This window comes from Pan troglodytes, chromosome 17 (assembly GCF_028858775.2).
Source record: "Pan troglodytes isolate AG18354 chromosome 17, NHGRI_mPanTro3-v2.0_pri, whole genome shotgun sequence".
Classification (NCBI taxonomy): Eukaryota; Metazoa; Chordata; class Mammalia; order Primates; family Hominidae; genus Pan; species Pan troglodytes.
In genome coordinates, this window is record NC_072415.2 from 82721149 (window position 1) to 83009506 (window position 288358).

Sequence of the window (288358 nt, forward strand, 5' to 3'; positions counted from 1 at the left end):
AGAGTATTTGTTTGGTTTAAACTAGGGATAATACCTTCTGTAGAAGCTGCCCAGATATCGGACATTCCATATCTCACCCCCAAAATTTTATCTGCATTGTGCTGACTTTGTCATGCCCTTGATGGCAAAAGAGTTAAGAATTCTTGCAATTGTATTACTTTCTTGGTATGCTTATTTTAAACTATTTTATTGTCACTTTGATAAATAGGTAACCAAGTGTTGTTTCTCAGACACACATGACCCTATCTTTTCGAATGTCCAAATCTCCTCTGACAACTGTTCTGATGTTTGCCTTTTCAAAATAGAATACTAAATTTAATCAAAACTAAAATACCTCTAATGCTAAAAAACATCTTTGAAAATTCGAAAGATCCCTAGAAAAACACTAAGTTTTGTTGTTTCACGTTAGGAAAAAAAAAAAATACTAGAGATATTTAAGTTTGTTTCATATATTTCATAATTTCTATTTAGTTCTACTAGTCCAAGAGATACATGTAAAGAAATGTCAAATCAGAAGAAACACTGCACTTTCCCTAGGCTAGGTTTGTTTACATAAGATGTAATCAATGTGAAGATTTCAGAAACTGTATATTTTATGAGAAGGCCCTGAGCATGTTCTTGCCTCAAGAGAGATAAAAACTCTTATGAAATAGTTATATATGGTCACTCAGCAGATAATTGTAATTTACCCTATTTGAGTTTTACTGGCCACAGAAATACATTTAAAATAGCCATTAAAGGCTGGGCGCAGTGGCGCATGCCTGTAATCCCAACATTTTTGGAGGCCAAGGAGGGTGGATCACCTGAGGTCTGGAGTTTGGGACCAGCCTGGCCAACATGTGAAACCCCGTCTCTACCACAAATACAAAAATTAGCTGGGCGTGGTGGCCTGCACCTGTAATCCCAGCTGCTCGGGAGACTGAGGTAGGAGAACCATTTGAACCCTGGAGGCAGAGATTGCAGTGAGCCGAGATCACGCCATTGCACTCCAGCCTGGGTGACAGAGCGTAATGCCGTCTCAAAATAAATAAATAAACAAATAAATAAAGCCAGTAAGTAGTTTTTACCTATTTTCTGATGCTCACCTGAAGCATCTATAGGCTACATGTCATATTCTGTGTATTTAATAAAGAAGGAGCACAGCCTCATGGAAAATGTGTATCGGGTGCTTTAAACTATAGATACTCAAAGAAGTTACAGGCTTCTGAGCTGACTTCATCAAGGCAGCTTTTGGACCAGACCAGCAAACCAAATCAAGATTTCCAGGACTCTTTTTAGTCAAGAAGAAAACATGCTTCATGAAACCAGTTATTTGACCCTAGGTTTCACAGAACAAGAATGAATTACACAGCAGATAATTAGCTGATAGGGAGAATTATTTATAGCTATTTACTTTCAATATTATTGATGCTGCCTTTTCCCTTTTTATAGAAATTCATTTTTCTTGTCTCTAATCATCAACCCTTTTATTAGATTCTGCTTTTATAGACTGAAATAAACCTTTTATTGAACCTCAGAATGTAAAAACTCTTACTGAGTCTCCGTATTTTTGATAGTGATATATCATTACTTATGTAGGTTCCATAAAATCTGCTCTCCTTCACATCTAGACATAATTGGAACAAATCAGTTGTACAACAAAAGCCTTACTCAGAGTGTCATATTTGGAAATGTTCTCATTAAATCATATATGACATTCCACTTTATATGTAAATCCATGGCTGGAAAATTCTCCCAGGATACTGACCTGATCCTTGCTTCCAGGCTAAGAAGTTAACCTGGAAAAGTTGGAGGTGCCATAAGAAAAGAGGAATTTACTCAAATTTATAGGAACTGCAGGTTAAATATAATTGACAGAGGCTTGGCTTTAATTATTCCCCCTGAGGACAGCAAGTAACAGACGTTTTTAAAAGTCCACTGTGAGATTCCTTATGAAAATAGCCACACCGGAGTTAATTCTGTGACTTCAGATGCTCAGTATTGCATGGCTCTTTATTTGCAAAGCGAACTCAAAGAGTCCCGCATAATCAACACTCTTGCGGCACCCGTATAAATCTAACCTTCTGGTGGATAGACGGTAAGATGAACGCGAAGGATCCCTACCTCCTGGTGGGCTGACTTCCCAGTTGCTCCTAACCCACAGAATGTGGCAAAGCTCATGAGTTGTCATTCTGATGACTAGGCTGCAGAAGTTAGCAACATCTGTGTTACTGGGCAGATCCTCTCTCTTTGGCCATCTTAGAATGCACACGTTGCTGAAGCAAGGTGCATGTTGGAGAGGAAGGAAGGAATTATAGTTGTTACTTAGCAGACACTTAGCATGGCAAGGAAATGTGGACAACCTTGAGCCAACAGGTAGCTAGAAGTCTTGCGTCCAACAAGCTTTGAAGTACTGAATTGTAACTACTACAAATACCTGAGCATAAAATCAGATTCTTCCCCAGTCAGAGCCTTCAGATGACTGAAGCTGCAGAGGTCACAGCTCAGGGTCCTGAGCCAGAGAAGTCCCTGGGCCAGAGAAACTGTAACAAAATTAATGTGTGTTTTTTGAAACCACTAGGTTTCGGATAATTTCTTACACAGCAATGAATAATTAGAACAAACCTAATAAACCCAACATTTTTTTGGTTTGTGATAAAAAATCTAATTTCTGGGGCTTTTGACAAGCACAAGGATGGGAAATACTGTCAATAAAAAACTTTAAATGGGCACAATTTCTACTGGGTATCTTTAAAATGGAATTCTGGTTGTTAATTAGCAGCCCATTTAGAATTATCTACTTCTGTAGGGTGTTTGTATTCCATTGACTTTGAATTTTATAACTCTTGAAGTGGAAGAAAAACTGATTGTAAATACAAGTTATTTATGTCTATGGAGATGTAAATTTCATCTGGTGAAGATTCAATTGATTTCTACTTCATGGAAGAAATAATCTGAATATTACAGTTTATGCTGTATGAATATTGACAAATTTGGCAGCACTTAGCAATTAATCTCAGCATTTCTGACTGTGTACATATGTGTTTGTCTTGTCTTTGAATTATCTTTTGAGTCAGTTTTAACTATTTACTTTAAAAAATGTTTGACATGCATTCATTTTCTAATAACATGAAAACCATGATCTTACATATCCTTAATAAAATATTATTTAACAGGCCTCATTCAATATTGTGAAACCATATAATTAGAACCCATTTGAGCTATAAAATAATTTGTCACTTAGTCATTAAGCCACTCACTTTCTCAATATCGAATCCAATGTTTTACAATGTTGCTTTGTTTAAGGCACAAAGGCGTTTACATCCTAGGGTAATGTACACAATTAGATTCAGGATTTCTGAGGGTAACATCATTGCTTTTAAAGCAGGTAAAGAGAGACCGGCAGGGTGTTGGAAAAATAGAAGCAGAAGGAAGCAGGAAAACACTGGTGTTAGAGGTGCGTGGATTAATTGAGTAAATACATGTAGAGTATTTAGAAAGCACCTGCAAAGAGCAAACACTTGAGCTCAGCGAATGTTCGTTTTTATTTACTTGTGTTCTACTGATCACACAGAAACCTGTCTCAAAACTGCCCCAAAAAAGACCCTGAATTGAGCTTATTGTGAAGTGACATGATACTTTAATTTATGGGAATTGTTATGTAATAGAAGACATGTAAGAAACATTTATTGAATAAATGGTATCTCGCAACTGGGGAAAAAGCCTTTTTTCTGGGTAATGTTTTCAGACAGTGCTTTATTTTAAACTTGAATTATTTACCCTATATATTCCATAATTTCTATTCTTATTCACATACAAAATAAGCATACTATACCTATGTGTTAGCCGTTCTATATCCCCATGTCTTCTGTCTTTCAGGCTAAATGCCCGGTATTCTTCTGCATTCTCCGCATGGCACAGGGTTTAGCTGTGCCCTATCACTCCCATTTTGAACATTCCTCAGCTTGTCTACCTGCCTTACAATATGGGGTGAACTGCTCCAGATGTGGCATGACTGGAATGGACAACGCCAATGTTGGTGTTACTCTCCTTCCTGAGTTTAGTCTTCTATTTGTTTAGTTTAAGGCTGCATTGGATGTTATTGAAGCCTCAGCCTACTGCTGCCTCATACAGAGGTTACTTGCAACTTGCCTGTTTTGTATCCATATTTTTGTATTTTCCTTGTATACGTAAATATCCAGTAGCATGAAAACTGGTACATGTGGTAAGTGTATATATAACTTTATAAGAAACTTCCAAACTCTTTGCTGAAGTGGCTATTCCATTTTGCATTATCACCAGGAAAATATCAGTTTCAGTACTTCTACTGACTTATTTTTTAAAAAGCCATTCTAGTAGGAATGTAATGGTATCTCACTGTGCTTTTCTATTGAATTATTCTAATGACTAATGATTTTCATCTTCTTTTTCATGTATTTATTTATAATCCATATCTGTAATGTTTTAATGTATTCAACAAATTGGACTGGTAGTCATTACTATTGAGTTGTAAATAGTTCTTTACATTACTACATGTAAGTTCTTCCTAGGTATATGTTTCGCATTTTTTTCGGATCTGTGGAATGTCTTTCCATTTTCACAAAGCTGTCTTAAAGAAAAACTAGAATGCTTTACTTTGGATTAACTAATTTATCTTTTTTTAATGATTGTTTTTGTGGCTTAAGGTCATAAAACCTATGTTTTTTTCAGAAGTGTTATGATGTTAGGTTTTACATTTAGGAGTCTGATTCCTTTTGAGTTAATTTTTTATGTGGCATTGAGACGGCCAGGTGGGAAGGGCTCCCTGGCAAAATTCCAACTGGCCAGCGCGCTGGGAGGGGCGCGCGCTGGGAGGGGCGCGCGCTGGGAGGGGCGCGCGCTGGGAGGGGCGCGCGCTGGGAGGGGCGCGCGCTGGGAGGGGCGCGCGCTGGGAGGGGCGCGCGCTGGGAGGGGCGCGCGCTGGGAGGGGCGCGCGCTGGGAGGGGCGCGCGCTGGGAGGGGCGCGCGCTGGGAGGGGCGCGCGCTGGGAGGGGCGCGCGCTGGGAGGGGCGCGCGCTGGGAGGGGCGCGCGCTGGGAGGGGCGCGCGCTGGGAGGGGCGCGCGCTGGGGTGGAGCCACAGAAGTTCACGGCCTCTGCAGCAGGGAGGAGCCTGGCTCCTCCGCTTCCTGTGTGGAATCTGGGATTCAAACTGTGAGGCAGGAAGCACACCAGCAGTGACTCTGGCTTTGTGGAGTGTCTGTTTCCCCTCTGGCTTTGTGGAGTATCTCTGTTTCCCCTTTTCTTCCTTTTCATCCAATAAAATCCTGCCTTACTCGCCCTTCAAATTGTCTACAATCCTAAATTTTCGTGGCTGTGTAACAAGGACCCCATCTTTAGCTGAACTAAGGAAAGGTCCTGCAAATTTTTTGGCACACAGCGTGGGGGCTCAAGAAGCAGTGAGCAAAATGGGGACTCAACACCTCAGTGTCCCTTCTAAGCCTGTTCATCCTCAGACTTCTGAGGGTAGGGGAAACCGTGCTCCCACCCCCATTGCTCCCAGGGGAGGGGGGCATTTTCATGGCCTTTTCCTGCCTTTCTCGGGACAGACTGTCGAGCAGTGGCTCCCAGCCACCCGTCCCTCCCTGCCGGGGCTGGCACATATGGCTCAAGGCACGACGGGCAGCTGGCTGGCATTATTCTGTCACATGCCCACGGAGTCTCCCCATCCCTGGGCCAGGGAGGCCAACTCCAACCCACAGCAATTAAACTTGTCTCCCTCGTGGAGGAAGCACTTGCATAGGAATAAGAGGTTCTTCCCCAGGCATTTTAAAACTTTTTTCTTTCCTCTTCTCTACCCTATCAGCAGTTAACTTTTAAGCAAGTTTTTTTGTTTTGTTTTGTTTTTTTCTGTTAGAAGACATTTTACTAGGCCAGCCCTCTCAACCCAACTATCACTGTTTATATTCTCCTAAAAGTTTTAGTTGTGAAAAAGGATCCTGTGGGAACTGGGTTTTCTCCTGCCTGTCTGTGTAGGGGTGTGTGTGTGTGTGTGTGTGTGTGTTATCTGTAAAAACAGCTCTAAGTAATTGGGCCTAAAGAAAGACAAGCACTTGGATCAAATAATTTTAAAGGGAAGATAAAAGCTCTGGTACTTTTTGGTTCAGGTGACTTAATCTTTGAGAAATAAAAACAGCCTTAAAGATTATTGGTAAAAAGCGATGTCATCAAAACGTAAATAGATGAACTAAATTATGCAGGTCAGATGCAAGGTTGGCTAAGTGACTTAAGGTTACAAACTTCTTTTTGGGTTTTGAGAATTATTTGACTTGCCAGCTTCACAACTGTTAAGGCCTTGGGACATATGGAACTAACCACACCCTTAATTATGCTGAAAAAAGTCAAACCTTGGCTGCACCTAGCACACAAATCAACTTACCAGCCGGGTGCGATGGCTCACGCCTGTAATCTCAGCACTTTGAGAGGCCGAGATGGGTGGATCACTTGAGGTCAGGAGTTAGATTTCAGGCTGACCAACATGGTGAAACCCCGTCTCTCCTTAAAATACAAAATTAGCTAGGCGTGGTGTTGCACGCCTGTAATGCCAGCTACTCGGGAGGCTGAGGCAGGAGAATCGCTTGAACCCCGGAGGCAGATGTTGCAGTGAGCCGAGATAGCGCCATTGCGCTCCAGCCTGGGCAACAAGAGCAAAATTCCATCTCAAATAAATAAATAAATAAGTAATAATAATAAAAAAACCCAACTTATCAGGTTTTACATTACTGTTAAAAATTGCTAGGAGTTACTATTATAACATGTAATTGAGACTACTGGAATTAGATTTACATACCAGGTGTGTTAGAACAATAAAATGTGTTTTTTAGTAAAAGGTTATAAGAAGGTATGGAAGTGTCAATTTTTGCCTAGGGTTAAAGGATTGTTTTAAATTAGATAAGATACAGCTGAAGGTTCAAACAAGGGGTGGAAGGATTGTGGAAATTAATCTTGCAAAAGAAATTCTGTGTGTGAACATAGACTAAATTCAAAAAAAGTATTATATGGATTTGCTGTAAATTGGACATTAAAATAAAAGCACAGCAAGATATTCTTAAGGTGCTAATCTGCTCTTTGGCAAAATTTGTAAGGGGTTATAAAAGGTTTTTGCTTCTTTAAAATTTCTGAGTCATCATTTTGGCAAAATAAATTATGGTAATCTGGAATTATATTTCATAATATCAAGTGTTTTGAACTTCGTACATATTTATCCGGCTTCACAAAATCAAATTTCAGTTTCAAAATTGTCTTTGCTGACACCTGGCTTTTTGGATACTTCAGAGGGCCCCTGGAGTGTCCAGAAAAGAGAGGTAAACAAGAGTATTTGACATGTTTAGGTACATAGGATTGTCAAATGGTGTTTAGGTTTTATTTTTGTGAATAATGCTAATATGTGTTCCAAAATTGTATGGAATTTCTGAAATTCTAATGTATAAGTGTATGCTATCAATCATAATTAAGGTTGTTAAGTTATTGTAAACCACAGAGATAATCAAACTTCTTTTTCAATCATGTTTCTAACCATAACTACCCTGGACACTTTGCTATTTGTAGACAATTGTCTTGTTTTAATCCTTTTCAAAAGATGGTTTATAATAAGCTATGGAACTTTGACAGGTGCTCTCAAATAATTTTGGTGATTGTAATATTGGAATAAAGGAAAACGTGCAGGACTCCTGAAGAGCTAAAATGTTCACAAATATCAAACAAAACAAGAGTTAACTAAATGGACTGAACTCAGAAACTGAAGCAACCTTTTTAACTTTTGCTCAGAATATTTCTAATCTTTGTTTTGTTTTTCGGAATCAACAAAACTTATTTTGAAATGTTTACAGCCTTTAATAATTGAGTATGGTATACTCCTATGAACAAAATTTGGAACATGTTTCTCTCTGCCTGGTTCCTCTAGAATTTGGAAACTATCTGTGAGTATTTTTAACTTACGGCAATATAGTTGTTTCCATAAGTGCAGTAAGAGTCCACTTTTCTTTTGCAACAGGACACAATTGGAAAAAGTTGGTTATTTTACCTTGGCTTTGACTGGAAAGGTAGGCTTCCCTTTAAGGAGTCAATCTAGACTTTCAGAGCCAATAAAACCCAGTGGGGAAACTGGCCTCATACCCTTGTCTATGCAGTCCCTGCACACGGTTCCTGACCTGTGGTCAGTAAATAATGTCACTTTGTAACGGGTCCAGAAGCTCCAAATTTGTCTTGGGACCTTAAGAGTTGAGGATCACCCAACTCACAGATATTTGAAGATACAAACCTATGGCTGGGATCAGCTTTAAAAAGTCTTATCTGAGATTCCTTGGGGAACAGAATTCCATTGGAGCCAATCCAAAAGGCCTATGTAGAAATGATTATTCTTGCTGCACTTTATGCAAATTATCAGGCCAAGTATGAGACTATAGCATATTTTGCAAACCACTCAGTCCTATGATGATTTTTTTTAACAAAAATAAGGATGGGAGAGAGAGGAATTATGTTCCAAACCTTATCATACATTTATCATTAAATTTTAAATGCATTAGTTGTTTTTAAGTTTTGCCTATATTTTAGACTAATTCTGCTTGTTCCTGTGAATGTAGCAGCAATCTCCAGCCGCGGCTCAGAAAGAACAAGAGGGATGGGTAATGTAAACATCTGGATCAAGGCCGGGTTTGGTGGCTCATGCCTGTAATCCCAGCACTTTGCAAGGCTAAGGTGGGTGGATCACGAGGTAAAGAGATCAAGACCATCCTGGCTAACACGGTGAAACCCCGTCTCTACTAAAAATACAAAAATTTAGCCGGGCATGGTGGCCAACGCCTGTAGTCCCAGCTACCTGGGAGGCTGAGGCAGGAGAATGGCATGAACCCAGGAGGCGGAACTTGCAGTGAGCCAAGATTGCACCACTGCACTCCAGCCTGGGTGACAGAGCAAGACTCCATCTCAAAAAAAAAAAAAAAAAAAAAAAAAAAAAAAAAAATCTGGATCAGTATTCTAGTTTTGAACAATTATCCTGCAAATCTTGCCAGGTGATGCCCATCACTCAGAGGTTTCCTTTTGGGAAAGTAAGATCAAGGGAGCTAACCAAAGCCAACTACCATGCACCCAAATCCGAGCAAGCGTAACTCTAGCCACCAGGTATCTGGGTGTGTCACACGGCATCCTTTTCTCTCCCTTGTTGGAGGAGGACTGAATGCCACAGTTTTACCTTAGCGTTTGACTCATGATAATGAGTCCAAGCAACCTTCCCAAGACACATTTTTGTGCCAAACTCAATTCCAAGCTTTGGCTCAAAGTCCTACGAAGGAAAAGTGGATCTGAGGGATCCAGAGGCAAATGATAATGGAAGTTAAAAGGCGCAGTGCAGGTGAGCGTGGCTGATTCCTGCCAATAAAACCGAGCTTCTCGTTTCACGGATGAAGGCCACATTACTATCCATGGCATAAATTAGGTCTAGGGAATCCAAGACTACTGAGAGTAAGCAGGAAAGAGACATAGGTAAGAGTGAATAATTCCCGCTCTCTAGGCCCTCCTTGCTTCATGGGTACAAACTGTTTTAACACCCATCGTGGCAGCTGGCAAGGTTGCCGGGACTCAGGGATACAGGATGGAAGAGGGAAAGACCTCTCTCTATCACTCACATACCCCCGATATCTGCTAGGAAGAGAAAGGAACCGGGGACACCTGCTCTCCTCGTTCTAGATGGGTAGCCATTCATCTTCAGTCTGTACCACTTTCCAATGCATCCTGAACTCCTGGGACTCCTTTGAAAAAATGCCGTCTTTTTTCCTTTCTCCTCCTCTGTACTCTCTTCGCTGATAGTTAATTGTGTCTCTGTACTATGGGAGACTCCCCTCAGATGCATCATCCAAACTGGGAAAAGTTAATGTCCCAAGACTTAAACTGGTTGGCTTACAATTAAGCTCAGGGGAAGGGAACCCAGAAGCCTAACATATTGGCAAAAAGGTAAAGTTTATTTAACCATTTGGGCTTTTGGCCTCCCTCTCCCTGTGCAAACTGGTAAAAGGCCTTGGAATTTTTGAGCTGTCCTAACCCCTGCCCTTTTTCATTTTGATACATGTTTTCTAATCACCCTGTTTGTCTCTTCTTGTCTGCAGGTAACCAAACTCCAAACAGCAATGGAACCAGAGCCTCTGAAGGTGGCCCCTTCTGCTGGCAACCCTTAGACAGGCCTCACAGGGAGCTTTGACTGCAACCCTTAGACAGGCCTCACAGGGAGCCCTGACTGCTGTTTCCCCAAACAGCATACCCCGTCAGGAGAAAGCAGTTAGGATCGGTTTTCGGGCCCACTTGGTGGCTCATGCCTGTAATCCCAGCTACTTTGGGAGGCCAGGATGGGTGGATCACTTGAGGTCAGGAGTCTGAGACCAGCCTGACCAACATGGCAAAACCTCGTCTCTACTAAAAATACAAAAATTAGCCAGGCTAGCCAGGCATGGTGGCATATGCATGTAATCCCAGCTACTTTGGGAGGCCAGGATGGGTGGATCGCTTGAGGTCGGGAGTCTGAGACCAGCCTGACCAACATGGCAAAACCTCGTCTCTACTAAAAATACAAAAATTAGCCAGGCTAGCCAGGCATGGTGGCATATGCCTGTAATCCCAGCTACTTTGGAGGCTGAGGTAGGAAAATCTCTTGAACCCGGGAGGCAGAGATTGCACTGAGCTGAGATCGCACTGAGCTGAGATCGCGCCGCTACTCCAGCCCGGGTGACAGAGCAAGACCCTGTCTCAAAAAAATAAATAAATAAAAATAAATAAACACATATCGGGCTTGTCTTTTATCCTTATTCTAACAGCACTTAGTTAGACTTCTTTAGAAGCACGAATGAGACTGCCAGGTGGGAGGGGGTCCAGGGAAAACTCCACCAGCCTGCACACCAGGGTGGACTCTCAGCAAGTTTGCACCATTTGCAGTGGGAGGAGCCTGCCCCTCTTCTTCCCGCGTGGAATTTGGGACTTAGACTGCGAGGCAAGAAGTGCACTAGCAGGGACTCTGGCTTTGCCGAGGGTCGTTTCTCCTTTCTTCCTTTTCTCCCAATAAAACCCTGCATTCCTCACCCTTCAAATGGTCTGCAAGCCTACATTTTCGTGACCCTGTGACCAGGACCCCGTCTGTAGCTGAACTAAGGAAAAGTCCTGCAATAGCATGTGTTAAGGGTTAAGGCTAATTTGTTTATATGTAGATAACCAATTTTCCCAGCATGGTTTGTTGAAGAGAATTTTCACTTATTTCTCTCAGGTTTTGGCTTATGTCTTTAGTCTCACAGTTCACATCAATGATTCAAAATGTGTCAGAGTTTTTGAGAAAAAGATCAGCTGTATGACTGAAGTCTGTCAAATGTCCAGTTGTGCCACTGAATCCCTCTGCAAACACTGAAAGCTCAGCTTATTTCTCTAATACTGCCATAGCAGCCCTATAAGTTTCTCTGTCTTCTGGAATTTTATGCTTTTAAATACTCCCTGGTTGCACAGGTTTTCCAATTCTCACAGGTAGCATTGGCCTGATGTGAGCTACTTATCCTACCCAGAGGTACGAGTGTCCTCTTTGTGGAAAACATGTTCAATAAATATTTTCACATTTCCGCAAAGTTGGGACTTACTGAGCAAAGATTACTAAAAACCTCAGCAAAAGAATGACTTAGTAGAAAACATATCTTGTAAGTTAAAGATACTTCATTTCTCTGATGGACTTAAAGTCTTTCCCCTGAAGCCATTTGTTTATGTTCTAGGATGATAAAGGAAAAAAATAGAGATCTTTTTCTCTCCCCAGAAAGGATTTGTTTACATTTCAGAGCAAGGTCTCCTTCTTGCTTTAACTCTTGCTCCTGTGTCTCTGGAGGTAAGAAGGGGCAGATGGGCCAACTATCCTATAAAAGCTCCTAGAGTCATAATTTCAGGGTTCCTCTCTTGTGGCACAAATCCCATTGGAGACACAGCTGACATCTCACTCTCATTGTCTCACAGACAACTGGGCCATGGAAAACTGACACAAGAGTCTCTGTGAGAAAATAAAAAATGTGTTCCCCGATACAAAGGTCTCATATTTTTTAATGTATATCTACATATCTATATATCCATCCATCCCAGCCTAATTATTTGCCTTGAGAGTAACATCTCAGATCCTTCACATTTTGAACTTAACACTCATATCATTTAATAATCAAGCATTCTAGTATACTTGTCAGAGATGGAAATCAATTTTATTTAAATTAATTAAATTATACATGGACTTCCTGGTATTTCAAATACATAAGGCCTCCTTTACCATTCTGTTTTTCACAAAATCTTAATCAGTATCATATTTTAAACAAGCTGTTTGTAGGCTGGGCACTGTGGCTCATGCCTGTAATCCCAGCACTTTGGGAGACCGAGGTGGGCGGATCACTTGAGGTCAGGAGTTTGAGACTAGCCTGGCCAACATGGTGAAACTCCATCTCTACTAAAAATACAAAAAAAATAGCCGGGCGTGGTGGCGGGCACCTGTAATTCCAGCTACTCAGGGGGTTGAGGCAGGAAAATCGCTTGAACCTTGAAGGTAGAGGTTGCAGTGAGCCAAGATCGCTTCACTGCACTCCAGCCTGAGCAATAGAGCCAGACTCCATCTCAAAAAATAAAAATAAAAATACATACTGTTTGTCAAGATGAATAAAAAGTTAATGCTTAACAGATATTTGAAAATGGCGAATCAATATATGTGTTCTCTATGATGGCTCCGTTTGGCCTCAAAAATTAATAAAAATGATGGATACGTGAAACTGCATAGGTGATAAAATTGTGCAGGACTTAATTCACAATGTAAATGAGAACACATATAACTGGAAAACTTTGAATATGATTAGTGAATTATATAAATGTCAACATCCTGATTGTGATATTATATATAGTTTTATAAAATGTTACCATTTGGGAAGTCAAGCAAAATATAATAGAGATCTGTCTGTCTGTATTACTTCTTATAATTATATTTAACTCTATAATTATCTAAATTAAAATGTCTATTAAAAACTAGTGAAAGTGTTTTAGGAAGGCCAACGAGTGTAAGGAGATCACATGCTTTATCCCCCCCAAGATTATCACCTACACTCAGTATTTATGTAATTTTCATTTTAAAAATCCGGAAAATAAGCAGGGCATGGCGACTCACACCTGTAATCCCAGCACTTTGGGAGGCTGAGGTGGGTGGATAACCTGAGGTCAGGAGTTTGAGACCAGCCTGACCAACATGGTGAAACCCCAGTCTCTTAAAAATAGAAAATTAGCCAGGCATGGTGGTGCATGCCTATAATCCCAGCTACTCGGGAGGCTGAGGCAGGAGGAGAATCGCTTGAACCCCAGGAAGTGGAGGTTGCAGTGAGCTGAGATCATGTCATTGCACTCCAGCATGGGCAACAAGAGTAAAACTCTCTCTCTCTATATATATATATGTATATACACATATATATATACACACACATATATACACACACATATATACACATATATATACACACATATATACACACACATATATACACACATATATACACACACATATACACAAATATATACACATATACACACACATATATACATATATACACACATATATACTATATATACATATATACACTATATGTACACATATATACACATATATACACATATATACACACATATATACACACATATATACACACATATATATACACATATATATACACACATATACACATATATATACACACACATATATATACACGCATATATATATATCTCCAGAAAATAGGATCAATTAGCATTGCTCCACATGTTTGTCCAAATGGTATTTTTTCTAGTTCTATGTATTACTGTTCAGAGTACATGTGAATCAGGTTTGTTAGTGAGGTGACTGACAGCAAACAATACAGGCCGTATCTGCATCCCTGAATGTGTTATAATACCCTTGCATTTTGTATATCTGTACAACTGATACAATGTCCTGAGCACATATGCAGGCTCAGCTACATGAAGAATTATTCCAAGTTTATTTATATAAAGTAGGACTTGTTGCATTTATTTATATAAAGTAAGGCTTAGTTGTATTGGTGCAGCTGAGCTTACAGTAAATTTTATATGGTTCTCAAATATCACTTGGAATTATCCAACCACAGCTGTTCCAGTTGGTGGGGGAGCAAGACCTAGAAGTTATTTTCTGCAGACTACTCAGCTATCAACTGTTTATGCTAGCTGCACTTTTATTTTCTATTATTTAGATAAGCAACACTTGTATGATTCCTGTAAGTTGTTTCTGTATTTAGTTTTTAAATTGCACTTAGCCTTCTCCTGACAATTGACCATATGCTGTTCACACATTTTTACTACCAAATCTTTGTAACTATGAAAATATACTCATCTCTGAAGTATATGATTTAGAATCTTAGAGCAATGAAAATGGAATTGTGGTGTTGCCCTGAAACTGAAAATTCATAACAAGACATGTTCTGTTCTCCCCACCAGATGTCACCCTCATACTTCCTTAAGAATCTAGAAACTACATTAGGCATTAATTTTTTGGAATTTTCTGTAGCTGTTTAGTGATACATTTCACTCTCTCAGCTTTGTGTGTTTGTAGAAAATCCATTTCAAGTCATGTCATCATTAGAGAAATATTTTCTACTGTTAACACACAACTTTAAATAAAATTGGAGACTGATTCTAACCATTACAACCGCTGGAGGAGCTTTCTGTTATTACTGATGCTGACCCACAACTTAGGAAAGCGAAGTTCCACATGCTCAGATATTTGCAGTCTCTATTTCCACTTCATTTGAAAGGAAGAGGATAAATCCATCAGGGTTCTGGAAATGCATGCAAACCGCACTGTCCACTCCTGCATCAAGCCTCAGACTATCAGATCTTTGGATGTTGCTACACTCGGTAGAAGGCACCTGGCAGCCGCTGCAGGACTACAGATGTGAGCCTCCTCCTTTAACCGGGTCAGGTGTGCCTTGAGACCAGGTAGGAGATTGTTAGATGCTGTTTGTTTGTTTGTTTTTCATTTGTTTTCACTGAATGTTGCGTGAGACTATTTTAAAAACGCTTTGAGATACTCTTTCTCAAAGAAAGATTATTCATAATCCACCCAAGTCTGCAAAATTCACAACCCACCCCTCCGCCATTTTATAAACTATGCAACATATTTGATAGTGGTCAAGTGAGAAAACCAAAATCAAACATCCAAAACTGGATATTCGAAATTGAGTCTGTATCACTCCAAAGTCAAACTATTTCCACTACAAAAATTGCCTACTCACAAACCCAAATGTATAACTGGTTGCCATATTTGAGTCATTTCTAGCATTAGTATTCATCACATATACATGGGTTCTGCATGAGAATCACTTAAAATAGTTTACTTTGAATTTAACAACACTTTTTTAAACTGCTACATTTATGAACCAATATAATTATATTAACATTAATATAAGTAATATTGCTAATATTAATATAAGTAATATTATTAATATTAATATAAGTAATGTAAGTAAATACAAAAATAAAAAGGTCATATTTCATTTCACAGACCTAGTTTAAGCCCCATAAATTTATTTCAATTCTTAAACATCAAAAAATTATAGTTTGAGTTACCATATGTCTCTTCAAGTTAGATAAATAAAGTTTCTTTGAAAGTCTTCCTTAACTGCCAGTTCTGCTCGTTGAAATGGCTTTATATACAGTGATGACAAGGAACAAGAACCAGTGAAGCTTCTAGATAATGGATACTGAATGTTAATACATAAAAGCCAAATATGCAATTACTATTTATGAAACAAACAACCCCCTAATATATAATAATATTGAGGGTACTATATTAGTCTGTTCTTGCAACATGATAAAGAAATACCTGAAGCTGGGTAATTTGTAAAGAAAAAAGGTTTATTGGCTTATGGTTGTGAGGGTTGTACAAGTGCGGCACCTGCATCTGTTTGGCTTCTGGTGCAGGCCTCAGGAAGCTTATAATCATGGTGGAAAGAGAAGCAAGAGCAGCTGCATCACACGGCAAGAGAGAGCAAGGGCAGTGGGGAGGTGCCGTGCACTTTTAAACAACTGAATCTCAAAAGAACTCAGAGTGGGAACTCACTCACAAGACGAGGGCACTAAAACATTCACGAGGGATTAACCTCTTGACTCAAATACCTCTGACCAGACCCCACCTCTAACACTGGGGATTACATTTCAACATGAGATGTGGAGGGAACAAACGTCCAGACCATATCAGGTACTTATATTAATGTTGATGGTTCCAAATTATATTCAGTTTTCTTCAGCAAAGGAAATGATGTAAAATTGTTATGCTAAACAAATTGTGCAAATCTGATTTAAAGTATGAAACAACATGTTTTAAATTGTTAAATTCAATTGTAAACATTGAATGCATCATATATAGATGATATTTTCTTTGGTGCTGATATTTAAGTTATAAGAAATAATTTCAGAGATAGGTGAGAAAAATTCATAGTAGTAATAGTAATATCTTGGCTAAAAATGTATTATCTTCTGTTCATACTTCTCAATTTTTACTTTGGTCATGTATAACTTAATGAAATATTAGAGTGGGGGGATTTGTACAGGCAACATGAGTTATTATTCTACATGCAAAATGTTGTCAACTCAATTCCTTTGTGATGTGATCCCTGTAAACTCTTGTTACTATCTGAAAACCTATTACTTAGCAACAATACAATGCCAGGCTCTGAAGAGGTTTAACACTCCTTCTCTACTATGGGCTGTGAGAAGAATGACTTCATGATTTGTTTGAATTGGTCAATAAATAGGACATTGTGGCCTTATTAATTCTAATAAATTAATAGGAATACTACACCTTAAAGATTAAAAAAATATAGAAAACTTCTGCTTATGGTTAACATGAAGTAGAAGTACTTTTCCCCTTTTCCTTCTGCTAAGCACTAACAAAACTCTGAACATTATGTACAAAGAAAACATAAAAAGACTCTGAAATGTAGTCAGAAGGAAAGAGACCAGGTAGTAAATATGAGACCCAAGGAAGGAATAAATGATAAGTTCTTGGTCTGCTGTGGCCTTATATATCCCAGACTTGAAACTGAAGAATTCTGTCAGCAACCTGGAAACATCAACGGACACAGTCAAAATAAGTGCCAACAAAAGCCTGCTTTCTCTGGCCAAAGCATCAGAAAAGGTGCAACATAGGAAAACAGAACATTTCAAACAATACATTCTCTACTTCAGCAAACAGCACAGGAGCAAATGAGGCCCTATCCCCACCACCGCCATCAAAGGGAGTAGGGAGCTTAGATTTCCACCTTTGCTAGACTGTAGCAAGGAAGGTGTCGCCCTGGCTGAGCAGTAACAGGACACCCCCACACTGCAGTGCCAGCGCAGACCATGTAGGGAGCCTGGACTTCATCTCCGTTCAGCAGCAATGAGACACCCCTGCTGGAGAAGGGGCTAGGACAGATTCAAGACATTCACTAGTAGCCAACTGCCTGAACTAGTCAAGCCCCCTCCCTCATTGTCAGAGCAGGTCAACTGGGGAGCAGTACAAGACCCCTACTCCTCCAAGCCCGGGCAGTGTTAGTTGAGGCCAACTGAGGAACCAAATTCTCACCCCACCAACAGCAAGGAACAGCCCTTATCCCCTCCTTCCTGTCAACATAGACTGAGTCGGGAACCTGGACCTCCAACCCCACCTGACACTAATAAGGTGCTGCCTCCTCCCCCAGTCTGACAAGTGTGAGAGGTAGCCCGCTGAATCAGAAAACTAAATATAATCCAGGGGGTCATATTATGTCCTGGTTTCAGCTGAAAGTCACTTGTCATGCCAAGAAGCAGGAAAAGCAAAATTTTTCTCATTTAAGAAAAAGTGAACCAACAGACTGCAAACACCAAGAAGATACAGATACTAGAATTGTCTGATGAGGAGCTTAAAGTAGCCACAATAAAATGCTTCAACGTTACGAGCACACTTGAAACAAATAAAGAAGGTATTTATTTCTCAGGAAAGAAATAAAAGATACAAAAGGAACCAATTGAAAATTGGAGGACCAAATTTAGAACTGTGAAATCAAACTAGAACACAAAACTCAATGGACGGGCTCAATTATAGATTGGAGAATCAAAAGAATCAGTAAACTTGAAGACAGAAGAATAAATACTACACAGCCAGTAAAAACGAGAGAAGTTGACCAAAAACAATTGCATAGAGCCACAAGGGCCCGTGTGATTATACCCCAAGATGTAAAATATGTATCATCTCCATCCTAAATGGAGAGAAGAAAGAAGGCAGGATTGAAAACATAGTTGGAAAATTAATGGCTAAATAGTTCCCAAATTTGGCAAAAAGACATAAACCTACAGATTCAAGAAGCTGTGTAAACTAAAAACTGTATAAAACCAAGGAAATCTATAAGACACCTCATAGTCAAATTTATGAAAGCCTTGGATAGAGAAAAAAAATGAAAGCAGAGAACAATACCTCACCTTTCGGGAAAATAACAGTTCTAATGACAGGGGATTTCTCATCAAAAATCATGAGGTGAGAAGAGGAAGTGTCACAGAGTTTTTTTGTTTGTTTTTTGTTTGTTTGTTTGTATTTCTTTTTTTTTTTCTTTTTTAAGTGCTAAAGGAAAAGGACCATCAATCCTCAATTCTATGTTCAGCAAAAAGATCCCTCAGTAATGAAGGGAGAGTCAAGGCATTCTCAGATGGAGGAAATTTAAGATTATGTTTCTGGCACACCTACTCAAAGAAATGCTAAAGGAATTTCTCTAAACAGAAAGGAAGAGATAAAGGAAGGAGCTTGGAACATCATAAAGGGGGAAGAACACAATAAGGAAAAATGTGGGCAAATGCAATAGTTTTTTCTTCTCCTTTTGAGTTTTATAAACTATGCTTGATGGTAGAAGAAAAATATAACACTGCTCTGGGTTTCAATGCAGGTAAATGAAAAATTTAAGACATATAAACAGAGAGAGGTAAGGTTACATAAAAGTGGTAAAGTATCTACACTTCACTGAAGCTGGTAAAATGTTGGCACCAGTAAAATGTAATGTGAGGTCTATATAATCTTAAAGTAATCACTAAAAGAGACTACACAAGAGAACTACTAGATGGAAAATCAGGAGATCCACTGATTCCAGGAATCACAGAGATCCACTCAAAACTTTACAGATAAATAAAAATAATCTAAAACAAAACTTTAACCCACAGGGAGGCAAAGGAATGAAGAACAGAATACAAAAAATAAAAATAAAAAAATAGCAGACTTAAGCCCTAACATCAATAACTACATTATAGTTAAAGGGTCTAAAGACACCAATGAAAACTCAGAGATACGAAGAATGGACAAAAATAAAATAAAACTCAATCCAACTTTAAGCCACTTATAAAAGAAAGTCACTTCAAATATAATGAATAGGTTGAAAATAAAAGGATGGAAAAGATCTAGCATGCAAACATTAATCAAAAGAAAGCAGAAGCAGTTTATTAAAATTAGTTAGACTGGACTTTAAAGCAAAGAAAAATACCAGGTACAAAGACAGTCAACACATCATGATCCACTAGGAAGCAGTCACAGCAATCCTAAATGTGTAAGTGCCAAACTATAGATCTGCAAAACATATGAAACAAAAACTGATAGAAATGGAAGGAGAAATAGACAAATTCATCATTATAGCTGGAGACTTCAATATCCCTTTCTCAAAAAGTAGTTGAACAATGAGACAGAAAATCGGCAAGGATATAGAGGAATTCAACAACACTACCAACCAACAGATTCTAATCAATAATCATAGAACATTTCAAACAAGAGCCAAATATGCATTTTTTTAAGTGCTCGTGGAAGACTTACCAAGAAAGTCCATATTCTAGGTCATGAAACAAGCCTCAATAAATTCAAAACAACCGAAATTACACAGAATATGTTCCTTGATCACAGTGGACTCAAACTAGAAATCAGTAGCAGAAAGATAAGTGAAAATTCTCAAAACACTTGGAAACTAAACAATATACTTCTAAATAATCCCTTGAAAATATCTCAAAGGAAACAAAAGAAAAAAATGGAATCAAGTAAAACTTCATTGAACTAAATAGATTTATAGGAATTTACAGAATGGTTCCTAGAAGATGTTGAAAAGGGCAACAAACCAAGATTTATAACAGGAAATTAAGGCTGGATCAATATTTGTATCATAGAATATCAGTTTCTTACAATTATTAGGTTGGCGCAATTGTCCTTGTGGTATTTGCCATTGAAAGTAATGGCAACACTGCAATTACTTTTGCACCAACCTAAAACAATGTAATTATCCAATATTTTAAATTATTTTTTCAGTAATTTGTAATAAAAATTGCCATTGGGTGTTAGGTATGTTGTGGTTTACATTTTTAAAAAATATATATATTATGGCCGGGTGCAACGGCTCACGCCTGTAATCCCAGCACTTTGGGAGGGCGAGGGGGGCGGATCACGAGGTCAGGAGATCGAGACCATCTTGGCTAACACGGTGAAACCCCGTCTCTACTAAAAATACAAAAAACTAGCCGGGCGTGGTAGCGGGCGCCTGTAGTCCCAGCTACTCGGGAGGCTGAGGCAGGAGAATGGCGTGAACCCAGGAGGCGGAGCTTGCAGTGAGCCGAGATCGCGCCACTGCACTCCAGCCTGGGCGAAAGAGCAAGACTCCGTCTCAAAACAAAACAAAAATTATATATATATATATATATATACACACATACATACATACACATATATACACACACACACACATATGTATATACACACACACATATATATACACACACATATATATATACACACACACGTATATATATAGATATATAATTTGCATAAAGACTTTAAATGGAAAGTCACCAAAACATGACTGTACTTGAGAAAAGTCCCTCAACAGATAAGTCTCTGGTTGGCAACGTAGGTAACTAAGCCATAGCCCAACATATGCTTACCTTTATGTAGCATCAGAAATGGTTACTTTTGTGAAAGGATTTATTCTTTAGAGAAACAACAGAGGTTTAATTCCATATCTCTGATTACAATAAGGACAATTTAACGTCAAAGAAGAAACAAAGGCTGTTGATGTACTTTCTAAACATCTGGCAAAACATTTTAAAACACTGAGTTAACGTGTGTAGAAGGATTTATAGAAGGTGTCTTTTTGGCATGTAGTAGCCAAGGGAACAATTATGAAGTTGTTTCCTTACACAAACAAACTTCTGGCAAATTGATGTGCTGACGTGCTGTGAATTAGCATCCTGACCCACTGTCATTTGTTAGTTAGTGTGATGGGTACCTTAAAATCCAGCTAGAAGTTGTTATATAAGAAAAAGATACAATAACAGGCCATCTGTTATTCCTATTGGTAAATGAACACCATGAGCTCTGGTTAATGCTGTTGATGTAAAACGTAAGGGAGGTGTTATAAAACTGCTCGCTGACAGGTATAAACACACTTCAAATTACGTGTGGGATTAATCAACAAAATGTGTGGCTCTCATCAGCCAGCTGCTCCATGTAGACAAGACAAGTGCCATGTCCCAGCAGAAGAGAGGCCAATCAAAGTCCCTGCTTCCCTCACCTATGTCCACAGTGTGCAGGCAAAAGCTCACCTGAATTCAGATAAGAATATGGGGCAAGGGGAGAATGATTTTGAGCTATGTGACAGAAGTCAGTGCAACAGATAGAATAATTCGTATATCATTAGTATATCATTAACACTACAATAATTAGTATATCATGAATATAAAATGAGAGAAAGACTATTATTTAAGCTGTTACCTTAGGCAGTTCATTTATTGGAAAGTAGTTATTGGAAAAACAAACAATATATTAACACCTTTAGGCAGATATTTTCAATTTGAAATATAAACTGAATATTTTGCCCTTGGGGAAATCACAAAATTAAGTGATTTACTCAAGGTCATGGCAAGTCAGTAGCAGAAGTGATGATAGAAACTGCTTCTATTTCTGATCAGACTATTTATCCCTCTTCCCAAAATGCTACTGTCAAACAGAACTCAGATATTTTTTAAAATTTAATGCACAGGAACATACTTTGTAGAGTTGACACCCAAGTCATGACATTCTGAGACATGGAAGCTGTCAATCTGCCCATGAGGAGCACTAGTGTCCCTGACTATAGAGACCTGCAGAGTCTCTTTGTCCATGGGAAAAATGTATTGTTGTGTTGGAGACAGAATGTGCATGGGGCCTTTGCTTTGCAACAGGCATGACAAGAAAACAAGGAAGTAGGTAGGCACTAAAATCTAAACAAACAACATTTTGGCTTCCTTTTTTTCTGCACATACTGTGAATCTCATGAGATGTAAGTCGTAGACTTGGTATGGTCAGTAATTTTTTAGGCAAGTTATTTCACCACTTAAAGTCTTAGTCTCTTAGTTCTTAAAATGAGAAGACTGATTACATGTGCTTCTGTTTCCATGACTGATTCCTAAATCTGTGAAATCAGGGTATAATTTGCTTTTACAGAGCTATGGATGTGAAATAATAATACACTGCATAGAAAGGATCTGATAGAATAGAGCAATGGCGGAGAGTAAGAAAAAAAGCAAACAAAAACACATGCAGCCTCCACAGATAACATGAACCGCATTTCATTCATGCAGGTTTTCCAGTGGCACACAGCAAGGACCTCGTGATGTCCTCTTAGTGCACTCTGTCCATATCCAGAGTAAAGCTTAGCATGTTGGATGTGATGTATCTGTTAGTAAGAAAGATTTTGAAAAGGACGAATCTCCATTATGATGCACATAGCTATTTCATTATTACAAAGTGAGCCATCAGTATTACAGTCTTGAGGAAGGGTGAGCTGGAGTGCACTAGTTTGTGACTGCATTACAGAATTGGTAGGATCTACACAGGTGTATGTCATATGCACATAGGCACGTGAAGTTCTAACCAGAGAAGCTCAATAGAATGTTGGTTTTTTTAATGGACAGTTCAGTTCTTGCGAATTAGGGTAGTTCAGAATTGCCTCTCTTTAGCTTCAATAAGCTCTTTACAATTTTGTTTCTATATTCTGCCATTAAATCAAATGAAAGTGCTCAGCAGGGTTTAGGGTGCCCTCAACTTAACAACAATAATCTAGCAAAAAATCAAACTACTGAATATAAGTCGGTGCTCTGATTCTCAGGCCTATATTCTAATCCCAGCACAGTTGATTACTATCCCTGAAGCCTCTTACAAGCGTTTTAAAACTTCTGGTCCTCTGTTTTCTCAGTGGTAAAATGCTATAAGAATTTAACTTTATAACATGTGAAAATATATAAGCAATTAAGCATGAAAATACACAGCTGGTGTTATTCTCATGGCACTTTCTAATTGTTTCCCACACATCCAGGCTCATCTACACATCCACACATCAGTTCAAAGCAATATTACACATATTTTGCAGGAGAATCCTCTTAAATCATAGCCTTGATTCTCTGATCTCCTGTTCCTACTACTTCTCTGGCACCATACTTCCTCTATTCTAGTTGCCTACACATAAAGTCTAAATCCCCTGCCATGGCTGTGGAGACCCTTCCCAGTCTGGCCCATGCACAGCATGTTCCAGGTACAGTGGCCTGAATACAGCCCTCACCTTATCACCTTTCTACACATCCCCCTGATCAGCTCACCCTTTCCTTCTCTGTTCAACTGCAGAAGGCCTCCAGCTCCCTAAGTGCTGACTCAAACACATACTCGTGAATCTTTACTGGGCCTCACTGCACTCCCAACACTGAACATTGATGTAGAAGTACCAAGGTAACATTTGGTGCCTCATTTGAAAATAATTTTATCATTAAAGTGACTTTTCACCATTTATTTTAATAAATATATGTATATACTAGGTTGTATATTTATATACTAGCATAGTTTTTCAATACAGTAGCATTGTATCGACTATATTTGGGGGCTGGAAACAACCAGCTTCCAAAATAATATCATAGATTCTTTTGAGATACTCTGACAGGAAACTCAAGATATAGCAAAATTTTAATTCGAGAGAGGGCATAACTTAGACAGCAGTTAGTCACATTAAAAGAAAGTTCATCATTTGGTTCTTGCAAACAGTGATTTCCCTGAGTACCTTTAAAATACTATTTGATATATACTGAGTATTTCAGGGGCATGGTGTTGCATAAATCAAGGTACAGACTCTAGGTTTAATTATTTTGAAAGAAGGGCTCAGTTGTGAGAGCTGTCATGGCAGAATTAAAGTTCTCAGAAACTAGAGTGGTCATAATAAGTTGATGTTTCAGGAAAAAATTACATATTCCCAAAAGTTTAGTACAGCTTTTCTTTTAAAACCTGATCAGGGAGACAGAGGAATGTCTTATTTTTCTTTGTGGGTAATTCAACTAAGTTAAGATAAACCAATCATTCTCTTAAGTATTGCAGTAGTACTTGTACTTAAAGAACAAAATAAAATAATTAGTAAATATACCTGAGAAACTGGCTCCAGATTTTATTGGTAATAAAGAATACAGATAGACAGATAGATGATAGATTGGTAGATACATAGATATATCACAATGTCTTCAGTGTACAGTACCATTCTAGGGAAAATTTAAAGGCCTAGACAGTCTAGCACACACTATTGTTTATTGTTAGTTGGTGTTTTATGTGGTAAAGGCAGAACTTCCCCATGCCCATTGGAAGTCAATAATTAATTAATCAATTAGCATTTGCAATAACAATAGCATACCGTATTTATAAACTGAGTTATAATACACAATACCAATACAGCTTTCTTAAATATCCACTAGAATCTCTCAAATAGCTTGTGCAATATGCAAGGCAGTTGCACACAAACAAAAGCAGTCTAGGCCACCAGGAAAATAGGAAATATATTAAATATATCAAAAACAAACCAGTGAATGGCTAGCTATACTTAGAATAGCTATGAGAGAGAGTATTACTGAGCAGGAACAAATACCACTTTAGGGAGCGTGCATTTGCTGAGGAACATGTGGTTCTTGAAAATTAATGACTGAAGAGTATGATACGTATGGTAAGCTGACTGCCTCTCAGCTGTCCAAGACCATGAAGTTAGGTGGGTTATTACTGCTGCAAGACAAGGATGTTAATGCTACCTACATGCTGGAAAGGGTGGGCAACCTATGCTGCAAATTTTCCACACTAAATTGTAAGGTGCTGTATTAGTCCATTTTCACGCAGCTGATAAAGACATATCTGAGACTGGGATGAAAAAGAAGTTTAGTGGACTTACAGTTCCACATGGCTGGGGAGGCCTCACAATCATGGCAGAAGACAAGGAGGAGCAAGTCTCTAGAAAGTTCTGAAATATCTCACATTTCCCTGTCTTCTTCTGAGCCCTCCAAACTGTTCCAACCCCCACCTGTTACCCAGTTCCAAAGTTGCTTCCACATTTTCGGATATCTACAGCAGCACCCCACTCCTGGTATCAGTTTACTAGTCAGTTTTCACACTGCTGAAAAAGATATACCCAAGACTGGGAAGAAAGAGGTTTAATGGACTTGCAGTTCCACATGGATGGGGAGGCCTCACAATCATGGCGGAAGGCAAGGAGAAGCAAGTCATGTCTTACATGGATGGCGGCAGGCAAAAAGAGAGGCAAAGAGGGCAGGAAAACTCCCCTTTATAGAAACATCAGATCTAGTGAGACTTATTCATTATCACGAGAACAGCACAGGAAAGACCTGCCCCCATGATTTAATTACTCCCACCTCGTCCCTCCCACAACACATGGGAATTCACGATGAGATTTGAGTGGGGATACAGCCAAACCATATCAGGTGCATTATTTTCTCCAACCTCAGAAACATTTGCTATCAAATATGTTTTGCAATTTTTATTTTATATTGGCTATAGTAATAGAGAACAAGAAAAATGAAAGTGATATGAAATTGGCTCAGAGACAAAAAATTTATAGAAAAATAATTCATCTAATGGTAAATACATTTATTGCTTTTAACTTATTATTATTATTAATTATTTTCTTTTGAAACAGGCTCTGTTGCCTATGGTGGTGTGCAGTGGCAGGATCGTGGCTGTAGTCTTGAACTCCTGGGCTTAAGGAATCCTCCAATCTCAGCCTCCCAAGTAGCCAGGACTATAGGCACACACCACCACACTTGGCTATATTTTTTTAAAATTTTTGTAGAGATAGGGTCTCACTGTGTTGCCCAGGCTGGCCTCCACCTCCTGGCCTCAAACAATCCTCTCGTCTTGGCTTCCCAAAGTGCTGATATTACAGGTATGAGCCATGGTACCCAGGCTTAACTTATTATTTGTTAAGACTAAATAATTCTTAAACTATAGATAACACTTAAAAGATAGAAATATGATATATTAGGTAGATATAAATTATGGTTTTATAATTTTACTTCTTAATGTTTATTTTACATTCATTTATAATATTTATAATATTATCCTTATATTTATTCTCCTTTTGTAAGTCATGACATGAAAGTAAAATATAAATCTCACATATTTCAAAAAGGAAAATATTTTATCCCTATAAGGGTCACCACCCAGAGACGACGGGTCTTAACATTTGGTTTATACATTCCTTCTTGACTATTCAGTTTCACACACACACACACACACGAAAATGCTTACATATATAAGGTAAATTATATACACTTATTTAACAAAAGCATGATCTTTTACTATATGTCATTTTCTGACAATGCAACAAGAATATCTTTTCATGTAACTAAAATACAAACGTGTCATAATTTTTATTGGCAGCACTGTATTTCAATATATGGAAGTAACAATTAGCAAATTAATTAATTGATTTGGAATTAATGCCTTAAAAGAGGAAACCTTTGTTTTTTACCCACTGTCTTCACAATGTCTACTCTCCTTTCCCTATTCACTAAGACACCATAACTTTTTATTTAATTGCCATTTTAGAACTATTGTGCTTTCAGTTAAACTTTTTAAAATTCAGCCTGATTATAATAGACAATTCCAATTGTCACTCAGTTCAAAACCTGCCCCTCATCTCTGCTCCAAGCTCATGTCTAACGGAGGAAGAAGAGGAACTCTTACTATCCTTATTTTTGTTTATTTCCCCATCCCCAGCTTCCCATACTGATTCTGGGTATTCTAGGTCCTAGCGGTCACCTAGAGGGGGAGGACAAGTTGGTGGCAGAGACTGGGTAGTGGTTCACCAACCCCCATGCTCTCTCTCTTTTTTTTTTTTGAGACAGAGTCTTGCTCTGTCTCCGGAGGCTGGAGTGCAGTGGCTCCATCTCAGCTCACTGCAAGCTCCGCCTCCCGGGTTCAAGCCATTCTCCTGCCTCAGCCTCCCAAGTAGCTGGGACTACAGGCACCCGCCACCATGCCTGGCTAATTTTTTGTATTTTTAGTAGAGATGGGGTTTCATGGCATCTTTCTAGATGGCTTTACTAGCCCTCATAGAGGTCGATCATGTGACTCAGACAGCCAATGGAGTGGGAGTAGAAGTGACACCTGCCAAGGAGATGGGACCACGTGATTGAGGGCATCCAATGGGGTGCAAGTAGAAGTGATGTCTGCCTTCCACTAGGCCCTCCAAACTGGAAGCAAAAAATCCAGAAAAGATCTCTAGATCCTAAAAGATGGAGAACGCACAAGATGCAAAGAACTTGGATCATGAATGACTGTTTTGAGTGGAGTACCTTCCCTTAGACCTGCACAAGACTGAGTGTGTTATGCCAGTGAGACTGGAAGTGTCTGTTAGAGGAGTCATCTTATTACCAGCACACACACACACACACACACACACACAAAGGCAAAGTGCTAAAGGCCAACTGCTTACCTGATCTTCTTCTAACTTTTGAAAAGCAAATATAATTTGTCTTCACTGATGCCCAAATACTTGTTTTCATTTTCCTTCTTTTTTTTAATTTTTGGGGGAGTTATCATCTCTATGTGGCATTTTTACATTTTTCCCCCAAAACACCACAGCCTACCCAATCACTAGGAACTTTCAAGATAATACCTTCTGTAGGATCTGCTTGATCCATGTTGACCATCTTTGCACAGCAAGCTCTAGTGTGTGGGTCACTTGAAAAGAATGATTTCCTGCAGCTCAGTAAACATCTTACTTGGGGGCAGAATGTTTAACCTGTATTTTTGTGTTTTTGTATTTTTAATTGATAGATCATAGTTGTACATATTTTGGGAGTACATGTGATATTTTGATACTTCTATACAAAGTGTAATGATCACATCAGGTTAATTGGGATATCATCATCCAAAATATTTATCTTATCTTCGTATTAGTGCATCATAATTCTTCTTTTCTAGATATTTTGAAATATACACTAAATTATTTTGAACTATAATTTCTCTGCTCTACTTTCAAATACTAGAACTTATTCGTTCTATCTAAATTTGTTTCGGGTTTGTTGTTGTTGTTTGTTTTTCCAGAAATTTTCATGTCTATGTATGGTTTACTTGACTTGGAGAAGTAGAGAGAAGGAATCTCCTTCTTTTTTTCCCCGGATTATTATGTGACTTTAACATTCACTGCAATCCTTCATGGGGTAATAACTCTCTTAAAAAAAAAAAACAAAAAAAGCAACTAATGCATTTGGTGGTTCCCTTTCAGTATCTCATCCTCGGTTAGGGGAAGGCAGATGGTAAGGGTAGTGGTCTCAGAGCCAGATTTTATATTAACACTCTGGAAACTCCAGAACAAAGAACATCTCCACCTGCTAATTGCAAATTAATTTTCCATTATTTCGATATTTAGAATAATTTATTGGATATTCAGTATTCATATCTATATTAGATAAACATCTCTGCAGCTCAATATTTGTTCACACCTTTAGTAGTTTCATTTAGGCAGCTTTACAAAAGTAGAATTGTTTTTTCAATAAGTATAAATTATTGATGCATATTATATCTATATTTGGTCTCCCAAAAGACTTTCCCAATTTACCTGTTTATCATTAGTCTAAAAAGAAGCTGCTTCTGTACACAAAACATCAATAGAAGACATCAAAATTGAAAGAAACAGGTTTTATCTAATAGCTATTAATAAACATTGTCTTAATGTTTTACCTATATTTTGAATAGTAGTGAAGTTGAATATTAAATCCATGTTTACTGACAGCTGAATTTTTAATTTAACAAATTGCCTATTCATAATGAAATGAGAATTCTGGATTTTTGCTCCCCAAATTGCTCAGCACCTTCTCCATATAGGTGATGTCACTAAGCTATTGCTCAAGTTAAAATTTAAAATCTTGTGAGTCATTCTTGAACTCTCTCTTTTCCTCACTCTCCACATGAAATTTTTCAACTCATTCTGTCCATTCTATCTCCAAAACATATCTGGAAGTCAACGTCTTTTAAGTCTTTCATGACCTATTTTGTAGACAGCTGCTATAGCTTTCTATTTGGTGTCTGCTTCCCAGAGACTCCCTATGTATGGTCATCTACTTTGAGAACGTGACCCAGATCAGTGCCAACCTGGAGGATGGGCTGCCATTTTATAATTCATCATCCCAGAGGGAACCCTAATTGCAATTCTTTTCAGTGGGTTCCAGGAGCACTACGATCCTTCCACTCTCCCACACCACAAATATATTCTCCATAGAGCAGTCAAATTGACCTTTCAAAGATAAGAACCTAAGCACATTGATATACAACTTATATCCTATAATGGCTTTCTCTAGCATGTAGAAACATTTTTAAATTTTTTAGAAGGTTTTTTAATTTTGAAACAATATAACTTATAGAAAAATGGCAAGCAAGTGCAGTATAAAGAATGTTTTTCCCCTAAACCATTTCAGAAAAAGTTTTCAACATGTTGCTCATCATCCCAAACGTTATAGCATATTTTCTATAAACAAAAGACCTCTTCTATGTAATAAGAAAATGATAGGCAACTTGAGAAATAAAGACTGAAGGACGTGTCATGAGGAAATATATTTCACTTATTTATCTATTTATTCAACATGTATTTAGCAAATACCTATAATATGGTAAGTACCATACTGATGTTGAGAATACAGCAATGAGCAAAACATTCCCTGGTCTCACAGAGCTTACCTTTATAGATTGTGAAGATCGATAGAAAACAACCAAATACAATGTGCTAAGGGATCTCGATCCCCATGAAATTAAAAGGTAAGAAAAAGGGCTGAAGAGCGATGGTCGGGAGACAGGAGAGGATGGAATGCCACTCATTTAGATAGAGAGATCATGGAATTCTTCTCTGTTAAGGTGCCAACTGAGCGGGGGCCTGAAGATAGGAGTCAATTATAAGGGTAATGTGGGAAGGGGCAGGCCAGGTGAAAAATAAAAGAAAAAAAAATAGATTGCTTTGCTGTTTGAGTAACATAAGGAGCCCATCCTGGCTGAAGATGGTTGAAGAGGAGTACATGAGAGATGGAGTGACAGTAATCTGGTAAAGATCATGTAGGGGCTATGGTCATGATGACATAATAGAAATAAATGGTACTCAATAGTCAATGTCCTGTTTTGAACCAACCATCCTTTTACAGTTTTATAACATGTTTCATTCTTCTTGATTTCTACAAACAAGTACCTTCTACTGCTGATGTTCAAACTCTTTAAATACCATGTGCTTAGAATGAAAGAGGCCCATTAGCTCATTGCCTCCATCCCTCTGGCAATGAAAAGCAGAGGTTAAAATGATCCCTAGCTATTATCTCTAGGTGCAATGGCCTAACTTTTTTTTTCTTTTTTTTTTTTGAGATGGAGTTTCACTCTTGTTGCCCAGGCTGGAGTGCAATTGCTTGATCTCAGCTCACTGCAACCTCCACCTCCTGGGTTCAAGCAATTCTCCTGCTTCAGCCTCCCAAGTAGCTGGGATTACAGGCATGCACCACAAAGCTTGGCTAATTTTTTTTTTTTTTTGTATTTTTAGTAGAGATGGTGGTTCACCATGTTGGTCAGGTTGGTCTTGAACTCATAACCTCAAGTGATCCACCTGCCTCAGCCGCCCAAAGTACTGGGATTACAGATGTGAGCCACTGTGCCCAGCCAGTCTCTCTGTAATTGATCATTTACAACATCCCACTGTGGTATATCTAAGTATTACAATTTCCATCTCCAGGCAGAGATCTTGAGTCGGTATTCAAGTGAAAGGCTCCTGAGGAAGTTGTTTTCAAGCCTAGCTTAAATTTTAGGCTGACTAGGTTTGTGATAAATTATTAGACTGAAAAATCCCAAATCACCAATTGGAATAGATATAAAAACCACATGTCTCATATGCACAAAGGCAGTAACGGCTTATAAGTCAGAGGAGAAGAGTTACAATCCACAGACGCTGTATCATGGGATTTTCTGTTCAACCAGATGAATATGCATGGATTTGGGGCAGAAAAGCCAGAGCTTCCTGTAAACCAAAAATTAAATTCTAAGGCCCACCAAACCGTCTGAATGGACTCCCTCTTCAGCCAGGGCTCTTTTAAATAACCTGAAAGACTGCTTCAGGCCACGATGGGAAGTGGGGGTCGGTCATGTCTCGTAATACCCCTCCAGCATTAACATCAACACAGACTTTAAGTCTGATAAGAAACAGTTTACAAACTATTTGGTCTTTCTCCACAACCTCTTATCTTAACCCAGACATTTCCTTTCTGCGGATCCCAGGTCTCTAGACAAACTCAACCAATTGTCAAACAGAAAATGTTTAAATTTACCGGTAGCCTGGAATCCCCCACTTTGAGTTGTCCCACCTTTCTGGACCAAACCAATGTATTTTTAAAATGTATTTGATTGATGTCTCATGCCTCCCTAAAATGTATAAAACCAAGCTGCACCCCAACCACCTTGGGCACATGTTCTCAGGACCTCCTGAGGGCTGTGTCACAGGCCATGGTCACTTATACTTGGGTGAGTATTCTGTAAAATATTTGAAAAATATTGACTCTTTTCATTGACCTGTGTCTGTTAGGATTTCATTATATGAATCAAGGAGAAGTACTTTAAAATGTCATGTCCTTATCCTATAAATTTCAGAAACCATTTTGAAAAGCATAAAGAATTGCATTAGTCAGATGCACAGAAAAAAGGTTTTTATTTAAAAAAAATGATCCGGGTATTTCAGGGAGCATCAATGTTGTTAAAATATGAGCTTTGGCATTTAACAGATGTGGGTGTAATCACAGCTGAATAACCCTTGGCAAACGTTGGCAATCATTCTAATCCTCAGAACACTTATCTTTAAAATGGGCAAAAAGTATTTCATAGGGTTGTTGTGGGTGTTAAATTGTGCCTGTAACTTGTTGAACAGAATCTCCTGCATATAGTAAGCACCAAATAAATAGTATCTATTTAGAAAAAAACTAAATAATTTCACTACATTGTACATTTAAGTAACAAAATGCATTAGGTTCAACTTCAACCCGCTTTAAAATATGGCTGTTTTTAAGATCTGTGACTGAATGTCATACCTAATTCTTTAAAGAGATCAATAAAATCTTTCAGTGTATTTTTGAAATTTACAGTTTTATACAATATAGATTTTATATACTAAAAATACTTCTATAAAATAAAAGTATTTTTAGTAAAACTTTCATAAGTAATTGCTTCTTCCATAAAATATTGGTAATAATCTGTACGATGTTGAAATATATTTCCACATACTGTTTCACCATAAACTATACCTTTTAAGAAATAAGTTATAAAGTAGTAAATGGCTTTCCTATTTCAAGCTATTTTTTGCTATATTTCATTTCAGCAATTGTTATTGGAATGAGAAAGACACATACTGCATGGTGAGGAGAATACTGATACGATAATGGAGATATGTGTTGTTTATATTAAGAACGCTTTAAATCCAAAATTGTTTCCTAAAACAATATGCACCCCTCAAATATAAATAAACTTTATAACTCATGCCAAAATAACTTTGAAAAAGGGAAAAAATTAACTTACCTTATCAAAGAAACATATGAAAATTTCAAGATGAAATTCAAGTTTTCTTTCTTGCACAAATTAACAAGCTTGAGGAAAGTTTATCAGTTTTTATCTATTAATTTAGTTGCCTGTTCTTTCTGAAACTAAACAAAATAAATCAAATACATTTCTCTACTTAGGATAATAAGTAGAATGTTGACACTAATACTAAACTACAAAGTTCAACCCTTCGAGAGGGATCAATTAATAGGTATTCATACCACAAGACTGTATATACTCTAAAACGTAAATAAGAAACCCTTCTGGTTTTATTCCGCTTGGTGTCTCTGCGGACTGGCGAGTGCTAATTTAGATTAATGGTATCAGCTGTATCCTATACTCACTAACCACCTCTTTGCATTTGTTATCTCTCACAGCTGTTTTCTCTTGCAGAAAGAAAGGAGTACTTTAAAGTGAGTCATCATGAAGCCACAGTACAGGTGGTGCTGGTAATAGTGATGAGTTTGCCTATAGAAACCCTTTTTGGGGTATTTATTAAAGAGTAATTGTTGCCATTTGTGTTATGTTGTAGCTGTCACGATAATGTAGTAACATGCTACTTAATGGTGTAATGTTAATGGAGTAATGTACCACTATCTGGGATAACAAACTTATTTCCTGAATTAACACTCAATAGGGCCAGGTGTGGTGGCTCATGCTTGTAATCCCAGCATTTTGGAAGGCCGAGGGGGGCGGTGGATCACTGAGGTCAGGAGTTTGAGACCAGCCTGGCCAACATGGCAAAACACTGTCTCTACTAAAAATATAAAAATTAGCTGGGCGAGTGGCACATGCCTGTAATCCCAGCTACTAGGGAGGCTGAGGCAGGGGAATCACTTGAACCCGGGAGGGGGAAGTTGCAGCTTTGCAAGATCGTGCCACTGCACTCCAGCCTGGGAAACAGAGTGAGACTCCATCTCAGAAAAAAGAAAAGAAAAGAAAATATAAAGCCTGCAAATTTATAAACTAAGACATGTCATCTTTTGCAATACAAAATCATCATCAACAATAAATTTATAATTTTCCAGCATTTCTCTGCAATCTCAGGTGGTCTCAGGTAACTTATATTTATAGCCTCATTAATCTTCAAAGCCACCGTGTTATTTCTGTTCAGGAGATGAAAAATCATGAGATTCAGCGCTATGAAGTGATTGCACAACAAGTGAATGGCCTTCCCTGGCTGGCTGATTTTCCCCCTGTGCAACACTTTACTGACTCTTCAAAGTCTGCTGAGATTCTGTGGATATTTTATAAGCCATTATATATAAAGAAAAAGCAGCCCTTTGAAGTACAAATGTAATTACTAAGGCCCATGTAGCCAGATGCTTCATACAAATACATACATATTAATATGTATACATAAATTGTTCCTTTACTTAAAATTAATGTTTATGTCTTAGTAACTGATATTTCTCCTAGCAAAACAATAATAAAATTTTAAAAATAAAAAAAACAATCAAAAAAAACCCCCTTAATACATAGTTGAGGTAGAAAGCCAGACTTTGTATTGTTACAATGGCTTTTTTTTTTTTTTTTTTTTTTTTTAACAAAAAAGAAACAGTCAAGCTGTTCCTCAGGAGACAGAGAAGTGTTTGTTTTGCAGCTTGCAAAGTGCAGTTACATCAGAACAGGAGTGAGAATGAGGGAAAGAGAGAAGATCCAGGGGAGGGTTGGACCCTATTTGTTGCCTGGAAAGTTGATGGGAAAATTGATGAGAAAATCACCATGGCCCAAGAACAAACAAAATTAAACATCTCTGTTCCGCGATCCTGAATATGTGTTGGCTGCAATAATATGAAGCCCTTCCTGTGATCTTCTGTTCTTCCTTAGTCTCCTTCACTTATGAATGCTTTGTAGAGGGTAGATTGTGGGCATACTGAGGGGAAAGCAACAGCCTCGATTTTTTCAACTGTAATTTCGTGACAATGGCAAATATTATCACAGGTAAGCAAAGGTGACCGATAAAATAAGACTTTGTTGACAAAACAGACGAAAATATTCCAGGGAAGGCCTTAGATACACTTAGATATTGGACTGTCAATGAGGAGCTGCCAAGCCATATAGGACCCTGAGTTAGTTATACTGGATGGCCCAGAGGGGTCCACAGATGCAGGAGGCTGTCCCGTCTCAGACTCTGTCCAGTTCTCTGCTGTGCCATCCTTATCAGTGGACTTTGCTTTTATGAAATCAAAATAATGACTCCCACTTTAGGCCCCATGTCTATAGTCCAAGTAGGAAGAAGAACAGGCAAGAATTATGAGCCAGCAAGTCCTATTCTTTTAGGTCAAAAACAATAGCATTCCCAGGATCCCCCCTCCACTGACTTTTCCTCACACATTGGTGACGGGAACTGGTTCAGGTGTCTGTGCCAGGCTGGGCAGGTGATCACCTAAGGAGACAGACTGATATTCTGAACAAAATTGAGATTCTGTCCTTAACATGGTGAAATATTAGTACCAGGCTAAAGGCTGGGAGACTCTAAGTGAAACCTAGGATATCATTTCTCTTTTAAAAAACAATTCTTTTAAAAATTTTTTTATTTTTCATTTTTTTTATTATACTTTAAGTTTTAGGGTACATGTGCACAACGTGCAGGTTAGTTACATATGTATACATGTGCCATGTTGGTGTGCTGCACCCATTAACTCGTCATTTAACATTAGGTATATCTCCTAATGCTATCCCTCCCCCCTTCCCCCACCCCACAACAGGCCCCAGTGTATGGTGTTCCTCTTCCTGTGTCCACGTGCTCTCATTGTTCAATTCCCATCTATGAGTGAGAATATGCGGTGTTTGGTTTTTTGTTTATGCGATAGTTTGCTGAGAATGATGGTTTCCAGCTTCATCCATGTCCCTCCAAAGACATGAACTCATCATTTTTTATGGCTGCATAGTATTCCATGGTGTATATGTACCACATTTTCTTAATCCAGTCTATCATTGTTGGACATTTCGGTTGGTTCCAAGTCTTTGCTATTGTGAATAGTGCCGCAATAAACATATGTGTGATGTGTCTTTATAACAGCATGATTTATAATTCTTTGGGTATATACCCAGTAATGGGATGGCTGGGTCAAATGGTATTTCTAGTTCTAGATCCCTGAGGAATTGCCACACTGACTTCTGCAATGGTTGAAAACAATTCTTAATTTTGAAGAGCCCAAAGGTGCAGATAACTCTCCTAAACTTTAACAACCCTCTAAATGCTCATGCTAGTCCTACCATAGAGTTAATGTAAATGGTAGTTTTCTGGATTAGACTCATTAAGGAAATCCCAGATGGGTCTCAAGCTGCCAGTTAGGAATAACCAGAAGAAGGCTTGCATACAGCCACTGCATTAATTAGAATCTCCACAAGGCAGAGGATGTGTTTCATCTGCTGTGGCAATGGCAACACCTAGGGATTCGTGTCAACCATCACATTACAACACTAACGTGGCTGGACCTTCCCTCTGGGTTTTCCAAGGCTGCCCACCTCCAGCATGTTTCAAAAAATCATTACATTCCATAACATGGTGACCAAAGAGACCTAGTATTTCATTTTCAATAAAGAGGCAATGTTTTCCCCTTTTAGATTTTGATAGCCTTGAAGAATACCATCTTGAAACTGAACTCGACTTTGCAGATCCACTGTGATCTATATTGTTTTTCCTGATAGAGTTGATTTTTTAGACTGTTTGGGAAATTATGCAAGCAGCCCCAGTCTAACAATTAGAAGAATGAAATTGTATTCTGCGATCTATTTAAAGACTTTGGGGAAATAGTTTAACTTGCCTGGCTTTCAATTTTTTATTTATAAAACCAGCAGTTTGGAATAGATGACTCAGATTACTTCAGTTAACACACACTCTCCTCCATGCGGTAAGAGCTTGATTATACATTCTTTAATAGTCTTTTAAAAATGCCCACATTGGCTGGGTGCGGTGGTGCATGCCTGTAATCCCAGCATTTTAGGAGGCTGAGGCGGGCAGATCATGAGGTCAGGAGATCAAGACCATCTTGGCCAACATGGTGAAACCCCGTCTCTACTAAAATACAAAAAATTAGCCGGGCATGGTGGCACGTGCCTATAATCCGGGCTACTTGGGAGGCTGAGGCAGGGCAATCACTTGAACCGAGGAGGCAGAGGTTGCGGTGAGTTGAGATTGCACCACTGCACTCCAGCCTGGAGACAGAACAAGACTCTGTCTCAAAAAAAAAAAAAAAAATTGCCCACATTATGCTATGTAGATCATTTGTTATATTTTCTCTTCATTATAAAGCAAAGATGTGTTCACCTTCACCTCCACTCATTCCCAAAGAAGACTGAGAAGGCAGTGACATCTCAGCAATAGCCTAAAATCAAAAGTAATGTGTAAATGTTGGCTTATGTCTGGACTTGACCCTCAGTAAGACCTTGATGGTAATTAATTAGAGTCACTCACTGACAGTTTCCAATTTCAGCAATTAAATCACCCCAAATACCTATAAATGTATGTAAGCAATTAAATACTTCTTTCTAATAAGGGACAAAAACTACACTGTATAAAAATGCCTTATAAATGTAATTTTATATAGAAAATATTTGCAACAATAAATGTGGTAATCCTGATGAGGTAGCAAAGGAGTGCCTGGAGCATAGGAGTGGAGAGGGGAACAGTGGGTAGCAGTGATGGAGTAGAAATAAAAAATTATTGAAAATATATGATAATAAATGATCAATAAAGTACACTATGTTTAGTAAGGTAAATTAATTAAAAGAATAATCACTGCCTTTCTTTCTGAAATAAATTCAAAGTATGCTTTGAATCTATCACTGTTCCATTCATTCCAAGAATAAATCCCACAAAAAACTAAAAATTAATCATGTTAATAACCCAGATCATTGAAAAAAATTATTTAATAGAAGCATATGACTTAAATAGGTTGATTTTCACATTAAAGTTTCGTTTATTTGCTACGTCATGTCTCTTGTGATTTTAAAAAATCACATATTTTTATTATTACCTAGCATATCCTAATCACCTTTAAATAAAGGAATACTATTATTACTAGTATTGACATTAGTTAACAATTTAGTAATTTAGAGAAGTATGTTTAATTTAAATTCACTCTGCTATTCTTGCTGACAGCTATTGCTTCAATTTCCAGGTCCCAAAAGAGATAAAAACCTCATCACATCCATCTCATTCTTGGAATACTTATGACAGAAAAATAAATGGACCTGACCACTCTCTCCCTCACAGTAATGCAGTTCATTGGGTTAATTGATTTTAAAGAAAGTCTACTCATACATGATGCCTGTTAATTGTTAATAAAGAGTCATTTTTAAGGAAAAATATAGGAAATCATGACTGGAATACTTAGTAAAATTGTGATATAAGACTGAGGTGGAAGAAGTTTATTCTCCTAATGTATAATAATTTACTTAATCTAGAATATCAGATTAGAAAACACATATGTATATTCTCCTAATGTATAATAATTTACTTAATCTAGAATATCAGATTAGAAAACACATATGTCACAATGTCAGTAATGGGACAGATGGAAATTACATACACAATGATACAGAAAGGTAGGGCCTGAAAAACGTCAAAGATACTTAGAATAAAGGGGAATTTATTTTGTTGACAGTTGGTGACTGTAGTCCAAACTGACTGAAGCTACTAGAAGCACTGGGAAACTTTTGAAGGTTGCAGAACAAGAGATGGTGGAGAAGAGGTAGGGGTTAGCAAAGATAGTATATATGTAATTTTAAAATGAATTCAACAAAAGAAAGAGAAAATGAGGCTATTTCTGGATTTCAAAGCCAAGGGTAGGACTGATATTTAACTGGTTCAGACTTCTGCTTTCTGAGTTTAGTAAACTGTTTAACTTATATTAGTCCTTTGTCAGACGTATAGATTGTGAAGATTTCCTCCCACTCTGTGGGTTGTCTGTTTACTCTGCTGATTTTTCCTTTTGCCATACAAAAGTTCTTTAGTTTAATTGAGTCCCAGTTATTCATCTTTATTTTTATTGCATTTGCTTTTATGTTCTTGGTCATGAAATTCTTGCCTAAGCCAATGTCTAGAAGGGTTTTTCCAATGTTGTCTTCTACAATTTTATAGTTTCAGGTCTTGGATTTAAGTTCTTAATTCATCTTGAGTTGATTTTTGTGTAAGATAAGAGATGAGGATTCAGTTTCATTCTCCTACTTGTGGCTAGCCAATTATACCAGCACCATTTGTTGAAAAGGGTGTCCTTCCTCCACGTTATGTTTTTGTTTGCTTTGTCAAAGATCAGTTGGCTGTAAGTATTTAGATTTATTTCTGGGTTCTCTATTCTGTTCCATTGGTCTGTGTGCCTATTTTTATACCAGTACCATGTTGTTTTGGTGACTATGGCTTTATAGTATAGTTCAAAATCAGGTAGTGTGATGCCTCCAGATTTGTTCTCTTTGCTTAGTCTTGTTTTGGCTATGCAGGCTCTTTTTTGGTTACATAAACATTTTAGAATTGTTTTCATGGCAGATGAGAGGCAGGACTAGATTGCAGCTCTGACTCAGATGGACAGAGCAGCGTGCTGAGGCTCGCATACTGAATTTTAGCTCCAGAACAACTGCAGGAATAAATTAGGATCCTGAGAGAACCCACAGACCTGCTGAAGGAAGTGGACTGCTCCTGTAGGACCCAGGAGACATCCTAAATACTGTGAATGCCCAAACTGCAGAAGTGGGAAAGGGAGATCCTCCACCCTCGAACACACACCCCCACTGGGGAAACTGAAGTTCTAGTTTGTGGGAGACTATTCCAACCTTACCTGGAGCTGAGTTAATTTAAAAAGCTGAGAGAAATACAGGGCTAGAGGAAGCACTGGGAAAGGCCCCGGGAGCTTGCTGGGTCCCCAAGCAGGCCATTCCTGCCTAGCATCACAGGGATTTTTCAAGAGGGCAGCCAGAGGTGTGGGAAAAACGCCACAGGGAGAAGGAAGTCTCTAGCTGAACTTTGTAACAATTTGAACTGGTCAAAAAGCCTCCTGTCCAGAACTTGGGGGGAGGGCACGAATCTGGCTTGCAGACTGCACAAGTGGCAGAAGAACTAAAGCCCCTTTCTCTTGCAGCTGGGAGGAGGGTAGCCTGGGGCAAGTTCTCAGCTCTGCTTGCCCACTGCCTGGAAACAGACTTGGTGCTATTGGTGGGGGCACGATGGGAGTGAGAACAGCTCTTCAGATTGTGTGGGACAAAAAGGCCTGTGACTGCCGGCTTTTCCCTACTTCCCTGACAACCTGCATGACTCAGCAGAGGTTGCCATAATCCTCCTAGGTTCACAGCTCCATTGACCTGGGAAACTCACCTCCATCCCCGACAGCAACCGCAAAAAGACCCGCCCAAGGAGAGTCTGAGATCAGACACGCCTAGCCCTGCCCAATCTGACGGTTCTTTCCTACCCACCCTGGTAGCTGAAGGCAAAGGGCATATACTCTTGGGAAGTCTAGGGCCCCACCCACCACCAGTTCTTCTCCATACTACTACAGCTGATGCTCTCTGGAAAGCACCACCTCCTGGCAGGAGGCCAACCCACACAAAAATAGAACATTATATCACCAAAGCCAAGAACACTCACAGAGTCCATTTCACATCCCTGCCACCTCCACAGAAACAGGTGCTGGTATCCAAGTCTGAGACCCTTAGATGGTTCACATCACAGGACTCTGTGTAGACAACCCCCAGTACCAGTCCAGAGCCTGGTAGACTTCCTGGGTGGCTAGACCCATAAAAGAAATAACAATCACTACAGCTCAGCTCTCAGGAAGCCACATCCATAGGAAAAGGAGGAGAGTACTACATCGAAGAAACACCCTGTGGGACAACAGAATCTGAACAACAGCCTTCAGCCCTAGACCTTCTCTCTGATAGCACCTACTCAAATGAGAAGGAATGAGAAAACCAACTCTGGTAATATGACGAACGAGGCTCTTTTCTGATAGTTCTTATCATCAGTCATTAGTATATGTGAACTCTCCCTTTATGGCCTTCCCTGGCTCTCTTTGTCAGGCATTTTGATTCTGACAGCTTTCCCAGCCCCACATGCCTTTTCCCTTTGCTGATGATACTAATTTGTATTAAGCTACCACTGTGAGTATAACAACCCTATCTGAGTCAGGCATGAGCCACCGCGCCCCGCCTTATTAACTTATTTAATACTCATCACACAGTGAAGAATATACAGAGACTGCCAACCCCTCATTCAATGGAAATTAGAAGGGGACACAGCTCATAATTGAGTGGTACGGAAACCTGGCTCCAGGGGCTTTGGGTATAAAAACTTTGCTACTGTCAATTTACTTGCTTATCTTTTGGAAATAATTTGTTTTTTGTTTGTTTGTTTGTTTTTCTCTCTAGCTCCTTTTAAAATGTTTATTTTTGAAAATCTGAAATTTTATCAAAACATATCTAGATATGGGTATATTTTTACTTACCCTGCACAGAACATTCTGTTGCTTCAATCTATTCATTTTGAATTTTCTAGAAATTTCTCCACAATTACATCATCTAATATTTTTGTTTCTGCATCATTTATTTTTTCTATCTTTACCTCTTAATATAAGTATGTTGGGCAGTTTCCTGTGTCCTTCATGTCTTTTTACTCCATTTTCATATTTTCTCATTTCTTTCTCCTTTTCATCCCACCTCTTTTCTCCCTAAGCCAAATTCTAGTAAATTCCTTCAGATCTATTATTCAGTTAATAAATGTATTCTGCAGAAAATATTTAACACAACCAACACACATATTTTTTAAATGTATTATTATTATTTAAAGTTACTTGGCCTTATTGTGATTTCTGTTGAATATTTATACTTTTTAAATTTCCTTTCAAATTGTTCTTTTCTTATGTCCTTTACCTTCTTATTAACTGTGTCTCTTCACCAGTCCTTATGTAATGGATATTTCATTGATTTTAATTTATAGTTGTTTGCGCTTTCTTTTCTAGGTATTTTTCCCCGACTTGCAGCAGCACATCCCATTTACCTTGAGTTATGAAAGTGTTCCCCTGAGAGGTAACGTATTTTCTTCTTCCTTGTAAACAAGGGGTTTCACGCATTTGGGACAAATGTTTTTCATTAACATCTATTTAGATTTCACACTATAATCATACATTTTGATCTCATACCGTGAATAGCATAATTCTTGGGTTTAGATTTTTCAAAGCAGACTTTTTTTTTAAAGAGCCCTAAAAGGCAAGTGATCAACCCATCTAACTTGCTGCTTTCTGTGTGTGCTGGTAGGTGAAATATTTCTAACCTAATATCCTAATACCCTAATAATGGTGCCTATCAGTACATTCATAGTCCTAGCTTTATATCGGGGCCTCAGTTCCAGTTTTTCACATTTTACAGATTCAAGACAACATATTTTGCTCCAATTAGAATATTTAAAACACCAATTAGGACCTAATTTTGGACGGAATACACACCTGAGTTTGAGCTCACACACAGTATTTTACCATGTATGAGTTTCTTCATTTCCAACATAAGAAGTTTTGTTTCTTGTTTATGAAGCCATGCTTTAAACAATTTAAAACAATTTTTGTTTAAATCATTGATTTTTTAAATGTATTTTTAAGCAAGGACATTTAAATTTCTTTATCTTAAATGAGATGGCTGTATGACTTTTCTAATTCATAAACTGCTAATAAATTGCTATTCTTTTTTGAAGGAAGTGGTTTTTTATTGAAGAAATTTTTAGTAGAATGTTAAAATACAAATTCATAATATACTTGAGTTGTAAAACCGCAATAAAATAAATGGTTAGGTATCTACTCACTCAAATTAAGAAATACACCATTTCTATTACAGAGACTCCAGTAACACCCCTCTTCCTCCCAAAGGTAACTACTGTCATGATTTTTGGCATATCATTCTCTTGCTTTTCTAAAAAATGTTTTATTTATACATAGGATTATTTTCATGAATCAATATGAGGTGTTTAAACATAGCCAATCAATATAGTGTTTCACTTCAATTTTAACTTGAATGCCCCATGTATTGTTGAGATGCTTATACATCTTTATAACATTTGGAGAGGGAAGAAATTGATTTATATACTTGTGAGTTTTTTTGTGTTTTGAGGTTTTTGATTTTTCATTGATTTCTCATTTATCATTTTGTCTCTGGGGGAAAAAAGTCATATCATTATTAAATTTGAGCTCTTGTTCTAAGAGCCTGCTCCCCACATTCCCCTCCAATCACCTCACATTCTTCTCACTGAATCCTCTTTCCCAGCTTACTCCTGCACCTGCCTCCACGGGATGCCAAACTAGACCCGAGGCTAACCCCTAAGGAGGCCCCCTCCCCATCACCTCACAAGCTAAGCATCCCAGCTGAGAGGCCAGCTGAGAGAAGTGATCTGGTTGGTAAATACGGTTCCTCAAAACTGGCTCCTACGCTTTGGCCTTCTCCTTTGTTCTGTGGCCTCTTAAAAGGGGGGACATCCAAATCTTTGCATTCAGTGGTGACCTAAGAATTACAAATTTCTATTTCCAGCTCAACTTTCCTCTGGCTCCAGAGACCCTTTGTATCCGTCCACCTATCTACATCTTGTTTTCAATATCTTAAAAACATTCAAGCCAAAACCCAAGGATACCCAAACACATAGAATCTGAACGTGTTCTCCCTACACTCTTGCATTGGTTTGTGTGAGTAGTGAAGGACTTCTCTTCCACTGGTCTCTAGACCATAACTTTTTCAAAGCCAGAGAAGCATTCTTCTTTTGTTCACAATTGTCTCTCTACCATGTGCATGGCAAAGTTTGAACTGAAGCAGTGAATGTTTAGTGAATATATCAATTTACAAGAGGGTCGGTTAAGCAAGACCATCACGATTGAAGTGAGATAGCCTGGCCTCTACGCACCGTCCTGTGTCACGTCCTTGGCAGAACATCTAGAATTCCCTGTTCCTTTTTACAACAAGCAGCAGCCATCTTTCCGCTTGGAAGACCCTCAGTAAGCGTCCTTGCCTGGAAAAATCTTATTTTTTTTTCTTTGACTCTCAGTTTAAGAGTCATGGAAATAGGACAGGCTTTGTACCCACGTAAACCGCACTTGAATCCTGCCTCTGGCACCTCCAGGCTGTGGGATTATGTGGATTGCAGCTTCTCACCTGAGCTTGTATTTTCCATTTCCAAATAAAAAGATAGTTGTGCTAGTGAGGTTAGAAAAAGACATTGCATATAAAACAATTAACCCAGTGGCAGGCAAGTATGAAAATATCTTCTTGATTTTCTTCGGGAGAATTCTCTGTTTCACAATACTGATTTTGTACTTACAGAATGCGGTATATGGCCGGGCGCGGTGGCTCAGCCTATAATCCCAGCACTTTGGGAGGCCGAGGTGGGCGGATCACCTGAGGTCGCGAGTTCCAGACCAGACTGACCAAAATGGAGAAACCCCGTCTCTACTACAAATACAAAATTAGCCGGGTGTGGTGGCGCATGCCTGTAATCCTAGCTACTTGGGAGGCTGAGGCAGGAGAATCGCTTGAACCCAGGAGGCAGAGGTTGCCGTGAGCCGAGATGGCGCCATTGCACTGCAGTCTGGGCAAGAAGAGCGAAACTCCGTCTCAAAAAAAAAAAAAAAAAAAAGTGGTATAAATGCAAGTACATTTATCCTTCAATATAGCTTGTAATTATACCGTAATTATCTACTTAATATGCTCCTTATGAGACCATGAATGTTAATATTTACGTTCCTTTATCCTAGCATAGGTGTCTCACCCACTCATAACTATTTAATGTAGGAAGCTATGATTGCGGGGTTAACTGGACACGCTGTAAATATTTTTGAAATATAAAAATGATCATGCTTTTACATGAGCACAAAGTAATATATTATAAAACTTCATTATAGATATAAAATACGTACACATATAACCATAGGTACCATAACACTTTAAATATTTACCATAAATATATCTATTTTCTGCTACTGTAAGTCAAATGCCAAACTAATAAACAATTTTGATTTTTTACTAGAAGCCTAAGAATTAGTGCAACAAAGTGTCAAATTGTCATGAAACTAGCTAAAATTTATATGTGCAACATTACCTACATTTGTGAATTTTAAAGTTTATAAGTTTAGATTCATTTCAGGAGAAATCTATCAAATTATTGAAGCTCAGGAGATAGTACAAGCAGTCGCTTTATTCGGAGATGTTTTGAAAGAGCATGGGTGGGAGAAAAGAGAGGTTCTTTAAGAATGGAATTGAAAAGCTGAGATTTCTTGCTCCTGGTAACTATGCTCTCATGTAAGTCTTTCAACCCTTTTCTTATGAAGAAGGACACAGGAAAAGACTCGAGGAATGACAGTGACCTCGTAGATCTCTAGAGTTAAAATGGGAAAAACAAAACCGCTCTTTAAATTATATCTAATACTGTAGGTTGGGAAATTATATTACCTGAGGGAAGATACAGAAAGCAACCTGAAGCCTCAAAACCTACAGATAGATACCAAATCTCCAGCTTTAGGTATCAAATCCAGTTGGTGGTAAGTTAGCTAAGTTTTTTACTTCTTAAAATTGGTAAGAGAAAAATGATTTGAGAAGGTCACTGAACAAAGCAATAAAACTAAATGTTTATTCCAAAAGAGAGAGATTTCAGAGAAAGTGAGAGAGAGAAAGAGTCTGGGCTCCACTGCAAGCCTGAAACTGTCCTTGGGACTTTTTTTAACATGCTGTCATTATATAATTTGCACAAAAGTCCTACGAGGTAGGTATTTTAGTTCAATTTTTTTCCCGTACTAACGTTAAGATTCAGAAAGGCCAGAAAACCATGAAAGTTATAGAAGTCACAAATATTTTAGTTGCAAATCTCAAATTTAGTGTGTTCAATGGCAAAGACCTTTCTCATTTTCATAATTTTAGGTAATCACTTTGAATAACTAATTCTGGTCCTTGTAATCCATACTTAAAATGGATATATTTTTATAAAACATACCTGCTTCACAGGATCAATTTTATAGAGAGGTGAGGTAGATTTATATTTTCATCTCAACTATTTGCTCCCTTCTCCTCTATTAGATGATTTTCTACCCCTCCTCACTGATTCTGGGCTTGGCCATGTTACATGTGTGGCTAATGGAAGGTCAGCAAATGTGATATAAGCCAAGAGCCAGCCGAAGTTTCAGAAACATCACTAGAATTTCCTCCAACTCTCTTTCCTTCTCAGATGAGAATGGTGTGTCTTTAATAAAGCCTCCTCTTTCAGAATAGATTCAGATGAGGAATCTGGAGGGAGAGCCACAGGCGTGGAACTGCAGCCTCTGATATGTAAGGACAGTGAGAAATCAATGCTTGTTTGCACAAGCCATTGAGTTCATGGGTCCTATCTTACTGTTGCCAAGCTATTAGTCTTGGTGCTTGAAACCACAAGGCTAAAGTAAATAATCACTAATGTCATTTTAGAATATTCAAAATGCCTATTGACTCCTTGATATAAAAAAACTAAATATAAATTATGATTTTTCAAAATCTCTTATCTATATAATACATTCTATATCACACATATCTATATCATTCATTCATCAAATATATATTACTAGTCTGCTATGTACCTGGGCCTGTTTTAGACACTATACAAAGAGTGGTTATTAAGACATACAATACATGGTGCCTTCCTTACATGGAGTTTGCACTCTAGAGGGATAATTGTTTTTATACTATTTGTTGGTGCATTGAAGTAGTGGTCATCCTAGGCGGGAGGTGGATTGAAGAGCCAGGGAAGTGAGCATCACATTTCCTGGAGGCTGCCCCTGCCTGGAAATGTCCTTTCTTGGAGCACCATGATAGGAATGGGAAGCAAATAAACAGGCAAGTCCTTTATGTCCTCATCTGCCTTTCCATCTGGCTGCACTACCTCTGCTAGAAGCTCCTGACAGTGGTCAGTCAGCTGGTACAGGAAAGAGTTTGTAGATTCTCAGTTCTAGTCATTCAGAGCAAACAATAGATTGGAAGGTGAAGTGTAATATCTGCCTACCTAACAGGGTCCTTAAAGATATAATACATACAGATAAGCAACTAAAACCATCTGGTCAGAAACGTTCTATATATTTGGCAAAAATCTCAATGTAGCTGAGAAGCTGGGCTATAGAAAAGGAGTAGAAAGAGACAGTATTTTCTCCTAAGTATATCAACATTGTAAAAAGTGGTTTTATTGTTTTATTTTATTTATTTTTTTTAGAGTTTGTGGCTTTTTTTTTTTTTTTTTTTTGAGATGGTGTCTCTCTTTGTCACCAGGCTGGAGTGCCATGGCACAATCTCAGCTTACTGCAACCTCCAGATCCAGGATTCAAGCGATTCTCCTGCCTCAGCCTCCGGAGTAGCTGGGATTACAGGTGACCACAACCATGCCTGGCTAATTTTTGTATTTTTAGTAGAGACGGGGTTTCACCATGTTGGCCAAGCTGGTCTCAAACCCCTGACCTCAGGTGATCTGCCTGCCTCGGCCTCCTAAAGTGCTGGGATTAGAGGTGTAAACCACTCCACCCAGCCAAAAAGTGCTTCTAATATTATCAATTAATAAATGTTAATTACTTTCTTAATACATGAAGATTATCCTTACAGAAAGGTGGGCAAACACACTGAATGAAAATGTTCTCATAAGATACACCTGAGCAACGATCTACTTAGAATAACTGCCTTATAAAAAGCCAAAACGTTTAAATTATACTTTCATTCATAAAGTTAGCCCATATGAGGAGCTAAAAATCTATGGTTTCTAAATAATACTGAATTGACATGTACTTCAAGTAATTTATTCTAAATGTTACTCTAAGTTTGTTGTGCTTTAAAGCTTCTCAATTTTTGTATTTTGAGTGTGACGATTTTGTTTAGGAAGCACACCCTGCTAATTAAATTTTTTAAAAAGGAGAAAGACTTCTATATCTTAGGTTTTTTTAATTAAAATATAATTTACAAATAGTAAAATCCATTTTGGTGTACAGTCTGGTGAGGTTTGACAGATGTGTATAATCATGTAACCACCACTGCCATCAAGATAGTGAATACTGTCAACACTCCTCCCAAATTCATTTATGTTTTTTGAGGTCACCAGCTCCTGATAAATGATCTAGAACTCTTGCCTTATAAAAGGAGCTCAGAAATGTAATCTGCAACTCTACTTTTCAAACATGGTTTTATTTGGTGTTATTTATTTATTAAACCATTTAAATAATTCAGTGAAACTACTGGCGCCTGAAGTTGTTAACATGGCAAAAGTTTTTATTAATTCAATTTCTTTAATAGATTAAAACAACTATTTAGATTTTATATTTCTTCTTGTGTAGTTTTGAAAACTTGCATATTTCAAGAAAAGTGTTCATTCTACCTAAATTTATTAGCATAAATGTGTTTATTATCTTATTTTAATTACTTATTAGCTCTAAGAAGACACTTATAATAATGTGTATTTTAAGCCATTTAACAATATCTGGAAACAAAAAAGAGGTAAAGCTGAAAATAAGTCTTTAGGATTATTAATGACTTTCCTTCATGTGTTTCTAACAGTTGTTTATATTGTCTTTGTTTTTATCTTCATCAGTCTTACTAGGGATTTATCTATTTTATTAATATTTTAAAATAAACTACTTTGGGTTTGTTGATTTTTCTCTACCATCCCTTGAAATGCGGTATGATTTTATAATTTAACTTAGCTCATCTTTCGTTTAGCTTGTGATGAAAACTCAGATGACTGATTTTAAGTTTTGTTTGTTACTAATATAACCATTTAAAGCCATCTGTTTCCTTCTGAGGTATAAATTTCCCTCTATTTTTTCTTGAAGTTTCATTCAGTTTTGAACTAATTCGAGTAATTCCTAATATCTCTTTTAATTTCCTATTTAATTCATCCTTTTTTGTTGTTTAGAAATGTAGATATTAATTTTTCAAGTATTTGGGGATTATTTAGATCTATTTGTTATTGATTTCAAATGTAATGCAAAAATGATCAGAAAATACATTGCAAGATTTCAATCTTTTAAAATTTAGGAATCATTTATGGAACAACCTGTACAATACCTTGGTGAACACTTCTTGTGCACTTGAGAAGAGAGAATCTGCTGCGCACACTGCTCTGATTGTGTCAGTTGGGTAAGTCAGTCTGTAGCACTGATCAATATCGAATATTCTTCTTACTGATGTTTTTTGTTTCATTGTTTTGTCAATTATTAAGATTGTTTAAAATCTACCATGATTAAGAATTTATCTATTTCTCCCGTTAGTTCTGTCATTATGCTTCATGGATTTTGAAGTTTATACACTTTATTCATTTTGAAAATCATCCTTATTCTTCCTGCTAATACTCCATAATTTGCAGTCTGCTTTGTATGATGTTCATATAGCCATGAAACTCCTTAAGTTTACCTGCACAATGTATGTTGTTTTCCATCTTATCAACCTGAGTCATACATGGTTGTCTCCTGTAGGACACAAATAGTTTGATCATTTTTTTAAGTCTAATCTGTTAATACATACCTTTTAATAAGAGTTTAGTTCACTTAAACTTCATGTGATTGTTTGCTTTTAAGTCCACTGTATTGATTTGTTCTATTTGTACCATTTCTTTCACTGAGTCTGTACTTCTTTCCTTTCTTCATGTGGATTATCTGAATTGTTTTAAATATTAAATTTGAAATCCTCCACTGGATTTTTAGTTGCACTTCTTTTTATTAAAAAAAAAATACCACTCTCATATTTACAATGTGCCTCATTGTCTGACCATAGTCTTCTTAGGGCTAACACTGCACCACTCTGGAAAAATATAAGAACTTGACTAATGCTGGAATAAACTTGTCCTGTGCTATGTATTATTGTCATATATTTTACATACCCATATGTATAAGTGATGGAAATGAAGGTAAGGTTCAGATTAGTGCTTCTTAAACTACTAATATTTGTGATGCAAGGCTCATTGCACAAGTGTATTTTCTTTATATCTTTTTTCTTTTTTAAAAATTATTATTTTATTTAAAATTTTTAATTTTTATGTCAATAGGTTTTTGGGGAACAGATGGTGTTTGGCTACATAAATAAGTTTCTTGGGTGGTGATTTCTGAGATTTTGGTGCATCCATCTCCCGAGCAGTGTACACTGTACCCAAGGTGCTAAATAATGTAATTAAAATAATTACATTATAAATATGAAGATAATCAATTTCATTAATTTTAATGAAATTATTCTCCATTTATATATGCAGTCTCAGTAGAAAGAAGCACATATTTAGAATTTTACAAGTTATAAATAGCATGTGCAAGAGAAAAATGCTGATAAAATGTTGCTTTTTTTTTTTTTTTTTGAGATGGAATCTCACTCTGTCGCCCAGGCTGGAGTGCAGTAGCGCAATCTCGGCTTACTGAAACCTCCGTCTCCTGGGTTCAAGTAATTCTCCTGCCTCAGCCTCCCAAGTAGCTGGGATGGTCTCGATCTCCTGAGTTGCTCTGTATTTTTTAGAGCTGATTTATTTCATTACTTTTTCAATGTTATCTTAATAGGCGCATATATTGGGAGATTTCCTCTTCTTCATGGGGGCAGGCATTGGAAATTTCTGAATCCAACTTTTGCACTTTGCAATTACCTTATTTTCTTCCAATAGTAAAATGAGAGAGACATAATTTGATTTACCCACATATCCAAGGAATTCATTCAGGACAACTGAAACATTTTAGGCCCAATTTATCACAGTTGAAAGTGTCTTACCTGAGAATATTTGAAAGTGGGCATTAAGATATCTTTGCTCTTACCTTGAATACTTACTTGCAAGTGGGTCCAAGCATCTATTAATAAATAGCAGTGGCCGGGAGCAGTGGCTCATGCCTGTAATCCCAGCACTTTGGGAGGCAGAGGCGGGTGGATCACTTGAGGTCAGGAGTTCGAGACCAGCCTGGCCAACATGAAGAAACCCTGCCTCTACTAAAAATAGAAAAAAATTAGCCAGGCATGGTGGCGGGTGCCTGTAATCCCAGTTATTCGGGGGGCTGAGGCAGGAGAATTGCTTAAACCCCTGGAGATTGAGGTTACAGTGAGCCGAGACTGCGCCACTGCACTCCGGCCTGGGTGATAGAGCAAGACTCCATCTCAAAAATAAATAAATAAACAAAACAACAAATAATAAATAAATAGCAGTGACCATGATATGTATTGATTAGTCATCAACAACTTAGCTGAAAATTCTGCCTGAGGAACTATGGTCTGTGCTCACATAATAAATCCAGAAACAGTATTTTCCCTTTATTTGCCTCTTCCACACATTACTAGAATTTTTATGAGTCTGAAGATGTCATATTCTGTGTCATTTATCAGGCACAGGATACACACTCAAAAGGATATACATTCATTGAGTATTATGCTAATTATTCTACAGTTAAAACAGCACCAAAGACAATGCCGTAACTTTACTTGGAGTCGATGGCAAGAGTAATCTTTATGCCTCAGGACTCAAAATAGTTAAAAATTAGCCAAACAAAAATGCCTCTTCTGTGGATCAGTGCATACAGTCAGGAATACGATAAAATCATGAACATTTCTTGATACGAAAAAATAATTGACATACCCATGCAAATTAAAGCAAAAAAAAAAAACCCACAGGCAATTGTTATTTTAAAGGACTAAAAATAAATGAAAGGGGAGACAGGAAGGGAATAAAGGAGGAAAGGAGGAAGTGGGGGAAGGAGAGAGAGAGATTTTCTTATCTTTAGCTGAACATTATTATTGTAACCTAAATGTGGCAAAGCACGTCACAAAGTAGTCCACTGGAATCCAAAATCTAGTTGAAAATACAGATAAGCAATGATGAACTTTGTTTCCTTAATAAAATATTTTGAACCAATAAGCTATTTATATATTTAATGGTTTAATTTTTATTCTACTTCAATTAGACAAGAAATATTTTTCTTATTTATCCTCCAGTAGCTGGTGATTATGGCTTGTGATTCCCCAAACTCTATGTGTGTATCTACTATGTTTAGCACAAATTCAATATTCTTATTTCGTTATGATGATGTAAGAACAATTTTAATTGTCCCAAGATGTGTTTTGCCTTTAACAGCTGGAATTTTAGAGCTATAAGCAGTTATATGATTAAAGATTTGATATTAATTAATAATTGGGAACATCCTGAACTTCCTTTCCCCTCCCCACGTTATTTAAATGCTGTTTTCAGTGGTATTTATAAAAAAAGACTCATGGAGGTAACAATACAGAGTAATAGAGATTAAATAAATTCATAATATTTTGGGGTACAGTTTCTTAAAATAATATTCATTGATTTTTAATAAAAATAAGTAACAAATAAATGAATAAAGTATATTTGAAATTGATTAAAGCCAGATTATCAGGCTGATGAGAATATAATGTATGTAAATAGATTATCATTTTCATTTTGAGTGAGAATGCAAAAGATGCTAGAAAAGTGCAATTTCCAATTTTCTGTTAAAATTCCCTGGGATTCTGGAGTTTGCCTACCACCCATCATTGGGCATATGGCTAAAAAAGCTGCTTGGGCGGGTTCTCAGAAACTTTTACATTATAATGAGCATGTCTCTATGATTTGAACAACCTACTGACTAAAAAAGTGTATGACCACAATATAAATAAAAATAATAATTATATTATCATGTTAATATGTAATTTGTGAATAGCATTCTAGCTGATGGAACTTCTCAAATTGTAGATATTTTAGGGAAATGTAATTGTAATAATTAATTGCTTAGAGTAATAATGCTGATGAGAAAGGAAACTGTTAGTGGTAATGCATCTTTTCTGTGCTTAAACATAAATCTTGTGCATCCTTTGTTATTAGATATTATAAATTTCATTTTGAATTATATTTATTACATATATTTAGAAAAATGATTTTTTCCAACCTGATGAACAATAAAACCACATTCACTTTGAGAGCTGAAGATGTTATTGTATGTCTAGAAAATAGTAAAAAAGAAAATAACTAGGAAATAATTGAGATAGTCATACTTTAGGAATTACCTATTTTGTGGCTTATATTTTAACATAAAATGACAAGAGTAACACGCTGAATTTTTTAAATGGGTCTCTCCTCTGTTTTTCTAAGTTAATAGTGATTTAATATTGCGCTTTTCAGATTCCGTTTTCAAAATATAGATTCATAAGAAAGACTGAAAATATGTCTTTGAGGACTTGTAATCCATTAACTTACAGAAAAAGGTGGAAAAGAAATTATTGTAAATGTGAATACCAACTAAAATTACAAAACTTTCTTGGCAATTTCAAAGCTTTTTTATAACTTTATACCTAGGCTTTGGCTAAATAATCTCCAGGAAATACCATATTTTCCCTACTTATGGCAATTCACGAAAACAAAAATATACATTTATAAAAATATTGAATGAGTGTAGACAGAAAAGGCAACTGAAATTACAACTATGGCCACTAATTCCTTTTTAAAAAACTTTTAAGTTCAGGGTAAATGTGCAGGTTTGTTGTGTTGGGTGTTTGTTTTACAGATTATTTCATCACCCAGGTATTAAGCCTAGCACGCATTCGTCATGTTTCCTGATCCTTTCCCTCCTCCCACCCTCCTCCATCGGAGAGGCCCCAGTGCTCTATGGTTCCCCTCTGTATGTCCATGTGTTCTCATGATATAGAAGAATTTGTCTTCTCTATAATGATAATAGTTTATACATGGATAATAGGCCTTGGTGTCAGGGATGAGCTTCTGTGAGGAATAAAGAAATTTAACGAATGTAATTTTTCCTCATTTGCGCTCATTTAACAACATGTATTGATTACCAATTACGTATAATGCACCTTGTTATTTTGAAGAATACATAGCTTGGTCTGTTCTGATGACTGTCTCTGAGCACATGTTCCAGAAATTAGCAATTCTCAATTACCCATTACTGATAGCCTGTGTTGGCGCCTCTTCCAGTATGATTATCCTCTCTCTTACAGTGTATGGTAGCACACTAAGAGGTACTAGGCAGTGTCTGACTCTGGTTCCTTCCTGCCTTACTAGCCCCTACTTTTTTTTTCCCATTTAGTCGTGTCTTAATAATCTCTCAGAAACTGATATTCTCTGATTTGTGTCTTTGAAAGGTGAAGTCTGTTCCTGAACTATCTAGTGCTATTGGAATCACTGGGACAGGGCAACCATTTTTGTTGGGAATGCCTGAGCTGCAGGTACAGAAAACTGTAACACATGAGGCATTTTTCCTGCTCTGGAGAGCAAACTGCTAGAACACCAGCGTAGGGGCCATGGCCTCCACTGTGATCTCACTGATGCCATATTGCCTGTGTGTGCACATCAGTTCTTTTTTTTTTTTTTTTTGAGGCAGAGTCTCACTCTGTGGCCCAGGCTGGAGTGCAATGGTGCGATCTCAGCTCACTGCAACCTCAGCCTCCTGGGTTCAAGTGATTCTTCTGCCTCAGCCTCCGAGTAGCTGGGATTACAGGCACCCACCACCATGCCCGGCTAATTTTGTGTGTGTGCATTTTTAGTAGCGATGGGGTTTCACCATGTTGGCCAGGCTGGTCTCGAACTCCTGACCTCAGATGATCCACCACCCTCGGCCTCCCAAAGTGCTGAGATTACAAGTGTGAGCCACCATGTCTGGCCCAGTTCTAATGTTAACAGAAACCTTCTTCACTAGGTGTAGCCTCAATTTTACAAATAAAGAAGGTGAGGGCCACATTGGCTCATGCCTGTAATTCTGACATTTTGGGAGGCTGAGGTGGGTGGATTACTTGAGGCTAGGAGTTGGGCAACATGGCAAAATGCCATCTCTACTAAAAATACAAAAATTAGCCAGGGGTGATGGTGCAGACTTGTAATCCCAGCTACTCGGGAGGCTGAGGCATGAAAATCGCTTGAGCTTAGGAGGCAGACGTTGCAGTGAGCTGAGATAGCCCCACTGTACTCCAGCCTGGGCGTCAGAGTGAGACTGTCTCAAAAAAGAAAAAGAAAAAGAGAAAAAGAAAGAAAGAAAAGAAAAGAAAGGAAAAGAAAAAGAGAGAAAGAAAGAAAAGAAAGAAAGAGAAAGAAAGTAAAGGTGAAACTGAGGATTCAGATTTTTAAAGAGCACATAAATAGTAAGAAATAAAACTAAATTTGATTTTCACTGCAGTACACCACTGTTATATATTGTAATGTTGCTTATGAAACTGCGTTTACCGATACAGCTGTCTACTTCCTTGCTTATCTACCAGGATGCTATTACGTGAATTTATGCCAAACAATTATCTGTGACTGAAATACAAGATTTGCTTTCCAGTGTTGCTATTTCTGTGTATACTTCATGATGAGTGCTTTGGGGGTTACTCAGGAGCTCTGGCATTCAATGTTGAGTGACAGATGATGAACAACAGCACTTCGACATGATGATGCAACAAAACAGCACTGGAAGAAATATCATCCAGACACAGAGTCATTGGATTTGGAAAGTCATATATTTTACGGTGGACAAGTTCCGAGGGAGGTTACTCTACATTGCTACTCTTTATAGATGATACTTTTGTTCCATGTCGATCATAAAATGAAGTTTACACATGATTTAGGAAAAATGATTTATTTTTATAATGCATTATAGGATATAAAAAATATCTTCCAATGAATGGTCATTTGATCCTCACACGCTGTAAGGTGGAGAGAAGGTGTTATAATACATACTTTTACAGATGAGGAAACACAAAACTACGGGGTTAATATGAATAAGTATCAACTTCTTTCAGCAGTACATACTATGTTGAATATTAACGTGGTTATATTACACATTGGTGAAGAGTGTTGGTTGATCTTGTGGTTGGTGAGGTTGGCTTCAAAGCTTGATTCATCATTGTTTATTGTGTAATCTTAAAAAAGTTACTAAAACTCTTCAGTTTCCTCATCTGTACAATAAATAACAACAAATATTATTAATTAGTCATAGAATTGCTAAGATGACCAAGGAAAAAAATTACATGTAAAACACTCAAAATGGTGTTTGGCATGTGACACTCGGTATGTTCGCTAGTCAACCATCACCTTGAAACAATAAAGTATAGTAGAAGTAAAAAAGCCAGACAAATATTCCTGGACATCTAACAATCTGCCAGTTACTCTTCCTCATGTCTTGTTTCTACACTGTTTTGATTCTACTGTATTTCACTCCCATTCAATTTAGCAAACATACCTGTCAGAGGCTTCTACTGAAAGTAGAAATCTTAAGTTCCATTCTGCTGAGATCTTAAAATATTCTCCCTTGAATAAAGTGTACATTCCTTTGGATAGTATTCCATGCACTCAGAAATCACGATGTAAACTCAAACCTACTCTGTCAAATATACTTAGTATGTCTCCTGTCTATGTTCCAACCAGCTCAATTAGATGATCTTCTGAGCCTACATCTGCTTTAATTACTCTAGGTGGAAATTTCTCCCTGCACTACTATTTGACCATTGTCTCCATCCTTCAAGACCTGCTTAGAAGGTCAGTTATTCACAAAGCCTCTCTTGATCTTAAGAAGATACCTATATTCTCAGGTTTCTGCTACAAACGTCTTCGTTATAAAGCATCATGTCTATTGAATTCACATTTGAATTTATTTTTGTCTTCCATGGAAGATGATGAAGGAGGTAACCAGGGCTATGCAATCAGCTTTGCATGATGGCCAACACAGCACATAATGTTGGGCTTAATTTTCCTTATACAGCTCCTGTAAGCAGTCTGCCTTCTACAAGGCTCTGTAATTGTGTTCCTTCCTAGACTGCCTTCTTCATTTTACCCTCAAAGTACTTAGGAAGGAGCTTGGTAGACAGACTGTGCAAGCTCAAAACAGCCTAGCTATATTGATATCACACTTAATGGAAAAGTGAATAAAGAGTACAAATTTGATAATGTGATATAAAAAGAATGTTTTATTTTAAATAATTTATACATTGTTTTCTGGTCATTTTTAAGTTTTGTGTCAGTATCTGTGACTATTAAGAGAGGGCACAAAAACAATTTTTCAAAGAGCAAACCACTATAAAATAGCATGCCTCAGAGGTTGGAAAGATGGCAGAAGTTGGGGACAAAAAAGAACATGTTGGCTGCACAGTACTTACAGATATAAAGGAGTAGTTCAACTACATGATCATACTGTTTCAGGAATAAGGAGATTCTGGAAACCAACCCAAGTAAATACACAAGTCCAAAGCAGGTTGAGTTTATTTTTCCTACCTCTGAGGAACTAGAGGCATTTTAAGAGAGCATTTACCTCTTTAATAATACATAAGTACAGAATCAGAGGCTACAAGAAAATGATGAGTTGATATGACTGTCTGACATCAGTCACCCTAATTGTTATTTTTATTACCCTGTTTATTTTGATGATATAATTCAGTTAAATTTGTAGTACAATTCAAACAAGTTTATTAATAAAATGAATCATGATAATTGTAAATTAACAAAGGGCCTCAGATTTATTTAGCAGGATTATTTATAAAAACATTTCTGGCTATTTTAACAGTGTACTTTTATTTTTCTACCTTATTACACCTTTAAGATGGGTTTGGGAAATATTAATTAAGTGCATAGAGATTGATAATTAACTCAAGACCTGTTTATTTTGTTGTTGAATCTATTTTACAATTTCTTGGCTGGGTCCTTTACGCTAGAGTGCAATAGATAGAAATGAATCCATGGAGGGAAAAGGGCACAGAGAAAAATGGCACCGAACCTAGCTCGCCTCAGTGCAATTAGGCAAAACCCTAACTCACTTTTCAAAGCATATTTATTTAGAATTCAAAGAATTTTAAAAATGTTGTTTATTTAACTTCCCTTCAGAGAGGGAATCTGACATGACTCATTTTCATCAGAGATACACAAACTTCACAAGATGCTATTATTTATTTCACTGACAAAACATCAGTAAATTAATTGCCGTCACTTTAATCAAGGTAATAGGAACCAGGGGGTCATATCTTGTAATTTATTATGATATTCTGAGGTTGAGGAAAACCCATTCATGGAATTTTTTTAAAGCTGTAAAATTTGAGGAAGACCCGAATTAAATTCCTAAGGGAAAAATACAGAAAAAAATGATACAGAAGCTTAAGTGAATATTAAAGTAATGCCAACCGTCTAAGTTACTTAACACTGAGGTTCATAACTTATGGAGTCATCAGACTCACGGAAATACTTCTAGAGCAAAAGTAAATGTGAAACAGAAAAACCAGCATCACCACAATGTGATCTGTTCTCCATTAAAAGCCCAAAGACACCGATCTCCAATTATGTGGACAGCCACATTTTAGTTACAAAATCAAATTCAAGTTAATTATGGCAAATCAAACACCACCTATGTCTACTTTGCAAAATAATGCTTAAAATTGGTATGTACATAAAAACATACAAAATAAATCAGATTTCCAAATTAGAACCTTGAAATTAGGCAACTACAATACATTTGGACAGAAGTACGAAGCTTAATATGGGGCTTCATTGGCATTGCATGTGATTATATGCTACCATTATTTTGAAAAGTGAATGAAAACTTGAAAAAATAAAATGAAAAAGAATAGCTTTATGAAATTAACACAGCAGGCTAACTTAATGCATTATTTGAAATCATCTTGTTAAATCAATAAAGCACTTGGGTTGGTAATATTTGAATTCACTTTATCAAAAAATATAATCATTTATTAAAATAACATGTCTTATAAGTCTTGAGACATCTCATTCCTTATCTATGTGTGTCACCACCTTTAGAATGTGGGCCAAAGGCTGCATTCAGGTGATAAGGTCTGATATAGCTACTAAATTGTTTTTGATATATTGACAAATCTCAATACTGGCTGATAAATAAGCACCGCCAGAGCCCTCCAGAGAACATCTCCCAGCTCTGCCAGAGCCCTGCACTCCAAAGTTTCAGCATCTAGAGTGAATGCCAGGAGAAAAGGCTACCTCCAGACACTGCCCAGCATCGTCATTATCTTCTTTTATGATTAGTCTGTGTCTGTACATTGTTGAGAAATTTTAGAGTTATCACTGAGGAGGCCTGTTCTTCATTTAAAATACAGTTGTTTTCCCATGAAGCTGCTGTGTGTTAAATATATGTGAGCTATTCATTCTTATTATTATACTTCATTTAGTGTTTTTTTTAAAAGTCCCATTGGTAGATTTCTGGTGAAAATACCTTTTAAGCAGAGAATCAGCATTCTGTATATTCAGGAGAAACTGGAGGGGACGGACATCCCGGACAGTTATAGAACAAATTAATAGTAAAGTGTTCACCTAACTTATTTCACTATTTTTATTGCTGTTACAAATTAAAAAATCTTGACAGTTATATCATACTTTTGAGATTATCATTCAAAGGGAAAGGAGTCCTCTGAAGATTTCTAAATGGAGAAAGCAATATAAGATATGATTAATCCTTTAAAAAAATCTTTGGTGTATTAATTTTAAATTAAAGGGCAAAAAAAGGAACCATGGTAATAAATAAACCAGTCAAGCCAAATAAAAAAGGGTACATTTTATCATAAGCAATGTGTATAAAACTATGTAGCATAACAATGAAAAATAATCTTTGTCATGTTCAAAACCTTTTCTGATTCCCTAGTTTATCAAATTCATTGAAGTGATTCTGTAGCTTGACATTTTTTCAAGATAGAGTGTTTATAATGGCTATGATAACTCTTTGAGTTTTCTATTATAAAAATTTATTTTCTATTTACTTATTTTTTAACATATATGACATTGTATTCCTAGTAGGGAAGTATAACAGTAATTCATCTATTTAGTTTGCAAAGCCTGCTTGAATTGCAAAGTCCAAATTTTAGTAGACCAGACTGCTCTGCTAGTGGAAGGACAGAGTTCTTTCAACCTGGAGAATTCAGTAGTTTTGAAAATGTTGGGAAGCATATATACTGATAGTAATTCTTATTTTAAAAATTTATTTTGTAAGATTACACATTGAATATTTTAAAAAATAACCACTCACCAAATCAAACTTTACAGAGTGTGTATATAATTTAATAGCAGTAAAATATATTTTAGGATTTTACTTTATGTTAAACACATCATAATCACTAAGCTTTCAGGTGTATTATGTGTACCTGAGAATAAGAATAATTCATAATGGTGGTTTAATTCATAAAAGGGCTTGTGATTTTAAAGCAGTTTTAAAAAGAGTTCCCTATTCTAAAGGAAGAAAATATTCCCCTAAACTTTTAGAAGCCAAATATTTTGGGAAGTAAACCTCAATACTGAAGGACATCCTGTACCCTAAAAGGTGGAAAGAGTTGGTATAAAATGTGTATTTATGTGAGTCAGTTTTTTAATCACTCTAATGGAAGAAAACATTTCTCTTAACTCAAATTAGGAAATTATTATACATTTTATATATATTTATATAAAAAGTCATAAGTAGCAAGCATATGACATAAAGAAATGGAAGAGTAACAACAGTATCTGACAATGCATGCTTTTCACAATGTGTCTAACAAAAAGGATATTTTCCCAACTCAAATATCCAGTACTGACATGCAGGGTATTTTCTCAAACTGTCAATTTGGTCATATTGCTGAGTGCTTAATCAAAAACATTTCTACTGTAGAGTATGAATGGTAAAATACCTGACTTCAAAAAGGATTTCTGAAACTCAGTACTTTCTTTGATATAAAACAAAAAGGAAATCAGGGGTATACAGGAAAGACCAAAAAATGAATTTTTTATTGCAATCTAGTAATTTTACTTGTTACTTTTTCCTGTATTTAATCAGAATATAATAATAGGTGTGTATAGTCCATAACCTCTAGCTGGTGATTCCATGGTCCACACTGTCACTTTTCACTGTAGCATGTTCAAAATCATTCAGGAACGCACTATTCTCAAGCTGTCTATATAATGAAAACAATGTACATGTAACACAAGGTTCATCCAAATTCGTGTTTTTTTTCACATATCACACAATGTACAATTATATAACAAAGACATAAAACAACATAGAAACAAAAGTGAAACTGACAATAAAAATAAAGTTGGGATAGTCTTAATCGGGAACTAATTTCTTCTTCAAGTTTCCAGTTAATCTCAAAATGTATTTAAAAACTAAGGAGCACTTGGTGGCCAGCAACCAAATTACGAAATGAACATATCAGTGTGCAGCGGGGATGTCTTGCCGAAGGAATAACAAATGTCTGTAATTCTTAAGTTTGGATAAAGGCAGTGGAATGAATTTAGAAATATGTCCACTTTTCACAATTCACTATAGAATTTTCTTTTCACAGTCCCCATGTTTGTATAAATAGTTCTTCTCTGAAAATAAAAAACAGTTAAAACATTTTCTCCCAATGAAAAATGCATACAAATACACCAACTTATTAAGGTAATATAGAGCATGGAAATGCATTCACCTAGTTCAAGAATAGTTGATAGGCTTGAGGAGTTTAGAAGAGATTAGCTGTCAAGCAGATTGAATTGGAGACAAATTAGGCTAATATAGATATAAACAATCAAGAGCAAAAAGTAAAGCCATTGTGATATCTGATGACAAAATCGATGTACACGTAGACAACTGGGATTCATGAAACCTTTTGCATTCAAATTTTATAGTATAAAATTTGACTTAACATGCTGCATTTAATTTTGATGAGATGAGCTACATATTCATGCAAAAATAAGAGTCTATAAATTGTGTCAGTACCAAAAATATTTAGTGTACGAATTTTGAGTAGAATTGTTGCCAAATTACATAAAGAAAGTAGTTACCAGTTTTAAATATTAACTTCAGCTATACTGAGACTGAATATTCTATTTTCTTAGTTTAAAAACCTTGGTTTTTTTCGAGTATTTCTTTGGAGATAGTTCATTAAAACTTTATCTTAAAACATGTAAAGTTTAGATTATTAATTTGACGTCCTTCTAAATTACATTTTAGTACAATTCTTGATGGTAAGAATACTAAGATTTGTTTTAAAGGTATGTATCCCCAGAATCATCTCTCCTATAAACACTGAACCCATCGTATTTCTAATCGTGAAATGTCATGAAACACGTATCTCAAGAAATAATGGATAAATAGCACATTCCCTAAAAAACTACAAGACAGTTGCAACAAAACAGAATACGACAAGGTAGGAAAAGGAACCAAGGGCATCCGCTTACCTTGAATTTTCTTTTTACACCCTAGTTGTGTTGTATTCAGATTCATGTTTGCTTAGAGACCCAATGAGGCAGAACCTGGAATGTTACGGCTATTTCATTCAACAAAGTACTATTTGCACAAAAAAAATATGTACACAAATATTTACTCAAAAGCATTTTTAAAATTCAGAAAACTGTGGAAATAGACTTATGTCAGCATGCAAAACATATCAAATCAGCTGAAGTATTTTAGGTTTTGAGAATGTAATGAATGGAGAAAGTATGTCACGATTTATAAAATAAACTAAATGCTAGTAAACATGCAAAACGAAGTATAAGTTGACAAGATTTCGGAATTTAAAATAATTTTTCCTAAATTTAAATGTTTTTTCTCAAAACTTTTACTCATTTTAAGGCTAATACTACAATACAGATAATATTGCATTTATAGTTGAAGGAAAATAAATCAAATGTTTCTACTATTTCTTACAACATTTAAGTGTAAATGATGAATATACTATACTATCCTATGCAATTCCTAATATAAATATTATGTAATATGTGAAAGAAAAGTATTTTTGTGTTCCTACCAAAAATAAATACATTATATTGAAAAATATGTTATTTTGGGATTAAAATTGTTCATCAAGATGGGTGAGCCATCTTGGTAAGGCAATCGTTTTCAAATATCATTTCATATCTCAAAATATATAAATACTGATGGGAGCAATGGTCACATGGAAGCAAGTTTGCATTATAAATCTGTATTATAAATTAAAAGCCATCATTTTATAAAATAAATATGTGTATATGTTTAGAAATAAATAAAGTATCTTTGGTCTCTGTGTGCATGTGTGTTCACACACATACATATCGTGCACATGTATGAGGTTTAGGAAGAATATGGATAGCAGTGAAAAGGTAAAAGAAGAGGGAAACTATTGGAAAACTAGGGTTTAAATCATTAATTAAAGGGAAACTGAAATATGAAGACAAAATAGAAGATAATACTCTGGAAGTATTTCAGTCTTCAGGTTATAGTTGTCATCAAAAAATCTATTGATACTGACCGCTGGACGGCTTTATCGTGTCTGGACAGCCTGTGACTGGTGGTCGGCACCTCTTCGATTTCATCTATGTCACAGGCATCTGCAGCATCTTGCGAGTAGTTGTGTTTCATGACAAGGATATTTCTTCTGTTCATGGGTGGGATGAGGGGTTTTCCTGGCTGTGTGGGCATCTCTGTCAAGATAGAAGCATCTCTTGTGCTGAGGTTACTGCGGCTGCCTTTAGTGCTGGACAGCTGTGATCCACAGTGATGGTCATGAATGCATTTGGAAGATGACCTCCGCAGTTTATGGTAATTTTCAAAGTCATCTGCCACATCTGCAAAGTCAGCTGTAGCTCCTGTCCCTCTGAGAGTGCATAACTCATAATGAGGAGGTTCAAATACCTCCTGGAAAACTGTCTGGTCAAAGTCTGATTTCCTTTGGACATACTTTTTACGAGGCTGTTTGATCTGTACGATGACAGAGATGATAATGAGGATGATCACGATGCAGGAAGTCACACCAATGACAGTCCCACTGGTGTTGGTCAGCTGGTCCAGCAGGCTGGTTTTCCTCTTCTCTACAGGTTGGAGAGAGTGAAAACAACAAACGGACAAAAGAAGAAGCAACGCAGCAAACATTAATATTATAGTCAAAATGTGTATTAAAAACTTAAAGTAAAGCAGGCTGAGCACAGAATTTTTACAGGCTTATAATAACTTAAGAAAATATTTAAAAATAAATACAAGGTCTCGTTTTTCACAAAAAAAATCCACGGAGCAGCCTTAAAAATAGCCCTCCCTCCCCACTGCCCAGCATCTCAGCTTAAAATACACACACACACACACACACACAGACACAAACACACACACACACACACTATCCTCTATCTATCTATCTATCTAATCTATCGTAGGTTAAGAAAATATTTAAAAATAAATACAAAGTCTCTTTTTTCACAAAAAATACACTGACCAGTCTTAAAAATGGCCCCCCTCCCCATCGTCGAGCATCGCATCTTAAAATACACACACACATACACACACACACACACAATCTATCTATAAAGTAACAACAATATTCTGATACCAAAGGATAATTCAATTCAATCTGAAGACACACACTTTTGGAATGATGGCATGGACTCTTTCCCAAATGAAATAATCACAACTGGTAGAAAATTATTTTAAAAACTCAACCAATTAAAGCCTGGTTTAATGAAACTCAGGAAATTGTCCTAATGATGTACATCAAGTGGAGATATATTTATATAAACCAATCTACTAAATGTCCTTAGGACCAGTGAGAGTCCGTGGCATTTGAGCCATGACTTGCTTCCTCCACTCTTGATTCACCACGATGGGAACCCTACTCAGGGAGGTGTGGACAAGAACGCAGGGCACCCTCTCCCTGCAGCTCCCAGTTAAGTGAGTTATGGAATCGCCTTAGAAGGGGAAAGCTACCAGCATTTCTCAATGCCCAACCAGGTCCATGTTGGACATGCTTCTTTTCTGGCCTGAGTGGCTGAGATGTCTGGGGCTCCCGAGGTTCCTCCTCTCAGCCTTCACTTGGAGGGCAGGAGCTCAACACCAGGTGTCTCCAGTGGAGAATGCCAGGCCTGGATCATGCTTACCCAAGTTTGCTGACACAGGAGAGCTGCCTGGAGTGGCAAGTTGACAACACCACATGTTAGCAACCTCACCCAAGTGCTCTGTGCATAAACAGACCTGCACCATTGTTCCTGCCCCAACCCAGAAGAAGCTGTGCCCAGAAAGAAAGTCAGACTGCAAGTACAGAAAGCATTATAGCTTCCCCTAAATAAAGTTAGTTTATTTGAAATGGTGTGTGGAGAAACTTAAGCCTAATGATAATTTCAAAAACTATGGAGATTTTGTGGTATGCACAGGCTTCTAGACATTCGAAAGTTCATCTTATTGCTCTAAAGACACTAACTGCTTCTTAGTGTTTTATGAGGGCCTGGCTGGTATTTGGATAGGAGACCACCTGGGAATACCGAGTGCTGTATGCACTTAAGAGGCAGTATGCAATTAAGTATGCAATTAAGAGACAGTTAGTGTCTTAAGAGCCATAAGATGAACCTTAGAACATCTAGAAGTTTAACAGAACGAGCTAGGAGAGTAACAGCTAACGAGAGTCCTCCTGGGTTATAACAACTCACAAAGGCTAGACTCAAGGACTACCCTTGCAATTAATTAAATTTAATTGACTAGACTGTAGAAAAATTTATGATCTTGGGCACTGTCAAAAGCAGTAGAACAATCAGCCGGCAATTGGTGGAGACTAACAACTGGCTGCAATACCAACAGAGGTGATAACTAAATAGAGAGAACAGGAAATGAGAGAGGCACAGAGAGCCCTGTTAAAACCCTGTTGCCCAAGGCTGATGGTGCGAAGCCCAAGGCGGTGGCCTCTGCGGTGCAGCATCAGAGGCTTCACTAAAATGGTCCAGCCAAGTCTACATTTAGAAACAAACAAGAAAAACTACAAGTCCTGGGAGGAAGGAGTTAGTATTCAGAGATGCTATTAATCTAACATGTGATTTTCAACAAAACATTATAAGACATGTAAAGAAACAGTAAAGCAAAGTGTATATATAGGGGGAAAAAAGCAGGCAATGAAAAGACCCTTTGGGGAGCCGGATATTGGAGTTGGCAAAGATTTCAAAGCAGCTATAATCAATATGTATAAGGAACTAAAGCAAGCTATGACTGAAGAAGCTAAAGAAAATGAGGACAATGCTCATCAAATAGAGAATATTAATGAAGAAATATAAATCATATAAGAATGTAAAGTCTGGAATTGAACAGTACAATTACTAACATGATAACTTCCTGGAGCCTCAACAGTACATTTCAGCTGGAAGAAGAAAGTATCAGCTAACTTCATAAAGACAGAGGCATGCGAATAGTGCAATATGAAAATGAGTTTCAAAACAAGAAGGCAGAACAATAACAGAGCCTCAGAAAAAAAAAATGTGGCAAATCTAAAAGCACACTAACATACTGTAATGGGAGTATAAGAAACAAAGGAGAGATGGAAAGTAACAGGAAAAACAACAACAACAACAAAAAACTAAAGGAGCTAAAACTTCCCAAACTTAATTAGAAAACTCACATCCAAGTTTAACAAATTCCAAGTAGGATAAATGCAAAGAGATCCACACAAAGACATATGATATTGAAAACATTAAAAAAATAAATAAAACACCTTGAAAGCAACAGAGGAAAAAAAAACTCATCATAGAAAGGAGGCTCAATCAAATTAACACCTGAGTTATCATCAGTGGAGGCCAGAAGGCAACAAGATGACACATGCAGTGCTGCAAGCAAAAGCAACACAAAATAAAACCAAACAACAGCAACAACAAAACCCCAGCAGATACCTATCAACCAAAAACCCATTATCCAGCAAACCTGCTTTCACAAATGAAAGACATTGTGAGACTGGCAAAAATGAAGATAATTCAATGATAAAAGAGCTTCCTTAAAATAAATATGGAAGAGAGTTCATGTTGAAAACAAGTGAGTTCAGACAGTAACTCAAATCCACATGAAAAAATTGAACAGATACTAAATTAAACAGGGAAGCAGTAAGGTCTGTAACAGTGAATATGTAAATAGTTGCAAAGGACAGTAGAGTGGCATCTTTCTTCTGCAGTCTTCACTTCACTTTTTTAAAAAAGCAATGTTCTATGCATATAATCGTAATGTTGGACTATAACTTACATAAATGCAATATATTTGGTGACAATATAGTATAAACAAGGTGGGAGCTAAAATGTTATTGGGTGAGGAAATGACACCAGGGTAATGCAAATCTAGAAAAACAAATGAAGAGAACCAGAAATAGTAAATCAGAAGGATTATATAAAAAGTTACACTAATATACTTGCTGTCCTTTCTTCTCCCAACCACTTTAAAAGACATACAGTTATATAAAGTAATAATTATTGCAATGTATTGTTGGGTTTGTAATGTTTAAAAATGTAATAGGTACAAATCTAATTGGAAAAGGGAAAAGAGAATAGAGCTATATAGGAAGAATGTTTCTATGTCTCACTATAATTAAGTTGGTAGAAATCTAATACATTCTGAGAAGCTAAGCTGTATGTTTTAAGTCCTAAAGCAACTAAGAAAGTAAAACAATGCATTAAAAACTCTAAAATAATTAAAATGTTGGACTAGAATATACAAACTTAAGGCAGAAGAAAGCAATAAAGAAGGAAAAGAGAAAAAATACATGAGACATTTAGAAACAAAAAGTATAATGGAATATATAAGTCCAACTATATCAATGACAGTACTAAATGTGAATGGATTAAAGAACCCAATGTAAAGGCAAAGATTTTCAGACTGGATAAAAAATAAGATACAAATATAGACTGTATACAAAAGAAACACTTTATATTCAAACATGCAGAGAGACTGAAAGTAAAAACGTGGAAAAGAAGAATGGAAACCAAACCATAAGAAAGATGTAGTGGCTATACTAATGTCAGAAAAAATATAACTCAAGACAAAAAACTGCACTAAACTCTAGAAGATTGTTTTGTAGTAATGAAAGTGTCATGAGGAAGATATAACAATTCCACACATATATGAATTTAGCACCCAAGCTTAAAATTACATGAAAGAAAAATTTTACAGAAGTGAAGAGAGAAGTAGACAATTCAACCATGATAGCTGAAAAATTTAACACCCACTTTCAATAATGGATAAAACATAGCAGAAAATCAAAGGCAAACAGAAGACTTGAACAATGCTTTATAGCTTGTTTAAGTTTATAGGCTTATGCCTAGCAGACATAACAGGCATCTATACAACACTCCACTCAACAACAGCAAATACGTATTCTTTTCAAGCGCACATGGGACAAACTTTAGGCTACACTACATGCTCGCCATAGGCATAACCTCCATAAACTAGAAATGAATGCAATTTTTCCCCTATCACAAGAGAATGAATTAAAGGTTAAAGGAATCATTTTTCTTTCTGAAAAAAATAAATCTGGACTTTCATAATGCACATCCATTCACATTTGTTGCATGTCAAATATTTCTTACACACATGGGACCACATTTATATAGGGCAAAACAAAGCCAATGGTGACCACGAATTATTAACAGGTCTGCAATAAGATCACTTAGTAAATTTCTAATCCATTCAAAAGTAATGGATTACGAAAGTAATCAACAACAAAATAGTTGATAGTGTAACTGCCTTTCCTACTGACTGTATGAAACAATGAATACTGTGGTATTACTTCTTTACTTCTATGCACAGAAGGCTTTTCGTAGATAATACTGGACTTCAAGCATGAAAGAGTTATTTGCCTATCTTCTTTTGTCAACTGTTTAATATTGGATCTCAGTAAAATACTTCATATGGCAGTTTCATCTTAACTAAAACATGCAACATCCATAATCCAGCCAACGATCCCTGTTTACATAAACAAGCCTTTGTGTATAGACAAGGGAAGGAGGCAAGGGCTTTGGGAGCCATGTTCATGGGAAAGGAAGAAAAGCATTTTCGTAGCAAAACTGAAGTGGAGTGAAGTAGCTGGAAGTAATTGAAAGTACAAATGCTAGTTCAAGATATTTTATCTCTAGAGTATGTACACAAAGTCCAATCAAGACAAACTGGAATGAATGAGACGTGTAGCCACAAGCAGACAGTATCACACATGATAGGAAAGTAGTGTGCTCCCCTGAAAGCTCCCGTTTTCACAGCTCTGCAGGCTCTAATAAGGTGATGTCTTTAATGAGAATTCAAGTACTGAGGATAGTCCACTGTGCACTAATGAATAACGGAACATCTGGACAGAGCATGAGTAAAGGCTAAGAAAAACACTTACAGATCAATTATAAGACATATGCGGTGGTCATAAAAGGCACTATACACTCTTATTTTAAAGACTGTCTGATTGATACATATAAACTTCTACCCCACTCCACAGGGAGGAATTTTTTTTCAAATTTCAGGCACTAATCATTACCTTTACAGTGATTTTCATCCCAAGGATACACACAGTTCTGGAGTCCATTGCAGACCAAAGTATTATTAATACACATGTTACTATGGCAGAAGAATGTGTTGCCTTCACAAGGAGCTAAAAACAAGAAGAACAAGACAAAGGAGGAAAGTTATAACTGACATTCAGTAGTAAATCACTCACATTACAAATCTAAAAATAAAAAGATTAGAATAATTTGCCACAAACTGAGATAAATGATCTGCCGTGCGATTTTCAGAAACGGTGCCGTAGTGGTAATTATTTCTTGTGTTACTAAGAGTGCTGGCATTCCTCTAGGCTCAGCTTGTAAAAATGCCATAGGGTATTTTCCATCATTAAAATGAAGTACATTATCCACATTTTTTTAAGGAGGCATATTTATTTAGCAAACCTGAAGCATCTACCATGGGCATAAATTATACTTTATACAGAAAGTAAGAATGTATAAATTTAGTTTTACTGTGCAAAAACGCCTAATAGAAATTTTTAAATAATTTTGAAAAATATATACTTACCAAGTACTAATGAATAAAATACACTAAAGCAAACCCTGTAACATTACTTAAGAATATGAAAAAACAAAATGCCATGGAAATTCAGAATCATGAAAAAATTAATCCTGAACAACATAAAAAATATATTATGCTTATTACATTTAATATATATGGTGATAAAATTAGCTTACTATGCATGTATTTCATAATTCTAGTGATTTGATATACAATGATCATTATCTCCAGATTACAATGCACACTGAGGGGACTGAGAGGTAAAATATGAACTTCAAGAAGGTATAAAATATGGCTAAATAATGATGAGAAAACATGAGTTTAATATAGCAATGTAAAATGTTAGATATGATTTCAATATAAGGAAAAATACATTTCTTTCATTATTGGAGTGACAGAATATTTTAAGTGATCAGTCTTTATAGTAATATTGCATTGTGGATGGTTGCTTACAGAAAGTGCTTTTAAAGCTAACTTTTGTTTTTACCTTTGTATTCACTCCACGTATCAGATAAAATGCAATTCTAGTGTTTCTTTTTTTCAATAAAGGCTCTACAATCCTTTTAAGGACAGGCATTCTAGCAAAATCTATTGCACATGAAACATATGAATTTCCAATGATTAACAAATGAAGACATATTAATGATCAGTACTATTTAGACACTGCAGTCATGTTATAATGAGTTTATTTTTCACTTTCAAAACTGTATATTACATAAGTTTTAGAGTTAGCTTCTTTACTGTATTTGCTACACTAATCACAACTGTCAAAACAATACTTTGCAATTTAATATACTTAAGGCAACTTACTGTATTTTAATACTCCGAGAGAAATCCTTTAAAAAAAAAAAAACACTCCAATTCTGAAAACCAAAAGTAAGGCAAAGAAATAGCTCATTCAAGCAACGTGATTCTTCCTGGTTCTTCATCTCCCACCTCCTCCCCCAACCCAAACAGTTCCCTCTGTTCATTTTGACTTTATGTTCCTGGTTAAAGAGTAAAAAGCATATAATAGTAATTTTGGAAAATGAAAATTAAGAGTAGAAAATATGTAGTAGTCATTTTGAAAAAAAAAGTATCACGCTTAACACTTTATTTTGCTAATGATTTGTTAAGTACTGTTCTGTATAAACCTTTCATAATGTAAAATTTAACAATCCAGTATATTATTGTAGAGACCTGCTCTTTAGTAAGCAACTAAATTTGAATTTCTGTAGCTGACTATAATGGCTTTTGCAGAATTGAAAAGGTCTGTTAATTAGATAGTGAATGTTGTCAAAATTTGTATGCAGTGTATAAAGGAGATTTTGGCAAATTTTATATTAGAATGGTTGTAAAATGCTTTTGTAAAAATGCTTAAAATACTTATTACCTAACAAATTGTAGTATACGTTTTGAAAGTATAATTACCCATCAAGTAGGAAATACCTTTAAAAATTATATATTTACCGACCTTCTATGAGTTGGAAAAATTATTATAATTATTAAATAGGAAGGGGTAGTTTAAAAATTTAAACATATAAATAAAAATAACATTGCATTCTGGTAATCGAGTGAAGTGCATTAGTATGTTGGTAACGGCACTGAAATTTGAATTCCAAATAATCCAAATGGGATTGTGTCTGTTTCTGCTGCTTGGTAGTTGTGAAACTATCAATGTTCCAGGATCAGTCACTACATATTAGTGGTTTTACCAAGAATGCAATAAGTAATTCAGGAATGTCAATAAATCACATTTTAACATGCTTTTTCACATTAAATAATTATGCAAATATGCCAGTTAATTAGGAGTTAGCCTCCCTTTTGTTTGTGGTGCTTTTTTTTTCTTTGTGTGTGTGTGTGTGTGTGTGTGTGTGTGTGTGTGTGTAGGAGGGGGGTGGGGGTGTTTGTAATATCCTAGGTATTTCTCCATGTATTTTCTTCCTTACTTTTGCTAATAAAGAATTGCTGTGCAAATGAAAAATAAAAACAAGTAAGCAAATCCTGATATGGTTAAGAAGCAATGTAGAGGCTGGGCGTGGTGGCTCACGCCTGTAATCCCAGCACTTACTGACCCTGAGGTGGGCGAATCACCTGAGGCCAGGAGCTCGAGACCAACCTGGCCAACATGGTGAAGCCCCGTCTCTACTAAAAATATAAAAATTAGCTGAGCATGGTGGCACATGCCTGCAATTCCAGCTACTCGAGAGGCTCAGGCAGGAGAATCACCTGAACCTGGGAGGTGGAGGTTGCAGTGAGCCGAGATTGCGCCACTGTACTCCAGCCTGGGTCTGGGTGACAGAGAAAGACCCTATCTCAAAACAAACAAACAAAAACAAACAAACCAAAAAGTAGCAATGTATAAAATTGTACATACCTTTGGCAAAAATAAATTTTGTTTTATAGACACCCGAAGTATAATATTATATTGGGTTCCGAATTTCCTCATTATTGTCTGAATCTCTCTCTCAGAAATGCATATATGCAATGATGCATTAAAGACTCTCATTTCTCTCCTGGTTAAGAACTACAATAGCACCAATAGACCAAATCAAGCCTACATTCTCATTGCTCTTTCGACGACTTGCGTGCACTTGGTGCACCAATGCGTGTAGCCCATTGCTCCTAGCACACTCCTGACCTATCCGGCACCATGTCCACACACCACTCCCTCCTTCTACCTGCCCCAGATACCCCTTCTCCACTCTGCCATCCAAATCACATCAGAACCCTATAATCTATAAACCTGTCTTAAACAGTCTTACAATATTATTCCAATCTATCAGAAAACTTAGCTGTTCCTTAAGTCCTATTTCACATGTAATTTTTTAAAGTTTTAATAGTATATTTTATCATCTTTTTTGTATATATTTGAGGCTTGTGACTATGCTTTTTAAAAAATTAATGTTTATGTTTAATCGCTCATAATGGCTTAAGCTTACTAGGCTTGTAGTAAATATTCAGTAGATATTTTAACTGATTAATATTACTTAGCAAAAGGTTAACTCTGACTGGGTTGCATACCTTAGTATTCCAAAGAGCAGAAGACTCTGACAAATGTGTTTATTGGTTGAGAACTAACCTTCAAGGCCACGGTCTTCCAATCAAGGCCACGGTCTCCAACGCAGCATGTAGTGGCTATGGGCAGCATGTATTCTCAGAAACTAAACTCAGAATCCTGTCTTTGCTTCTTTTACTATTTCTGACAAAGCACATATTCCTCGACCAATTTATATAAGACTTATTCTACTTACGAGATTCAATATTCGTCATTTAAGCTATTGTCTCTGATAAACCAGCTGCTTTATTTCCTAGTGATTTCAAGGAAACTCAAAATTTATTTATAATAAAGTGGCAGCCAAAGAAGTAACAATCCAAATGCCAAGTACCTCACACAGTTTCCAGGGTCACAAGAGGGGACACACAACTTTGTACTTGTTTCTATCAGAATAGCAAATAGAGCTTCCTATTGACGTTAAAACACTAAGAACATAGATGGAATGATTTGCTATTGCTTTTTGTCACTGAACTACTTGAAAGTGTATTTAGACATGAGACCCTCCAACTAACTTGATTTCACTTTATTCGGTTTATTGACATCACCATTTTATCATCCAGATCTAACGACCCAAAGAAGATGGAAATTGATTTCTATTAATGAAGCAAAATATTCTAGTCAGCCAAAATAATGTCCTGTGTATAAGCATATCATTGCTCTTGATTTAAAGCACTCACCTAGAAAGTAGACACTACAACACTTCAAAATGAACCTTTCTTCACTGTTTCCTCCTCCCACATACACCAATACCTATGCATTTGTGCGAAGCATTCATTTGTGGCTATGCAATAGACTGTAGATTAAACACAGCTTAGAGAGTACTTCTCCACACACATCAGCCTGGGATTGAAGAGTCCTGCCAGCAGGACAGAGAGCCCAGCTGTGATCTGGGCTGTCAGGAGCGATAATCCTTAAGGACAGATTGCTTCCTCATGAGCAAAAGCAGGTTTATAAGAGAGTGTGGTGCGCAGTGATTAAGTCCCTTGCAGCCTGGCCACCTGGTCTCTGACTCCCAGGGTTGCCTCTTTCACACTCTTTGCCCTTGAGCTGATTAACCTGTAAGTTGCTCAGTTACCACATCTGTAAAATGGGGATAAAGATAATACTTACCCAAGCGATTTAATAATGCACAGAATGCCATACAGTATCAGCAGCATGAATGCAAACATTACAAGACAGAATTGTAAACCGTTTTAGGAGAGTACTGCGCAGAGACTGTGGAATCAATATGTCTGATTTTCCAACGTGAGTTACGTGATCTTGAGCAAATTCACTAACTTTTTCAGTTTCTGTTTATATCTATATAATGGGGATAATTATAACTATTACATAAAATTTAAGAATTAAATGTGATAGATCTTTAAAAACCATAACAGATACTGTCATATGGTGTATGACAAAAGAATGTTACCTGTTCTTGAACTACTACCACAGTTACCAAAACAAAAGCAAATGAAACAAAACAAAAAACTTAAAATGTTAAGATGTATGACATAAAATGTTTGTTAAGATGTATGACATAAAATGTTTGTTAAGATGTATGATATAAAACGTTAAGATGTATGACATAAAACGTTAAGATGTATGACATAAAATGTTAAGATGTATGACATAAAATGTTAAGATGTATGACATAAAATGTTAAGATGTATGACATAAAATGTTAAGATGTATGACATAAAATGTTAAGATGTATGACATATAAAATGTTAAGATGTATGACATAAAATGTTAAGATGTATGACATAAAATGTTAAGATGTATGACATAAAATGTTAAGATGTATGACATAAAATGTTAAGATGTATGACATAAAATGTTAAGATGTATGACATAAAATGTTAAGATGTATGACATAAAATGTTAAGATGTATGACATAAAATGTTAAGATGTATGACATAAAATGTTAAGATGTATGACATAAAATGTTAAGATGTATGACATAAAATGTTAAGATGTATGACATAAAATGTTAAGATGTATGACATAAAATGTTAAGATGTATGACATAAAATGTTAAGATGTATGACATAAAATGTTAAGATGTATGACATAAAATGTTAAGATGTATGACATAAAATGTTAAGATGTATGACATAAAATGTTAAGATGTATGACATAAAATGTTAAGATGTATGACATAAAATGTTAAGATGTATGACATAAAATGTTAAGATGTATGACATAAAATGTTAAGATGTATGACATAAAATGTGAAGATGTATGACATAAAATGTGAAGATGTATGACATAAAATGTGAAGATGTATGACATAAAATGTGAAGATGTATGACATAAAATGTGAAGATGTATGACATAAAATGTGAAGATGTATGACATAAAATGTGAAGATGTATGACATAAAATGTGAAGATGTATGACATAAAATGTTAAGATGTATGACATAAAATGTTAAGATGTATGACATAAAATGTTAAGATGTATGACATAAAATGTTAAGATGTATGACATAAAATGTTAAGATGTATGACATAAAATGTTAAGATGTATGACATAAAATGTTAAGATGTATGACATAAAATGTTAAGATGTATGACATAAAATGTTAAGATGTATGACATAAAATGTTAAGATGTATGACATAAAATGTTAAGATGTATGATATAAAATGTTAAGATGTATGACATAAAATGTTAAGATGTATGACATAAAATGTTAAGATGTATGACATAAAATGTTAAGATGTATGACATAAAATGTTAAGATGTATGACATAAAATGTTAAGATGTATGACATAAAATGTTAAGATGTATGACATAAAATGTTAAGATGTATGACATAAAATGTTAAGATGTATGACATAAAATGTTAAGATGTATGACATAAAATGTTAAGATGTATGACATAAAATGTTAAGATGTATGACATAAAATGTTAAGATGTATGACATATAAAATGTTAAGATGTATGACATAAAATGTTAAGATGTATGACATAAAATGTTAAGATGTATGACATAAAATGTTAAGATGTATGACATAAAATGTTAAGATGTATGACATAAAATGTTAAGATGTATGACATAAAATGTTAAGATGTATGACATAAAATGTTAAGATGTATGACATAAAATGTTAAGATGTATGACATAAAATGTTAAGATGTATGACATAAAATGTTAAGATGTATGACATAAAATGTTAAGATGTATGACATAAAATGTTAAGATGTATGACATAAAATGTTAAGATGTATGACATAAAATGTTAAGATGTATGACATAAAATGTTAAGATGTATGACATAAAATGTGAAGATGTATGACATAAAATGTGAAGATGTATGACATAAAATGTGAAGATGTATGACATAAAATGTGAAGATGTATGACATAAAATGTTAAGATGTATGACATAAAATGTTAAGATGTATGACATAAAATGTTAAGATATATGACATAAAATGTTAAGATGTATGATATAAAATGTTAAGATGTATGATATAAAATGTTAAGATGTATGACATAAAATGTTAAGATGTATGACATAAAATGTTAAGATGACATAAAATGTTAAGATGTATGATATAAAATGTTAAGATGTATGATATAAAATGTTAAGATGTATGATATAAAATGTTAAGATGTATGACATAAAATGTTAAGATGTATGACATAAAATGTTAAGATGTATGACATAAAATGTTAAGATGTATGACATAAAATGTTAAGATGTATGACATAAAATGTTAAGATGTATGACATAAAATGTTAAGATGTATGACATAAAATGTTAAGATGTATGACATAAAATGTTAAGATGTATGACATAAAATGTTAAGATGTATGACATAAAATGTTAAGATGTATGACATAAAATGTTAAGATGTATGACATAAAATGTTAAGATGTATGACATAAAATGTTAAGATGTATGACATAAAATGTTAAGATGTATGACATAAAATGTTAAGATGTATGACATAAAATGTTAAGATGTATGACATAAAATGTTAAGATGTATGATATAAAATGTTAAGATGTATGACATAAAATGTTAAGATGTATGACATAAAATGTTAAGATGTATGACATAAAATGTTAAGATGTATGACATAAAATGTTAAGATGTATGACATAAAATGTTAAGATGTATGACATAAAATGTTAAGATGTATGACATAAAATGTTAAGATGTATGACATAAAATGTTAAGATGTATGACATAAAATGTTAAGATGTATGACATAAAATGTTAAGATGTATGACATAAAATGTTAAGATGTATGACATAAAATGTTAAGATGTATGATATAAAATGTTAAGATGTATGATATAAAATGTTAAGATGTATGACATAAAATGTTAAGATGTATGACATAAAATGTTAAGATGTATGACATAAAATGTTAAGATGTATGATATAAAATGTTAAGATGTTTGATATAAAATGTTAAGATGTATGATATAAAATGTTAAGATGTATGACATAAAATGTTAAGATGTATGATATAAAATGTTAAGATGTATGACATAAAATGTTAAGATGTATGATATAAAATGTTAAGATGTATGATATAAAATGTTAAGATGTATGATATAAAATGTTAAGATGTATGATATAAAATGTTAAGATGTATGACATAAAATGTTAAGATGTATGATATAAAATGTTAAGATGTATGACATAAAATGTTAAGATGTATGACATAAAATGTTAAGATGTATGACATAAAATGTTAAGATGTATGACATAAAATGTTAAGATGTATGATATAAAATGTTAAGATGTATGACATAAAATGTTAAGATGTATGATATAAAATGTTAAGATGTATGATATAAAATGTTAAGATGTATGACATAAAATGTTAAGATGTATGACATAAAATGTTAAGATGTATGACATAAAATGTTAAGATGTATGATATAAAATGTTAAGATGTATGACATAAAATGTTAAGATGTATGATATAAAATGTTAAGATGTATGATATAAAATGTTAAGATGTATGACATAAAATGTTAAGATGTATGATATAAAATGTTAAGATGTATGATATAAAATGTTAAGATGTATTACATAAAATGTTAAGATGTATGATATAAAATGTTAAGATGTATGATATAAAATATTAAGATGTATGACATAAAATGTTAAGATGTATGATATAAAATGTTAAGATGTATGATATAAAATGTTAAGATGTATGATATAAAATGTTAAGATGTATGACATAAAATGTTAAGATGTATGATATAAAATGTTAAGATGTATGATATAAAATGTTAAGATGTATGACATAAAATGTTAAGATGTATGATATAAAATGTTAAGATGTATGACATAAAATGTTAAGATGTATGATATAAAATGTTAAGATGTATGATATAAACGTGACTTAACTGACATTAAATTTTCTAATTTGTAAAGTGAATAAAATCATTCACAGATCCCTTAAGACTACATGAGAATGCATATTTGAAAGTCGCGTCAAGGAGTTCTCTGAAGCTAAGACCTCCTAGTTATCTTTGTACCTTGGAGAATATGCCTTTGCTACAACCACGTCTAATATGAAATACTACGTTTCAATTCTACAAGAAAAGCAGAAAACATAAATTATGCATATTAAATAAAATACAAATAAGTATTGGAATGTGTTTGTACTACTTAATAGGAGGGAGGTTTAGCTGTATGAGATATTTAGCTGTGATACTCCTCTTTTAACAGTTTAATGAGACCATCAAGATAACAGGTATTTTCTAACATCCAATTGTTAAGAGAGACATTCAGATCCCATCTTGGAAAAGCAAGCCAGGCCATATGTAGAACAGAATAGCTCTCAACCTTGGGCTGCAATCTAAAAGAAATGTTTTTGCAGACATGTAAATGATCCGACAGAATTGAGGCTTGGGTAACAGGGACAGTATCAGCTTATAATTTTAGTAACAAAATTTTCACAGTAATTTAGTAGATACATCCTGAGTTTGATGTTATCTATGGGTACCTTAACTCTAATTTAAAAATTCCAATATAAATGATCTTCAGTTAACATTTATTCAAATACTTTATAATATATTCTTGGGAAACAAAATTTAGTACAATATTTTGCTGAGGAGAGGACCTTTAAGACTAAGAAATATGGTATGTTAGTTTTGGTGATTCTCAGGGCCTTGCACCCACTGAAAGATTCAAATAAGTCATGAGGCAAAATATGCCTGTTTAACTTTGTTTAATCCAAATATTTCCAATCCTGTTTACCACTTAAAATTTAAAAAAATAAAACTTGGCAAAGTGTTCCATTGTGTCCAGAAATCATTATAGTGATGGAATTCTTAATTCTTAAAAGAACATAGAATAGGGTGGGAGATTATTAACATGTAAAGTTGGGTAAAAAATTAGAATACACTTTTTTTTTTTTTTTTTTGAGGCTGATTTTCGCTCTTGTTGCCCAGGCTGGAGTGCAATGGCGCGATCTCCACTCACCGCGACCTCTGCCTCCTGGGTTCAAGTGATACTCCTGCCTCAGCCTCCAGAGTAGCTGGGATTACAGGCATGCGCCACCACGCCTGGCTAAACTGAGAATACACTTTTTAATTTATGAAAACTCACATACCAATGCACTTATGTAAATTATTCCAGAAATGCAAAAGCCAAAATGTTGGCAGTGATGATTTCTAGGATTTACTGAAATTATATTTACCTTTTTTGGATAAATTTTCCATACATACTTTTATGTGTAAGTATATGTATATATACATTAAAAACACACAAAAAAGTTTTGTAATTAAAGGATAACTCATAAGTTTGCATGAAAAAATACAAAATGTTAATCAAAAAAGTTAATTTTCTTTTTCAGATTTTTAAAGCAGGAAAATAGTTTTTACATAGCACCTTTGCTTTGCTCTATTGCTTCGTTACTCTTGAATTCTGTTTTTAAACCCTCATCTATTCCCATTATTACCACAAGGTGGCGAACTTACATCAGACTTCAGTGAAGGAGCCTTTGACTCCCTCATGGGGATGATTAAAATAAGCCATGAAAGCATGTGCAGTAACTCCTAAACCTATACATTACTAATTCTTTAAATAAACAAATTATGTAGCAGGGGACAACAAATCTCTTACATATTTTAGTCATGTAGGAGAAGATAAAATAAAGCCACAACACTCAAAATAAAGGTAGTTTTACACAATGTATTTAATAAAGAATCATAGAACACATTGTTTTTTAATGTGAAAGGTCTAGTTATAGATGTACCTCCGATTTTAGTGTTTATCTCAGGTGGATAAACACTGTTTCAATTCTGTAACTTAAAGGTTTTTAATTTATAATAGCTACTTTAATGCAGAATCCACTAAGCTTATTCTATTAGAATTATTTCGTTTTTTTTTGAAATCCAGAAATCCGCTAAATAATATTCAAGAAATATTAAAACACATTGAAATAAAAACAGGCAGATTTGAGACACTGATGTTTCAACTATCCATGATTTATGGTTAATAAAACTATCATTGGTAATTTGTTCAACGTCAAATAAGTCATCATATTACATCACGAAAAATTGGAAAACGAAGTGATCGTTGATCATAGTCTCCTAAAGACTCATTACACCACTGGAACACATGTTCCCTGGACTTAGGGTCTGTCTCTCTTCACCTCCCCTCCCCAGTCCACTCATCTTGTTCTCTTCAGACATTCTTGCTTCTTGCTTTCCTCAAATTATTTTAACTTCTTTAATTTTGAGCTTTGTCTAAAACACCCAGCTCTGTGCTGGCCTGTGTGGGCACAGCCAGAGGCTGTCTCACACACAGAGTCACACAAACTCATACACCACACACACTCACACACAGACACACACATACCATTCACATACACACTCACACATTCAAACACACTCATACACACACCACACAGCCACAGTCACACCTCTAGGTCTCCTACTTCTGCCCTTTATTAATTCTTCATCATTCCCTGATCTTTAATTTGAATGGAAATGCTCACAGACATGTGTGGAAAAGCAGCTGGGGGAGGAAACAGCTTGGAGTATGTATTAGTCTGTTGTCAGGCTGCTGTGAAGAAATACCCAAGACTAGCTAATTTATAAAGAAAAGAGGTTTAATTGACTCACAGTTCCACATGACTAGGGAGACCTCAGGAAACTTACGATGTCTTCATGTTGGAAAGCAAAACAGGCACTTCTTACATGGTGGCAGGAGAGAGAAGTGACAATCAGCGAAGGGTGAAACCCCTTATAAAACCATCAGTTCTCATGAGAACTCACTGTCATGAGAACAGCATGGGAGGAAACTGTCTCCATGATTCAATTATTTCCACCTGGTCCAGCCCTTGACACGTGGGGATTATTAAAATTCAAGGTGAAATTTGGGTGGGGACACAGAGCCAAACCATATCAGAGTACATTTACATCTTCTTGCTTTATTTCTTGGGTTCAACTTTTATCAGCCTTGAATATTTACTAAAACTTACTTTTTTAAATTAAAACTTCTAACCCTTGGGATGGTCTAGAATCTATTATTCTGTTTGGTGAGGGATGGAAGCAAAGCTTAACACTTACATGAATATGTAAATATGACACATATCAACATTCTATAGTTAGGTCATGAATTCACATTGAAGAGCAAAATCTAGCATACTTACTTTTATTCATTACTAATGTTTATCAGTTCAGGTAACTAAGGTGATTTTCCCCCTGCCTTCTCAGGCCGCTATGCTAGTGTCTTACAGACCCCTGCAGCTGAGCCCCCTGAGGCTGTCACAGGTCCCTTATTTCCTCTTTCCTCTTGGCAATTTTCATCAGACACAGAGCCCCCACTAACGAGGGGGCTTATATCCCCAGCTCTGACTACTATGTGAGATCCAGACTTACCCTGAACATTGAAATTCCTACTTAACATCTCCATTTGGAACTGTAATTACCATCGCAAACAGAATATGGCTGATGGGCTTAAGCAAAATGATTATCACCCTCTTCCTCTTATCCACATTTTCCTTTTTAATTCTCACCTCCCACACCTTCCTGGCATTAACAAAGGGCACAACCATCCCCTCAGGTGTTCAGGTGAAAGGCTCAAGACCATCCTTGGGTCCTTTCTTCCTCGGATACCGTTGAGCCAGTGGCCATCTCTTGCGTGGCTCTATCTCAATGCAAAGCTCTTGATCAGGTCTCCACTGCTGTGAATGAGCCAGGCCACCATTCACTGACAGCAATCTTACATGGAGTTCAGGGACACAGAAACCATGGGGACCTTGGCCATCGGAAAGTGTAAATCAGGCCACATTTCACTTTGTTGAAGACACCCCAAAACACTTTCCAATAATGTTAGGTAATTTCCAAGCTCCTTGTACCCCTTAGTACACAGCAAGTGATTTATATTCTCACAGCCTCTGCTCACCCTAAACATTTATAGAATTCTTCCTAACCTCAGATGTCACCCACCATAACCACCAGGTCACCCTGCCCTCATCCTTCCCACCACATCACCCATGTTGATTTTCCCACAATACCTACTAGGGCTTGGGCTGATCCCTTTGAGTTAACTTATCTGTGCCTTGTTGCTTCCTCTTAAAAAGTCTGGCAACCAGATGTACCACTTTGTAGATGCTTCATAAATACTTGGTGACAGAATATATATCACAATAAAAATTCTTTTTTTTTTTTTAATTGGAGATGAAGTCTCACTCTGTTGTCCAGGCTGGAGTGAAGTGGCATGATCTCAGCTCACTGCAACTTCTGCTGCCCAGGTTCAAGCAATTCTCCTGTCTCAGCCTCCCGAGTAGCTGGGATTACAGGCACCTGTCACTGTGCCTGGCTAATTTTTGTATTTTCCATAGAGATGGGGTTTCATCATCTTGGCCAGGCTGGTCTTGAACTTCTGGCCTCGTGATCCACCCACCTCGGCCTCCCAAAGTGCTGAGGTTACAGGCGTGAGCCACAGCGCCCGGCCAGAATAAAAATTATTTAAGCAACACAATGAATATTAAATGCCATCTTCTCATTAATGTCTGACAATAATCTTAAATTTTTAAATAACAGCAAAACTTTAAAAAATAAACTTGAAAGAAAATAAAACATTAGAGATATCAATTATGAGTAATCAACTGAAGATGCAAATTTTTAAAAACTTCAAAAATGTCATTAAAAATACATAGCTTGGCTGGGCGCAGTGGATAACATCTGTAATATCAGCACTTCGGGAGGCCGAGGTGGGTGGGTCATTTGAGGTCAGGAGTTCAAGAACAGCTTGGTCAACATGGTGAGAACCCATCTCTACTAAAAATACAAAAAGTAGACTGGTGTGGTGGTGCATGTCTGTAATCCCTGTACTCAGGAGGCTGAGGGGGGAGAATCGTTTGAACCCAGGAGGTGGAGGTTGCAGTGAGTGAGTCGAGATTGTGCCACTGCCCTTCAGCCTGGGTGACAGAGTGAGACTCAGTCTCAGAAAAAAAAAAAAAATATATATATATATATATATGTGTGTGTGTGTGTGTAGCTTGCTACTATCATTTTTAATTGTGGTACTCTACACAAACAAAAATATAAAAAATATATAAAATATATTTGGCCATCAGAACTTCCCACAAAACAATTTTTTTTCCAAAACAAATGGAAAAATTTCCCTTGTCAGCACACTGAAACTTAAAATGGCCCATAGGCTATGTAATTAGAGGAAATGACATTTTATTTGAAAAATGGTGACCAGACTTGAGGCCAGAAATAGATTTGTGCATCCTTTTTTCATGTCCTTTATCATCTTCACAGTTGTTTTGAAAAATCAATATGTTTTCAAAACTCTGTTCCAATATGACTTTTACTTTGAAAATATCCAGTATTATCAAGATGTACATATATTAATCTGTTTTTATACAAGAAATTCTGTTCACAAATTTCAATTTGATCTCACACATATTTATGAGATTCCTCCCCAATCTTTGTGCAAAAATTACATATTCTTACTGTTCTGAAAGATATTACATTAAGAAACACATCTTCATTGGAAACTTACATTCCATATATAAAAAATCTTTCCTTTTATGTGGGGTGAATTTATCCGTTATTATCATAATGTATCCATTATTTTATCATCCCTAGAAATTACTACATACTTTTATACTTCCATTATGTCTGCCTTGATTCAGTCCCACAATGATCTCTTCAATGTGTGTAGTTAGACATTACAATTACAATAAGGAGGGTATTAAATATCTTTGGCATCTGCATGCTGATTACTATTAGGCCCTGGACATGTGGGCCAGAGTTGGTTTTCATAATATGTACATGTCAGTAGCAGGTGGCTAGTTTAGACACATTATTCTTTTATAAAGGTGCAATACTTGCTCTCATTGAACATGCCAAGTCCCACAAAGGGGGCGTGCAGTAAATGAAGATTAGAGCCAAGCCTAAACACATCACCATGACCTCAAGTTTAAAAATCTGCTAGTTCAGAGGCTATCAATTAAAAATAATAATTTTCTGTTTCCATATAACAAACATATGCTGTGTATTTTCAGGGGCAGACATAAACTACAATGGTTGTAAAGCTAGAATCAGACACATTAATATGTATTATTCCCAATGATTCTACTAAAAATTACAGGAAATTTCCTGCCTTTATTCTTGTCCAAGTGATTCCTTGCAGACCCACACACTTTATTTAAAAAAATTATTCTAAATGGTTCAGTGGAAATTTCTGCAATATTTTCTCAGTAACTCAATGAATAGGCAAAGAAGCAAAATTATTTAAGATACTTGTTTTGGTCAAATTACTTAAGAAAATTAACTTTAAATTTTTTAAGTATTTCATCAAACTACATGTCTGTACACATAATACTTCTTCAATGGTTTAAGTAACCATATCAGTAATAAAAGTCCATCGATAATTAATTTCAAATATTAGAATACTTTTGACAATTGTTTTCTTTATGGTGCCATCAAACTCAATCAAAAGCTTTAAAAAAAAACAGGAAGGAAGGGAGGGAAGAGGAAGGAAGGAAGGAAAGAAATGAGGGAGGAAAGGAGGGTTGGTTGGCTTCTGGTAGATGATACAATTTTATTTCATTTTCCTTTGCTCAATAGCCTCACTGTATTTGAAAGTGTTAACTACCCAAGTTTCAGTATGTTGTTATCTCACTAACAGATACAATACTAGCCACCTTCTGCTGACCATTTGCTATGTTCCAGACATACATTTAAAACTTTCAGTTGCCCTGTGATGTTATCTCTGTTTTACAGAAAGGAAATTGAGGATTAAAGTCCAGGCATCACACGTAAGAAAGTGGAAGAATTGGCTGACACTGAACATGTGCTCTTACACATTGTAATTCCATTTCAGATCTTTTTCAAAAGCAAAACAATTTTCTGAAATGGCTACTTTGTGATTCTGTTTCTAAAAACGTTTATTTTAAAATTTCAAACACATCTATACTTGCCCAAAGTCATATTTAAATCTTTAGGACAGATTAACTTTTTTATTTTTTTCTATAGTAATAAAATATTTAAATTAAAAATAAATTCTTTATATAAAAGAACACTTATTCAATAGCAAGGTGTGAAGGCAGACTTGTGTTAAGATATATCTTTATCAGTTGACATTGTATACCTTTGGCCTTAAAGTCAACTTAATTATTGCTTTCAGAATTTCAGTCAAAGACCCCATCAGCTTAATACAAACAAGCAAAAACAACACAGAAATACAAATTCTATTGTGGTCAAATAAACAATGGCTCTCCAAGTTGTCCACATCTTAGTCCCACATCCTGTGAATGTTACTTTATATGGAAAAAGGGATTTCGCAGGTGTGAATAAAGATTTCAAAATGAAGAATTATTCGGGATTATCCAGTTAAGCCCAATGCAATAACAAGTAAAGAGAGATGGAGACTGAAGGCACAGAGGTGATGTAACAGCAAATCATAAAGGCACACAAAGATGCTACTCTGGTGGCTCTGACAAAGTAGAAGGGCTATGAGCCAAGAAATACTGCTCTAGAAACGGGAAAAGGAAGGAAATGTACTCTACACTGGAGCCTCTTATGGGGCAGCAGCCTTGCTGACACCCTGGTCTCAGCCCAGTAAAACCTGTTTTAGGAATCCGCACTCCAGAAGTGTAAGATAATAAAGTTGTGTTATCTGATGCTTCTAAACATATGCTAATTTGCTACAGCAGCAATGGGAAACTAAATGCCAAGTAGCAGATTTCTCAGGCAATCTGACTTTGACTAACCAGCCTTCTGCCAAAGTGGCCGTCGCTGTACAGCGTGGCAAGCAGGGACAGGAGAGGGCAGTGATGAGAAAAGTAAAGATGAGACCGCTGATGGAGAGTGGCAGTTTCCAGCCATACCCTGACAACTCGTGTCATAATTAGTCCTGGAATGAATCCAAGGCTACATTTTTTTTCTAATTATTATCTGTCTTTAAGTTACCAAAGTGAATTCAAGGGTGTACGCACTCATATCAAGGGGAGAGAAAGGCCAATACTGTATCTGGTGGGCTTACCATCAGGATCTGTCATGCAGTCAGTCAGTCATCAGTTGAATGTCTCTCGGAAGATAAATGGTGGAGAAATTCTATTACAGAGCAGAGTTATTATTTAGTCTGAAAACAACACGTCAGTATATGGCAATGTGATATCCTCGAAAACTGTATTAAAACTCTACTGATGGGTTCTTTTCTGATATTACAGATGAGTCAATTAACCCAACATAGAAAATAATGTACATACTCTTGCTTTCCTAGACTTAATACATCTTTTCAGAAATTCCTATTTGTTGCTTTGTAAAAAAGTGTTTACCAAACCAGTACATATTTATTTTAGAAAAATTAGAAAATACAGGCAAAAATATCGTCACCCAAATATAACCATTAATATCTTCATCCCATTGTCTTTTACATATGTATTACATATATAATAGATGACATGTATTAAATGTTTATCCCATGTAGTTACAAGAGTATAAATGTAATGTACACGTGTTCGCTACTTGCTTCTAACCTCTTGCTTCTTAACACAGTAAAATATCAGTATCAATCTACCACATCATCTTAATAAAGAGTATATGTACATTCCCAGAACCATTTAACCAATCTACTTAAGCATTTTTCCATGCTTATAAATATGGACTCATCAGCAGTATATATTCCTAGAGGTAGTATTTCTGATTCAAAGGTGATATTCTATCTTTGTTCCCTATTTTGGAATTTTGATATATACTGCTAAATTGTCCTTCAGGAAATATTTTGTTTCCTATAAGCAGTGCATATGCTTTTATTTCAAGATTCCATCTCCAACATTATTTCATATTTTTAACATTTTGATAGATGAAAATGTCTCATTAAATTATAAATTTATGTATTTGTTTACTAATATGTTTACATGTTTGCTTCTTATGCTTACAGGGTATTTATGCTTCTCTTATGAATTAATTATGCACATTTTGGCCCCATTTTCTATTAGAATGCTTATCTTTTTCTTATTTTTGAATATATATAATCATTATTTTTTATAAGATACAAATATGTACCTGTTGCCTGCTGTTGTCTTACCAATTATTCTCCAGGTCAACTTTTCCATATTTATTTTGATTATGATGTTTCCGTATTAATAACTATTTGAAATGTATGTATATTTGAATATGGTGATTTTTTTCTTATCAATAGTGTGCTTTATGTATATTTTAGGAAGACCTGCCAATATATAACACACATTCAGCAATTTTCTCAGCATATGTTGTGTATTGTTTATATTTAAATCTGCACCATCTGGTATTTATGCTACTATATGACATACATAAATAAATATTTCCTATATTAGTAAAGTGGTCTTAATCCTTTTAAGATACATCAATCATGGCAATTCACAAGGTGCGGGCATTAAGATTTATAGTAAGACTTCAATTTACACTTTGGCCTAAGTTACGGTTGGTAACACTGCTTTCTCCAGTACATAACATTTTCTTTTCTTGGTGAAATATATAGTGAATAGAATGTCTTTTGATCTTAGTATTTACACCAAACCTGTAAATTGTGTTTGGCCTTGCTTATTCTAGAGGAAAAACTAAACAGTGTTGTGAAATATTAAGAGAGAGGATTTACATCTTTGACTCTTCTCTTTGATTCTTTAAAATAACTCTAAATTGGAAAATGTGTTAATTTATTTTTCCATAACTAACAAAGTTATTTAAAGTCATCCCATTTAAATCTGAAAGAAGTTAAAAAGGATTAAAGTAAGTTGATTATTTTGAAGATATTTTGGTGTTTAATCTCAGAGTGTTACTGAGTTATAATTTATAATTTTTTTCCCTTAGGATCCATTAAATTTAGTTACTGAGATTATATGACAATTTTACTTAGTTATTACAAAATTAAGAATTTGCATTATCCAAGACAGAATGAAAATTGTGTGAACAAAAGGCGGATGGCAGGCTATAGCTTGTTCTAGACAGGAAAAGATAATAAAACTGAACAGTGAAATAAATTCAATCACTGTGTCAGTAGAGCAAATATCCAGCTAACATAAAGAAACGCTGCAGAGAAAAACTATACACAAAGAGAATTAGGCTTCTTAGAGTACAACCTTCCGTGGGTAATTTACTAAAATAAATGAGGGAGTATGTGGTGGGAGTGTGGCACAGAATACCAGATATAAATGAACATCTGAAGTGAGTCACACACTTGAGTTGAATCTGAGTTAGTGTGGAAGTGCGGTGCCTTCAGAGAAGCAACCATCATATTCATCTTTGAGCCATCCATGCCTGGAAAGTTTAATGAAGGAATAAAAGAATGAAAGGAGGAATATAAATATGTATCAAAATGAAAAGTTATTAATGATTAGGCTAGTGGAATCTCAACTTTTAGTGTCAATCTGATGCTGGAGTGATTGTTTCCTACAATTACAGTATATCTTGCCCCATCTCCTGAACTACCAAAAATAGGACTAGTACTATATTAATAAATAGCAATATATTAAAAATGTTTTTAAGTAATATGTTAAAATTGATATTTGGATCATCCATTACATTGAAAAAACCCACATCATTGCAATAGGAATACTATGTATTATTTTCTACTGCTGAGTCACAAATTATCACAAATTTACCCACCAGCTTAAAACAATATCTTTTTATGATCTCACAGTTCTGTATGTCAGAAGTCCAGGCAGGGCTCAATTGGGTTCTTTCCTTTGGGTCTCTGAAGGCTAAAATCAAGAGTCTGTCTGGATTGGGTTCTCATGAAAAATGTGTAGGCCTCTTCTAAGTTTGTTCAAGTTGTTGGAATGTTTCAGTATGCTGGAATAGTAGAACTGAGGTCCCCACTTTCTTGCTGACTGGCAACCTGAGGACATTCTCAGCTTCTAAAGATTGCTCAAAATTCCCCACCACGTAGTTCTCTGTATAATATGGCAGGCTGCTTCTTTACGGCCAGGTGGAGTGTTCACTACAGTTAAAAATCTCTGATTTCTTTCATCTCTAACCATTAGATCTTTATTTAGCTAGGTCAGACCCACTAGATAGTTTCCTGTTTAGTTAACCCAAAGTGAACTGATTGGGGACTGTGATTATAAAGATCCCAAGAGTATAACCCCATGACCCCGTGACATAAAGTTCAAATCTCATCTAAATCTCATCGGTTCAAAGTCCAGAGTCTCCTTGTTTGAATCATCTAAATCTGGTGCAGACCCTGGGGGTACAGTTTCTCTCCGTATATGGGTTCATGAAACTAGAGACAAGCTGTCTGGCTCCAACATTCCCAACACAGTGGTGGGAGAGGCATAGGATTCTAGTTCAAAAAAGGAAGAATGGAGAATAAACAGGAGTAATGAATTCATAACAGTTCTGAAGTCCATCAGGGCAAACTCAAATTTTTCTTGACTACTCTGTTGCCCTTGGTTCTGTTCTCTGAGACAGCCTTTCTTTCTCATGGAAGGTGGCATATATATATGATATACACGTGTGTGTATCATGTACACACACACATCTCTCTCTCTATATATCTATATATATATACAGATCTCCATATAGATCTCTGTCTCTGTCTCTCTCTCTCTCTCTCTCTATATATATATATATCAGTTTCATCAGATTGATCATGCTGTGAGAATTCTGGCATTCCAGTATTTCTGGTACTCTGTCTCTTCCTGTCCAAGTTCACAGTATTTCTGCTGAGGAAATTAGCCTACACCTATAACATTTAGCTCAGTAATTTACTTAGCTACATAGCCTATAGTTAGCCTATATTAGTAACTTACTAATTCTGTTTCCCACCTACCTGCAGAACACAATTGTGCTAGGCTTTCTGCTATTACAAAACAGGGATTCCCCCCTCTCCCAGCTCCTAATAACATATTCCTCCTCACTTGCATCTGAGTCATCACCTGTAGTTCTCCAGATCCAGATTTCTACTAACCACCTGTTCAAGGAAGCTTGGGCATTTTTCTCTCAAGTTCTTCAATTTTAGAGAGCTCACCTGATTAGGTCAGGTCCACCCAAGATAATCTCCCTTCTTTTAATTAAATCAAAGTCAATCAAGCTTTAAGAGCCTTTATATACATCTGCAAAATAAGTTTTCACAGAGAAAGAATGTAAGTTAATAACCAAATGATATCCCAGGCTATTCACAGGTTCTGACTGTCTCAAGAGGAGGGGATTACATAAGCGTTCTACACCAAGAGTTGTGATATCGTATGGCTCTGTGTCCCTACCCAAATCCCACTTTGAATTGTAATAATCCCCAGGTGTCAAGTGCAGGAACAGATGGAGGTAAATGAATCATGGGGTCAGTTTCCCCCATCCTGTTCTCACGATAGTGAGTGAGTTCTCAGGAGATCTGATGGTTTTATAGGCGTCTCACAATTATTCTACTGGCACGCATTCTCTCTCCTGCTGCCCTGTGAAGAGGTGCCTTCCGCCATGATTGTGAGTTTTCTGAGGCCTCTCCAGCTATGTGTAGCTGTGAGGCAATTTAACCTCTTTTCTTGATAAATTACCCAGTCTTGAGTATTTCTTCATAGCAGCATGAGAACAAACTAATACAAGGTGAGAATGTCTTGGTTCATCTCAGAATCTGCCTTCCACAGAGTATTTCAACTCAGTTTTTGGAACTTAAATGTTACTGTATGTATATTTCTCTATTACAAATAAATCTAATTATTTATTTGTAATAATATAGACAAAAGACTTGATAGTCTTTTGTTACGAGTTAACATAATGCATTATCTCATTTTAGCAAATTATTGTAAATAAATTCCATACGACCATAATGTGGACAATTTGTTTTTCCCTCTTCTATTTTATATGTCTGTTTTTAACAGAAATATGCTATTCATCAATCAAATATTAAGTGATTCATATTTTATGGTGCAAAAGTTGTAAAGAAGAGCAGAAGAGCAGCTAAATGCAGAACTTCAGAAGTCAAAACTAGTTATAACTCATTCATCCATTCCAGTTACTGCAAATTCATATTCTAAACAAAGAATCAGATTGGCTCAGAAAACTTAGCAGGTGATTTATTTGAATGGGCATATTCCACTAAGGTCTCTGTTTATTCATATTGGGCAGTTATTCAAATACACAGTCCTATCATAATTGGTTATGAATTATCTATGTGTATTCAAACTTAAAATTATTCTAAATATAATCATTCCTTTAAAATTAGTAATTCTTTAGAGTCAATAAATTTTCAAAAAAGATGCCAAAGTATAAAGCTGTAATAATATAAGAAATCTTAAATTGAGTCCATAAAGCAAAATATGGCACACTTCTAATAACCAATGTAAGAATTATCCAATGTATGGCATATCTCAAATTGGATGAATTCTTTATCGCAAATATGTTTCTTGGTATTTGTGGCTTCTTCATCTATGAAACTAAATTAATTACTGATTAATTAATTGTTTTTACTGTTAGCCTCAAAATACATTTAAATGTTAAACAAATACTCTTTCTTAAAGAATATATGCTAAAGATAATACTTAAATGTTTTGTCTTCTTTTTTGGATTACTCATGCATGTGCTCTTCTCCACCGGGTAAATTGTAGCCTAAACGTTTTGTGTGATTCAAATGCAAAGTGCCATTTAGCTTATTACTAAGCCTACCATCTAGTCAAGAAGAGAGTTCTCTTTAGGTGATAATATTGATTTTCTTTGTCTTGTCCCTGGGTTTCAAAATTGCTTTATAGGATGAAGTCTGTATATTATTTTTCTGAAGCAAAAAAATGAAGTTTAGCTGGGCAGCTAACAGCCTTGTGATGCCATAAATCAGGGCAGCAATCTTTGACAACACTGAAAGAGGCAGAGGTGAAGAGTTAGCAAAGTCGGTCGAGGCAGCAGTATTATACCTATGGGAGCAAGCTGCAGAGGTGGTACTTCTCAAGCCTAGTAGCAAGTAAATACTTACCCTTTTCAGTGCCCTTATGCTCTCCCCTTTACTGGCATTAGATAAATTTTGTTAGAAATATTGGCATTTAACACAAGCTTTATAAAATGCTTCTAATGTGCACTTGCAAGTTAAACGTCTGCTGAATTTTTTAGTAAGAACTTCATACCTCCTTTATACACTCATTATTTCCTTTTCCTATAATTTATTCAGATACAAATGTAAAAATATGATGGCTAAAAATGCATTCATATAGTCCCCCAAAATAGCATGTTTCAGAATAGAAACCTCTCGTTATAGTGTACTTTTGTCTTAATACTTGAGAGCCATGTGAACGTGGCATGCTATATGATTATGGTGTGAAAGCACAGTATGTAGGCATAAAATGCAGTGGATAGGACAGAAGAATCAAAATTCAGTCTGTAACCACTCAAAACAATGCCGACATATGAGAATAACTGTTATCTATTTTCATAATCATTATCATCATCATCCTCTTTAGAGCATTCGAGCTCTGTCTCAGAAGTGCCTCAAAAGTAGTAAAGATATTCACAAGAGAAATCATGGATTAGGAGTCAGGTCTTTAATTCTTGCCTCAGTTCTGTTAACAAATCATTAAGCATGGGGTTAAGTATGTGTGGGGAAAGTCAATTAACTTCAATGAACCCTTTTTTTTTCTGTTTGAATTCAGAAAATGTGAAAAATTGAAATAGACGCTCTCTAAATTCTCTTCTAACCCCTAAAAATATCCTATGGTCCTATCACAAGCAATTTTTAGAGATATTAGGATATTATCAAATATGCTCTGTCTTGTTTCAATTTCTGTTGCTATAAAGGCATACTGGGGTAGTTTATTTTCCAAAAAAACAAAAAATAAAAAAAGACGTATGTAGCTCAGAGTTCTACAGGCTGAGAAGTTCAAGGGCATGGCCCCGGCTTCGGGCGAGGGATCTCATGCTTTGTTGCAACACAGTGGAGAGTTTCCAAGAGGAAGTGGCTATGTGCAAACAGGAGCTGAAAAACCTGAGGGACGTCCTGGCTCTATCATAACCTATATCGTAGAAACTAATCCATTCCTGAGCAGATAAATTCAGTCTTTTGAGAGTGAGAACTCACTCATTACCAGAACAACATCAAGCCGTTAGGTATTTGTCCCCATCACCTAAATACATCCCACAAGGTTACCCCTCTCAATACCACCACACTGGGGATCAAATTTCAACAGGAGTATTGGTGGAGACAAAGAAACCAAACCATGGCATGCTCTTAGTCCATTTGTGCTGCTCTAAAAATGCCATAAAGGGAGCAGCTTATGACCAACAGAAATTTACTTCTCACTGTTTTGGAGACTGGGAAGTTCATGATTAAGGGACCATCGGATGTGGAGTCTGGTGAGGGTTTGCTTCCTCATGGACAACTATCTTGAACTCTCACATGGCAGAAGAGGTGAAGAGGTGAAGCGTTTCTCTTGGGCCTCTTTCATAAGGACACTCATTTCACTTATGAGGGCTCTGCTCCATAATGTAATCATTTCCCAAAGGTCTAAACTCCTAACATCATCACCTTCGGTAGGTGCAGATCGCACCATATATATTTTGAGGTGACATAACCTTTCAGACTAACCCTAACCCTAACTTCTTCCCCAAAATCCTTGACCTCCTCACATACAAAATATATTCATTTTATCCCAATAGCCCTAAAAGTCTTAAGTTGTTTCAGTGTCAATTTAAAACTCTAAGTCCAAAATCTCATCTAAAGCAGATATGAGTGAGGCTCCATATACATTCTGAGGCAAATCGTTCTTACGCTGTAAATCTGTGAATGACAATGTTATGAACCTTACAAAATAAACGATGGGACAGGCATAGGACAGTCATGCCCAGTCCAACAGGGAGACATAAGAAAGAAGCAGCAGGTCCCCAGCAAGCCCAAAACCTTGAGGCTCAAGAATCATTTTCTTGGCCAGGCACAGTGGCTCATGCCTGTAATCCCAGCACATTGGGAGGCCGAGGCATGTGGATCACCTGAGGTCCGGAGTAAGCAACCAGCCTGACCAACATGGTGAAACCCAGTCTCTACTAAATACAAAAAAATTAGCCTGGTGGAGTGGTGCATGCCTGAAATCTCAGCTACTTGGGAAGCTGAGGCAGGAGAATCGCGTGAACCCGGGAGGGGGGAGGTTGCAGGGAGCTGAGATCGCACCATTGCACTCCAGCCTGGGCAAGAAGAGCGAAACTCCATCTGAAACAACAACAACAACAACAACAACAACAACAACAACAACAACAACAACAGGCCGGGCGCGGTGGCTCATGCCTGTAATCCCAGCACTTTGGGATGCCGAGGGGTTGGATCACGAGGTCAGGAGACCGAGACCGTCCTGGCTAACACGTTGAAACGCCGTCTCCACTAAAAAATACAAAAAAATTAGCGGGGCGTGGTGGCGGGGGCCTGTAGTCCCAGCTACTTCAGAGGCTGAGGCAGGAGAATGGCGTGAACCCGGGAGGCGGAGCTCGCAGTGAGCCGAGATTGCGCCACTGCACTCCAGCCTGGGCGACAGAGCGAGACTCCGTCTCAAATAAATAAACAAATAAATAAGAATTTTATCTTCGTGTTCTATCCTTTAAACACACTGGGGTAGAGTTCTACCCAGCTGCTTTTCTGGGAACAGCCACAGCCTTCATAGGTTGAAGTCACATATCCCTGTCTCTGAAGGTCTTGACCTGGGGTGGCCCCACCCCATGATTCGGTTTGCCATTGTTAGTGGGGGCTCTCTGCAGGGCGCCCCCTTGCAAATACTCTCTGTCCGGGTTCCAAGCATCCTTTGAAACACAGGTGAAGGCAGCCATGCCCCCACAGCTTTGCTGATCAAAATGTGCACCCTCCACTTGGTGCAGTGAGGAAGACTGCTGCCAGAAAGTGCCGGGATAACAGTTTGAGATACGAGGTAGTGGTGGACAGTGGTTTTTCTCCTTCAACTCATTCTGTCCCCCTAGACACTGGCCCTCTGGAGCTGAGATGAGAGGCAGGCGCAGTGATCTCTGACATACCTTCAGTGTCATCCTTCCACTGACTTCAGCAATAGGTCCTGATTTCCACCGAGTTGGCCAGTCCTCACTTATCTTATCAGATGCCTGCCTGGCTACACCTTTGGTGTTTTCTTGTAAGCATGTTTTCTCATTCTTTACAATATGAATAGGCTGAGAATTTTCCAAATCTTTAATTTCTGCTTCCATTTTTATTAATAATTGCATCTCTAAATCTCTTCTTTCTTCTTGGATTTTATGACAGGCAGTCAGGAGTCAAACGCTCTTTCAACACTTTGCCTGGACATTTTCTCAGCAAAATATCCAATTTTATCCCTCGCAAGCAATACCTTCCACAAAACACAAGAGCATAAACACAATTCTGCCATATTCTTTGCCAATTTATAACAAGGATGACCTTTCCTCCATTGTCTAAAAACGTATTCCTCATTTCCATTTGAAAGCTCATCAAAACGACCTTACTATTTATATTTCTATAAGCATTCTGTTCAGAATAACTTAGGAATTATCTAACAAGATTCTCCTCCTCCCCTACTGAGCCCAGACCGGGATCAGCCTTAATGGTCTGTTCATGGCAACGTAAATTGTTTTCTAGCACCTCAGAGCTCCTCCAGCCTCTACTCATTACCCAGTTCCAAAGCCACTGCCACCTATTTTGAGGTATTTGTTAGAGCAACATCCCCACAGATCAGCATAAATTTTCTATGTATGTCCACTTGGGCTGCTAGAACAAAATACCATAGACTAGATGGCTTGTAAACAACATTAAAAATTCCAACCTCTTAGTTTTGAAGGGACATAACATTCAGGCACCAGCGCGCTCTAAGCACTTCACCACTGAACTGGGGATACTATTTCATAAATGTGTAGGCCCCAGGAAAAATAGCCAGGTACTTTCTTATTACTTGAATAAGACGAAAGCTGATCACTGATTTTATATCTCCAACTTTTACTTCATGGGTGTATGAATGGAGTAAATGTTAGATAATACATATAACTATATATACATCTATAAGGCACATATTGGATGTGTATAATTATATATTAGACATATATAGTTACATATTAAATGTATAATTATATATTAGATTATATATACACTAATATACATTAATGTAATTGTATATATTAGCCATATATAAAAAATATATGAATAGTTTGTTTAACTATCACCCTCTACAAGAACCAAAATCATCAGCCACAACAAAAATGTAAGCCAAAATTCTCCCTCAGCCACTAATATTGAATAAAGCCATACCATCGAGGAACTTGAAACTCCCTAAACAAAGTATCTTTGCTTCCTCTTAAGTACCCTTAGAATGATTCCTACCCACCCACTTCCAAGTAGTAGCACTGATCGAAGCCCACTTTCTATTGTTTTGAAGTTTTCATCTCTTACGTGGAATACTTTCACTTCAATGAATAAAGACAGTCTAGACCCATGTACATCATCATAAGATGACTTTTATCTTAGGTATAAATAATGGTAGAATTCTGCACAATTTTAGCCAATGCAATAAAAAGTAAAACATTATGACAAATATACACAGGCATCGTCTGAGTCTGTTTGGGTTACTACAGCAAACTACAATAAATTAGGTGGCTTATAAAAAACAGGGTTTTGTTTCCCACGGTTCTGGATGTTAGGAAGTCCAAGATCAAGGTGCTGGCAGATTTGGTGTCTGTTTAGGGCCCATCTCCTGGTTCATGGATGAAACTTTCTAGCTGTGTTCTCACCTGGTGGAAAGGGCAAGGCTGCTCTCTGGGCCCTCTTTATCATTAGAGGACTAACACCTATGATGAGAGCTGTACTTACGAGCTAATCACCTCTCAAATGCCTCACCTCCTTATCCCCTCACCTTGGCAACTGGATTTTGAACATAGGAATTTTTGAAGGGGCGCCACAGAACCATTCAGACCAACATGGGTGGTAACATGACTAAAGGATAAACCTGTTTCCGTGGAAACTTACTGTAAATTTATGAGATGATCACAGAGAATGCTGTTGTAAAACTCATCATTTGAAGAGAGTGATTATTTGTCCACTGTGAAAGAACATATTGGGATGGGTGCCTCTGTAGGAAGAACACCCTGTGTCTTTTGGATTACTCATTGAAAAGTCAACCCACTTCAATGACTTCCAGAGATAATTTAATCACATGCCTTGAAACTATTTTTTTATAGTCTCAAATAGACATATTTATAATGATACATGCAACATATATACAGTTCACCATTTTTTATCTATGCAGATTTTTAAAGACTTAATCTATTTTCCGAGTTGAAAGGGATCTTTGATGTTAGCCAGTCTTTTCACCTAACCTACACAGATGATTCCTCTATACCGTTCATGCCAGATAATAATCCATTTTCAGATCCAATCACCCATCTATCCATATTTTATATCCTTCATAGGCATTCTTTCAAATTTTGAATATCACGACTCACAAGATGAACATTTTTCCCCCTAAATTGCGCTCAAAAGTTTCCCTATAACTTTCAAACATAAATATTACCTTTGAGGCCCATGAGACATAGGTGTGAGGTAGTTATCACATTTTGAACAACAACAGTAAATCCTAAAGTAAACATTTCTTCTTATTTGGCATTACATCTTTGTCAGCCTCTTCTAGGTGATTACTCTCCTCACTAGTAAGAGTCAGGAAAGAACAGACTGTGCCTTTTGCATTTTGATTGGTGCAGCTTCCTATAAGACTAAAATCTTTTTTTGCATTGTTACTCCACTAACTTTAATACAGGCTAATATTGTTTAAGATTATTTTTATCAGTCATAATCAAAGTATTGACTCACATTGAGTTTGAATGAAATAAGACCACAGGATCGTCCTAGGCATCAGGGTTCCTCTATGTTATTGATTTTTGAAATATAATGCTTTTATGATACATCTCTATTATATTTTATGGTATACTTTTGATTAAAAATTACAGATTTTTGTTATTTATTAAAATCTGGACCGTGTCATTTAATATATTAGCTTGCCCTTCCAAATTTTTATCATTTAAATTAAATACGAGTTCTTGGTATGTTATTCCCGAAGACAGATAAGAATACTGAATAAATATAGAACCCTGAAATTCCCTCACTGAAAGAATGATTCATTGAATTGGGTAGATCAATCAGCAGTGAGTCACCAAGGGTGTTGTCTTGTAGCCTGAGTCTCATATGCTTGTCAAAAAAATGAAAAAATTTTCCTCAAGTATTTTGCTGAGATAAAAATGCACTACCTCTAACATTTTAATCAACTACTGAACCAAATACATAACAGCATACTGTTTTAATCCGACATAAAGCTGGGAGAGATGTTTGACACGCTAGATGATGGTGTCAAGACTTAGAAAGACTGAGTGACATTCAGTATTTCTGGTGTCGTAAAATTCCCCAACTGGGTAATTAAAAGGGAATTTAAAGCCCAAACGATTTATTCATTATACAAAATAACTGTCTAACACACTTAACATTTACGAATTTAAAACAGTATTGGCTCCTCTGCTGCTGACAATAAGAGAAATCACTGAAATTTCAAAAATATTGTATTGTCTTTTCTAAGAATACAAAAATACATAGTTGTGAAATACAAGGTGCTTATTTCTTTTCATTTAAAGTTGTTTTTAACTTTTGTTTCAGATTCAGGGGTACATGTGCAGGTTTACTATGTAGGTAAAATGTGTGTCACGGGAGTTTGGTGTACAAATTATTTCATCACCCATATAATAAGCATAGTACCCAATAGGGGTACTATGGTCCTCACCCTTCTCCCAACCTCCACCCTCAAGTAGGTTCTGGAGTCTGTTGTTCCCTTCTTTCTGTCCATATGGACTCAGTGTTTAGCTCTCACTTATAGGTGAGAACGTGCGGTATTTGATTTTCTGTTACTATATTAGACTTCTAAAGATAATGGCCTCCAGCTCCATCCATGTTGCTGCAAAGTACATGGTATCATTCCTTTTTATGGCTACATAGTATTCCACAATATATATGTACCACATTTTCTTTATGCAGTCTAACATGGAAAGGCATCTCATTTGATTCCATGCCTTTACTATGGGAACAGTTTGGGGACAGTGCTGTGATGAACACACACATGCATGTGTCTTTATGACAGAATGATTTATACTCAGTATTGGGATTGTTGGGTCAAATGGTAGATCTGTTTTGCCAAACTGCTTTCCACAGTGGCTGAACTAGTTTACATTTCCACCAGCAGTGCGTAAGTGTTCCCTTTTTTCCCACAACGTCACCAGCATCTGTTATTGTTTGACTTTTTTTTTTTTTTTTTTTTTTTGAGACGGAGTCTCGCTCTGTCGCCCAGGCTGGAGTGCAGTGGCGCGATCTCAGCTCACTGCAAGCTCCGCCTCCCGGGTTCATGCCATTCTCCTGCCTCAGCCTCCCGAGTAGCTGGGACTACAGGCGCCCGCTACCACGCCCGGCTAATTTTTTGTATTTTTAGTAGAGACGGGGTTTCACCGTGTTAGCCAGGATGGTCTCGATCTCCTGACCTCGTGATCCGCCCGCCTCGGCCTCCCAAAGTGCTGGGATTACAGGCGTGAGCCACCGCGCCCGGCCTATTGTTTGACTTTTAATAACAGCTATTCTGAGGCCAGGCACAGTGGCTCATGCCTCTAATCCCAGCACTTTGGGAGGCCGAGGCAGGCCAATCACCTGAGGTTAGGAGTTTGAGACCAGCCTGACCAACATGGAGAAACCCCATCTCTACTAATAATACAAAATTAGCTGTGCATGGTGGTGCATGCCTGTAATCCCAGCTACTCAGGAGGCCGAGGCAGGAGAATCACTTGAACCCGGGAGGCAAAGGTTGCTGTGAGGTGAGATCGCACCATCGCACTCCAGCCTGGGCAACAAGAGCAAAACTCCATCTCAAAAAAAAATAATAATAAATACATAAATAAAATAACAGCTATTCTGACTGGTATGAGATGGTATCTCACTGTGGTTTTGACTTGGATTTCTCTAATAATTAGTGATGCTGAACATTTGTATATGCTTGTTGGCCACATGAAGTGTCTGTTCTTCTTTTCAGTGTCTGTTCATGTCACAAGGTACTTATTTCTTAAATTTCTCAGAATCCTTTTTCACTTGCATAAATTCGTAACACATGAAATAGTCAGGGTTTCTAACAAATATTCAGAATATATCTATTAGTATGACTCGTTATTTATTAGAACATAACTTTCTAAAGTTTCTGTGATTTGCCCTTGACTCTGGATATCACCCATTGTGCTGTTTTAAATATTTTCTGAAACTTTTCTCATTTACAATCTACCCAAGCAATTCTCTCTCCTTACCTACTTTAATTGGAACTCTGAAGTCAGAAACCTATTTGAAATAAATGGGACTGCAAAAGAAGCTTACTAAAAAGAACCTACCAAATATTTTTATGCAGGTTTTTAAAGATTTAAACCCAAACTTCATCAGAAGCTGCTGCATCAGTTCCACAGGCTTCCTAAGAGCTAAGACAGATGAAATTCATCATTTCCCAGTTGAATAGTGTGAACTGTCTTAAGAAAGGCTATGGTGCATATGTTGAAATACAAAAGCAAAACGTAATATGTACTCTTTCCTGTCATGGATCAAAATGAGAAAAAGAGGACCTTAGTGGTTTAAACAACACATTAGAGAATAGCCTGCTGTGCTCACTGAGTGAAGAAAACACCATTAACAGCTTATGAAACTGGCATCATATGGCATATATGAAGGAAAAACAGTCAAGTGCAGAGAATCTTACGTTCTTGAAAGGATGTGAAGAGCATCTGAAATCGGCTGTTTCGACTGCCCTCATCTGCCCACATGCGGATCACCCCAAGACCCGTGCGTAGCATGACATCATTAGCCACAGTGCTACAGAACTTAGCTTTCAAATCCTCCACGGAACTGCTTCCATCATACACAGCCACAAAATTCCTCTTGCACTCATTTGAATTCTGCATCTCATAGTCCAAGAATCGTAAGTAAATCTATAAAACAAAAATAAAATAATTTCCACATATCAAAATATGAATGTACATCAGTAAGTATCAGAACTCCTTTTCTCTTTTTCAGTCTCACAAGACAATCTTGATTGCAATCAATCTTATTATTTTCCCTTGTAAATAGAAAGAAGATGTACGATAAGAACAGACTTGTGTTTAATATTTTTTTTCAAATGCTATTATCCTTTCTTTACTTAAATGCACCATTTTCTAGAGCTGAGTATTTTTACCCAAATTCGCTTTATGTCTTCTCATAACTTACTGGAAATCAGTTACTAGTTTTGCATACTTACACACTGTTTTACTTTGATTAGCAAAATGTATTTTAAGTATTCCTGATACATTCTTGTTTCAGTTCCATAGCTTCCTTTTACTTCCAAAAATGTAAAAAAAATGTGATTTTTATTAATACCAAAGAAAAACAAAAATGATACTGAAAGACAGTCTCTCTGATTTGTTTAATCAAATTGTTTAACATAAATACACTGCTTCATTTTTGAGTCGAAGTATAATTTTTTATAAAAAGGCCAAGCTAGTCTCTGTCCATACATGCCATATATAGACAAGCCATTTAGCTAAGCTACATAAATAAAAATTATGAGTAAAATGTACTGTGCAACTTGCTTTATATGTTATTTTGTAACACTTCCAACAACTCTATAAAGTGGCCCATTTTATTGTCATATTCAGAAGAAGCTCAGACTCAGATGGTATAAATTGAAAATTAGACGTGAGCATCCTCACTTCCTAGTCCATAATTCTTTCACAACATTATGCTGCCTTAGGTGTACTGCTTTTCCATCAACAGACATTATTTGACTCTTTACTAATGTGCATTCAAAATCACAAGAATTCATTCAACCAAATACAAGTCTATAAAGAAATAATTTGTTCATGCGTCCATCGATTCAGTGGCATCCACAGCTTGTCCTGTGATTGTTGCAGACACTGTTCAAGGCGTTGTGGATATCATGGTGAACAAAAGAATGAGGGCCAGTGCTGCAAATGTATGTCAATTAAACCATGACAATAAGATACAATGTCAAAGAGTGGAAATTATATAAAGCCAAAAGACCCATGCACTTTGAGAGGGATACCTAGAATGGTTTCCTAATAAAGACACATCTTTCATACAGATATCTCCTGAATATTTTACATTTTATTTTAATATGAATGCCTATACGCTATTTCCTCTTAAATGCATTTCTCTTAATTTAACATGGATATAAACTAAAGACATGGCATTCAAGCAAACATCCATCTCTTTCATCATTCTGTATGTATTTTTTTCTTATTTCGTAAAATCTGAAACTGATATGACAATTTCTTCCAGATCCAGTATGTCTATCCTAAATATTATAATCTCACTATTTAAATTAGTGAAAATGTATCTCTTGTCCTCCATGTTCGTACTCAACAGGGCACCAGTTCCTGTCAATTTCACCTTCAAACTAGTTGTTTTCCATGTCCATTCACATTTCTATAATATTTCAACACTCTCCTGACCAGCCTGGATAGTTGCAAAGTACAGATTCTCCTTACAGCCCCAAAGTTTACTCTAATAAAAACTAGCTTACTCTAGCCAAAGTTATATTTCTAAGAAACAAATCTAATAATCACAGTCTTTTTTTCATTGTACTTTAAGTTTTAGGGTACATGTGCACAATGTGCAGGTTTGTTACATATATATACATGTGCCATGTTGGTGTGCTGCACCCATTAACTCGTCATTTAACGTTAGGTATAGCTAAAATTTGTAACTGGTGTATAATTTTTAAAAAGTCTAAAAACATCAACTAGCAAATTTATATCCTTCTTATCTCCCAACATTATAACTATTTTCAAAAAAGCCACCCTTTATGAACATGACATTAGCTTCACATGAAGTAGTCATTCTCCATCTTCTTTCTAGGAACCTCTTCCTGATTTGTCAAGACAGTTCAACGGTTGCACGTCCAGTGAAAGGTTTTCACTGCTCCCACTCCCCAGTCGCAGCAGACTTAATCTCTACAGCCTCCATGTGATTTTGAACATATTTAAAGCCATAGTTATAGGTTATATGTCCCTTCTAATAAATTTGTGTTCTCGAAAAGCTGAATCAGTGGTATATATTTTTGTATTCTAAGCATTAATATATATTTTACACATAGTAAACACTCCAGAAATGTTTGTGAATGATTAACTGGAAGTTTCATTTTCTTTATTGAATTCCTTTGTTCAGCATTCATATTTATCATGCACCTATATGACAGACATTTAAGTGTTATAAATAATGATAATTACATAGAATAGTCTTATTTTATTATATACAGCAGAAATTATATGCAATAATTCTCAAAACAAGGTATAGCATAGATCTAAATTATGACATAAAAGGACAAGACGAAATGTTGCAGACTTGTAAGATGCTGAAAATAGAATGTGAAGTTCTAAATGAGGAAATCCAGACACAATTTGATGAGAAAGAACAAAATCAGAGAAATGTGGACAAATGAATCAAACTGAACAACAGTGGAAAGCACTTGAGTTGTAGTATGCTTTGCAAGGCAGGACAATTTTCATACATGAGCAATTTGTAGCACTGAAGTTGGAAGTCATTCTAAAATTTCCAAATACTTTGATGCTGATTTAAATTACCTGCCATTGCTACAGCCTTATGAGAGACATACGCCCCAACGAGGCCTTCATTTTCGGTATGCCCAGGTTATTCCTTTGTTTTATTTTATCTAAAACTCAGCCATTACTCATGCAGTCCATCTGTGATGTCTCCTCCCAACACAATATTTCATTTCTAAAATTATTCAGAGAATTTCAGAAATATCCAGTTTAAGAAGGTATATATGCATCTAAAAATGTTAAACTTCCAAGTTTATACTAACTCGTTTGTTTTTTCAATGTTAACATGACTTAAAAAAAAAAAAAGATTTTTTTTTCAGATGACCTTTATTAGAAAGCTGGAGGTTGCGCCACTGCACTCCAGCCTGGGTGACAGAGCGAGACCCCATCTCCAAAACAACAAAAAAAAGGCTGGAGCAAAGAAGAAAAAAAATAATAACTTGCTCCAGGATCATAAGTGAATTAATGTGGAAACCTTAAAAAGGATTCAAATTTCCCACTCTGGATTTAAATTTCTTTTCATCAGGTCACAACAGTGTTTTCAGTTTGTTTACTTTTGTTTACTTTTTTGACTAAAAGTAAACAAACTGAAAACACTGTAAAAATCAAAGCTAAAATCTAGGTATTATACAAACGTGTTAAGTGGAACAAAAATTCAAATATGTACTTATACTCTAAAAATTCTATGCAATAAATTCAACAAGTTAATCAGCTCTCAGAAAAGATGCAATTATAATTGGAAGTAAACATTGTCACAAGCAGGAGAACACAGATTAGGGTAAGTAAAGAGTGCGTTCCACTCCTTTGAAGTGTAATACAAAATGACGCGTCTCTCCCAATAGTCTTACAAAGTTATAAAAACCAAGTACTAAGCCCACGGGAGGAAAAATATTTAAATAATTGTTTGGCTAATACAAAAAAAAGCTATTAGACCACCTGATGTTTTCAAGTTGAAATGTTTCAGTGGCTCAAGGTGTTTCAACAAATATTTAAAATTTCTAACATTGCATGTAGAAACACACCTTAAAATACTAATTTATTGTTAGGAAAAGAAAGTTTGCGTGTTATATTGACGATAGCTTAAGACACTGCTAATGCATTATTTCATATCTCTCAACAACAATAGATACTTGTTATAATCATTCAAGATGAAGAGAACTGATGTTTATAAAAATTAAGTAACTTTCTCAGAGTGACACAGTAATGTCACTGAAGTAACGGACTGGTACCGAAGTCAGATGTGCCTAACACCCGGATACTCATCACACTATGCAGCCTTATGTAATGTTTTTAAATGCTCACAGAGTTATAGCCCAGAAAGAAAGTTATATTCTTAAAGAAAACAATCAAAAACAAAATGAGTAATCAAATAAATAAGCAAAGCAAAACTATCCACTTCTTCTAATGAGCTAGAAAAGATGTTGACTATCAAGTTATAAATAAAATTTATAGAAAATAAACGTGTCCCTCAAAAATAAATGGCTGTTTTAAATTCTTTAAAAATAGAAATATTTTACATAAGAATATTGCTATAGTTAGAAAGTCAACTTGCATATTGGCCCTATATTTTTTTCATTTGACAGTTCTATATTTTCCACAAGAGGTGACTGTCTTGCATTTGTACATGAAGTGCAATCACTGCTACCTAAGTATCTTCTATAAAGGACCTCCTTATTAAATAGAACACTAATTAGAGAGTAAGTGAATCACTGCCATCACTAGATCCCAGGTAATCACGTCTGAAGCATTCAGTAGTGTTTACCTATGATCTATTGATGGCAATGATTTTTTATCATATAGAAAAAGAGAATATACTTTACTGGGTCCAGAGCTGTCAGTACAAAAGCCAAATTCCATTATCCAGAAAAAGTGATCACGCTTTCCCATACTAACTCTAGTATATGTCATGTAAAATCTCTCTATATATTATGATTTGAATGACTATCTCATTAGCTTAAATCTTGTACCACAATAATACTAATAGAAAGAATTATTTAATGTAGCAAACTACAGAAAGCTCTTTAGTCACTTACTGAAAAAAAAAGAGAAAATGATAAACAGAGTAATACATAACACTAGTAAAATAGATTATCATCTCTTCTCAGTGAATCATTTTGATGCATTCTTTTTAATCAATCATAAAGAGTTGGAGCTGACAAGATAATTTATTGAGCAGGACATGGAAAACTTCACAACACATAAATAATTTCTAGTAATATCTATTTTTCAAATCACATGGAAAGCAGAACCCCTTTTTATATGCAAAGCAAATAAATCTAGCGAACAATTTACTAAGTAATATATTCACAAACAAAATTTAATACCACCTGCTCAACCAGGTCCCTCTCCCCTCATATCAAAATGATATACAGTAAATAGACATTATTTGAGGCAATTATTTACCACTTGCCGAACAGTTTTCTCCTTAATAAGTAAAAATTAAATCTGTCACAGTCTGAGAAATGCTGTACATGGTTTCAATACTACTAGACACCTTTATAAATAAAATCAAATTCTACAAAGTATGTAGCCCAGGATTTCTGAATTTTCTATTTTATTATTGACCAGACATGTCAGGTTTATAAACTTATGTAGAATATTCCGTTTGGACGGTATCGATGTTCCCTTTATTTTTGGAGAAGGAACCAGAACATCTTAATGCTTTATAAAATATTAACACACAAGCACACACACACACACACACACGCATGTGCACAGCACAACAATTCCTGATATAACAATAAAAAATAATTTTCTGGCATATATAAACAAGTACCAAAATATTTAAAGTCCACCTGAGTAGCTGTTGAAAATATGAGAGTATAAAAATGCCATTTTAAAACTTGAACTGTACATTTTTTTTGGTATTTACCTACCTATTTAAAATTTTTACTTTGTTTATCAAATTTTATTCTTACTTTTTGGAGATAAAAGCAGGCTCAATCTTCAGAACCCTTGATGTTTATCTTTGTAATCAATTACAGTTACTACACTTGGTTTATTGCATTAATATTCTATTGCTCGGTAACAAATCACCACAATTTTAGCAGCTTTAAATAACACCCATGTACTATCTACTATTAATAGTTCTGTAGGTAAGAAGTACTGGGTTCTTTGGTGAGGGCAGATGAGGGTGAAAATCCAGTTTCTCACAGTTCTGGGAGCAAGGTCTGTATTTTCTTGAGGACTGCTTACTGGGGTCACCCTCGCTCCTAGAACACATTTCTTAATCCCCTGATTCTCTTACTTCCCCTTTCATTCACATCTAAAGAATCTGCTCCACTTCTAAAGGGCTCGTGTGCTTAGATTACGCTCACCTGGATAATCTACCTTTTGATTAACCCAAAGTCACCTGACTGGTAACCTTAATCACATAGGCAAATTTATCATATTCACAATCCCAGCAATTGGGGCTGGAAATTTGTGTTCATTAGATAAGTAACTTTAATACTTTTATCACTACTTTACTGTAAGAGACTATATTTGTCAAGTGTTTATATTTTTTATTTTAATTTGACTGAAAATATTTTTGAATTAGTTAACAACAAATTGAGTCAACTTTAAATATGAAATGAGTAAACTGTGTAAGCTAGAGTTTTATTATCCAAAAACATTAAACATTAAATTACCTTCATTTATGTATTTTATACATATTTTGACTCTGTCCCGTATCCCGTCCTAGCAAGTGATAAGGATGTGAAGTGATAGATTTGTTAATTAGCTTGATTTAATCATTCCATGATGGAAACATCACACCGTACCCCATAAATATAAACAAGTATTATTTGTCAATTAAAAATAAATTTTAAAAATATTTTAAAATTAATTTTTAAAAACCTTGATCATTTCCTCAAAGAATGTGGTTTTGTGAGAGCGAACTAGGCCAGGAATTGGGAGTTGTTAACCTTGCTCCAGCTCTGTTGCTAACTAGCCAAATATTTGGGCAAGTCACTTATCATAGATTCATTAAATTTGGTTTTCAGATGACTTTCATGTTATCTGAGCCAAAATATTACTTGACTTTTAACTATTATACAAAATCTCTGCCAGACTCTGCTTGGATTCCTCCGGTGAAATCTCATTCAATCTCTGTTATTAAAATAAAAGGCTTCTCTGTGTTACATTAACAGCTATTTCTCTAGTTTCAAACTTTCAAATAAACCGCAGTACTTAAAAGTCTTACTCCTGAAGATTAAGTCTTAATCCTGTTTCATGTGACAGTCCTTCAAATGTTTGAAGATTGCTACCATGTCCTTTTTTATTTTAAGAAATAATCCGTTTATTTATTCCATGAGTTTTACTTGAGTCACAGACATTGTGCTTGGCACTGGGTATCTGGAGATAAATATGGTCCAGCATTCATGAAATTAATAGTTACCATGATTTGGTCTCCCATCATTTCATTCTGGTGGCTGTTTTCCAGACCAGATTCTGAATTAGACCCCAGAGTATTTGCTCAGAGAGGCATATGTCTACACTCCTTTGTTAACTCCTATTGAATTGCATTATCCTGACTCTGTTTATTCATCTTTTAAATGATCTAGTCAGTAACAAGGTTCTTTCTGCCTCTGGTTTTCCGAATTCTATGAAATCTAGATTAATCACATTCTAATTAAAGGGGACCATCTAGATTAATATTCTGTAGTAAAGGAGACATCAGATATTATATTTTCTATTTGTCAAAAGCTGGAAAAGCAGTAAATAATGTGTATACATTTTAATAGAGCCAAGTAAGCTATTCAGCACTTTCTTTGTGCAATATGGTTCAGTCACCAGGTGTCATTCAAATATTCACCAAGAGCCATTTCAAGTTTAACTTGTGCTTTGATAGTCTATTCTCATAAGCTGCTAGGAACTCTATAAAAATAGAAAGTCCACATAGGCAGTAATCTCCAGTCCGTGCTTTTCTCCACAGTATTCAAAGCCACTTCCCATCCTCTAACCTTTAATTTAACAGAGAAAGCCTGTTACGATAGAGCCATCTTTGTCCAGCTCTGCAGGCAGCTTCCCCTTTGGGTCACAGAATGCCAAATTCTGTAACAGACAGGTACATCGGTTATTGTTGTTCTGGGATTGTACAAAAGACAGTCTATTTACCAGCTGGAAGAAAAGGGTGTGCATTTACACTGTCATGAAAACTTTCTCCTTAAGACTGCAGTGACAAAGGTACTGGTTATGACAGTAAGGTGGGGCACATATAATCCTGTTTTTTTAAAAGTCTTTAAAAATCTTTCATTCGTAGAGTCTAAGAAAAATAAATAGCCCTTGCATGTGAATCCACATCTTACGAAAGCAGCATAATAAACTGCAACCTAGCTCTCTTGTAATACAAGTAGTGGGTTTTTATGGTTTCACGTAAGCAACAGCTTTTGACTTAAAAAAATAGAAGAAAAATAACTGTCTTTCTTCATAATGCAATTAACTTTAAGATTTGTTCAGAGGCAAAGAGAAATGCAAGCCTCAAAGCCGGAAGCTGGAGAATGATCTCTGAATCCCTGTAACTGAGAGTTGGGGGAAAGGTGCCACATTTCCACTTTATATGCAAGCCCTAGGGACATATTCAAGAAAAAAAGTCAAGTGAAGAAAGACCAGTGCCCTCAAAAAAGGTTCTTCACTGGGCGCGGTGGCTCACGCCTGTAATCCTAGCACTTTGGGAGGCCGAGGTGGGCAGATCACCCGAGATCAAGAGTTCGAGACCAGCCTGGCCAACATGGTGAAACCCCGTCTCTAATAAAAATACAAAAAAAGTTAGCCAAGTGTGGTGGCACACATCTGTAATTCCCGAAGCAAGAAAATCGCTCGAAGTGGGAGGTGGAGGTTGCAGTGAGCCGAGATCGCACCACTGCACTCCAGCCTGGGAGACAGAATGAGACTCCGTTTCAAAAACAAAAAAAATAAAAAACAACAAAAACGGTGTGGGGGAGCTCTTCTTTTCCCCTCAGTCTAAATATCCAGTCACCAAATTCTATCTCATCTCTCTCTAATATTTCCCTCATGTTGGACCACCATGGCCTAATTTCCAACACTGGAATTATCGCCACAGCTTCCCACTTGACCTTCTGCTTGCAGTGTTGACTCCTCTGTCCCTTCTTTGCAGGAAAAAACAATTTTCCAAATATGCAAATCTGGTCATATCACTTTTCTGCTTTGTTTTTCCGTATGTCGCTGAAGCACTCCGGGTGAAGGCTGAGTTCTTTAGAGAGGCCTGAGGAACGCTTCAGCTTAAGCAATCAACACCACCTCTCAACCCACGCTTTCATTTGGTCACGTGCAATTACATTACTCCTGAAAAAGCATGCTCTCTTCTCTCCTGTGATTCCATGGCCTCATAGATGCTATTCCCTCTCTCTGGAGAGCCTTGTCAACTTGTCTACTTGACAAAATACTTCTCATTAAGATTCACCAAGATCCTGGCAGCTGTACGATTCTACCATTGACTTACCCTACCTGGTGTAAGGGGTCTTTTCTCTCTCTCTGTTATACCTTACAAATACCCCAATGATCTAACCTTACTGCTTAGGTTATTCTGTTACATATTGGTTTAAGAACTAAACGGAAGCACCTGAGAACAGGGCCTGGCCTGCTTTTTCGTGTAGCTGGCAGAGTGCTTGCGACTTTATAGAGTCACAAAATCAGTTAATTAAATAACACAGAGTTTCAGCCTCAAAAAATAAATGACTACAAATCTAGTAAGTCAATATTTTTTCTTATAACTTTGTAACTGAGGAATAAAAACAAAAACAGGAGAATGAACAAATAACACCTTAGCCCTATGACACCTGCTGGCACAAAATGACTCATCTTCTGTATTTTGGAAAATATTTCCATAAACAGAATCAACATAGTTGTGCTATGGAAGTGTTTCCAAAATGGGGTCCTGAGTCAAAATCTAGCCCACAATAAATCTACTTTAATACATGTAATACTTTTAATTTTTATAATGTATTGCCAACTCTCAAAAATCAGGGTGATCAACATAAAATCTAGATTGTTGGCAAGTTATGAGAAATAATGGAGGGTTTGATAATGCTGGACCCACATTTTCTCATAACAGCATCACAAGGAGCTTCATGGGCAGCTAACTCATGCCTGTCTCCTTCAAATGGGCACAGGATCTCCCAGGCCCTGTTACCATTGCTGCCAGCCCTTACCACACTTGTATTTTACATGCCAGATATTCATGATTTTGTAGGCCCCAGAAAAACGTCTACAGATAGAATTTTAGTTTACAAAATAAACCAACTGCAGATATTGACAATAAGAGCGTAAGTGTAGTTATACTAAGAGCCACGGCTCTTGCATACCATTTCAATCCATGTTTCAGAGACGTCGACTTACCTTAAAGTCTCTTGTCTAAATTATCAAATGATTTCTTCAACTCACTCTCTAGATTGCTATTTACGACATCAAATTTAGATTGGACAAGAGAAGACAAGTTACATCTCAAAAACCAAAATGAAATCATAACCTACGATGGCTGCACTCTGAAATGTATTAGACACGTCCAGTTGCTTCAAAGCAATGCTTGTTATAGACACTTCTCATGTCAGCTGTCAAGTGTGGGTTTCATCTTAAGACTGACCTTGGACCGTGGAGGTGCTCGGATGTACCACTTGCAATCAACAGCCTCGCTAGCAGTAGCTTTGCCTTCCTTCATAATTTGTATAGACTCCACAATTCCTTCGGAACCGCCCATCTCAAACTCACACGCTAAATAACAAAATGCCAAACAAACACACAAAAACGGAGCTTGAATAATAAACCAAAAGTATATTTCATAGCAGAAAACAAAGTCTTCTGAACAGTATTAAATATCTATTTTACCAACCTGGTAATGGTTTCAAAGCTCCAAGGTCCTTAAAGTCAGGATCTTAAAAATTGAGAAAAAGACAATTAGTCCCATTCTACATTTATTACTTACAGTGAGTTTAAGTTATATATCATTAAATTTTCCAGAAATCTGCCTTAAAAAACACATTAGGGAAAAGTAAATGATTAAATAAAAAGTGCATAATGATGTTGGGACTGAAATGTTAATTTAGTATTACTACAAGGTTTTTCTCAATACAAAAAACACTATTTACATTTTTTTCTAATGCCTTTCCTGCCTCTAATTATCAAATAAAAATCTTACTCATTACCTATAACTCCATAGGTAGAATAATTAAATTAGTCATATTATCTATCCTCTATAACAGGAGAACAGACGTTTTTGTAAAAAGTATCAATAGGTAATTCAAGGTTTGAGGCAATTTCCCTTTGTTCTAGATACTATCCTCTTTTCTGATTCAAAATATTCTGTAAAGTGTAGTAACACAGTTTTTAACTAGAATATTTGAAGCACAAATTAAGACGTAAAATCTAGAACTCCTCTCCTTTGGCTGACTGAACAATCCTGTTTTCATCAAATCTTTCTCTGCAACATTTCATACTATGCTAACTTTCAAAGCATTCCTCAGTATTCTAGTTTGTCAACTCAACACCCACTCTCCCTGTCTTCCTCGCAGTCAAGCCCAGGCTCAGCCACCTGTCCTCTGCTAATTTATGTATTTCAGGGGAAGCCTGCTGTGTCATGAGTCTAAGATGTTTTCTAATGGTGAAAAGGCAAACTGGGGGTCTCGTTCTTGTTCCTGGAATTGATTTTGAGGTAGGTATGCAGCCAATGAAATATAAAGATGAGCCTCTTAGAGAGCTTCTGAGAAAGTTTTCCTCGTAATAGAGACAAGGTGTATACCATTTTTCTGGCTCTCATTGCAGTCATGCTTGTATCGGACATCGTGGAATCATGCATTAGCCAACTTTCAATGTTGAAGGTGTTAATATAATAAAAGGCTAACTGTGATGAAGAGCATAATGACTATGAGTCATTAATGATGTCACTGAGACATTGTATTATCTTATTTGATGCACATATATTCCTATTTTTAAAAAATTCTGAATTTTTAATTATTACAAGTACATAGTCATTGTATATATTTATGGAGTAACTTATTCTGGAGTTGCATTTCTCCAAGATTTATACTCTTCATTTTCCATTTGACAAGTAAAAATTGTTTATGTTCATGGTGTACAATGTGATGTTTTGATACGTGACGTTTTGATATATGTGTACATTGTCGAATGGCTAAATCAAGATAATTCACATGTCTTACCACATGTATCTATGATTTTCTTGCATAGTGAGAACACTTAAAATCTACATTCTGGCAATTTTCAAGTATATTATAGGACATATTGTTATTAACTACAGCTACCATGGTGATCTCTTGAACTTACTATTCTTCCTGCCTACCTGAAATTGGGCTTTTTGCTTTTTGAATAATACACGTCCTTGTGGCCCTTGCCACTTTGAGTTGAGGTTTCTTTGACTTATGAGTGGGTGAAGGCATCAATGACTACATGTTAAAGGAACTGGGCATACAGTTTAAAAGATGATTGGGAAATGCATTTGTTCCTACTACCATGGCATCAGCTGTAAGTTACAATCTTTTAGAGTTAGAAATATTTTATGAGACATTGCTCAACAACAATTCAGGACTGCAATATAAAAAGTAGCATTCTTTCTGGAAGAGATTAGTTTAGGATATTACGACTATGTGTGCTAATATGTATGTGGGTATCTAAGTGCGTTTCTTTGTATGTCTGTGTGCCTGGATATGCAAAACCCGTAACTACAGGCTGATTGTTAGTTTAGTTATCTTCATTAAAGGTTTTGTTGTTGTTGTTTGCTTCTTGCTTTGTCAAACAGTTATGTGAACTGATCTGTTGAAACTGAGAGGCTTGGATTGCTACAATCTCATCACATGAACTATTTAGACTTATTTTACTACAGACACTATTAGAAAGTGTTAATAAATTTTGAAACAAGTTATAGATTCCTTTGCAAAGCTGTTTTTAAAATAGATTTTTTTGTTTGTTTTTTTGAGACGGAGTCTGGCTCTGTCACCCAGGCTGGAGCGCAGTGATCTCGGCTCACTGCAAGCTCCACCTCCCAGGTTCACACCATTCTCCTGCCTCAGCCTCCCAAGTAGCTGGGACTACAGGTGCCTGCCACCGTGCCCAGCTAATTTTTTGTATTTTTAGTAGAGACAGAGTTTCACCATGGTCTCGATTTCCTGATCTCATGATCCCTAAAGTGCTGGGATTACAGGCGTGAGCCACCGCGCCTGGCCGAAAATACATTTTAAAAAATCTTTTTAGAAAAAAAGGAAAAAAAAACTGTAAGCAATCTCCATTTAAAAAATAGGGACATCATAGATCATTTGGAACAAGATACTTCCTAGTAGAAATTTGTTTCTTCATCTAAATCAATAGATATATAGTTATTATTTCAATAAATACGTATTTAACACCTACTGTGTAATAAAAGCTATGTTTTGCATAGCACTGCTAAAATTGGTTGTTCTCATCAAGCAGTTCCATTGATATTGACAAGATTCCCTATTCTTCCTTATTTTTCCATCAACCTTGATGACCTGTTATCTAGACTTTTTGTTATTCATTGTATCCTTCTTACTATTAAGAATAATGCTTAATTATATTCATAATTAATACGCATTATCTCCTTCTTGATTAGAATGTTTCAGCCTTATGTGCCTGTTTCTACAATTTTTGTGGAATATAGTTGATACTCTATTTTCTAGTTTGAAGGCTAACATTTGTCATTTTTATAACTCATGCCAGTCAATGTAGAGAGAAATGCCAGTTCTGGGAACTGAACATTTATTTTTGTCTTTGTATTAATAGTGATAGCACTGATAGTTTAAAAAACAAAACTTTATGAAAAAATGTTTTTGTAATTCCATTTGTATTAATATCACAATAATGGATGGGCCATATGACCTGCAAAAACAAACGAATAAACAATATTCTTTTTTAAAAACAGCCTAAATTGAACTAAGATTATAAAGATTGATTGGCCAAGGTTGTTTGTGGGTGAGGACATGAATTATTAGGCAGACACACGATAACGTTGGACTTGGTAACTAGTCTTCCACTCTGGATCTGTCCCTCAGCCTGTTCTCCACTTAGCAACCTAAATAAACTATTACACATGTAAATCGAATCATGGAACTCTCCTGGTTTTCCACTGCCCTTAGAGTAAGACCATCAATCTTTATAATGCATCTTACCGCCCTGTGAGTTCTTGACCTTGGTCCCTAGCTCCATGCTGCTGGTTCCACTCTCTTCTCTCTGATCACATTCACCTATTTCTCATATGCCCCAGGCTGTTCCTATCCTCTGTACCAGGAACTTGTCCTTTTGTCTCTCTGCAATACCTTTCTCCTGGCTTTGGAGAGCTGGATCTTTCTCATTCTTTGGTTTTTGGTTCAAATATTATATTCTCAGAAACGCCTTCCTTGACAATCCTCTCTAAAATAGCAATGTCCCTAATTTTACCTCCCTCATGTTATTACAATTTACAATTATTTAACTATTTGTCTGTATATTTTTTTACCGTCTGCTTCCACTGCTCCATAATCAAGAACTTCTCTAAGGATGGGTTCCCCAACCAGCTGTGGGCCACACAGCAGGAGATGAACAGAGGCAGGATAGCAAAGGAAGCATCAATTGTATTTACAGCAGCTTCCCATGGCTCACATCACCACCTGAGCTCCTCCTCCTGTCAAGTCAGCAGCAGCATTAGATTCTCATAGGAGCTTCAACCCTATTGCGAACTGTGCATGCGAGGGATCTAGGGTGCACGCTCCTTATGAGAATCTAATGCCTGATGATCTGGGGTAGTGATGCTAGCACTGGGGAGCAGCTGGAAATACAGATGAACATCAGCAAAGAAGTTTGACTGCACAGAGACCATAATAAAGCAATCACTTCCAGATGCATATCAAAACCCTATCAGTGAGTGGCGAGTGTCACAAGCAGCATCTGGTGACAGACTTTGTAGTGGCAAGTGAGTTAATGTACTTCAGTTGTACAGCTGCATGTGGTGGCAGGCTTTAAGTCAAAATCCGCCACTTATTTTAGTCCGCATGTGGCACACCCATTATTTTATTTACTTCCATCAATGCATCTTTCCCACACTGCACACTTGTCTCAGTCACAGTTTTGGTAAGCCCACAAGCTAAGCCTAGCCAAAATAAGTAAAAATCAAATGTCATCGGAGAGCTTCTTTGAAAAGGGTTAAAGACCCAATGATGAGACAGCAGAAGACCCTAAGATTGCCAACAAAAAGAAAGCTGCATTTAAAGAGAATACCAAGAGTCCTACTTAAATTACAGGTTCATTGCAACAGATAGTTCACATTCTCCAAGACCACTCTGTACAATGTGTGGTGACCAGTTATCCAAGGAAGCCATGAAACCAACAAAACTGCTTTGCCACATAGTGACCAAGCACCCTGCATTAAAAGACACAACTTCAGAGTTATTTAAAAGAAAACAAAAACATAATGAACAGAAGCAATTGTTGAAAACCATCACTTCATCAAATGTGTCTGCACTGAGAGCATCATTCTTAGTGGCTAACTTCATTGCTAAAGCTAAGAAGCCCTTTATTATTGGTGAAAAGTTGATCCTGCCTGCTGCTAAGGATATCTGTCATGAACTTTTAGGAGAGGCTGCAGTTCAAAAGACAGCTACTTTCAGCTAGCACCATAACTAGATGAACTGATGAAATGGCAGAAGATACTGATGCACAATTGTTAGGATTAATGAGTCACCATGGTACGCAATCTGGGATGACGAGTCTACCAGTACTGACAACGAGTCAACAATATCTGTTTCTGTATGGTGTATTTTTCAAGATGATGTGCAGGAGGATATGTTATGTGCACTTTTATTGCCAACCAACATCACAGCTAGAGAACTGTTCAAGTCTTTGAATGATTACATATCAGGAAAACTGAATTAGTCATTTTGTGTCCGTATATGCATGAATGGAGTGGCTGCCATGACTGGATGGCTTTCTTGTTTCCCTACCTCGGTCAAAGGTAGGGAATGTGAGTCTATGCACTGTGTCAGCCATACAGAAATGCTGTGCTGGCTAGCCAAAAAATGTCATGTGTACTTAGCATTTTTCAGGATGTGATTAAAACTATCAACCACATTAAAGTACATGCCCTTAACTCACATCTGCTTGCGCAGCTCTGAGGAGCTGGATGCTGAACACACGTCTTCTCTTACACACAGAAGTGAGATGGCTTTCCCAATGTAGATCACTGGCCAGAGTTTTTTAGTTAAGAGAGCCACTCCAGAGATTTCTTGTAGACAAATAGTCTCCCTGGCAACACATTTCAGTAATACAGATTCAGTTGCAAAACTTGCTTACTTGTGTGACATATTCAACCTGCTCAACAAACTCAATCTGTCACTTCAGGGGAGAACAAAAACTGTGTTCAAGTCAGCAAATAAAGTGACTGCATTCAAAACCAAACTGGAATTATGGGAGTGAACAACGGAATTTCTGACATCTTTCAAACATTAGCAGAGATTTTGAGAGAGATGGAGCCAGGGCCTTCTTTCTCACAGCTGGTGCATGAGCACCCATCTCAGCTTTCAGAAGAGCTTGAGTGTTACTTCCTAACCAAAGAAGGCCCGGGAACTGGGAAGGAATGGATCCATGACCCATTTGTGAATAAGGCAGGTGAATGGCCTTTAGCCATGCTAGAAGAGGATCAAATGCCTGATATTGCAAATGATGGTGACTTTAAACGTGTGTTTGAGACAACTTCAAATCTCCATACGTGCTGGATTAAAGTCAAGGCAGAATATCCTGAGATTGCCACAGAATGCACTGAAAAGCCTGCTTCCACTTCCTACATCCTATCTTTGTGAAGCAGGGTTTTCTGCAGTGACAGTAACCGAAATGAGATCACAGAGTAGCCTGGACATAAGCAACACACTTCTGATGCCACTATCTCCCATAACCCCTAGATGAGACCGTCTAGTTGCAGAAAACAGGCTCAGGGCTCCCAGTGATTCTACATTATGGTGAGTTGTATAATTATCTCATTATATATTACTATGTAATAATGATAGAAAAAAAGTGCACAATAAATGTAATGCACTTGAATCATCTGGAAACCATCCCCCACCCCAGCACATGGAAAAATTGTCTTCCACAAAACCGGTCCCTGGTGCTAAAAATGTGCTATAAGGGATTTTATGTCTCTTGACCCTCTCTATCCAGGACCTAGAACAGTGCTTGGGCATAATAGGTGATCATACTCAGTACTGAATTTAACATGTCTCTTCCTATAAATAATACAGTTACTTTACCCCAACTTGATTTTATTGTATGTTGATATAATTGCAAGGCTTATACTTAACACTTGTCCAATCCACAGGTTCTCACAGTAAATGTATCACATTAGACACTCTATTAGAGAGCAGCCTCATGTTTACCAAACCTGTCTCCCTTTTTCTTTCTAGGCTCACATCTAGACTATGTTTCCCAGCCTCCCTTGCAATTGTACGTGGCCATGGAAGTGAACTCTGGCAAATAAATGCAGACAAAAGTTAATTTTTACTCGCAGGCTGGGTGCTTACAATCTTCTTTAAAAAATTCCTACAGACTCTGTCTTTCTTCCATGGTCTACCTCAAAAGCGAAATTTTATAAATGAGTACGTGGAGCACAGACAGCATTTTCCTTGACTCTGATTAGACTCTTCCTCAGTAAATAATATACTCCAATTATGTGAAATTACTAAAGTTTTTAAAATGTTATTGCAACTATTATTCTATGAGCCCAGGAGTGTTCCTTTATACAAAGGTCACTATTTTCATAATAATACTAAAAATCTATTTGTCTTTTTGCATTCTCATTTTCTCAAAACTATATGGAAGAGTTTTCTAGATATTACATGACATGGCGTTAACACTACTATGACTAATAAAGTATGTGAATGTATTTTCAAATATTCTAAGTTTAGGGTGTAAATAACATACATTTTCAGAGATTAGCTTAGTTTGTTCTCCGTGATTTTACTGGACACTTACTGGCTATTTTCAGTTCTTAATACAATCCCAGTAACCCGATTTTTGTTCAATACAATGTTATTCTTAAACTTCAAAATGTTTACTGAGGTTACACAGAAGCACAGAAAGAATTAAGTATGTTTGCTGCTTTATTTTGTAAATCTATTTACTTATCTAATTTGAAATCTTTTGTATTTAACTTTTATCTAGATATATAACAATTATACAGCTTAGTAATATTTCCTCTTAAATAAAAGAAAATATAGTTATACCATATTTTTCTTATGGTGAAGGATGGACATCTGTCTTAGAAAGGGGAGATTAAAAGACTCACTGTCTCCACCACAGTCACACCATCTATTTCTAAATTATGAAAAAAGATGAAACTGACATTTCAAACAGGTTTCTTATGGAAGAATCTATTCCAAATAAAATCAAACAAACCTGTAAATAGAAATGAAAATATGAGAAAATGTATCTTTTCCTCCACTTTATAGATGTTAATAATTTAATAGGACTTAGAAAAATAGGCATTTTTGAATGATTTAAGTTTGATTGAAGAGTTGAGAAAATAAGAATTCTAAAAAAAAAAAAAAAAACAGTATATTTTAAACGTAGACATCATTAGCTCTCTAAAAGCCAAATGTCACTTTTCAAACTCAAAATAGTGAACTCACTGAAATGTCTCACAGTTATTGTGAGACCTTGGTGGAGAAGCTCACAGGAGGCTAATGAAACCATTTACACCTGCCATTGCTGAATGCCTACTGGATGAAAAGTCGGTAAAAGAAACCAGGACACTGCCACCTTCCCATCACACAGTAACTCGCTGATTAAAGTTTCAGCTTAGACAAGAAGACAGAGTTAATGCCTTGTCTGGAGAATTTTACTTTTGTCTAAAAAATGAACGGACGTACAAACTTGGCTGGGCTTCCTTAGTTTGCTTGAATTCGCTGAATGTCAGCATGGGCCAATGATCAAGGATCATCTTTTATGTGAATGCTTGACAACAAATGGAAGTAGTGTTGAAATATTCAAATTTTTGGTTAACTTTCCAATTCTACGGTTTATACTGGGACACCTGGGTGTACATTTGCATTGATGGTGCAAAAACAATGGTGGAGAGAATTGCTGGTGTCTTAGCAATGAATCAGGACTGTGGCACCAAACCTTAGCAGCTAGTGTTCACTGCATAATTCACTGCCATGCAATCGCACAGCAGGAAAACAAAAAAGAATTTTACTTAACATCATCATGATGAAGCATTAAAAACAATTATTTAGATTCTGAAGTCTAGAGTAACAGTTTTAATATTCTGTAAGAGGAAATGTGAAGTACAGATAAGGCACTTTTGCTGCAGACTGAATTGTTTCCTGTTTTTCTTAAGAACAAGCACCTTGTAGTTGTTCGAATTGTGTGAGTTACTCATTTTTTTCACGGAGCATCATTTCTGCTTGAAAAGCATATTACAGTTGTTTAGATTTGGATATTTGGCAGACATTTTCTTGAAAATGAACAAAATGAATCTGTTGATTTTTAAGAAAAACAACCGACAATATTTGTTGCCAATGATAAAATTCAAGTTTCAAGGGAAGGAGATGTATTTGCTAGAGTGCACTTGACAGCTTCCCAACGCTGAGAGCATTTTTAAATGAGATTGTTGTTGATGTGAACAAATGTGATTTTTGATTTGTGTCAACATTTAGCAGTTCTGCATAATAGTAATCCAATAACTGCCAAATAAATAATGCATGAAGTTAAACAAGCATGCATGTGGAACAGAGCCCTTTGAAGAGGAAAATACACCAATGGATGTTAATGTAACAGAATACAAAGAAATTCATCAATACAGTTTGATATTCCCTGTTGCAACTAACCTTTAAGAAGCTATCACTTGTTGAGCTTTGGTGTAGTACAAAAGAATAATCACCACTCCCTGAAAAGGCTCTTAAAATACTCTCCTGGCCAGGAGCGGTGGCTCATGCCTTTAATCCCGCACTCTGGGAGGCCGAGGCAGGCAGATCACCTGAGGCTGGGAGTTCAAGACCAGCCTGACGAACATGGAGAAACCTCATCTTTACTAAAAATACAAAATAAGTCAGGTGTGGTGGCACATGCCTGTAATCCCAGCTACTCGGGAGGCTGCGGCAGGATAATTGCTTGAACCCGGGAGGTTGAGGTTGCAGTCAGCTGAGATCACACCATTGCACTCCAGCCTGGGCAACAAGAGCGGAACTCCGTACCAAAAAAAAAAAAAAAAAGATACTCTTTACTGCTGTTCCAACTACATATATATCTCTGTTAGACTGGGTTCTCTTCATCTACTTCCACCATAACAACACATCATAACAAATTTAATGCATAAGCAGGGGTGATAATCCAGCATAATAAACCTGACACTCGATTTGCAAAAATGTAAATAATGCCATTCTTCTAATTAATATTTTAATATTCATTAATATCTTCATATTAATTTATATTTTAATATAGTATGCTATTTACCTTAACACATTATTGGTTTATTGGTATAATTTGAATATTACTTAATAAATAGCTATTTAAAATATACTCAGTTTAAATGGCTAATATAATAAATATTGAATGATACAGCCAATAAGCCAAGCATTTTGAGTTCTTCAATAGTTCTTAGGAGAGGAAAGGAGTTCTGAGACTAAAAAGCTGCAGAACGTCTGCCCCGACCAACCTTATCTTTGTATCATGGGTACCTTCTTCTAAAAGAACTCTAAATTACAATTTAATAGCTCAGGCTTGCACGATGTATTTATTTCATAATCCAATGAAATTTCACACTGCTAGCCACATTGCAGATGAACTTTCTGGAAACTACTGTTCACTGATTAGATTATAACTGAATCACATCAGAGGCCTCCTCATTTTATAAATGAAAGAAATAGGGAATTGACAACTTTAGAAAAATGCAACTTGTTTTGATCTAAGACCTAAACAGCTTCAGTGCTGTCTCTAGAACATTGAACCAATCATTCCATATTTCTGAGTCTTATTTTCCTTAACTGAAATAAGAATGTTGTTGGTTTAGGTTTTTACAACTCATGTATGCCATTATATCACAGAATACAGTGGTATTCCCAGAACAGGTCATGAGCACACGTCACTTCCTGACCAGGTGACACAACTATGTTTACAAACCTTCTGATTATAAAAATCAGCTTTAATACTGTGATATTTTCAACACACAGCTCGACTACCTAACAGGATAGTCTTAGAAAACAATAGTTTTCCCCAAATTTCCACAATCTCAGACATCCTGAATTATGTCATTCATCCTTAATATTCTCCTTCTTACTGACAAGTAGACACTGAAAGTGGCATCAAATAAAATCTTTACTAATTTCCTAAGTTACCTAACAATCTCTATTATTTGCATTGGCTTTGAATAACTGGCCAGAATTTTTAAATTGTCTTGACTGTTACATTTTTATCAAATAAATGATAAGTAAAATGTGGAAAAACTAAAGCCATGTTACAGTGTTGTTCATAAACCTCAAAAATTTAATGAGCTAACATGCAGCACCAATATTTAACTGCAAACCATTTATTAATTGGCCATAGAAAAATGAATCCAGTATTTTGATAGAAATTAGTATTTATGCTATAAAAGAGAATGCAGACTTTAGAATCAATTTGTATTTTTAAGCACTCCATTATAATCTTCAAGAATTTTCCTATAATACAAACTAAAATACAAATCATTCAAATTTTTATGAGACAGAGTTCTCAAATATTCTACACAAATGAAAAGAATACAAGTTTGAAATACATCTACGTGACTAAAAGGGTTTTTTCTGGTTTCTCATTTTAATTCTTATTTTCATTTAGTTAGATCCACGAAAATAGCTAATACCATTGCAATAATTAATATGTACCAGATATTATTTTAATTACTTTAAATATAGTAAGTCCTTTATTCCTTAACATTGTATGAAGTAGATAACAGTGCTATGCTTGTTTTATAGCTGAGGAAAACAGGCAGCACAGAGAGATTAAGTAACTAGCCTAAGAATACAGTTGTAAATGGTAGGACTCGAAATCAGAATTAGGCAGTCGACCTCCAGATTTCCATATTGTCACATTCTATTTGAATTCATTACAGACTTGTAAATGCTAAGAATGTCATCTGGTCTACTGGGCCTGTCTGGACTCTCCATGTGGCTGTTCTTCCTTCTCTCTTGAATTGGGAGTGACGTAACCTAAAGCAATTTTATATATAAAACAGATAAAATACAATTTTTTTTTGGCATGGGAAAAATATGTTTGAGTATGATGTTGGAGCTATGGTTAAAAACACAAATATGTTCAAAATGTTTCAAAAATGAATTTCAGAGATCAAGATCCACGTAAGTAAATCTTTTTCATTTGTCCTACAGAGGAATAAATTAGAGCTGTGTGTTGAAAGCTAATGATGAGGTGTGCTAAATGCTGCCCCAGGAAACAAGTATTTGTGTAGGCTTCGTCGGGGGTGGGGTGGTAGACGACATTACTTACGACGTCCTTTTCACCCTGAAGCCCAGTAATTCTGTGATTAGTTCTTCCAAGCATATGATCATATTTGGGTTCAAGCAAGTTGATCAAATTTACAAACCCTACAGTTAACATTCAATGACCAATCACTTTATTTTAGGTTTACTGATGGATTGGGTGTGGGAAGTGAAGGAGAAAACAATCAGGGACAATGTTTAGTTTTCTCATTTCCATCAACAAAGACTCCATGAGCTAGGAAGTTATTCAACTTCCCACTCTCAACCTATAAACTCATCCAGATCCACTGTCATTCCTGCCTATCTACCAACACTTTCTCTCTCTAAATCTAATTCTCCACCTACCGTATGGATTTTCTAATCACTCCTATGCATAGTAGTTGGCACATCAATTATCTTCCTCCAATTCTGAAAAATTAATCTCTCTAAATCGAATTCTCTACCTATCTTCTGGATTTTCTCATCACTCCTACTCATAGTAGTGAGCACATCAATTATCTTCCTAAAATTTTTAAACTACCTTCTATTATCTACAACCTTTCAGACAATAAATCTGCTCAAGTCCCTTCTTAGCCAATAACACAACGCAAACTCCTCCTTCACCTTGCTTCCCACTGTCCACTCACTCTTCCTTGTTCTCATTCAATTCCCAGATGACTGACTTCCATTTCTTAGACCTGAGATCCATAATCAATCTTCACATCCACATCTCCTACTCACTTTTGAAAGTCTCATCATGTTCGTGTACACATCTTTACTGAAACAATGTTTAATTTGAAACTAACCACACCCTTCCATGGGGACATTCTTATTTCCATCCTTCCATACTTGTCTGCAACAGGTGTTGGACCCCTCGTTTTTTACTCAAGGTTGAAAACCAGAGTGTTTGTAGTTTTTGAAATCATTTGAACAAACTTTAAGTGCCATTTTAAATATCAATGGCAAAAAAATCTTAACAGCAGAGTAAAGAATAGCTTGCATAATCATATTGTTTTAATACTCTGATTTAATTCACTCGTCTAGAAGCTGCATTGCTCTAGGTTAAAATTCATATCTCCATGTTTTAAACTTCTTTTAAAGGTATACTCTTTTCTCTAAGTATGGGGTTGACAATTATAGCTTCTCTTTTTGAGTCTGTCTACCTAATGGTTTTCATGTGGGCACAGAGTATATATAACCTGACTTTCTTTTCTAGTTTAACATAAATTTTATTCATATATAAATTTAAGAAACCAAAACTTACAAGATTTAGAGGAAGAAAATTTTCAAGCCCTTTAAAATATTATTGATATGTGCTGGGCTTGTAAAGCTGTTTTGTTCCCTGATTTTATTTATTTAGCTATAATCTGAAGTTTCCTCATGGTGCTTGTATTCACATTTTTAAGCAAATTGAGAAAACGTAACTCTCATAACACGAGTACATAGAAGTTGGATTTTGTTTGTGTTCAGTAGGCTTTTCAATGTTTACTTCGGATAGATAGTAACAAGGCAACACTACTGTTCTACAGAGAAAATACGCATTTACTAAACAATCATAGAAAGATGTGGGGGATAGAGGGAAGAAGAAATCAGACCATCAAAAATGGGCAGAAACAGAACAATGAAGACACAAACACACACACACACACACACACACACACACACACACCTATATTGTCCAAATACTGGAGTTTGCACATTGAATTAGCTGTCATAGAAGAAGTTTTGTTGTTCTTGTTGTTGTTGTATGTTGCTGTTGCTGTTGCTGTTTCTGTCCAAGGGCAACCAGGGACGCTCTTGATTGGTTATTAGCAATATCCCTGCCCCTTAATTCTCTCAGAATGCCGTTATTTGCTCATCCTAAGTCACACAAAGAATACACGAGCCCATCTCCTGAGCCATCTTTTTCACTAGAACTGGTTTAATAGGGCATTTCTTCTTGGCAGAAATGTGGTGCCAGTGCTATTGGTGAATAAAACGCCTCCATTATTATCCTCTTTTCTCAATTATGCCACATTCACTGTTTTCCCACTATCAATTCCAGCTTATTGATAAGCACAGAAACCACTGGCGATTAATCAGGAGGAGGGAGAAACGGCAGGCTACAGAAGGTTCTGGAGCTGATGCCAAGGCAGGTGATATTAGACTGGGGCTGAGCTTTTAGGCCCAGAAAAGTGAGAAGAAGACATAACTTCTCCTAAGAACTACATGAGTGTCTAGGAATGACGAAGTGCAATCTTTGGGACCCAAGCTTACAAGCGTGACTTAGGTTGCAGAGGAGGAAAATGCTGTCTCTGCTACACACAGGTTGGAAGCAGTGGTGGCACTGCAGATTTGTGTGTGTGTGTGTGAGTGTGGAGTGTGTGTGTGGTGAGGAGATGGCATTAATCTCACGTTGTCCTCTTCCATCCCAATTATGCCACTGTAAACTAAATAAATGGTGTCAATGAAAATCAAGAAACAAAATATTTTACAAGAAAAGTTATGCTTTCTCAAAATTATTTAAAGATGTACGTTTAAGCATCATGACAAAGCCTTGTGTGTTACAGCCACATAAATATGTTAAGGACATAATAAAGCTGTACAAGCCATGCTAACGGAGCTTCAAGACAAGACCTTTTGTGCTCCCAGTGAATTTGATGAATATTAGACCCTTCTAAATAGAGTTGGAGCAGCCTCTTGCTGGAAACTTTAGCAGTGTTCTCTGTTGGTGCCCTTGGCAAGGACACTGGAGTTTTTATGCCAGGCAGCAGTGGGACACATGGCAAGTGGAGGATCCATCATGGGACCAAGAGAGCAAATGCAGAATGCCAAGTGGTGCCTTGCCAGGAGCCTGGCACGGGTGCATGCATGAGGCACCTCTTGGTCAATCCTGGAGAAGCTGTTTGAACTGCATGAATTTCTGTCAGTCTGGAAAAGAGGTAAAGTTATCATATTCTGTAAAAGTAAATGTGTCCTTTTAAGTTATGATTCTCATTCCTTTACCAAGGGCAGAATCTGTAAGTTCTAGCCATCACTCTGCTCGTCACTTCTAGAAAACTCAGCCACCCACTTTTTATAAAAGCCACACATAAGGCATATACTGACGTAGACAGGTAGAAATTAAAAAGGCAAAAAAATATATTCCAGACAACCAATAAATAAATGATAAAAAGCTTTTGTAATATTATGTTAAACAAAACAGACTCAAAACCCAAATGAAAATAATCAAAAGTATGTCAAATACTTAATTTCTTAAAAAGCCACCGATGAGGAAAATTTAATATGCTGAACCTGTATGTAACTGACACTTACTGACAGAATTCTACCTTCTAAGGCATCAATTGCCTTGCTTCTAAAAGACTGGGGTAAAAAATATCAACCAGGCTTGGTAGAAAGCAGTAGTATTTGCACATATCAACTAGTTAATAGAGGGGATATGGATTTGCTAAAGTATAAAATGTTATGTAAAAATAAATTACCCCATGCATGTACAATTCAGATTTTGAACCTCTTTGATACATGAATAAAAATTATCTTAATTCAAAGAATATCTCAAATATGATTACTGCTCTATAAAATTTATTTACAAATCAAATACTGTTGTTGTAGCCTCATTGGCTATTCTGTACACTGCACTTATTTTTATTAGATAGCATTTAATGTTGAGACGAAACAGAAGTTAACTGTATGTCTTCAAATGCCTGAGATCAGTAGGAAAATACCCTCAGAAAATTTCCTAACATAGTTTTTTCTGCATACTGCAAATATCAAAGTGATGATAGATACTTGCTACATGCCAAGATAGCCACTTTTCCCTTAATATATAGTATCGTATGCTAGGTGCGCAAGTCCCTTTTATGTCTATTTAGCTTGAAAACAATACCTTCAGTGTAAATAATGGTAAAACCAAGCTAATCTAAATATGTATGAAACTTTTTCTAAAAAAATAAAACATTGTGTCTAATGTCACTATTTGCAATTTAAGAGGTCATCTCCTGGAAGTGTACAACTATCTGAGAGCTTAAAGGATTTATTTGCATTCTACAATATCAAGTAATCTTGGTCCATTTTAAATACAGACTAAGTACATGATTACCAAAATATTCAAATCTTCCCATCTCTATTTCTTGTATTTGTCTCCTTTGTACTTATTTTCCCGATTATTACAGTAATTTAGGTTTGAACGGGCATCTGAAACCAGTAATTTTAATGGGGACTCTACTCGAAAATGGAAGTAATCATGTCAGGTGGCTAGTTTGGGACCACATTCTGCCTCTGAAAGAATTATTTCTAGAAAGCATAGTCTCCATCTTGGGGAATGGGAAGAATGATTTTTCTTGGACCTCCAGACCTAACTGCCAGGGTGCATTTGGCATGCAAACCTATCATCTCTTAAGGACTGTAAGAATGGAGACCACTTACAGCCTATATCAAATACAACTGGAAATAGTGCTAAAATGGAAGTCTTAGAAGTTTTAACAGTGTTATACCACTTCTTTCCACTGGCATTTAGAAAATCTGTAATTTTGAAAAGGCACTGCATTATAAAAGCACTTTGAAATGGTTCACTTGCTCCTACAGTTCTGCTTAAGACACAGCTGTTTATGAGACACCTGCTAAATCTGTAGTTCCTCGCTCGTTTTTCTGTCATTCAAGAACAAGAGCATGGAAGGTGATTTCATTAAGAGGTGAGAAAAATAATCCGAGGCTTTCCCAGAGTAATGGTCTGCAGCAACATAAATCAATATCGTATTTTTTGGGTTCGCTGATGTTAGAAGGAAAGAATGGGTTTCTCTTATTCAGTTAGAGAGGAAGATTTATGAGATGCCTTCTGCTTTACTGCTTTTAGACTTTTCATTTTGTTCTATCATTAACCTAAGCTGGAAACTGCAAAAACAAAATAAATGTGACCACTTCCTCACACTTTCCCTTCATCGGAAAGATACCAAGAGCTTGCAATTATTCTTTGTAAAATCTCTACTACCTCCTTCCCTTTCCATATCCGCCATGGTGTTCTTTGTCACGGCCTTCCTCACCCTCAGGCTTCACAGTACTCACCGTCTCCATGCCTTTGCCCCTCCATCCTACAGTCTTTGGCACTCACTTTTCTGACGTCCAGATCTGAGTATCTCACTCTGTGCCCACTCACCCCAACGGCACCACCTGTTCTGTAACGTGAAACCCATGACTCATCTCTGCACTCTCATTCTACCAATGATTCTCTTTACTGTCTTTACGGTTCCATTTTACACAGACAGCCTCCCCTCAACTCAGAAACTCTCCAGCTTCCATATTCCAATAGAAACTCCCATCAGCTATGCTGCTAGCTGGAATAATCTAACTGTTCTCTTCCTTTCCTGAGAGGCTTTCTTCTAGATATTTTGGAATACAAACTACCTTTCATTGATCTCAATAATTTCAATGAGTGACATTGCTACAAACTAAATGATTAAAAATTTTTACAGACTATTTCAAAAAGTAGGGCCAGGTGGGGTGGCTCGTGCTTGTCATCCCACCTCTCTGGGAGACCAGAAAAGGAGGATCTTTTGAGACCAGGAGTTTGAGACCAGCCTAAACAACACAGTGAGACCCACATCTCTACAAAATAAAGTAAAATGAGCCGGGTGTGGTGGCATGTGCCCGTAGTCCCAGCTACTTGGGAAGCTAAGGCAGGAGGATGGTTTGAGGCCAACTGTTCGAGGCTGCAGAAAGCTGTGATCATACCACCTTAATCCAGCCTGGGTGACAGAGTGAGACCCTGTCTGAAAGAAAGAAAAAAAAAAGTAACTCATTAATGAATCCATGGATTTGGGGTTCCGAAACCTTCTTTTGGTTCTTGGAGACCTTTCTCTTAGCTCTCTGTCTCGTTTACCCCCATGCTTTCAGTACCAGGGAGACGACTCCTAGTTCAACAGTGTGTGGGAATGAAGCAAGCAGCTCTGAGCACACAAGTATCATTAAGAGATCTGGTGTTCCCACAGTGACTGCAGCCTTAAAACCGCAATTGTAAGTGTGATGCTAACATCTTCATCGAGGAACAACTGTGGGTAAAACTTCCCTACATTCACTGTATGGTGTTTAAGTGGTGAAATCACTGCATTATATGAAATAAGTACAATTATTCTCATTGAAGGCAGGAGAAAACGGAAGTTCACGAAAGATTATAAAGTGACTCAAAGGCACTATTTAGTCAGTGGAGAGTCAGTACTTGAACATAGTCTGTCTGATTGCACAATTGTTCACAGCTGTGACCCTGGACTTACTAAACCTCCAAAATAGGCAGCAGCTTCACTGCTAGTTAGTCTTGACATTTGTGCTTGAACATTTATTTACCACTTCAGGACCAACAGGTCCAAAATTTACACAGTTATCTTTCTTCCACTTTTTCCCTGTGATTTTCGCCAACATCACCATTGAATTTTAAGTGATCCAGGCTTTAGACTCTAGTGACTTTTTGGTTTCTTCCTCACTCTTAACAGTTCCTTGCATCTACCTCAAAATGACCAAGGTCACGTCAATTCCTTTCTTTGGAAGTTTTGACCTTTATTACTTTTTTTATTCTCAATTCCCGGTATATTTTCTTTTTTAGTAATGCTTAGAGCCAATCATTTGTTCCACCTAGTCCTCCTAATTTCAGTCTTAACATTTTTCAATCCGGTCTCTCTAGAATGTACCTCTGATGCTGCCAACTTCTTCCGAAATATTCAGTTTCTCCTATAAATAACTCATAAAACTTGAAGTTCTAGGTACATTTCCTAACATTAATTCAAGATCCATCTCCTAAGTTTTCTCTTGGAGTCAACAGCCCTGTCAGAACAAACTACCTCTCATCACCATAACATATTCCCTATGACACATAAAATGTGTATAACTACCAATTCAATTTTTGAGGATTTACTTTAAAGTAATAAAATAAAAGATATTGATTATATAGTGCTTTTATAATAATTGTTTTTAGGACCTCAGATGTCTAACCAAGGCTGGGAATCTGATGAGAGAGCCACTCTCCATGAAGCTGAAACAGGGAGATCCACGACCACTTACGTGAGCTGAATGTGAGACTGTCCAGCTCCTTCTCTACTGAAGGGGCTATGGAAAATGATAAGAGGGACGATGCCTTGCTGTTGAGCAGAGTGAGGAGTGACAATGTGCATGAGAATTTTCAATCAACACTTGTCATTACAGGAGAACTGCACCTCAAATACGTAAGACCCGGATTATCCAAATATCTTAAACCATACATTTAAGTGACAAGGGTTACACGGATTATGCATGGGCTGCAATAAATACGACTACTTTCTGCAGGAATATAACTTCATTCTAGGCCCGAAACAATTCCCCCAAATAATTTTCCAAAGAAAATGAGTTGTTTACAGCAAAAAGTTAATCACAGGAGCATAAGACCTGAGGGAAGAACAGTGAAAACGAAGAGAAGAAATGAATCTTGAAAGATTCCAAATAGTAGAACTACCATGCACAGACCATAAAAGAACAATGTTTATCATGTTTTAAGACATTACAAACCAGACTGAAAATATCTGCAGGGAACAGGAAACTACCAAAAAATACCCCAGTGTTTTTGAAAAATAACTAAATTAATGTAGAAATGAAAATCACAATAATTGCAATAAAAAACTCAATAGACAGATTTAATAACAGACTATAAAGGATGCACTCAAAGATACCCGAAGAAATTTCCAGTGCATTGCACAGACAGATGAAGAGTGAGAAAATAAAGGAGAAGTTAAAAGGCAAGACACAGTGAGACACTAATCTTATTAGGTTTCTAGAAAGGGAGGAGAAAATGAAGGGCATGAAATATTTAAAGAGATAATTATTTAGAGTTTTCAAAACTGTTGAAAAAGAAAAAAATCTGTACACTATGCAGAGAAAAAGAATAACACACTCATGAAAGGAGTGGTAATTAGGTTGATACCTGATTTCAGTGGCATCCGGGAGACTGGAATGATGTATTCAGCAAGCTGAAAAAAAAATGCTCTTGCAGACTTCAACATCCAAGAATGAAGCTGAAGTAAAAACTAGAATTATCTGCCAAAAATCTATTTTCACTAAGGGAATGTCTGAAGTCTCCAGTTCAAGCAGAAGGTAAGTGATATTAGGTCCCCAATTTTAGATGCAAAAAGGAATAAAGAATAAGAAATGTGTGGGTAAACAGATGGGCACTCACTGAATCCAATAATAAGAGTAAGGCAAAAATAACAGATAAATCGTGAGACAGTAATGTAAGATAACATCTTAAGATTCTGTGTTTTCCAAGGGAATAATGACAGCAGATTTTGAGAAGAGAATGTATATGTTGTAGTTTCTTGAGTAACCACTAATAGGACAGGGGAAAAAGTAATTTAATTGCAAAAATAAATAAAGGCAGACAAATTGCATGAGGAAATTATAATAAGAAGAAGAAAAGTAGAAACTAAAAAAGAAAAAAAAAGAAATAAAACAAAGGAGGAACAAATAGAAAGCATAAAATGTAGGATTGATCTAAACCCAGATATATGAACTAAACACAATATTAAGTAACAAAGACCAGAAAACTGGACTAGAACACAAATCTAATAATGTGTTGCTCCTAAGAAACATCTCTAATTTAGGGAAACATAACTGTTTAAAGTGTTAGGAAAAGAATTATGCAAATTCAAATCCAAAGAGATCTGATATGGCAATTATAGGAATAAAGAAAAACTTCAGGGAAAAAAGCATTACTACCAATAATTGAGTTATTTTTAAACTCCAAAAGATTCAACTCTCTGAGAGATACAAGAATTTTAAATGTATATATACCTAATAACATAGGTACAATGTTATCATTGCATCAATGAAATATTTCCAGAATTCAAAGAGAAATAAAAATCTACCACCATAGGGACAGAGCTTATCAAAGAAAAAAAAACTTTAAAATTATTATTATTTAGTAAAACAATTATTATAAAAATACTACAAAAACAACTTGTTTGGTGTTGCTAAAGCAGAACTTACAGGGATATTTACAGTTTTAAATCCCTGTGCTAAAAGGCAAAAATGCTCAACTATTTTGGGCAGCATCTATCTTGGTGATCTATTTTTAATTACTCATGTTGGTATAACCCAGTATTCATGTGTTTAAAGAATGGAACTCAATCTCTGCTTCACACCACACAGTAAAAATCAAAATCTGAAAAGTAAGCAAATATAGTATTTAGAAGACAACAAAAAAGAATCGCTTTATGATTTCTATAAGGGAAGATTCATTAAGTCACAATATGAAAAATAAAAGTAATAAACAAATTAAAATTAGGAATTTTCAACCTCCACATGACACCAGAGTGAGAATAAAAAGGTAAGCCACACACTGCAAGACCTTATCAACACTTAGAGCCTTCAAATCACCAATATCTAGAATATATACAGACCTACTATAAATCAGCATACAAAAGAAAGACAACACAACATAAGACAGGCAAAAGTCCTGGTCAGGTATTTCATACAAGAGGAAATTTGAGCCTCTAAAACATTTAATACAAGTCATTTAATCTTATTAATAATAAACAAAATGCAATTAAAATAACAACATGTGATCTCATTAAGCAGCCAACAAAACAGAAAAGGATGTAAGACTGACGACATCGAGTTTCATGTGTATGTGGAACAATGAAAACTCCTGTCCGCTGCTGACACTAGTGGACATTACTGCAACCATATGCAGGACGAATTTTGGCATAGATTTTGGACTGAGTAGGGTTTGAAAGACTCCTGAGAAAACTATCAGTTGTGGCTGGGAGAACAGGTAAGAAAATCCTACTGGATATAACACAGCTGTGTTATTTAGTGGCAGAAAGTCTGGCAATACTCCTGGGTAGAAGACAGGAAATATCCACAATAGACTTGTACATTTTACTAATGAGAGTACTCAACAGAATGTTGAAAATGTCAAATGTCTTCTCTTAGGAGCAGACAGGTACAGATAGAGGTAAGGTATATATAGAGATCAACATAAGAAGAATTTTTAATCAGAATTAGGATCGATCTCTCTCTTGCTCTCTCTCCCCCCTCCCTCTCTCTCCCTCTGTCCCCTTCTCTCCCCCTCTCCTCCACCCCTCCCCCTGCAATTCTCTATCTCTCCAGCCTGGAATTGGGGACAAAGATGAATTTCAGAGTGCTAAGAGTGAGCTGAGTGTGGCCTTAAGAGGAAGATCAAATCAAACAATTCAAAGGTAAAGCTGTAAAATACTTTGTTACAGCTACACAAAGGTGTAAAAAAGAAGCACTCATGCAGCTTCTCAACCAGGTTTGAAAAATCTTAGATATCCCAAAGAACGCTGGAAAATGCCTGAGGAACTGGACTACTTATGTTGTTTGGTAAAACCACAAAATTTCAAAGGCTGTTACACCAGCGTTTATCTAAAGGGACAGAGACCATTCAAAATGAAAAGAAGTCCCTAGCATTCCACCTCCTACAGTCAGGAAGAAGGCTGGGAAAGCTCCTGACCTGCAACATGGGCCATTTGGGAGCGGGGAAAGGGAGGAAGGGTAAATCAGACAGCAGAGCCAAGTATTCAGGGCATAGCACCAATGGCAATGGAGAACCTCTCCAGGCAGCAGCAAGGAGAATTTCCTGCTGCCAGCGTCAAAGGAAAAGGCAACCGTGCCTGGATGGATTTTAGAATCATCACCGTGGGTCCCCACCCCACTGTGGGCCTATTTTAACTCTTCCTGGCAGGAGTGACTACTATGATCATCCCACCATCTTCCCATTGTGGGCTGGCTGGGGGTGGGGAGCTTGCCTTTTTAGTTCTCAAGTCTGCATTCAGAAAACCACTGAAGAGCTGCACCAATTGGCTGCTGCCAAGGAGTCCATCTACACTTGGACCCAGTAAGGATGATGGCTACAAGACTCTAAGCTGATGTCGTGATGAGAAGACACTTGTGAGAGTCTTCGAAGGGGATGAGTGCATGCAGCTTGTGGGAGGCATATGGGTTATTACAGCCAGTGGGCACCCTCCGGTAGGTCTATATTCAAAGATGCTCTCCAGCAATTCCTCCTCTCCCTTTACAGGGATGACAGTTTCCCATCAAGAGGTAGAGTTTATTTCCCTTCTCTTGGAACCTGAGTTTACCCTGTGACTTCTTTCACCAATAGAATGGAGCAACATGCTGAGCCTCTGACACTAGACATGGCAGTTCTTGCTGCTACCTTCTGAAACATTCACTGTTGATAGGCTCCCTCTTGTAGTCCATCAAACATACCATGAAGAAATTTCATCAATCACATGCAGAAGCCATATGGAAACGAATCAAGTCTCACAGCCCACAGCCTCAGCTTAATTCCCAGCTGTGGCCAAGAACACCAGCCCACCATGGGAGTGACAGCATCGGCCCCGCAGCCATTCCAGTGCTCAGGCTGTCACCAAATGGAGAAGAACCAACTAGTCAACCAACAAAGATGTGATAAATAATGCATTGTCACTGTGTAAGCCACTAAATGTTAGAGATTTTTTTTTAAACCAACAAAGTAAAGATTCGGTACAAATACCAAAAGATTGCTGATATTCAAAAACCTACATATGGAGACAGAAACCGCCCTATAGGAAGGAGCCTGTAAGGTAGCACCAAGTATTAATACCGAATGCCTAATCACCTCTTAGCGTGAGCTAGGCCTAGTGACTCATTTCTAACAAATAGTGCTTCACTTCCAGTGAAAGTAAGAAAAGTGATTAGATGTCACTTCCAAGATTTGGTTGGAAAAATTGTGACTTCTGTCTTGTTCTTTCTCTGTCTGTTTCTGTCTGTCTCTCAGACCTGTCTTTTTCCTTCCTACCCCAACATGCTCATGCTCTAAAAGACATCAGTTCATACACGGTAAACTGCCCAGTGAAGACACCCATATAGAATGGAAATATTGTTTCTGACCAACGGCCAGTGAGCACTGAAGCCTGCTATAGCCCTGTGAATGAGCTGGAAAGTGCATCCTCATGCAGGTGAGCCTTGAGATGATTGCAACTCGGGCTTATAAAAATCTTGCACATGAAATCATCCATCTTTTTTTTCTTTTGGTGTTAAATAAGATCAGCTTTCATTACCTTTGCACTGCTTGACTTTCAGTAGTTACCATTAATCAAAAATGCATACAATGAGTAAAAACAAAACTACTAAGATACTTACACATAGAGTGATAATTGTAAATTTGCAAGTGTACTAAATAAAATGAATCTGACCATGCTGTCTATTCACTGTTAGAAGAATCCTAAAGTAATAACATTTGCAAGTGGAAATGTTCCAAATTCTTTTGTGTGCTTTACTCTTGCAATTTCAAGATATTAAGAAAAATATTGACAGTATCACATAAAACAGATTCTGCCTATGGCAACAGGCTTTCCTATATTTAAGAAACGCTACAAAGGCACAATGAGCAGCTGAGGACATTTCACTGTGGAGGATTCTAACCTTGGGTCACACTAGCACAGTGGAAAAGGTGTAGAAGCCTGTCATATGCTTCTTCCTCGAAATTTACATATGTGATTTCATTTTTAGAAAAAAATATTCACTTTACCATTTTCAGGACTATTCTTTGGAAAATAAGATTTTATGCAACCTTATTTTTCCAGATTTTAAAGTCAAGCATGAGACATTTTCATCCCAGAAAATCCACTGCTTACTGAGATGTTATGATTGGCTTCATAATAAAAGTACTTGAAATATAATCTTTCTTGGGGAAAAATGCATATCATAAAATATCATGTTCATTATAACTTTATATAAACATTTTTCGTTTATCTATTAAATTATAGAAACAAGCAACATGTTCTTTTAAAACTCTCAAAATAGTCACTGCAATGATATGTATAATATTCCAATTTTAACAGCACAAAAAATTAAAAATTAGCTAACTATATCAAAATGGAAATATAGTTAGGCGTATATGTGTATTCTACACCTAAAACACACACGTTTAAAATGAATTATATTTTTCCACAAATTCCAGATGAAAATGTTTTTGCATAAGAAACTCTATAGAGCTGTCCTTTATTTTTTTAATCTAACATTAGTTTATAAAGCCATGAGTGAATCTAAGTCCATGTCTTCTTCCCTTTTATCCCTCCTCCCTTCCCACCTTCTGTCTGTCTTACTGTCTTACTGTTTATCCCTTTCTCTCTCCCTCTCTCAAACTTCCTTCCAAGGTGGAAGCCCACAGCCTCTGACTGTTTTGTGGCATCATGTTCAGGATAAGGGAGTGCTGCCACCTATGTAATTATTCAGGAAAACTGCACCACATTTCACTGGAATGGTGTATATATATTGATAACAAACCTTTACATATATCTGCCTTTCCTTGTGTTACAAAAAAGGATGGGCTTCTAAAGAGCTCTACAATTGCTGAAATTCTGAGAACTGATTCGTATTTTATAATTAGATAATTCTATGATTTCAAAAATATTTGACATTGATACTGGATTTATTTCAAAATGAGATAGCTTCATAACATTCCTAAGCTTTGCCCTAGTCATCAAGCATTTAATTAATTCTAATAATGCCAACACTAAAATATGTAAAGAAATCTGGATTTAAAAAACTTTGATTTGAAATATTTAATAGCATAAAAACTTTTAATATAATGCAATTTCATCTTTGAATTTGCATGTTTAAAATTCTTCTCCTGAAATTTGTTATTGGAAACTTTCTAAAATTTCCACCTAGTAAGAGAAAAATACCAAAAAGTAATATTAAACACAAAAAGAAACACTACATGTAGAGAAAGTTCTAAGTAAAACTTACCAAAAGTGAAAAAATATATACTTTTTAAATGCATAAAATAATGTTAATTTATATTTGGAATGGAAAAGAACCTCTAATTTCAGGATATTACATTCAGACATTATATTAAGACCTGATTTCTGTTAGCTCATTTTATTAAATAATTTGCAATTTGTTGCAAAATTTATTTTGTTGGTGAGAGATGCATGCAATGAAAAATCAAACATGCAGATGGCACTCATCTGGCACCAGAAAGATAAAATGGTTTCTATTTTTCTTTTGTACCAAAAAGAAATGAAGAATATGTTTTGTATGAAAGCTACACAACTAGAAATTTCAAATTCATAAGTTACTCTAAAAAATTTTAAAATGGTCTTTTGACACATGGAGAGTCCTTTAATGTTCATTTACTTTATATATAGACAATGAGAGGAGGATGAATAATTTTTACTTTGCTTGTTTTAGGAAAGACCAACAATAAATGTATGCAGATAAAATTTATAAGCACATGTTTCTAAAGTTTCAAATGATTACAATGTACACAGATGTAGAGCAATTAAACGAAGAGATTCACACGTTGGAAACCATTCAGACTGGAAAGCAAAATCAATGATGGAATATACAAGTGCGCATTCTCCTTTGTTATTTTTACATAACTATACTATAAAACTAACTCTTCCCTTCTCCACTCCACCCCATTCAATCTCCTGCTATTGGAGCTGTTTGTTCAACAGCCATCAGACTACTTTACTATAGCTTTGAAAACTTACAGGATGGTAAAAGGTATCACCTTGACTGGGCCACTTGGCCGGGGGGTTGTCTCTGGACCTGTACCCAAACATTACTCTGGATGCGTCTGGATGAGATTAACATTTGAATTAGTGGGTTCAGTGAAGCAAGTGGCCCTCTCTAATGAGGATGAGCGGCATCCATTCAACTGAAGACTTGGATAGAACAAAATGACTAACAGAGAACTCCTCCTCCCTCCTTGCTTGAGCAAGGATATGGGTCTTGACATGCCTTCGGACTCAAACTGAAAAACTGGCTCTTCTTGGGTCTTGAGTCAGGTGATTTTCAGAGTGGAACTACACTTTTGGGCCTCCAGCTTGTCAACTGCAACTCTTGGGTCTTCTCAATTTCTATAATTGTGTGAACCAATTCCTCATAATAAATCTCTAGGTAGACAGATAGATAGACTTTTAGGTGATAGACAGATAGACAGACAAATAGACAGACAGAAAATCTCCTAATTAGAACCCTGAATACACAAAAGGCACAAAGGCCTTCATGATCTACTCCTGCGTATCTCTTCTGCCCATCTCTTGCCTGGGAAACAGCTCTTTCAGCTTCCTAATCTTGGAACAGCCTCCCCTGGCTGACAAATTATATCCTGTCCTCTCCTTAGCCCCGTTTTCTGTCTCCTGAAGCAGTTTTTTCTTCTAAGCATTCTCTTCTTCATATTAACTCAAAAAAAAAAAAAAAAAAAATGGGTCCGGGCACAGTGGCTCATGCCTGTAATCTCAGCACATTGGGAGGACGAGGTGGGCGGATCACCTGAGGTCGGGAGTTCGAGATCAGCCTGACCAACACGGAGAAACCCCATCTCTACTAAAACAAACAAACAAAAAAGAAACAAGAAAAAAAAAATAGCCGGGTGTGGTGGCACATGCCTATAATCCAACTACTCAAGAGGTTGAGGCAGGAGAATCACTTGAACCCAGGAGGTGGAGGTTGCAGTGAGCCGAGATTGTGCCATTGCAGTCCATCCTGGGCAATAAGGGTGAAACTCAAAAAAAAAAAAAAAAAAAAAAAAAAAAGGAATCCTCTCCAGAAGAATCATGTACTACTTAGGAAGTCCACCATGCCCTCTGTCAGAAATGTAACACTGATGACCTCATTAATCTCAAAACAATACTCATTGCATAGGGTGGCTATCATCTCAATTTTTAGAGTTGAAGAACGTGAGATGTTGAGGTGACTGATAAAATTGGTAAAGGTCACACAGCAAGCAGGTGGCAAAGTTAGAGTATGAATACAGGTAATCTTATCCTAAGGGCCATAATCTGACCTATTAAAATGTCTTTCTAAAATTTAACATAAAAGAATCATAATGGGTAAAGCCTGGGGCCTTCATGGGATGTCTTCCTCACCACTCAACTGGGTTACAGACTTGGCTTTTTGTTAATTTTCAAAAACTGCCCTATGCAGGTGGGAGTGGGGCCACTGAGGAGCAGAGAAGCTGACATGTTATTCCCTCTGTGAGGTGTGATGCTCGAGGGGCATTTTTCCTAGACAGCTCTGTTGCCACAGTTGCCTGGGACTCGAGATAACCATGGAGGCTTCTTTGAAGAGTGATGAACGAAGGTCTTGGATCAGCCCTGACTTTTCCTTACAGCTGTAGTGGAATTTGTGTGTGACCCACGGATACAGAAAGGATGGCAGAAATTATCTGAGAGCTTAACTAGGGCTCAAGTCTCAGAGGCTGGAGGGGCTGGGAAAGGATGGGCTCAGTGGGACAGCTGCCAACAAGGTGGGCAGGTGGACTGCATGAGAAGCCTGACTCCATATGGGCTCCCAAAGCCAGGAAGCTGCCTGGGAGAGCGGGCACTGGGCGGCACCATGCCACAGGTCAGACAAGAACAGATAACAAGGAGGACAGCTCAGGAGCACTGCCACCGTCCCGTCCCCCCGCAGGACGTGGGGAGGCGGAGCAGGGAGCGGGAGCCATTTGCAGGGGCAGTTTCAAAGAATCTAACTCACCAAAGCTTAAATCTGAGTTTGAAAAACGAGAGAATTCGCTAGATAAGTTTAACTTTCCTACCGCCAAGCAAAATCGTGAGCTCAGACATAAAAGAGAATGACATTTTTCTATTCTGGGGTTTTGCACATCTTGTAATTGTAAAACATACATCAATTGTGCTGTTGTTTTCAAAACAAGTGGATTGTCATAGGAATAAAAGCTGAAGACTTCACTTGCTGTAGACACTGTTCTGTAATCTTGTTTATAAATTGTTAAGTTTGTACATATAATCATATTTCCCCCACAAGAACAGCAGAAGCAATAGCAATAAATTCTCTAAAATAATAAAAGGGAGAGTATGGGGAGAGGCATATACATGTGTGTGTATATTTATATTGTACTCATATCTATTGAGCACAAAGAACAGTGTGAATATTTTACCTACCAAATCGTTACAATGTCTCAAATGAGTGGGAGTACAAGGAGTTTGGGAGATTTAATATTTTCCTTCAAGCATCTCTGTATGTTTTGACTTCTTAAGAGCTTACATTACTTTTACAAGATACAGATACCCAAAAAGCCTCCCACGTATCTCACAGTCTTCTGACTTCTTTCATGTCCTTCCCATCCGTTTATTACTTAATAAATATTTATTGGCTGTTTTCCGTATTCCAGACATTATGCTAGATACTGAGGATGCAATATTTAAAAAAAATTTGCTAACCTCATGGCATTAATAGTCTGGTAGTGAGAGACAATATAAAGTGTCATGCAGTGATAAGCAATGAGTGCTTTGGGAACATTAGCTAGGATTAAGGAGTCAGTGGGTGGTAGGTAGGTAGTAGGTAGGTGAGGTGTGAAAGAGGTAACTCTTACATGAGCGGAGCAGGGGAAGGCAGAGAGGGCAGAAAAGGCCTCTGAGATCACGTGAAGGACTAAGGGAAGAGGAAGAACCAGCCTGAGCACAAGGGGAAGAGTTTGCCAGGTAGAGGGAAGAGGATGTTTCAAGACCTCAAGGCTTGTTCAACAAAGGGACATCAGTGAACCCTGAGTGGCCGCAGCCGTGTGAGAAGACGGGAGTTAAAAGGATGGAGGTGTGGGCAGGGCAGGTGGTGCAGAGCCAGGGTCAGAAAATTCCCCTGACTCCCTGATTCTCCATCACCTAAAGAGCTAAACATGTTCTTTATGTTTTTCAATAGATTTTTAAAAATAGTCAAAGAAGGATATTTGGTGACATGAGAAAAGAATATAAAATTCACATGCCTGTGTCCATCGAGCTTCACTGGAACATATCCATGGGCACTCATTTCTGCCTTCTTGCCACAAAGATGTGGAGCCCAGTAGCTGCCACAGAGACATGTGGCCACAAAGGCTCAAATATCTACTCTCTGCCCCTAAACAGAGGAGAAGCTTGCAGCTCCTGATACACAATGTCCTAGACAAACAGGACACAATGAAAAACCACTGGAGGGGCTTGTAAAGAAGTGACTTGGCCTGACTTGTGTTTTCAAACATCACTCTGGCTGCTATGTAGAAAATAGTGTTGGGAACAAGAGCTTGACTTCTTGTACAACTGCATGTCTGTGTTGCAGCATTTTGTCCTAAAGTAATAATGTTTACTCATCCACAACTTCTAATAGATTGGTTACACACTTTGAGAATAAGCAGGGTTTTTGTTTGTTTGTTTTGATCTCAGTAAACAGAGCTCCCAGAATTCCTAAATTTAGTGGGTACTTATTGAATAATTACTAAAGAGCTACTACATTCAAATCTTTTGCTGGAATTTGGCTGCAGGTAACTTCATTTCTAGTTTCCTTTCCATGGCATTCTATTATTGTGTGTCTCTTCTTGTAATACATTTGTAAGCCTCTATCTTAGAATTATGATCCCAAATTGAATGTATAATTATCTGGCTCTGTATACATAGTACAGTAGAATTAAAAGTCCCTTTTGAACAACAGAAAGTGTTCTGGGAAATACTCATTAACTGTTGAGACTATCATCACATGAGAAGAGTTCCCAAACATTTATTTCATTTCTTGAGACTAGAAGAGCAAGTTGAATTGCCATAAAAGAGATTTGGTGCCGGGCGTGGTGGCTCACGCCTGTAATTCCAACACTTTGGGAGGCCGAGGTGGGCAGATCACCTAAGGTCAGGAGTTCAGAAACAGCCTGGCCAACATGGCGAAACCCCGTCTCTACTTAAAATACAAAAAAAAAAAAAAAAAAAAAAAAAAAGCCAGTCATGGTGGTGCATGCCTGTAGTCCCAGCTACTCGGGAGGCTAAGGCACCAGAATCACTTGAACCTGGGAGGTGGAGGCTGCAGTGAGCCAAGATCACTGCACTGCACTCCAGCCTGTGTGACAGAGTGAGACTCGGTCTTAAACAACCAAAAAATAATAAAAATTTAAAAATAAAGAGATTTGGGATTAAATATAAAAGTTCCTCGATTTTAGAGTAACAGAACAAGAAAAGTTATTAACTATTCTTGTAGAAGGTAAAATAAAACAAGAAATCTACAGCCATGGACTCATAAATCAACCACAATAGACAAGAAAGACAAATCCTAAACAGAGGATATAAAATAAACTGTCACAATTTAGGATATGATGTTATAACATAGGACTAGCGAGAGTTAGTCCTGAGGAAGACAAGGAAGTGACTTCGTAAAGAAAAACAATCTGCGAAAACTCAAAGACTGGAATGTACATCTCAGAGCCCTAACCTGGGGCTTTCCACATCACCTGAAGTATTACTGATTTCTACTTCATCAAATAATAGCTGATGCTGGTTTTCTATTTCTTCTGAAGTGATTTTGATAATTGTTTTCCTAAACATTGGCCTATTTTAACTTTTCAAATATATTGGCAAAAAGTGTTGATAACCCTTCACCTTTTCTAATCTAACTGTACTCATATATTGTAATTTCATTAATATTATTTATTTTTACCTATATTTTTGGATCAATTTTTATTAATTCTTTTCAAAATACCATATTTTCCATTTATTATTATTTCTTAGTTTCTTTGTTTTATTTCATTAATTTCTTTTATCTTTATATTCTTTATAACTCTACTTCTAAAAACATTTATTCTACTATTATTTTTCTCATTTTTGGAGATAACGCCTAAATCTTCAATACTTTCCTTATTTATTGAGAATTATGTTTAGGTTCTAACAGCTACTTTGAGTGCAGGCCAAAAGATGTGTTACACAAATCTTTGTTAATACTTGAATTAGCACAAAACTCTATTTTGTCATGTTTATCTTGCTTTCTCCTGGTAACCATGTGATCTTTAAAAGTGAAATTTTGAGTTTTCAATCACTTAGAATTTTTAAAAATCTTTTCATTTATTCTGTTTAATAAAATAAAATGTGATTTAAAACACTAGATTTTTTCAGTAATGTTGAGATTTTCTTTGTGACATATATGGTGAAATTTTGCATATAATTTGTGTATTCTTAAAAATCATATATACTTCCTTTATTGAGTGCAGAGTTGTAAACACATTTATTAGATCAAATATATTCATTATCTTTTTGAAGTCTTTCATATAACTTACTTGTATTAGTGTAAAACAATAAGTACATTTAGAGAAATGACAAGTGTTCCACAATTATCGTGGTTTGCTAGTTTCCTGTTTTAAATACGTTTTTAATTAATATATTTTAAAGGTGCATTTTTGATATCTTACAGCTTGTTATTTTATTTGAACATTTTCTTATCACCATTATGCAGTTACTCCCTTCATTATTATTAATGATTTTTATCCTAAATTATAATTGGTCTGATATTAGCTTTTTAGTAGCTTTCTTTTACTTAACACTTATCTTTTCATATTTAAAAGTTTCAACCCTCCTACATGTGTGTCTGTAGGTTTTAATTTCAAATGTTTCTTATTAGCACTATCTTGCTGGGATTTTTTCCTCAGTGTAATTCTTTTCTCGTGTTTTTTTAAATTGGTAGATTTATTCTGTTTATATTTATTAGTTATTTTGACCCTCATATTTTGTCTTTTTCTTACACCACTTTTTTTTCACAATTCCTTTTTTCTCTTTCTTGCTTTCTATTTGATTGATAACGATTTCTGTATTTCCTTTTAATTCTCTGATGGTTTGGAAACTATGGACTGTATTTCTGTTTCCGTGAGACAGGTTCACTGTGTGCTGGTGACACTTTCAAAAACAAGTTACACAAAAAAGTTGATTAGGAACACACAGGCACGAATGGACAACAGAAGCCTAGGGTGAGTGTTCCCCCACAACTCACGAAACTGTCTGACAGGAATAGAATCTTATTTGCAATGGGCCCTATTGTGCCACAGCTGACGAGCCCTGGGGAAGCCTCCGATCCTAGGCTTTTACATCGTGGGTGAAGCATGACACACTGAGCTGAAGCACTGAAGATCAACCCATTTCTAGGGGGGCTGGAACAGTGCCCGCGCTGTTCTGGCTCGTCTCCCTTATCTCAGGATGCTGCACTCCCACCGCCTCCTACAGTTATTCTTGAAAACTACAGTGAGAAATCGGGGCAAACTGGGTCTGCCCAAGGATCCCCAGAGAACCGCCCAGCCATATTCAATGCTTTCTTTTTTTTTTTTTCAAATCTGTAAGTTACCTGGTTTAATACCAACCTTCTAATATTTTTAAAGGCTCAGTAGGGGGTTTGCCAAATTGTATGTTTATTCCCTTTTTTTCATTCTGTATGTTTAATATATCCATAGTAAAACAATTACTTAAAAACAACTGAGGACTTTATGCAACGTGAGTGACGATGACTCTGAGAAGCAAAACACACATGCTGCCCCTTCCGTAGTCTCTTTACAGTCCAGGCCTCCATGTACTCAGCAACTGCAGAATGACCCTCCAGCCCCAAACAACCATATGGCCATACGTGGAGCCCCTCCATAGGGTTGTAGCCTGGGTTGGAGGGACCTGCAGTACAGTATCTGGAACTCACAGCAAGGGGCCAGGCCCAAAGCAGGAGAAAATTTGAGAAACAAGATTGCAAGAAACTGTCCAGGGCAACATGGCAAAACCTCCTCTCTACTAAAAATACAAAAAATGAGCTGGGCATGGCGATGTCTGCCTGTAGTCCCAGCTACTTGGGAGGCTGAGTGGGGAGAATCAGCTGAGACTCAGAGGTTGAGACTGCAGTGAGCTGGGATCATGCCACTGCACTTCATCCTCGGCAACCAAAGTGAGACCCTGTCTCAAAAAAAAAAAAAAAAAGAAAAGAAAAAAGAAAGGGAAAAAAAAGATTACAGGAAATTGTCCTTGCTGTTTGGGCATGTTGAAAGGGACAGTTGCTCTGACTTACGACTCCTATAGCAATACTTCCGTGACTTACGACTCCTACAGCAATACTTCCGTGACTTACGACTCCTACAGCAATACTTCTGTGAGAATTTTGCACTTTGGAAAAGAACTCCAAAGGGAAGCTGGGCTTGGAGGTCTTTCCTGCGTCAAAACTTGTGAGCTATGTTGAAGTTGTTTTGGTCAGATGTTATCTTTTGCTACTTGCAGAAACAGAACAAGCCATATTTGGAGGAAATTTTCCAAAATTAGTCCACGTAAGAGCAATAAATTAAAAATGCAGCCAGGCGTGGTGGCTCACGCCTGTAATCCCAACACTTTGTGAGGCCAAGGCCAGCATCACCTGAGCTCAGGAGTTCGAGACCAGCCAGGCCAATATGGCGAAACCCCGTCTCTACTAAATACAAAAATTAGCCAGGTGTGGTGGCACATGCCTGTAATCTTAGCTACTCGGGAGGCTGATGGGGGATAATCGCTTGAACCCAGGAGGCGAAGGTTTCAGTGAGCCAAGATCGCACCATTGCACTCCATCCTGGGCAACAGAACAAGACTGCATCTCAAGAAAAAAAAAAAAAAAAATGTAAATCAAGAGCTCCCAAAACAGAAGCAACATCATCATACATGAGAGCTAGCAGAAGCAACATACAATAAATCTTGGAGTTTGCAATTATCAAACACAGAATACTTTCTGTAGATATACGCATACTGTTTTAAAAGGAAACATTTGCAAAAATGTAATACAGTAAGAAACTACAAAAACAAAGATATTCAAAGTGAAATTTTCAATAAAATTTTTCAAACTATAATTGAAAATTGGCAATATTTAAAGAAATAGTAGCTACATTTTTTGACAAGTGATTAAAAATTTGAAGTCACTGATCTAGAAGGTATAATATATTCTACAAAAGAAATAAACAAAAGGAAATCCATACCTAGACACATGGCAATAGAATTGCTAAACACAGAAGATGAAGATAAAATCTTGAAGCCACAGAAAGAAAAGCCATGTCAATTAAAGGAAATGACAGGATGACTGCAGATATTTCAACAGTGAAAACGAAAGACAACAGACAGTCAAATAATGTCTACTAAGATCTGGGAGAAAACACCTGTCAACCTAGAATTGTCAGTTGGCAAAATTATTTCTTACAGTTGAAGGGGAAATGGGAAGATATTTAGAGAATAAGCAAACACTGGAGAATTTAGTCTCCAAGAGAACTGTTCTAAAAAAAAAATCTTAAGAAAGAAAATTACCCCTTAACAGTCTCACATGCAAGAAAGACCATTCATTTGAGTTACCAAATGAAATGGGAAACAGGAACACTCTAATTACCTTATTACAGCACAACTTATATTAGAAATTATAAACAAAAATAATTTCACTTAGAAATTGAAAAACAAGATCATTATAAAAAAAGAATGGATTGAAGAAGACATTTTAAATGACTTAGGATTAAATGGTAGTGCAAGGCATTAGATAAGATCTAAATAAGCGAATAATCATACCATCTACCTTGTTCATGAAATTTAAGTCTCAAAATACTAAAAATGCAAACTTTCCTCAAGCTGATCTATAGACCAACCAAAATCTCAATCTTGATTTTCCTTAAAGAAACTTAAAAAGTTTATTAACTGTTTTCAGGATAAAGAGACAAAAATATCTAATATACTCCAATCAGTTATTCAATCTTATTATGATATTATGTATCATTATTATCATTACTGCTATGATAGCAGTTTTACAATCTTAACAACTTTACCTGGACACACCTGGCATTTTCTGAACACTATGAAATTTAAATGTATATTTAAATGTATATCACATTAGGTTCTACAGTAGCTGTTAAAATAGTTCTATGCTTGGTTTACCCCAAATATATGTTTAATTTTTAGAATACAAGCTAATTATTTGCTCCTTTGCCAAAAGATAAACTGAAAGAATATGGAATAATAAGAACAGAATAAAAACTCTAAGTAACAAAATAATATTTTGGGGGCACCTCTTAAATGGAGGGAGTACAGTGTTCACACTGGTGCTCTAAGCTGGGTGTGCCAGACAGAGCTGCTCTTGCTTTCCTGTTCTGTCATATCAGTGCATCTCTAAAGGCAACACACCATATATAAGTATGAAGTTCTGGCTTCAGACAAGACTGCATTACCCTAGGATTGACTCAGCAGGTTGGCACACTTCTGAATATATTCGCAGTGTATCCACAGAGGAAAATAATAAACTTCACTCACGAAAAGAGACACAGACTCTTGGTTGTCCAAATGAAGGTTCGAGATAAAGGGATTTGGGGTGGATCATAGTGTGTGTCTGTGAGATTGCCTCAATTCAGGCCCACATCTACCTATGTGGCTGAAATATGAAGGAAGTACTATAAAACCTATGGCTTTATCATCGTAGAGGATCATGCATGTAAGCCGTCCACAGCATAGAGGAAGCGGCGGCACAGGGAAGGAAGCAGCCCTCCCAAGAGACAGGAACAGCAGTGCTATCTTGGTGCTGGCTTGCGAGAGTGGGCATGGTGCTAACAAAATTGGCAAAGGCTGTTGAGGCTGCAGCCACACACTCAGCACCCTGGACAGCGTCCAAACCCCAGAAACGGGTTGGCAGGGAGGCCACAACTTCAGAGACATCAGTAGCGCCACATGTGTTTTCAGAAAAATTTTGTGAGATCACCTTTGCTGGGTGGTGAAAGGGACCAGGGCATCTAAACAAGGAGTCCAAAAAACAAACACAAATGGCAAAAATAACAATGATCATAAGGTCTGAGGGTTGGCTTATAATTCCTCAATGAACAGATGTATTACAGAAGACTGCCAGAATTTTTTAGGAGCAGCTTTTGGTGTGGAGGTAGGATGTGGTGGGGAGGGGATGGATTTCTCCAGGTTACAGGCAAAGCATATGAAAATCTGTCTTAATCCTGATTCCTAGTTGAACTGAGTCTTGCATAAAGCAACAAAAGATGAATTTTAACCACCTCCACTTTGACTGCATTTTCCCTCAAATTCACCATCTCCTCTTTCTTAATCCTTCCATCACAAGATTCCTTTCACAGAAAAGGTTTCCGAAAGATTATGCTACACTTATGGGTTCCAGTTGTTCAGTTTTTATCCCCTATTTTCTTCTCTGAACATTGAGTTTTCATTTACCACTGCAGGAAAAACTGTACTTGATAGGGTTGTCAATTATGCCTTCTGACTGCAAAATCTTCTTGATGAGGTATACTATTACCTCATCAAGGCAATAGAATATGTCTCTTCCTCTTGGTTTTCAAGACCCCCTTACCCCACTTCCTGATATTTCACTATGCTCTTCTGGCCAGCCATTTCAGTATTTATTTCTGGCTCCTCAAACAACAGCCCATCTATTCACTTGCCAGCAAACCTACTCAGATGGTCTGTCTTCGTCCTTCTCGATATTTCTTAGCTGAGCAATACCATCCACATCCATGATTTCTACCACCACCTCCATACCAGTGACTAACACATCTGATTCCACAGACCACATCTTCTTACAATGTAAAATCCTATTTAACAACTGAAGCCACAACAATGAATGAAAATGATCTATTTCTTCATAGAATTACAGTCTGGTGTGTCAGATAAAAGACACTGGGTTAACTCCACTTCCATATCTCAAAGGTACCTCAAATGAAAGATGTAGCAATATAACTCACTGTCTCTTCCTTCAGACAATCAGACAGCATATGTTATAAATTTTAACATCTCTGTAATTCTGAAGCTGTATCTCCCTGTGCATATTCAATGCTACCACTAGTACTTTAATTCACCTGGACATCTTTTACAGCTTCCCAACTCATCAACAATTCCACCCTCTCCCAATATACTTTCTATCTTGTGATCCAATGGTGATTCTATGTCTCAAATGTGATAATTTTCATATGTATAATATTTTGGCAGTTTCATTGTTTTAAGACTAAACTCAATTAGATTAGCATAAAAAACACTCACATACATCTTGTATAACTTTTCAAAACATATTCCTCATTACGTTTCCATGCAAAGCTTTTATTTCATGCAAACTAAATCACTTGCAATTTTTCTGGTGGAAAAGCAATGCCAGTATTTGTCTTTGGGTATTGTAGTCATATAGTTTAGAACTTCCCTTTCATGCCTTCTTCCTAGATAACTCTTCTAAGTGCTTCAATATAAGTGTTGGTGTTGTCTCTTGAAAGTGTTATTCTATATTGCAGCATAGTTTGAGTTAAAGGCCCTTACTTCCTTAAAGTGATGTACTTATCTTTATTATGACAAAATCACATGGTACTATCTCCCTAAGTAGGATATAAATAGTGTCTGATTTTCAATTATTTGTTAACTCTAGTGCTTAGCACATTAGTAAATGAATAATTGATAGATGAATTGGATGATATATTCAGAATTCTTGCTAATTCTCCAATTTCCTAATTCTTAAAATTTGAGGCCATACAAAATACTTTGTAATTCTTAAAAAGTAGAATAAAAATCACCCTAAAATTTATTTAAAAATTCCACAACAGCACTCTAAAAAATTTAATATGACTCAAAATATTTTGGGAAAAACATTATTGTTTGTAACAGTTAGAAGTCTCAGGTCTGAAATTAGAGAAATGTGCATTACACTCATAAAGATCAAGTTTTTTTCTTTTTCCCCCTCAGTGATATAAACCCTTCAGATTTTATTTACCTACATTTATCTCTCAGGAAAAACCACTTCTAAATAATACTTCAAAAGAATTAAAAAATAGCCAAGTAGTCCTCTTTAGATTTTATTAACCCATACATTGCAATAAGCAGATCTTACGACTCTGTCTCTTGAGCTTCTAGGTAACATCTGGTAGTTGATGTGTCTAAGTCCTGTTACACAACATTTTTTGGCTTCTTAGTGTCATCCAAGGGATTGATGTTTGACTAGACTAACCCAATTTATTCTGCCTGCTGCTCTCATTTGTATAGGCTGCTATTAATGGATAGGCTGAAGTATGGTTGATTACAATTCACTTTTTAGTACCAAACTTTATAGTGTTGAGGTTTATATGCATATTTTCACATGTATAGTAGAGCAGTGTAATAAACATACAGATTTATACACAAATTAATCATAATCATGTTTTCTGAACAGACAGATACACCTTATAAAAAATTGTCTCATAATTTATATAGTCTAGAATTCAGGCTTCTATTTCCAAAATGGATGACATGTTTAGAAGGCTATGTAAATGTCTCCTCTAATGCTCTTCATATTCTCAACACTCAGTTGAAAAATGGGTCATCAATTCAAGAGATGAACTGTAGTCTCCATAGTCTCCACACAGCTCTAACCTATTACTTTTGTGAATTCACCTTAAAGACTCCATATATATGTTATTTAAATTCTCTGTAATCATCGGTAGAACTGGAGGAAACTTTGACGCATCTGTATATTGATACATCCATACAAAACAGCTTTCCCAAAATATGAATCTACCGTTTTTCACTGCCAAGCTGTTTGAGTCATAGATATTTCTGACATTTAAGCACTTCACCTGGTTAAATCCTCCTACTTTAGATCTGTACTTGAATGCTAATATTTCAAGAAGACTTTCTCTGACCTCTAGACCGTTAAGTTCTTTTGCTGTATTCTCTGATATCATCCTATTTTCTCCACTATGACCCCAAATGCTTTATTCTACTTTAACGTCACATTTCCCACTAAACTACAAGCTCTATCTTCTTCATTCTAATCTGCCCTATTTTGAACCATGCTTGCACCATAATAATTCTGAAGTAAAATTGGTTTAGTAAATGAATTCTGACTCCATTACCGTCTCTCACTAACTCCCTGATGCTCAATGCTTTTCTGACTCTCACGACCTCCCCGAACCCAACCACAGGCCTGCCACATTGCTCATACTCTCCTGTCTTCCCAGGTTCTCAGTAGTGGGGTGAGAACCAGAAGAGGATATGACTCAGGGATGGCATGGAATTTTTGCCGTGCATATATCTGCTGACTTTCAAAAACTGAAAAATTAATGCCTTCTTTGGGGGCCTACTAAACTAGTCTTCATTTTAAAACAACTGTGTACAACTGAAGACTCTAAACGTCCCTGCACAAAATAGCTGTTGTAGCATCCCCATACAAAACATTATTATATATCTCATTAACTAGCTCAATTTCTTTCTTGAAAATATGTATTTTCACACTTATGACTTCCACCTCTTTAACATTCCTATGATAAATTAGCAAGTCCAAAGTGAATACAACATTTTAACACCCAACCTACAAGAGACAGATATATTTTCATTTAGATACTTGTTTTATTATTTAAAGAAAGGCTTAGTTATGTTACTTGTATTATTGTCTTGGCAGACTTTAAAATCAATACTCTGGTATTTAGAGCTTCCAACAATATTTTTGTTTAAAAAACATTTTAATATTTTAATAAAATACAACATATATGCATATTAGTGTACTGTAAAATATGTATTAATTGCAAAATAAGTTTTAACTATCCTTAAAATGATAATATTGACTATCCCTACAATAATAATAACATTATTAACAGACAAAATTTAATAAATGACAAAACTGTAGTTTAACCAGTTACTTTTTAGAAAGAAAGGAAAAGAGACATTAAATAGGAAAAGGTTTAGAAACCAGATAATAGATTTAATGAGGGGAGTATAAGAAAATCTCAATGAAATTTAAAAAGAACACAGAAAAACATATCTGGGGCCAAACACCAATTTCATTTTTAAATTATGTGACACTTAACAAAGTTAATCAACTATTCTGAATATTAATTACTATATATAATATAAAAGCAATGAAAATCATGTAGTAATCTATTTCACAACACTATTACTCAGATCAAAGTCATGTTGGAGCTACAGGAAATTTATGTTTATAATTAGTTAATTCATTTATGTATTTTTAGTTCTTCAGTCATCTTCAACTTTCTCTCGGAATGGGCGAATAATAATACGCTCTCTTCAGCTTTTACTGTTTGATTGTTTGAGCAAAATGTGTTAAATACATGTTAATTCCCAGTCCGTGGCGATAAGAAACTAAAGCAAAACTTCTCAGCTGAAGAATTCACAATATTTTGGGGAGAGTGGAGACTATTATAATAAAAAGATTGTAATACAAGAATAAATTATATAAAAAGATTATATAATTATAATCTTTTAATATCATATATAAAATAACATATAAAATAATATAATTTAACACAATATTACATAAAATATAATATTATATTAAAAGATTATAATACAAGAAGTCCCTCACATAGGAGAATGGTGAGGAAAGGAATCCTGGGGAAGATTGAACCTTCATCTGAGTTTCAAGGTAGGAGTTCGAATTTACTAAGTCCGAATATGTGGCAAACTTTCTCCAGAAAGATTGAGCAAACAGCATTTTCAAGGGCACAAATCATGGTGCACCTGGAGATCAGCATGTGTGCTTCAAGGTGGTGTTAGATCAACGTTCTGGGCACCACAGCATCCAGAGATGAGATGATGGAGAAGGAGAGATCACGAAACACTCTGTAGATCCTGCTAAGGAGTTTGCCTTTTATTCTGGAGGCAAAGAGGTAATTAAAGAAGTTTAATTAGACCAGTATATGATCAGGCATGAATTGTAGGAAGTCCACTTTAACAGCTGTTTGGGTAATACAGGAGGAGCAAATCCAAAGTAGGAATACAAGTTAAAACTCCTGTTTCTTCTATTCTAGTAACTCAGGTATGAAATTAGGAAAGCCTGAATTAGTGCTGAGGTAGAAAGCTAAGACATAGATTCAAGGAATAATGAGAAAGCCTTTCTGAAGGATGTAGAGGTGAAATGAGAAGGAAGAATGATGGGTATTTCTACGGTTTATTGTTTGGTGGGCCCGAAGTTGGCAGAACCATTACTCCAAATATAAATGCAGAACAAAAGCATTACCTTCTTGCAAAAATACTGATATTCTTAAATTTGAGGAAGAAATGGGACATTCACGTAAAAACTGCAGTAACTGGAGAAATAAATGGGTGAGAAGAAAATTATATTTCATGTATATTCTTCCACGTGTCGACACTATAACTAATGTTTGGAAAACACATATGACTTATGGTTACTTCCTTAGAAATCCCACAGGGTCGTGAGAGGAAAACAAATAAATACGTAAAGAGATAATTACAACACAATGTGAGAGGGCAACAAGAAACATGCATACTCTTACAGTGAGAACACTGAGACGGGGTAGCTTCTTGGCCTTGACGTAGGAAGAGGGAAGGGGTAAAAGGAACGGAATGACTCAAGGAGTAGTATTCAGGGAAAATTCATAAAAGACAGAATTTCTCAAGTAGGCCATCTTCCAGTACTTGGATTTGAGCACAGCCCATGCTGTAGACACACTGCCTTCTTTTAGAGCCCAGACGTGCCCTGCTGCTTCTCACCTCTGAGCAAAAATTTTGCACAGGCTGTTTCCACTGCCCAGGGTGCTCCCCCTTTCTCTGCCAGCCAGTGATCCACCATTCTTCTGCATGGTTGACTTCCATCAACCTATCAACCTCAACTTGAAGTCTCTTTTTCAGGGAAGTCTTATACTTATCTCGTAAGTTAGTTCAGGTACACTTGTCATACTCTCCTTATACATTTTCTTCTTCTCCTTTACCCCACTTATTGTAACTTTAATTAATGATTTAAATATGTGACTTAATATTTCTAACTGAGGTTCTTAAGACTGAAGTCCACATTGGTCTGTATATTCACCGTGTTCCCAGTACCTAGTACAGTAGAAGCTTACATAGAACAAGTACATAATATTTATCTGATTAATAAATGTATAAATAAATGAACGAGTTAAGAAAGACATCACAGGCAGGATAAACATAAACCAAAGCACAGAATATTTATATTGCAAATCGTTTTGCATGAATGGAGGACTTGTTTCAGAGGGAGGATACTGAAGGAAGGCTGGTTGTACAGACAGGGATGAGAGTGTTAAAGCCCTTGATTGTCATGGTAAGAAACGGTATACTAAGCTACTGAGCGATTTTAATCCGGGGATGGATACAATCAGATTTTTGTTTCGTATATCTCGGATCTAACTCTGCTACATCAATAGAAAAGATGTTTGAAAGAAAGGAGATAGCTATTAAATTTGACCAGGTGAGATACTGGGTACAAAAACAAATGTAATGCCTGTAGGAATGGAGAAAAGGAAAAGCACATGAGAAGTTTTAGAATGCAGATCCCCCAGGAATTCGTGATTGACTGAAGATAGAAGGAAAAGGATAAGTCAAATATGTCTCGTGTGATGTGGACTTGAATTTCTGTGTAAATCTTGTGCTAATCTTCAATAAATCAAGATGTATTATTGTTCAACAGAATAATAATATTCTATTGTTCACAAGAGAATATTGTGCTATTGTTCAATAAACAGGAAAAAACTTGTGCTTGGGGTATTTTTCAGAATGTGGCATTCATTTGGGGATCTGGGGCAAATGAGTTCAAGTTTGGACATCATAAATATGTGCAGGGTACATCTAGGGAATTCCTGGTACATAGCTCTGAATTCTGAATTGAATTTCCATAGAAAATGCAGTAAGATAAATAAGCGAATGCCAAGTGGTCTGGATATAAGAAAAAATAATCATTGCATTGGTCAGTAAAATAACAACTGAGTCAAAGTATTATTCTTCCTTACGGTGACAATATCTATGACTAAAGCTAATTAATCATTTTGATTTTCATAGGAAGAACTGCACAGAAGTTAACAGCAACGGTTTACAGTCAGACCACATAATATTGAAATTTTTAGGCTGCAATTTTTAAAGTGGCTGATTTTTGGTCAAAGTTTCTTAGCTTTCCCAAGCTTCTATTTTCTTAATTATAATATAGGAATATAGTTATATATGTAACTGATTTACTGAACTTATCTCTATGGTATTCAAAGAATAATAATATTACTTTATTTCCAATTATATGCTCTGGCTAATGTAGAATTTCCTTTTCCTTGTTCTTGAATGAGAGCTTGGGGGGATCCTATAGATTTTCAGTTCTTAAAAAACAAACACCACCATCAACAAAAACCTTTTAGGACTCACTTTCTGATAGTAAAGCTGCGTAAGAGCCAATAGCCACACAAAACATTCTCCCTCCCCATCACCATCCCCTATGACAGGTATCTCTACAATGCCACACAAAACATTCTCCGTCCCCATCACCATCCCCTATGACAGGTATCTCTACAATAGCCACACAAAACATTCTCTGTCCCCATCACCATCCCCTATGACAGGTATCTCTACAATAGCTACACAAAACATTCTCCGTCCCCATCACCATCCCCTATGACAGGTATCTCTACAATAGCTACACAAAACATTCTCCCTCCCCATCACCATCCCCTATGACAGGTATCTCTACAATAGCCACACAAAACATTCTCCGTCCCCATCACCATCCCCTATGACAGGTATCTCTACAATAGCCACACAAAACATTCTCCCTCCCCATCACCATCCCCTATGACAGGTATCTCTACAATAGCCACACAAAACATTCTCCGTCCCCATCACCATCCCCTATGACAGGTATCTCTATGAGAGACCTACAGAAAGAAAAAGGAAACAAGCCTGTCCTCCTTCTTCCTGGTTCCCTCACCCCTCTCATCTTCTGCAACTCCCTAGCTAAGAAAGAGGTTAAAGACAAAGGAGAAAAAGTTTGTGCCTTTAGCTGGTGATATTTGTGGTTAACTCTAGGCTTCAGATGAATACATTGTGAGTGGCAGGTATTTACATCACGGTTCTCACTCAGAGGACATAGTTATGTGAGCACTTTGGACTCCTTCCTGACCAATTCTCTTTGACTGACATTTTAAGATGAGTCTTGTGACATCTCTAGGTTTCATCTCCCAGATATGCCACCTGGATGGGCAGGTTCTTTCAAGATGGTTTCAGCAGTGACCACTTGGCTTGTAGGTAACTTATACATTATTGTTAAACCAAGAGGTGGTAGTACAGGCTTGACTTAGTGCTTCCTACACACTTCTACTGTCATCCCAGGCTCCTCTGCCCAGACTCCAGCCTGTGAAATTTTTCTAGTGAGAAGTGGGCACCATTCCCTTTGCTTGTATGCTTCTAAACCCTAAGGCATGAACTCTCTCGTTGCACTGTTCCAGTGCATCTTGGTGCTACTGGTTCTCTTAGAGAATCCCTAGCCAGGATAAAAATGCTTCTACTCTAAGACTTTGTAAATTTCAGTTTTCCATTTAATAAAGCCTATTGGAAAGTTGAAAGTTAAATATGAAGCACAAACTCATTCACTTAAATTTTATTCAGCAATTGTCTTTAGAATTTTAGGAAGTTTTTTTATTTACCTATTTCTCTCAACCGTAAAGTTTTCATTAAAATTTTGGAGCAACAGGGAAAATTAAATTCTGCTATACTCATGATAATTATTCATCCTTCAGGATTGTTTTAGAAGCTAAAAGAGATAAAGCATAAATGATCTAAAAAGATTTTGCCCGTTGTTATTATTATTTTCCTACTGTACCACTAAGCATTCACAACCACTTGACCTTTAACAAATTTAAACTGTTGCTTAATGTCAAAAGAAAGTTAATAAAATAAATGATCAATTTTTTTTTAATCCCAAGGCTGTTGTTAAGAACTGGGTATCAAGGAGAAACTCTACTGAGTATGAAATGAAGAATCTGAATCCCAGTATGAGTAAAAAGAAACAAGCAGAATTTAAAGTTATAAAGAGTGGGTTTGGATATTAGCTCTCCAGTTATTAGTTGTATCAATGTGCATAAGCCACTTAACTACTCCAAAATTTGAATGATTCATCTATACAACAGGAACACAGGAAAAACGATATAATTTTGTTTTGAAAAATAAAGGGATAAATGTTCCTAAAAGCAGTTTTAATGGAACAGTGAACAATTTTACAATTTTAAAACACTGAAGCTGCAACACTCTTGGATGACAGAAAGTTCTATGCATCTCTTTGAGAACTGGAGGCCTAAGTGGCTAAAGGACTCCTAAGGTCACATGGACAAGTTCTTGATCCAGGGCCTATCAGAACATGGGCTTTGAAGGTGAGATAACTTTCTCTTATTTCAATAAAACTCCTCATTTGCCTCTAAAATGCCTATTTCTTTTAACTCTTGTCACATGAAAGGTGCAGACACCCTCCCTAAGGTATAGATAGAGTGTAAATAGAGTAATATCTACATGAAAGGAACAGAAAAATGGGAAGAGGCAAACTTTTCCTGTGATCCAAATTTTCAAGCATGTTTAAGACATGTTATAAGTTTTTTGTCTTAAATTTAACCACAGCCCTTTGTATTTACCATAATTATATTTTCTGTTTGTCTGCTACTCCTGGAGAACAGGGACAGACTTTGTATCCATTGCTTCCAGTGCCTAATATACAGTAGGTACTCAATGAACATCCAGTTAATAAATGCATGAACCATAGGAGCTAAAGAACACTGCGATGCTGTTGGTCCGTTGTTTCTGCCTCCCTGTAGCTTGTCTTATAGTCTAGAAGTATATCCTCCACATTTAATTCCTTTGAAAACAGTATGGTTTTCAGTCTTTGTGAATCCTCATTTAAAATGCAGACTGCCCTAGCTGGAGTGAATAAAAGTCCTCATTATGTAAAATTCCTCATCAGTAAGGACTGGTTGACAGGGACATTCTCCAGTGAGGACACTAGCTCAGAATAATATCTGCATGATTGAGACACCAGATAAGATTCTGAGGTGAGAACTGAGGATAAGGAAAGCCTGGCAGACAAGTGAGGAAGTGCAGAAATGGAAGCTACCCACGGGCTCACCACAGTTCCTCCTTTCCATTTGCTACATGCGGGCAGTTAGGTGACCCAGCCCAGAAGCCATCATCCACATGATCAGAGCACTAATTAAAGGCAAACAAACACTGCAACAAACAAATCGCTGAGTGCCAGTCAAGTATCTCACATTTCAAGCATCATCCTTCCAACGATATGAGCAATAGGAGGGCAATTACTGAGGATGATTTATAAAGATCGTAAAAAGCCTGTTAGTAGCCTAGAGAAATTTTCCACAAATCATGCATTATATAACCCAACAGGAAATTTGAATTTGCTCCAACAGGAAATTCAGAGATTTTTTTAAAAAAGAAAGAACTTCTTGGAAATTATATTCTTAGACTTAACCAACCATTCAGATAAAAGATTGTGGCTGACTGAAGTTTAAAGTAAGGTGAAGTAGGGTAAATTTCCTAGTGAGACCAGTCAATGTTTGTTTTAGGGATTCAGGTAGAGTGACTGATACTAGAAATGATCACAATAGTACAGTAAAGAAAATCTTAGTACACACTAAGCAGAACAGGTGAACGTCAACTATCAGATAGTTAAATGTAAGGCTGTTAACTACCGTTTGCAGAGTCCCACTAACCCATGTAGTCTTGAGCACTCTTCTACTAATTTTCAAAAGAGGGAGTTCTTTCCTTGCCCCTATTAGCAGCACAAGCCTCAAGAACAACAGCTGTTTATTTAACTGCCAAGTTTCCGTTTTGGTGATAACTCTTCTTCTAGCTGCTGTTTTGGTCTTCAGGGGAATGGAGAGGAGGAAGCTGAAGCCAGGCTGATGGCCAGACTGTGTTTAAAAAATATATTTAGGAAATGTGTTTTTTGGTATTTGAAGTAATTACCTAACCCAGGTTCTTGAGAAGCTTGAACAAAATTTGCATTGTGGATCAATGACTTTGCTATTATATTTGTGTTTTCTGAGATGGCAGGATGAAATGGTTTCTGAGACCAGTCTATAAACAGGTCCACAGTGAGAGAAGAAGCCGCACAGGATCCTTTCGAACAGGTTACACTTACGGAATCTTATTTAATCCTTGAGAAATTGGATCAAGCAGTATAACGAGCAATTGGCAGATGAGAAATCAAGCTCAGAAAGGCCATTTTGGCCGGGTGCGGTGGCTCACGTCTGCAACCCCAACACTTTGGGAGGCTGAGGCGGGTGGATCACCTGAGGTCAGGAGTTTGAGACCAGTCTGGCCAACATGGTAAAACCCCCATCGCTACTGAAAATGAAATAATCAGCCGGGCATGGTAGTGTGCGCCTGTAGTCCCAGCTACTCAGGAGGCTGAAGCAAAAGGATTGCTTGAGCCCTGAAGGCAGAGGTTGCAGTGAGCTGAGATTGTGCCACTGCTCTCCAGCCTGGGAGACAGAGTGAGACTGTACCTCAAAAAAAAAAAAAAAGTCACTTTATTCTCACTGATGGAGCATGCCCAAAATGGAACAATCACAGGTCCATCTTGCTTTCCAAATCTGCTTTCCTTTATCTGCTGTGTTTGTTTTACTGTGTCACATGCTCTGCCACCTGCCAGCAACAACTACACCAAGGGCTTGTGCCACCTTGAAATTCATGGCCAAGGAAATGTGACTGAGAAAAAGGACATTTAGCTCTTTCTGAAATTTTATGAAAAGGTAAAGCTGAATGATGCTATTTTTCCACTTAGTAAAACAAATAAATAAAATGTATACAGAAGTTTCCTGAGAGGGAGGGAAGATATCTGCACTGTATTTGCAACTTTTCTGTAAGTTTAATATTATTTCAAAATTAATTGTTTTAAGGTATGCAAAAATGCAGAGTAGTGCCTGTGGGGGGAAATGTTCAAAATAAAGAAGGCTGAAGTCAATTATTACCTCAGTATTTGAAACTGTTATTCATTTTTTTCCACTAGTTGACAACACATCGATTGAGGGAATTATTTTCCTGTTGTAAATATTATATATTATATGTATACATATGTATGACAACAAAGAATATTATTGTTACGAGTTTCGAATACACTCACGGGATATAATTTATAAGCACTGTTATTGCTAATATTGATTATTATTTTCGATGGCTAATATGGCGATGGTGATGATGATGATGATGCCACCAATGATGAAGTCAATAATACCATAATTAAGGTTTTGTAAATCCAGGGAAAATTTTTGCTTAAATCATGACATACGGACTATTATTAATGTTGTATCAAAGATGTTAAGAGCATAAAGCAAAGATAAATTCTAGAATCACTGAGAACAACTGAAATCACCCCAATAGAATCACAAAGATAGAACAAATTGGTGTCTTTGAGAAGTTAAGCCTGAAGCCAACAGGCATTTACTTGTTGACAATGGGATAGCTCAACGTGTAAAAATCTCAGCTTTGCTAGAGAGATGAATCTGGGTTCTTCATTTAAACATTTTAAGTCTTTTAATCCCAAATAAGGATGGCAATAATACGTCATAGGTATAGCACACCTCATAGGTATAGCATACCTCATAGGTATGCTATAAACTAAAATGAAGCAATGTGTACAAAGTGCTTTGAACAATACTTGGCATATAATAAGAGCTCAATAATTCATTATTTTTATTAAGATGAATTTCTTATAACGGCATTTTTAGAAAGCAGAAATCACTGCCTCATTATACCATTATTTCACTTGAATTAATTTTGAGTACCTAATTTATCACATATTATTCTGCTGGAAAATTTTATGGGGAAATTTGGGAGGGGATGTTTTAATCTAATAAAGAAAACCAAACATGCTTGATAAGAAAGAAGTTATTTTTGTAAACATGTAGGAATATGTATCAAAAATGCTTTCCAAAATATTTTACCCGTTCTTATGCCAATCATTTAAATTGTAGTCAATGGTCATTAATATTGTTAACTTTACTGTGCTACGGCTTGCAATTGCAATTAGTGTAAATCCTAGCAGAGAGAATCAAACAACAGATAAAGGAGTGAAGCAAATATTGTCTAAATGACAAGGAAATAATGAATAGAAAAAAAGTTACTCTTTTCTCTACCACCCTCCTTTTTAAAAGCTGAACCAAATATATTTCCTCAAATCTTGCAGGATATCTGAAATCATCCGGATAATAGAGATACTATGATATTTTCAAAAGTAGGTAGAAATAAATGAGGCCATTCCTAAAAGGAAGCATGACAAAGTTATACAGGAAAAAAAATGAACTACTAAACCAAATATTAGTATATGATCTGGTCATTTCATATGCAGTGTAGCTCATGTGTACCCTTGTGCCCTTCAGAAATAGACCAAGAAAGCTCCTTTTTTGGTAACCAGCCTCAGGAAAGTAGCTACTGCCATAATTCAGAAAAAAACGTCCCTCTGTAGGAGAAAGCTGCAAGCATGGGACAAAAGAAAAACTCTTCCCTTACCTTAAAATATAAAGCGTATTTTTAGGGTCAGTCTACCTATCCCGCCAAAAAACTGATGCCAATTGGTAACTTGCTAAGATTGTTTGTAAGATAAGAGGCTAGGACTGAATAAAATGTAAAATTCCAAAATACACAACATTGTGTTCTAATTTGCTCAGATAAGAGTATTAGCTCAAACTCATATAATGTTCTATTTTAATATGTGGATGTCTTAGTAGTTGCAGTTTTGTACTTAGCTCTCCAACAAGCTCCTCTCTCCACCTTTTCTGGTCACTATTCTCTGTTTCAGTTCTAAATATCTGACATGCTCACAAAGGTATCTCATTGTTACGTCTCTTGAAACATCTTTAAAAGTAAACAGAACATTCTTTTATTTTTCCAGCAAAATATATGACATTAACCAACCACCAAATTACTAAGAACAGCAGCCACAGTCATTTCTACTTCTCTTTCTCAACACACAGACCTCATCTCACTAAATTTTATTGATACCAAGTTTCTTCTTTCACTACATTGTCACAGACACTACTGTAAGATTGCATCTAACACTTTCTTATTGCATCATTTTTAATTGTATTTTAATCGTCTTATTTTTCTGTTCCTTTATTCTCTCTCTACTCAATCATCCACATTCTGATACATCGCACTCTTCCAATGGAGGTCTCAAACATCACTATTCAATTTAAAACATTAATATACTTCCCACACTTTCTAAAATTGTCTGTGAATCACTGGCATGATTTCCAGAGTTGTTCGCAATCTGAATCAGACTTCAGTCTTACCTAACCTCCTCTCCTTTCAAAGTTACACACCTACTTTTCAAATGGTCTTGACTACCAGATACGCACGAACAGATTTTTTCGTACCTGGCGTCTCACTCATTCTACATGCTTTATTTCATTTTATTCATTTATTCATTCGTTGACTCATTTAGATAGTCATTCACGTAAATTTCATTAAGCATCAGTTGTGGCTAAACACTGATGAGGCACTGGAAATTTAAAGATGTAAACCGAGGTTGTTGGGTTTTGTTTGTTTTTTTTGTTTTCAGGAAGCTTGGTGTCCATATAGAGAAAGAATGTTTGATTGCAGTGCACTTCACAAGGGTGTGATGGAGCTGTGGCTACGTGAGCACGTCATACACCTCATCCATCCTGAGGACACAGTGAGGGCTCTGTGGGAAGCAGCACTGAAGCGCAGGTCTTACGTGACATCAAGTGTTACCCACTTCTCCTCCAGGTGCACCCCACATTACGCACATGCCATGGCGCTCACCAAACTGGGTATAAACACACTGTAAGCTCAAGAGCAGATGCTGCATCTCAACCATTCTAACATCTCAACATTTCGTGTACAGTAATAATTTAATGACCAAGTATGGGTTAATAACTTGTTGTTGAATGAATCTGTGAAATGATGAAGCAGAGGTTTCAATGTGATCTCCTCTGACCACCTGTGAAGTAATATAAGTAGCCTGACTGTATCATTAGGTAGAAAAATCCGTAATGCTATCTGTCAAGTGCTGATCCCATGAGAAATCTGGAGCTCTGAGAGATTAAGTCGATTGCTGCTTCTCAAAGTCATAGCCAGAAAGTGGCTGAGCCAGAATTCCACCTCAGACAACCTAGCACTGTAGTCCATGTTTAACTATGTTTCATGCAACTATTGTATATATAACATATACAGTATAGAAAAATAAATGATATACGATAGTAATATTTAATATTATATGAAACTAAAAATCTAAGTTTATACAAATATGCAAAACTGAAGACCTACACAAATAGACCACAACAATGATTTGGCATCTGGTCGGTATGTCTCAAAACAACCGAGCATCATGTAACATATTTTAATGGCAAAACTCAAACAAAATTATTTTTAGTGGAATGTGTATAGTGAAGTATGGCCTCAAATGATTAGTAATATTTTTCCCTTCTGGGGAAGTATAGGTTACAGTGAAAATAACTTCAAACCATTGAGAAACTTTTCTAGAACATGGTATAAAAGAATATTTCATCCAAACCATACACTAAATGTGAGATACTGCAAACAACAGAGCAAATCACATGTTTATAACCATATTGTCTTAAATTAAGAGTTGGCCCGTATGGCGTATTACTTTGCAGTCTAGAAGAGAATATATACATTGTTGTTAGAATAGAAAGCTATTTCCAATTCAAGCTAGAGACTGAAAAGTCTAGCACAATGAACATAAATGTCAGTGCCAGCAAGTTTAACAGGAAACTAAATGCCCTGTCTATTCGTATAATCACTACATATCTCCTACGCTGAAGGCTCATAAACAGTTCAGATAGAAACTGTATCTGGATTTTTTTTTCCAGAAAATGTGAGAGCAAACCAAAAAAATAAAGATTGGGGCTGATTGGGTCAAAAGATACAATGTTGATTCAGAGCCAAGAGGAGCAAGCAGGAGACCACGGAAGAGGCACAGCCTAGGAGTTGTCAATAAAAGAGATGCGGCCAGGCACTGTGGCTCACACCTGTAATCCCAGCACCTTGGGAGGGCAAGGTTGGTGGATCACGAGGTCAGGAGTTCAAGACCAGCCTGGCCAATATGGTGAAACCCCGTCTCTACTAAAAAAATAAAAAAATTAGCTGGGCATGGTGGCGTGCTCTTGTAGTCCCAGCTACTGGGGAGGCTGAGGCAGGAGAATTGCTTGAACCTGGGAGGCGGAGGTTGCAGTGAGCCAAGATCATGCCACTGCACTCCAGCCTGGGCAATGGAGTGAGACTTCATCTCAAAAAAAAAAAAAAAAGATGCATAGCCCCTGCTTATGTAAGTGAAAGAAAGAATAAAATGGACAAAATTGAAATAATGTCAAAGGTAAAACACTTATAAACAGAAAATAAGCATATTTGTATTTTTTATAATCTTTTTTTATTTAAAATTGAGACGCAAATATTACTTGAGGATAATTATTAGGAGAAAGTCGTGTGCACATGCAAAAAAGCTAGAAATAATTTTCCCACCAGTTAACCTATTATTTACAACAGCAGATCTCTGAAAGGCCAGTTCATTTTATGCCCATGGAAATTCTCCCTGTTTTAGATCTTACTTATCATTGCCATGGCAACCCTCATCTGTGCCTTCCTATTTCATCAGGACAGCCACTGACCATTCCACAAATTCTACTTTGTTTGCGCGCCAAATTTGCCAAAGGAAGTACGCATTCCTTTCAGACTGCATGGGCAAGCAAAATGGAGGTCAGAGAATGTTTTAAGGTTGCACTGATTTTTGTTATCACACCTGTAAAACTGCATTTCTCTCTGAATTACTTACAGAAAACTCTTGGGGCTTTGAAGTGCAAATTTCTGAAGAAAAGTTCCCAGGGAATAGAACAGTCTTCTGATTTGGGGTATGATGAATAGAAAACTGAAGAGAAGTGACATATTTGTGACTAATATATCCTCCTGCTTTAAAAAGTCAACTAAAGTTCTTTCGTGGGCACATGCCCTGCTGATTGTGAACAGTCATACTTTAGTGTAATCACTCTGTGATTCTTGGGGTAGTATAGTGGAAGTGAGGTGTCTGAAGGTAGCTGGAAAGGGAAAATGCCATGAGGACACATTGAAGCTGAATTTCAAGCAAGTCAGCAGAGCTGTGGAATGGTGGGAAGCGAGCCAGCTGAGCAAGTGAGAACAGACAGCATAGCTCTTTTGAAGCAAAGGCATCAGGCAAATATGCCATGAAGAGGCAGAGACTTAAAGAGTGCCAGGTTCTACAAATAGCTATTATTGCCATAAACAAAAATGCCACTGTCCCATGCACATCTTTGGGAAGGATTGCAAGTTATTCTGTTGGGGTTTTAGCCATATTTATGCATAAAAATGGCATTCATATAAAATCAGATGATATAAAAAGATATACACATACAGTTATCTAGATATAGATTTTTAATCTAAGTGTAGGAAAGTCCAGAACGGAGAACTGTGTATCCTGCATTTGGTGCATTTGGAACGAAGGTATTTTCAAAGTTTGGACTGGTAGACCCAAATTATTATGTTCTCCATCCATCCCGCCAGTAAAACCTTACATTGTTTATTTACATTCTGTATCACTCCTCAAAGTGATATGAAGGCTGAAATGTATCTCACTGAGGTAAAATCGCAGTTTTAGCAGAGCTGTGTTCCTTACTACAGGCCCTAGGGGAGAATGTTTCCATTGCCTTTTTCAGGATCAAGAGACTTCCCACATTCCAGGGCTAATGGGCCTTTCCATATTCAAAGCCAACGGAGATAATTTGAGTCTTTTTCACATTGTGCCTTCTGGCACTGACACTTCTACTTCCCTGTTCCATATTGAAGGCTGCCTATATTACACTAAGCCCTCCCAGAAAAGCCAGGATAATGTCCCTATCATCAAGTCAACTTGATGGCAACATTAATTTCCTTTTGCCATGTAACATAACATATTCACAGGCTCCAGACTTAAAATGCAGACACCATTATGTGTCATTTTTCTTCCTACCAATCCTAAATCTGGCCACCAAGATTCATATCAACCCCACAGATGAAATAAATTCACCCATCCCATGTTGCCCAAAAGTCTCAACAGCATCAACTCAAAGTCCAAATTTCATCAGCTCAAAAGTCCCACATCACACCATCTACATCATTAAAATCAGGTATGAGTGAGGCTCTGGGCATGATCCACTCTGAGACACAATTTCTCTCCATCGTTGAACCATAAAATTCAAGAAATACGTTACCGGCTCCAAAAACACAATGCTAGGGCAGGCAAACAATAACATCTATGGATATTCCTGCTCAAAATAAGAAAAAGTAGAAGAATTTAAAAAAGAAAGAAAGAAATTCACCAGTTCCAAGCAGTTGTGAAATACAGTTGACAAATTCCAGTTGGTTTCAAGGGCTGAGACTGTACTCTGTCATTTGAGCTCTACCTTCTGGACTTAACTCCCCATCCTGTGGACTTGAGGTTTCTGCCTCCTGAGTCAGCCTACTGACACAGTAGCACACCTGCAGCTGAATAGTTACATCAGAATGTTTCTTGCTTGTAGGCATTTGAAAGTTCTGACGCCCTTTTTCCATTTCAATCTTTATATCTGTCTCCTTTAGTTCAAGATGGCAACCTTTATGCTGATGTAACATTCTCAAGAACCATGTGTGTCTCCTGTGTATGTCCTCAGATTCACTCCATTAGCCAAAGATTTTCTTCATAGAATTTATTTTTCTAGATAATCTCATCCTATTTTTGGATTCTGCTGAGATGACTGACTGAAGAGCTTTATGAGTCACACTCCTAATCATTTCAAAGAGCCTTTTGTGAGACTGAATTCTCTGATCTTTTGATCTTTCTAGGGGATCAGCAAAAAGTTGTCCAGCTCAGTTTATTCTCTAAGGCATGCTTTTCCAATCTCATCCAAGGGGCTTACATTTTAATTGACAATAAATTCCTTAAAGTTAAATATCCAAGTTAATTGCATAATGTTCTGCTTTTTTATTTATCCATGTAACTCCAGGATATAATTCTACTAAGCTTTCTGATTCAACATAACAGATATACCCTTTCCGTCGGTTTCCAAACACATATTCCATTTTCTGTTGAGCTGTCGTCATCAGCACCTATAAACTTCATACTTCCACAAATAGTCTGTTGATGAAGATTTAGGTATTCTTTAAGACATGCATGTTTTCTCTACCATGCTTCTCACTTCCTTCTGTGTCCTTGTGCCAGAGTCAGTAAGATTCATATTTCTACTAACAGTAAGTTTAAGGCAATATAGACGTTTTTCTAACATGCTTCTCAAAATGCTTCCAGCTTTTGCCAACTGCCTAATTCCAAAACTATTTCCAAATTTTAAGGTTTTTATTTATTTATTTTACTGTAGCACTTCACTTTTAGGAAATAAAATCAAGTATTTGTTTCTTATTTGTTGCTTTAACAATTACCACAACTTAGAACCTTAATAAACAACAGGAATTTATCTCTGGTTCTGATGTCAGAAATCTGAATGGGTCTCACTGGCCTAAAAATCAAGGCATTTGCAGGGCTGTGTTCCTTTCCTTGGAGGCTGCAGGAGACAAGTCATGCCTGGTCTTTTCCGTTCTAGAAGCTGTCCACATTCTTTGGCTTGCTGCCACTTCATCCATCTTCAAAGCCCACAATAGCAGCTGGAGTCTTTCTTACATCCCATCACCCGATCCTGACCCTACTGCCTCCTTCGTTACACACTGAGAAAGCCTTGTAATTACACTGGGTCCTCCCAGATAATCCAAGATAATCTCCCTTTATTAAAGTCAGCTTATTAGCGTTATTAATACAACTTTCCACCTTCACATCTCTTTGCCATAGAACTTGACATATTCATAGATTGCAGAAATTAGGACATAGACATCTTGTGGGGAGGGTATATTATCTAGCTACTATACATGACTTCTAGTTTTTAACAGACTATGAACTCATTGTATGAAAGCTAGGGTCTTGCAGATACTATATTTCTACAGTGTTAGCATAGTGGATCAATAAACAGTTGTTAAATAAGTGTAGGTGGCTAATATCACCTAGTAGAAATCAAGGTCTTCTGTGCATTCACTTTAAGAATATTAACATGAGTTATACTCAAGTAGTTGTAATGGCATGCAAATTATAAAATATAGTAGGAAAAATGTTTTGGTCTAGACAAAGAACACTATGGGTTGTTTATAATTCCTTGATTTAGTTTTCAAATAATTAAATAAAAATAAGCCTCAAATTGTCTGCAAATTGTTATGAAAGGAAATGTTTAGGAGAATAAATAGACTTGTCAATATTTTCTTAGGAAAAATATACAGGGCTTTAGTAATTTGAAAAGCATGTTTCTTGAATACAATAATGAGTTAAATGTTAGTCAGAGATTTCAGGAGATTTTACCAAGAAGCCCAGTAACTAAAGACATTGAGATGCATGAAAGTTCAAAATGGAGATTGAGTGTAAGAATTATTCATATGTTTTGTTTTTGTCATGTTTCTTGAGTTTTTCTCTTGTCAAGTGATACAATTTAGGGAAATTTAGTGAGGGGTGTGGGTGCTGGTCATTTGGTGATGGGATTCGACATAGAGGTAACCTTAGGACTGACCCAAGCAAGGCCTCTACCATTCCATAAAACAGCATTTTGTAGATTAGCCAACAGTCCCACTTCTGGATGGAGCCCTGCTCTGGGGAATCTGAATGTGCATGGAACGAGCTCATTTCTGTGCCGCAACTGAGTGTCTTTCCTGTGTACTGCTGGGATCAGCAGCCCTGAATAGAGGGATGGAGTGGGAGGTGAGCAAAAGGAACCGGCATCACAGGAAAAACCCAAAGAAACCTGGGTGTTAGGGAGCAGGAAAATTCGTGGGAGATCGGCCGGGCATGGTGGCTCACGCCTGTAATCCCACCACTTTGGGAAGCCCAGGCTGGCGGATCACCTGAGGTCGGGAGTTCGAGACCAGCCTGATCAACGTGGAGAAACCCTGTCTCTACTAAAAATACAAAATTAGCCTGGCGTGGTGGCGCATGCTTGTAATCCCAGCTACTAGGGAGGCTGAGGCAGGAGAATTATGTGAACCCGGGAGAAGGAGGTTGTGGTGAGCTGAGATTGCACCACTGCACTCCAGCCTGGGCAACAAGAGCGAAACTCCCTCAAAAAAAAAAAAAAAAAAGAAAGAAAGAAAACAAAATTCGTGGGAGATCTAGGAGAAATAAACTAAAGTTTTCCCCTTGAGTATTTAACATGTGAGCCACAAGTTTCAACTAATGAGAGCACAGTACACACAGAAGACTATGTCAGTAATAATAGGTATTTGAGAAGAACAGGAAATGAATCATGCACTTTAGGCTCAGATGGGTTGAGAAGGCACAATTTTACAATTGAGGTAGAAGGAGAGACGAAAAACCATCCTTTCTTTGGACATTGCGAGTGGAAAAACATTTCAAACAACATGGAGAAGATGAATTTTAAAATCATGTATCAATTAATGGTGAAACGTGGGTGATATATATAGTATTATCCCTTAATTAAATTTCTTAATATAACCGTACTAAAATTACTTGCAATATGTGATGTAATTAAAGTTATAATCTCAACACTTTGTAGAAGGTGTATCAGCACCGTGCTTATATAACTGATACACAAGTAGTAATTTAATATTTACAGAGTACATGAACCCAGGCCACACATTTTCTCTAGCACTCTGCTCTCTTGATTTTTAAGTAGAAAGGTTGAAGGAAAGAAATTCCAAGGTCTTTTCTAATCTAAGGAAAACATATATCAATAATGGAAATATATCTAGGACACCATGTGTTCCAATCTCAGATGTACTCTATTTAAAACATAGTCCCGCGATTAGCCGATAAATAAATATAAACACACTTAAGTACTCTTCTTTTCTCCACCTCTCCAGGAAACAAGATGAGGAAGACACCTTTCTTCCTTTTCATGTTTGTTTGTTTGTTTCTTTCTTTCTTTTTGAGATGGAGTCTCGCTCTGTGGCCCAGGCTGGAGTGCGATGGCATGATCTCGGCTCACTGTAACCTCCGCCTCCCGGGTTCAAGTGATTCTCCTGCCTCAGCCTCCCGAGTAGCTGGGACTACAGGCACATGCCACCACGACCGGCTAATTTTTCTGTATTTTTAGTAGAGACAGGGTTTCACCGTGTTAGCCACGATGGTCTCCATCTCCTGACCTCGTGATCCGCCGGCTTCAACTTCCCAAAGTGCCGGGATTACAGGCGTGAGCCACCGTGCCCGGCCGGAAGACACTCTTTCTTTATGGGAAACTTCTTAAAAATCTTCCTTTTCCTTTGCCACTGCTTTCAGTATTCTCTGCACAGATGGGAGCTAATCCTGGAAATTTTCTCTCCCACTCTCAGCTTTTCTCCTGAACACCCACCTAGACCAAACAAGACTTCTGTCTCTCTTCATTCCTCATCCCTCCTCCTGAGCCCACTATTATACAGATAAGATCAGCCAAGTCATGGACTGGCCAGAAAAGTGAGAGATGGAAGAAATCACCTTCACATGAATATCTTGATTATTCAAAAATATCAATACATTGATAATTTTCTTTTTCTTTTTTTTTTTTTTTTTTGAGACAGGGTCTTGCTCTATTGCCCAGGCTGGAGTGCAGTGGCATGATCTCAGCTCACTGCAACCTCTACCTCCCGGATTCAAGCAATTCTCTTGCCTCGGTCTCCCGAGTAGCTGGGATTACAGGCGCCTGCCACCACGCCCGACTAATTTTTTTGTATTTTTAGTAGAGACAGAGTTTCACCATGTTGGCCAGGTTGGTCTCAAACTCCTGACCTAAGGTGATCCACCCGCCTCAGCCTCCCAAAGTGCTGGGATTACAAGCATGAGTCACCGCACCTTGTCACACATTGGTGATTTTCTCAGTGCTGTGATTCTCTGTGATTTTCAAGTTTTTAAATTCATTTCTTGAAAAATATGCCTCAAGAATAAATGTGATTATGCTCCTTACCTTTTCCATTTAAGAGCCTCTGCTAGGGCTGAAATGAGAATATTTTGAGTCAGTAGTATAAACAGAACATTCAGGTTGGTGCAAAAGTAACTGCCGTTTTGCCATTAAAGGTAAAGGTGATGGCAAATCCACAAGTACTTTTGCACCAAGTCATAGTTAAAAAGACAACACATACTGACCTAAATTTTTTCAATCTTTTATTTTTATGTGGAAAAAAAAATCGAAGTTCTTTTAGCTGGATGTGGTGGCTCACGCCTGTGATCCTAGCATTTGGGGGGCTGAGGTGGGCGGATCACTTGAGGCCAGGAGTTCAAGACTGGTCTGGCCAACATGGTGAAATCCCATCTCTACCAAAAATATAAAAATCAGCCACGTGTGGAGTTGCATGCCTGGAATCCCAGCTACTCGGGAGACTGAGGCACGAGAATCACTGAAACCCAGAGGCACAGGTTGCAGTGAGCCAAGATCGCACCACTGCACGCCAGCCTGAGCAACAGAGTGAGATGTCAAAAAAAAAAAAAAGAAAAATGTCTTCTTTTAATCTCAGCCTTTAAAACTTTCTAATTTTTCATATTTTTGTGCAAAATTTAAATGAAACTTTAGTTGTGGAATAAATAATACGAAGATTTTTTTCTTTCTTACCAGAGCACCTATCAGAACTCTGATTATCTAGCTAAGGAAATTTAGAAACTTTCGAAATGGTTAATACACATATATTCACATTTCTGATCCAAACAGGAAAAATATTGCACCGAATATTTGAAATAACATTAAATCCATGACAATACTTTATTTTAATAATATATTTCATTTAATATGCATAGAAATCCGTTTAAAACACTCCATTTAAATCACTGCAGTGCAGTGTGTTTCTCCCTTTGCCTTTGAAGTCCATCAAGCACGCAGCTTGAGAGGTGGCTAGGAGTTGGGCAGAAAGTCCCTAAAACACTTTGAGCTCCCCAGATGAAAGGTGCTATTTAAGTACAAAATATCGTAATAATTTCAATATATTTAACAACTCCACTCACTTCAATGTCAATGCCTAACTCAGTCCTCACCTATTTGGTACTTTGAGGTCTATTCCTTAATTTCAATTTCTCCAGTGGGATGTGTGTAACTTTGTTCCTTAAAACTAGTACAGGAAAACTATCATCGAAAAAGGAAAAGTCCATAAACATCCCATTCTATGTCTGTAAATGACAGAAAATCTCCCCACGAGGAAGTAAATTATGAGACCAACAAAAGATACCTGTCATTAAAGAGACTGGAAGGGCCACCTTCTCCAGGAGCAGAGCATCTGAATGGCCTGGGTCATGCCAGTGGAATGAGGAGTACAGTAGATACTGTTACATTTTCTTCCTTACATTTTCAAGTGCAAAGAAAATTTAGGCAAGGCAGTTGGCTGCAGGGAAGTGTTATATTCTGCTCAAAAGGCATTCTTAGTTTGAGTAAAAAAGTCTGTGAAATATGGAAAGTGGTATTCCCTCTTCTAAAAATTCATTAAATATTATCAAGTATAGTCTTTTCTATTTTTTTGTTTTTTGATGTTAAATAATTTATACAAGTAATACCAAAATATCTTATTCTTTTCAAAAATTAAAGCATTATCAATAAAGTTGAGTCAATTTTTACTCCATCTTGGCCTCTCAAATCTTCCTCATTCACCTCTTCCTGCTATCCCTTATCTGAGGTAACCGTTATTGTTTTAAATTGCTTTTATCACAACATATTTTCTAGTCATTTGATTTTATATACCAAACTTGATTTAAAACTTGTTTAAAGACTCTTTTTAAATGAGAAAACAATATAATTCTATTACAATAAACACTTTTGATATGTCTTCTATTTTTTATTAAATTGTTTGAGTTATCAAATATTCCGTGGTGTAACTTTTAACATTCTCGGCGATTCTGCACTTATTTCTTTTTCTGAACTGGGATAGCATATTGCAGAGGAGAGGCTCAGTACACAGAAAGAAGAGAACTCTTCAGGGCATCATCCATGGGGTGCGCACAAGGCTCTGCGCCCCCTGGCCCTTCTACAAGCCTCACTCTTATCCTTTGCAGACCCAGGGTTTGAACCAGCTGATTTCTCCTTGATTACTGCTCAATCTCACAATCCTTCTTATGCATGCTAGACTATAATCCTAGGTGATTCACCGCTGCACTGTGGACCTGGGTAATGACACAGTCTGTAGAAATAACCGTCAGCAAACCAGAAAGTGAGGATTCATCAAAATGTGCCAGGAGAAAAAGAAGGGCCTCCTTTAAGCCCATTTCTATTCTCCCTCGCTCTGCCTCCGTATCCTCCACATCCGTGCGGGACCTCCAGTTGGGCTGTTCCCACGTACAAATGGGAATTCAGAAGCACAGCTACTATCAACAGCAAGAGCTTGGGACTGAAAGGCTATTATTTTAAGTTCAGTAGGAAAGAAAGTCATAGACTCAGATACAAGGAAAGAGAAAAAAAATTTTGGCGATAAAAGCCTACACAAATTAGTTTGCCAGTCAGGCAAGATGGAACCAGGAGACTGGACACCGGGACCCATGGCTGTGTGGAGGCTAAACCACCATTGGAAGAAACAACCTGTGTTAGGAAGATGAATTATCAAACCTTTGGTTCAATATTTATGAAATATGCATGCTGTACATCTCAACTTCAATACCTGGATTCCATACTACTCTGAAGTGTTTTGATTATAATCTGTCCACCCAGGTATGTTTGCTTGCAGGAAGAAATGGACTTTGTAATACTCAGAATTCTTAATGAAAATGTATATGTGTATTTAGTATGTATACATATGTATAAATATTGTGTATATATGTATATTCATTCCTGTTAGCTTGGCAAATGTGATTCATTTCTAAGAGATGGGTACACTCTCAATGTGTTTACATAAAGTTTCTGAGACTGCGAGATTACATCTAGATTCCAGATTGTGATAAATTCATTAAAATAATAGGGACCACCAGGCCTTTCTGCTGCTATTACTGCCTTGACATTTTCTATGACTGACATTAGAAATAACTACAACTCCTACTTGGAAATCTGGGCTCATCTAAAGTAACTAAATTTCATAGACTAAAAAAAGTGACATAGTATAGGTAGGAATTTTGTGCACCCACCTAAAAATTTCAGGAATTGTTTTTAAGTCTGAGACACTTGTTTTCCCAATAACCTGTACCAAGCATGCTTTGTTTTTAAAAAGCACATGATAAAACTAACAAAAACAACAGCTATCGATAGTTGAGATCTTACAGGCACTCAAGAAATTCATAAATATGCATTTGTTAATTGTCTCAAACTATTCTGTGAGTTGCTCAATATTATTTTTATTTTATAATTAAAAATATTGAGAGAGAGAATATAAAGGACTATGTTCAAAATTTACGTGATGCAAAGAAAAGAAAAGCCAGAACTGGAAGTCAGATCTGGTTTCAAATTCAGAGCTCCTCGCAGCTGTCCTGGAGACCATCATCTCTCTAAGATGAATTGGTAGGCGGAATTTTATCTCCAACGTGAGTCCACTGCAGAGCCCTGGCAATTCTCTCAACGCTTTATAACATAAATCATTAAGCTGACTTGAGAAATTCTTCCTCCTTTAATTTCCCCAGGTCACCAGTTGAATGACACTACTAAAAATTAAGCCAAAATGACAACCATAGCTTGCCTGGCTTCAGATTCCCTAAATGCTATCTAAATTATTACTAATCCCTTCCCACTTCCTATTTCAATAAGTAATTGGCTTCCTTAATACTGCCTCTTTCTAGAAGAGGTGTAGATGGTTACGTCACTCAGGCAATGGCCTTGGGCCACACAATGTCAACTTTTGCTGTCATGTAAGTTTTCCAAGTCTCCTTTTTATGGTCCTAGCTTTCCCTCATATGCCAAATGTAGGTTTCCCCAGAAGTTTTGCTCTAGTTGATCTGAGTAAAAACAGAAGCCTCAGCCCATCCTTAACCTGTCCTACTTCATGGAAAAATCTCCAAGAGTTCCGTTCTGATTCAGTTGTTCGCAGCAGTGAAATCTCATTCTATAAACTCAGCATGGTGGCTCTAAAGAAACAAAAAGCAAAGAACAAAACCCAGGGAACAAAAAGGCTTTTTAAAACCTGGAAGAACAGATTGAGTGCCACCATTTATGTCATCTCAAATAGAGCCAGAAACATGGATAGCATTGCTTATGTTGATAAAGCATGACAGCTGACACTACATTCTTTGTGAAACCACAATTTTAAATCCAAGACATTATTTTCATGATCACCAAACCCAGAATGAAAATATAACTTATGAAACCTAGACCATGCTGTATGTCACTGTCTCTAGGTACAGGTTATATTCAAAATTATCAGTTAAGAAAAAAATACCTACCTTTCCATTTACAACTCTAGCACTAATAATCTGAACAAACAAATTAAGCTAACATTTGTACCTTTTGGGAATACTTCAAATTAGTTCGATTGTAGCACATGAAATACCCATGATTTCTGTGAGTAATCCATTATCAGCAAAGCATAATTAAAACCACAATCCTTTAGTGATATTATTAAAAACATTTCTAATGCTTAAAGCTAATATATACGCTACAGTAAATACTTGATTTAACATACCCCATAATGTCATAATGAAAGTCATCATTAAATTTATATTAATAATTTTTAAAATGTTAGTTTTTTAACTGAGTATCAAAGCTGTATTTAGATGTTACTTCTTTAACATGGAATACAAACTTCAACCAACTTTACATATATTTCAAATTATGCTATTGCCTAACTTAAATAAAACAATACATACAAACTGAAAACAAACTATATAAAAAATGGGCTTTACATAATTTGAATCATTTTTCCATTTAAATTAATGCATGTAGTGTTCTTGCAGTGAAAAAATGTGATAACCTATTTTTATTGTAATGAATGGTAACTCTTAATCAAGTGGGCCAGGCAACAACACAGGATCTTTTTAATTCTAGCGAGTTAAATGGAAAATTGATACAGATTGCATAATTTGATAATTGCACACAATTTCTGCAAGACCTTGTAAATGAGTATTTGGCTGTTACAGGTCTCAGTTTTCCTTTCATCAAAACTCTTAAGAATTTGCTTTCCCGAAAAGAGAGCAGACTACTTGCTAAAGTAGGATCTATTTGATTGAAACACGGTAATTTTCAGAACAAATAAACTTTTGATTCAAGTTCCCCAAAGATCATTTTGGTGGATATATGTTATAATACTACAATTGTCTTTTCAAGTTTATTCAGCTCCTATGTATAGTTTCCTTATCACAGACTGTCTCTCCAATTACACATTCCATCATAACAAAAGTCCACTTGATGATGTGGCTGATGCCCATTTAGAGCCTTGAGTCACTACTCTTTACCTCTAGTATAGGCTGTTTTAAGGAAAACATCTTTTCCTTTCAGAATTTGTGTAGGGAAAAGAAAAAGCACTGTAGATTTGGTTTTAAATAGAACTGGAACATTCTCTGAGAAAGTATAATGTTGTCTTACACAAGATTTTGTACTATGAAGATAGAAAAATGAGGAAGAAAAAGAAAGTTTTTTTTTTAAGTACTTACTTACCAGGTGTGAAATTGTATCGAGCTGAAAATCCCATAGATTCCAGCTCTCCATCAGCAAAAAATTTAATCCATAGAAATCTTCCACTGGATTTTATGACAGGTGGATTTTGTTGTCCACAGAAACGTCCAATTATTGGAGAAAAGCCAAAAGGTCCATCTCGAACTTCAATATGATCAAATTTGCACTCCCAAGACGGTTCAATAGAGTACTTTTCATCAAAGTAAAGTTCAATGCACTGTCTTGGAGCGGCTGTAAAGAAGAAAGATTGTGTCTAGGAGGTCATTTCTTACATCTTCAGGTTGATGTTTTCTGATTCTATTTCAGATGTTATTTGTACATCTTCTCTCAAACTTTATGGATGATATGCATAGAAATACAAAGAAAGCATATGATACTATTCTACGGGACACAATTTTCATAAAAATGTCTAAGGAGTGAAACTTAAAACTGATGATGTTGCATAAAATATTATTCTGATACAAGATGACCATTTTGACGTTTTGCGCAGGACTAACAAAGCACAGTATTTTTATGAAAAGCTGTTAACTTGGAGTTAGAAGGTCAAGGAATATTTTTCTGTCTCTTTTCTCATATTTCCGGGAATACTCAGGTTTAAGGTCACAAATCACTTGAGAATTGTTTGGCATAGAGTTATATTAAATATAATCTTTCAAATAATCCAAGCCATGTGTCTAGATCAGATCCAAATGCATATATAAGGACATTAAGAGTAATTTTTCTACAACACAAACCTGATCACATCCCTCTCAGGTTTAAACCTCAGCAGCTGGACCGTGATCAATGCATTAAACACACGTTATCCGTTAAGAATATCCTGCATCCAGGACCCTATCCCCTCACAGAGAGCCTGAGCTCAGATCACTTCAGACATCTCTTATCTTCTAAGAAAGTAAGCTCCTTCACACTTTCATGGATTTTCTTACATTTTTGAATATCTACATACCCAACGTTATCTCCTCTTTACACAGGAAAGACTTGCTTTAAAGAAGCCTCCTCTCTAAATCTGAGCTTGAAAGACAAGAACCATATCTCACTCACCTTCTTTCTCAGCGCTTAGCATAGTACTTGTCATCGAAAATTTCCAAAAAAAAAAAGTCTTTGAGTAAATTATAAATGAGTGTATATTCATAAATGTTTTTACAGCTCTCTAAAGAATCAGGGAAAGCTTTATAGGGCTGGCAACTCTATACAGCACCACATGAATGCTTTTGCTAATGGTCTTTCATTCTTCCCCTGGTATGTCCAAAACAGTCCAAAATTCTGGCATCTCAGACTTACATTCAGCCAGGATACTCCAGAATGGCCATAAAATTTGCTGAAATGTCAACATATATGCATCCCGGTTAGTAAACAGCTGTTGCCTGAAGCCCTCTGAGTGCTTCCCTGCTACTTGGCCCTTTTCAGGGACTAAGCCCCTGTAGACACTTGAAAGTTAAGACTTAGCACAGTCGGGCCTGCTCCCTCTACGGTCAGCAACTATGCAGAATGGCGGCTGTCCACACCCCATTGCTTCTTAAATATACACGGAACATCATCCATGATGACCTAAAATGTAAACTCTGGTATGCGTGGTTTTCAAAAATGTATGTAAGATTGAGACACACAGTATAACTTGGAAATTGGAGACCTACAGAATAAAATGTAACTCTGATGCTCCCCAGGTATAAAATTAAATATCAACAGTTTAAAGGCAATTCATTTTTAAAATGAATTATTTTATGAATAATCTTTAATTTCTAAAAAAGTTTCAGACTCATACATTGAAAAGAGACATTTATAACTCATGCAAGAAAAATATTTTATCTATCACTAAATTGTATGAAAAAGGTGAACAAATGAGTAACCACAATAATGACAGATTTGAGGGAGTTTCAATGACGTGGTTTTTTTTTTTTCTTTTCTTTTTTTTGGAAATTTGAAAGTACCCAAAGAAATGACTAACCATGTTTTATGCTTAAAGTGTCAGCCTTAAAACAAAAAGGCAAATCTGAAGGAGTTAGACCCATTTACGTATCAGTACTAAGTATAGCACTTGCATACATGATCATCCTATAGTACGTATGTACCAGTTTATTTCACAATAAATCAGTATAACAAGTTTTATGATGACACAAATTATTTCGGATTGTAGGTTAATTTAAATAATGTAAGGCTAGGGAAAGATAGAGCAATGAAGACAGTCCTCAGCTAATTTACTTAGAACTCTATCTGTCATCTGTCAACACGCACTCACCAATTTCCCCTACTAAGAAATAATGGCCATCTAACATGAATTCACTTCTCCATACCTTCGCTCTTATTATTTCATAAGTTCTGTGGCTGAGTCAACCTCTCGATGTTCCCCAGGAAACATTCCGCCATTATGGCTTTTGGTAGGCAACATTGTATGTGGACGATATATTTTCTTTTGGTCCAGCATGTTGAAGTTAATGACACACAACCAGAAATGAAACCTACATAGCTGAATTTTAGAAGGTGGTGAAATAACTTTTTAAAACTAAGTTTGCCACATACTTATTGTGGTAGATTAAAAATGAGTGATTATGGCACATAGAAACTATTTGAAGCTATCTAACTCTCTCAACTTCAATTTGCTTCACCTTCAAGAATTTTCTTCACAGCTGCCCTTCCTTTTAACATTTCTGTAAGTTATATTTGATCTAACACTGAGGTTAGTTCATGAGAGGTCTCAACCACTTTGAGAATCTTCAGACGCACTGAGAACTATGAGCACTTTCACCTGGATAGTGCACATATATACAGAATATTTCCTCCATTTTGAGGGAATGTTTAGGCCACCTGACATTCAAAAAGGGATCCTCTTTTTTGTGACTGGGACCTCACTTGTATTCTTCATCACAATGGGTCATACCTCTAGAAATCTGACCACTTATGTATCCCTCTTTCTCTTCTATTTTAAATTTACCTTTCTCTACAGAATATTCATTTTAGAATTAAATATGTGCAATCTGCCCCTTTAAAAGAGAAAAAAACACCCATCTCCACTATGCCAATGGGAGTGCTCATCGTTGTTACTAACAAACTCTTAATTGCTTCATGTAACAGATGCATTTCTGTTTTTCACTTATTTTTCTTTGCCTTAACAACTGGCACTTTGACTACTCCCTGCTTCTCAAGACCCCATCCACTCTGGCTGCTGTGGCATCGTGCGCACCTGACCCTCCTGCCTAACTCTCTGGCTTCTCCTACTCATTCCATTACTTTTTTCCCCATACTCTGTCCCTCTCTTACGTGTTGTTTTCCGGAAAATTTATTCTACATCTTATGTTCTCTCATTTTAGATGAAGACACCGGGTTGCCACGGGCATTCCAATGGAACGTTACTACAATATAATGGTGCCTGGGGCTCTACCTAAGGTCAATTAAATCAGAATTCCTGGGGAAAGGCCCAGGCACCTGCATTTTTAGAAGCAGTTGAAAAATAGTGCTCCAAATATTCTCTTGGATAATTTTATTCATACTAACAATCTCAACAACAATCTCTATATTTATGACATACATATATACATTTTCAGCACACATCTATCTCTCCACTGAGCTAGAGCTACATGTATCCAATCTTTTTGTGGAGCATCTCCATAAACACAAACTAAACACATTATTTTTCCTTTAAACCAATTTTTTCCGTCTATATTTCTTTTCTGGGATGGCAATTCCATCTATCTAACAAGTTATCGAGCAACAAATATTAGAACAGTCCCAGGATACCCTATTCTCTGATCCCCTGATCCAGCCACTCATGATCCTTTTTTCTTTTTTTTTTTTTTTTTTTTTTTTTTGAGACGGAGTCTCGCTCTGTCGCCCAGGCTGGAGCGCAGTGGTGCGATCTCGGCTCACTGCAAGCTCTGCCTCCCTGGTTCACGCCATTCTCCAGCCTCAGCCTCCTGAGTTGCTGGGAATACAGGTGCCCGCCACCACGCCTGGCTAATTTTTTGTGTTTTTAGTAGAAACGGGGTTTCAACATATTGGCCAGAATGGTCTCGATCTCCTAACCTCGTGATCCGCCCGCGTCGGCCTCCTAAAGTGCTGGGATTACAGGCGTGAGCCACCGCGTCTGGCGATCCAGTTTCTTAAATACCTCTCAGTTCTTTCATGTACTCCATCACTGATGCCGCTTCTTTAGTATAAGTATTTATTATGATTTACTTGGACTTTTGGAACTGTTTCTTAGTTTATGTTCTTTTCCTTCAGTTACTTCATCATCAAAATCTCACATTATTCCTCAAGTTAAATTACTTCAATGGCACCTCATTGTCTCCAACATAATGTTCAAGATTTTATCCAGCGGGCACAGAAGGAATACCAGGTACCTCTTTGAGACTGCTTCCCTCTTCAGCCTCCCGCTGTATTTTCCTCAGATTCTGCAGAAGCCCTAGGATACGCCACGAAGGTCCCCAACCATATCATAGCTCTGAACTTCCGCATACGCTGCTCTATGTAGAGAATAATGCCTTCCCTAGACATTCTTCAGAAATGAAGGTGAGCATCTCTTCTTCCCTGTATTCTCTTTGGCTTCCCCGTCGCAAACTACTTTGTACTAATCCTAGGGCCCCTTTAGATTGTTTACGGAAAGGGACATAGTCCCCAGAGAATATTGTTAAGTCCTATGAGGCAAGTAGCGAGTACCTTTTCTATCAGTTGTAAAAGGAATTTGCACTGCCAGACCTTAGGTTTTCAGTGTTATCCTTTTAATAGCATAGCTAATTGTTTTGCCTTCTTACAGTGTGGTTTATCTTTGCTGAAAATTCAACTTCAAGTAGTAAGGGTGGGGGAAGTTCTTTGGCCCAATAATTACCAAAAAAAAAATCATTTCTAAATAGAGTCTTAAAATTGGGTAAACAGAAAGCCTGCTTCTTTGAAAAATCTATCAAATAAATGTGTCCCCATTTATAAGTAGTAGAAAGTGCATATATCTTTATCATTAAGACAGTCTTGCCTGTGTGTGGGGGGGTGGGGAAGGTGGGTGCTTCCAGGTTTTAGGCTATTTAGGTACTAACAGTTGGAATACTGAAAACTTCCATCACCAGATGAAATGCTTCTACATTTTAAACGTTGTACTTAAGAGAGAGGTGTTGGCCGGGAGCCATGGTTCACGCCTGTAATCCCAGCACTCTGGGAGGCCAAAGTCGGTGGATCACTTGAGGTCATGAGTTTGAGACCAGCTGGCCAACATCGTGAAGTGCCGTCTCTACCAAAAATACAAAAATTAGCCAGGCATGGTGGCGTATGCCTGTGATCCCAGCTACTCGGGAGGCTGAGGCAGGAGAATCGCTGGAACTCAGGGGACTCTCACTTTGTCTCAAAAAAAAAAAAGTGTTTACAAGGTTAGTGTAAATGGGAAACGTCCAAAGAGAAGTCTCTTTCCAACACCATTTATCTTTCATGTTGGAAAAAAGTCATGAAATAAAGGGTCATAATTTACAATCCTGACCTTGACTTCAAAATGAGATGTCACTTGTTAACACAAATAAGGTAACTATCTTTCAGATTGGTGTTTAGAAAATGTGATTATAGATTCATCTTTGACATTAATACGATTTTTGTAATTTATAATACTAAAGAAATGTAACATGCAAGTTATTCTACTAATTGTTGAGCTAAAAAAATGCTAGTTTCTCACACTTACACATTAGTCAATATTGTGCCAACTATGCGTCCATTCTACTGCATGAGAACTCTAAATCAATTAAGCCAACTGCAAAATAAACTCCTAAGTTGTTCATTTGTTTTTATTGCACAGAATTTGCTTATTCATAACCCATTACTAGTTAATCTCAATAATTAGCCTGATTCCAGGTTTTACAGTTATTGATTCACTCAAGAGATATTTTTGCGCATGATCTCCAGATCAATTTTGTAATGCCTATACGCATATTCTTCATCCAAAGCACAGAGATGGCCAGGTTTTGGCTTAGTGCTTTCTTAACTCTGGCACTGTCTCCCCTTACCTTCTATGATGTAGATGCATTCCCGGTCAGGGGGATACTTGCTGGGATAGTTGGGAGAGGTAAAGATACCTCCCTCTGCATGTTTTGTCCAAGTTCCACACTGCACTGACTTCTGTGTTTCTGAGGTGGTTTGCTTTTCTGTTAAAAAAAAAAAAAGTTTTAAAAAGAGCCATCATCCAATTTTCTATTGTACTAAAAATAGAGAGGACATTCTTATAATATCCATTAGTAAATTAATTTTTAAATGTTGTCTTAGCCAAACCAATCAATTATACATATTATAACAGGCTCAGATATTCTGGAATATTAACAGTAGGAGGAAAATAGGAAAATACAAAATAATTCGAGGTCTTCCACTAGCATTTTTCTAAGTAAACACACCTGTTCCTTTCTTGGTTGCCCCAGACAAATGGAGGATGATTAAACTTGCTACAACTGAAACAGAAAAGAAAAATCAGAGATAAAATACACTGAAATGATCAAATCCCATAAAAACATAACATAATTTCAAGATAAAATAATATCAAAGCAGATTAATTTTTTCATTGTTAACTGTTAGAGGTCGATTCAGAACTTGCAAAAACCAATTTGAAATGTACAAATCAGGAAACCTTGGGACTCCCTGAAGGAACTAATGCAAGTTAAGAATGGATGAGACCCAAACTCCTAAGGCAAATACATCATTCACTCTAAAGGCAACATGACAATTTACTCATGTCACACACAGTACTGTGGGACTACAGGAGTCACACTGTATCTAAACTACCCTTAGGGAATGGCTCTGCCAGCATCTCTGAAGAAAGAGAGGGTCCAGAAGGTAAAAAGGAGGAAAAGGAGAGGCAAACGATGAGAACAGCTCCATGACTGTTCCTGACACACTGCAGTGTGGCTGTATTTTAGAAAATAAATACTTAGACAAATCCTACAGACTGTGGGGGAGGAGAATAAGCAAGAAACAGATTAATGTGGATTGTGGGCATTAAGCAGCATTATTGGAATGTTGCCTACAAAAATGTTCTGAACCTCCAAGTAACCCCGTCCCTCAGCACTTTCTAAGCTGTGAAATTAATCTCTTCTAACCTTAACTTGATTTAATACCAAATCGATATATAGAAATTGATTATTAATTTGAGAAACGTGATTTCCAAAAGCATTATATTGAGTCAGGTTTCCAGTGTCAAAGAGACTGTGATCTGTAACTTAACAGTAAATCTGCAATGCCATTATAATCTAAACTTGTTTTACTTCCATATTCTTGATCTAATCAACATTTTTACAAGACAAAACGCTAGCAAAATAGTAAGTAAGCTAGTCTTCATAATTTGATTTTTCTTCTATTTTATTTTTCTTATTCATTTTGTCATCCAACGACATAAAAGGTCCATGTTTTCACATTTTCACTTAAAATGAATTCGGGGGAGAGCACAATTCACAAATATTTCCTGAATTAAAGCTCACCACAGGCTTATACATTTATACTTAAACATTATTCTAAGAAACGTATCTAGGTCTTGATATTAATATTTAAAATATTGTCAATTGTGTGTTACTTTATGCTCTAGCCAGTTCATTTGCATTTTAAATTAAGGCACTGGCTGCTCTCATTACTGTGTGTTTCCACAGGAAAAAAAAAAATCAATTTAATTTGTCATGATTCTGCTCACACCCAGAACACACAGGTATACACATCCTTCAGCATCAGGATGTGTATTTGTTTACTCCGCTCTTCCTGTTTTGATGAAATCACATTATAGACCACGTACTGTGTTTAACTCCTCAGCAAAGCCCTCTCAACTGCGTGGCCCGCGATCAACACTCTCATCTTTGCTTAGTAATGATAAATTTCCACCACATATTTTCTTATACTGCCTTTTACTCGATGACTCGTGATACTATTTTCCTCTCATTCCTTCCCACCTCTACACTGCCCGCGTTACCACACACCCATAAAGCGACATCAGCGGTCTCCAGAGCGGAAAGGGGTGGAAGCTGACCCTCGCCCTTCCCTCCAGCGCTGGCTTCAGGTGTGCCTTCTGCTACCTCCCGTACTGCGAACAGGGGCCCGCCGAGCTCCGGGAGCCCCTAGAAGAGGAAGACTCCTCTGGCCCCACTAGGTATCATCCGCGCTCTCCCGCTTTCCACCTGCGCCCTCGCTTGGGCCAATCTCTGCCGCACGTGTCCATCCCTGAACTGCACGCTATTCTCCACCCCCGGGGGGTTCCTGCGCACTGAAAGACCGTTCTCCGGCAGCTTTTGCGATCGGGCGACGGCTGACCGCGCGCCGCCCCCAACGCCCGGTTCCACGATGCTGCAATACAGAAAGTTTACGTCGGCCCCGACCCGCGCGGGACTGCAGGGTCCGCCGGAGCGCGGCGCAGAGGCTTTTCCTGCGCGTTCGGCCCCGGGAAAGGGGCGGGAGGGCTGGCTCCGGGAGCGCACGGGCGCGGCGGGGAGGGTACTCACTGTGAAGCACGCTGCGCCCATGGATCATGTCTGTGCGTTACACCAGAGGCTCCGGGCTCCACTAATTCCATTTAGAGACGGGAAGACTTCCAGTGGCGGGGGGAGGACAGGGTCGAGAGGTGTTAAAGACGCAAAGCAAGAACGAAATAAAGGGGGGCCGAGAGGGAGACCGAGAGGAAGGGGGAGCTCCGAGCCCACGCTGCAGCCAGATCCGGATGAGTCCGTCCTCCGCCCCGGGCGGGCTCTCGCTCTCGCTGGCCCTCAGCGCCGCGCAGCCAGCAGCATCCCCACCGTGACGCTCGCATCACACCCGGGCGCCGGCCGCCACCATCCGCGCCGCCGCCGTCAGGACCCTCCTCCCGGGCATCGTCGCCGCCGCGGGGTCGGGAGGACGCGGCGCGCGGGAGGCGGCGGTCGCAGGGCGAGCCCCGGGACGCCCCGAGCCGGGGCCGGGGCCGGGGAGAGGGCGCAGCGAGGTGGGGGCCAGTCCAGACCGACGGCAGCGACGGAGCGGGCGGCGGCGGCGGCGCCGGCGGCGGCGGGGTGGCTCAGTCCCCAGTCTCAGACGCGCCGCGCAGCAGGTCGGAGCAGCCTCCCCGGGAGGATGTCCAGCGGCAGCGCTCCTCGCTCCAGCCCTTGGGGATCTTCCGCTGAGGCATTGAAGGCAGGAAGAAGGGGTCCGTCATCGGCTCGCCGGGCTGCGCGCCACCTCTGCTATCTTGCGGAAAGAGGAGCGGGTGGGTGGGCGTCTGGGAGGCGGGCTGGAGGGCGGTGCAGGGGAGCGGGGCGGCCGGGGGGGGGGCGGGGGGCGGGGGGCGGGGAAGGGAGGGAGGAGAAAGGAGCCGGAAGAGGGCAGAGTTACCAAATGGGCTCCTTAGTCATGGCTTGGGGCTCCGCGACCCTCCTGGAAGCCCGGAGCCTGGGTGGGATAGCGAGGCTGCGCGCGGCCGGCGCCCCGGGGCTGGTGCGCGGCAGAATGGGGCCGCGGCGGCGGCAGCAAGGACATCCCAGCCGCGCGGTTCTGGGGGAGGGGCGGGGAGGGGGTGAGGACCCGGCTGGGATCCGCGGCTCGGCCCGCCAGGGCGCAGAGAGAGGATGCAGCCGCAAATCCCGAGCCGGATCCTCGTGCCGGACGGAAGCCGTGGAAGCGGGAGGGGCCTTCGTGTGAAAATCCCTTGTGGGGTTTGGTGTTTCACTTTTTAAAGGTTAGACCTTGCGGGCTCTCTGCCTCCCACCCCTTGTTTTCCATCCGCGTAAAGGAACTGGGCGCCCCCTCTCCCTCCCTCCCTGGGGCGCAGGTTTCGCCGTGGACTCCGCGCTCAGCTTGGGAGACACGGCAGGGGCGCGCCCCAGGGAAAGGCAGCGGTAAAAGTTTCGCGGTTGAGCACTGGGCCTGATGCCCAGTCCCCCCACCAAATTACTCCTGCAAAGACGCGGGCTTCTTGCAATTGAGCCCCCCACCTCGAGGTATTTAAAACCACCCCAAGGCACACACGGACCCCCATTCCCCCGCGCCACTTCCTCCTACAGGCTCGCGCGGCGCGTTAAAGTCTGGGAGACACGAGTTGCGGGGAAACAGCACCGGAAGAGCCCGGGCTTGTAAAATGCGAATCAATGAATACGAAATAAGGGCAACCGCGAGGCAGCGCCGGGAAGGGCTGGAGCGCGCGGGGGTGCAGGGAGTCCCTCCCTGGGCGCCGCAACGGCACCTCCTCCCTTTCCCGGCTCCGTCCCGCCCTCCCTCGGCCTCTGCGGACGCGACCCACGCAGACCACAGCCGAGCCCGCCGGACCCCGGGACTACGGAAGCCATCCCGTCCGGCCACCCACACCCGCGCCGCGGCTGGGGCTTGGGTTGGGGACTGTGGCGGCGAAGAAGCCGGGGTAGGAAGAGCTAATGGCAATGGCGGGGTCGCCGAGGGGCGGGGGGTCAGCAGCAGACGCTGAGCTGTGAAGACTAGGGTGGCCCCGAAAGGCCGAGGAAAGGAGAAAGGGCCGTGAGAAGAGTCTGGCGAGCGCTCGAGGCCGGGGGGCTGCCTCCCGGCTCTGGCCCGGCCTCCGCTTCCCGGCACCTGCTGCTGGGGCGCCCACGTGTGCGCGGGGCTGCGCGGGGCGTTGGGTGCTCGTCGCAGTCCTGCCCACGCCTAGCGCAGCGGCTGTGAGTGGGTGGAGGTCTCCTGCCAGTAAGTTGGGATGAGGGACGATGAGGTGACCCCCAAGTCTGGAAGGAATTCAGAGTCTCACACGCGCCCCCAAGCCTCCTACCACCACACCAAAGTGCTGGTTCCTCGATTTCCAGGGTGGGGTAAAGTGACCGAGCAAAGGGGATGGTGTGTTTGTGTGTGCGAGCGCATATACGCGCGCGCGTGTTGTGCATCCGTGTAATGAAAGGTGGGTCATGGGTCAACCCGGGAGTAGAGCGAGATGGAGACCTAAAGAGAGAAAGCTGAGAGAAGGGGGAAGACATGGACAGGGTAAGAGAGAGAGAAAGGAGAGAGAGAAGAAAGGGAAAAGAGGAGCGGGGAGAGAAAAGAGAGGCAGGAGAGAGAATGAGGGGACAGAAGAGAGTAGGGAGACGAGAAGGCGGAGGACAGAAGAAATGGGGGAGAGGGAAGAGGACAGAGAGGCTGCGCGCCTCCGAATACCCCAAGTCCAGCAGAGCTGGAGGCCTGTGAGAGGAGCTGCGAGCTTGAGCAAAGGGAGAGAGGTGAGCGGATGGAGGGAGATTGGTGAGTATCCGCCCACGCACCTACTTGTAAAAAGATCAAAGGGAAACACGCAGAAGGTCCCGCGGGAGTCCTGTGACCCACGTGAGGTGCTCGTGCCAGCGCGGGGTGGGAGGTGGTGGGCAATGTTGGTCGTGGAGCTGAGGAAGAAATTCTCCAGCCTTAAGGAAGCAAAAGAGTTCAAAGATCAGTGAGGCTGCTCAACAGAGGGATATGCAGATGACAGAATGCCTGGAAGACGCTTTTGGGGATCCGGGTCATCTATAGAGGAGAGGGTGGGGATCTTGCAAAAGGACCAGTCGCAAGAGTTGACAGTTGAATGTTGGAATCTTTCTTATGGTTGGATGGCACTTTCTTTACATCCAAAATATGCGTTATTCGTGAAAATGACATAGTTCTACAAAGAAAGTGGCAACATTTAAAATTATTTGTAGAAAGTTACTGCATTTCTCAATCACAGTTTGAAGGCAGAGAAAACTTGGTTTTACGATAAATGCTCTCATTCACCTGCCCTCTTCTGTCCTCTTTGCCCAGAACAGTTTCCCAGGACACTGGGATTTTGTAACCTGCCAAGGAAGTGGCTACGTTGCTAAACAGGTAGTCCTTTTATGGGAGACAGGAAATTAGGAAGGAACTCATAGGGAATGTGAAAGGGTCCTAACCTTTTGTCTACGCCTGTATTTGAAATCAAATATCTTGCATTAACAGTGGTCTCTATTTTTTTCTTTTCTTTTTTTTTTTTTTAAATGAATTAAAGGCTGGAGCGCAGTGACTGGATCACAGCTTGCTGCAGCCCCAACTTCCTGGGCTCAGCTGAGCTTCCCACCTCAGCCTCTGGAGTAACTGGGACTACAGGCACAGGCCATCATGCCTGGCTAATTCTTTTATTTTTTATATTTTTTAGAGAGGGGGTCTAGCCTCTCTAACAGCATGTTACCCATGCTGTTTTCAGACTCCTGGCCAAAAGGGATCCTGTGGCCTCCCGCTGATCTTTAATGCCCAGTGCTTTCTTGGGCAATGCGTGGGGCTGAGGCATTAAATTTTGCTGAAACCTCAGTGCTGAGGGAGTGAGTGTGCACGTTCTGGACCTAGGACAGGACAGAGGCCTGGCTAGCTCAGGTGCTCTGATAATCAACCAAGAGACTGGGCCAGCACAGATGCTGAGGCCCTCGCTGCACTCTCCTACTCTTTCCAGGCTGCAGGTGTAGCATTGTTATTGACAATTCCATTCATTTTTCTTCATACACACCCATACACGCTTTTCACCATCCACTACATCCTGTTTACTTAGCAAGCTGCCTTCTCATTTTTGAGTTCCAGAATCCACACTTGCTGAGTAATGCTACCTCCCTAATAGCGACCCACAAGATTTTTGTTTCTGAGAAAAACCAACATATGGGAAAAGTTCAGTTTCTCCCAGAAAAGGTTGCGCAAACATATGGTCAAATTACAAGATGTCGTTATTTTGAAAGGAAGAGCATATAAACTGATAGCTTTTGTGAGTTGAGTGTGCCATCCTGGAAGATGGTGCTTTGTCGCAGTTCCCCAAGGTTAGCATTGAAATAGTGACTACTATAGAAGATGGTGCAGAATTAAAGCCACTTGAACCCAATGAAGGTGTCATTAGTAAGTTGGTTTTATTTCTCAGCTTGCAGCTTCCTAACAGTGAAAGATCAGAAGGACTTCCAAAATCCTAAAAAGAATTGGCGTAGGGTACAAGCCCTTCTAATTCAAATGCACATAGTATTTGTCTACATACATGTACTTCTCTATAGGAAAAATAAAGCTACAGTTCTACCAGGGCTCTTTTGTTAATTAATCTCCAGTACTGGCATCATCTTAAAAGCTGTCTATCAGTAAAAAAGGTGATGCTACAAAAAATAACTCAAATGTAATAGTGCTAATGACACATCCATAATACAGTAATATTTTCTGATTTTTACATAATTGATTTACATGGTTGTGAAGTGTAAAGGTTTTTGCATTTAACAATATATGTCATAATACTAGTTTCTCAAAAACAAGTAATTTGCTGGTAAATATAGGAATGTTTTTTGAAAATACTCTGAAATACTCTAACATGAAGCTGGTTTTAAGCAATATTGAAGAAGCTCTCTTCAAAAAATCTATAGGAGTATCCTAACGCAGTAGAAAGTCTCCACGAAATAGAAGACCTGTCAAAATCTCTGAAATCTTACATTTAAACCAAACAGGATATTTTATGATCACCACTAGGGAAAAATAAAATATGGTTTTGTTAGAAGTACAAATATATTGTATTCTTAGACAGCACAAGAATGTTTGACTCTTGTGGGAAAGAACTTTCATAGCACTTCCTTAGCCAGTTATTTAATAGCACTTTCAGATACAAGATCCTTCAATCCATATCAAAACTCAGAGAAAAAATTTTCATTTTGATTGATATTTACTTCGCAGTGGCTTATAAAAATAATACCAATTATTTTTATAATCACTCGACTAATTATAAGCTCATCCTCTATAAATCAACATAAACTTCAGGAACATTTACGAAGATACAACCCAAGATTAAAAGTGTAAAGGCTCTGACAGAAGCCACCTTTATAGTATAAGTATTGTACCACAAAGTCCACGCACTGCTATTTCAGGGAAAAAACAAGTTTCCACTCCTAGAAGACGGCATATTTGGAAAATATAAGCTAAACTAAAGGGTAAATCTACATATTCCATGTCAAAATAACCATTAATAAATACAAACAAAATGTTACTTCAGTGTGCTAAATCAGACATGTGAAAGTTTCTCATGGGTTAGACATACTTTGTGTGTGCGTTTGTGTGTGTGTGTGTGTTGAACTCTCGCCCTGTTGAACAGGCTGGAATGAGGTGGCGCGATCTCGGCTCACTACAACCTCTGCTCCCTGGGTTCAAGCCTGCCACAACCTCCAGAGTAGCTGGGATTACAGGTGTGTGCCACCACGCCCGCACAATTTTTTTTTAATATTTTTAGTAGAAACAGGGTTTTGCCATGTTGGCCATGCTGGTCTCAAACTCCTACCATCAGGTGATCAGCCCGCCTTGGCCTCCCAAAGTGCTGGGATTACAGGTATGAGCCACAGCGCCCTGCCTTTTTTCATAATTATATAAGATAATAGCGTCACATAAACTTAATAACTCTGGCTATTTAGCACATACTTTAATCTTATTATGATATATTATTATGTGGATTTGGAAACTAACAAAAGCCATGATTTGCTTGGTGAAAGTAACCCTGGATGTTAAGGTAGGACTTAACATCCAGGACTTATCTGACTTAAATACATTTTGAGGAGAGTACCAAGCTTTTGTGCATGAAGGGAAATATTAAATGAAAATCTTCCTTTTTTAAATACTAACTACCTGATTTACCTATTCTTTCTTTGAGTGTCCATTCTCTATTATAATTAATATGTGTAAGGAAATGTCCTACCATGTTTCCATTTACATTTGCAAGACAAGAAATGCAACATAAAATAACTTTGTTTTCAGTTTTAGGTTAGATAAATTTACAAATAATATATTTTCAGAAGGTAGCAATGTATATAGCAGCAGAATTTTTGCCAAATAGTTATAGTTACAATAATTTTCAAAAATTATGGCAAAATATATTTTACTTTTTAGTAAATTATTATTTAAATATTCTCCAATATAGTTTTATAATTGATAGGTACAGTTATTTTTTGGTATATATTATATTTTTTTCTTTTCTTTTCTTTTCTTTTTTTTTTTTGAGACTGAGTCTTGCTCTGTCACCCAGACTGGAGTGCAGTGGCGCGATCTCGGCTCCCTGCAACCTCCACCTCCCGGGTTCCAGTGATTCTCCTGCCTCAGCCTCCCAAGTAGCTGGCGCACACCACCACACCTGGCTACTTTTTGTGTTTTTATTAGAGACGGGGTTTCACCATATTGGCCAGGCTGGTCTTGAACTCCTGTTCTCAGGTGACCCACCTGCCTCGGCCTCCCAAAGTGCTGGGATTACAGGCGTGAGCCACAAGCAATCAATAATTCACCACAATTTCCAACACCCTCAACAACTCCCTGACACTATGTAGGAAATAGCCAGCCAGGTGCAGTGGCTCATGTCTGTAATCCCAGCACTTTGGGAGGCCAAGGTGGGTGGATCACTTGAGATCAGGAGTTCGAGACCAGCCTGGCTAACATGGTAAAACCCTGTCGCTACTAAAAATACAAAAATTAGCTGGGTGTGGTGGTGCATGCCTGTAGTCCCAGCTACTTGGAAGGCTGTGGCAGGCGAATTGCTTAAACCTGGGAGGTAGAGGTTGCAGTGAGCTGAGATCACGCCACTGCACTCCAGCGTGGGCAACAGAGCGAGACTCCGCCTCAGGGAAAAAAAAAAAAAATGGTGGTGGGGGGGACTATCCACACTACTTTCCATTTCATTTGCACTAATATGGAGTTTTACATCTCTATCAAAACTCTTAAGACACCAGTTTTTACTAATTAGCACACAGGATATAGTTGTGATTTGTTAGGTCTTACTTGCCCTGCCTATGTATGTATTTCGGTTGGCAATCCTTGATCTTATCGTATCTTATCATTTTTTAAATGAAAAAAATGAGGCCAAAAGAAGTGCAGTGATTTCTATAATGCCACTTTTTTTGGTAAGTCCATAACTGATAGAATCCAAGACCTTCTACCATACTTGGGGGGTGGGTGGTGGCGGGGAACTACGTAGATTGTTTCACCTGAGTTCAAGGGAAAGCCCTCATTCTTTCTGCATGTTGCCAGTCACTCACTTCTAGCCAGAGTGTGAGTGCCTCGAGGCCACTGCCAAATGTAATAACCTTTATGACAGTTGATCCCAAAAAGAAAAGAAAAAAATATATTAACAGAGGACAATTATCGGGGAAAAATAAAGCAAATTCATTGTAGGGAACTGCACAGGGATCAGAAATCCCATGGAAGATGGTAAAAATGAGAGAGAGCAGAGAATATCAAGTTATTGAAAGTCTTACTGGAATCACACACATTTATAGACACACATGCAGTATAAGGAGAGAGCAGATGAGTAGAAAGGGAATATAATATCCTAGCTGAATAATAACTTGACCTCCTAGAAAAGCGACAGTTCCTTAATACGATTTTTACAATGTTAAAACATGATGTGTAGAAGTTGAGAGCATTGAAGTCAAGAACATTTTGTTTGAATACCAGGTCTATCAGTTACTAGGTATATAATAATTACTTAAACTTTCTTAGCCTATGCGCTCTCCTCTGTAAGACAGTCCTAATGACACATAGGACTATTTAAGAGTTTAAATGGGAAGACATCAAAAGCACTGAGCACAGTGGTAGCATATATAAATAAATATTTATGTTTTGTTAACACGGTCAGTACTGCCCATGATTGTGAACAGCAGCATATGGAAGCTGTTCCATGCAAGCCTAGAGATGGCTAATATCCACATCTATAAGTGTACCTAGAACTATGCAGGTACCTATACCTACTTCAATATCTATGTCTACACCTATATTTGTATTTATGTCTCTATCTGCATCATCAAGCATATGTCTTTTATAGTTTAATATAACAATGCTGATAGAGACCTAAGTCAAGAAAGGTTCATATGCCTCAAAGCCAAGCTCAATAACCAATACGAAAAATGTGAAAATCTCTGTAGGAAACGAAGAATCGTGTCGTTGGTGGAGGAAACTGGAGAAGGCTGAGGGCTGTAAGTGGGGACGTTCTGAGAGATAGTTCTGTAATAATGCCATCTCAGAGTGATAAGGGTAAAGTAATAACGAAAAAGGAGAAGGAATAGTTCAACTTAATGATATCTCATAATATAATTATACAATATCATAAGACCTCAAAACAAAAACAGGCATAGAGGACTAAATAGAATATTTTGTACAAAAAATACATGACTAGAATCATGATAATAACATTTAATAAAATTGAAGACAGAAAAATTCTTAAAGATTATGGAAAGAAAAGAAGACGGTAATAACAACAAACAGATTATTTCAGAAAAGAGCAAGAATTAGACTGACAGCCATCTTTGGAAAAATGACATTGGGCACAAAAGAATCAATGGAACTGTACTGTCAGGATGTGAAAGAAAAACTTTTTGAACCTAATATTTATTTATATGCCTGTAAACTATTGCTTAAATTTTAAAAGAAAGATATTTTAATATACTCAATTTAAAAAAAATACTTAGATGATGTATTATAGCAAGAAGAATGATGACTTCAGGAGGATATTGCAATATGGAAGTAAAGATGAGTAAAGTCTTATGAAAATTCATTGTCTAAATAATTGATATATATTGTGAGGGGTAAGATGGGAAGAAAAGGGAGAGATGTGTTGTAAATTTCTTGTCTTGCTTGGATAAAAAAGGTAGATATTCAATATCACTAGATATTGGAAAAGAGTGTTAGCATAGCTGTACATTAGTAAGTTAGGTGACTGATTTAAGAATAAAACAGAATATTACATGTTCGTGTTGGCTAAGGAAAACTTAACCTGCCCAATGGAATATGCCAGTAAAAGTAATAATAATAATAAATGAAGCACAAAAGCAAAATAAAATTTTAAAAAATAAAAGTATGCTGGCAGAAAACATGAAAAAATGATAGAAATAATCATAAACCTATATGGGTTAAATGTTTCAGTGAGAAGAGAAAATATTTCTGATTAGCTATCAACTAAAATAAAATTCATGAACATGTGTGTAAAGTATATATTTAACACAACGTATAGACATATTGAGAATATATGACTGGGAAAAGACATCCACATCAAATAAGTATACTGGGATGACAATTATATACTAGGCAAATAGCATCAAAGCAAGACAATTATAAGAAAAAAATTTCCTTATATACTGTCAGGAAAAAAGTCAAGTTGATATAATTGTCCCAAATACATATGCAGCTAAAGTTTAGCCTCGAATTGTTTTTTAGAGTGAAAAATAACAGACATTGTGTTAAATAATAATTGTAGTTGGAAATTTTTAACACAGTCCTCTCAGAAACTGACTAAAACAGGTTTTAAAATTAGCAAATATTAAGAACATACGAGTAAAAGTCAGTTTATTTTAGATAAGTAGGGATTTAAATTCAACAAAAATAAACACATTTTAAACTCCTATAATACATTTATTTAAAATAAATATATTTTTGCCAAAAAAAGTGTAAGTTCAAAGAGTTAACATACAGATTATATCCTATGAGATATAATAATATTAGAAACTGATATCCAAAGTAAAGCTTAATGTCACAGGTCTGAAAATTAAACAGTGCTTACAACAATAATACAGTTATTTAATACAGGGTTCTTAGATCAAATATGAAATTGTGAAAGTTTACTATGTATAGTTTAATGACAAGTATATAATAACAAATATCTAAATCTTTCATCAACAGATGTCTGAATCTGTGGCCTGTTATAAAGTAAGGTTTAGACGAAAACTTTCAGTTTTTAATACAACAGCACTAAATACTTGGTATAGAACACATAGTAAACTCAAGAAAAAGGAAAAATACATAAAGAAATTACTAGAACTCAATTAAGCAGACCAATAGAATAAGAATATTTATTAAAAGTAAATTCTAGTTATTTGAAAAAAAAATTAGCCAGATAAACTTGTAGCAAGATGATCAAGAGCAATAAAAAGAATAGAAGTCCTACCAACAACATAAAGAATGAAATGCTGAGAAAATAGAGATAAAAACAGCGTAGAGAATATGAGCAACTGCATGTAAACAAATGTGAAAACCAGGAAGAAATGGATGAAGTTATTTTTTAAAAAAACTATAAAGTGCAAACATTCCTGAAGAAAAAAAAATAATTTATTGATATATCCATAACCATAAATAAATGGAATTGCTGATTCTGCTCACTACCTCTCACTCCACCAAAATAAATACCTAAACGAGTGCCTGCAGGCTGATTGAATGGACGAATACACGAATGAATGAGTCCCTGGACAAAAATATATTACATCTAAAGTTTATGACACGTTGTACTTCTAAGGATGTGATAATCCCCTTTGCCTACAAGGTGTTCCAGAAAATTTTGTAAAAAGAGGAAAAACTGTAACACTAATTTCAAGAAGCTGGTGTAGCCTTGGCATCAAAATGAGATGCACCGAACTCTGGTGTTGTGTCCAGCATTATCCTCCTGGGCCTATGTCAAGGTCCATTGACCTGATCTCCAATGGCCTGCAACTGCAGACATTTTCTAAGGGCTTCTTCTAGCTGCTGGAGCCCACTTTACTCAGCCTCACAGCAGGGAGAAGTGCCAACAACCTTCAAACAATGACTGCTGGGGTTTTGTCTCCCTCACCTGTCACATAGTGCCGGCCTCCAGAGTTCCCAGCAGGGTGACTGACTAGTTTTGCACAGTACTGATGTGCTTGATAACAAACAGTTACATGGCTGTCTTCCTGTCCTGGTCTCAGTTCCCAATAGTCTTTGCTAGTATATTCTGGAAGAACCTCCGAAATAACTATACTTAATTCTTATCCCAGGGTTTTTGTCCTTGTTTTTCTTGGGAAAGGCAATTGGTACCCAAAGTGTTCCCAGGATGGAGATTGCCTGGCTGGATTCTGGATGTGGACCACTCTCTGCCTGTATACAGCAGGCATTCCATTGACGGGATTATTGGAACAGCAGTGCCCCTGGCATGTTATCCCATCACAATTGCTAAGGCTTTTGCCTGTGGAAAACTGGGATAGAAAATAGAACAGTGTGCCCTGGTTTATGTCTTATCTCTAGTGTTTCTATATTAAAGTCAGACTCTGATAGGGAATAAGTAGGACGTTAAGACCTGGGGTGGAGACTCCAGGGTGGCTGTGCTTGAGAATGTTGAACGCTCAGATTCCCCTAAGTCCTTTGCATCAGCACAAGTGTCTCATCTACACCTGCTAGAGAATAGCAGCCTCCCCTCCTCTCAAACCCAGTAATTCCCCATCCTAAGGCAAAAGCCATACAGGATAATCTATACTTGCTGTCCTCAAGATCTGACCTCACCTCCCTTGATTGATTCTAAACCAATTATGAGGTTCAAGTCTCAGCATGTCCTCACTGGGGAAATTCTGTTTCTGTCTGGGGAAAAAATAAAGATTATTAGCAGAACCTGAGAATGGATCTTGTGGGTGCTATATGCCTTCAAAACCAGCATCTCCAGCAGATTCACTGAGAGCCATTCTTTTCTTGAAGTTTCAAGGAAACCTCCCAGTAGTTTAATAGTAGTTTATTATTAGTGCTTATGTACTTCAGGTGTCCTTGCTTAATTCAATCCTGAGTCACAAGCAAGTTCCCCAACATCAAAAATATCTTACTGATGCCTATATTTTGTCCCCACCACCCCTGTATCCCAGCCTGGTAACTGCCTTTATATCTAGGTTTTGCTATTAATAGTAATTCTGTTACTATCAAGTTGAGTTCAGAAATAGGAAAATAGAACTAGTCATACTTTCTCACACCGAACACGTAGTTTATTATATTCACACACAGTTTTCTCCTTTTGCCCCACAAAACAATGTTATGTTCAAAGTTCAATGAGGCATTCCTCATAAAATTTAGATAGCTGGCATGACAATTCCTCATGAAACCTTATATACAATCTGAAAAATTGTCTCAACTTTAAAAATGGGAAAATATTTGTAGCATTACAGCTATAGAAGTTTATAGCACATGTTAGAGAAGATTCTCAAGAATTCTGGGTGATGGTCAAATTAATGCCCAATACATTATTTGTGGGAATCTGTGGTCATAACACTCGCCTTAATGAGTAGATATTTATCTTTTGTTGTTATTTTGGTTTCTCCTGAATTATTTTTCAAGTGACAAAGTCATCCAGGGAAGAACAAAGCTCATATATAAAATATTTTTTTTAGTTTTATCTTTTCTTTTCAATAATATTCTGTATTGAATAAACAGAATAAATTTGCAAGGAAATGAGAGAATGTTGGTGATATGGTTTGGCTCTGTGTCCCCACTCAAATCTCAGCTCAAATTGTCAACCCCATGCACATGTCGAGGGAAGATCCTGGTGGGAGGTGATTGGCTCATGGAATCCATTTCCCCGATTATGTTCCCGATGCTGTTCTCATGATAGGGAGGGAGTTCTCACAAGATCTGATGGTTTAAGCGTGGCAGTTTCCCCCGAGGTCTCCTTCCTGCTGGTATGTAAGGTGTGCTTTGCTTCCCCTTCACCTTCCGCCATGATTGTACATTTCCTGAGGCCTCCCCAGCCATGCAGAACTGTGAGTCAATTAAACCTCTTCTCTTTATAAATTAACCAGTCTCTGGTATTCTTTATAGCAGTGTGAAAATGGACTTATACAGTTGGGTTAATTCATGTAGAGTCAGTGTGCTGTACAAAAATACACTTCTTTTTTTTTTATTATACTTTAAGTTTTAGGGTACATGTGCACATTGTGCAGGTTAGTTACATATGTATACATGTGCCATGCTGGTGTGCTGCACCCACTAACTCGTCATCTAGCATTAGGTATATCTCCCAATGCTATCCCTCCCCCTCCCCCCACCCCACAACAGTCCCCAGTGTGTGATATTCCCCTTCCTGTGTCCATGTGATCTCATTGTTCAATTCCCACCTATGAGTGAGAATATGCGGTGTTTGGTTCTTTGTTCTTACGATAGTTTACTGAGAATGATGATTTCCAATTTCTTATACAGCCACAGAATATGTTTTGCACAACCAAGGCCAACTTAAATAGGAGTACTCATAGTACAGATTACTTTTTTAAAATATTGTTTTCTGATAATTTAGGTCTGTAAAATAGGGAAAAGAATGAAATGAAAATATAGGTGTAAAGATAGATAATTGATAGATAGATGATAGATGTGGATAGATAAAGAGCTAGTAAATAATCTTATGTTGGAATTTAATACCTTATTTGTCTAGCATTTACTAAGTACCGTCCTATCCATGTTTTTGAAATAAAGGTTTTATCTTTACTTAGGAAACTTATGTATTACTTAAAAAGAAGAAAAGAAACGTGTTCTTACTCTTTCGCCTAGGCTGGAGTGCAGTGGTGTGATCATAGCTCACTGCCTCTGCCTTCCTAATAGCTGAGATTACAAGTGTGCACCACTATGCCCAGCTTACATTACTTTAAAGATAAAATGCATTGCTCTTGTTACCCTCTGCAATAAGTATTTTTTATTATGTATTCTTAATGTATACCTTTAACTCATATTCTTTTATTTTAGGCATACAACTCAGGATTCATAACTACATATATACGGATAGAAGTGCATGAACAGAAAATCTGCCCTTCTGGAATACCAAATGCAAAATTAAAGTGACTACAAGCAGAATTTGGAGAAAAAAAATAAAAGATGCAATATAGTTTTTAAAATCATTGTTAAAATATAATGAGTCTGTACTTTGCTTAAACAATAAAAAAGTCTTTGATTTATACTGAATTCTGTTTTATTTTGGATAAGCTAATAATCTTGAAAATGTCTTCTGTGTCATTTTGGTTTTATTCTAGTGAAACTCCCATTTATGTAGTGCAAATTATATACAAAACTGTGTTCCCTAAGGGGATCCCTTTAATAGAAACACGCAAACTCATTCAACTCTTGTCCTTTGTAGTAGTTATTTAATAAGTCTATGCTATACGTTCTAGGGATATCTGAAATTATGAAATTTGTCAATTCTTCTTACAATTATGATCCTCAATATAACTCAGCATAAGTCTGACTGTGCTTCTGAAGTCAGTTAGTTTATTTATTGTTATCCATGCTTAGGTGGAGAGAGAATTTCCAGGTGCTTGATTACTCTGTGAGATAAGAATTTGTTAGCAACTCTATCAGGTCATCTTTTTAAATAAGTTTTAAGAGTACATCAGAGAAAAATAGGTAGCATGAAATCAGATTTGGCTGTTCTTTGTTGTAGGAAACTCCATTTGATAAAGAAAGCTAAGACATAACACATCGACACACAAAGAAGCTTACTAAATTTATCAATGGAATAAAACATGAAATCAATAAAAGTCAAACTCATCAAATTATTTTTCTCATTTAGATTCGTCTTGACATAAAACAAATGGATCATGATACATCCCAAGAGAAACTTAGGGTAGGGAGCACTTAAGGTAAACTCACTTTTAGAAGAGAGTTTATGAGGATGCCAGTTTTCAAGGATCATGATATCTTATTACATGTTTCTGTAACTTTCAAAAATTTATAAATTCCATAACAGGTTGATGTACCTACCCCACTTTAAACATATAGGTACAATTAGTTAAAGATAATAAAGTAAAACAGGAAGATGTTTTAAGTGATCAGAATAGCTTAATAATCTATCCTAAGTGGGTGAATACAATTCTTGATAAATTGTCCTAAAAGGTGCTGGTCTATGCCCTTTAAAAAAAACCTTTGTTTTCATTAAATTATAGAAAAACTAATATGTTGATTTTATTCTAAATTGCAGAATTAAGTGTCTAACAGATTTCTGATTAAACGTGCAAAGGATGGATATATTTTCGATAACTTTTATTTTTTAAAATATTGCATCTACTCTCAACTTTCAAGTAATATTTGGACTAAATATATAATTCTACACTATAATTGTGTAGAAATTTGATTTTTCATTGTAGTCCAGATCTCAGTTATTACTAACATTTCGTGCTGATTCCTAAAGCTTAGTAACGTTTCTTTTCCCTGTGGTGACCTTAAGGCGTTTCTCAATTTTATTCAGAATGCAGTTCCCCAACATCTTTCAATCGGAAACTCCTGACTTTTGGGAAGATGTATCCTCAGATTGGTTTATGTTATGAATCTTGTTTTTGCCTATGTGCACTTTTAAAATGGTCTACAATTAGCATATTAATTGCGATGATAGAAAGTGAAATGTATCTGTTCATGTATGTCTTTAGCAGTTGCAGACAGCATTCCAACCCCAAAAAAGTGTCAGAAGTTTCTTTATTTTATTTTATTATTATTATACTTTAAGTTTTAGGATACATGTGCACAATGTGCAGGTTACTTACATATGTATACATGTGCCAGTGTCAGAAGTTTCTATTTCTCCCCATCGTCTGTTTTGAGTCAGTGAGGAAAAGTATTGGCATAAGCTTCTCAGCACGGAGGTGAGCTCCTCCTCACCTTTCCTTGGCAATCACTGAGTCACATGCTCCTGCCTAAATTAGTCCCTGGTCAGGGAAGAAGAATCAAGATGAGTGGCAGAAAAATCAGATCCATTTCCTCTCTGTCCAGGGGGTTTTCGCTCTTCGTTTAGGACAGGAGCTGATGTAGGTGAGGGTCCAGTAATTACTGTGTGTGTTGCACATTTCCTACTTAATGAATGTTAGTTTCTACTTAGTTACCCTATTCTTTCCCTGCCATTGCATCCTGGGTATGTTGAGAGTGGATAATTTGTCTTGTTTCCCCTAAGGAAAGCAAAGTATAACGAATAATTTGGAATTTGATGGAGCAAACTATACACAGCCATGAGATCCCGAACTTGAAGCTGAAGCAGTAAAAGGGTGAAAACATGGGGATTTTGTGTGGGATGAGTGCATTTATTGTAAACATGTATTTTAATGTATGTATAGGATGAAGGGTATGAGTGGATGCTGTATATCTCTATTATTCTGTTTTCACACTGCTGATAAAGACATACCCAAGACTGGGCAATTTACAAAAGAAACAGGTTTAAAGGACTTACAGTTCCACATGGCTGGGGAAGCCTCACAATTATAGTGGAAGGCAAGGAGGAGCAAGTCATGTCTTGCATGGATGGCAGCAGGCAAAAAGAAGAGAGCTTGTACAGGGAAACTCCCATCAGATCTCATGAGACTCATTCACTATCATGAGAACAGCATGGGAAAGACCTGCCCCCGTGATTCAATTACCTCCCACAGGGTCCCTCCCACAATACATGGGAATTCGAGATGAGTTATGGGTGGTGACACACCCAAACCATATCAATATCTAAAGGGAAGTCGAAATAGGCATTGATAGTTACTATATAGTCATTAATTGCTCACTTTGTAGGTGCTAATTCAACCCCAATTTTTGAAGGTATTTATTTCTTTGCTTAGAATTTCAGCACAAACAATATTAAAATTCATGATGATAATGCTTTAACTGCTGCCAATGTTTGTGCTGGACACGATTGTAATTTTTCTAGGAAAAGTCTACCTTGATCTTAGAGAAACTAGAAAGAGATTTACTTTCTCTTTCATAACTGTTATTATATGAATCTTATGCTATTTCAACTGTGTTCCAACAATAATGTTATGGTTCTCTTGCAATCCTGAGTCTGAAGATCCAACCCACATATGGAGGAAAGAGGGAAAAGCCAAGAGAAGAACATCCATGACGACCCAGAGCCCAGGAATGGGGGACCTGGAGGCTGCCGGATCCCTGAATTTCCTGTTATTAAAAAAAGATAAAATTTCTCTATTGTTTAAGTCATGATTAGCTGGATCTTCTTTTACATTTAACTAAAGTTTCAAAACTGTAATCCTCCAAATAAAAGTTATTTTCTCTGCATTCTATTGGCTCTGTGTTTTGGCTTCCACCATTACTCTGAACAATATTCAAAATCTGCCTTTTGGCTTAGAAGTTTCTTTTGTCAGTGTATATATATGTCCACTAGAATGAGGCTATATTAAATTTATGTATCAACAGAATTAATCACTTAAAACATGAAAACATTATTTTTAGACAACACGTATTTAAAATGACATTTTTATTGACATCTAGTCAATACATAAGTATTACACAAAGATTTATAAATATGGAGATAGTAGCATTTAAAGGCCATTATTTTATTGTTGCCAAAATAAGAGAAATTAGGAGAAACATAAAGTGCAGTCAATTTATAATATCTATTCCAAATGAGAATCTATAATCTTTATATAGAACTAATCTGTTTATTTAAATGGACTATGGAAATTAGTTTTGTCAAAGGAGAGGAGGATAAAAATAACTTCTAAATAGCACACATGGAAAATGTGTGACCATATATATGAAGAAATTATTTATCTAGTTTAACTAAAATATTGAAGAAGAAAATGAATGCAAAAAAGCATTTGTATAAATACAAAAATATTTTGCTAATATTACCACCATAAGGGAACACCTATAGACCTCATTTAAAATCTGTTAAGTAGACCAACAAAGGATATTTTCAATTACTTAAATGAAACAAGTACCTGGTTTGCTTTAATTTATACTTTGAATGCTCAAGTCAGTAAAAATAAAGCAACAGACACTTGTATCAGAAACAGCAATGCAGGGTTGGTTTAATCTTTGAACAAATCAGTGCAATTTCTCACATTAACAAAAAAAGGGAAAATTATTATTATTTTAATAGAAGCATAAAAATTACTAAGAAAATTTCAAAGGCTATCCCCAGTAAAAGCAAACTGGGAGCAAATTGGGAGTAAACTGTGTCTTCCTTAATGCAATAAATATATTAATGATAAAACTGTAGTGGTTGGCATTCCTAATGAAAAACTATTGAAATAATTTCTTTCTAATAGTTCAATATTGTGCTGGAAGTCTAACCAAAGGCAAGCAGAATAAAATGTAAGATTTAGACAAAGTTAAATAAAACTACCAATATTTGATGACAATATAATTGTGTGTATAGAAATTCCAAAAGAATTTACCAGTAAAGTATGACAATTAAGAAGAGTCAGTAGGCTGGGGGTGGTGACTCATGCCTGTAATCCCAGCACTTTGGGAGGCTGAGTCAGGTGGATCAAGAGGTCAGGAGTTCAAGACCAGCCTGGGAAACATAGTGAAACCCCATCTCTACTAAAAATACAAAAAAAATTAGCCAGGCCTGGTGACAGGCACCTGTAGTCCCAGCTAATTGCGGGGGCTCAGGCAGGAGAATCACTTGCAACTGGGAGGCAGAGGTTGCAGTAAGCCCATTGTACTCCAGCCTGGGCAACACAGTGAGACTCAGTCTTTAAAAAAAAAAAAAGTAAAACAAGGTCACTGGCTATAAAAATCAACATTAGAATTATATATGTGTATGTATGTCTGCAAGTAACATAATGCTTGCACATACACACATATACACACACATAATAAAGATACAGTTTTAATAGCATCACAAATGTAAAATATCTAGGAATTAACCTGACAAAAAATATGCAAGGCTTTTACACAGAAAATGATAGAATATTATTGAGAGAACATGAAGAAGATTTTTTAAGTGAAAATATTTAACATTTTCATGGACTAGAAGACAATTTGTGAAGACATTAATTGGAGCCGATAACTTTATATATAGATCCAATGTAATCCTTATGAAAATCTCAACTATTTTGAGACAATGGCAAACCGATTTTAAAATTTAAATAGAAGTGTTACAAGCCAGGAATGTTCCTCCTGAAGAACAAGAAAGTGGGAGAGTATAAGTATCAAGATTATTATAAATCTGTATAATTGATACAGTGTGTTTTTAGTTCATGAAGAGAGAAATGTACCAATGAAACAAATAATAAGGTCTGGGAATAGATCCATGAACACAAGGTATAGTTGATTTGTAACAAACATAACAACAAAAACGGAGAAAATTAAGAGTCTTTCAAAAAATGGTGCTAATTATACAGGCTGAAAATAAAAAGAAAGTTGATCTCTCCCCAATACATATGAATAAAAAAATTTTAAAAAATAAAATTGTTAAGAGGGTAGGTCTCAATACAAAAAAAGTACCTTAAAAATTAAAAAAGAAAATATTGGAATGAGTAAACAGTTTTAGGTCTATTCTTCAAATGGTATAATACACAGCAATAAAATGGAACGTCAATTGTGAGTAAAAACATGGACAAATCTCATTAGCAATGTTGAGCCAAAGAAACCAGACACCAAAGAATGTTCACTTTAGGATTCCAGTTGTGTAAAATTCAGAAAGAATAAAAATTTCCCATAGAGTCACAAGGCCAGAGAATGGTTTCCAAATAGCAGGATGAAGGCAATCAAAGAAATATAATGGAGGTTTTTGGGGTGCTGGCAATATTTTTTTTTATATCAAGGGTTAAATAAATACTGTTTTGCTTTGTGATAATTTATTGATCTGGATATTTATTTTCATTCTGTCTATATTATGTTTAATGCGTTAATAAAAATATATTCACATCACAAAAAGTGGGAAAAAGCGTGAAGTATTACCACAGATAAAGCAGAACTAAAGTAATTTGACAAAAGTATAGTAAAAGTGATCAGCAAAACTGATTTTTTAAATTTAAAATAGCCAGAAATTCAGTCAAAACTGACCATTCTGACAAACCAGAAGATACATAATAAAATATGCAAATTATGAGATAAAATGGGTAAAAACAAAAGCTAGAGATAAAAAAAAGAAAAATAAAAGCATCCTTAGGACTGGAAATCTGAAATCTAGACTGCATAGTAAAATATAAATGACCATATATGGTCCGAAAACACATTACAAAGCTGAATAGGCCAATAAAGTGAGAAAAAATAGAAAAGTTTGTTAAAAATTATCCTCTTTCAATCTGTCTCTTCCTTTCCAAAATAATTTATTAGGTTCAGCTACTTTTATGAGGAGATTTATATAATATTCAAGAAATAGTTGACTTTTAGTTTAAAATTTTCTTCATGTGAAGAAAAAAATTTTTAAAATCACAAACTTCCACAAAAAGAAGCAGACTCTTCAAAAAATGCACTTTATCTTTTGGAATGGATTCAGATTTAAAGAAACATTGCCAAGACAATATAAAGAGTTCCTGCATTGTCCTCACCCAATTTTTCTTAATTTAACATTATATATTACCATGATACATTTCCAAATTAAGAAGGCAGTATTGGTACATTAATATTAAGCAATCTCTATACTTCATTTGATCTTAATAGTTCTTCAAGAATGCCATTTTTCTCTTCTGCAATCCAGTTCATGATACCAGGTTGCATTTAATTATCACGTCTCTGTTCTCTGTGCTAGTTTCTCAGACTGTTATTCAGGACCTTGACAGTTTTGGTGGGCACTTGTCAGAGATTTCATAGAATGCACCTGAATTTAGGTTTGTCTGATGTTTTCTGCCATGATCTCACTGAAGTTATGGCTCTGGGGAAATTCCAGAGGTGAGGTGCCATTTTTACCACATCATATTAAGGGATGCATGACACACAACATGTCTTATGTGTAATGTTTAATTTGTTATGGTAACATTTAATTTTATTAAACTGCTTAGCGTTTTCAGTTTTCTTCACTATAAAGCTATTATTTTCCCTCTTTCCATACTCTGTTCTTTGTGAGCCTCTAAGTTCTGCCCACCTTCAAAGAGTGCAGGTGGGAATATTTAGCTCCTTCTGGAAGCGGAATAGCTACTTATACTATTTGGAATTTTTCTGTAAGGGAGATTTGTCTCTTTATCTACGTTTAACTGTTTTTTCAATTTTTTATTTTGTGTTTTGCATATATTTAATTTATACTTCAAGTTATAACTTAATACTGTGTTATTCATTGTGTTTCTTATGTCACTTCACCTTTCACTGCTGGGACCTCTCTCAAGTTGAATTCTTTGTCTTTTTGACATGCACTTAACTTTCCTTTCCTAGTTTCGAATACTTCTACTCTTTCTGGAAGAAGATGCTTCAAGCTCCATCGTGGATTCTCCCTGACCTAGTCCTATAATCAGTTGTTTGTTTAAAGAGAGCTGGTTCGGCCGGGCGCGGTGGCTCACGCCTGTAATCCCAGCACTTTGGGAGGCCGAGGCGGGCGGATCACGAGGTCAGGAGATCGAGACCATCCTGGCTAACACGGTGAAACCCCATCTCTACTAAAAAAAAATACAAAAAATGAGCCGGGCGTGGTGGCGGGCGCCTGTAGTCCCAGCTACTCGGGAGGCTGAGGCAGGAGAATGGCGTGAACCCAGGAGGTGGAGCTTGCAGTGAGCCGAGATCGCGCCACTGCACTCCAGCCTGGGTGGCAGAGCAAGACTCCGTCTCCAAAAAGAAGGGGGGAAAAAAAAAGAGAGCTGGTTCATTTCATTGGAGAAGGATATTAGAACCCCAAATATGAAAGTAAATATGCTCTTTGCTATTGGGATGCCGATTCTTCTAGGTCTTGTCACTGGACAAGACTCGAAAATCCGTGTGTATATGGTATCCCTTGTATACACAGCCCTACGACCTCCGCATCTAATCATCTGTATGTAAATTGAGCTAAACAAGAGTCCATACTGATGTCTCCAACTCTAATCCAGTGTCACAGGGTTCATATTAGCCTTCTGCTCTTTATCTCGAATCCTTCCCCACCCCCACGTTAGTGAGCAACTCAGTTCCTTTTCCCTCCATCCCCTGCAGGAAGATTATATTATAATTATAATGTAGTTAGAGTCATTTGACACAGTCTGTATTCCACAGTCTGACGTCCTGGATGTGATGGCTAATTTTATGTATCAACTTGACTAGGCCATGGGCTTCCTAGATATTTGGCAAACACTATTCTGGGAGTGTGATACAGTTTGGATATTTATTCCCACCCAAATCTCATGCTGAACTGTAATCCCCAAAGCTGGAGATGGGGCCTGGTGAGAGATGTTTGGGTTATGCGGGCAGAGCCTTTGTGGCTCTGTCGTGCTGTCTTCACAATAGTACATGAGTTCTCATGAGCTCTGGCTGTTTAAGTGTGTGGCACCTCCCCTGCATATACTTGTTCTCTCTCTCCTGGTTTTGCCATGTGAAGTGCCTGCTCCCACTTCACCTTCCACCATGGTTGAAACCTCCTGAGGCTTTACCTGAAGCCAAGCAGATGCTAGCATCATGCTTACTGTCCAGACTGCAGAATTGTGAGCCAATTACACCTCTTTTCTTTATAAATTGTCCAATCTCAGGTATTTCTTTATAGCGATGCAAGATGACCTAATACTTTGTGTCTTTGAGAGTGTTTCTGGAAGAGATTAATATTTGAATCAGTAGATATTTGAAACAACAGATTACCCTCCCTAACGTGAGGTGGTTTCATCTGATCAGTTGAAGACCTAAATAGAACAAAAGACTGTTTCTCCCCTGAGAAAGAGAAAATTCTTCCTGCCTGACTTCCTTCAGACTGGGACACCTTGTTACAGTTCAAGGTGAGATTTGGATGGGGACTCAGAGTCAAATCATATCAAGGAGTGATACTAGAATTTATTTCTTCAACAAATATTTACTGAATATCTTCCATGCACAAGGTACAGTTTTAGATGCAGTGTTTGCTGCGGTTGAAAAGACAGAAGGATCATTCTAGAAAGAGATGTAACAAAAAATAATCACATAAATGAGCAAGATAACTTCAGTTGGTATTAGTGCTATACAGGAAATGAAATAAGGGGCAGAGTTGAAAACCGGCATATGTTTTATAGTCTGTTACTGTAGTTTTCTAGCATATGAAATAGATAGTAGGTTAATATACAATTATCATTGCAAATAGTCCTTTGGGTTCAATAATACTCAATGCAGCATTTAGCTATATTCATAAAGCCCTAAGGTGAACCTCCATTTCGCTCCTATTTTATGCAGATACTTAGATCAATGGCCTTTATCTGAATTAGATTTCACTTATTAGGGCTAAGAGGGCAAAAGAGTGAAGTAAGTTGCTACTGCAGTTGTCCTCTGTGGATTTTTCCACTCAATATCCTTTCATCTTTTTCCTGGTAACAGCACCCTGATGTTTTTCTGAGGAATCATGTTCCCCATTGTTATTCCATAAGCATTGTAGAAATTAGGTTTCACTCCTGATTCCATGGTTACATGGATTTGTGGTCATGCAACTAATGCATTAAATTTGATGGTTAAAGTAACTGATCACAACATGCCACCAAATCAGGCAAATGAGATATAATGACACTATTTACACTATTTCTATCAAATATTCAGATCGACGCCATTGGTCCAGGTATCTGCATAAAATAGCAGCCAAACTGATGTTTATCTTAGGGCTTTACTACATATCTAAATGGTCTGTTGAGCGTTATTGGACCTATTGAACTATTTCATTATGAAAAGATATTATATCACTAGATTATAAAGCTATATCATATGAGATATTAATAATATAGGTTGGCTTGAAAAGAAGCAGGCAGCTTTTGAGGCTGCAAGCTGTCACAGAGGAAGGAACAAGCCTGGGATGGCAAGGAGTGGCAGAGTAAAACCAGTGTAGTGAAAATCAGAATGCAAGAAAATCATTCCAAATTATTTCAGCATCTGAATTAAATTGTGCCTAAAGTCTACTTCTGCGTTTTTAGTTTTAAAATAGGTTCAATTTCAGTTTTTAATAGGTCCAATTTTTAAAAAGTTAGTTTGCACAGATTTATCCTTACTTGCACAGGAAAGAAATCCTAACTTATTTAACACTATTTAAAGCATTTTTGTCTAATAAAATCTAGTCGCAGTCATGTTGTGCAGATGTTGTAGTATAGAGTCTAAACTCTAGTTTCTGTCCTACCAGGAGGTGGACTTGAAAATGAAAAATACAGATAACCCATTGGTTGTTGGGTTATATGGTATCTTTTTTTCACCAGTTTTTCTGGGTTTGAAATGTTTGAACTTAATTTTTTTTAACTGTGGAAAGGAACATGAAGCTCCAAATCTACTTTCTTAACAAACTTTGAAGTGTACAGTACAGTATTTTTGCAATAAACACAACGTTGTACAGCAAATCTCTAGAAGATTTTTTACCTCTCATAACTGAAACTCTATGCCCACTGACCAGCAACTCCCATTTTCCCCTCCTTCCACAGCCTCTGGTAGCCACCGTTCTATTTTCTACTTCTATGAGTTTGATTACTTAAGATAACTCAAGTAAGTGGAATCATGCAGAATTTGTCTTACATGACAGGCTTCTTTCCATTAGCATAATGTCCTCAAGTTTCACTCATGTTGTTGCATATGACAAGATTTCCTTATTTTATAAGGCCTAATGATATTCCATTGCATGTATACTGCATCCTTTTTTAGCCTTTTATATGTCCATGGACATTTAGGTTGTTTCCACTTTTTGGCTATTGTGAATATTGTTGGAATGAACATGGGAGTGCAAATATCTCTTTAAGATCCTGTGTTCAATTATTTAGAACAAATATCCAGCATTGGGATTGCCACATCCCACTGTAGTTCTATTTTTAATTTCCTGAGGAGACTCCATACTGGTTGGCTTAGATACCATTTTACATCCCCACCAACAGTGTACCGGGGTTCCAATTTCATCACATCCTCACCAACAATATTATTTTCTGCCTTTTTAAAAAAAGTTATTTTATATAATGGCCAGCCTAACAGGTGTGAAGTAATGTTTTATTCTATTTTGTATTTGAATTTCTTTGGTGATTAATGATATTGAACATCTTTTCGTATACCTGTTGGTCATTTGTATGTCTTCTTTTAAGAAATGTCTATTTAAATTCTTAGCCCATTTTTAATTGGGTTATTTGTAGGGTATTTTTTTACTGTTGCATTGTACAAATTTAATATCTAAATTATATATTTTAGATATTAGCCCCTTATCAGATATGTGGTTTGCAAATATTTTCTCCCAATCCGCAGGTTGCGTTTTCACTCTGTCGATTGTTTCCTTTGTTGCACAGAAGCTTCTCAGTTTGTGCAGTCACGCTTTTCTATTTTCTTTTATTTCCTGTGCTTTTGATTTATACAGGGATAACTACATATAGCATTTATGAAAGCAGTATCTTTCTTTTGAATAGCATATATTTATTTGTTTGTATTGAAATCATTTAGTAATTATTAGAAACCATGAACTCTTCTAAGCAACTCACGTATCTTAACATATAAAAATGATAACCCTGTGAGGTATGTGTATTTTATTCAAATTTTCCAGGTGAAAACACTTGGGCACAGTGAGATTGAGTGATATACCAAGAAGCAGATTCAAACAAAAGCAGTTTTGCTGCAGAATTAATATATTTAAAGATTAGATCACATTGTCTTTCCACAATATTATCACTTGTTTAATTAAATAAATAAATGACTGTATTAATGTATGCATGAACTAATGGTTAAATGAGTGAAAAGAGTAGTGAGATTATAATAAAATACGACTTAGAAGTGACATTTATCTCTTCAAATATTCAATTAATAGAATTTCCATTTAGAAATATTTTGGGAATAAGAACCAATTTTGGAAAATTGAATTAACAAAAATATCCTTTATGTAAGTCAGAAGGAAATTCCATTATATGCTTATTTCCAGAGATAAAGTATCTCTAAGTCTTGGTGATTGATGAATAATTGCCTTTTTAAAAATAGGAACACTCAATTTTGAGGCATGAGATGATAGTCTGTTATATTTTTGTTATTATAATATCTGCCTAGAGGCAAACCCACAGCAAATATAAGCATTCTCATATCCATATTTATAAAGACATGTATAAAAAGATGGCTTCATGGCCACTTTGAACATGAGAGGAAAATTTTAAGGATAAAAATATGCTGAGAATGGCAGTATGGAAAGGTTGAAAGATTCTGATTGTTGATGAAACAGTTGGGCTGTTGAAATTAACTCTAGAATTTTTAGTAAGTGAATAAAATATGCTACTGTTGCTTAAGTCAAATGTTATTTTTCCATAAAATGCATAATTGTTCTCCAATGCACACTAAAATATTAAATCTGATTGTACAGTTCAAAAGGTTGTGTTTAGATTCATCTGTATGGAAATTCAACTTTTGGTAATAAAAAAAACACTTCAGACACATAGGTGCCTTAAGGAACTAACCCATGAAACCCATAAAAAAGTGAGTTATGCATTAGAGAAATAAAACATCAAATACATTCATTGCAGCTGGTAATACCAGAAGTCACATCGGCCTTCTTCCCTTCCCTTTTTAAAAAACATCAATTTCAGGAATTTTCAATGGTAAAAATATTGTTATAAATAGAGTCACTTCTGAAGGATGCATGTTGCAAAGACTTGCTGGAAGAGGGACCAGGTGTCTGGAGAAGCGAAACAGGTGGAGGAGAAGGAGGTGGAACCCGCCAGTCAGGACTAAAACAGGCTGAGGCCTTCACATATGTGTGTTCAGGAGAAACATGGGTAGGATGGGAGCGAGCTGCAAAACTCCTTCCTCTCTCTTTCATATTCACTCTCAAGAAATATGCTCATGTTTATGACACAATGCCTTCCTATTTTCACATTTAAAATTACTGGGTTTGTTCATTTCAGATATATTGAAGTGTAAAAATGAAAAAAAGCAGATAAGCTAATTTTGATCTCTTTTATTTTCTTTCCCTGTCACTATTGCCTAAGGACAATTTCTCATATCTGGTGAGAAGATGAATGATAGAACTGAATATTTATTTAATTTCACAGACTACAGAAGTCATGCATGGACTGCAACAATGTAGCAGCTCAAAACTGCATTTATCCATTCCATGTTCTATGTTCAGTTATTAATCTGTTATATCAAAATCTAATTATATTAAAATTTGGACCGAACAAACTTTGGACCACTGATAAGACTAGTCCATTGTGAGAACTTGGAATGAATAAAATGTAAGAAAGAAAATGGCATTCTGTTTCCAATTTTTTTTTTGGCTAGAAAACAAAGTAAAGACAAATATCTATTCCAGTTATTGGAAACTTCATATAACTTTATATAACATTTGATAATTCTTAACTTGAAAGACTGTGATTCTGCAGTTGATCTGGGACTCCTTTAAGAGAGAGTCTCCATGTCCCTACAAAGGACAACATTGCACACCCGGGCCTGTTGTGGGGTGGGGAGAGGGGGGAGGGATAGCATTAGGAGATATACCTAATGCAAATGATGAGTTAATGGGTGCAGCACACCAACATGGCACATGTATACATATGTAACAAAACTGCACGTTGTGCACATGTACCCTAAAACTTAAAGTATAATTTTTTTTTAAAAAAGAGAGAGTTTCCTTGAACTTATCTTTAAAAATATATTTAATTTTATCCATAAAATACATGATCATAGATAAAAATAGGCCAGGTGCTGCGGTGGCTTACACCTGTAATCCCAGCACTATGGGAGGCCCAGGCAGAAGGATCACTTGAGCCCAGGAGTTTGAGATAAACCTGGGAAACATGGTGAAACCCCAGTCTCTACAAAAAATAAAATAAAATAAAATAAAAAATAGCCTGGTGTTGTGGCATGTGCCTGTAGTCCCAACTACTTGGGAGACTGAAGTGGGAGATCACCTGAGCCCAGGAGGTCAGGACCTCAGTGAGCCATGACTGTGTGTCTCACTGCACTGCAGCCTAGTGGATAGAGCAAGACTGTGTCTCAAAAATAAAATGAAATAAATAAAATAAAAATTAAATTAATCTTGAAAGCCTTTTAAAATATCCCCATCTTCTTTTCCCCTATGTTTCTTTCCCTTTGAGTCAATATGTTTGTCATCCTTTAGATTTTCTTTTGGTAGTTACGTATCTTTAAAGCTAAACAGATTACTATATATTGATATCTCAAGTTTTGACACTACCTATTTGCTTCTTGCTATGAGGGACAAGAATTTAGCTACTGTTCACCACACACCGCCTCCCCTGCTTCATCCTTCAGTGAGATACAGAGTATATTCAATTAAACAAGCAATGAATATTTAGTATTTAAAACAATATGATTGTGTAAATAGTGTTCACTGAAAAGTCAAATACTACATCATGATTACATTTCTTTCACTTAAAAATTTTGCTTTTCACTAGGGTTTCTGACTGGTATGGTTTGGCTGTGTCCCCACCCAAATGTCATCTCGAATTGTAGCTCCCATAATTCCCACAGGTCCTGGGTGGCACCCGGTGGGAGGTAATTGAATCATGGGAGAGGGACTTTCCCCAGCTGTTCTGGTGTTAGTGAGTAAGTCTCATGAGATCTGATGATTTTATAAAGGGGAGTTCCCCTGCACACATTATTTTGCCCATTCACCCATTTGTTTTTTAAAAGGACCCTCTGTTTCCTGTTTCTTGTGTGTACTGCACATTTGGCATTTGCTGCTCTCCCAGCTTCCTTCTCCTCCCTAGCTCTATCCATGCTGTTTTCTTTTTCCAAGAAATTCTTTTATCTCACTTTACCATAATGTAATTTCTATGGAACTGCCCCAAACTTCATAACAAGAAGGGGAATCTGGATAGTTAAAATTATTTATTCTAGCTAATTCACCTTCTCTCTCTCTCTCTTTTTTTTTTTTTTTTTTTTTTTTTTTGCCTAAGTTACTAGCTTTGGCCAGGAAAAGAAAAAGTCAGACTTTAGACTACTGTTTTTAGACAACTGTTTTGATTTATATATATTTATATATGAAAAAATATATATATTTGTGGGAAAGAAGCTCTTGCCTTTCATGAACACGAGGCTAAGAAGATGTTGTGTTGTGTCTGTTGCATTCACTTGCAGTCGAAAGATTAAAAGAGACAGAACTGAGTCAAGAAGTGAATGAGAAGAGAGTTAGCCAAAAGATGGAAAGAATCAATTGTAGGTGGAATTGCTTCAAATTCAAACGAAACTTGCCCCTAAACATCAACACTATACAAATAGGCCGGGCGCATTGGCTCACATCTATAATCTCAGCACTTTGGGAGGCCGAGGCAGGCAGATCATTTGATGTCAGGAGTTTGAGACCAGCCTGACCAGCATAATGAAACCCCATCTCTACTAAAAATACAAAAATTAGCTGGGCGTGGTGGCAGACACCTGTAATGCCAGTTACTTGGGAGCCTGAGGCAGGAGAGTCACTTGAACCTGGGAAGTGGAGGTTGCAGTGAGTCGAGATTAAGCCACTTCACTCCAGCCTGGGCAACAGAGCGAAACTCCATCTCAAAAAACAAAAACAAAAACAAACACTACACAAATCGATAAAGAATTTTCATGCCATTTTGAAGACGATATTGATGATTATAATGAACTGCATATGCTAGTTTGTATTTGGTTTTCAGTAATTTAGAGTTAAAAGTGACCTAATTGATACACGTGATTTAATATTTTTTGGTTTAATTGGCTGTTTATCTGGAACAAATATCATGTAATTTCCTGGGAAAAGGTTGCAAGGCGAGAAATTTTCTGAGTTCTTCCATGTCTGGAAAATCCTTTAGTGGATATTCATTTCATTGATAGTCTGGTGAGGTATAAAATTTTAAATTAAAAATAATTTTCTCACAACATTTTGAAAGAATTTAGAGTTAAGGTACTTTAGAGTTAAGGTTAAAATATTATTAGACTTTATTCTGTGTAATTGCATTTGTTAAATTTCTAGAAGTGTTCAAAATGCTCTCAGTATTCCAGATTACATGAAATTTGATGAGAATGCTCTTTGTTACATTTTAGTTTTTCTTCATCTAGCTAAAGTATCTCAGTGTGTACTTCCAGTTGAAAACTTCCTCATATATTTGTTTGCCCATAGTTTGTTTTATATTTCTAACAATAAGGTGAGAAAAAGATAGTAGGACATCTGGGTACATTTGTAAGATGTGTCTATTGTCAGATTTGTTCTAGAATTATTGGAAGCAAGATAAATGTAAATATTCTGAGAAATAACCAAATTTCAGACTGTGGATTGCTTTTGTAGAAGACAGTTTAAGTTCCCCAGGGATGAAACCTTAAATTTCATGTCTGGACAATGGGAAGGAGATAGACATGAGGCAGGCAAACCTCTGTGCATGAAGATGGAGAATGACAGCATACAGTCGTATGTGTAGACTTAATTAATTCTCCTCTTTTCAGTTCTGATGAAGTTCCACCCCTCTTAGTACCTTGCATCTGTGACACTAAGTAAAGTTGAAGGGTCAGATATTGGAAGAAGGGATGGAAAAGCTAAAATGCTAGGGCGGACACTGTGTAAGAATGGAAGAGCTGCAGATGGTTATGATCCACCAGAAAGCCTGCAGGATAACTATATTATATGGAATGAACTGCTGCAAGAGCACCAGCATCTCTGAATGTTTGGTTGTGGCTCTCTTCTTCACACCAAGGCAGATGGTAAGAAATGTCATTACAGAATTAGGCAAACTGATAGTAGTGGGAACAAGAGGACCCTAGAACAATAGAGACCAGGTGATTAGAAGGTCACAATGACCATAATGGTTTAGGAGGGCAGTAGCCAAAAAATCTGATCCACTGAAAGTTGTGGAGATAATAGAGCACAGCAACCCTGAAAACAGCATGGGTAGAAAGCCAGCAGGGTGCTGCTGAGCTTGTACTGTCAGGAGAAATCGAGGAGATATGACCAAAATTCTGAAGGCAGTTGCCCAAAAGTGTTAACATCCTTTTCTTGATTTCTGGATCTGAGTCAGTTTTATGAACTGGAACTCACTGACTGCAGGGGAAGCCATGTTCCCAGAGGGAAGGACCCACACCATCACAATCAGTGTGCTTGGTAAGGAGTCCGCAGGCCTTGCCCAGGGGCCATAGCCATTTCCTTGGGTGAATGCCTACTCAGCATGTTAGTTTGCGAAGGCTGCTGTAACAAGCAACCACCAACTGGAATGTTTAAACCACAGAAATGTAAGTAACCCCAATCCATGGGTGAGAAAAAAAAATAAGCCACAGAAATGTATTGTCTCACAGTTCTGGTGGACAGAAGTCCCAAAATCAAGGTGTCTGGATCAGTTCCTCCTGAGAACTGCAAAGGAGAATCTGTTGTAGGGCTCTTTCCTGCTTCTGGTGGCCACTGCAATCTTTAGTGCTCCTTCGTTTGTATCATGGAAGCATCATCCTCTTCTCTGCCTTCATCTTCACATTGGGTTATCTTGGTGTGTGTAACTGTGTCCAAGTTTCCACTTTTTATAAATACACAGTCATATTGGCTTAAGGGCCCACCCTACACCAGCATGAGCTCATCTAAACTTTTTACATCTGCAATGACCCTGTTTCTAAATAAGGTCAAAATCTATGGTGCTGGGGTTAGGACTTTAACATATTAATTCTGTGGAGGACCAAAATTCAACCCCTAATACTGGAAAAAAACTGATAACAAGTATTATGAGGCATGCTGGATACAGGGCCCTTGTCAACATTGCAATCTGAAGACCCCAAGCTTAATCATGGCCCCAGTTAGAATGGAGGCACAGGGGAGCCAGATAATAAATGGGTTTTATTGACGGTGGTCCAAGCAGAAGTCTGAGAAACTCCCCTCCACTGTCAGCCGAGAGAGCAAATAAAATAATATTGCACTGTGGTCATAGGGATGCTGAGTCAGCACTGATTTTCAGGATCTAAATCCTGGGAAAACTAACTATGGCCGTGAGTCTGTCGTCTTTTATTGTGTGGCTAATAAGTGAAGAATGATTTTTACACTTTTAAAGAATTGTAAAAACCAGCAAACAAAGAATATATTGCGGAGACCACACGTGGTTCCCAGAGCCTAAAATATGTACTTTTTTATTTATCTTTACAGAAAAATGACTCTGCCACCCTGATTTAAATGATTCAAGACCCCAACACATTTCTGTTTAATTGACCATCTGGTCAATGTAGACAAATGGTGGATCCTGGAGGGTGACAGTGCACTGCTGTGGACCCTGCTAAATATTAACCCCAATGGCTAGAGCGGATAAACACGGCACAGTTACACACCATTCTACCATTGACAGGTCAAATATATTAGTTCCTGTTCCATCAGAAAAGAGGATGATGTCAGCAGACAATATCCAGCTATTACCTCATTCAGGATTTTGCCTCAGCAGCAGTGAGTTGCCTCTCCTGGTGTAGCCCACATCCAATAAATAATCTAAAGCCAGGTTATAAAGGCTTGGCCATTTCAAGCCTGCACAGGACAACTCTGTCTAGCTGGCTATGCTCCAGCTGGCCCCAAGGCTTGTTGAACTCGCATCACACTTCGCCTTTTGTCTCTGAGCAATCTGCTTTACCATCTTCTCTCTGGCACTGCTGGCTGTTGATCCCTAATAAATATCTCCCACATCACACTGGATCTCAGCTTCTGCTTCCAAAAAAGTCATCTTATAATGGTCACCAGTTGGACTGCAGTAATTCATAAACTTCTGCTCTGATTTTATAATATAGCAGTTAGTATTACTTTAATAGAAAAAATTAAAATATATTTAATTCAATTGAAGAAATAATATAAAGAAATCAAAAACAGGCAAATAGATAAATATTTAAATTAAGTCAAGATAGTGGATCAAAACTATACTGCATTGCAGCAGTAGGGATGACAGAAGTTAGCACCAACTTTAAGGATCTAAATTGGGGTAAGCTGGCTACAGCCATGGGTCCCTGGCTTGTTATTGGATGACTGATGAGCAAAGAATGGTTTTCATATTCAAAAGTCAAAGTAATGACTTGTATTAAGTCACAGGAGTGAACACTTTTATACTGTAGGAGTTTGCACTTCTTGTCCTCCCTTTGACCTAGGTCCAGCCATGAACTTTCTTCCTTTTCCTGTCAAATTCCCCAATTAACCTGATTGTCCATGGTGAGATCAAACACAACCTTGAAGCCTTCATATCTACTTTATATAATCCTATTCTTCCCATTATCTTTAGTTTGAACAACAAGTAGTAATGCTCCCACTCTAAAGAAAAATCAAGATTTTTATGAACATAAAAAGTTTTCAAATATATAAATACTAGTTCATGGTTATAAATGTGAAATGTCTTGGCCATTCCATTTCCATGTTTTCTCATACATGTTATTTGCACAGAAAGTAGTGTGCTTTCACCTGGGGACAATGTTCCCGCCTCAGAATTGCCAACGTACATGAAAACGATTACCCTGACATCCAAGAGAAGGGCGATGACAGACCTTGATCACATAATTTTCCAAATAGCATAAGCTGTTTATTTCTTTTTAAACATTGAGAGAGTGTCTTGTTACATTGTTATTGAATTGCTAGTAGAGTCTTTTTTTGTCTCTTTGAACTGAAGGAAAGACAATTCATAAACGATGTGACTTACATGGAAGATATTTTGTCTTCGTTTGGTTTTAACTTTTCCTTTTTCAGGTAGGTGCCACAGGAATGAGCTAGTAATAGGTTTGAAAAGGATGCAGAAACCAAGCAGCCCTGTGATCTGAGCCATAACCATGTGGCTGCAGGCATGCAGGCATTCAGCCGCAGCAGGCTGGAGTCATGAGAATGCATCCAGGACATACAGATTCAACGAGTGTGCGAGTTTTTTTATCTTGTTGTGTCAGCCAGATGAGGAATTAGTTTGGAAGAAGAACATTTTATCCTACTGATATCCATTATGTTTTAAATGTTCTCTTCATTTTGACCAAAGTACAACCTCTTTGATGAGGATAAGCTACACAAGCAGATCTCCTCCGTATTATAAAATTCTAATTAAATGCAGTTAATTGAAAAATTAACCAAGTTTTTATTTGGCAGATTGTATGACTAGAGCATTTTAATTAAGTGGAATTTCCAGGGGATATTGATGATAGCATTTTGTTTTAAATTGAGAACAAAATCTTTTTACCCCAAGAGAATGAAAGCAGCATATAGAGACCATATTTCTTTTTCATTAAAGAACAATCACGTTGAATCTGTTTATAGGGCTTTGCAGTACAACAGATGACTGCTGTATATTAGTCGTTAGCCTCTAAAGCAGTGAGAAGATTTCTGGCAGGCATAGGTAGAAGATGGTTTGTGAAGAGTTGGCTGATTCACAGTTATTCAACAAAGTCTGTAATTGCAGCAAATATATTCATCTTATTCTGAACCTGCACCTGCAAAATGGGAATGAAAAAGTTCAACATAAAAATTCTTAGCAATTGGTTTTTAGACCAAGATGTTTCTTTACCTTTGTTTGCTATTTTTGTACATGCCTCTCAAATTGAAGAATTAGTTAAAATAAACTGATATATGCTATGATCATTATTTTGAAAAGCATAAAACATTCTTTGTAGCTGCATTTTCATTCATTCTCACCACATCTTATTTTTTTCGTCTTCATGTCTTTGCTAGGGAGAGGTCAAGCACTTTTCTCTGTCTTCCCTGCATTTTCAATGAGGAAAGTTAAGACTGGAAAAGTGAAGTGACTTAATCACGACAAACGTAGAATTAAATGATGAAGGTAGAGTGGAGGACATTTCAACTCTACCCAGAGATTTGAGCTGTGGGAGAGGAGGGAAAGAAAGGACCACCATTCAAAGAACTTCTGTCAAATGTTCACTGTTTTAAAGATGCAATAGGTCTCAGTTGATGTAAGAGACTACAAATTGTACGCTAATATTCAAGCATTGATTTGGATAAATAAACGGGTGGCCTTCTAGTAACATAAATAAAAATGAAATTACATAATTGTAATAAGATAAAATCAACTAAGCTAAATTATTTTATTTCTTTTTCTTTCCTTTAGTTTGCTTTAATAAGAACCCCTATGAACACGAAGAATTATTATTCATATTTAGTGCCAAAACATGAAGCATTATTATGGAGACCAGCCTGACCAACATGGTGAAACCCCATCTCTGCTAAAAATACAAGGATATTAGCCAGGCGTGGTGGCATATGCCTGTAGTCCCAGCTACCTGGGAGGCTGAGGCAGGAGAATGGCTTGAACCCAGGAGACTGAGGTTGCAGTGAGCTGAGATCATGCCACTGTGCTTTAGTCTGGGCGACAGAGCAAGACTCCATCTTAAAAAAAAAAAAAAAATTGTGCTTAAACGAGAGTTTATTCATTAAAAGTTATACGTTGTCAGAAATATTATAGTTATCCTTTAGCATATTATAGCTAAAGAGGTGATTGCGAGCTTCATGCTGTATCTATGGAAACGGTATAGGCTTATAAAAATAACAATAAATCTTATCAGAATATGCATCAAATCTATTTTATGTTATTTATCTTTAAACATGCTAGCCACTTTTCAACTCTGAGCTTTTGTCAAAATGCTACTTTATAAATATTGATAATTAATTTCAGTAATCTCCTTAGGTTTACAGTAATATACTATGTGGTACATGGGACATTGACATTAATTATTAAGATTATAATGCAAATTTTGACTGAAACTAAGAATTAGTGAAATTAATGTATTTTAAATATTTAAAAATGTATCAAGCATATCTTATAGCTACTTCCCTTAAGAGAAGGACTTTCAGTAGCCTACAGGGCAATCTTCTGATTAAATTACTTGAGTTTACATTGTTTTGAATGAATTGAACATTTAAATGGATATCAATGAAAAGTTTCAGAATATTTACATACCATAGACTATATTTCCCCCAAGTAAATAACATGAAACACCAAGTATTTTTCTTATTTGTATAAATTTAATGGATACAATTACAGTTTTGTTACAGGGATATATTGTGTAGTGGTGAAGTCAGGGCTTTTAGCATAACCATTACCATCACCATGATAATACATTGTATCTATTACATCATTTATCACCCCTTACCTTCCTCCACCCTCCCTTCTTCTGATTCTCCAATGTTGATTATTCCACATTCTAGTCCAACTGTACACATTATTTAGCTCCCACTTAGAAGTGAGATGATGTGACGTTTGACTTTCTGTTTCTGAGTTGTTTCAATTAAGATAATTGCCTCCAGTTCCACCCATGTTGCTTTTACAAAAGACATGATTTCATTCGTCTTTATAGCTGAACACTATTCTGGGGTATGTAGGTAATACATTTTCTTTATCCAATCCTCCATTTATGAACACTTAGGTTGATTCCATATCTTTGCTATTGTGAATTGTGCTGAGATAAGTCTATGAGTATTTAACAGCTTTCATGACATTGAATCTGAAAAAGGAATTGATATTTTTCTTAACATAGAAAACATTCATTTGGTTCTGATGTGAACTCATGAAACTGTAAATTCTGTAAATTTTTCCCAACGTGGAAGATGCTTTTAGTAAGATGGAATATTCCTAATTCCAGAGAAGCAAACTTGTAATAAATGATGTTTTAAGTCCTGGTCAGAGTGGAATTTAGCATCATTTTACTGTTAATGTTAAAATGAGGTTAGATTTTGATGTTAAGTGATTTTCATTCTAGACTCAAGTGCACAACTTTTCCATTTCAGACTTTTATGTTTAAGTGTACAATGTGCTCTTGGACATACTGATCACAATTCTATTTACTCAGTGCATTCTGCATACATTACTCAAAATAAACAGCACATTGTTTTACCTATTCTTTTACTACAAACCAAATACTATGCTAATAAAATTGAGAAGTAGTACAATAAATAATTGCTTCTGAAATTCATAATAAAATGCTGTGTTAATTAAAACAATTATACATACTAATGGATTGCTGTTCACTACCTATACACTTGCTAAGAGTTCTCCTGGTCAAAAAAAAGTCACAAAGGCATATTACTGTTTTAAATCCATCTACCTAATAAGCCCCAAGTATAAATAACACTAGTCAAGGAGGATTAGGAAAGAAGTGTAGGCAATTATTAAAGGAGCAAAAGAAGCTACCAAAATTTACCACAAGCTAAGAAATGTATATCGGTGGGAGCTGTAGTGGGTCGAACAGTGTCCCCTGCAAAATTCCAGTCCACTGGGAACCACAGAATGTGACCTCATTTAAAGCAAGGGTCTTTGCAGAGGTAATTAAAGGTTTGAGATGAGATCATCCTGTAGTAGAGTGGACCCTCAATCCAGTGACGAATGTTCTTAGAGAAGACAGTAAAGGAGAGGACAGAGACAGAGAGAGGAAGGTCATAGGAAGATGATGCAGAGACAGGAGGGCAGACCCAAGCTAAGGAACACCAGGTACGCCAGCAGCCACGGAAGCTAGGAGCAGAGCATGGAATAGACTTTTCCTCAGCGCTTCCAGAAGGAATCAGCTCTGCCAATACCTTGATTTTGCTCTTTTGGCCTCTTGAACTGTGAAAGAATAAATTTCTGTTGTTTTAACCCAAATCGTTTGTAGTAATTTGCTATGGCACCTTCAAGAAACTAATAGAGGGGCATATTAATTAGTATTTATATTTAGCGTCTACTTTCAGTTGATTTCAAAAAGAAAAAGGATACACAAGCTGATATGAATGTATTAATTAGGAATCTTTCCCACCTCTACACTAATTCACAACTTTCTGTGATTTTTGAAAGTCCATGTCTAAAAGATTTTTGAAGGTCCAGATCTAAAAGAACTGTCCATTTCTGATCAATTTTAAATTCTAAAATGCAGAATATACTCAAAAACAAAAAGAAATGCAGTTATATTTTAACTGAGATTATTTTAGATGAAGATTTAATTTCTTATATACTTATTTTTACATCTGGATATCTTATAGATGATATTTTAAAGCCAATTTTAAGTGTCTACTATTGTTTTATGGTTACCATGTAAAGTCTTTCAGAAATATTCCTGCGTCAGTGTATATTTTTAACAATTGAATATTTCTATGAGTTTAGGAAGTTAGATGATTCCAATTGTGAACAATCAATTTCTTCTTAGATTCCTAGGTAAACATGACTATAAGTGTAATATAGACTGTGCTTTAACTGTTTGAATGTTCCTTGCATGTTTGTGAAAAATTAGCATTCACATATTTAGAAAACAACTTACAATTTTTAAAAACTGCTTTGAATAAACTGCAAATTAGCAAGATTTATGCTCCTGATAAATAAGTTGTTTTTTAAGAAGGAAAAGAGTGGGTCACCTTGGAGTGATAATGTTTCTTTGAAAAGCTCTTTGTTCCTTTCTTCTCCTTATCATTGTTTCTTATTTTCCACCCATTCTCTTTATCTCCATTGCACTTGACCTGGCCACATTATCCTTCATCCTTAAGGGACCACACTTCCTCCTGGCTCTTCTCTGGCTGGCTGTTCTTGTGGCGTTTTCTTTGCCTGTTCCTTCTCCACCATATGAGCTTTACAAAGAAGAGGCTGTACTTCCTCAAGCTCTCTTCTCTGTCAGGAGTCCCAGGATGGGGCACACACTCTCTGTGTGCTTTCTCATTGCAATGCTCCCCACCCTTCCCTGTCTCACTCCTCACTTTCTTTTTCCCTTTTGCTGCCCTGGGGTATCACCTTCCAAATAAAAAGTATTAGTGCATAATCTTTAACTCTTCTCTGTTTCTAGAGTACCCAAATTAAGACTCATGGCTTTACATACTATCTATTACTCTTCTCATTTAAATTATAGCCCACACCTCTCCTCTGATTTCCAAATTGCCTATTTGACAGCTCCAAACCCGCTCTCCCCTTCTGCCTGTCTTTGCCATCAGAGCAAATGGAAATTCCCTGTTTCCGCTGGTCAAATGAACACTTGGCTGTAACCCTCAATTTATGTCCCTCATACTCCTCATCCAATCAATCAACACACATTGTGAGCCTTTCTTCAATTCCACTCGGAGAAGAACTCCTCCCGCCTTTAACAATGTCTGGGTCCCACATTCGTTCCTTGCCTTTGTGGATCCAGTTGCCTTCTGAAAGGTTTTTCTGATGCCATCTGACGTCCGAATGGTGTGATCTCCACATTGTAACCGGCAATGCTTAGGCATGTCAAATCCTTTCACCCTGGCCAGACTACCCCACTGGCTTTCCTTTTTAACTAATATTCTGGTCTCTAATTTTGCTCTCAAAAGGGATCCTGTTGAGCAAAGCACTCTAACTTCTCTGACTTACCTACTCCTATTTCCCCACTTCTTGCTTATCCATTCACTTCATCAGACAGGCCCAAGTACCTTTTGTAAGTACAACAGGTCTGTTGTATTTACTTTTCAGTCTGGCTGGGAGTTATTCCCCCAGGAAGTCTTTGCTTTCTCCAAATCTCTAGTCAAATGTTATTAGTAAGGCTTGACCTAACCACCCAATACATAAAAGCAGCTCCCTCTACCCCTTCTTATTGCTCTCATCCTGCTTTACTTTTTGACAGGAGTCCTTTCCACTATTTTGCATGCTGTATATTTATTCGTTCATGTCTTCCTTATTTTTCTCTCCACTGGAATAACAACTCCAGGGCATGCATTAATGTAGTGATATATCCTTTTCACTAAGGTAATGTCTCATACATGATAGTCTCTCTAAGAATATATGTTATAGGAATGAACAAATGTTCAATCCAACTTAATTCACAAAGTATTTATTGATCACTTTCTGAACACAGACATGTGGCGATAGATACTAGAGATGCCATGCGGCAATGAAGAGTCTGAAGTCTGTGCTGCTCTCGAACTCAAGATCTGCACAGCAGCACCTACAGTGAATCTTCCACAGGCTCTTGCCTCTCAAGCTTATCTTCACTGAGCTCCATGTACCCATCGTCATTCTCTGCTCAGCTACATTGTACGGGTTGAGCACCCCAATCCAAAAATATGAAATCTGAAATGTTCCAAAATCTAAAGCTTTTTGAGTGCTAACATAATGCAATGATTGGAAAATTCCACACCTGATCTCATGTGACAGGTCCCAGTCAAAAAGCAGGTGCAAACCACACAGTGTATTCTGCATCCCCAAGGGAAAAAAGACCCTCCCAGTTCTCTTCCACTATGATGCATCTTTTCCTTACATGACCAAGTTCCCCCAGGCAAGTGCACCCACAAAGGGTAATAAAATGGCACATGTGCAGGCAGGATGGTTGATGGCAGGTTCCCCATGATGCCCTATGAAGCCAAGACCTATCACAATACTCACTGTGGTTTTTTGCCTATTTTCTGCTCTGCAGTGTAATGATATTGTGGGAAATGTCAAAGAGGCCTGAAGATATCCCTATGGGGAACAGTGATATAACAAGGGAGAAGCATTTATGTTGATCTATATAGTACAGAGAGTCAAACTGTTGAAGAAACTGGACAACAGAGTGTGTGAAACCACTTACAGAAGAAACAGAAGGATGAGCTGTTGAAGTTCTATGTTCAAACTGATGAACAGAAGTGAAAGAAAAACGGAAAGAAACTACATAAAAGTTAAAATGAAGATCTTGATAATTTATTGAAAAAGTTGATCCATTAGAATTGAAGTGAACACAGGCCACTTAGTGCTTTGCTGATCATGAAACAAGCAAAGATCTATCACGATGAATTGAAAATGAAAGGAAACTGAATATTCAACAGGATGGTTGCTAAAATTTAAGAAATCACATAGCATTAAATGTTTAACGTCTTGTGGTGATAAAGCATCTGCTCATCACAAAGCAGAGGAGAAAATCATTAACAGCTGTGCCAAGGTCATCACTGATAAAAATCTGACACCAGAACAAGTCTATAATGGAGATCAAACACCCTTGTTTTGGCGTTAGTGCCCCAAACACTGGCTACTGCTGATGAGACAACCCTACAGGCATTAAGGATGTCAAAAACAGAATAACTGTGTGGGAATGTGCTAAAGCAGCAGGCATACGTAAGTGTATAAATTTGCTATGATAGGCAAAAGTTTGCCTCCTTGCTGTCTGTAAGAAGTGAATTTCTTACCAGTCCGTTATTGTGTTATGCTAACAAAAAAGGCATGGATGACCAGGGAAATATTTTAGGATTGGTTTTACAAACATTTTATACCAGTGGCTCATGCTTACTGCAGGGAAGCAGGACTGGAAGACTGCCAGATTTCCAGATTTTGTTATTCCTTGACAACTGTTCTGCTCATCCTTCAGCGGAATAGCTCATCAAAAATAATGTTTATGCCAGGTGCTGTTCTGCAAATGTGGCATCATTATTCAGCCATGTGACCAGTGTATCCTTAGATCCATAAATATTAAAACACTTTCTTGAACAGCATGCTAGCAGCAGTAAGCAGAGGTCTGAGTGTGGAAGGTTCCCAATGGAGCTTAGCATGAAGGATGCTATATATGCTGTTGTCAATGCTTGGAACACAGTGACTAAAGACACAGTTGTGGATGCCTGGCACAACCTCTGGCCTGCAACTGTGTTCAGTGCTGATGGTGAACAAGGTGGTGACTCTGAAGAATTCTGTATGTCAAGTGAGGAAAAAAATGCTTTATCTTCTTACATATGCAAAAAACATACTTTCAGAGTTCATCTATAAGCTGAAAGAAGCAGTTATTGATGAAGTTGTTAATATCAATAATGAGGCTCCAGTTGTTAATTCTTTAGCAAATAGTTCTGAATCAAGGATATTATGATAACAGTGATTATGACGATGGCATTAACGCTGCAGAAAAAGTGCCGGTAGACGACATGGTGATATGTGATAGGTGTATTGAAGGACTAAAGCAGAATGTATTTGGAACAGAACAAGGAATCATGTCTGATTATAAAATCGAAGAGAGACTTCTAAGACAAAATACACTGTCAATGAAGAGATGACTGCAGGAAACATTTCAAAAAGCCATCCAGCAGAACGTTTCCTCATCCCTAGAGGATCCACTTCCCAGTCCCTCAACTGCTTCCCATGTTTCTTCTCCCCTAAATCAATCAATAATTAATTAATTAATAATAAACACCACGCACAGCAGCCTTTTAAGTATAACAGCATCGTAGGTGGAGACTGGAAGCCTGCATTGTTTGTTGTTGCTCTTGTCTAGCACATGATACAGGTGTTGTGGTGACGCTACTATGCTGCTGAGTTACCCTGAACTCATTATTCTCGCTGTTTAAATGGTATGACTTTATTTATTTATTTATTTTTTTGAGATGGGGTCTCGCTCTGTCACCCAGGCTGGAGTGCAATGGCGTGATCTCAGCTCACTGCAACCTCCACTTCCCGGGTTCAAGCAATTCTCCTTCCTCAGCCTCCTGAGGAGCTGGGATTACAGGTGCTCACCACCACTCCCGGCTAATTTTTGTATTTTTAATAGAGATGGGGTTTCACCACATTGGCCAGGCTGGTCTCAAACTCCTCAGGTGATCTGCCCACCTTGGCCTCCCAAAGTGCTGGGATTACAGGCGTGAGGCACCACACCTGGCAGGTGTGACATATTTTTTACTGTTAACTACTTATGTGTAAATAAGTATGAGAAGATGATTGCTTATTGGTAGTATCTAAATTCAGAGTCAGGAATAATGGCAATGCCAAACAATCACAGACATCTACACGGGTGGCTGAGATAGTGATATGTTCCTTTCTGGTGGCTCAGTGTACACAAACTTTGTTTCACACACAAAATTGCTAAATATATTACACAAAATTACCTTCATACTATGTATATGAAGTATATCTAAAATGTAAATGAATTTAATGTTTGGATTTGTATTCTACCCCCAAGGTATCTCATTATTTAGATGAAAATATTCCAAAAAAAAAAAAACCATTGAAATCAGAAACACTTCTGGCTCCAAGCAATTCAAATAAGGAATATTTGACCTGCATTATAAAAATTTTTTAATAGGCCTGGTTTTTATTATACAGTGAGAACAGAGATATGTTTTTCTTTTCTCCTCTGCTTTGAACTGGCCCTGACCGATCCCAAGCTGTGCTCAACTTCGTCTTTGCCAGCCCATCCCAAAGTTCTTTCTGTTTTTGTTGGTGACCTCACTATGCTATCACCATTCTTTGGCACGGCAGTTTAAATACTCGTAGTAATGTCCTAGTTCCTCAAACTTTCAGCTCATATCTGATGTCTCCCAGTCCTGATCTTAAGAAAGAATCAGGCAGCTATCCTTTACATTTGGAAATACAGTCAGTAAAAGTTAACGTGTCCCTTAAGAGTTCTGGCTGCAGATTCATTGAACCTTCAACTCTTTGTCTATTTCCTGCCAGTTAGTGAGTTTAAAGCATGATGGCTATAATCAATTCAGAATCCATATAATGAATTTAATCCTTTAACATCTGGTAAATAGAGCATATTATCTGTGACAGATATTGGTAATCTTTGTTTGGTGGGTGGAAGTGGTACATATACCATTCTGTGGTAGCAATATTTGATCTAAAAACAAAAACGACCATAAATTATTTTCATTATGTGAGTCAAACGATCTTTGTGATACTTTCTGTAGCTGTGAAGTACTGAAAGTGATTATCCTCATTCTAGAATCTGAGGTATGGAATAGCCTGTTTTCAGTAGAATGTTTTCCCCTTTATTACCTTGTCGTGGATTGCTGTATTATGGATTCAAAATATTATAAAATACATTAAATAGAAAATACTATCTGCTAAACAAATGAAAATATAAAAATGGCTCCTCATAACTAGTGAACTCATCTACATTTCTATCATCAAAATGGCACAATTTAGCAGGACAAGAATATAAACCCTTATTTTTAACAAATTTTTTGGATAAAACATGACAAATTGATTTTAGTTGTAATTAATGTTATATCTACTACAAATTATAAAAATCAAGGAAAGTGTAGCAACATGAATAGCTGCAATTTCCACAACAGTGGTATAGAAATATATGATTGAAGTATTGAGATTTTTAATAAACATTTTATATTGGAATAATTTTAGACTTGCTGAAAAGTTGTAAAGATAGTACAGAGTTCCGATCCAGTCCTCATTCAGTCTACTCAAATGACAACACCTTACAATACCATGACACTTCATCATGACTAAGATGTCAACATTGGCACACTACTACTACGTCAGTCTACACTTCATTTACATTTCACTGATTTATTGCTCCCATTAAGGCCTTTTATTTTTTTCTTCCAGGATTAAATATTGGATACATTGCATTTACAGCATGATGAATTTGGGTAAATAGATTCTCATAGGGAAGTTTAAAATGTGTCTTCATATAATTGGTTACAAGCAAGACCACATTATACAGCAATTTAAATAAAAGACCTTAGGTTAAAGAATAGGATTCTGCAGAAAAATTGTAATAATATAAAAAATTTCTTTCTTCAATAGGCTTTATTTTTATCTCCCCTATTATGTGTTTGACATTTCCCTTTGAAAAATTTTTTCTTTTTAATTATATTCAGATATAAAATCTTAGAAGTGACTTTAAAAAAAATTTGTGAAATGCAGGGGAATAATTCAGTTGTTTAACCTTCACAAGAATAACTGTTCTAAAAATCAAGTGATTTTACTACATAACACTTCCTATTGTAGAAAATAATAGTCACATTTGTCACATTCAAAGAGAGTCAACTAAAAATCCACATATTTGTGTTACAAATTTCAAAATTTTTGCATTTGAAGCAAAACCTTTAGACTTTTGAAAATTATAATGGAAACTCTAACTACTTTTAAAAACCTGGTGTGAAGACTGTAGTTCAACAAATTCAGCTTTAAATTATTATTATATACAAGGAGAAATTTTGTCTTCATCATTCTTACTGCAGAGTTACATCTAAATTTAAAACTGAGAGGCCGGGCGCGGTGGCTCACGCCTGTAATCCCAGCACTTTGGGAGGCCGAGGCGGGTGGATCACGAGGTCAGCAGATCGAGACCATCCTGGCTAACACGGTGAAACCCCGTCTCTACTAAAAATACAAAAAATTAGCCGGGCGTGGTAGCGGGCGCCTGTAGTCCCAGCTACTCGGGAGGCTGAGGCAGGAGAATGGCGTGGACCCGGGAGGCGGAGCTTGCAGTGAGCCGAGATCGCGCCACTGCACTCCAGCCTGGGCGACAGAGCGAGACTCCGTCTCAAAAAAAAAAAAAAAAAAAAAAAAACTTAGAGATTTCTTATGTTTGTGTTACATGGGAAGGATCAATTGCTCATTGAAATAGCAGTGCAAAGTTTATCAACTTTATATGATGGAAAGGCTAACTATTAAATGCTGAGACAGAAGCATAACATCTATTTCTAAGTGCAAAACCATTCTCAGAGCCTTCTCAGGACCAGTGACCAAGCATTTCGGCATTTGTAGGCATGTGTTTGTTTTTCACGCTTCAAGTCGATATCTACATGTTAATTTCTTAGAATAGAATAAATACCATTTTAGAATGTGACAGTTTCAAACTGTAATAAATAGAAAGGACAGTTGTGTAGATAGATACTTTAAAAATATATATTTAGTGACTTCTTCACTCTGCATACAGCAGCTTATTTAAGGGTAAGTTATGCTAATCTTAAAGGTCTTATACTTATTTTCTTTCAATAACACACAGTACATTTCAATGAAACAGTTGCTGCTATGTATTTTGTTCTTTTCAAAAAAGGAAAAGTTGAAAGAGTTAGCATTATTTCCGCTGTTCTACACCACCACCTCATTTTCCTGATCTGTCCAGATTTGTCTGACATAGGCATTATTTGAAAGGAAGACTTACCTACATTGTCTTTGTACTTCAAAAGATGCTCCGGAAGGATGAATTCAGGGAACTTCCTGTTTTCACCTTTTCCTGACCCTGGAGGGCTCTATTAGTTCAAGTGTGTATGTTTCTTTTCAACAAGCTATTTGTAGTCTGCAGCATGAGCCATTTGCATTAATCCCACCATCATATGGATTCAAGGAGCACTGATGTATTTTTAAAGAGTGCATTCCTATTTTCATGGAATCCTAGAATATACTCTGTAATAAATCTGGGTTCACAGTAAAGTTCTTCAGCCACAGTTCCTCCTGTGTGGTCACAAGTCTTTTTTTGACACAACTATCATTTCAGACCTCATGACACTAAGTAAAGATGAGATAAACTGCAATGATTCAACTGACTTGAGAATAATGAGGGATGAAGGCCAAAAAAGGATACGAATCTGTCCACAACCTTGTATCAAAATAGAAATCAAAACAAAACAATTCAGAATATCCACCTACTTGGATAAGGAGGAAGTTATTATGGCCATATTTTGGTGTATAGCTAAACTTTCTTAAATGACGTCTTTTACTACATACAATCCAGAATTGAAAGATTCCATTTCAAAAAGAACATTTACAGTCTTTAATTTTCTAATTCTCACCACTTTGGGTACTACCACCCAATAGCAGTCAGTGACACTAGCTAGCATACAGTCTAGTGTGTGGATTACACCACCTAGACTTCACTCCCAGTCAGTGCTGCTTATCCTCAGTTCTTAATCTCAGGCCTTTGAGAGCTACTTTACAATTATTTTTAGATAACTATAGCAGAACTACTTAATTTGACAGCTTATTTGATAGTTACATTTTAATATAACTCATCTAATTTTTTAAATGACTTAAAGTTTTATGGTACATACTAGGTGAACAAATATGGGGTGCATGAGATATTTTGACACAGGCACACAATGCATAATAATCACATCAGGGAGATTATTATGGGGTATCCCTAATATGGGGGTATCCATCTCCTCAAGCATTTATCCTTTCTTTGTGATACAAACAATCCAATTATACTATATTAGTTATATCAAAATGTACAATAAATTATTGTTGACTGTAGTCACCCGGTTGTGCTAGCAAATAGTAAATCTTATCCATTCTAACTATATTTTTGTACCCTTTAACTATCCCACTTCACCTTCCCACCCATTACATTCCCCAGCTTCTGGTAACCATCATTTTCCTCCCTATCTCAATGAATTTAATTGTTTTAATTTTTAGCTCCCATCAGTAAGTGAAGACATGTGAAGTTTGTCCTTCTGCACCTGGATTTTTTCAGTTAGCCGAATGGCCTCCAGTTCCATCTATATTGTTTCAAATGACAGATTTCATTCCTTTTTATTGCTGAATAGTCCTCTATTGTGTATATGTACCAAGTTTTCCTTATCCATTCATCCGCTGATGGACACATAGGTTACTTTCAGATCTTGGCTACTGTGAGTAGTGCTGCAATAACCATGAGAGTGAAGATACCTCTTCAGTATATGGATTTCGTTTCTTTTGGGTATATACCTAGCAGTGGGATCCTGGATCACATGTTAGTTTTGATTTTAGTTTTGAGGAAACTCCAAACTGTTTTCCATAGTGATTGTATTAATTTACATTCCTGCCCACAGTGTATAAGGGCTTCCTGTTCTCCGTATCCTTGCCAGCATTTGTTATTGCCTGTCTTTTGGATAAAAGCCATTTTAACTGGAGTGAAATGATATTTCATTGTAGTTTTGATTTGCATTTCTGGGATGATCAATGATGTTGAGGAGCTTTTCATATATTGGTTTGCCATTTGTATGTCTTCTTTTGAAAAATGTCTATTCAAATATTTTCCCTATTTTTTTTATCAGATTATTAGATTTTTTTTCCCTTTTGAGTTGTTTGGTCTCCTTATGTATTCTGGTTATTAAGCCCTTGTCAGATAGATAGTTTGCAAATATTTTCTCCCATTCTGTAGGTCGTATCTCCATTTTGTGGATTGTTTCCCTGGCTGTGCAGAAAATTTTTAACTTGATGTAATCCCATTTGTCCATTTTTGCTTTGGTTGCGTGTGCTTATAGAATATTATTCAAGATGTCTGTGCTCACTCCAATGTTCTGGAGAGTTTCTCCCAATGTTTTCTTTCAGTAGTTTCATAGTTTGAGGCCATAGATTTAAGTCTTTAACCCATTTTGATTTGATTTTCGTATAGAGTGAAAAATAGGGGTCTGATTTCATTCTTCTGCATATGGATAGGATGTCCAGTTTTCCCAGTACCATTTATTGAAGACACTGTAATTTCTCCCATGTATGTTATTGGCACCTGTGTAGAAAATGAGTCAACTGTAGATGTATAGATTTACTTCTGGGTTTTCTATTTTGTTCTGTTGGTCTATGTATCTGTATTTATGTGAGTACCCTGTGCTTTTGTTTACTGTAGCTCTGTCGTATAATTTGAAGTTAGGTAATGTGGTTACTCCAGTTTTATTATTTTGGTTCAGGATAGCTTTTGCTCTTCTGGGTCTTTTGTGGTTTCATACAAATTTTAGAAATTTTTTCTTCTATTACTGTGAAGAATGCAATTGGTATTTTGATAGTGATTGTATTAAATCTGTAGATTTCTTTAGATAGTATCAGCATTTTAACTATATTGATCCTTCCAATCCATGAACATGAAATATCTTTCCATTTCTTTGTTTTTTCCTCAATTTCTTGCATCAATGTTTTTATAGATTTCATTGTCAGGATCTTTCACTTCATTGGTTAAGTTTATCCTTAGGCATTTTATTTTATTTGTAACTCTTTTAAATGGGATTACTTTCTTGATTTCTTTTTCATATTGTTCACTGTTGACATAAAGAAATACTACTAATTTTTGTATGTTAATTTTGTATCCTACAACTTTACTAAATTTGTTTATCAGTTATAATAGTTTTTTGGATGGAGTCTTTAGGTTGTTCTACATATAAGATCCTATCATGTGAAAATGAGGATAATTTGACTTCTTCCCTTCCTATTTAGATGACCTTTATTTCTCTTTCTTTTCTGATTGCTCTAGGTAGGACTTTCAGTACTATGTTGGATAACAGTGGTGAAAGTAGGCATGCTTGTCTTGTTCCAGATTTTAGTGGAAAGGCTATCAGTTTTTCTCCATTCACTGATACTAGCTGTTGGTCTGTTATATATGGCTTTTATTGTGTTGAGTTGTGATCCTTCTATCTCATTTTTTGACGGTTCTTATCATGAAGGGATGTTGAATTTTATCAAATGCTTTCTCAGCATCAAGTAATATGACCATATGTCTTATTCTTATTTTGTCTTTCGTTCTGTTTATATGATGTATCACATTGATTGATTTGTATATATTGAACAATTTTTGCATCCCTGGGATAAATCCCACTTTGTCATGATGAATGACCTTTTTAATGTGTTGTTGATTTCAGTTTGCTAGTATTTTGTTGAATATTTTTCATCAATGTTCATCAGAAATATTAGCCTGTAGTTCTGTCTTTTTGATGTGTCTTTGTCGGGTTTGGTATCTGAGTAATACTGGCCTCATAGAATAAGACTGGAAGTATTCCCTTCCCCTGTATTTTATTTATTTATTTATTTTGGAATAGTTTGAGTAGGATTGATATTAGCTCTTCTTTAAACGTTTGGAAAAATTTAGCAGTGATGCTATTGGAGACTTTGTTCATTTCTTAAAATCCCTTTTTTTCCCCTAAATTTTTTCTTGCCTGTGTTGATTCTGAAGAGCAGTCTTTGAGCTCTGAGATTTTTTTCCTCTGCTTGTTTTTTTCTGTTATTAATGTTTCCAATTTCATTATAAAATTCCTGGAGCAAACTTTTCATTTCCAGAAGTTCTGCTTCGTTTCTTTTCTTTTCTTTTCTTTTCTTTCTTTCTTTCTTTTTCTTTTCTTTTCTTTTTTTTTGAAGTCTCTCTCTGTCGCCAGGCTGGAGTGCAGTGGCATGATCTTGGCTCACTGCAACCTCCGCCTCCCAGGTTCAAGCGATTGTCCTGCCTCAGCCTCCCGAGTAGCTGGGACTACAGGCACAAGCCACCACGCTCAGCTAATTTTTGTATTTTTAGTAGAGATGGGGTTTCACCATGCTGGCCAGGATGGTTTCGATCTCCTGTTTTTTTCTTAAAATGGCTATGCTGTATTTCCACTTGAGATCATTTTACTGGTTTCCTTGGACTGGGTTTCAACCTTCTCCGATATCCCCTTGAACTTCCTTGCCATCCAGATTCTGAATTCTGTGTTTGTTGTTTCAGCCATTTCAATCAGGTTTAGAACCATTGCTGGGGAGCTGGTGTGATCATTTGTAGTTAAAAAGAAACTCTGCCTTTTAGAGTTGCAAGAATTCTTGCACTGGTTCTTTCTCATCTTTGTGGGCTGATATTCCTTTAATCCTTGAAGTTACCATCCTTTCAATGAGGCTTTTTACTTTTGTATTCTTTGATGCCATTGAGAGTTTGACTGTAGTATAAGTTGGGTTCAATCTATTGATTTTGCTTCTGGATGCTCTCTGGGGGCCAAGGCTCAGCTCAGCACTCCTGGTCTGCATGCTGTAACCCTGGGGGCCTAGGGCCAGGCTCATGAATTTGTTCTCTGGCCCCTCAAGGTCAAACACCTGCTGTACTGGAGGGGTCAAGACATTTAGATTTTGGATTTCTTCCTGGTTCAATCTTCATGGGTTTTATGTGTCTGGGAATTTGTCCATTTTTTTTCTAGGTTCTCCAATTTATTGGCATATAGTTGCTCATAGTAGCCTCTAATGATCCTTTAAATTTTTGTGGCATCTGTTGTAATGTTTTCTTTATCAACTCTGATTTTATTTATTTTTTCTTCTATTTTTTCTTAGTTTGGCTAAATGTTTGTCAATTTTCTTTATCCTTTTAAGAAAGCAATTTCTCATTTTGCTGATCTTTTTTGTTAAGTTTTAATTGTATTTATTTCTGCTCTGATAATTATTTTTTCTCTACTGTTTTTGAATTTGATTTGCTCTTGCTTTTCTAGTTCTTTAAGATACATCAAGATGTTTATTTGAAGGTTTTTTACTTTTATGATGTAGGCATTCATTGCTATAAACTTTACTTAGTACTTCTTTCACTCTACCCCATAGGTTTTATTATATTGGGTTTCCATTTTCATTTGTTTGAAGAAATTTTGAAATTTCCTTCTTAATTTCTTCATTGGCCCACTGGTCATTTAGGAACATATTGTTTACTTTCCATGTGTTTGTGTAGTTTCCAAAATTCCTCGTTATAGATATCTTTATTCAATTGTGGTCAGAAAATATACTTTACATAATGTCAATATATAAAAAGAATTTTAAGACTTGTTTTGTGACCTAACATTTGGTTATCCTTGAGAATGATCCACATACTAAGGAGCAGAATGTGTATCCTGCAGCCATTGGATGTCACATTCTGTAAATATCTATTAGGTCCATATTTTCTATAGTGCACATTACGTCCAATGTTTCTTTGTTGATTTTCTGCATGGAAGATCTGTCCAGTGGTGAAAGTGGAGTGTCTAAATCTCCAGTATGTATTATATATATATAGAGAGAGATAGACTTATCTCTCACCTTATTAGTTAAGGTGATTTTCTCTGGTATAGGCATGCTTCATTCTGTTTTACTCCTTTTTCTTTTGTCTTTTCTGCCTCTATTTTCAAATAGCCTGTCTTAAAGATCACTAATTCTTTCTTCTGCTTGATCAATTCTGTTATTAAAAGATTCTGACACATTCTTCAGTGTGTCAATTGCATTTTTCAGCTCCAGAATACTTTCTGCTTGATTCTATTATGTTATTTTAGTCTCTTCGTTAAATTTATCTGGTAAGGCTTTAAATTTCTTTCTGTTGTCTGAAATTTTACTATTTTGAATTGTCTTTCTGAAAAGTTGCATATCTCTGTCCAAAATTGGTCACTAGTGCCTTATTTAGTTTGTATGATGAGGTCACGTTTTCCTGGTTGGTCTTGATGCTCGTGAATGTTCAACAGTGTCTATGCATTGAAGTATAGGTATTTATTGTAATTTTCGCTGTCTGAGCTGTTTTGTACTTGTCCTTCTTGGGATGGCTTTCCAGGTAGTCACAGGGTCATGGGCATTGCGATCTGTCTTTGGTTACTGCAGCCATATCTGCATTAGTGGCTCCCTAAGCCCAGCAACATTGTGGTTTTCACAGACTTGTAGAGGAGCTGCCTTTTTGGTATTGAGTAATGTCTGGAAGAATTCCCTGGATTACCAGGCAGAGACTCTTTTTCTCTTCTCTTACTTTTCCCTAAACAAATGAAGTATCTCTGTGCTGAGCTACCTGGAGTTGGAGGAGGGGTGACAGAAGCATCTCTGTGGCCACCAGCACTGGGACTGCCCTGAGTTAGACTTTAAAACAGTACAACACTGATTGTCACCCAAGGCTCATGATGACCATTGCCTGGCTACCACCTGTGTTCACTCAAGGCTCAAGAACTTTACAATCAGCTGGTGGTGAATCCAGCTATGTTTGTGTTCTACCCTTCAGTGTGGTGACTTTTTCCTAGCCTCAGGCAGGTCCAGAGATGCTGCCTGGGACCCAGGGCCTGGAGTGGGGGAAACTTAGGAATCTACTTCATGCTCTATTCTACTGTGGCTGAGCTGACACCTAAGCGGCATGACAGAGTCCTTCTTTCCTTTCCTTTCCTCATGCAGAGAGTTCGCCCCTGTGGCCACCACCACCCTAGGCCCATGGCAAGTACTTCCAGGATACTGCCAATGTTCATTCAACTCCCAAGGGCCCTTCAGTCAGCTTTTGGTGAATGCTACCAGTCTTCAGTCTCTCCCTTCAGTGAAGTGAGCTCTGTTCTGACTCAGAGCAGGTCCAGCAATGCCATCCAGGAGCCAAGGACTGGAATCAGGGACCCTGGGAGCCTGTTTGGTGCTCTATCCCACTGTGGCTGAGCTGGTACCCAAGTTGCAAGATGAGATCCCCTTCCTTTATTCTTCCCTCTCCTTTCCTCAAGCACGAGACTCTCCTTGTAGCCACCACATCTGGGAATGTGCTGGGCCACACCTGAAGCCAGCACACTTCTGAGTCTCACCCAAAGCCTGTGACCAATATTGTCTGGTTCCCACTGCTGATTATTCAGATCCCAAGGACTCTTTAGTCAGCAGGCGATCAATCCTACCAAGACTGGGTCCTTTCCTTCAAGGCTGCAGGTTCTCTTCTGGCACAGGGTGTATATAGAAATGTTTCCTGGGAGCTAGAAGCTGGAATGGGGGCCTTGGAATGCTGCCTGCTGTCCACTTCTACTATGGCTGAGCTGGTATCCAAGTTGCAAAAGAACTTTTCTTTATTCTCTCTTCTCCTCTCCTCAAGCAGAGGATAAGATTCTTTTCCAGAGTTGCATGCTGCACTGACTGGGGTTGGGGGAGAAGTAATGCAAGCACTCACTTGGTCACCTCAGCTGGTGTCTCACTAGGTTGCATGCACCCCAAGTTCACTGGATCCCACCCCAGAACAGCCTCAGGACTTGCCCAGGAATTGCAGTCCTTGAGGCTTAGAATGCCTTGCAAGTTTATTTAGGACCCCAGAATGCTTTAGCCCATTGTGGTAAAGCTTGCTGAAACTCAGGTTTCGACTGCTCAGATGGATGATTCCCCTTTGGCTAGGACTAGTTTAAATACTCTGTCTGTGAAAGCCAGCTGAGTTCTGCTGTGTATTGCTTTCCTTTGTAATGGAGCAGCACTGATTTCCAATGCAAAGTCCCATAATGACTGTGCTCTCCCTCCCATAAGTGTACACATTCTCTTTCCACACCACATGGCCACTGCCAGGGGATGAGAAAGGGGTTGTGTAGATGATTCAAGACTGTCTTTCCTATCTCCTTCATGCCAATTTCTTGAATATGATGTTAAAACCATGTGACCACCTACTTGATTTTTGGTTCTTATAAAGGTGTTTTTTTTGCATGTGGATACTGATTCAATTTGGTTATCCCATGAGTGAGACTATAACTGGAAGCTTCTATGTAGCCATCTTGCACTGACTTTTTCATTATAATCTTTTTATTAAATGTATCACTCACTGTATGATGTTTACAAATTCCAATCTCTTCAATTACTCTTTCTTTCAGCACCCTTTTTGTGGTTTTATTTTGGCCACGGTTTTCGGAAAGAGAGAAGATGAACATTGGGTAAATATTCTGATTGGTCCCTGCCACCTTATACAAATAATGCTGGTAATATAGAAGCATTAAAAATACAGAAAATAAAAATATAGAAGCATTAAAAAAATCCAGTGCACACACACACACACACACCTGCACACACACAGACATACCACATTATATATTATACATGATATAATTATATTTATTTGTAATATGTAAAATTAAACCTAGGTGTACACCTTTTTTGAAATTAGTGCATACATTCTGTACCTTTGATGAAGCAGTCTGTAAAGTACTATTGTTAGTGCTACTTAAAATCTATATAATAGTGACTCTGGCGGAGGAGCAAAAAGCAATTGAAAATGAGGCAATTTCAAAATAAGCCAACTCTCTTGAGGTTTGGTGTTATTTCACTTAAATGAAAGAGTTAGGGGTTATCAGATGGCCATTTGTTTGTAGACCACTACTTCCAGTTATAGTTATGTATTCTGTAGATTTATATTCAACGATATAATAATATATGTTGCTAAGAATATTTTAGAAATAAAACATGGCATGTATTATTCTGAACAATGAATTAAATATGGCAGAGAATTTGGCTGTGTATCTAACTCTTGGACTCTCATGGATCTTTTTATTATTTTAATTTGCTAATACGAGATTTAATATATTGAGTAACTGGTTTTCTTTAAACATTCAGTATGTCATTATTGGTAGCTGTTTTGTAAATTGGATTGGAGTTGGCTACATTTTATCTGTTATACGTAGATGTTTATCTATCTGCCTCAACTATTCAATGTGATTTGCCAACTGCGTTATTATTAAGTTTCTAGGCTTAGGCACAATAACTTATATATAACAGATTGTTTAATAACTTTTTAAATTAATTTTAGGTCTTTAACAAATGCAAGTTAGCACGACTGAGCATATAATAAATGTTTTGTGGTACATTCATATATGTAACATTTCCTAAGTATAACAAATTAGCATCCTGAGACTTTGTTGAAGTTGCTTATCAGCTTAAGGAGTTTTTGGTCTAAGATGATGGGGTTTTCTAAATATAGAATCACGTCATCTACAAACAGAGACAATTTGACTTCCTCTCATCCTGTTTGAATACACTTTATTTCTTTCTCTTGCCTGACTGCCCAGGCCAGAACTTCCAATACTATGTTGAATAGGAGTGGTGAGAGAGGGCATCCTTGTCTTGTGCCAGTTTTCAAAGCAATGGTTCCAGCTTTTGCCCATTCAGTATAATATTGGCTGTGGATTGCTCCTAAATAGCTCTTATTATTTTGAGATATGTTCCATCAATACATAGTTTATTGAGAGCTTTTAACATGAAGGGAAGTTAAATTTTATCAAAGGCTTTTTCTGCATCTATTGAGATGATCATGTGGCTTTTGTCATTGGTTCTGTTTATGTGATGGATCACATTTATTGATTTGCGTATGTTGAACCAGTCTTGCATCCCAGGGATGAAGCCGACTTGATCTTGGTGGATAAGCTTTTTGATGTGCTGCTGGATTTGGTTTGTCAGTATTTTATTGAGGATTTTCACATTGATGTTCATCAAGGATATTGGGCTGAATTTGTTGTTGCTGTTGTTGTTGTGTCTTTCCCAGGTTTTGGTATCAGAATGATGCTTGCCTCATAAAATGAATTACGGAGGAGTCCCTCCTTTTCCATTGTTTGGAATAGTTTCAGAAGTAATGGCACCAGGTCCTCTTTGTATCTCTGATAGAATTCGGCTGTGAATCTGTCTGGTCCTGGGTTTTTTTGTTTATTTGGTTGGTTGGTTGGTAGGCTATTGATTACTGCCCTAAGTTCAGAACTTGTTATTGGTCTATTCAGGCATTTGACTTCTTCCTGGTTTAGTCTTGGCAGGGTGTATGTGTCCAGGAATTTATCCAGCATTCCTATACAGCAACAATAGAAAAGAAGAGAGCCAAATCATGAATAAACTCCCATTTGCAATTGCTATATAGAGTAAAAAATACTTAATAGAGTCAACAAAGGATGTGAAGGACCTCTTTAAGGAGAACTACAAATCATTGGTCAAGGAAATAAGAGAGGAGACAAATGGAAAACTTTCCACCCTTATGGGTAGAAAGAATCAATATTGTGAAAAAATTTTGTGAAAGTAATTTATAGATTCAATGCCATTCCTATCAAACTACCATTGACATTCTTCACAGAATTAGAAAAAAAAAACTACTGTAAATTTCATATAGAATCAAAAAAGGAGCCCATATAACCAAGACAATCATAAGCAAAAAGAACAAAGCTGAAGGCATCACGTTACCTGAGTTCAAACTATGCTAAAAGGCTACAGTAACCAAAACAGCAAGGTACTGATACCGAAACAGACATATAGACCAATGGAATGGAACACAGACCTCAGAAATAACACCACACATCCATAACCATCTGATCTTTGACAAACTAACAAAAACAAGCAATGGGGAAAGGATTCCCCATTTAATAAATGGTGCTGGGAAAACTGGCTAGCCATATGAAGAAAACTGAAACCGGACCCCATCCTTATACCAAAATTAACTCAAGATGGATTAGAGAGTTAAATGTGAAACCCAAAACCATAAGAACCCTCGAATAAAAACCAGGCAATACCATTCAAGACATAGACAGAGGCAAAGACTTCATGATGAAAATGCCAAAAGCAATTGCAACAAAAGCCAAAATTGACAAATGGAATGTAATTAAACTAAAGAGCTTCTGCACAGCAAAAGAAACTATCATCAGAGTGAACCAGCAAACTACAGAATGGGAGAAAATTTTTGCAATCTACCCATCTGACAAAGGTCTAATATCCACAGTCACAAGGAACTTAAACAAATTCACAAGAATAAAACAAAGCCAGGCATGATGGCTCATGCCTGTAATCCCAGCACTTTGGGAGGCTGAGGTGACAGATCACAAGCTCAGGAGTTCTAGAGCAGCCTGGCCAACACGGTGAAACCCCGTCTCTACTAAAAATACAAAAATTAGCTGGGTGTGGTGGGACACACCTGTAGTCCCAGCTACTCGGGAGGCTGAGGCAGCAGAATCGCTTGAACCAGAGTGATGAAGGTTGCAGTGTGCTGATTTTGCACCACTGCACCCCAGCCTGGGCGACAGAGCAAGACTTCATCTAAAAAAAAAAAAGCCTCATCAAAAAATGGGCCAAGGATATGAACAGACACTTTTCAGAAGAAGACATTTATGCCGCCAAGAAACATATGAAAAAAAGCTCAACATCACTGATTATTAGAGAAATGCAAATCAAAACCCCAATGAGATACCATCTCACACCAGTCAGAATGGCAATTATTAAAAAGTCAAGAAACAGTAGATACTGGTGAGGGTGTGGAGAAATAGGAATGCTTTTACACTGTTGGTGGGAATGTAAGTTAGTTCAACCATTGTGGATGACAGTGTGGTGATTCCTCAAGGGTCTAGAACTAGAAATACCATTTGACCCAGCAATCCTATTATTGAGTATATACCCAAAGAATAGAAATCATTCTAGTATAAAGACACATGCACATGTATGTTTATTGCAGCACTATTTACAATAGCAAAGACATGGAACCAACCCAAATGCCCATCAGTGACAGATTGGATAAAGAAAATGTGGTACATATACGCCATGGAATACTGTGCAGCCATAAAAATGAATGAGATCATGTCCTTTGCAGGAACATGGATGAAGATGAAAGCCATCCTCCTCAGCAAACTAACATGGGAACAGAAAACCAAACACCACATGTTCTCACTCATAAGTGGGAGTTGAAAAGTGAGAACACATGGATACAGGGGATACATGCTCAGGCCCGTGGGTTGGGGCAGAGTAGAGGGGAGGGAGAGCATTAGGACAAATAGCTAACGCATGTGGGGCTAAAAACCTAGATGGTGGGTTGATAGGTGCAGCAAATCACCATGGAACATGTATATCTATGTAACAAACCTACACATTCTGCACTTGTATCCAGGAACTTAAAGTGAAAAAAAAAAATTGTATCTTTAAGTACCTGTAAGTTGCTTATTTCTCTAATACGTGGCAGACAAGGAAAAATACACTACTTTATCAGGCTCTTCCACACAATGATAACGATGATGATAATTATAATAGTAACTAATATTTCTTGAGTGTTTACCTTGTGTTATGTATCATGCTAAACACTTTCTGCATCCTGTCTTGCTCACATTGCCATTTTAAAAAGAGAAAACTAAGTCTTAGAAAATAAGTAGTTGACCAAGGTCACAAAAGTAATAGCGGTCTTTCATTGACTGGATCCCAGGCCTATTTTACTTCAGAGTCTACTTTCTTAAACCCTGCACATATTTCTTCCTTAAAACATACACTATCTATATATGATTAGACACTTCTTTCCTATTACATTTTCTATTTCTTATTTGGCCTTTCATTTTCATTTTCAAAGAGCATTACAAATATTTTTGCTACAATTCTACATGACGGCGTACTAGTTTTCTACTATCAAAGTATTTGTTTAACTGGCATTTTACATCCTAGAAGTAAATGATAAAATATTAAAATAAAGAGCCAAGGACAGAGCCCATCTGGATGATGCTCTTGCACATCAAACAGCAATCTTAGGGAATGCATATTTTTCTTGAAATATCCACTATCTGCTATTACTCAGCCATATATTGATGATATTTCAAGATTAAGGCATAGAAATATAAAGGCTCAGAGATCTGCTGCAGGGAAGACTCAGAAAAAATGGAAAGAATTTGAATTTAGCAGCTTTTTGCAGAAGAGTTGAGAGGGTACTGGGAAGTGAGGTTTGTAGGAATTGATATAGGGTCTGAGGTAGACGTACAGAAATAATCCGTAGGAGCAAGAGAAATACCCTAAGGCTGCAGCAAACTCTGCATCATGCAGGAAAGGGATGCTTTCTGATTTTTTATAAGAAAAATGGAGTGCCCTCTTTGATAAGGAAATAGAGAAATTGTGAGATCTCATAGACTATCATCAAAGAAAAAAACCCAGGAAGAAAAGTGTATATTATAAGGCAAAACTCCAGTAATAAAAAATAAGGTATGCGAATTAGTCCATTTTCACACTAGTATAAGGAAATACCTGAGACTAGGTAATTTATGAAGAAAAGAGGTTTAATTAACTCACTTTTCTGCAGGGTTAACAGGACTCACAACTGGATGGCCTCAGGGAACTTAAATCATGGGGAAAGGTGAAGGGGAAGCAAGCACTTCTTACCATGGCGGCAGCAGCAGAAGAGAGAGAGTGAGCAAAAGGGGAAGTGCCACACACTTTCAAACAACCAGTTCTCATGAGAACTTACTCACTATCATGAGAATAGCATGGAGGAAGTCTGCCCCCATTATTCAATCGCCTCCCACCAGGTCCCTTCCCTAACATGTGGGGATGACAATTCAAGATAAGATTTGGGTGGGGACACAGAGCCAAACTATGTCATTCCACCACTGGCCTCTCCCAAATATCATGTCCTTCTCACATTTCAAATCACAATCATGCCTTCCAAACAGTCCCCCAAAGTCTTAACTCACTCCAGGGTTAACCCAAAAGTCCAAGTCCAAAGTCTCATCTGAGACAAGGGAAGTCCCTTCCACCAATGAGCCTGTACAATCAAAAGCAAGTTAGTTACTTCCAAGATACAATGGGGGTACAGGGATTGGGTAAATATTCCCATTCCACATGTGAGAAATTGACCAAAACAAAGGGGCCATAGGCCCCAAGCAAGTCTCAAATCCAGCAGGGTACACAGTAAATCTTAAAATTTGAAAATACTTTCCTTTGACTCCGTGTCTCACATCCAGGGCATGGTGATGCATGGGATAGGCTCCTATGGCCTTGAGTATCTCCAGCCCTGTGACTCTGCCCCATGGCTACTTTCATGGGCTGGCATTGAGTGTCTGTGGCTTTTCCAGGCTCACAGTTCAAGCTGTTGGTAGATCTACCATTCTGGTGTCTAGAGGATGGTGGTCCTCTTCTCGTAGCTTCACTAGACAATGCCCCAGTGAGGACTCTGTGTGGGGACTTGAACCCCACATTTACCCTCTGCACTGCCCTAGCAGAAGTTCTCCATGAGGGCTCCACCACTGTAGCCGACTTTTGCCTGCAAATCCAGGTTTCGGAGGATGCAAATACATCCTCTGAAATCTAGGTGGAGGTTCAAAAACTCTTGCCTTCCGCATACCCGGAGGCCCAACACCATGTGGAAGCCACCAAGACTCGGGGCTTGCACCCTTTGAAGCCACAGCCTGAGCTGTACCTTGACCCTTTTTAGCCATTGCTGGAGCTAGAATGGCTGGGATTCAGGGTGCCATGTCCTGAGGCTGCACAGAGCAGCAGGGCCTTAGGCCCTGACCACAAGACCATTTTTCCCTCTTAGACCTCTGGGCCTGTGATGGGAGGGGCTGCTGTGATAATCTCTGACATTCCCTGAAGATATTTTCACTGTTGTCTTTGGGATTAACATTCAGCTTTTCTTTACTTATGCCAATTTCTGCAGCAGGCTTGAATTGCTCTCCAGAAAATGGGTTTTCTTTTCTACCACATGGTCAGGCTTCAAATTTTCCAAGCTTTTATGCTCTGCTTCCCTTTTAAACATAACTTCCAATTTCAGACCATCTCTTTGTTAATGCATATAACTTTATGCACTTAGGAGCAGCCAGGCCAAATCTTGAACACTTTGCTGCTGAGAAATTTCTTTCACCAGATGTCATGTATCATCAAAGTTCCACAGATCTCTAAGGCAGGGGGAAAATGCTGCCAGTCTCTGCATAGCAAGAGTGATCTTTACTCCAATTCCCAATAAGTTTCTCATCTCCATCTGAGATCATCTCAGTCTGGACTCCATTGTCCATATCACTATTAGCACTTTGGTACAAGTCTCTAGGAAGTTCCCAGCTTTCTCACATCTTCCTGTCTTCTTTTGAATCCTTCAAACTGTTCCAACTTGTACCCATTACCCAGTTCCAAAGTCACTTCCACATTTTCTGGTATCTTTGTAGCAGTGCCCAACTCCTGCCACAAATTTTCTGTATTAGTCCATTTTCATACTGCTATAAAGAACTACCTGAGACTGGATAATTTATGAAGAAAAGAGATTTTTTTGGCTCATAGTTACACAGGCTTAACAGGAAGCATAACTGGGAGGCCTCAGGAAACTTACAATCATGTTGGAAGGCAAAGAGGAAGCAAGCACTTCTTATCATGGCAGCAGTGGAGAGAGAGAGAGAGGAAGTGCCACACACTTTCAGACCACCAGATCTTTTGAGAACTCACTCACTATTATGAGAAGAGCAAGGGGGAAGTCCACCGCCATTATTCAATCACCTCCCACCAGGCCCCTCTCCTGATATGAGTGGATTACAATTGGAGATGAGATTTGGGTGGGGACACAGATTCAAACCATATTAGTATGCAGTGGTAACTGGGGACAACAAGGCTGAGGCAGTGTCCCTGACTGAAAGAATGGTTAAGACAACAAGCAACATGCTGCCATCTTAGAGCCAATAGCTGTTTGAGAGAAATGAAAGGCAGAACTCTACCAAAGGACAACACAGGTGCCAAGTAATCAGGTTGACTTCAGGAAAACTGGAAAGACAACAATTTTATCTGACTTGTGAATTAGGAGATAGGTTGTTCTAAGTCCCACTAAATGATTGCCCTTGGATTTCATCTCTGGGAGTAGGGAAAACAAGACAATTATGAACCACAGGCTGGAATTTTCCATTGTTATACACAGGCATTTAATTTGTGTAATGTAAACTTTGACCAGGGCGTTTACTTGTCTTCTGGTTTAGCATCAGTCTCTAAAAAGTAAATAAAATTACTGGGCATGTTGTCTCATGCCTGTAATCCCAGCACTTTGGGAGGCCAAGGCAGGTGGATCGCCTGAGGTCAGGAGTTCAAGACCAGCCTGACCAACATGGTGAAACCCCATCTCTACTAAAAATACAAAAATTAGCCAGGCGTGATGGTGGGCCCCTGTAATCCAAACTACTCAGGAGGCTGAGGCAGAAGAATCACTTGAACCAGGGAGGCAGAGACTGCAGTAAGCCAAGATCACACCACTGCACTCTATCTAGCCTGAGCAACAGGGTGAGACTCTGTCTCAAAAAAAAAAAAAAAAAAGTAAATAAAATTAATTTTCAATACGTTTTACAGGCAATATTTTATGGTTCCTCTTCATTTTAATTGGTTTTAATTGTCTCAAGAGTTTTACTAGAACTTGAAGTAGCAGTGAACTATGTTTAACCTCTTTGGTTGTAATTTTTAACAAATATTTGTTCATTTTTGCTTTTCTATAATCTTTTCTTTGGGGGGAGGGTCTTTACTTAATTTAGATACTAATAAGGTTCATAATGCCTTTGTATTATCTGGCTGTACTTTTAACCCTCATGTACTTCCATTTTATGTTGGTCCTGCCCTTTGCATTTTGAACAACATTTTCCTGCAAGAAAAAGCAAACAAAATAGGATTTGAGTAGTTTGCTTTCTACCTATCACTGCTAACACTGAGGTATTGCATGAAAGCATATGGTAACTTCTTTAAAAGAGAACTGAAGTCTCAGTAGATTAAGAACATTGAAGTTTATTACTTGCCCATGTCAAGTATAATTGACATTCAGGGAGTGGGCTTGTTTCTTCCCCAGACACTCATACAGGTCATCTTGCTAATGGCAACTTTGCCATCCTCAACAGATGGCTTCCCAGGCCACCTTGATGTTGACATCCTTCCAACAGAAAGGGAAAGACAGAGTGTGGGGAATCACCTGGGAGGTATTTACGGATGAGTCCTGGGGTGTACAAAACACATCTAGAAACACCTAGGGGTTCCTAAGATCTCAAATGCAGAAATCACATTGTAACCTGTTTAACAGAAGGTATGAAAAATTGTGTAGTTAAACCAGTATATTGTGACAATTTTAGAGAAGTAACTCAGGGGAAGGGCGAATATTCCACTCTGTTTCCGGGCCATTTTGATGGGGCACTTAGGAAATATGCTAATGCAGACCCAGATCCCCTGGAAGGGTGAACTCTCCTGGGTATGCATTTTATTACTCAATCTGCCTCTGATGTTAGGAAGGAAGCTACAGAAGGAGAAATGCTACACAAGGCTGAGTTAGCTCAAACTCTGCCCATGACCCAGCTCTTAAACCTGACCTTTGATGTTTACAACAATAGGGACAGCACAGAGAAGGCAGAGAAAACCAAAAGAAATAGGCAGAAATTGCAATCGTCAGTCTCCCCCTGCCTCAGGGTTAACTATTGAGAAAGTGGCAAGAGATCAGTGTCTGGGATGCCCAGATGAGAACCCCTGACCCAGTGGCCCCTGGGTTAGAATCAGTGTGTCTACTGTAAGCCAGAGGGCCATTGGAAAAGGGATTGCCCCAGGCTCCAAAGGGAGCCTGAGCCACTCAAACCCATAATGGCCAAGAGAACAGAGGACTGACGGGCCCTGAGATCCTCCATGGCTCCCACAGCACACCTTATCACCTCCACAGAGGATCCTCAGGTAACTTTTTATGTGGCAGGTAAGAATGCTGAGTTTTGCTGGGAGCAGTGGCTCATGCCTGAAATCCCGGCACTTTCGCCCAGGCGGGTAGATCATGAGGTCAGGAGATCGAGATCATCCTGCCTAACACGGTGAAACCCGTCTCTACTAAAAATCCAAAAAATTAGCCTGGCGTGGTGGCAGGTGCCTGTAGTCCCAGCTACTTGGGAGGCTGAGGCAGGAGAATCACTTGAGCCCGGGAGGTGGAGGCTGCAGTGAGCCAAGATTGTATCACTGCACTCCAGCTAGGGCAACAGAGCGAGACTCTCTCAAAAAAACAAAAACAAAAACAAACAAACAAACAAACAAAAAATACTGAGTTTGTATTGGATACAGAGCCACCCTTTCAGTTCTGACCCATTTCTCAGGGCCAATGCCTCCTCACCCTTGTACCATAATGGCGATTGATGGCCAGCCAAAAATTAGGAGGTTCACTCACCCCCATTGGCTGCACCATTGGGAACCATAAGTTTTCCCATGGTTCTTGCTTATTCCTGAGTGCCCTATTCCTTTACTGGGAAGGGACCCACTTTCTTAGTTACAGGCCACAGTTCAATTTGGAGAGCCTCACCATAAGGGACACTACTTCTAGCTCTAAATGATTGACTTGATACCGATAGAGACGACCTCTCTTCCACTGCATATTACTTCTCAAGTAGATCCTTTTGTTTGGGACATAGAAGTTCCTGGTACAGCTGCTAATTTACCCCCAGTCCAGGTCACTTTGAAACCCAGTGTTGGTTACCCATAGAAAAAACAACATCCTTTGAGACCTGAAGCACAACAGGGCATACAGCCCCAGATAGAGAACTTTCGAAAATATGGACTATTACAACCTTGTCAGTCCCCATGTAATACCCGCACCCTGCATGTAAGGAAACCAAATGGAGAATACAGATTTGTTCAAGATCTGAGGGCAGTTAACGAGGCAGTAGCCCCAGGCTACCCAATAGTTCCTAAACCTTGGACAATACTGACCCAAGTCCCTGAAGATGCTAATTGGGTCATGGTATTAGACTTGATGAATGCTTATTTTGCATATCTTTACACCTGGATGCCCAGAATATATTTGCTTTTGAATGGACTGATCCAGATACTCATGCTACATCTCACTTTACCTGGAATGTCCTCCCCCAAGGTTTTAGGGAATGCATTGACAAAATAATTAAGGGAACTACTGTTAACAAATGGATCCCTCCTACAATATGTGGATGGCCTATTGATTTCCGGCCCTAAGACACTGATAAGAATACAATTCAGATTCTTCATTTTTTGGGAAAAGGAGGGTATTGGGTATCCACCCACAACGCCTACATTTCTGTTCAAAAGGTTAAATAATTGGGACACATGTTCACTCTGGGACAAGAATCCTGGCCCAGGAATGAAGAGACCATCTTGGCACTCCAGACCCCCTAAGACTAAGAAACAGTTAAGAATCTCTTGGGAGTGGCAGAATTCTGTTGAATTTGGATTCTTAGGTTTGGAATCCTAGCAAAACCACTCTATTAAGCTCTAAGAGGGAATGATCACAAGCCTTTAAATTGGGATAAAGTCTGCCAATAGATATTGCTAACCCTAAAAGGAAAACTGAGAATGATGTCTGCTTTGGGACTCCCAAACTTAGAAAAACCTTTCACCTTCTACGTGGCTAAAAACAAGGGACAGCTACAGGTGTTTTAACAAAAAGGCTCGGGAATATTCCTAAACCAATGGCTTATTTCTCTAAACAGATCAGGTGGCAGCCAGATGGCCAGCATGCTTGCAAGCTTTGGCTGCCACTGCTCTATAGGTAGAAGAATCCAGTAAGTTTACCTTGGGACAACAATTAGATGTTATGACCTCCCCACCAAGTATGGGGTGTTGGGTTCTGGAGGCAAAAGAACATCAGTGGCTAAGAGGGGGCCAGTTACTTAAATATCACACCTTTCTTCTTGGCATCCCAGACATTAACCTTAAAGTATGTCAAGTTTTAAACCTTACTACCCTGTTGCTGGACCCCACAACCCAAGAAACATCCTCAATTCATCCACTCCTGTGGGGGAACTATGGAACAGAACTACTCTTGCAGGAATGACATTAAAGATGAACCCCAGCCTATTCCTAATGTTAAGTGGTTTACAGACAAAAAACACAAGGCTAACAAGGTATTATTGATGCCAAAGCTTTACCTCTCCAGACTTCTGCTCAAAAAGTGGAATTAATGGTTCTAATTAGGGTCCTCCAACTGCGAAAAGACTTAAGAGTCAATATATTTACTGATTCTAAATATGGGTTCTTATTACTCCATGCTCATGCTGCCATATAGTCAGAAAGAGGACTATTAACAGCCAAGGGGTCCCCCACAAATCATCACCCTGAGATCGTCACATTTTTAGATATTGTCCAAATCCCAAAAGAAACAGCAGTTAGTCATTGCAGGGAAACCCAAAAGAGAGGCATCTCTATTATTAGAGTAACTGCCCTGGCAGATAGAGTAGCCAAGGCCACCACTAATGGAAAATTGGTACTACTGACGGCTGCAATCACACCTGATACTCCATCCATGTCAGCGGGTGGACATACTATACACCTGAGAAAATTAAATGGGCGGAACAGAAAGGCTTACAAAAGGATTCCTCCAGATGGTAGCTAGAAAGAGAGAAACTTTTTATCTGAGGCTGTGCAATGAAAAATAGCTAAGCATTTCCATGACTTCTCACATCTGGGACAGTTTTCTATTCAAATTTGTTTCCCAAACATTCTTTGGAAAGGGGTGATTCCAGACTACATGGCCTGTGAACTCGATGACATGAAGACCCAAGGAGCCACCACTGTGTTATACTCAGTGGCATATTTAGATCTCCACTGGCTGCTAGATGTTCCTACCATAACTTTGATATTTCTATGTTCAGACCCAGTGTCTTCTCTCAGAGCCTTTAGCACTGACCCCTTTCCAGAGTAAAATAGTAGATTCATGCTTATGTTTCCTATCCAGTTTACTATTTCATATGCATCTCATTTAACATTCTTTAAGGCTAAAATCATTTTATTTTCCCAATGAGAAATCAAATAGCAGTTTATGAAAACCAGACATGTAATAATAACTCAGAATTAATTACTCATTAGCCAATTATCCTTTAGATTAGAAATTACAATTCAGGTTGGTAAAAACAAGGCTATAAACAGTACTTAAACTGCAGAATTGGGAAAATCTCTGGAGGATAACACTGAGAGTGGGGCCTTAGTTTTCCCATTTTTGGCTCCTTGGTTTCGGCCAATAATCTCATATTCTTATTTTTTACAAAAAAAGCTTCTCTAGTGCTGTTAAAAATCACGATCAAAATATATTTCAAAATATTTTATACACATTATATTTTCCCATCTACAGAGTTAGTCTGTTTGCTTGCCTGTGACTGAATAGGTTATAATACTAAAACGGGTAATTTATTTCCCTTTTTTTTTTTGAGAACAGGAATAGAGAAGCTTCAGATTATAGGGTTTATTGTTAATGAAGATTCTTTTGTCCCAGGAAATAAATATATTTTAACTAATTTACGAACAAATGTGGCAAGAAATAACAAATAAAATACATCAATTAAATATAAACACAAACGATTCCTATCATAGCTATGTAAATAGACACATTTTATAAAATGTTATATAATATACAGGCTAGTTTGGTAAAATTATATATATGTAAATATATCATGGATTTAAGTTTCCTGGCAACCAGGGCAAAAAAGAGAGATACTTTTAGTTATGAGAAGGAGAATCATAATAAGTTATTTAGGGAAGATAATTTTCCTCCTGACTTTAACTCTGAAGAGGAGGGATCATATGGTGCTTTTCTTTAGTCACGCAATAATAAAATGGGAAAAATTCTTGACGTACTTCATCTGTAAAGTCAGAAATTGACTTCACTTGTCTATTTTACCCATTAACCTCCCAAAGAAAGCTATCAGTAAAATGCATTGAACCTGTTCAAATATTCTAAACTGTTACCAGTTTTGGGGTGTAATCACTTATACTGTGCTGAAATATGTCACTTAACCACACTGTATCACGAATTACAACCTTGTGTCATTTAAGAGGTTATTCATATGACAAATTAACACATTTGTCACAGATCCCAAAATTTAAAGTCTGAATTGGAATTTGGTTTTAAAATGATTTTTTGATAGAATATTTGATTCCAAAAAGCAGAAATTGAATCAAACTCAATTTAGATAATATTTTAAAATATATAAAAATTAGTTTTAAACTAGTGTGGCAAGTTTTATTCCTGTGACAACTACATTCAAACAGAAGAGATTAGGAGACTAAACCAAATAGTAATCAAACTAAACTATGACTTCTAGGATCTTTTTTAAAATAAAGTTTCATGTTAGTGCCTAAGTTTTGAATGCTGAAGTCTGTGTTGATCAATAAGTTTTAGAAAAATAAAAATGGACTGGAATGAATGAAGATAGTTATGCTAAGGATAAAATAATCTAATAATATAATTTTACTCACCTTGTCACCAAAGGGCATATGTCCCTAGACATAATCCTGAGAAAATTTGACTATCCGCAATTTATACTGTACAAGGAGCTGTAATAACGTCCTGGGCTGTGAGATTCAAGTGGATATTTTTCTTTTGGTTTCCCATCCCAAAATACTCGAGTCATCATCCCCAGTAGTAAATTATTCTTCATTCTGTGGCTTATTCTCAAAATGTGGGTTTTCTTTACATTCTTATGCTGTCCCTCTCCATTGCCTCAGAACCATATCCTATCAGTAGATTTTTCCATTCTGAATGCTGCCTACATTACAAGTCTTATCCAGTGGGTATTAATGTGGAAATAATGAAGATGTCACATTTTTAGAAATGTTTCACAGCCTCTCACCTTCATGTTTCTTTAAAAGTGTTAAGAAGTTATATTTTAATGCAGTGACCTTAACTGATAAGAATTATTCCCTCTAAGGCTACCAAAATACAATTTTTTTTAGCATTTCATTTTCTACAACTTGAAAAAATTATATTTCTACCAAAAGTTGCATTTCAACAACAACAACAAAAATACTCAATACCTACTCCAATTATACAAATTCACTTTGGGTTAAAAAATATAACTGCTGGAATTATCATCTTGGGTAATTTATATGCATAATAATGGGCAATGTCAATATAGTACATCCCATACCATTCTTTACTTATCTTTACTCTCAGAAAATTATGACTTAACATTTGTATCATCAAACACGTCACAATTTTGGTCTCATATTGAGAAAGCAGAAAGTATCATAAGATCCTGTTGGCTATACACCAGTGAAATTATAAGAGCTTAATGACATTGAGAGTGAAAGACCAAAACTATAGGTGTGAAATGTGGAAGACTTTCACTGGAAAATTAATTGTTAATGTAAAAAAATCATGAAATCTTAATGCCAACTGGTATCATGGAAAAATACAATGAGTTGAATAAGAATTATAGTCATAAGAAGACATCACTGTACCCTACTCTGAAGAATTCACTGAAAGAAAGGGACAGAAAGCAATGGGACTCACATTCAATTTAGACACGCACATAAAATTTCAATAAAAATGAAAAGAAATGCTTTTTAAATCTAGGGGAATGGTTAATCTATGATTATCCCCAAGAATATGATCTGAAAGTTTAATAAAATGATAAGATGGTAAAATAGCAATTCATGACACTCCTAGGCACATACATGCTCACAAAATCAGTACAGTGTTCTCTCAAAGGTTGTACAAATCTTTATATAGATTTTAGAGCAAAAGGACTATATAGATAGGACATAACCAGAAAGTCATTTGTTTATCTTCTTTAAAACAGTTCAGAGATGTCAATCAAACTTTGAATGACACTTGTCATACTCACTACTCACCTTACGTAGGTACTTTTCCCAACACTTTATCAATCCAGAGTTTGTTTAGAGTCACAAGAATAAGGATTCTTTGTCCAAGAAAAGTTGCATAACTAAATAATCATGATTTTGGTGAGGCATTTAGGTGTATATAAAATCCATGTTCCTTTGATTTTTTTGTATTAATGAATAATCTACTACAACAGGATTAATTCATGTCATTTACAATTTAATCAGGCACTAGCATCTGTTGTGCATCCTACTAACAATAGCTAATAATAAATTAAGTGGTTAGGAATACAAAAGTAAAAAAACATATTGTACAATATCACTTATGTAGTGTTCATGCCAACAATATTTTACCTGTTTTCTAAAAATGAAGAAGAAAGCAAAGAAGAGAAATCCAGAATCCAGAATGTGGGAGAGTCTGCAGGACAACTGAGTTGGACTTTAAAAACATAATATTTTCATAAAAGACAAACAAATATATAAGGTATTTCTCTACATTTGATTAAAATAAAGAGACATGAAAATTAAATAGCCTGTGTGAGTCATAAGAAAAAAATATTGTAGGTGGTATTTTTGACACAATTGGAGACAATTAAATATGGTTCTTTGGGATGGAAAGATTAAGCAGCAATTCTCCCAGTACCAGTGGGTGTACCCAGGAATAAAGAAGGCAAGTGAACTGTCTCCTTGGAAACATTTCATTATTGGACCCTCTCACAGCAAGCTAATAGTTTTTGCTAGCAAGAGAGTTCTTATCATGAAACACTTTAAGAAGGATACACCTGGATGTCTGGGATTATTTACAATAAAGAAATTTGTATTCTGAGGGTGGATGGGGCATGGTTCTTTAGAAAGTATCTCACATAAGCTCACAGAACTTATGTAACTGAGTATAAAATGTTTTCATGACTAAATAGCTTTCTTCTATGTAGGTGATATGAAACGCATAACTTGCTTAGAGACTGCTCTTGTACAACTAGGCCAGAGGAGAGCTCAGCTGATGGTCTCAGATCCCTCCCTCCTTTGCTCTCTCTCTTGATTACTTGCCTTTGAAACTGCTAGTAAATCAAGACGCATGTAAAATTTTGTTTCCTGTTAATCTGATTTGATTAATGATTCTTTGTGTTAAATAATACACTTGAAGTCATTGTTAAATCAATATTACATTTCTGTTGTAATAACGTTTTACATAATGTCCTTCATTATTCTTTTAATGTTTTCTGTAACTGTAGCTGGCTAATCTTTCTCACTCCAAATCAGGTTGATCTTTTTTCTTTTCTTGATTCTTAACTTCCCCAAGGGATGTATCTATTTTAATAATCTTTTTAAATAATTAGCTTTTAGATTAATTTTTCATTTCAAAAATATTGTATAAAAAGACATATAGGCTATATGCAATACACAGATGACAAATCATTTGTGTATATTATATATGTAATTCTGGATGTCTAATGGGTTTTTGTTCTCTTTTTTTTTCCAATTTCTTATTGCTCTCTCAATTGTTTTACTTTTTATAATTTCTTACTGTTTGCTAGCTAGGTTGTTATTTCAATTATGTTCTTTAGCACTTATCAACAAACAGGTTTCTAGTTTCCAATAATCAAGGTATTTAGGAAATTTTTAGTTATTTCTAGTTTTATTGAATTATGGTTTAAAATCTATGCTTTTTAAAACCCATTAAGATATTAGTTACAAAACTATGCATGATCAATTTTCCCTAAGGAGGTATATACCCACAGTCACACAAGGTGTATACACACACTTACACACAATAGTATATAGTATACTATATCATTTTTTAAATAATTTTTTTAGAAAAATTATTTCCACAATATCGCTCATGGAGCCTGTACTTGAATCCTTATATATATTCTTGAAATTTTGTTTTTTTGTTTGTTTGTTTATGTAGGTGTCACATGTCACCTTTGTCTACTCTATGTCACTATGGGCGTTTTGTGAGGTTTGTACTCTTTGATGGTAGGATTTCCTTGTCTGTTCATTGAGGTTTATAGTAGATGGTATCTGCCCCGAGGCTTGTAATGGAGGAGCTGGTAGTCAGGAGACTTCCAGGTCACTGTCCAGGCAAAAAAACTGAGCCTCTGCCTCCTGGGCTCCAGCTCGACCCTAGTCTCAGGTGGAGAGAAAACTCATCACACTTGCTGGCTGTCTTCTCTTTGGCTTAGGGTCAGGGAGTTCAGACATACTCTAAGGGAAAATGAGTGTTTTACTTCGCTTGGTGGATACACAGATATTTTCAGTCCAGCTATTCTGTGATCATTCTGGTGTTCTCTAACGCCTGTGTTTGCCCATGTTTCTGATACAGAGTGGTGAAAGTGCTGAGCAGGGATAGGAGGAAATTATTAGCCCTGGACTTGTTTTTCTTTCCTGCATTCCAGGAGAATGCAAATGTAGCAGTGACTCTTCTACTGTGCAGAGGAGGGCCTCTCCCTAGCGGGTGGAAGAGCAATGACATGGGCTTTTAAACCTCGATCCCTGAGTGACTTCACGGAGAAGAGCTGCATCAGGACCCTGACCTGGGTGGAGGTGACACAATAAAAAAGTAAACATCAGTCCTTTGCAATACACTCCGTTTTGTCCTTTTGTTAAATACATCTTAGTAACCAAAATGGTACACAAAAATGCCTCTTTCCTCACACTCTCTCACACTTTTAACAACAGTTGTCAAATGGTTTGATGTTTGCTAACTGCTCTGTAAAATTGTATCTTATTGTCATTTTCATTTCTTTCTTCTTATGAATGAGATAAGTAACATTTTATGTTGATTGAAATCATTTCTGATTTCAGAGAACTCTGGCATTTCCTTTAGCTATTTTTCTATTGGTTTATATAACTCTTGTTATTATTTATCTTCAGGAATACCAAATTACAGTGTCATATTTGTCATAAGTGATTTTCCCCATTTTTTTCATGTTTTATATATTTGTAATGATTTTTTGGCCATGAAGAAAATGGTGATATTTTAGGTAATGACCTTTATTGATCTTTCAAAAACGATTCTTGATTTCTGTTTATGCTTACAAAGATCTTCTATACTCCAGTGTTTTTTCAAAATTGGTATTTTCCTTTAGTATCTCATGATTTATTTTGGTTGATTTGCATAGTTGATGCCTCTGGAATTTATTTTGGTAAAGGTTTGTGAATTTGTGATTCATTCTTATTTTCATCCAAATGGGTGCCAAATTATCACAACATTTGTTGAATAATCCATCTTGTCACCATAGATTAAATGATGATTTTACAGTGTTAATATTACAATAAAATATTCAAATAAATATGACCCTGTAGAACAAAACAAGAACCCAACATTATTTGCACAAATAGTATAGAACTGTAGTTTAGGTCTGCTGCCCTGCATAATTTTTTACATTATTAATTCAAACTTTATTGGGAGTAGATATTAGAATGGTGTTGAAGGAGATCAATAGAGAGCAACAAAAGTTTGCATTAGATCTCTGGACATAGTAAAAGGTTTCTATAGAAGATGTTTTGTGTTCTCACTTGTCTTCTCACTTTTACAAAGTATTTATAAAATATCTATCAAATTCTTTGAACTTTTATTTTATTAACAGAGATCTGATTATTATTTCTTGAGTATTAATTCACAGTGTGAATTCACTGTGAATTGTTATCCACCTGTATGACGTCTAATGCTAGTTTTAATTCAAAACATATTTTGCTAAATTATGAATGACAGAGTGTTTACTTGTTGATTTATATTGATTTATCCTGTATGCTCCATAGATGAATGGCTCATACATGGTAATATGCTTCCAGAATCTTCATAAGTTTTTGGAAATTATGTGAACTATTGTTGTATAAATTGACTTTATTCAACATCATCAATGGAGTGTGATCGCTACTTGCTTAGGAATGAAAAATGTAATATCATATCCAAATTATTCTTTTTCAGACTAATAAGGATCCTCAAGCTGCATGAAACTGAGAATAAATATTGTTAATCAAGCTTGCTACATTGGAGGCATCTGCCAATTAAAGCACTGTTTAAATTTAATCGAAGGATCTATCAAAGAGAAGGGTGTATAAAAGTTTCTGTAAAGGAAATACAACCCACGAAAGAAAGTGTGCATGATGAAGCTGCAGTGGGCAATGGTTTATAGTGTGTAATGGGCTGAGGTTATCCTATGGAAACCCACGCTGTGTTTTCGAAGCAAGGGGATGGTTTAGGGGAATATCATATCTATATGGTAATCAAATACAGGATTTTGTCCAAGCAAAATGATTTGGAAGGGCTTCCTGATCGACTTTTAGATAATTAATACATACTCTTGCTCATAAAACTGATGGTTTCAGGCTCAAGAAGCTCGTGTCCCTGACCTCACCTTGCCCGCCAAACTGGCCCCCAAAGTCTGTGACAGGATCATTGGTAAGACACAAACCTGTGAACAATGGTCTCAGAGACATCTCTCCTCCTCCCCTGCCTCATTCTAATCGTTTTGAGGATAAGATATTGACATTCTTGGGAAAAAATAAATAAAAGAAACCTGAAAGAAGATTACTTCAGTGACAAATTCTACATTACCCATGTGAAGACGAAAGAAAGTTAATCTCTTTCTGTCCCTTTCTTAACAAAAATCAGAAATTTCATGCCTTTATTTCCTTCCATTTTTTCTCCTTTAAAATAGTTTAAATGTTTCTCAGCCTGAAGAGCCATAAATATAAACCTTGATTTTTTTTTCTTCTTTCTTGAACAATTTCACTGTGTGATAGGTTTTTGGCTACTTTTCCAAGAAACATCCTGTGAGTGTGTTTCTGAATAAGGCAGTGATTTATACTTACCCCAGTGTCGCCATAGGGCCAACTCTCACATCCTCCTCCTTCCGGAGCCGCTAGTTCTTAGGCACGGCCTTACTGCTCTTATATTCCTCCTTTCTTTCTTTCTTTTTTTTTTTTTTTGATGTTCTTTGACTGTCCTGTCGGAGAGGTTGTAAAGCAAATTGATGTCATACTCTAGTCTCTGCAGTTTCTCCTAGTCGTTTCTTTTTATAAGATCTGTGCATTGATGACTTTCTTTTTTATTATTCCAAATAGAGATTTACTGTAGAAAATACAATAACTGCCTTCCCCTGTATTTTGGTGTCATGTACTCTTATTTTCTATTTTCAAATGTTGAATATCAAGAGAAGAGGGTGATGCAGAATCAAAAGAGTATGCCTTAGGTGGTGGTTTTGCAATGCTTGGAATAAGAAGAAAATGAGCTACAGTGCTTAATTCTAATTAAGAAGGGATCCTTAACTTTCCCTCATATAAGAATAATAGGTTTCTGATAATGTAGAATTTTTTGAATCATTGGTGTTTAAAATAGAGAAAATGTAAGTAGCATTATGCCTGTTTTGAATAAAATCATATAATGAAAAAATGTGAATTGGTTAACAGCAAGATGTTAGCAAAAATAGCAAGGAGCCTAATTCATTTATTCATTCAATAAATATGTATTGAGCAGCTACCATATTCACACACTCTTCTAAGTGCTAGCAACACAGCAGTGAAGAAACACACAGGGTTCTTGCCTTGTAAAGGACAGGCATCTAGTAATAAACATATAAAAGATCAGATATTGGGAGTACCATGAAGAAAAATGCAGAAGAAAAAGGGGTATAAAGGAAAGGCAGGTTAAATATGAAACAGAGTTGTGGGCAAAGGCTTGCTGAGGCAGCACGCTTTGTTCAGACTCCTAAAGGATATCAGGCTGATTTGGGAAGAGCTTTCTTCATGACCAGAGAGATGTCCCAATTTCTGAATGTCTTGTCTCTGAATAAATCACCTGCTGTTTCTGAAAATGGGATGTTTTCTCTTAAAATAAACAGAACAAATAGCTGTCGGGCTCCCATGCTAACTCACAAATCCTAAATAGTTACTAATTTAGCTGAGTTTGTGCTTGTTCCAATAAGCAGTTTGGAGAATTAGTGAATAAGAAATACTCACAACACATTCAACACCTGTCCCCAAACATATCCTATATTACAGTGTCTGGGCAGAGGGAGCTCCACTCAAGTGAATTCAAAAACCGATTGACACTAAAATCCAAACAAAATTATGTTCCTGATCTGATGAAGAGAACAAGAAAAGAAACTGTCCATTCTATCTCCCCCATGCTGATGGGCACACTTTTAATCTTGGGGTCCCTTATATGACATGCCAGGCTGTTTTCAGGGAATGTGCCTGACAGGTGGGGAAAGTCCATAGTCAATCTTTGGAAACATCACCCTTGCAGAATGGGTGGGTTGGTGGCAATCTGTGAAAAGCAGCTGCCATGGGTAGCTTGCTTTCTCAAACCCGGCACGTACCCACACATCTAACTCTGTTCATGGAGTGTCTGCTGCTCTAAGATTTCAAATAGGTGCCACTCTCATCATCCTAATCTATGGCCCTTCTAGTTTCGGTGATCTAGCAGCAATGGGAGCATTTTCACAGGTATTTTGCTACCATCCTCTTGACAAAAATGTTGTCTAGGTAAGTACGGTCTCCAATATACAGATGGCAAAATTAAAACACAGATCAGTAAGTAAGCAGATGCTCTGTACACAGTGTATTAATTAGGGTTCTCTAGAGGGACAGAACTAGTAAGATAGATGCATACATACAGGGGAGTTTATTAAGGAGTATTGACTTGCACGATCACAAGGTGAGGTCCCATAATAGGCCATCTGTAAGCTGAGGGGCAAGGAAGCCAGTCTGAGTCCCAAAGCTGAAGAACTTGGAGTTCAATGTTCGAGGGCAGGAAGCACTCAGCACGAGAGAAAGATGTAGATGGGAAGACTAAACCGGTCTAGTGTTTCCACGTTCTTCTGTCTGCTTTTATTCTGGCTGTGCTGGCAGCTGATTAGATGGTGCCCACCCAGATTAAGGGTGGGTCTGCCTCTTCAGTTCACTGACTCAAATGTTAATCTCCTTTGGCAACACCTTCACAGATACATCCAGGAAGGATACTTTGCCTCCTTCAATCCAATCAAGTTGACACTCAGTATTTACCATCACAGACAGTAAGTATCAGAGCTGAGATTAAAATCCAGGGCCTGATCACTCCAAAGAGCACAGATGAATCTCTCTATCAGTGACTCCCAAATTTAAGTATGCATCAGAGTGACTTGGAGGTCGTGTTGAACACACAGACTGCTGAGTCCCACTCCAGTGATTCTGATCCCATAGCTTAGGGCTGGGGCCCAAGAATTTGCTGTTCTAAGCAAATTCAAGTGATACTGGTGCCTCTGGTCCAGGAGCCTCATTTTCAGAACATCGACGCGTCCCACACTGACCCAGAGAATTTAGTTTGCTTTTAGAAATTTTGAAAGTTGGACTTTGAAATTATCACTTTTATTTTTTAATTTTAAAGTTTTTATTAACCTAGGGTTACTTTGCTATTGTGAGTTAATAATAAAAAAGACAGTGGCTCTGGGAACCATTTTTATTCTTTGAGGATTCTGCCATGAGGTGGAGTTGAAGCGACTAAATGTTCCACTGTTGGAAAGCAGCAATTACTTCTTCTAGAATTACAGCATCAAGGGAGTTAAGCAGTTCTGTCGCACCAAATACTAGGGGCAACAGCAGCTTGTAGAGTGTACTGAACTCTCAGGAGCAGCTTCACATAATCAGCATTATCAAGGCACTCTTGGGTAGCTCTTTCTACATAACCCGTTTTGATCTGGTGAATCCGGAATACTGATCTGGCAGCCTGCCAGGGCATAGATATTACAAAGCACTTAAGGATCTTAGAAGATACATCGCCAAATACTTTTTATAAGTGACTTACGACTGTTGAATTTAAGTGAAAATGAAAAGGAGAACAAGTCTCTTGGGTCTTTTTCTCTAAAACACCATTTGCTGAAATGTCCCATCAGCAGATATGAATTGTTCCTGAGAAGCTGGAAGGATTCAACAAGGCGTACCCTGCAAAGATGTAGGCATCAAAGACATTTGTAATTTAACCATTAAGAGTCAGCCAGGTGCGATGGCTCATGCCTCTAATCGCAGCACTTTGGGAGGCCGAGGCAGGTGGATCATGAGGTTAGGAGTTTGAGACCAGCCTGATCAACAGAGTGAAACCCCATCTCTACTAAAAATACAAAAATTAGCTGGGCATGTGTTGGATGCCTGTAATCCCAGCTAATCAGGAGGCTGAGGCTGAAGAATCGCTTGAACCTGGGAGCCAGAGGTTGCAGTGAGTGGAGATTGCGCTACTGCACTCCAGCCTGGGCGACAGAGTGAGACTCCATCTCAGAAAAAAAAAAAACAAAAAACAAAATAGAGTCAATTCCTCATACTCTGTAGCTTAAGTAACTCGTATTAGTAACTCATGAGCAATGGATTTCTCCTAATACCCTCTGGGTGGTTAGTTGCAACCTTTTCTTGGACAGCACTAAATCTGAGGGTATCTTCAGTGTGACGGGAAGGAGGCAGGAAGAAAACACTCTAAGTTTTGGAGAGAAATTGGGCTTTTCGTGAAGTGCTAGAGCATCAGCCCTGGCCATGGCCATGGTTCCTAAGATGCGGAGAAGTGCTTATTTTCCCAACTGTCTCAAATGCTGGTTTTCAAATATTTTGCTAATTTCTTTGGTAACCTAAATATTTTCCCTCACATTTGAATTTGCATCTTATGTTTCTTATCACAAGTTAAAATAGTTGTAAAGGGCAAATTTTGCAATGTTACATATTGACATTATGAACCACAATTATTTTATCTTATTGACATATATGCCATAGATAACAAATGCCAATGTCATTCAATACCATTTTATTTCCAATACCAGAGTCCTTGTAAAATTTACAGAAAAAAATCTCTTCTTCAGCAGTCAGAAAGTTTACATTGTTGCATTTTCCTTTTTGAATTCCTAATGGCATTTTATCTTCCCCACAATATCACATCATGATATGATATGCTTTTATTTTTAAAAATATTTTACTGACCATCTATAATGTTTCTTTGCAAATAGATGTATATATGTATGTTATGCATATATATATGATTTAAAATATTCTTGTGATCTTAAATTGCTGTGAAATTTTTCTGCCCAATGGTATTACCGTATCACCATTATTATTCTATAAGGATAACCAAAATATCATTATTATTATTATTGGTATAAAGATAAAATGCTTAGTAAATACTTATGCATAAAGAGCAAAATTTCATTGGAAATGCACCTTTTAATAAGATGGGAGGGATACACATGTACCTGAAGCAAAGGATTTTTTTCGGTTGGAAAATAAAAGTCTAGCACTCCAGCGAGGTTTACTCCCTGGGACAATGGCCATAACAAGACTCAGGAGAGCTTCACCAATTACTAGCTGTGTAATTTTCGACAAGTTAATTGATATCTCTGTGTTTAAGCTTCTTTATCTGCAATATAGAAATGGAAATAGTGCCTATCTTATGAATCATGAAAAGTACTTAAAAGAATGCCTAGTATATATCGTAAGTGTGACACAAGTTTTAGCTACTATGATTAATGCTATTATGAAACTTTTACCAAAACCTCACCTGCCTCTGGCCCTGTCTTGTCCCCTTTGCTTGGGTAATCACTAATCTTCACTATTATTTCTTAAAGTTAATTTTTATTGGGGAAGCATTCTCTTACTTATATCCTCTGAAGCCTTTATTCTCCATTCCACGGCATTGATCACAGCTTTGTAATGCCATGATTAAGAAATACTTTCTTCCATATGAACTGTGTCTTGGGAACATTTGCAGCCCCTCTACCTACAGGAAGGAAACCCTCCATATAAATTATTTACATGTATTTAAATGATATGTCCACAAGAACAGTTGACATTAAATTAGTATTAAGAAAGCAGCATGTTCTCTTTTGGTGTTACGTCTAGTTAAAGAATCATCATATAACTCTTAATGTATTATGTGGCATTCTTAAAAAGAATGATGGATTCAGTGGCTTTGGACACATAGGTTTCTACAAGGTGATGATACTTCAGGAAGAAACAAAGACACCCACTCTTTTGCATTTTCCTTGGAGCTGACCTCGTTTCTCATGAGTCATGGGTTAACCTTCCACCCTATTTTCTACTTCTATCTAGAAGTCAACTTAAGGATTGTGGCCAGTGGCAGGTAACCTGGACTGAAAGAACTCTCACATTCCAACTGAGTAAGAAATGACTTAAAAAAAATCAGAAGAACATTTCCAATGTCAGCCATCATTCTATAGTGATATCACCATCAAGGCAGATCCAAGAGGACTTTGCTATGAGGTTAGGGCAGAGAGAGCTGAGCAATGATTTTTTTTTTTTTTTTTGAGACAGAGTCTTGCTCTGTTGCCCAGGCTGGAGTGCATTGGCGCTATCTTGGCTCACTGCAACCTCCGCCTCCCAGGTCCACGCCATTCTCCTGCCTCAGCCTCCTGAGTAGCTGGGACTACAGGTGACCACCACCACGCATGGCTAATTTTTTGTATTTTTAGTAGAGACAGGGTTTCACCGTGTTAGCCAGGATGGTCTCAATCTCCTGACCTCGTGATCCACCCGCCTCGGCCTCCCAAATTGCTGGGATTACAGGCGTGAGCCACCGCGCCTGGCCTAAGCAATGATTTTAAGTTGGGTTCCATGATGTAGCAGCCAAAATTAGCCCTGATAAAAGCTCCTTTATAGCCAACTGAGATCTACATCTCAGAGAAACTATCCATACAACTTCCCAATAGGTTAAGCTGAATCTTCTTTTTCATTATTAATATCTTTTAAATTTCTGACTATTATGAGTTCTAAAACACTACTGATATTTTGATTAGAAAAAGTGATGGCTTACTCAGAATACTTCAACAAGAATTTCAAGATAGTTGGATATAAGTTTAGTTGGACAAATAAAAAGTCTTAGCATATATTCAAGACTGTACATAGCATATTTAATCAAGAGTCCTTGTTGAATATTATTGTGTAAACTTAAGGAATTCCACACCTCTTCAATTTCAGCTTAAAATATTTAAACTTCAAAGAATAATCATGTTAACTTCTCAGAAGTAGGATGATGTGGCTAGTTTTCTGTTATAATTGATCATGAATTATTTTGAATTGTAAACTTCCATATGGATATACATTTTGTATTAAAAAGTGACATAGTTGAAGTTGCCAATTTGCTTGGAGTTCCCCCTAAATTATATTCAACATAAATAAATAAACCCATCAATATATAAGTGTAAGAAATGTAAAATGGACTCCACAAATCACTCAAATTAAACTTCTATGAGCTAATGATACTCACTTAAGTGGTTTCAGAACTTGCTAAGACTGAAAAATACTGCTGAAGTCTTCTCAAATCTATGGGAAAAAGAAATAGATTTTTGTTTTGGATAATCAAATGTGTCAAAGCAATAGAAAATTCTCACTAATTTTATAATTGAAGCAAAGCACATAAAAGTGAATTTCCTGTTTTCTTTCATGACAATTTGGCCCAGTGTCCCCATGTATACTGTGGGTACCTACTCAGAAGTTTATAGGAGCATCGGCTCTCTGTACGTTACCTAATCTCAAATTAAATTTAGTATATCTGAAGAATGTTATTTTATTCTCTGTGTATGCAATTTCTCTCTCACACACATACACTTACACACACACCAATTTTTATTGAGAATGTGAAATCCCTAGACAAAGGATTGAGGCAATAGTTTTCTAGAAATTTTCAGGATAAAAGAAGGAAGGTAAAATATTTTTGGTTAAAAGTCCCTAAAATTATGCAGGGTGTTACCATTCATTCTGTGAGAACCTATAATACAAAAATTAAGCAAAGAAAAAAATTTCTACTCTTCTTCTGGCATTGTAGAAATTAACTATTTGTTTGGTTTATCCACTAAACAGTAGTCAGAGCAGACCTACACAGTACAACTTTTCACCTATTGGGCCAAGCCAAGAACTTGCTCGTTTTCACTCTCATGGTTGTATCATTCAATATCAGGCCAAAAAACGGATACGGAAAAACAACATTTTATTTATATGATGAGAAGTCAGGAATAATGGACGGTAAAGTGATACAACTACAAGCTGAAGTTACTGAATATCTATTAAGATTCGTTGATGAGCATAAGCCCAGGAAGTAAGAAATCTGGTAATACTCTAACATTCACAGCATTTTAATCTTTATTTTCTACACTACTCAGTGTTGTCGATGGTTAATACGTTTAATACTTGAAATTATAACTTCAAAGAACATTAAAAACCTATAGCCCTCTAAAAACCATTGTTTATGTGTGGTAAATAAGATACAGAACGACCTATCAAGAGTCAGAGGTCCCAGCACGAGCAGGTTGGACATAAGGAAGTCCAGGCTTGCGCAGAGAGGAGGGACCTTCACACCCTGCATTCCCTGCCGGGAGCCTAGGACAGAAGACAGCTGTGAGGGGAGGAAGGAGAGGCACCTGGGAAGAAGTGTCCAATGCTCTTTCACTATTGTCTTTGGTAAATGTTAGAAATTCATTATAAGCAGGCTGGGCACGGGGGCTCATGCCTGTAATCCAGGCACTTTGGGAGTCCGAGACAAGTGGATCACCTGAGGTCGGAAATTCGAGACCAGCCTGACCAATGTGGTGAAACCCCATCTCTGTTGAAAATACAAAAATTAGCTGAGCATGGTGGCACAGGCCTGTAATCCCAGCTACTTGGGAGGCTGGGGCAGGAGAAACGCTTGGACCTAGGAGATGGAGGTTGCAGTGAGCCAAGATCGCGCCATGGCACTCCAGCCTGGGCTACAAGAGCGAAACTCCGTGTCAAAAAATAAATAAATAAATAGAAATTCATTATAGACATAATATCCATGACTTGTAGATTGAAATCTTTTCAGAATAACAATAAATTATCTTTGACAAAGTGTAAGGAAACACCTACCCAATCAAGTATTTCTTTTAAGTCCTTAAAAAGTTTATATTACTTAAAATGTAAAGATATAATATAGAAATAATTACTTTAAATTTTATTAAAAGTATCTTTAACATTAGTCATTTTATTAATTGGAAACAATAAATAGTAAAGACTCTACATCCTGCAGAAAACTTCTCAATGTCATTAAAATATAAGTCACATGTAATTTCCTACATAGGGTAGGGTATATGGAATAGAATAAGAAATGATGTTCAGTTTATTGATTATAAATTACTTAGCAATCACTGAATCTGAAACATTATCTTTTTTGTAGTAATTTTAGTTTAGATTTCTTTAAGTGCCAATTCAGCACAATAATACAAAATTTCATTTTAATGTTAATGAGTCACACATTTTGAAGGCTTTAATTTCAGGAGTATTATCACAAGAGCAAGTGCAACGTGAACTAGCTTGTGCCTCACGCCTCTGGTGTATTTTTCATTTTTCCAGTTTTTTTTTTCTGTAGATTCTATAGGCTTTTCTATGTTTACATGAACTTCATAGCTATTTTCATTTTATTTACTATCCTTTTTATTTCCTAAGATATGAACATACTCAAAACATTTTGAAGACATCACTAAATATTTTTTATTTAAAGAATAATTCCTTTCCAGGGACATGGATGAAGCTGGAAACCATCATTCTGGGCAAACTAACACAAGAACAGAAAACCAAACACCGCATGTTCTCACTCACAAGTGGGAGCTGAACAATGAGAACACATGGACACAGGGAGGGGAACCTCACACACTGTGGGGCCTGTTGGGGGGGTGGGGGGCATGGGGAGGGATAACATTAGGAGAAATACCTAATGTAGATGACGGGTTGGTGGGTGCAGCAAACCACCACGGCACGTGTATACCTATGTGATAAACCTGCACGTTCTGCACATGTATCCCAAAATTTAAAGTATATTAAAAAAAAAAAAAAAGAATTGAGTGTAAAGACAGAAACTTTGTGTGTTAAAAAAAAAGTTTAAACAAGGTAAGTACTGAAATTTGTAGAAGAGAGGATTCTAAAGGATACATTGATGTGTATATAAAATTAAAGAGAAGGATAAGGAAAATAAGTGTAGTAAGTATACATTAATGTCCAAAAAAACTAAACGTATTAGATATTGGCATGGGTTGCATATATGTGCCTACACTTAAAGCTGATTACTGGAAGTTTTTATGCAAGTCAAAAATATTATTTGTAACTTCTCAAGGCTCTGAGAATTAAAGTAGAAATTCAAATCATTTCTGGAAACCTAAACAAATCATGATATCTCTACCAACAGTCAAAATTTGAAAGATAGAATTAGTGGGAAAGCTTATTGTTTCACACAATAGGTTCTCAATAATGGCATGCAGAAATAAGTAGAATTAGTTTTATATAGTTGCATTTAGCAGAATAAAGATGACTATGGTTATCTTACAGAGAGATTATTGCCCCAAAGAAGATACATGTTTATAATCTTTCAGTACTCTTTTCTTAACAAATTACAGAATTATAACTGGAGTAGATATTCAGTTCCCACCAAAAAAAGGAAATTCAGTGGCTATTTTGAAAATAAAACGTCTAGGACTGGCACTTGTCTTAAACATTAAAACTGAAACCAAAAACTGTAATATTGGATTAAACAAAAGCCAAATATACTACTTAAAATGAATATACTGTAAACTGCACATGAAGATAATTAATAAACAGGGAGATAAGGCCAAAATGATAAAAAATAGGGCAAATGTTATGACAATATCAAAAATTTCCTTAAGTAATGAAAAAATTAAAATCTATCAGAAAGAGGTAGTCACCTGAAATATAGCTTTAGTATATTAAAAAAAACAGAATTAAAAAGTGGATTATTGATCAACCTATAGTAACAGCTTGAAATTTTGTCATATCCTCAGGATTTGATTAATTAAGCAGAGAAAAGTATTAAAAAGGATACAGAAGATGACACCATCCAAAATAATTTTACCTAATTGATCTACTTTAATATGCAATAACATACACTCATGGAACATACAACAGTTTTTTTTAGTAACCACAAAATATTTATAATGGTGCATGTACTGAGATACCAAGGCAACTTTAAATATTTTAAGATAAACAATACAATTTAACATAAACAGATAAAATAAACTAGAACTCTTTTAATTGCCGGAAAGAGCATCTCGAATATTGATTCATAATAGCTACTACAAAGCAAAAAGATAAGTTGTAGAATGAATAATATGGAGAACAGGGCCTTCTAAACCTAGTTAGCTCATTTCCTCCTGTCTGAACATGGGTCCCCCGAAAGTGGAACTTGAGACAAGAAAGTAATATTAGGGAGCAGAGTAGAGGTTTAGAAGAGGGAAAAAGGCAGGAAACCTAGCACAAGAGTAAATTACCTAACTACTTACCACGTAGAAAAATAGAGCTTGATTCGGAAAAAGTCTTCTGAAGATCCACATACAATTTATATCAGAAGTTTCAGTTATTAGGAAAAAATTAAAAGTATCAATTGCTTTCTGTCCTTCATAAGTCACTTGCTTGTGACTCCAGATGCTAGCAGAGTTCAGCAGGCATCTGGGGCTGCAGTATCACAGACTCTGAGCAGAGATGCATCCGTGGTAGGTCTTAAGACTGTCATCTTCATTTGTTGAGGAGTCATCTACATCATTTAAGGCAACTTTTCTCTGGATGTTTTTAAGATTCCTTCTTTGTTTTACATTTTAACATTCTATAACGTACTTTTGTGGGGTTTTTTTCTGTATTTACTCTGTTAGAGGTTACAGAGCTTTGCAAATATTTTCATTGAGAGTTTTAATACTTTTGAGGTGTATGTCATCTATTACATCTTCAAATATTGCTTCTATCCCATTTTTGCTTTCCCTTCTTTTTCTCAGACTGTAATCACAGTTATGTTAGTCCTTTCCATATATTTATCTCTTCCATTTGTTTCTGTATGTTTCCTGCTTTTATCTCCATACCTTGATGTGTAAATTTTCTTCTGATCTAGCTTTAGTGTACTATTGCTCTCTTTAGGTGTGTCTAAACTAATGTTAAAGTGATGTACTGACATATTTCTGCTTTTATTTTTCACTTGTAGAATTCCACTTGATTATTTTGTACTGTGTTTTATTCTTTCAAAATATTCTATAGTACTTACAGTTACTTTAAAGTTCTTGTTGGTTAACTGCAATATTGTGATGTCCTGTGGCTCTATTTTTCCTCTTATTTTTAATCTTTTGAATTCGGTCAATGCCTATCTTTTTAATGCATACCCTTTTCTGATTAAATGACAAGCTGTGTCTGAAAAATTATAAAGACAATTGAAAAATCTGGATGATGTTGTTTTCTCCCAGAGAGGACTTATACTTCCAGCAGTCAGTTAGGATAAGGGAAGGTAATTTTGCTCCAAGTAAAGATTGAGCTACTTGAACCTGGCCTCAGTTTTAATGAGAACGGGCTTATCTGGGTTTGTTTCTGTTCCTACTGTGGTGATTATTTTATCTGAACTAAAAGCCTGATTTGTTTACTAAAGCAGATTTTCTTGCAGAATCCTGAATTCCATTCCATTTCTACTTCTACCTCTATAATCTCTAACAAAATAAAAACAGAAAACTACAAAAGCACCTCATAGTACAACTGTGGAAATGTAAGACAAAGAAGGAATCTTAACAACAACCAGAGAAATGTTGAATTAATGATGTAGATGACTCCTCAACAAATGAAGATGACAGTCTGAAGACCTACCATGGATGCATCTCTTTGACACTGCAGAAAGCTCTACTCACAATTCCAGCTGCTTGTTAGGATGGGCAAATGCCCCAAAGACCAACATGTTGCCAAGGTCAGGACGCCCCTCTGTGGACTTCCTTCCCTCCATAACGATGGGTCCTATTGTCATGGTCACTTTGTTGGTGTGCTGATGCCTATAAATAGATTTTTGAAATTGCTTTTATAGCTCTTCTAGCTGTTGTTAGTGGGACAGTTGATCTTCTAGAATTAAAGATAAAATTTAAAAATATTTGTTTTATAAAAAACAATCAAAATAGGTCAATTAACCACTAATCTTATTCCTTTTTAGTAAACTCACATTTGTGTTAGAATGTGTAAGTAATAAAATGGAAGAATAATAATCCAGGATAAAAAGGTATTCAATCCTCATTTGACTGACAAATACATTTCAGAAGTGTTGAGTAGAATTTTGATCAATGTGCTTCGGGAATTTATCGGTGCTCAACTACTGAGTACTGAGGCATGAAAAAGAATGCCAAGTACTTTAAATATTGTTTTCAATTAGCATGAGAAAAATAGGAATTGATAATCATGTCCAGAACAATATATCCCGGATCCTATAATGTATGTTAGCCTGGCAACATTTTGGAGACCATTATACAATGCAAATTAGCTATCATGTAATGAAATATGAGAAAATAAAAATAACTTGTTTTTAGGAAATCAAATAAATTAGAGCAATGACATTCTTTATTGAAACTGTGCACACATAAAAATAAGTAAGAATTTGGAAGATATGAATTCACTAAGCACATTTCTGATGGGTGATTGCTTTAATAATAAATTATTTTTTTTAGTAAAAGGCAGGTCTCTTTTATATGTACAATTGCTTGGTACATGTGAATGATTGCTTAAATGGTGCCAATTACTTGACCCAGTGAATATGAAAAGAGGAAGCTTAAATTATTGGCCTTATAATAATTTTTATATAATAGGAAATTACGTATAAATTAACAAATGAGTCCAAAAGCTAAAACCACAAAATTCCCCCCGCCAATCCCACCCCTTGTCCACCCACATTACTCTTCTAAGAGATTGGCATAATTCTCTAGTCGCAATCTTGTTCTCAAAGTGGACCGATCCACATTTGTACCCTCCTGTCCTCTGTCCTATGGTCAAAGACTCACGTGTCTCTTGGAATATGTGGTAAAAGAGTTAGGACTAAAAGCCTACTCCAAAATATTGTCTGAGTTTTACTAATTTGATTCTGAGTAAATGAAAAAATATGTCAGAGTTTTCCATTTAAGAAACTTATCAGCTGAAATGCAAATAAAATGTATGTGACATACAATTTAAAACAACAAAATATTTATAAGGCACATGACAGTATGGGGTGGGTTTAGAGAAATTATATTATTCAGTACTTGGTACCTTTTAGCTGACAATGTGGTTATAGAGACAAATTATAACTAACTTAAAGCTTTTGTGAATTCTTTTACAATGTGGTATTTCATTTCTCAATCACCCTATAGTCAAAGTTCAAATTTGTAGATTATAGTTAAATAAGTCCTTATTTGAAGTCAGAGTAGTACTTCTTTTGAGTTAAAGGGGTTTTTAGTTCAGTTGTGAAGTTGAACATCACCTACAATGTAAGTTAAGAGATGAAGTGAGCAAAATAAAAGCCTAGAAATTGCATGCATACTAAAAGATATCTTGAAAACAAATCACATATCAGTCCATGTGCTCATATTATTTAAAAACATTTTTTTCTAGCAGATCAATTGCTCATAGACTTGTAAAACAACAAATTGATATATAAAAGAAGACATTTATGGGCATTACTTTTTTTTAAGGACAGATTTCTAAGCTGGGCCCTAACCATGCCTCCTATTGATTGTTTTGTACATAACTCATTTTTGGAGAAATCACTTTAATTATGTTTTTATTTTTCTGGATACATTTTATTTCCTGTCCTCAGGGCCTCCACCAGTTTCCAGTTGAGCATGTACATAACAACGACCATGACTGTACCACATATGTAAAATAGGTGCATAGAGAAAGGTACCCACAAACGTGAATAATTTTAGCAACTTTGGTTAACATTATAGCAACAAACTCCAAAAATAAGCTTTTGTTGCAGAAATCCTGAAGTTTTATATAGATAACTTAAAATTCCATGTGTCAAGGGGTCTCTAGGACTACCCCCATACTGGATGATTCATTAGGAGGTCTCGGAACTCACACGCTCAACTCTTGGTTATAAGTGATTACCATGAAAGAACACAACGCAAAGTCAGCAAAGGGCAAAAATGTATGGAATGAAGTCGGAGGAAACCAATTGCAGGTATCCGAGAATCCTCTCGCAGTGGAGTCACGTAAGATGCACTTAATCCCTCAGGGCCATGCTGAGGGACAGCACATGAGAAATGTCTTCAGGTGATGCTCATTAGGATTCAGTCCCCAGGTTTTAGAGGGCTGGTTGCTTAGCCATCCTGTGTGTACTACATGCCATAATTCTAGACTCTCAGAAGAAAAGCAGTTCGAGGAGAAGCCATATTGCTTGCATAAACAGTTTAGGGACAGTGAGTCACCCTTATCAAGGAATCATGGGAATTGTCCTGAACTCCGAGTTCCCAGACATCACCCAAGGGTCGAACTTGTTGGCAGGATTTTTTAAGTGAGAGCAGCCTCAGGCCTGCTCTGTCAACGTTCTTCTGCGCAATCCCTTTGATTCTGTGGTCTTATTTCCCTTGTGATTTAAGTTCAATTCACATGGGATGCTCATGTTCAGCTATTACAGATACATCAACTATAATAATGATAGAGAAACAATAGTGTATTATTATGTTATATATTATTTTTAAAAATTCTTAATGTAAAACCCAGGAAACAAGTTCTTTTTGAAAGGTAATTAGCAAAATATGGCAAGGAAATTTTCCTTCACACATCACTGATCACCGAGGTCTCAAAAGCAAGTCTTTTACTCAAAAGTAATTCAGCCGCATTGATAATACTCTTCAGGTTTAAAAAATAATTTCTTCTTTGTATACATTTGCAAGAACTATTAAAAATATTCTATTCAAATGTGACAGATCTATTCAAGTGCTTTTGTGAAAAAATTTAGTAATACCTATGATAGATTAGAGATAATGGCTAAATTTATATCGGCAAGAATATTTTGAGCCCTCATAGAATAAATCAATAAGAATTGCTGCATAAATGAATTTTGGAAGTACTGATTTGTTACTTAACTATGTGACATATCATTATGGATTATTAGAAGTTCAAGATCTCAAATTATCCATGTAATATTAGCTGCATGATCTTCTTATAAATGTCTACTCAGATGAGTTTATTTTTTGCCTTCACCTTTGAATTCAGGATATGTTTGATGATAATTATTCTCTACATGACACTGAAGTTGAGGTGGTAGTTAAAAAATGAATATTAACTGCACTAGCATATTCAGTTTTAGTACTAGCAAACTATTATTTTTGCCCTAACCAAGATTCTAAATATTTTTGAGAGTCAAACAATAGCAACAAGCATTAAGCTCGTCAGTAACATATGCATTTCAAGTAGAATAATTACTGATATCTGCTGTGACATTCAAACCACAAAATTTTATTGATTAAACACAATAGCAATGTATTTCTGACTCACACAAAATTCTACATGGGTTTGGCAACTTTCAAAGGGATTTAGGTTATTTTAATTTGGGGGCTTTACCATCTCGTCATGTCATCCTGAGTCCTTTACAGGCACTGTTAGAACACTGGATTTTTAACCCCTCAGCCCCAAAATCACAGCATCACCATGTACAAACCATTGCCCAAATGGGTTGCATGACTGAAATCCAACTCCAAGGAAGTCTGGAGAAATGTAAGGGAGTGATTGGAATATTCAGTTACTGTGGTCTTTCCTATACTTATTCCTAATCTCTTTTTTCTTCTTTACACAGATCTTTTCAGATCACTTACCTTTTGTGGTTTTTATTTAACAGACACAAAAACAAGTAAACAGACAATTACACAGTCTATCTAGGTAACTGTCATGATAGAAGTTTTAATAGCATGCAGAAAAAGAGGCAACTGGTTTGCCAATAGATAGGGAAGTTTACCTAGAGAAAATGTCATTTGAAATAAACTCAATTCTAATCTTACAGCTTGAACAGCTGTGCCTCTCTACTGCTGTGTGCCCTAACTGCCCACTTAGACGCTTTTTATTCAAAACAACATTTAATATCGAGTATCAATTTATAAAGTATTCCTTTTCTCTTCAACTTTATTAAGGATACAAAATCAACATACAAAAATAAATATTGTTAAAATGTTTGTACTACACAAAGCCATTGGCAGATTCAATGCAATTTCTATATAATATTATGAGACATCTTTGAAAAACTAAAACTATTTTTTAAATTTAGTTTTTGAGCTACTCTGTTATGTAGTTACTCTTATGCATAAATAGTTCTCTGCTTGTCTAAAAATAATATTAACTATTTAAAAATAATCAAGAATGACCAACAGAAATATTTAAAAGGTTCAAGTGGAAATGCAATTCTAATACATTCATACATAGTGATCCGATCTAGCTTTTATATTAATAATATGTAACAATATTGTTTGGATATCAGTTCAATTGCTACAACTGAATGACCTGAAACAATAGTGCTGTAAAAAAAGGAACTGTTGTATCTATGCAAAAGAAATGAAAAAATATATATGTCTATAGGAAGACATGTACTCAAACGTTCACGGCTACTTTATTCATAATAGTCAAAAATAAATGTCCATCAACACTTGTAAAGACATATAAACCATACAATTGAGTACTCAGCAATAAAAAGGAACCAACTGCTGATACACAAAACAGCATGGATGAAACTGAAAATTATTGTGAAGAATAAAAGAAACCACAAAATCGCATACATACAAGGTACATGTATGTACATCATGCTCTATGATTCCATTTGTATGAAATGCAGACTAGTGCATAACAACAGAGGGCAAAACTGTGGTTGCCTATAGATGAAGGCAGAGTGTAGGGTAGAGGTCTAAGGAACATGAGGAATCTTTTGGGGATGATGGAACTATTCTGCACCTTGACTGCCATGGTGTTTTGATGGATGAACACATTTGTCAAACTCACTCAGTTGAATACTATAAATTTACTTGGTAAATTGTTCCTTCTATTTTGGGTGGATATTTTTGCCAAAGCATGTAGCACACTGCCTTTGCATTGTTTTGGCCATTGAATGTAGCACATGCCTCTCTTTCCAGTGAGACTCTGAGCTACCAGGTTGCAAGAATAGGGGCTAATGGCTTTTTGAACCTAATGTTATCCAGCGTCTTACAATATAATATTTGAATAATAGATACGTGTTATACTAGATGTTCAGGGATAGATAAGGCAAAACCCCTTTCGCTGAATAACTCAGAGATTTGTGGCAGAAAGAGAAAAGGACATATACAACACACTGTAAGTTAAGTGCTGCTACTGTGGTCAGTGTGTGAATTGTGAAAGAGAGCAGACAGCAATAATTCTTCAAGGTTGAGTTAAAATTCCACTTCATTTGGAAAGCTTCAATGAGTGTTATAGGGAATTTTTTTTTCTCTATTTTCAGTGTGTATAGCAGTTAAAGATTATAGCATGTATCTGCTTCTAATTAAATACTGTAAGTCAGGTCTTCATGTGTGTCTCCATGAATATGAGCTCACAGCGAGCTACAAGCTTCTTTATAATTCTTTGTGTCTCTAGAAAAGCACAGTGCATTTAGGTGATGTCCAGTAACTGTGTCTTACTGATGTCTACGTACTCTTGATGACAATAATGAGAATCCATTTTACTAAAAGACTCCTATGCATTTGAAAGGCTAGTCTGCCAAAATGCATTACAAATAGCATGGTATATAAAAAGGTATATGAGGCTTAATGTCAGAATAATTACACTATGATTAACCCTCATGTCTAGATTTAAGACAACTGTGAAAATCTCCTAGAGGAGACTGGCATTTGAATAAGCTTTTGTGGTATAATTATACTTAAGTAAATATTTTATATAAGATTGAAGCAGAGGAACTGTATTCAGTCATGAGTCTGTGGATTAAAATACCAACATCCCTGCACTAATTTTGAAATACAAATAAAAATTATCATTTTATAAGTAAAATTTACTGTGAATTATAAACTATATCAATTACATTCTGAATTATATGGGCAAATTTTGACATCCTGAGAACAAAATACTTTATTGCAGCTCCTGATAAATTCAGTAATGGTGGTGATCCTTGTAGTCACATCTATGAGAAAAATTTCTGCAAGTTGTAAAGAGAGCATGTGAGATTCCAGAAATATAGCTGCAGTGAGTGTGTTGATTCTTGTATTAGTCCATTTTCATAATGCTATAAAGAAATACCTGAGACTGGGTAATTTATAAAGAAAAGAGGTTTAATAGACTCACAGTTTCACATGGCTGGGGAGGTCTTACAATCATGATAGAAGGAGAAGGAGGAGCAAAGTCATGTCTTACATGGCAGCAGGGAAGGGTGCATGTGCAGGGCAACTGCCCTTTATAAAACCATTAGATCTCATGAGACTTATTCACTATCACAAGAACAGCATGGGAAAAACTTGCCCCATTATTCAATTCCCTCTCACTGTGTCCCACCCATGACATGCAGATTATCAGAGCTACAATTCAAGGTGAGATTTGGGTGGGAACACCACCGAACCACATCATTTCACCCCTGCCCTCTCCCAAATCTATGTTCTCACATTTCAAAGCCAATCATGTCTTCCCAACAGTCCCTTAAAGTCTTAATTCATTTTAGCATCAACTCAAAAGTTCATAGTCCAAAGTCTCATCTGAGACAAGGCAAGTCCTTTCCACCTATAAGCCTATAAAATCAAAAGCAAATTAGTTAATTTTTAGATACAATAGGCGTACAGGCATTGGATAAAAACACCCATTCCAAATGGGAGAAACTTGCCAAAATGAGGGGGCTACAGGCCCCAGGCAAGTCCGAAATCCAGCGGGACAGTCAAATCTTAAAGCTCCAAAATGATCTCCTTTGAGTCCATGTCTCACATGCAGGTCATGCTAATGAAAGGGGAGGGCTTCCATGGCCTTGGGCAGCTCTACCTCTGTGGCTTTACAGGGTACAGCCCCACTCCTGAGGGCTTACATGGACTGGTGTTGAGTGTCTGTAGCTGTTCCAGGCACACGGGGCAAGTTGTCAGTGGATCTACCCTTCTGTAGTTTAGAGGACAGTGGCCCTTTTCTCACAGCTCCACTAGAGAGTGCTTCAGTGGGGACTCTGTGGGAGCTCCCACTGCACATTTCCCTTCCATACTACCCTAGGTTCTCGATGAGAGCTTCGTCCTTGCAGCAAACTTCTGCCTGGACCTCCAGGCATTTCCATACATCCTCTGAAATCTAGGCAGAAGTTCCCAAACCTCAATTCTTGACTTAAATGTACCCACAGGCTCAACACCACATGGCAGCTGCCAAGGCTTGGGGCTTTCACCCTCTGAAGCCATGGTCTGAACTGTACCTTGGCACCTTTTAGCAAATGCTGGAGAGGCTGGGGTGCAGGGCACGAAGTCCCTAGGCTGCACACAGCAGGGGGGCCCTGGGCCTAGCTCACAAATCCATTTTTTATTCGTAGGCTTCCAGGCCTGTAATGAGAGGGGCTGCCATGAAGGTCTCTGACATGCCCTGGAGACATTTTTCCTACTGTCTTGGGGATTAACATTTGGCTCCTCGTTACTTATGCAAATTTCTCCAGCTGGCTTGAATTTCTTCCCAGGAAATGGGTTTTTCTTTTCTATCAATTCAACAGGCTGCACATTTTCTGAACTTTTATGTTCTGTTTGTCTTTTAAACACAAGTTCCAACTCCAAACCATACCTTTGTGAATACATAAAACTGAATGCTTTTAACAGCACCCAAATAAACTCTTGAATGCTTTGTTGCTTAGAAATTTCTTCCACCAGATACTCTAAATCATCTTTCTCAAGTTCAAATTTCCACAAATCTTTAGGGCAGGGGCAAAATGCCACCAGTCTCTTTGCTAAAGCATATCAAGAGTTATCTTTGCTTCAGTTCCCAACCAGTTCCTTATCTCCATTTGCAACCACTCAACCTGGACTTTATTGTCTATATCACTATCAGCATTTTGGTCAAAGCCATTCAGCAAGTCTCTAGGAATTTCCAAACTTTCCCACATTTTCCTGACTTCTTCTGAGCCCTCCAAACTGTTCCAGCCTCTGCCTCTTACCCAGTTCCAATGTTGCTTCCATATTTTGGCATATCTTTATAGCAGCACCCCACTCCTGGTACCAATTTAGTGTATTAGTTCATTTACATACTGCTATCAAGAAATACCTGAGACTGGGTAATTTATAAAGAAAAAGAGGTTTAATGGACTCACAGTTCCACATGGCTGGGGAGGCCTCACAATCATGGCAGAAGGTGAAGGAGCAGCAAAGGTACATCTTACATCGTGGTAGGTAAGAGTGTGTGTGCAGGGGAACTTCCCTTTATAAAACCATCATATCTCATGAGACATATTCATTATCATGAGAACAGCATGGGAAAAACCCACTGCATGATGCAATTACTTCCCACTGGGTCCCACCCATGACACGTGGGGATTATGGGAGCTACAATTCAAGATGAGATTTGGGTGGGGACACAGCCAAACCATATCCATTTTTATGCTACTGTAACTCAGCTTCAAATACATCTTGATATACTTTGCTTTAGGATGCAAGAACCAGCCTCCTCAAACCACATTTCTTCTTTTACCAATACATAGAATCCCTTCTTTGAGCTTCTGCATAATATCATAAGTAGATATTTCAGTAAACATCTGTGTTCCTGCTTAAAAGGCATATCTTTCAAACTTGTAAATTCTAAAAATAAGCCAAACATTTACCTTTTATCCTTCCAAACTTTTACAGATTTGTTGCTTTGTGCATTGCACCTGATGACTTTTTAATGTCATGTTTTTAACCTTTGCAGACCTCAAAAGCTGAATAACGTGTATGTGTATATGACATTCTTCCCTAAATTGTAAGACAACTGGTATGATTTCAGTGTCCTAATTGGACCCTGCTTCATATAGCTAGGTAGGCATCTTGTACATGAATGTAGAGTGTGCTATTTGAGCTCTACTACCTACATTTAGTGGTTGCTAGACGAGTGGTTCAGTGACAAAGGCTGCAACATCAGGTGAGTGAGACATGGGTTCCAATCCTTTTTCTTCCTGTCACATGATCCTCAGTAAGTTATTTAACTTCTTGCACTTCTTGCATCCTTAACTCTCTTAATGTGTAATAAATGTGTTTAATGATAATTAGATTGAAGATTTAATACAATTAGCAAGTGTGGATGAAAACTCTGAGCACATAATTATTGGCAATCATCCCTTCTGCAGTTAGAAATTACTACTTCCTGTTTATCTATAGATTGTCTTTTGTGATTTCTACAATCCATTATTAGGCCTCTGTGATAATAAGTTGTAGGTTCATGTTTGAACTCAGGTAGAAACCCAAGCTTCCACCTGAATATCAGGAGAAGATTCCATTCTGGGTTGCATAAGCCTTAGAAATGTCTCTATGATCCTACTGTGGCCATTGGTTTATTTCTTTTAAAATGAGATGGTGAGGTCCTTGTGGCCAGAGAAGATGTGTCATTGGCATATCTGTCAGTTTGCAATAGACTTTATCACTCCTACCTTAAATTAGCTGATATCCCTAGGCCTTAAATTAAAAGCCGGAACTTGACTGTAATGCACCAGTTTAATTCAGGCCACATTCACCGTATGAAATGTTAAGAGTTGGATAATTTGAACTGCTAGGTTTTTGCTCAGCCTCTTTTCTGCCTCAGCCTCTGCCGTGTCTTTACTAGGCTAATAAGAAGCCAGAGGCATAAGGAAGCCCTTGAGTCAAGGACATCTTTCCAACTTGTCCAGTGGGTTTAGAGAAATAAGAGGTAATGTTAAAATTGGATTTTATATTAGTCACACTTTAATAGTCTATTGCTTTGAGTAAGTGAATACTCATTTACAGAAAAAAATTTTCTTATCTTTGGATCTGGAAATCAAGTTTTGATTGGTCTAAAAACCTCAATCGTTTTCTAAAAAATCTTTAGTTCTATAGTGAGCATATAGTTGCCTTTCAAGAAACTTTGGAGGAAAGACAGGCTAGAAGGGGTAGAAGACAGAAATTTAATATTTTCATTTAATTAAATAAATTAAAAGGCAGATGAAGGAAAGAAGGAAGGGAGGCAGGCAGGGAGTCTGGTATTTTTCTCCTGAAGATTGTCGTGTTTTGTTTTGTGTGTCTGTTTGTTTAGTAGCATGCCTGGGCTAAAGCAATGAAGTATACATTTTATGTATAAGTAGCCATAAGGTTTTTTTTTTATCTGTATGTACTTTTATTTTTACTTTTATGTAGGAATTTCTAGGGGTTAGCTAATGATCGGAAATAATTTGTGCTGAAATTAGTTCAGCCAGTAAGACTTCCATCCTCTGCCGACAGAACCTTTTGTGAGTAAGGGAAACATTAAAAACTTAGGCTCTTTTTGAGTCTGGCTCCTGTATTACTTTCCTTACTTATTTTTTAAAATAAATGTGTTATTTTAGGGTATCTTTAGGTTTAAAGAAATGCTGCCAAGATAGTAAATGGAGTTCCTATATAATTCATACCTAGTTTCTTGTATTCTTGACATCTGACATTAATAGGGTACATTGTTCATAATCAATAAGCTTACTATTGATGCATTATTAATAATGAAATTATTCACTTTGTTAAAATTTCCTCAGTTTTTACCCATTTCGGGATCTTGTACAAGACATCCCCTTTAACCATGAAGTCTCCTTTGGCTCCTCTATACCATGAGAGTTTCTCGGATTTTCCTTGTTTGGGATGACCTTGACCATTGTGAAGAGTACTGCTCGGCTATTTTATAGAACATCCTTCATGTTAGGTTTGCGTGGTGTTTTCCTTGTGGTGAAACATGGGGTTGCCAGTTCCAGAAGGAAGGCCATGGAATCAAGCACATTCTCCTCACCTCACACTACAGGTACATCCTAATGACAAGCCTTATCGCTGTTGATATTAAACTTTACCTCCTGACTGAGGAAGTGCCTGACAGATCTATCCAGTGTGTGGCTACTCTTCTTCCTCCTTTCCACATTGCCCACTTTGGGAGAAAGTCCTAACATGCAACTGACACTTAGGCAGTAGAGATTTGGGTCCCGCCACCTTGAGGGCAGAATGTCTACGTAAGCTATTAGGAATTCTCCGGCGTGAGTGATGTATCTCTTCTCTCCCATTTATGTACTTAATTACAATTTATTCATCAGCATAGACTCACGGACATGTATTTTACATTTGGGGCTGCAACCCAAGAGTATTTTTTGTTGTGTTGCTCAAGTCGTCCTAGTTCTGCCTGTTAAAACCCCTTTCTGTGGGATCCTTTATTCGTGGACATAACCCCATTATTGTATTTTTTCTTGAGCAACTCCTTTTTTTCTAGTACTATAAGATGCTACAGGCTCATATTCTATGTTCTCTTCCCCAGCCCTAAAACAAGCCATTTCTGCAAGGATTCTTATTTCTCTTTTTAGAATGGTATTACAAACTAACATCTGAGCACTGAGTACTCAGTGGCCCAGTTACCCTTCACTGGGCCCTTGCAGGTCTCGTCTGCTCATGCATTACACTTCAAAACCTTGAGGCCATAAGCATGTGAATATCTTTGTCCCCCTTTGGTCTCGGCTGTTTATGTGCTCAGCTTCAGCCAAGACTTGCTTGCTCCAAGTGAGAAGGTGACCTCGGGCTAACAGAGCCTAGAATTTGGCCCTTCCTCTCTTGCCTGCCTCCAAGAAGTCACTGCCATGGACAGAGCTGCTGGGCATGGCCATCACCCTTTGTTGCCAAATGAGCCAGCCCCTGATAATTATTGCAGAGAATCAGCTCTATTCACTGTTTGTCACGCCCTAGCAGAAACTTGGCACTGCCAAGCTGGGAGCAGGTGTAGAAGCACCCCCAGGCCAGAGTACCCTAAGCTCCCACTGCTCTTTCTAGATGCTCAGCATCTATGATGGAATTATGAGATGTGGCCTTTGGGAGTCGATTATGTTATGAGGGTGGAGACTTAATGGATTGGATTAGTAGCCTTATAAAAGAGTCCCAAGGGAGAACTTTTGCCCCTTCCACCACGAAAGGACTCAGTAAGAAGACTCTGTCTATATACAGAATGTGGGGCCTCACTAGACAATTTTTTTTTTTTTTTGAGAAGGATTCCTCCTCTGTCTCCAGGCTGAAGTGCAGTGGCACGAACTTGGCTCACTGCAACCTCTGCCTCTCAGGTTCAAGCGATTCTCTTGCCTCAGCCTCTCAAGTAGCTGGGACTACAGGCATGTGCCACCACGGCCAGCTGATTTTTGTATCTTTAGTAGAGATGGGGTTTCACCATGTTGGCCAGGATGGTCCTCGATCTCTTGACCTCATGATCCACCCACCTCGGCCTCCCAAAGTGCTGGGATTTTTGGCGTGAGCCACCACGCCTGGCCGACACTGAATCTTCTGGAATTTTTATCTAGGACTTCTTAGGCCCCAGTGCTGTGAGAATTAAATATTTGTTGTTTATAAACCATTCAGTCTATGACATCTTGTTATAGCAGCCCAAATGGACTATGACACTGCCACTTGGGCATTTAGATCCAGCAGATGCAATGGAGATCCTGGTATTTTGTGGTAATGAGGAAGTGGTGTGGCATCTCTGGAAAGCCCAAACAGCAAAGCTAAAATGCAGACACTATGATTCTGGAGCTAGATATACAATGCCATCTTTAGCAGTGTACATTCCAAACCTTGCTTCTGGCAGACTATGAGGCCCTGAGAGAGAATAAGAGACTAAACTCCTCACCCCAGGGAGCCAAGCGACAGTGTAAGTGGAGCTGCTCGTCATCAGATGGTTACGGCTACACCCCTCAATATGACTTGATGGTCAGGCAGGCTACAGGAATCCCTCATTCAAGGGACATTGCACATTCAAAATCAGGCTTAAGCAGGCTGAAGGACAAAATGACATCACACAAAAAGGTAGTCCAAACCTTCATGCTATCTGCCCTTGTAGCACTGATATTTTTCACTCAGCTCACCCCTCTGGCCCTATGGTGATGAGAAGGTTCTCTTCAATTGCCTGATAGAAAACACCTCGAGCCTCAATTAAGAATGGGATATAAGTAGCCATAGATAGATAGATAATTGCAGGTCAAAATGCACCGTATAGCATCAACTTTGCATTCAGAGGTGAGCCTGACAGATCTTGGTGAGGACATCCTTCCCCTAGGCAAAGATGTTAGCAATACATATTGTCATCAGCTTCATATTTTGGGAGAAGGGACATGTGATAAGGAAAAAAAATCCACTCCTGGGCAGTGAGGAATGATTTGGCTGGGAATTCAGGAGCGTTCAAGGAGCAAGCTTGAAAGATTGGAGATATAAAGTTATGGAAAAGTGATGCGTGCATTCAGCAGCAGAGACTCAAGTTGATCCTTGATATGGCACCAATCCTGGAGGAGACCAGCTAGCCATGTGATAATAGTCTTTTTTGCCAGACACTTTCCACCTTACAGCAGGAAGTGTGTGTCCTCATGGAGAAGGAGTCATGTCCTGGGATTGCCTTCCTTCCCTGCAGTGGCAGAGCCAGCCACTGCACTATGCAGTGCTGTGTGCATACTCACAGATGGAAAATTGTCACAGAAACTCATCCAGCATCATTTAGACAAAGAAATCTGCTTTATGGAGAAGGTGGGGCTTTATGAGCAATGTCTTACTAGATATAGAATATACTTTGACCCAACAGCCAGTAGAAGATAACAGAAAAAGCCCATTTGGGTAATTTGGGCTTCCTGTCCTCTCAACTTCAGGTTCTGGTTGAACAGGGGTCCTGGCTCCCTAAGAAGACATGCTGGTCCCAGGGACATAGCAAGTGATCCACAAAATTCAAAGTTATGGCCAGATCTGGTCATGCTGGGTTCCTCATGCTAGTGGGCCATTAGGCAGAGAAAGAGTTAATATACTGCTGGGCAATTGACTGAAATTTTGAAGAGAAGAGAGGTTTGCTCCTTCATGACGGCAGCAGGGAGAAGTATCTGGAACTCAGCAGGTCCTTTGGGTACCTGCTGTGGGCTTCCAGTTCCAGAAATAACTGTAGATGTGCAGTTGCTGCAATGGTGGCCAACAACATAATAAACAGGTGCAGAAACCCTGAGGCACTGTTTCACTGTGCGAATAGCATCCATCAGCAAAGTGCTGGCTGAGGGTGAGAGTTATGCAGAGTTAGTGAAGGAAGAATGAGAGGATGACTCTAAGATATGATCCTGAGATTAATTGGAGCAGTGGGAAGCATAACTTGATCCATTAACACTCTCTGGTGAGGCATTTTTTTTGCATCCAGCTACAAGGGTTTAGAAGACTCAGTGACAGTTAACCCTTAACTGGGTCTGAGTGTGTCAAGGGATGGTCGGGAGCAGATGTGGTCTATGCTCTACCCAGGCTTTCAGCTCTGCAATGTGAGGGCACTGCTCTAATAGCAGGAAGCTTCACTTAATACTGAATCATGCAAAGTGAGCACTGTCTGTTGGCTAAATAATTTTTCAAAGATATTACATATATATTATGTATATATATTGAGACCGAGTCTCGCTCTGTCACTCAGGCTGGAGTGCAGTGGTGTGATACCAGCTCACTGCAACCTCCCCCTCCCAGGTTCAAGTGATTCTCCTACCTCAGCTTCCCAAGTAGCTGGGGCTATAGGCATGCGCCACCACACCCAGATAATTTTTGTGTTTTTAGTAGAGACTGGGTCCCATCATGTTGGCCAGGCTGGTCCCGAGCTCCTGGGCTCAAGTGATCTACTCGCCTCAGCGTTTGAAAGTGCTGGGATTACAGGTGTGAGCCACCATGCCCAGCTGATATTATATCTTTTTAAGGCATATTTTTGATAAATTTCCCATGAGATTCTATAATTATATTAAATAATTTAAAAATGAGTCAAAGGGTTAAAAATGGCAGTTATCCTGCTGTTGTGTGTTTGTCTGAGTTTGGAATTGTCCCTATTTCTATGTGGTGTGCTTCCTTTTAGACTGTAAGATTCTGGACAGCCCAGAGTAATTCGGTTTTAAAATTAATACTCTTTAAATTAGCACTTGGTAGGTTATTTTCCATAATGAATTTCCTAAAATCAAAACATGGCTGCTTCTGGCTTGAGATTCCCATTGTTTGCAAGCCTGGATCTTTATACTGGCTCATCCTAGAGTGAACATTAGAAAATCAAATACCTTTCTGTGTCCGTAAACATCAATCAAACAACAAACGTGGTTTATCAGTATCATCGACTGTGTGTTTGGCTAACCGTGCATACAGAATGGTTATAAATTACTGGAGAGAAAAGATAAGTTGAGCATCATGAAGTCTTGTGGGTGACAAGGCAATGGAGAGAAGGTGTCTGTGGGCTGGGAGCTCAGTTAAACATCCCCTCCGTTCGGGAGTGGGACAGCCCAGAGGCAGTAAGAAACAGGACAGAGAGTGTGCAGGGGAGCACCATACATGGGGGGCAGCATGAGCACTGCTTTCGCGGTTACGATGTATAAGGTGCTCATTCACTCCACTAATGTGTATTACATAAGTCCTGTGAAAAAAAGAATGCACGGGTTGGAAACAATTTTACAGACAAGTTCAACCAGTTTGGTACCTGTTTGCACGTTCTGAAGAGTATTCAATTCCTCTTGTACATCTTAAGATGCTTCAGCTTCAGAATCATGAAAGCTGAGCCTTTTATTTGATTCCACTGTATTGATGAATTTGACATGAAAATTCTATGAAATAGTATACTTTTAAGTAATCATTTCCAGTGATTTTACGTATGTGTGTGTGTGTGTGTATATATATGTGTGTGTATATATATATATATATGAGTATATATATATATATATAAGTATATGAGCTAATGGGTCTGGAGTGGATTTTTGTGTGTGTGTGTGTGTGTGTATATATATATAATTATATATAATAATCACTTAGAATGTACTGATTTATATATAATATATACTACTACTACTAATATATGTATCACATATCATATATAATAATATGATTAATATATTAATAATTAACATAGTTTAATACAATAGGTATATATTATACATATAATATATGTATATAATAATGTATGTAATATATGCATATAAGATATGTTACACACATTATTTATAACATATGTGTAAAATAGCATATATTATAATACATAACATAATTTACATAACAATATATATAAATCAGTTCATTCTAAGTGATTATTTCATCATATAATTTGTAGTCAATTATTTTATATATGTGACAAATTTATATTGTAAACCAATATATACACCATAAAAGCATTGCTTTACCTACACATTCTACCTAGAAAATAAAACTTTAAAATGCTGGTTTATAGGCCAAGAGCAGTGACTCATGCCTGTAATCCTAACACTTTGGAAGGCCAAGGTGGGAAGAGTACTTGAGTCCAAAAGTTCAAGACCAGCCCGAGGAACATCGAAAGACCCCATCCCTATAAAAAATTTAAAAATTAGCCAAGCATGGTGGGCTTGAGGTGGGAGAATCTCTTGAGCCCAGGAGATTGAGGCTGCAGTGAGCTATGATTGTGCCATTGCACTCCAGCCCAGGCACTAGAGTGAGACTCTCTCTCTCTTTAAAAAAAGAAACAGTTTGTAAGTATATAACTTTGAACACATTCAGGTTTATCCTGGAGAAGCTATAGACATGTAAAATTAGGATACAAATTACTAGGTTTCATATAATATATAGTTAATATAATTACCTTTTTTAGTTACTTGTCTATTTTAAAGCAGATTTAAATGCAAATTTGTTTTCCAAATGAAATGCTATACATTTGGAAAATTTCTACCAGAAAAAAATCATGTCTCCTTGATTTAAATGACCTTTCTTATGCTATTTAACATAAGCTTACTAATCATTTATGAGAATATAAGAATATGCATAGAATAGAATGCTCTATCAATAATAGATTATTTTGAAAATAATATCGTTGACCCCAAAATTATTTTTTGAATTATGTAATTTTAATGTTGGAAGGAATTTTTGAGGCTTTCAATATAGTCATTTAAACAGTATAGTATATTTTCTAGAAATACATGCTTATAAATTCTGTAGACTTAAAAATAATTATTTTGATAGAATCTATACAAAGAGCCTCATTAGAAAAATGAAGATGTCATTTTTGCAGGCAATATATGCCATATTTGAGTGTGTTACTCCAACCCATATCTGTAGAGTAACCCACACAGCTACCTGCTGTGAGCGAGGCCTGGAGCTAGAGAAGGCTCTGCAGCAAGTTCAGGCTGCAGAACAAGCTTCTGTACCATGCCAGCAGCACCAGCAATACCCCAGGTGTCTGATGCAAACAGAGAGGCTGTATGGAGCCTCTGGCAAGCACCAATAGAGTCACCGCATGAACCTTGAGGATACTGGAACAAATGTGTGCTCTTTTCTGCAAATAACAATTTTCTTTTTGGGATACAACTTTTGGCTTGCTACTGGGTCTTGTGGAAACTGGACACTTAACCAGGGTGACTGTATGACCTGAGCTTCCATCACTGAGTGGCTGTTGTTTGACCCACCTAGGCATACATTTGGGTGCCTAGGGTAGCAAGCTATCATCGAATGCAGTGAGGTAAATGACTGACCTCAAGCAGGCCCTGAAGGTACAAATA

At 37.2% G+C, this 288358-nt stretch overlaps 2 protein-coding genes across 13 annotated transcripts; one reads left to right on the top strand and one right to left on the bottom strand.

The window, feature by feature from the left end:
• Nucleotides 1–55479: 55479 nt before the first annotated feature.
• On the bottom strand, nucleotides 55480–185425 carry NETO1 (neuropilin and tolloid like 1). Of its 12 annotated transcripts, none has more exons than XR_002940448.3 (12): nucleotides 184639–185411; nucleotides 182557–182610; nucleotides 182176–182313; nucleotides 176186–176434; nucleotides 111513–111554; nucleotides 111267–111394; nucleotides 100825–101053; nucleotides 69099–69212; nucleotides 63105–63663; nucleotides 62056–62130; nucleotides 61305–61351; nucleotides 56795–61206 (listed from the first exon to the last, which is right to left on the bottom strand). XR_002940448.3 is itself a non-coding variant. In XM_009434174.5 (11 exons), the coding sequence occupies exons 1-10, from the start codon at nucleotides 184664–184666 to the stop codon at nucleotides 62070–62072; spliced, it is 1602 nt and encodes a 533-aa protein (XP_009432449.1). In that variant the 5' UTR covers nucleotides 184667–185411; the 3' UTR covers nucleotides 55480–55814; nucleotides 62056–62069. The 12 variants fall into 12 exon arrangements, 10 of the variants coding, with proteins under 10 accessions (XP_009432449.1, XP_024206705.1, XP_009432448.1 ...); XR_002940449.3 differs by lacking the exon at nucleotides 184639–185411 and adding an exon at nucleotides 184120–184575; XM_009434174.5 differs by lacking the exons at nucleotides 56795–61206; nucleotides 61305–61351 and adding an exon at nucleotides 55480–55814.
• Nucleotides 185426–185856: 431 nt separating this feature from the next.
• Nucleotides 185857–198800, top strand: LOC735990 (uncharacterized). The gene is made up of 2 exons (XM_054671928.2): nucleotides 185857–186521; nucleotides 198590–198800. The coding sequence occupies exons 1-2, from the start codon at nucleotides 186243–186245 to the stop codon at nucleotides 198683–198685; spliced, it is 375 nt and encodes a 124-aa protein (XP_054527903.1). The 5' UTR covers nucleotides 185857–186242; the 3' UTR covers nucleotides 198686–198800.
• Nucleotides 198801–288358: the final 89558 nt, after the last annotated feature.

Bases quoted from the DNA above. Each gene is read 5' to 3' on its own strand.
- NETO1 (XM_009434174.5), bottom strand. From the start codon at position 184,666: ATGATCCATGGGCGCAGCGTGCTTCACA. The intron at 111,395-111,512 runs GTTGGTAAAATA...TTTGTTATTTAG, and splicing joins AGCTTTGAAACCATTACCAG to CGTGTGAGTTTGAGATGGGC. The intron at 62,131-63,104 runs GTCAGTATCAAT...GTAACATTCCAG, and splicing joins CACGATAAAGCCGTCCAGCG to GTTCTGCCTCATTGGGTCTC.
- LOC735990 (XM_054671928.2), top strand. From the start codon at position 186,243: ATGCGAATCAATGAATACGAAATAAGGGCAACCGCGAGGCAGCGCCGG. The intron at 186,522-198,589 runs GTAGGAAGAGCT...CTTTTATTTTAG, and splicing joins GTGGCGGCGAAGAAGCCGGG to GCATACAACTCAGGATTCAT.